Here is a 254,550-nt window from a genome sequence, read left to right as displayed (position 1 = left end):
GACGGGACAGCGAGAGAAGGATGACTTCCACCTTAAAGCAAAAAAAAGTGCATTCGCTCTTCTTTTATATTCCACTAGCTTAAACAGATACTACTTTTGTAATAATTTTTAAAAATTTAATGCTACCTCAAAGGAAAACAATATTACCAAAATAAAGAAATCCCTCTTGGGGCACCTCAGTGGCTCAGTTGGTTAAACATCTGCCTTCGGCTCGGGTCGTGATCTCAGGGTCCTGGGATCGAGCCCCGCATCGGGCTCCCGGCTCAGTGGGGAGTCTGCTTCTCCCTCTCTCCGCTCATGCTCTCTCTCTCAAATAAATAAAATCTTAAAAAATTAAAAAAAAAAAAAGCCCTATCTCAAGCAGTAAAAAAAAAAAAAAAAGGCTCTTTAAAGAGTGTCCTGCCTTAGACTGATAAAAAAGAGTCTACATCTTGCTTTTTAACAGCAGCTTTTCTCCAACCTAGTGGCACAGGCAACATATATTTTGGATAAACACTTTATAGGGGCTTGTGCTACACAAAACTGGAAAATGAGCAAAAGCAGGGTCTGGCTTAAAATGGCTTACCGGAGCCAAATGTGGCCATTGGAGCAGACTGCCTGTTTGCGATCTGTGAATGGCAAGATCTCTTTACACAAACTGCAGTGCTCAGGGAAAGTCTGTTTGTTCATCTTCTTTGAGATGTGTCCAATCAGCACCTAGTGAGACAAAGCAGTAGCAACGTTCAGCGGTCTGAGTGCGAGACTTCCTGCAGACAAAGCCTCCGGGCACGACGGAGGGATGAAAGCGTATGCTGGGTCGTACACAAGCCAGGAGATTTGCATTTCCACGTAGGCTGCTCATACTGTCTGGACGCAACAAAGCTAGACCCTCACCGTGTGTCGACTGGCTGAGTAGGATAAATTCATTCAGGGACCCTGTGACAACACGGTGAACCCCAACCACTAAAGGAAAAACTGTTCTGAAAACCAAAATCTTATCACTTGCCTTGTTTTAGCAGCTCCTGAAACATGGAGTTCAGAGTTCTGTTGGAAAACAAAGTATTTAGCTCTTCTTTATAACGTATTGACTTTAAGAAGGAAAAAGATCATCTCTATGGGCCAAGTATTATGTGAAATACCAACTTTGTAGAATTGTACAAATATCCATTCTTTAAGAGAGGCTTACAAAGTACAAATATAATCAGGATTAAAAAAGAAAATTTCCCTTTCTGATAGCCCCAAGACCCACGACCAATCTAGCCTAGCAGCCTGCAGCCTGCGATCCACTGAGCCTCACTGCAGAAGCAGGGTGGGCCCCACTGTGGCAGCGAGGAGTGGTAGAGAGAGAGGTCGACAGGGCAGGCTCTAGACCCTGACCCTACTTCAGCTTTGCTTTTCTCTGTTTTATTAGGATTACACCACTTTAAAAACAAAAGTCTAAAAAACGATCTATTTCATTATTTTGTTGAAAAAACCTTCACTGGCTACATCATTTGGAGGCATGGGAAACACCAAGCCTCAAGAACTCTCATCTTAAAAAAAAAAAAAAAAAAAAAAAAAAAAACCTCTCATCTTACTAGGAGATAATGTCCTTCGAGGTTTTTAATCCATTTATACTTAAGTTCTTGTGAAAGAACTCTCCACTTCAACCATTCACTAATATTAGTTCACTGAAGTTTTGAAGGTATCTTAATAGCTCAGAAGAGTGTCTTACCTACACTGTATATAATTTACAAACCTAAAGCCCATTGGCTTTTGGCTTTTTGTTTTTTTAGCCTTAAGAATTCTAATTTATGGTCCCTTCCAGCAGGGATTTTGCCATGACAAAATCTGCTTAGAATTCCTCCAGGAGAGATGCACTAAAATTTTACATGAGGAGAACTGCTTCTATGTGCTCTCACTAGCCTCAACCATGCAGGCCCACCTGTGTTAGTATAATTCACACATCCCCAAAGGGGGAGACATTATTCCTTCCAAGGGGCAAATACTGGTTCTTGGGGGGACAAAAATTCTTACCCTTTTTAGGCATAAAGTGCATTTAAGTATGTATCACAAATATATACAAAATATAGCTGTATTATTATTAGAATGTCACAGGCAGGAACAATTAGGAAAAAAAGCCTAAAAACGCTGGGCGGGGGGGGAGAGGGGGGCGGTGGTGGCGATAATAAAAACTGTTGGTCTAACTGCACCAACACACCAGGCTGAGAATCTCAGAAACAATTCATAATTACTAGTACATCAATGCACTAGGTTTGAAAAGGTTCATTTTATGCACATAAAATGGGATTTTTTAAGACATGAAATGCAGTGTTTCTAATCAAAACTCGGTTATATCAATAAGCAGAGGTACCATCTTCCCTTCTTTAAACTAGCTCTGCCGGGGCCCCGTCACTATGCTGGTGGTTCCCGCGCTCATGCCACACGTGGACAAGTACCTAAACCATTCCCGCCAGCTCCCACCACATATTTCCTAAAATGTTTTGTCAATCTTCCACTGACTCTTGTAATATTCCTGCTAGGTCCTGTGAAACAGTGACCACCAGGAAACTTCTGCACGATTCAGACCACAATGAAACAATTTTTAAAAGTTGACTTTCAAAGATGAAAAGTCAGTTACATGAAAAGGACATCGTAACTATTCTTGAGATTACTGCAAATATCCTGTGAGTAATGATTTTGGGGGTGGACACACACACACGCACACACACGATTTTCCAATAAGAAAATGCAACAAGGAATTTGTGAGTGGTTTAACATTAGGCATGATGATATTTTATTACCTTCAATTTTAAGTAAGACTCTAGGCAGTGAGAATAAGTGCCATAACAATAAAAAGGAACACAGACTTTTGTGGTTTTGAATATTTTAGTATAAACTATGTTCCTTGCAACACAAGTTCTTCAGGTTTATTTTTATTTTTTTGTTGTTCTTCAGGATTTTAGCAGCTGTTAGTTCACAGAGAAAGGTTCCCTGATGTCAGGATAACAACGAGCTACATAAAGTTAAATGGTGTCTTTTCTGCAGGAATTCTCAGAATCCTTAGAAGGCTAAGGGACGCTGGGAACCTCGAAGAGGAGGACAGAGTATGCAGCATTTCCTCAAGCTTGGAACCCTAGTGTTCTATCAGGGAACTTGAATTCTGTGGAATACATTTTGGATAAGACTCTAAGATGCTTCTAAATCAAAATAAAGATTATGCCCAGTTTTGTAAAACATTATGAGTAATAATTTGCTTACTTTAACATGCCCTCCCTGACTACATAAAAAGATCTCAACTCCTCCCAAGTGTGACCAATCCCTGTGCTACCTCCAATCCCCATTCTCCCAGAACCTTTTGCAAAAAGGAAGGGAAGAAAGCACGGTGTCACCCCACCCCTGCTGTGACCGCCCAATCACATACTACTTGCTAACTGAAGCCTCCTCCAGCTCATCCACGGCCTGGGGAATCTCAGCCCATAAACCTTGCCTATCAATAAAGGCCATGGTGAGAGGAAGAATCAAAATATTCTTTGTGTGATTTGAATGTGTCCTCTGCATTAATCCATGTTTCCTATTTATTCTCCTGCACCTCATGCCAATCAACTACCTACAAAATATCAAAGCAAAAGTTGGGTTAGGAATGCCACTTAGACCATTTCTCCCACATGAAGGAAGCAGACATTTTACAGTTTTAGTGTTTTCTGCTAACAAAATACCTACCCGTGCTGTTCGGTCATCATACTCCTCGTCAGACATCAGGAAGTTACAGAGGCCCCTGGTGGGGATGCTAGTGTTCTCTGTGATCCAGGTATGCAGGTACACCTCACCTAAGACTCGCTTCATGTGCTCCCTGGTCAAGTGCATTTCCACAGCTTCGATTTTCCCTTGGATCTCCAGGAGCTTCTCTTCCATTGGCTCACGGCCCCCGGCATCTCCAGCCTGGGTCAGGGAATCGTCGGTGGGGTCCTCCGGGTCGCCCTCTCTGCTCCGCTCCTGCAGGCCCTGCCTATTCGCCTGTTTGGAAGACGTGCCTTCCTCCTGCTGTTCTTCCTCAGCATTGCCCATTCCAGGGGAGTCAACTAATAAGATTTTGGAGTCCTCATGGGTGGGTTTCCATAATGCTTCTGAAGGGGTTTTCTGCATTGACTGATATAAAATCCTCAGGAGGAAAAGTTTGAAACGCCAAAAATAGGTGGCCCCGCTGCTTTCAATCTTTTTTTCCAAAGCTTCTTGTAAAAATTGAGGGATATGTTTATCTTTTAAAATCTTCCAGCGTACAAGATCTATTAAATCTACCTGCTTGAAGAGATTTTGAACTGAAGATTCCAGGAGCTGAGCAGCTGCCTCTTCAAAGGTCTTAAGAGTAACAAACTGGACCTGGTGGTTTTTGTTCACAGGATGGAGGCCGTTGACCATGCCCTCAGTTGTAATGACGGCCAGATATGCGCCGCAGGGGCTCACTGCTATCCCGTGTGTCCTCACTGAGCCAAACACATCTGAGAGTTTAATTAACTGGTGTTCAAACTTTAATGCGACATCGGTGAAAATGGGAATCAGCTGCCTCACCTTCCCATCACTGGAACAAGTATATACTGTTCCATTCTGCTTGTCTGCAGTCATGGAGACAATCGGCAGTGAGTGAAGGCCTGTGACATGGGAATTGTGGACATTGAGACCTGCTTTGGAGATCAGAAGAAGACACCAAAACACATAGGATCCTCTCGCAGCCACCACTAAGCTACAACTACACTTCTGGTAAGGGTGATAAAGCGGAACACATTTAATGCTGTGCACTGGCAACTGGTCCATTTCTTTCCACAAGACAACGGGCTGCCTTAAAGTGAAATAGCCTTTCACTGCTTTGAGATTGACAGGAAGAATTTTTACAGGTCCAAAAGCACTCCCCACAATAAGGCCGCTCATTTTCCGATTATTGTGCTCATATTCCCACCAAAACAAAACACTAGGAGAGTTGATTCCTGACTCAATCGTGTTGCACGAAGAGATGGATTCCTTTCCTACAAAGGGCAGCTGAAACTGCCACACAGCAATGTTACCGTTCTCAAAGAGGACTGCCAGGAGCACACTGCCCACATCCCGGCACTCGTTGTTATGCTTGACCTGCTGAGTGGTACAGATGCCCGACCACTCCATTCTGACCGGTGTCTGCATGCTGTGTCTCCTCTGAAACTCCGCAAAGTCCCCGAGGTTCCCCTCTGGAGCCTCATTTTTAGAGAGCCTGTAACTGGTCTCATAAAGACGTTCTCCGTAAATCTCAGTCAGATCGACCAGCTGGACCCACTGCAGTCTGTTGAGGTTGGCCTGGATGGTCAGGCGATTGTCCATGGTCAGTGCCGCCAGGAGGCACCTGCCATTTGCATCGCAGCCCATGGGGGACCAGCTGGTGTACTTGAATCCCCTCATTGGTGGCAATGCCTTCCCCTCAGGGTTGAACACCCTATCCAACATGAAAGTCTGACTGACTGTGGGGTCTTTCGAGGTGGCAAATTTCTCCTTACACTCAGCAACCTCTGCTTTTGAGCCAACCTGAAAAGAAGAGATACGAAAACTATCAGATAAATACTGCACTCTAAGAGGAATACATTTACATTACTTAGGGTACTAACTGATTAATCAGTATTAACTGGGTCAGAATTTTGTATCAATCCTGTTAATTTTGAAAGACACGCATTTAAAAGATCAAGTACATGTCTGAAAGTTAAAGAGTACTTACTCAGGAAGTAAAAATTTTTTCAAGGATCAGAATAAATGTTGCCATTATTCAAAGCCTGGTTCCCGCATTCTTCTTAGAACTGCCATAAGCAATAGCCATGACAGAGATGTACTTGATCCTTAAGAGTCAACAGGGCATTTAGCTGAACTAGTCACAAAACCATAAACATGTTCAGTATTCATTAAAACACATACCCATATACATCTTTGATACAATTGGATATTTGGATTTTTACAAGGCCTTTGTGATACAAATGTGAGCTTTAAGTTTCTATTTAAAGTTTCACTTAGAAACTATGCTGAAAGCCAACTTCCAACCACTCTGTCCACTGCTTCTATAGAGTAATGTCCACTCTGATTAGACTACTTGCCATTCCTTGAGTATTCCCTCCTTGGCCTCCCTTGGGCCCCTTGTCTGGAATGCTGTCTTCCTATCTAAATCCCATCCATCCTACCAGGTCTAATTCTCTCTCTGAAGCCTTCTGAGATCTTTCTGGCTTTCACCCATCTCTCCCTTCTCCAAGTTTGTGACATATATCAGCACTGCTGTTTATTTAGTGCCTGGATGTACAATGGCAAGCTCTTTAAAAAGATTTTAAAGGGACATTAAAGACAAAGAAAGAGATAAATGACCAAAAGAAAGAGATCCAGAGCCAGGAAGGTTAAAGCCAAAACAAAGCAGAAGTCAACTGAAGTATGTCTTCTGATATGTGCAAAGCAGGAAGAGGAAAGCACTTGACCCTACTGTCTTTAGAGATATTGATCCAGAGAAAGAAAGCAGAATCTTTCAGATTTAGTGACAATCTCCTTTTACGTAGAGGCTGATCTTCAAACTGGAAAGGGTAGTTATTACATGATTACAAAGGAATTCAAGCCTAAGACATATATGGATACAATAAAAGTCACGCTAAATGAGTTTAAGTCCCCAAGCCCAGAGGAATTACACTCCAGGACACAGGATAAACTGTGAAGATGTTGAACTCCAAACGACTGACTAGTCCTTGATAAAGCTTGGATAACTAGGAATGTATCAGAAAACCAGAATACAATAAACAGTTGTACGGCTCAGCTCATTTTTAATGGCTCAGTCGTTAAGTGTCTGCCTTCGGCTCAGGTCATGATCCCAGGGTCCTGGGATCGAGCCCTGCATCGGGCTCCCTGCTCTGTGGGAAGCCTGCTTCTCCCTCTCCCACTCCCCCTGCTTGTGTTCCCTCTCTTGCAATGTCTCTCTCTGTCAAATTAAAAAAAAAAAAAATCTTTAAAATATCCCCTAAACGGAAAATAGATAACAAATATTACAGACCATTAAGCCTGCTAGGAAATAAAATCCCTCAGTTGTTAACAATGAAAGGTTTGTGAAGTGCCTGGGTGGCTCAGTTAGTTAGGTGTCCGACTCTAGTTTCGGCTCAGGTCATGACCTCAGGGGTTGTAGGGTTGAGTCTCGTGTTGGACTCTGTGCTCAGCGGGGAGTCTACTTGGGATTCTCTCTCTCCTTCTCCCCCAGCACAGTCGCATGCGCACTCTCTCTCTCTATTTTAGGAAGAGAAAGCATGAGGGGGGGGGGGCGCGTGCAGAGGGAAAGGGATAAACAGACTCCCAGTGAGTAGGGAGCCTGGAGCCAGATGCCAGGCTAGATCCCAGACTTTGGGATCATGACTTGAGCCGAAGGCAGATGCTTAACTGACTGAGCCACCCAGGCGCTCCTAAACAAATAAATCTGAAAGAAAGAAAGAAAGAAAAGAAAGAAAGAAAGAAAAGAAAGAAAGAAAGAAAAGAAAGAAAGAAAAGAAAGAAAGAAAGAAAAGAAAGAAAGAAAGAAAGAAAGAAAAAGAAACATTTGTGTGGACAGAAGTGATCATTAGAAACCAGCATAGGATAATCGGAAAAATCTAATCTTACTGTCTTTTCTGCTGAAACTGCTAAATGACATAATAAGCATAGAAAAGTAGATATAAAGTTATCCAACAAATGAATGAGATGACTAACTTTTCCTAAAGTGTGTTACGTAGAACACTACTCCCCTAAATTGTCCCTTGAAAAAGAGTTCTGTGGCCAAATAAGTCTTGGGAACATTGTATGTTACACCTCACTTCTCCTTGAAGGGTCTCAGGAACACATTAAATGCCTTGGCCAGGGAGCTGCTGACTTAACCAGAGTTTTCCAAACTTTTTTTTTTTTTTAAAACAATAGAACCTTGTTGGGTAGTGTCATCCTATATTATCCTAAAGAATACTCTGAAAATGGTGTCTTAGGCAGTATGTCTTGATTTAGAAAGGCATTTAAGGTAGCCTCTTGGATACACTAATGGACATGCTGGAGAAAAACAGACTGGAACGCCCAACTAAACAGAGGGGCAGCTGGCCAGCCTGTTAACAAAATCATGCTCATCAAAGCCCAGAGCTTTGTATGGGTAGATAAAATTTGAAATATGACAGAATGAAGCCTAACATCTGAAAATCTGTGCTATGATGCCAGACTACCTGGGTTCAAATCCTGGCTCTATCACACACTAGCTCTGTGACCCTGCACAAATTACTTAAACTTTCTGGCCCTAATTTTCTCATTTATAAAAAGAGAACAATAATACATGTCTCATAGCGTTAGGAAAATTAAATAAGTCAATATATGTAAAGCATCTTTTAAGTAGGCTCCACGCCCAACTTGGGACTTGAACTCACCACCCTGAGATAAAAAAGTCCCTACTGGCTGAGCTGCCAGACACCTGTAAAGCATCTATTAATAAGTGTCAATAAATGTTAGTGATGAGGAGGAGGAGCAGAAGGAGGAGGATAAATACTCTCTGGGAATTAAGTAAAAGTTAATGAGACCTAATAAAAGTATGTAAGATGCAGGGTAGATATAAAATTGTCCACCAAATAAAGGACAGATATAAAAATCACCAAATCTTATAACACTGTATACTAAGCAATAACCCTTAGAATAGGTAAATTTACTACAAATAAAAGCTACTCTAGAACTAAAAGTAAACGTCACAGGACCTATAACCCGAAATAGCAGCAGAAGGTGAAATAAAAGCAACCCTTGGTCTCACTCACCGTAGGAAGAATTCTTGACAGGATAGAGAGCAGCTTGGATTTAAACAGCAGGGAAAACCTGAATAGTTTTGTGTAGTAATTTCTCATATATTAGTTTGAATGAGTACACTGCCCCTCCAAGTCTCCATGTCACAAAACCAGCCATCAAATTTAAACACATACTGAGATGGCCAAGGAGCACATCACATAGGAGTCCAGCTCCCAGAGGACCACACCCAGCCAATCATTTAATTATATACTATCCTGTTTCCAATTGGCCACTATTACTACTAATAGCTAATTCCTTTGTAAGCACCTAATGAACAGAAATTCACTTGAAGCTATTCTACAAGAAGCTTCTTGAAGGTAGGAATAGGATTCCAAAGACAGCCCATAGTTATTTAACTGAATGTGGATGGAGTTAGTACTTTCTCATGCTCCTAACAATTCATGCAGAATAAAATTAGTTATACAAATATTATTAGAATTTGGGACTGTATCCAATTAGATGATTTGCTAAATCAGCAGTCCAATGGGAAGAAAAATTACAAATTATTCTTAAATCACAATTTTATTGCTCTTCATATCATTCACTTATATCAGTCTCCTTGATATCATAAACTCAGTGTCCAGGACAGTAACTTGCAAACAGCAGATCATATTTGAACTATTTTATATAACTGCATATTTTCTTGAAATTCATAATTTAATAATGGGGTCATAGAGCAAAAGCTTCAGAGGAGCTGAGCATTTAGCCTTCTAGCAGGACCATACACTAACCTGATCCAGGCTGCAGAATGGCCACCTTTCATGTCAGAGCAAAGGCAAGCTGGACAGTTCTGAGCAGCTTAAATCCCTAGACACTGCCAGGGTAAAGCCATCCAAGTACTGGTACAGACTTCTGCACACTCCGACCACTGCAGCCCAGATTGACCCGACAGAGGCCTCTTTCAGAACTGCAGGGACAACTCGGCATTCATTCACCAAATGGTCCTAGTCTAGGAAGACTGCTAACTGATGGATGGTTTGTGTGATGCGCATACCAAAGAACAGTACAGGAGGGGAAGATGCCACTAATCAACTTCAGGCAAGCTATCTACCAATTACAAGCAGAATACAAAAGATTTCCTATTACTTATTAGACAGTTGCACAACCAATGAGAGTCCCAATTTTTATCAGAATATTATGGATATCTTCATATCCACAGCTACAGTATTAATCCAGACCCTTATTTCTTCATACCTGTATGACCAAATTTATTACTTTGCGTATTTACAGGCTGCAAAACACTGTACTAAGTGATGATCTGCGTGTACATATATACTTATCTATATATACACATACATACATATATGTATTTAATCCTCCAAAAAGTCTAGGGGCCCCTGAGTGGATCAGTTGGTCAGGCGTCAGACTCTTGATTTTGGCTCAGGTCAGGATCTCAGGGTCATGAGATCAAGCCCCATGTCAGGCTCCATGCTGGGCATGGAACCTGCTTAAGATTCTTTTCCTCTCCCTCTGCCCCTCCCCACCCCTTGTGCACATGCATTCTCTCTTTCTCTCAAAAAAAAAAAAAAAAAGTCTAAACAACACAGGTTTTATCATCCCCCTTGTACAGACAGGCCTATCTTGCTATTTTGTGCCAAAGCCCAAATTTGTACCCTCTATTTTATACTGACCCCAGTAATTGTTTTCTTGCCTCTAGGCCCACCAGATTCATATTTCTGAACCATCCCAGGCCAGTCCATGCTTATGAAACTGTTACAGCACCTTTGGGCTCCCTAAATTGAAGCCAACTTCTTCAGACTGACCTTCCTAAGTTCCCAAATTGGCCTCACCTCACTTTCTCTCTCTGGAAGAGATCGTCTGTTAATCATCATTACTTACATAAACAATAAAGTATGCCTGTGACTTAATTATGTAGGTGAATAAGATGGACAACTCATTCCTGTTACCTGGATGCCCCTTTCCTCTGCTCCTCTTACAAAACAAATCCTACGTTCTTTCAGGTCTCCTTCAGATTCACCACCAGATAACATCCCCTGATGTAAGTGCCTCCCCTCACTATTCCTTCCATTCTTTAAATTCTCTCTGCTAGGGGCGCCTATGTGGCTCAGTCGGTTAAGCATCCCGACTCTCAGTTTCAGCTCAGATCATGATCTCAGGGTCGTGGGATTGAGCCCCCCGACAGGCTCTGTGATGGGCATGGAGCCTGCTTAAGAATCTCTCTCTCCCTCTGCCCTTCCCCCCCCTTAAATAATCCTCTCTGCTGGGGCGCCTGGGTGGCTCAGTTAAGTGTCTGCCTTTGGCTCGGGTCATGATCCCAGGGTCCTGGGATAGAGCCCCAAATCAGGCTCTCTGCTCAGCAGGGAGCCTGATTCTCCTTCTCCCTCTGCCTGCCGCTCTGCCTACTTGTGCTTTCTCTCTCTCTCTGCCAAATAAAATCTTTAAAAAAAATTAAATTAAAAAAAAAAAGAAATTCTCCCTGTTAAAGCATTAAATCTGGACCACGTTGGACACACACACTTAAAGTTTTCTCTAGTTCATGTACACATGAACATCCTTAGAAATGGTAAGGATATACCTTTTAAAGCCCCTTTCTTCTGCCTCCATCCGTTTCTCAATTTCACAGTATTACCACTATCCGTCTACCTGATGTGATTATACTCGAACCAATTTGTTCATATCTTCTCCAAGAAGATGTTCAGGGTTTAGTCATATCAGTCTACCAGCGATTTAACTCAACAACGAACTGTTTAAAACTTTCAAGTGCGCTAAAAAAAAAAAAAAGTGGTGTGGGCTCCCTATACCCTACCCACAGCTAATGATTCATATTTAAAATGGCAGTGCAGAAAAAAAGTTTAAAAACCTTTCATTTTCACATAAACACAGTCTCTGCGCATAGATATATACCTTTATAATGCTTACCACTATCTGATATTACAGTTGTGCTTGGTTCATGACTTGCTAAAGAATGTAAGCTCCATGAGGGCAGGAACTTGGTTTTGTACACTGCTTTCTTTCCAGAACCTAGATCAGCACCTAGCTGATACGTGGCGCTATTCAAATACCTGCTAAATGAGTGAACACATACTCTCTATGGCTCCCATATATGCATAAAGATTTACAAAGGAGACAGGGAAAGTTTTTATACTTCTAAGCCACAAATGAACGATCTGATTTACTATTTGGGCAAAAAAATAAACTTGAAGATAGTGATACTGAAACAGTAAAACTAGGAACCCTAAAGTTCTGAAGGCAAACTTAATTTATACGAAGCTGAAAACACTAAATCTACAGAGGCCTTGAAGTTTAAGAACCGCATTTATTTCCAAAAGCTTTCCTTTTCACTCCAATCCCAAAGATTTTCAGCTATGAAAGACAAAACTAGACTGCCCAGCTGCTCCAGGTGCGAAGGAACATTCATAAAATAAAGTCGCTAAGACAGCCGAGGCAATGCGAAGGACCAAATTTTCTTCTCCAAAGCAGAAGAGGCGCAAGAGGAGGGCACGTCACCGTAAACAAAGCCAGACAAGGGCCTCAGGGAGTCGATCCCAGACAATAGGAGCAACTGCAGAGGCAAGGTCTGGGGTTGGGTCAAAGGGGGTGGAGTCTCAGAAAGCACCACGGAGAGTAAGCAGCGCCAGCAGTGGGGCAGGCGCCGGGGCGAAGGCAGGACCTGGTCCGACGAAAGCTCCGGGATACCTGTGTGCGTCGGAAGGGGGTGGGTGATCTGGGAGACTGGGCGCAAACGGCTGCGGGAATTTTTGTTTTTTAAAATACGGCGACCCCAACCACTCAGCCCCAAGCTCTGGATGCGACGAGGGGAATCGCTGGTAGGCGCAGGCCAAGATTCCCCGGGGACCGGTATCGCGGCCGCGGGCGGGGGGCAGAAGGAGCCCCCAGGGCTGGGGCCCAGGGGCTGACTTACTTTGAGGAGGCAGCTGTTGAGAGGAGCGGGCACCGAGGTGCGGTGGATCACCAGGTCCTGGCCCGGGTTGTGCACGTCGCAGATGAGCTCCAGCACAGCGATGCTACGGGCCGTGGACACGGACACGCGGTGGTCCTCGGACCAGGCCAGCGGCTCCAAGCCGCTCACTGCATACTGCAGCTTCACGGCCGGCTCCCGCCGACTTACCAGGAAGCGGAACGCGGCACTGGGCCCGGGGGCCGCGTCTGCCGCTGACTCCTTCCCGCCCGCCTCGCCGCCCCCCTCGCCCTCCTCCTCCTCGGGCGGCGCAGGCCCGTCGGCTGCGGGGCCCACCCGGGCCTCGTCGGCGGAGCTCATTTCCCCTCAAGTGCAGAGGCCGGACTCCGGGGCGCGCCAACCCCGCGCCGCCGTCCCGTTGCCGCCTCTGGCGCCGCCGCCGCCACCGGCCCCCAGCGCCCTCCGCGGCGGCTTTCTCCCCTCAGGCCCGGAGCGCCGCCGAGCCAGGAAGGACCCCGCCGTTGCTAGGCGACCCAGCCCTGCCAGGTGGCCAAGGCGCTGCCTGTCTGGAAAGCGAGCCTCCTCTGCGGGCAGGACGGAGCAGCGCCCGGACTCGGCGGAGGTGGTCGAGGGGAAGGGGGCCTCGAGGGCTCCGTCTCCGGGCGACCGAGCCCCAGGCCCCTGTAGAGACCTCCGGGTAACTAAAGTGCCGAGGAAGCGGTAGCCCGGCAGCAAACGAAGGAAACGTTGGCGAGGTGGCACACGGCCCCTTGTTTCTCAGAGGCACTCAGACAACTTCACTAGCATGAACTCCAGGGCTGGGTGTCATGTGGCATCGCCCGCCGCGGGCCAAGCCGCGAGGGACGCCAAAAGGAGCGGCCACGCAGTCCGGGGACCCGGGCGCCGTGGCCCGTTGGCCCTTCGGGACCCGGAAGGGGCGCGGCCGCAGGAGCCGGCGGGGCACCTACGCGGGGTCCTCGCGCGCCGCCCACGTGGGGCCGAGCCGAGCTGTGGGCCGGCTTCGAGAGGTCCGGCCGCGCTAGCCGGTGCCGGCGCGCGCCCGTGTCCGCCTCTGCCCGCTTCTCGCCGCGCGCCATGGCGGCCGCCGGCGGGCTGCGCCTCCACGTTCCGGAGTCCCCGGCCGCCGCCCCCAGGACGCTCGCGGGACCCCGCCGGGCCCAGGCGAGGCGGGTGAGTGATGACCCGGCTTCAGAGCCGTCCGCACCCGAGGCCGGGCCCGCCGCCTCGCCTCTGGGTAGGGTTTCGAACTACCGACAGAGTTAGGGGGGCAAGTGGGCTGTCTAGCAGCTCCTGGAGAAGTCGCTGAACCGCACGTGTCTGAGCTCGGAACACCACCCAGCCGGAGGTTCTGGGCGGCCGCGGAGCGGGTGCGGAGGGGCGTCTGCTGGGTCGGGCTGCTGGTCGGAGGGCCCCGGAGGTCGGGTAAAGGATGGGAGGCTGATTCCAGCCCGAGTTGGGAACTGCCGCCGGGGTGTGAGTGGCAGCCCCGGCACTTGCCAGCCACACCTCCTAACTTCTCTCAGCCGCCGTTGCCTCATCTGAGGGTGGTTTGGTTCAGGAACGAGGACTGGACTAGAGGTCTTCTTCAAGAGCTTTCAAAAACGGCATGGATGCTCACCCAGCGTGCAGTGGGGGAAGAGAAGACGGAGCGCCGGTTTAACCCGCTCCCTGGGGAGGGGAAAGATGCTTTCAATTTAAACGAAGCCAGAGCTGAAAACTGGTTTCTAGGATGGTTGACCTCTCTCCTGGAATAGAGGAGGGCTGCAGGGCAGAAAAATCTGTTGTAGAATCCTGAGCTACCACAGAGGCCAGAAATTATACCACCTCGTGCCAGGGAACGTGTGTGTTTTCTGCAGAAAGCAACAGGTAATTCCACTGACAGTTGCCGAAGTTCAGTTCAACCAGTGTGTTGAAGCTGATATTCCTCGAGTTCATATAAGGATTCTCTTTGGTGGTTTTTCAGTGATAGTCAAGCTTTAGGATTTAGAGGTTTGGGAGTAGGAGTTTTCAGCTAGCCAGTGGGGTCGCTGCTTCTGGGAGGAGGAGGGGGAAGTCCCGAAGAGCCACTGGGAGCATGGGATTTGGAGTAGGACAGACCTGGGATTAGGTTCCCACCTTGCAACATGCTGGTTTTGTGAACTTGGGGGAGTTTTTTCACCGCTCTGAACCTCACTTTCCAATCTGTAAAACGATTGTAAAATGCAGGGTAGACATAAAATTGTCCACCAAATAAAGGATAGATAAAAACGACAAAACAGTGTCTACTTTATACAAAGTTATTGTGAGGAGTAAATGAAATAACATACATAAAGACTCTATATATTTTCTGGCCCATAGAAGCACTTAATAAATGCCAATGGTAAATAAAGTCGTATTGGCTTCATTTTGAGTAGTGGAATCCCTGTGTCGGGAGGTCAGTGGGGTGCTTGTGTCCTGGAGGTGCCTAGGAACACAGAGGAAGCGCTATTAACACCTCCTTGAGTGAGTTGAAGGAATAAAAATTGGATGTCTGGCTTTATGATCGCTTGAACCACTGTGTCAAAAGGATGTGTATTAGTAAGATGATGACAAGTGTCTGCAGTGCCCTCGTCTGCATCTGCATTTTCTGTTCGTCTTGAATGAGAATTACAGGTATGCCAATCAAATTTGCCAGTGGCCTGAATTTGGGACGGGTAACTAATATAGTGACTTTGGGAAGGCCTCGAGACCTTAAGTGATGCTATATGTAACAGTATGTAGTGTTTTCTTTTTAAAAATGTTTTTTGACAATTCAAGTAATCCAGGTTTATTGTAGGAAATAGGGGAAGTATGTTAAAGTGAAAAACCCCATAATTGCCATGCTCAGAGGTAACTCTGGTTAACATTTTGGTGTATATCCTTCTAGAAAACAAACAAGGGATGAAACTACACACGATGTTTTCCAACCAAACAGGGTACAGTTAATAAATAGTATTATAGCATAATCATCAGGAACCCTGGGTGTAGAGTCAGGGCCTGAGCAAAACCTGGATCCCCCAATGATCCTGGAACAAATTACCTCATATCTCTGCCTCAGTGTTCTCATCTTAAAATGGGACGATACCCGTACCTGTATTGATACATTAGATAACTCTTAAATACTTAGCATATTGCCTGGGGTCTGGTATATTTATTAATATCAGAGACATAGTATTTAGACTTTTAGGGCTAGATGGGCCTTAGAGGTCATCTGCCAGAACCCGCTCGTTTTACAGGTACAGGAACAGAGACTCAGAGGGAGGTCACTTGTTTAACGTCGTAGAGCTGACTTTTTAGTAGATTCAGGTACGTCCTAGCTCATCTTTGCTCAGATGCCACCTCATGAAGCATTTCTGTTTCCTGGCCTCCTTTCCCCTTGCCGTAGGCCGTGCTAGTCTTGTTTTGTGCTTTTGTAATCCTTTGTACATACCTCTTCTGAGTACAAATATAGGTTTGGGTTTGTGGTTTTATACTTTTGTCTCTTCCACTAATCTGTGATCTCCTCAAGGGCTTGGCTAATTTTCTAGCCTTGTATCCTCAGAACCAAGCTACTTGTTGACAGCTGCTGAGGGGTCAGTTTCTTAAATGAATGTATTGTGGATGCTGGGGCAGAAAAGCTAACAAACAGTGGAATAGTGTCCACATTATGGGAAGGGATAATTCCATGTGTGTCGTTCATCTTACAAGCATTTATTGAGCACTTACTTTGGGAAGATTTGAGCCCTACAGGGGATGCAGTGCCACGCAGGACAGACTTGTCCATTTCCTTATGGAGTTTACAGTCTAATGCGGAGGGCCGACACCACTTAACAGATTACATTTTATGCTTGTATATTGTACTGAGGGACAATATACAATTGTCATAATTGTACTGAGTGCTACAGCGAAGAAAAAGGGTGCCAGGAGAGCCAAGAGTAGGAGCCCTGGCCTGACTAGGTGGAGAGAAGAGGTCAGGAAAGGTTCTTCTGAGGACCCAGTAAGCCTAGATCTGAAGGATGAGTGAGTTAGCTAGCCAAAGGGGGGTTGCAGACATGGGTATGGCAATAGCATGTGCAAAGGCCCTGAGGAGGGAGGGAGCATGGTGCATTCTAGGAATTAAGGAAGACCAGGACAGCTGAGGCTGGTGAGAAGGGCAGAGTCCAGCTTCTAGAGGGCTTTGTAGATCATATTATAGGTTTTTTATTTTAGCTTGAGAGCCGTGGAAAGCCTGTGAAATATTGTGCTTAATTCTGAGTACTTGCTTTTAGAGAACAGCGGACATGAGAATAAAAGGTGACTGGGATGAGAAAGGATTGAAAGCTCGTGTCCTATTTGGACTGTTTAGTCCAAAGAAGAAACAGAAAGTTAGATGATGTGTGAAGGAATGCGATGCACAAGAGGAAGTAAGCTTGTTTTGTGTTGCTGCAGAAAGCAAACAGACTAGCAGATAGATGATCAAGGTGGCGGATCTTGTCTGAGTGTCAGAAACAGCTTCCTCACCCCTAGAATTTCGTGTCTCAAGGGATGGAGAGCAGTAAAGGGAGGTGTGTAGGCAAGGCCTACTGCAAGGCCACCTGTCAGGGAGCTTGTAGTAGGAAGTCCATGCGCGGTGGGAGTGGCCTTTAGGCCTTTTTATGCTCTGAGAATCTGTAGTTCCATAAATCAAGGGACGTCAGCACATTTCATTGTGCCTTGCAAATGATTCAGCAGATCTGGAACTTGACTTTTATCTTTTTCTTTAATCTGAACATTCATAAATTTGGGATTTTGTAAGAATAGATTTGTAAAATGGAGCAGGTCAATACTTGTTTTATTAATAGTAAATACTCGAAATTGGTGTTTATTAAATTATTTAGATATAGGAGTCCTGTAGTTGTCAGGAACAAACAAGTGTTGTTATTGGTAGGTTAGCCTGAAGCTGACAATCACAGCCAAAAGCAAGCTGATGTGTAAATGGAATCCGTCATTTCCAGCAAAGGGGGAAATAACATTCCAAGAGAAACCAAAATGCCAGAATAATAAGCCCTGGCTACTCAGGGGATGTTTTTTATTCACGTGTAAATTGGAAGAGAAGGCCAAAGAAAACAGAATGTTTCTTCAAAGAAAATTGGCTGTTTCTTCTCCTGGGAGAAGTTTGGACATTACACATGTAGCCACATCCATGTTACAGAAATAGCAACAGGCAAGAAAATGCCGAGTGTTGTAGCCTGTAATTGGCGATCAGATGGGGACCTGAAAGGCAAGGAGAGTTGGAAATAATTGTAGTAGAAGTGATGGATGGAGCAGAATTCTCATTTGGAATGGAAACGGGAGTAGGAATCATCTCCAAGCCATCTGAATCTGGGGGAGCAGTGTGAGGGGGAGGATGACAGCGATCCAAGCACTCTGGGGTAGAGCAGTAATGAAGGTTTCTGCTTCCTGGGCATGGGCTGGGCTGCAGCCTCCCATGTATAGTCACCAACAGGCTTTGTTGGTGGAGAGAGAGGGTGCGCTCCCCCCCTCCCCTGTTCTTTTTGTGTAGATGGACATCTAGGGATAAGGATTGACTTAGCATGCACACTTCACAAGGTGGGTTTCTCTTCCCTTAAAAGAGACTCCCATTTGTTCATGTTCAGCCCCACAAAGATTTCTCCCTTGATCCTTACCCTCATCTTGGTTGAGTTGATGGTGAGGATGGATGGTGAGGTCTAGTGTATGAAAGAGCTGAGATTTTTGTGTTTTCTGTTTTGTTTTTTTCTTTTTGGAAAAAAAAAAAAAAGCTGAGTCAAAGAATCTGATTGCAGACCCTAAACTGTTGCTTGACATATGGGGCATAATGATCTCTGCAGGGAGAGATGCAATTCTGTGGGCAGTCAGGCTTCACTCTGAGGTCTGTCTTCATGGACTAATGCATCTCTTGTTGCTCTTGCCTTTTGGGAACAACGCAGCAAGCAGAGGCCACCAAAAGAAAACACCAAGCATCCAGTGAGGCTCCCCCAGCGAAACAGAGGAACGAGGCATCATTTCTCCCGGCCAAGAAAGCTGCTGCTAAAGAACCACAAAGGACTTTTAAGGGGAAAGCACAGAAAACATTTTCTCCGAAGAAATCTTTGGTTGGTGTGAGTGATGGAACCCGAGAACAGAAACCGTGCGTTAGGACTTCATCGTTATTTAAAAACAACCCTGAAATCCCAGAGCTCCACAGGTATGTTCAGGGGCATGTGCGCTCAGGAATAGGAGGAGTTAAGTGTATTCTGCCTTTTTCTCTGTCGATTGGAACTGATACCTGGGTTTTCTTCATCATTTGCAGACCTGTAGTAAAGCAGGTGCAAGAAAAGGTGTTCACTTCAGATGCTTTTCATGAACTGGACCTCCACCCACATTTAGTAAGTATCTCTCAGTATCTTGTGCGGTTGGTTTTTTCAGTGTGGTTAATTTCTTGGGAATGTCTGGGAAATGACAGTTTTAGGAAGAAAAATCAAAGAATGGTTATTTCTGCTCCAAATTAACCTGAGTGAAGTCAGATCGATAAGATGCTCTTCTAGGACAATCCCAGTGAGCCTAGGTTACTGTTCACTGTCCTTACCTCCATCCCCATCCCCTTTTTAAAGAACTAAACACTTTCCTAACCTAATTCAAATTAGGCCTGGGGCTCCACTTATTGGACTCTAGGACAAGCTCCTAATTAGTGGGTGGATGGGACGTGGAGGCTGATCTGGGTGGCAGGGCTCACATTGACCATAGGAGAGGAAACTGAGCTGGCATCTTCATATCAAGGGCAGTCTGTCATTAAATTGAATGAAGGCGTTCTACAAACAAATGGATTTTTTTTTGTTTTTTTTTTGACTGTGAATGAAGTTTCCACTCTTATTTATGAGTAAGAGAAAAATGCATTAACTTTCAGGGAGTCTGGATTTCCTTTGCTCCTATGGTCACAGCTTACTCCTTTAGGGTTGCTTACATAAGCTGTTTTCTTACCTATGGGTTTGAGCAGGGACATCGAGCAGGTTTGTGCTGTGGACATTTGGGGCACTGTCCTGTGCATGGTAGGATGTTCAGCAGCACTCCATGACTACTCACTTGATACCAGTGGCATCCCCTGCCCCACTTGGGACAACAAAAATTGCTTTAGACATTGCCATGTGTGTGTGTGTCTGTGTGTAGGGGGGCGGGGGGATGGTGGGCAGAACCACCCCAGGTGACACTCACTGGTTGGAAGAACTTCAGCATGGCCACCGGTTTTATCCCGGTATCTTCTCCTTCTTTGCATCCTCATTTGCATTAAATTTATTTGTGCCAAAAAATCGGTAGTTAAGAATATTTATTTTGTGTGTTCTCTTTTAGATTTCCACAATAAATACGGTCTTAAACATGACTAGTATGACCAGGTAAGGGTTCCAGACCAGTGTTGCTTTTGTTAAGACTTGAATGGGTATGACCAGTGAAATTTGAATTATCTGTGGAGCACAGAGCAAATTTGTGTCTTCGTACTAGAGAACACTGCCGGATTGTTGCCCATCCAGGGCTTGACACATCACTTAACCCCCCAGTTCCCCCACTTGTTAAATGGAGAGACTGAGTCCTCAAGTACTTCTGTTGTCAGCTCTGAACCGGTCCAGAAGATGTCTGCATGTGATCCGGCTGCTGTCCATGCTACCCTGAAGATAATATGTCCACAATATAGAATTTATCTGGTCATTTTTTAGTAGTAAGAATTAGAGGCAAACAAAAAGATTGGAGTAAATACTTGGTCAGATATAATGGGATATTGAAAAAAATTTTTTTGAATGTTTAATAGTAATAACTCTTGGAAAATAGAATAGTAAAAGGTGTAGAGAAGAGATGAACTTCCTTTTTGTGAGTATGTATGCTTTATATTTTACATTTTACTAATCGTCACATTTTACTTACAGGTACAAGGTAATAAGAGTCTTGAAGAATAAAAGGAGGACCCCCCCCCTTACCCATTTTTTTGGTTCAGTTTCATTAACCAAATTTAAATGAATTCTGTGCCCTTTTTGTTTGTTTTTAAATACACATGTGGACACACATCTTAGTGTGTGTATGATAGTCACACCTCGGTTTTTTGGAGACTGGGGAGCAGCTCCAGGCTATCTGGATGGCTCACAAGCTTCCTGATACTCTCTTGCATGGGAATCTTTCTGTCCCGTCTTATTGTGTCTCCCTGCCCGTCACGGGAGGCCGGGGGGTGGGGGGAGGTGTGTGGTATGCTCTCGTAGCTCCAGCTTGTCATCATGCCTGTGCCATTTGTCTTTTTAATCTGTTTGCTAGAGCCGCCAATACCTGGCTTGCCTCAGCATTTTCAGCTGAGTTCCAGAAATTTAACTGAGGTTTTATCCCTTCAATCATCAAAAGTTTCTCAGCACCTTCGCTTGAATGTTTAGGTGACTTCTGAGGTAGCAGTTGGCAGATGCAGCAAAGCATGGGGGCGGGTGTGATTTGTGTATCCTGCATCTCTGCCTGTAAACGGGAGAGGGTAAAATATTATAGTTCAGCATGTGTTCTTTCTTTTGTGTGGCCCAAGCGTTCAGAAGCAAAGTATTCCTGCGTTGCTGGAAGGCAGAGATGCTCTGGTGAGATCGCAGACGGGCTCAGGTCGGTCGTCACTTAACTTCTGCCCCCTTTCCCCTGATACCCAGGCCACACTCACATTGTAGGTTCCATAGTAAAGTGTCTGTCTGTGGCGGCAGTGGCTTTGTTCTGTTGGGGGAAGGAGGGAGGCCGTGCCTGCTCTTGATGAGAACCCTGAATTTGTTCCCCTAGTGAAAGGCAGGGGGTGGTTGGTGGTGCTGTGGTCGGGAACGATTGGGAGGTGGTCAGCCTCTGTCAGGGCTCTGCCCAGTCCCACCGTCTGTGGCCTGAGCTGCCCTCCTCACTCCAGTGAGGGATGAATATTTCTGATACTAAAGCACAGCTCTGGCATGAGCACACACTGTTTGGATGCCAGTTGTTTTGCTCTAATACGGAACACAGGTTTTGCATGTTCCAAAATTGTCTGTAGACTTGTTCTTCTGCCCCTCTTGTGCCCAGAATGGCAGGTTGGCTATTCACCACGCCTCCCAGCTCAGCCACCGTTGAGGTGGGTGGAAACCCGAAGCTTTTGCTTCATGGTTTCTCCACGGTCTTTAGAGGCTGGCTCAGGGTTCAGACAGGCTCCTAAGCATATCAGCGCCGTGCAGGTCGTTCACTTAGCCGTAAAGCTCATTTGCACGGTTAAGGAGGACTTTCAAGTTTTCTAGCTTTGAGGGGTAGTCCTCAAGTTGAGCTTTTGTGTAACTTGGGAAATGTGTCATTGTCTCCCTTGTTAGCTGGATAAAGGAGCTGAAGCTGCAGGTTTTTTGGGAAGTACTGGATTTACAAACAAAATTGGGGGTTGTGGCAGACGGGCAAATTCTGTTTTCACCTCTCTTGGATGTAGGATGTGCGCTTTTCCTGTCCCCAGAGTTGAGTGCTACCCAAAGGTAGCAGAGCCCATTTTCTTTACTGTCTTTGCTTTTCTTACATCTGTAGGGTCTGTGATTTTAATTGCTTTTGTACTTTTTTAAAAGGTAAAACTCTTGCCTACTGCATCCCTGTGGTCCAGTCTCTTCAAGCAATGAAATCAAAAATACAGGTGAGTGTGGTGTTTTTCTGTTATTGCTCATAGTGCATAAGCAACATTGAATTGAACCAAAGCAGTAATTCTGGGACCAAAAGAATGTTTCCATTAAGCATTATTTTCTTCTTTTTGATTCATTTATTACATAAACACGTTGCATCTGAGGACTGTGCCCAGAGTAGAATAGAATAACTATATTTTGTAATCATCATGGCAGGTCTAATAGGAAACATTGTAAAATACATGTTCCTCGTGTCAGACGTTGTGCTGGATTCTTTGCCTGTGTTGTATATTCTTGAATCTTAAACCCCACCCCCAGCCCAGTGAGTTACAGGTATTACTGTTACCCTAAGTTTACAGAAAGAAATGGAAGCTTGGGGAGCAGTGGTGGAATACTTGTCTTTAGTTGGGAAACACATTTAGTTAGTGCCTGGGCCAGAGGGGCCAGAATTGGGTTCCCCGGGTCCTGTAGGAGGCACGTTAACTGCCAGGCCGCAGAGGCGCAGGCATCATCTGAAGACCCAGCCCAGGGTCCCACAAAGACGTCCCGGTTATCCTCAGTGGAGAGGACGTGGTGAGATCTGAAATAGGAAGTGAGGTGGGTGCACAAGCAGAGGAGAGGAGCTAATTGGTTACTTCTTTTTTCTCATCTTGGACAGACAGAATTAGGCACGTGTCCACCCTACTTGATACTGAGTGACAAGCAAGTAGTGATGGCATTGGATAATAGCCCACAGGCTGAAACAAACATCCATGAGTACAAACTGATAGAAGCAAATTATTGAGTAAATAGATAAGCAGACGGCAGAAGGACAGACCCTCTGCACAGTAGAATTCCAGCGGAGAAACATAGAAGTGATGGAGTAGAGCATCACCGTCTGGCCATTGCCTTAGTAATACTGTGTCACACGTCACAGATGCTGAAATGAGGGGGTGAAAGTCTGATGAAAAATGGGATATTTACCTAGTTAGTCTCAAAGGATCTCCCTACAAGATACGTCTTAATCACAAAGGGCAAAACAGTCACTTTATGATGGGGAGCCTGGCTGCTACCACCTTACCCAGGCGATCAGCGTGGGTATCCCCAGTGCTGGGACGTGTCGGCCTCATGCACCTCCAGATAGGTGCCCAGAGGACCCAGCGCCACTTTTGTGGTTGTCCTGCCCCAAAGGTGTCACCCGGATTTAATCCTGAGCAAATATCAGACAAACGCAAATCTAGAGACTTTCTCCAAAGCAACTGGCCAATACTGTTCGAAAGTATTAAGGTCATCCAAAACGGAAATGCTGAAGAACTACCCTAGGTTAAAAGAGACGAAGGAGGCGTGACAGTTCAGTGTGACATGTGGTCCTAAACTGGGTCCTGTCTGGGGAGGGGACGCTGCAAGGTCAGTCAGTGAAGTCAGAATACGGGCTGCAGATTAATTCAGAGTTTCACGTCAGTACTGATTCCCTGGTTTTGATCATCGTACTGGGATTTTGAGAATTAATAACCGTATAAGGAAGCTGGGAGAAGGGTATAAGAGAGTTCTTTGTACTATTTGTGTAATTTTTTTGTAAGCCTAAATTTATTTTGAAATGAGTTTTTAAATTGTACTTTAACTTTATTTAAATAATTTTAAATCAATAAAACAAATCCTACACAACATCCAAGTGATGGAGCCTTACATAGACATTAAAAGTGGTATTTTTTTCAATTTCTCTTTGTGAACTTGACAAGTCTTCTTGCATATGAAATTGAAAAAAGGCAGGGTACAAAACAGTATGTACAGTTTGATCTGATTTCATAAATAATACTCTGTGTGTGTGCATAAAAAGACAAGAAAGAAACTATTAATACTGGTTTCCTCTGAGTTGGGTAAGTAAGGAATTTATTTCCTACAGGTGACTGATTTTTTTTCCCATTGGGCACTTTTCAGTAAGATAATTCATATAAAGGATTTAGCATTGTACTGGTACCTCGCTAGAGGAGAGAGGCCAGGTATTGCAATAATGTGGGAAAGTCTTATCCATTTATAAATTCTAGGAGAATTTCTTGCCAGCAGTGGATTTTTGTTTTTTTTTGTTTTTTGTAAGGTTGGAGAGTTGGGGAATAATTTGAGCTGGCATGGGTCCTGTAGTTCCAGCCCAATTGTCTCATTTCATAGGTCGGTGACCTGAGGACAGGAGAGATTAGAGTATGTACCTAAGGGAGACCATGTGGTGGGCAGCTCTGCTCAAAGCCTGGGTGCGAGTGTGTCTTTAGGCAAACCCTTTCATCCCTCTGTGCCTCAGTGACTTCACCTGTTGTGCGTGTCTCCCAGGGTAACCCTGAGGCTCCTGAGCTAATGCACGTGGAGCGTGGAGAGCTGGTGTCCAGCTTTTAGTAACAGTACCTGCTCATGAAGCGGTAGTTGTCACCGTCCACGACATGGGCATGTGGCTAGTTTGAAAGGCAACGATTTGATTTGCTTATATCTAGATATGTTCACCAGCCATGTTGTCATTTTTATTTATTCCATCTATTTCAAAGATTGAAATATTCTGTAAAAAGAGTTAGAATTCTAAGTCCAAATTTAGTTCATTTATTTCAAGTAATATTCAATAGAGGCCCTTGGAGTTCATTGTAAAATGATTTGACCTGTAAAAAACCTATCTGGAGGGAGCAGCAAACTCAAGGCACCCAGCAGAGTCGTAAATTACTTTGGTGTTGGAATGGGAACGGATTGCTTTTCTGTGTTTTCACTCAGTTATTTGGGCTCTGATTTTTTTTAACAACACATCCATCCTTCTTTACTCACTTCTGCCCTGCGAGGAATTGATTTTTCTTTCTTCTTCTCTGTGTAGTAACACCTTTTGAAATGTCAGAATCTGCTAACGTCACACTGTGGCACGTTGATACTGTTGTATTAACATGTTTACCATTCCTCGCCTGGGCCTCGCAGACTTGATGTCGAGTACAGACGGCTCTAGTTTGAATTCCAAATCCTTTTCTCCTTGTGTGTAAATGTTTCCTATGCAAAACATGAAAACCATGCTTGTAATTGAATCTGCTCTAAACCTGCACTTAGCTTCTGCACCAACATTGTTTTGATTAATTCCTAAGCGTCTGTGAGCACTTTAGAGATGCAAGACACCACTGACTTTGAGACCTTTATCGGGTTACTTTTTTTGTTTTCTCTTACTATTATCTTTGTTATTATTTTTTTAGGTATAATGTATATGTTAAAAAATTAAAAAGAGTACCAAACAGTACATGGTGGGAAGTAAGTCTTACACCCCCTCTCCCCTACGTGGCACAGCTCTCTCGGGGTGTGGAGTGCCAGGTCCTCCCGGGGCTCATCTCTGCAGAGAGAGCAAGTGTGAGCGTACAGAGTTCCCTTCCCCCTTCAGCTTCTGTGTGTTTGTTTTTCTGTTGTGTTTGGTTTGATACACAAGTGGTTGCTTGCTGTGCATGATGTTTTGTACCTTGCTTTTGTTCGCTTGGTATGTTTGGGGATAGTTTCTTGGCAGTGCCCTGCCCATCTGCCTTGCTTTTTTAATGGCCGCCTAGTATCCTGCTGCCTGTCGCCACCATAAGTTACCGTATCAGTCCCTCGTTGGTAGAATTTACGTTATGTCAGTATTTTGCTACAAACAAGGCTCTTCTACATACTGCACAGTCTGTAAAATGTTTTATTTTTTATGAGTACTTATGGGTGCGTCTTTTAGAGAAATCCCCAGAAGTGGAAGTGGCATGTTTATTTGGTAGATGACGCCGCAGTTGAACGTCCAGTGGGTGAAGCCACGGTGCGCTCCCCGCAGCAGGGCACCCAGGAGCCCCTGCTCGCCCGCGCCCTCATGACACTGCCGGCTGTGTTGGTTTTGCTCATTTGACAGACGGTGGAGTTGAACATCTCACATGTGTGAAAGCCATGTTTTGAATTCTTATTTCCAGAAATTGGCTATTTACGTTCTTTCTCCATTTTTCTACTTAAGTTGTTGTGGTCTTTTTTATTTTTATTTTTTATTTGAATCACAGACCTTTGTAAACTAAGGAAATTGGGCCTTTCTCTTATGTGTGGCGTGTTTTCCCTTCATTTTGTCATTTATACTTGATTTTGTTTAGGTATTATTTTCCCATTCTGAAGTTAACAATTTTTACATAATAGAATTTATTAGTGTTTTCTTTTATAGTTTCTGAGTTTTATGTCAAATCTGTAAAAAGGCTGACTTGATTCCACCTTGACTTTTCTGACTTTGTTCTTGAAGACTGAATAATTTATCTTTTCCCTACTGATACAAAATTATTTCCTGTAATTCTGTGCATACTTGATTCTGTTCTACTTGCTGTTGTAATCTCAATTTATATGCCAGTATCAATTTTTTTAAATTACGGTAGTTTTAAATTGTTTTAACATCTGATGTTTTTCAGACATATTTTGGTTATTCTTCATAGGAACTTTGAAATCAGCTTGTCTGAATATAAGTATTATATATGTTGTGTGCATATATGCATATTTGTGGCAGTTTTGTTAGGTTTGCATTACATTTGTGGGTTGACTTAGGGTTAGCGTATTTGTAATATGGAGGCATCGTATCCAAGAATAGGATACATTTTCCCATTTATTCAGATTTTATTTTATGCTCCTCAGAAGTGTTTTAAAATGTCTGTCATACAGATTTTGAACATTTTTTGTCAAGCTTCTTGTTGTTGCTGCTCTGCTGTGATTTTTTTTTCCCCCTTCCATTGTGTTTTGTAACTTTTTTACATCAGAAGGCTGTAGATTGTGTATATTAATTTTGCATTCAGCTACTCCATTGAGTTGTCTTTTTTGTAGTAGATTTTCAATTGATTCTCTTCAGGTTGGTTTTTTTTGTTTTGTTTTGTTTTTAAGGATAAAATATCATCTGCTAACAATGACAGGTTTACCTCCTACTTTCCAGATTTATACATATTTCTTTCTCTTGTCTGATTGCATGGGCTGGAACCTTTAGAACAAGGTTGCATAATAATAAGGGTAGTGGGCATCGGAGTCCCTTTCTTAATGAGACTGCTGCTGATGTGTGCAAGTGGCCACCCTCAAGTTCTGTCCACCTGGAGGCCTGTGACCTTCATTCATCCACTCACATCATTTCTTTCCTTCTGTGTCGATAGCGCAGTGACGGCCCCTATGCCCTGGTACTGGTGCCGACAAGAGAGGTAAGCAGTCTCATCTTTGGGATGGGTTTTAAGCAGGTACTTTCCTCTTGGAAGTAAGATCCTTTTGAATTTAAAAGTGGGTTTTACCATTTTTCTCCCTGCTGCACCCTTACCTTTGCCTGGGGCCATCCTTTTGGTTCCCATCAAGAAGAAAAATTCAAGTACTCTTTTTGAAAATCATAAGCTAAGTATGGAAAAGCATTTCCTTATTGTCTAAAAACTAATGACACTATAAATTTCTGTACTTTTAAAAGGAATTAAAATAATTACATTTTCTACTTTTTTGGTTTGTTTTATAACTTAATTAAAAATTAGAGCAGTCGACCCTAAAATACTTTTTTTTAAAAGAGGCTACTGTACCAAAAATTTTACTTGTTCTTCAAAGTTAAGCTTCTTGACATTTTTCTTCTTTCTTGGTGGAAATCTCTTCTATCTGATCTATTTTATTTGCCTAGAGAGGCAAGTTTAGATTAGGGTTTCTGTTTTCTATATCAAATGCTAATCACTTCCTTGCAGAGAATTGATCATGGAGATGGAGGTCTCTCCTTAGCCTGTCATACAGCGTGCAGTACCCTAGCTCAGCTCAGTCCTGTGAAGGAGCAGGCATGAAGCTATTTAAATTTTTACAGCAGCAGACTTGCTACTTCCCTAAGATGCATCATGAATACTAAGCATATGGAAGCTATATACATATCTTTGGATAAAGGGATTATGTTGAGGCTTCTTGATAGTTGTTAATGGTTATAACCTACATTAATTTTCACTTTCTCTGGTTTCCACTGGGCTTGTTGGATTTTGTTCCTTTAATAAACTTTGGGAGTAACCACCTCTCAGTGCTCTATTTGGCATATTTGAAGGCTGCCTCCTACGACCTTTAAAGCAATGTGCCCAGAGGCTAGCCTGTTGACCGCTATTCCAGGTTACTCCCTCCTGCATATTCTGTTCCCTGTCTTCCTGAAGGGCAGACACATTCAGGGTGATGCTGTTCCGCTTCTCCATCCGTGTGCACTGTAGACTTGTACTTCTCTGTGTGGCACTCTGGGAATTTGAGCCAGCAGAGGGAGCACAAGACACTATTTTTGTACACGTCCAAGGAGTGGACGCAGGATCTCTGTCCACAGTCTCCAAACTGACAGGTTCCAGAAGGAGTGTAAGAACAAAGTGTTTTGTTCTGAGTAGATGCTATATATCTGATTTTGTTTTTCTTAAATCTTAACTTAAGGTCCGAGTTGGAATCCTAATCATTTTACATTGTCTAAAGGTTTTTAAAAGGTTGGGGCTGAGGCAGGGCCGGGGGTGGGGGGGGGCAGGTGGGAACAACCTCGTTCATTACCTGTAACTTTTCACTCTTCACAGCTGGCTCTGCAAAGCTTTGACACTGTCCAGAAACTGCTTAAGGTAAGGTCAGCCGTGACTTCAGTTTTATCTTTGTTTTCCTTGACTTTTTGAGAAAAGACAAGTCTACCAGTCTTATCGTTGTCTTCAAAAGGCAAGGAATTATTTCAGTTTTTCTGGATTCCCTGGGTTTCTCTGCTCTGCCCAGGTATAATTTGTAGGATTTTACTGATCTAGACTTTACTAACTGCTGATTTCTAGCTTAGTTGACTAGTGTTTCCTGTTGCTTATAGTCCTGTAGTTTGTTCACCATGGTCCCTGGCAAGCCACACGTGGAGACTCACAGGGACAACCACGAAGTGATCACATGGAAAGCTACGGGAAAGCCACACGTAGGGTTTAAGAAAGAAGCGAGAGAGGGCTTCAGAGCCAAAGCCTGCCAGCCTACCAAATGAGATCGAGAATTGATCTGTCTTTCTTTTGTCAGGGGTGGGGAGTAAGGAAGGTTTGTGCTTGGGTTTTATTGTACCCAGAAAGGTAAAAGGCAGTAGACTTAGGGAAATGTGTTTTCAACTCAGCCTCCATGGGGAAAGGCAGAGAAGCTACGGGAATCATTTAGAAAGCTCCCATTTCTCTCACTGTGCTAGAAGCTGTAGAGCTGTGATTTAAGTGACTGCTGCTAATATCCATAGCAGGGGCGATGTCTAGGAATTGTGTCTGCACAGTCACCCCTCCTACAATGAGAAGCCTGGGTCTTCCCTTCCAGCTTCTCTAAGGAAAAAGAATTTGGAATCAGTCTCTGTGTCTTCAGTAAAGGGGGCTTTGATGGGGCACCTGGGTGGCTCAGTTCATTAAGTGTCTGCCTTTGGCTCAGGTCATGATCCCAGGGTCCTGGGATTGAGCCCCGCATCAGGTTCCCTGCTCCGCGGGGAGTCTGCTTCTCCCTCTCTCATTCCCTGCCCCCCACCTTGTGCTTTCTGGCTCTCTCTGTCAAATAAATAAATACAATCTTTAAAGGGGGGGGGCTTTGCACTCATTTTCGTCTGATATCATTCTGTAGCCATTTACCTGGATTGTGCCTGGAGTGTTGATGGGAGGAGAGAGAAGGAAATCAGAAAAGGCCAGGTATGGGGACCTTTGTTTGTTATCCATTCCTGTTTGGATCTGTCTGTTCTGCCTTCCTATTCAATCAAATTTGGTCCTTCTAAACCTGGAGAGAGCGTTATCTCAAACTGTGCTTCAGAGTCCCAGAGCGTAGGGACAGATTGAGGCAGCAGGGAGTGGTCACCTCTTGATGGTGTTGTCTTAAGAAATACTGATGAACCTACAAGGGGTTCCCTTCTGATGTGGTTGGTAGTGATGCTCACTATCCTCTTAAGTTCTGCCCCCACCCCAGCATCCCTTAGTCCCCCTTGTTTGGTGTCCATCCCTCTTGGCAGTTCTCTTTTGTCTACAGTGGGAGTTTAGGGTCTGGTTGTTTGTCTGTACAAAAACAAGATCATAAACTTACATAATGCTCTAAACTTTGCTTTTTATATCCCGAAGACTGATTCCTAGTTTGGTATTAGAAGTGGTAATGGGGGTCAGGAGAAAATGTTGCAACAGGTAAATCCCAAATTGTCTGTATGCTTTTTGAAACATTTTTATTGTATTGTATCTTAATGCTCAGTAGTAACACCCAGTCCCGTGTGTAATTTGTAATCAGGAGTAAATATTAGACTTGAAACCTAAAAGTATTGGTTAGATTTGATTAAGCTATAAATAACAACAACAAACAACAGTGGCACAAACATATGGCAGTTTTCTTTTTCTTTCACATTTAAGAAGCCTGACGGTAGCCCATCCCAGGCTGGCATGGTTCTCTGGTATCAGGATCTAAGTCCCTTCTATCTTTTTGTACCACTAAGTGAGGCTTCCATTTTTAAGGGTACTCCATATTCTTAGGGAGTTGTTGGAGCTCCAGCCATTACATCTTGTTCCCTGCCAGGAGGAACAAAGATCATCATATGTCCTCCCTCCAGAGATACTTGTGGTTTTTGCATATTCCCTTTGTCCTTCTATCCCATGCTTGAGCATAGGCACACGACCATACTTAACTTTAAAAGAGACTGGAAAATATACTCAGCTAAAAATTGGAAGCTTTAATTGCTATGGAAATACGGGATAAAGGATGTTTGGGAGTAAGAACTGAGATATATTCTCCCTAGTCTACAGGACAAAGCTGGGCCCGCATTGTATGGAGGTTACAAAAAAGATTCGGTATAAGAAAACATTCTAGCCATTAGATCACATTTGTGTGGGATAACTCATTTAGGTTGGAGGTTCCCTGGCACAGAAACCTTCAAGAACAGGCTAGATGATCATCTATCTGGAATGTTCTAGAAAGAAAGGACCAATGGATCAGATAAAGGGCATTGGATTATATAGTAAAGATTCCTTTCAAATTTAAGATTTTATGAATTTAATATAATTTTGGATCTTAATAATTACATTCTATATGAAAGAAACTTTGGAGGAAAATGGAAACTCACATACATCTTTATATCCATTTGTCATCGTGTTTGTCATGGCTTCACGCTGTGCATGTTGGTACTAGACATGAATCTGTCTCCTGTGCCTATTTCTGGTGTTTTCTATTGATATAGGCCTATTTGATTTATTTTCTTTTATGATACATAATTTTAAACAGACTCCGCAAAGGAATAAATATCCTTATCTCAACTCCTGGGCGACTGGTGGACCATATAAAATCCACAAAGAACATTCATTTTCGTCGGATACGGTGGCTCATTTTGGATGAAGCAGACAGGTGAGCCTCACCCAGAAGCATGAAAAGTAGCAGAAAAGAGCTGCTTCTGCTGGGTCATTGCAGTCTTTACTTTGCATGTGGAGTAAAATTCCCTCTTTTGAAACCACAGAATCTTGGATTTGGGTTTTGAAAAGGATATCACAGTGATACTCAACGCTATAAATGCTGAGTGCCAGAAACGACAGAACGTCTTGCTGTCGGCGACACTCACAGAAGGTGAGTTGAAAAGGAGTGCTCTTTGTTCTTAACCAGGAGGGAAGACGTAGATGTAATGGGTGTCATTTGTCCGCAGTGGTTCTCAGCGCTGGGGGCAGAAGCTGAGGAGGCAGGTGTCCCTAAAGCACTGCCTTTTCAGACTCCTGTCTTGCCTCCCTCTTCTAGTCACATCAGGCTCTCCCATGCTCCCCAGGGTGTGGGAGGGAGGGCAGGGCAGATCCAGAGCCACCTCAGTTAGGAGAGTGCTTCCGGTGCTCGTGGCAGGGTGAGAGGAAGAGAAGAGGCTGACTCCCGTCCATCCAGAGGTTTCATGAGGTTTTTTTGTGGGTGTTATCAGCCTACCTTTCTCTTAAAGAGCATTGACCCTTAAACAGAGACCTAACTTCATTTCTGTCTTTCCATCTTCATGAGATGGACATTCTGAGCTCTCTTTCATAGACGGGGCACTGAGGCTTGGCAGAGTCACTCTCTCAACACAACCCAGCTCGCATGTTCTCAGATCTGGTTTACACGTTTTACTGGCCCTTTGACAGTATGCACATAACCAGTTCTTAAAATGTATCCGAAGTAACATTAATTTTGAGAGATAATCCATGATTCTGTGCTCAGAAGTTTCGGGAATGCCACACGTTTCCTCCTGCTCTTAGAAATTCCTGGTGTGTGTCAACACAATAAAGGTTCTGAGAAGGCCTGTAAACCTATAAAACCCTATGACAGAATTCTGTGACACCCTTTTATCAGTAGATAGAACTGTAGAACCCTTGCGGGGCGGGGTGGGGGAGACAGCTGTTAGTGTCCCTTTCAGTGGTCTTGCCCAGGTCAGAGTTGAGAAATGCTGGTGTGGAATCAGTGGGCCTCCTCCACCAGATTGAGCACAGGGCAGGCCCTTGCGGCCCTGGTGTTGCCCATAGGGAGCCTCTTCATCAGCCTGGACGTGTGGCGTGGGGGGTGCGCGTATGAGACTAGCCTCACGGTGTGCGCCCCTCACCTGTTTTGCCTCTTTCACTTTCGCTCCAAGGTGTGACACGGCTAGCTGATATCAGCTTGCTCAATCCGCTCAGGATTTCTGTCCTGGATGGACACTGTGGCGAGTCGGACCCAAAGGGCAGAGCAGTTCCTGAGGCCTCCCCTCTCCCAGCTGGTGGTGAGCCGGACAGCTTTGCGATTCCGGAGAGTCTCGATCAGCATGTGACACTGGTTCCCAGCAAACTGAGGCTCGTCTCCCTGGCGGCCTTCATCCTACAGCAGTGCAAGGTGGGCCCGCACACGAGGCCCGGCTCAGTCGAGGGAAGAAGGTCCCGTTTTCTTTGTGTCAGGTGTTGATAGCAGCGAACTGAGGGACCCTCACTTGCACACACGCACAAAAGTTTTCCAACTAAACCGTGTTCGCGAACGCAGACCTTACCAGTCAGCGGTTTCAGGGTTGTGGTAAAGAACCAGAGGTCAGGGATAGCTGCCACGTTCGACATGAAATCTGCCCTAATCCTCTTCTGGGCCTGAGAACCAGGAGCATCACAGGTAGCAGAAACATCTGAATGTGGGCAGACAGAGGGGCCCGGGCTTGTGGTTTTGAAAGAATCCCAGTATTTCTGTGTTTACGAGATCGCGTGCTAACTTTCCGTGGTATGTGGGAGAGTAGTGGGTGCGGGGCTGGAGGGTGAACCTCACGTCTGCTGCGCGCGGCGAGCGCTGCATGTGTGCAGGGAAGAGTAGCGCACGGCCCCAGCCTACGGCGTGTTTGTCTGTCTCAGGTTTGGGAAACCCGGTCAAAGTTACAGCTCTACCATTTTCCTCTCATCTCCTCTTTGTAGCATGTTGTATCAAGGTTATTTTTGTAAAATCATTCAAAGCTGTCTGTCCCCGTTTCCAGATGGGGCTGGCAGGACTGTGTATTTTAGAGAAATACTCATTTTAGTGTCACCTGATCTTAAAAACGTGGTGGTTCTTTCCCCCTTTGTACTGATGTAGTTTGAAAAAGACCAGAAGATGATCGTCTTTTTCTCGAGTTGTGAGCTGGTGGAGTTCCACTACCACCTCTTCCTACAGACCCTGCAGAGCCGCTCCGGGGCCCCGGCGTCAGGGCAGCTGCCATCTGCCTCCACGCCATTAAAATTCCTGCGGCTGCACGGCAACATGGAGCAGGAGGTGAGCACCGCGCTGTCCCCAGGAGTGGAGGCAGGCGCGAGTCCTCCGGGGTCAGCGCGGCCTTCCCTCTCGGACCCCACTGGGCTGGGTGGGGACGCGCTGCAGGCGGGCGACCTGCCGGCACTGGAAGCAGACCCCACGGCTGCGTCGGTGGCGTGGGCAAGGGCGTCTATTGTTTCCGTGCGCTCTTGCTCTGGGAGCTGCCCTCTTCCACCTGAGAGAGCTCACAGGCCCGTCTTGGCCCGAGTCTGCCTCAACCAGCTGTTAAGGCAACAGAGTACCACTAAGTAGCTGGCACCAGGGAAGGGTTTTGCCTTTTTAGTACCCAGTGTGTAATTAGGGCTTGATGTCTTCAAATTAAGAGCATTAATGGAGCTAAATTGTGGATCCCATATGGTACTGCTGAGCGCGACTGCTGTCATTGTCAACAAGATACAGCGCTTTCACTCTTAACACCTTGGTTGGGAGAGGGGCTTCAGGGTCTCAGCTCTCTCTCGGTTCTGAGTTATACTGTTGTTCTGGAAGAAGAGAAGAGCGTCTCCCTGATTTTAGATTCTGAGCCGCATGGCCCTCATTCCGTTGAGGGGGTCGGCGGAGAGCAGACTGAGGGGAGCGCGCTGGCGTGGAAGGAGGACAAGCGGGCTCTGCAAGGGGGAGCCATGTTGCCCTAGAAGGAGGTGACCATGTGCGCAAGACGGTTAGGGAGAGACGACCAGGAATCGGAGCAAGACTTGAAATACACAACATCTTTAAAGCTGAAGGAGACATTAAAGTCATCAAGTCCAGCCCCCTTCTTGTGCCCGCTTTTGTCGTTTTAATAATTAAGAATGTGGAGCCTCAGAAAAGGGAGCTTGCTCAAGGTCACTCAAGGACATAGCTTCTTATTTACCACAAGATTGGATAGAATTTCCTGAGTAGTCCAGCCTTTGTGCTTGGTTTTCAACTTCAAGGTCCCTGATTCAGTTGAGTTTGTAGATTTCATAATTTAGTGCCATTTACAGCGTTTGTTCCTCATCCTCTCGGTCTTTTTCACCCGAGGCCTTCTGCAGGGCGGGCAGGAGGGTGACGAGGGAGCTGGACACGGGCCCGGGAGGATCTAGGAATTTGAAGAGGCCATGTAAAAGCTTTGTAGTGAAATTATTTCAAACCGTTTGCCTCACGTTTGAAGGGCAGTGGTCCAGCAGGGCGCTCACGGCTGTATGCTCTGGTCCTGCCTCTGCCTTTACCGGCTGTGTGACCTCAGGAGAGCGTGTCACCTTCCCGTGCCCCAGTTAGCCCGTCTCTCAAAGGGAGGGGATACTAGTACGTACTTCACAGGTCGCTGTGGTGAGGCACTGAGTGAACGCAGAGTACGTGCTCCGCGTAGGACCTGGTTCGTGCGTGCTATGTGGATGAAGGTGCTGTTGCTACTGTTGTTCTCGCTCTTTCCCGAATGGTCGGTCTGCCACTTATGTTGTTCTGTTTGTTAAGTATTTAGCCTTCGTGGCCTTCTCATGAGATGGGTAGAAGATGGGAGGCAGTACCTCTGGATACTGTTCTACTGGCGTTCTCGTCCCACGCTAAGCTAAAACCAGCCCTGTCCCGTCTGCCTGGCCGCTGCTCCACGTGACCTTAGCATGGTCTCCCTGGTGGTTGATGTGGCCCTGACCACGTTTGTGAGTGTTAGGGAGCAGTTGCCATTTAAAGAAGTTGCTGCCTGATCACTGTGAGGAATGCTCGGGTTTGGCAGTTTTTTCCTTACCCCAAATCTGAATACGTTTCGTCCAGTCCACAGGACATCTCACGGGCTTTTATGAACTTTCCTGATTTTTTTTTCTAATTTTCACTCTACAGTGTATCCATTAAATATGACCCTTCTAAAGACGGTGAAGCACTCTGGGCAAGTGCAGCTGTCCTCCTCGGGGCCTGGCCACCGGCTCTGGAACGCAGCTCCCTGGGTACAGGTGCCAGTCCGATCCTCTGCTGTGTGCACGTCCCTTGGGCAAGAAGTGACTTCACCTTTCTGTGCCTCAGTTCCTCCATCTGGAAATGGGGGTGGTGATAGTACTGCTCATGGGGTTTCGTGCGGATGAGGCGAAGTTCAGGCCCACAGACATAGGCCGTGCGTGCTGGTTATCATTACCCACCACGCCCAGTGAGGTGTGCCTGGGGCTTCCAGTCACGTGACCAAGGAGAGGCACGTGAAGGACCAGAATGAGGTACACCCCAGTGGCCTGATGGCTGTGCCCAAGCAGAAGGAGAGACGTCACTTTTTCCTTTTTCCCACATTTTTAGTGGTTTGGTTGTATTCCTTTTTCTGTTGCTGACAGACAGACACGGCCAAGTCTGAGCTGCTCACTGTGTGGTGACTCGGGCCACGGTGAGCGTGCCCTTGGCAGGCCTTTCGAGCGGACACACCCTGTGGTACAGCAAGACTGCCTTTAGGGTTTTACCCCAAGGGAGTGATGAAACACGTGTACAACAGATTATCTGTGACGGTGTTGATTCCAGCATTGGGTGTAATAGCAAACAATCGGAGACAACCACAGGTGCCCATCACGGAGCATCGACTGAGCTGAACGCAGATTTGTTGGCATGAAAGGACCTTCGTATCCTGTTGGTACACGAGCATGTTAGTAGTAGAAGTAGAGTACTGCCATTCCTTAAGCCACGTCTTGGGTCACGTGCCCAGAAGGGGTTGCCTGCGATGGGCTTTGTTTGCTTTGAGTGGTGGGACGATTTGGTTTTCTTCCTCTGACTTAAAATATATAACTTTCTCCAGTTGAAATATATGATTTTATAATTTTTAAGTTTTCTTTAAAATTCATTTTTAAAAAATTATTCTGCAGGAAAGGTGGTTGTTCTTCATGCCTCTGGACCACCTGTAGAAAAACGTGTTTAGAATAACTTCTGAGTTGAGAACCGGGAGTAACAGTAACTTGTGGCCTTGGGCCTTGCCTGCTCCTGGTATCGGCTGTTCCTGAAGGGTGTACCGCCCCCCCCCCCCCCGCCCCCAGCCCTGTCTCACTGAGATGTGCTGCCCCCAGCACTCCACGACTTTGTTACAGTCGGAGAAGTCTAGTCCCGGAAGGACAGGTCTGACGGGAAGATGGGAAGGATCTACTTCTTCCTCTTTCTTGGTAAAGCCTCTCAGTGCCTAGAAGTAGATCTAGCAGTAGGAACCAGGGGAGTTATGAGAATCTAAGCCTACTTGCTGGGACTGACCTCGGAGTCGTAAGGCAGTGTTTTTCCTTGTTTTTGTAGGAAAGAACAGCAGTGTTTCAAGAATTCTCACATTCCAAGACAGGCGTCCTTCTTTGTACGGTATGTACCCCTCTGCACTCCACGGGGAGGCCAGGACCTCCTGCCTTTCCTCTTGCCAGGTTGCCTCGCGGCCAGCCCCACAGGGATCCGGGCTAGCAGGGGCTTCTGGGTGTTGCGGGTCGCCTTGCACTTCTGGTGTGTCACCTGACTGTGCCACCACGCAGAAGTCATGCCGATTTGCTCACTAATAGTGGCAGCTGTTGGTCTGAAAATGTGTGAATCTGGGCGATTTCTATCCACCAAAAACGTGTAAATTACAGCTATCGGGAGTAATTAGAGCTGAGAAAGTCTCTTCGCAACAGAACCACTCTCCTTGCCTCTGCTCGCCTTTTTTAAAAGGAAAATAGATGTGCTTGGACAGATTTTCTTTGCTGTTGTCTAAAACTGTTATTTGTATTATTTGCCCTGCAGTTTTTGGGGCCAGGTCACTCAGCCTCAGTCCTGGTGGGCTCGTGTGGCCGCCGCCTGCACCACAGAGCTGGCCTCTTGGATGGCCTCTCACGTGCTCTTTTGAGATTGAAAACTCACACCTTCGGTGCCCCCTTCTCTGGGGTTTCACTTCGCCATGGTTGTCGCCAGCTCCCAAGATTAAAGTATCTTCCCTCCTTGTGCCATCTTGGATGGTATAACTTAATCCCCGCCTGGGTATCTGAGAAATCCCTGTCCACGCAGTCCTGAAGTTGCACTGAAACCGGGTCATCCAGTGGGCGAGTGCTGGATGAACAGACTGTTGGCTGTTGTCTAGGCCTCACTTTTTCATGCAGTTACTTTTTTTTTTTTTTTTAAGATTTTGTTTGTTTATTTGACAGAGAGAGAGAGAGCACAAGCAGGGGGAGTGACAGCAGAGGCAGAGGGGGGAAGCAGGCTCCCTGCAAAGCAGGGGGAGCCCGATGCGGGACTCGATCCCAGGACTCTGGGATCATGACCTGAGCCAAAGGCAGACGCTTAACCAACTGAGCCACCCAGGCGCCCATGCAGTTACATTTTAAGGAACCCCTGCTCTGCAGTCAGTTTTCAAGGTAAAAGGCATCGTCCTCTTCCCAGACACAGGGTTTATGAGTGAGTACGGCTTTGTTTCTTCTGCACGAGGTGGCTGTCCAGTCACCCATTTATCACAGGGTGCCAGTTCTCACACGAGTGTGGCAAACCGTGGCTCTGTGACTCGGTCGTGCAGATCTGGGAATGGTCACTACTGGCACGCCTGCCTCCTGAGGAAGACCAAGTCTGACCAGGGGCCCTCCCCTTTGTGAAGCCCATCCGCAAATCAGACGCTTGTGTTTGCGCTCAACCACCTGTAAAGGCCGGGTCTACAGTGAAGATGAGTCCAGATGATCTATTTGACAAAGAAATTTGTCAACAATCGTAATCATGTCCAGTAATACTTGCTGGATCCTGACCCCTTCCTGTCTCCTTGATCTCCACTTTCCCCCCTTGTTCCCTGCCCTCAGCCAGACAGGCTCCTCTTCCTGCTCCCTGAATGCAGCATCCCTCCTTTTTCTGGCCTTGGGGGCCTCGTATGTGCATTCCCTCTGCCTGGGAAGCCCGCCCTGACTTGGACTAGCCCCTCCTTAGGCCTCTGCTTCAATTTCAGTTTTTCAGGAAAGTTAACTCCGGGAACCCCAGTTTTTTCCCATTAGGCACTCCCACTGCACCCCGCACTTCTTTATGGCACTTATCACACCTGGTCTTAGGTGTCCTCCCCCCAAGATCATGAGCCCCTAGAGATGGACTGTGTCTTGTCTGCAGTCCCCTGTCAGTGTCTGGCACGGAGCAGGTGTGCATACACACTCAGTATTTGTGGACCGAACGGGTGGATAGTTGGGACTCAAGAAACGCAGCGTTGAAAACCACCACTATCTGCCTGCCTTTTTCTGAAGACTGAGAGAGGCTAAAGTTATGCTTGCTAGTGGGAGTAAGTCGTCTTTTTCATACACATGATGTACCTGAGGGGTGAATGTTACAGGTTGTCCATATCGAAACAGGAACAGTAGGAACCTTTGTGTGGGGGTTTAAGACAGGAACAAAATGTTTTATCTTTGACCTTTAAGATGTTGGGTTTGTCCCTGGTGGAATATTTTTAAGTCTCCTGGTGTTTTTTACAGACATGGGTCAGCTCTGGGTCTCAAAGAGGACTCCAGGGATTTGAAGTTCAGTGTTTTGGTTGGTTTTGGTTTTGGTCTTTTTAGTAGGTTTACATGGAAGTAAAGGTCATTCTTTTTTAAAGATAATTCTCAATGGGGTCAGAAGCCTATGACGACTTTCCTTGTTTCGTCTGGCTGATACCTACAGACAAAGTGAGGTCATCCAGACAAAGAGCACCCCTGACTTGGCAGAGAACAGCACCCCCACCCCTCTGCCCCCTGCCAGTCCCGAGTGCTGCACAGAAAGCTGACTCTCACTCTCTGATTTCACTATAGGTTCTTGGTGTGTGTTTGTTTGCTTGTTGAGGAACCTTCCAGTATGCTGGCCTGCCAGCCCAGCCTCACCTCTTCTTCACTGTGTGATGAAGATTACTAGGGAAGGGCCAGGGGGTGGAGGGACTCACTTCCGGCCATCTCTAAGCCTGGCTTCGAGCACATGGTCCCTGGTGATGAGGAGCTCTTCATTCACCCTCTCCAAATTCCTGCTAGCTCTGCCATGTTCATTTGCTTCAGCCTGAAGCTTCTGGTGCCCAAGAGCTGTAGGCACAGGAGACCCGCTGCAGTAGATCATGGCTAGGTTGGGGAGATGCTGTCACTCTGTGTCCTTTTAAGCAGCCTGTTGCTTGCCAGGCCCTCTGCATGCTCTCCAGGAGCCTCCGTAGTGTTAATGAGGAACGGGGGCCACGTCAGGACAAGGCAGATGGAGAACCGGCTTCTTTCGGTAAAGAGGAATCATGTTGTTAATTGTGGCAGGGGGATTTTCCCTCCTCTTTATACCATACCTTTTGCCATTTTGATTTCTCATCCCAAGATCTTTTAATGAGCTCAGGAGACTGAACGTCTGTGTGAGAAGTTGGGAACTGTGGCGGAACCAGTCAGAAACTCCCAGTGCTGCTAGTTACTGGGAAAATCCCTCCCCCGATCCATTTTCCTCCCTGCCGACATTTCTGCTATTAGGAGCAGTTAAGGATGTGTGTGTGTGTGTGTGTGTGTGTGTGTGTGTGTGTTTCTTTCATCTTAATTATGAACATCTTAAAGCAAGGACCTTTCTAGTTTTATGCAGCCGTTCAGGACGTGTGTGTGTGTGTGTGTGTGTGTGTGTGTGTGTGTGTGTTTCTTTCATCTTAATTATGAACATCTTAAAGCAAGGACCTTTCTAGTTTTATGCAGCCGTTCAGGACGTGTGTGTGTGTGTGTGTGTGTGTGTGTGTGTGTGTGTGTGTGTTTCTTTCATCTTAATTATGAACATCTTAAAGCAAGGACCTTTCTAGTTTTATGCAGCCGTTCAGGACCTGCTACCTGACTGTGTGTACTGTGGGTTCTCAGTAACTGTGTGAGGCCACGCTGGTGTGAAGCGTAGGCCAAAGTGAGAGGCCAGGCCGGGCAGGAGAGACCAGTTTGTGAAAGAGCGGTCCTTACTAAACATTCGAAATGTCAGTTTGTGTGCTCCGGAGAAGTAGATCGAAGAAGCCGCCAAGTCAAGAAGGGAGTGGGGATTAGCAGGAAGGAGCCGTTTGAAAGTTCAGAACCCACTTTCCTAAATGGAATAAAGAAATCAAAGGAATCAGGAGATACTGGGTTACCTATAAATTTTTCCTCCTGCTTCTGGTGAAGAACTCACCCTCAGCCAAAGGACGGGAAGTTGGGTTTCAACACCACTGTTACGTGGATTAGTTGGTAGAGGGAAGTACCACGGAGTGACTGGAAAATGATATTCCTGAGCTGTCTCCGGTCGTAAGGCCGACACTGGGCTTTCTCTTGTACACGTGGCGCTCCCTGCTCGTCCCCGGATAAACGGAGCGCGGTAACCTTTCTCCGGCACGGAGGGGCACTCCCAGCTCCCCTTGGTCTGCGGGCCGGTTCTCCGTTGGACTGCCATCTCCGTTGGCCATCGAGCACGGGCTTTCTTTCAGAAGACACCTGAATCACCTGTGCTGCTTTTCTCCACCTTCTCAATTTTTTTTTTTGTCTTGAAGCGCACTGTTATGTCTGTGCAGTTCTTAATTTCCCTCCTCCTGGGGAATTTCCACTGTGCCAGGAGGCTGGGAGACAAAGGAGGCCAGGAGGTGAGACCGTGAGAGTCACGGGAATGTCAGTTCACCACTGACAATAAATGTAGACTTTGTTGGTTTTCTCTGGGGCATGCTTTTGAGGTAAAGTTTCTCTTTTCCACTTTATTTCATTCGTGTTAATGGCAAGATCATTTGGAGATGGTCGGCTGTTTACTCAGTTACGCTAACTCATGTTGCCAGTTTTTTGGCGGCTCCAGCCAAGATCTCTCGCCTCTGACAGCTTCTGCACTCTCTCCTTCCTCCTCTGATTACGCAGCCCAATCTGTCACCCGGACAACGGGGGCCTGTACCCTGCTGATGGCTTTCCACACACGGCAATAATGACTTTTGGCAGGCCGGGGAGGCGGCAGAGGCGAATTTGCTGCGTCCCTTGCTCAGAGAGCCGGCAGGCCCCCTCTCCCTGTTAGTAAAAGCACTTTGTGAGGTTCTTGGGTAAATAAATGAGTCATTTTAATCCAACTGACAGGCTGGCACCTGAGCAAGCTGCCTTCCATCTGTACTCCTTGGTCTCATGGAGGCAGCCAATTGTCAAGCCCTGGGCCTTCAAGGCCTCACTGTTGAGTGTCTTTCAGAACTGACTTTAGCAATTCTTTTGCCCTAATTAGCTCAAAGGAATACAGTTGGGCTGGGTCTAAGTTCTAAGACGGCAGAGAACCGAAGCCTTTGCTGAGTCTTGGGCAGGTCACTTTCCTACCGATCCCATGCTGCTGGCTGGTGGTGTTCTGGAGGATGGAGCAGACCCCGGCTTCTCTGCAGTCCTCTGCCCCGGTTGGGTGATGGGTGTGAGGAGAATCACACCACTGCCTAATCGCCACTGTGCTGATTCCTACTTCGTCATGGAAGGAAATCCTTGGATTTGTAATTGTCAGTGCACTTCCACATGCATAGTCTTATTTGGTCTTCACAGCAACCTCATGAGATAAATAGGGCGAATCTTACAGCCATTGTATAGGTGGGTAAACTGAGGGTCAGGGAGGTGCATTAACTTGCCCGGATGGTATGGCTGTAGAGGGATAGTGGAGTCCAGTTCTCTCTGTTCCTAGACCCTGAAGGTTATCCCTTTGTCTCATTCTCTATGGTAGCCTAGGCTGAGAATAGGAAGGAGGACTTGCAGAAATGGCCGGGTGAAGCCTGAGCAGGGGTGGCTGTCAGTGAGGGTCCCCCACCCCAAGACAAGAAGTGGTGGGAGATGGGAAGATGGTGTCTCGGCCAGTCCCCCGGACCCAGATCACCCAAGCAGAAAATAGAACCGTGAACGGTCCCATGAAGGCTGCTGGCATTCTTCCTTACTGTGGCTGAAAGTGTGCTCAGTGAGTTCCACGAACGTCATATGCTATTTTAGAGTTTCATTTGTGTTTCTTGGTTGAATTTACTAAACCGATGAGCATTAAATTTTTTACAAAGCCTGTCTGTAAAGCTCAGACAGCCCATTGTCTACATGCATCTCCCACTGCAGAGCGCTTAAATAAAATAAATCACTTCTTAACAAGAGCTTAGCAGATTTAAGAACCCGTCAGTTTTTCTAAAGACATCAACTGTGGTTAGTGTAGAAAGCAGTGCCTGCTCCCCTTTAAGACAGAGAACTCTCTAAATTGTGTTCTCAAAGGCATCAGCTCTGGAACATCAACCTTCAGTTTTCCGGGCAATGGGAGCTGTCTGAAAACACTTCGTGGGTGGTTGACACACTTAGTACATTAAACTCCCACTTAACACTTAATAAATGCAGCCTAGCCACCGTTCAGAGGAAACCCGCCAGCTCAGGTGTAGTCGGAGCGAAGGCAGACAAATCCCAGCCTGCCCTCAGCGGCCCCTCCCAGTGGGTTAGATGCTGGCGGGCCAGTGTCCTCCTCGGCTCCCACCCCTGACTCCGGGCAACAGGAGCGCGGGCATCTCAGCGTGCTTCCTGCAGAGACTCTGCGCAGGGTTATTGTTCTCCCGGAAAGCTCTCTGCATGCAAAGTAAGAGGAGAGAAAGGCGAGCTGTGCTTTACGGAAAAACGCCAACTATTAAATGGAAGAAGGGAATGACAGACTTGGGAAGCCATCGCTTGCTGCCACCAGGGCAACCGTTGGTGCGGACAGGCAGCGTCAGGCGACGCTAAGGCCTCTGGGCAAAAGGTTTTGGGAAACAGTCTCAAAGTTTCACTCCCCAGTTTACTGATTAGTTACGAAGGAGAAGGGTCCCTTCACCTGGATGCCACTTCCTCGGGGGATCGTGCACAGCTCCCCACAGCGCGGGCCAGGCTGCCCTCGGGCTCTCCTGGCGTCAGGTACTGGGAAGCACACCCACCGGAAGCTCCCCCGGAATCTTACCACGAGGACACAGTTAGACAAACACAAGATTCTGGGACGTCCTTCAAGACACCTGGACTCCTTCACGATTGAGTTGTCAAAAAACTAAATAAATATTAAGGGCAGGGATATCATTCTAGATTATGGAAGTCTAGAGGGATATAATAAAAACAGAATGCATGATCTGTGAGTCATTCCTGAGTTGGACAATAAAAACATCTATAAAAGTCAATCTTAGGTGCAGTTGGAGAGATTTGAGTATGAGGTGATTATTAGAAAATAATGTTATTTGGGGCGCCTGGGTGGCTCAGTCGGTGAAGCGTCTGCCTTCAGCTCAGGTCATGATCCCGGGGTCCTGGGATTGAGCCCCACATCGGGCTCCCTGCTCAGCGGGGAGCCTGCTTCTCCCTCTCCTTCTGCCTGCAGCTCCCCCTGCACGCACGCACGCATGCGCGCACTCTCTCTCTGTCAAATAAATAAAATCTTTTAAAAAAAGTTATTTAATATTAAATTTCTTAGGTATGATGCTGGTATTGTGTTTGTGAGGAAGAGTGTCCTTTTACTTAGGAGAGATGTGAAAGTAGTTAGGAATAAAACATTATGGTATTTGCAACTTACTTTCGGATGGCTCAGAAAACGTGTAGAGAGAGAAAAAAAGCAGATGTGCAAAGATTAGTGGTTGATGAATCTAGATGAAGGATACACGAGTGCTCATTGTAGTATTCTTCCAGCTTTTCTGTTTAATTTTTTCTAGATAAAAATTTGGGAGGAAATACTAAGCATTCATTGAGAGAAAAAGCAAACAACAGAGGAAAACACAAAGAGAAACATAAAAATCACCTTAATCCCTCTCCCCGAAGATAACCACAGGTGATAGTTCTGGTGAGCCTCCTTCCAGGCGTAGGCTCCCTGGCAATCTTTCCGTTCCTCTCTCTCCATTTATCCATCTACCCATTTCATGTCTCATTTTTGGTACCCTCCTTTTTTTTCCTTGGATTTTTTTCTGGAAGAAACCAGACTGTCCCTGCTTTAGAATACTCCACATTCAGGATTTGACTTCTTTGGTTGGGCCAGTGTGCTCCTCCCTCCCCTGCACTTCCTGTAAACTAGGAGTTGGGGCTACGCACCTGGTTAGATTTGCTTTTGTTTTTGGCAAGAATACACCACAGGTGACACTCCGTACTTCCTGTGGCGTGACAGCTCCTTGTCTTTCTAGTTATGTCAAAACATTTACGTTGTTTCACAGTCAAGATTATCAAAGTCCCTTCAAGGAAGTCCAGCTTCCACCCTTGTCTGCCACCCCCGATCCCTTCCCCTGCAGGTCACTTTTTGCGAGCTTTTGGCTTTTCTCGTCCATTATTTCTTTTCGAAATATGAGCAAATATATTGGTATTTCCCTCATTTCTCACACAAAAACCTACTCTGCACACCCAGAACAGATCGTAGAGATTCTCCATGTCTGCACACTGGCACCTCCCTCCTGTCTCAGCTGTAGGACGCTCTGCTGAAGGAGGTCAGTACAGCTGTCTTTTAGTCCACCTGTCTCCTGCCAGACACTGGGGCTTTTTCTACACCTGCAATTACAGATTTTGCTGAAATGAGTAGCTTTGTGCATGCAGCATGTTGTATTTTTTGCCAGTGTGTCTTTGGGATGGATTTCTAGGAGTGAGATTGCATCTGGGTCAGAGGGCAAGTGCATATGTAATTTTGCTGCATACCACCAAATTTCCTACTGTAGGGTTTTATACTATTTTGCATTCCCACCAGCATCTTATGAGGGGTGCAGCCTCTTTTTCGATGGTGGAACAGCATAATATGGCCTTGGGAAAGTAAGAGGGACCTGGATTTGAGGGCCGCCTCTACTTCTTAGCTGTGTGTCTCTGGACAGGTTCCCTAATCTGTCCGAACCTTGGTTTCCCATCCATCAAATGGGAGTGATCGTTGTTCTATGGAGTTATTTGGAAGATCACTCGAGATGCAACCAGCGGGTGAAGTGGTGGAGTGTCTGGTGTATAGTAAGTGCTCAGGAAATGTTGACGGGGGGTATTCTCATTATGACTGCCGTGCTTGAACACGAATGCCCAGCGTCAGTTTATCCCCGACAACCGAAAGGTACCCATTCTCGAGTCCCTGCCAGAATGGTCAGACAGACACTAGAGAGCAGAGAGCCTTTGCTTTTTGGGTGGCAACCAGCTGAAAAGAAATGTATCTCCTTTGCTTTTGCAGTTTTTATGTGTGGTTGATTAAGTCTCTGGCTGGTGGTGTAATTTAACTGTCAGAAGAGGTGGGACATTACTTGGTCTTTACAGCTACCTGAGGTTGATAAGTCCTCCGTAAAGACTTTGCACCTCACCTCCACAAGGGAATACTTTGGGGTGATCTTCCAGACGCACGTCTCAAAGCCATATCGCTGTTAGGCATTGCTGATAGGGAAGGGGTGGGGGTAATAGCCCATGAATGCATTGATCATAGAGTGGTTCTTCAGAGAAAATGTAAAAGTAATAATACATGCTAGAAATTTTCATAGTTCTTACGTGACGCAACTGATAATGACTTCAGTTCTCGGGCTAACAGTTTATGTTCTGGTAGAGTGGGTGGTGACTGCCTCACCAACACGTTCTGCAGGACTTACCCCCAAGGTAGAATTTTCAAGCACAGATGGACTTCAGTGGGTCCCTGAAGTTGTATGCCGGCGCATGTGTGTGCGTGTGTGTGCGTGCATGTGTGCGTGCGTGCATGTATGCGCACGTGTATGCGTGCGTGTGTGCATGTGTGTGCGTGCGTGCATGTATGCGTGCGTGTGTGCGCGCGTGTGTGTACGCGTGTGCACGTGTACCTGCCTGTGCACACTTGGGGGCGGTGAGCCCTCATACTTTGCATTAGATTATCAGGTGGATCCATGGCCCAAAAAAGGTTCAGAAACTCAGTCTTAAGCCATATTCTTTTCTGTTTTGAAGGATGTTGCAGCTCGGGGCTTGGATCTCCCTCAAGTCACGTGGATCGTTCAGGTAATTTTTTAGTTGTTAAGGTGTGAGCTCCACGCAGGAATATATGACTGTGAGTAGATGCGTTGGCTTTAAGTGGAATAATTATTATTAGCCTCTTGGGTGTTGCCCTGGTAACCAGGCAGCAACCAGCCTTACCTGCACAATTCTCCTGGTATCTTTCCCTAACCCAGCCCACCTAGCTGCTGCAGGGAAACAGCCAGGCTGAGCAGTCGTGGGAGGGAGGGGCAGGCTCCCCTGCTCCCAGACAAATGCATGTCACACACAAAGTTTCAGCAATCTGAAAATAACAGGAATTACCAGGGCCCTTGGGAGGTCTCATTGTGTCCAGAAGGAGATGGCTCAGCTGTCCTGAGAGCCGTGTCCATGTACATTGACCTGCAGGGGGCAATTAAGTCCCTGACAGCATCTTACACATACCTCTAGCCTTCGACGCTTTGCCACAGGGTACAGGTGTTAGCACTAGAATCTGCTGGTTTCAGTTTTGTTTTTTCTTTTCGTTAGTCTGCAGAATGGTAGTTTTAAGCCCTTCTGTGTGAGGGCCAGGGGACACGTGCCCCATTTACGTGAGTCATGGTTTATTCACATTTTAGTGGAATTGCATGCCTGTCACTGGCTAGGAAATTTGATCTGCTCACTGCAGAAGGCCACTTTTCAACTAGAGGCATTGAGTCTTCTTTCCTGATGGCCACGGAGCAAAGTAAAGATAAAAAGGCAGGATAATCTTAATATGGGGGGGCGGGGGCAGACACATAAAATTGGTTGTTCAGAGCTTTTCTGTATCATCAGATTGATTAGATTCGTGTGCCTGCCCCTCCCCTATACATTCTATTCCTTTTGGGCCTCTGATCTTTGAGTCGTGTAGCAGCAGAGAACAAAAAGGAAGAATGGTTAGATGGTCAGTTCCTTTTCATGGTGATGAAGTTATTGCCATAGAGAATATGAAATAATGCATTCTGCTGAGTTAGAGTCTGCCTTTTCCCTCGAGTCAGGAATGCTGTCCTTGGGAGCAGAAGCAAGTCCCTGTGGGAGGGGAACCGGCCTCTCAGCTGCCCCACAGCTCTGTGCCATTGGGATTGAGTGGGAGTGCAGTGAGGTGCTGGGGACCAGCTCGTGGCGGCCTGGCAGCTAGAGTGAAGTCTGATCAGAGCAGCCGGCCCCTTCCTCCTGACTCCGTCCAGTCCTCTGTGTCCTCCGCCTCACTGCTGGGTCTGCCACGGAAGCAGGCCACGGTCACGCGGCCATCCTACAGAGGGTGCCCCTGCCTGCCTCCAGCTCAACCTTGCACGGTCACCGCGGTGAGAAGATGCAGATAGGAAAATGAAGAGACCTGCGGAGAAGTAAAATTACAAAGGAGGTATTGGGACAGGAAGGCAGCTCACTCATCGGAAACTTGGCCGCTGTTCACGTTTGTGTGTCAGAGCTTCGTTATTTCCAACTTCAGGGTTGAGTGACTTCTCCTTGGGATTGCGTGAGGGTAACCATAGCACCAGGGTTTAATTCTTGGGATACCTGGAGGCAGGTGAGGGGTATTGCACTTCCAATTAATGGCAATTCCCTTGATCTGTGGATGCTCCATTTTTGTTACCCTTTGTAGTACAATGCGCCACCTTCACCTGCTGAATACATCCACCGGATCGGGAGAACCGCCCGGATTGGCTGCCATGGGAGCAGCCTGCTCATTTTGGCTCCTTCGGAGGCGGAATATGTCAACTCGCTGGCTTCTCACAAAATCAAGTGAGTCAGAAACCTGAACGGGGTTTCGCCTGATCTCACCTAATTAACTTTCTGTCGCCTTCTACAGTGGATGGGCCTTGTAAGCTGACGAAGAGCCATTAACCCTTGTGATCCCTAAATGAGTCCCAGAATAGCCAGTGGCAAACACTAAAACCCTTCATGCCGTCAGCACATGACAGTTTTCATTGCGTTGCCAGACTAAGGCATGGAACGATCTGTTGCTCATGGTTTTTCTGTAAGATAGAGGTCTGTGTTTCATTTTCCTTTCTGTCAGAGATGTGTGCACAGCCCTTACAGCCAGCTGCTTAAAGACCTTTTTTATTCAGTTTTTATTTTTACACACTCAACATTTTGTATCTTTAAAGATGATTTGTCTTTGAAAAAAATAACATTTTTGATTCATCACACAGCACCCCCTCCCAAATAAACCCAGGGAAGAAACCTTTTTGGGCAGCCGGGGCTGTGCGGCCACCATCTCGCGCGCCCACCACCCCAAGCGAGGCCCCCGCTCCAGCCCTGGCCTGCCAGCTCGACGACCGCGGGCCAGAGCAGTGGGGAGGGCCTCCAGTGGGCCCGGACCTCGCCCAGGAAGGACAAGCGAAGCAGAGACGGAGAAGAGCGTCTCAACCTGGCCGGGAGCAAATGTAATGGAAGCAGAAAGAACTCACCTGGGTCACAGAAATGAATGTTTTGTCATGTTTTCCATACAAGCTCCGGCAGCTGAGGTAACAGGCGCTTAATAATGGGCTGCTGAAGGCATGTGGTTTTTCACAGTGGTCTACTTGCAAGAATTTCTTCTGCTCAGACATAGCACAGTGATATGGAAAGTGTTTTTGGAGGCACGGAAGAGTCCTGTGCGTGTGCCCAGGAGGGTGGGACAGGAATCCTGCCGCGCACAGGAGCCTGGAGGGCTGCCCTGCTGCCTGGAACCGACGCTGTGAGGCTGGCGCATGACTCCGCCGTACGCCTGCGCCCGAGGGCCTCGTCTGCCGGTGCTTTGCCTTGCCCAGCCCGGTGGTTTATGTAAAGCATCAAAGAAAGTGATGAGACATTTTCTCTAAAGTATAGAGCTGGCAGAATCATTGCATTCTGCACCAGCACTGAAATTTCCAGACAGGTGGCGTGGGACCTGGTCTGGGGACCAAGTGCAGGCCACCCACACGAGAGCTGCCTGTGACCGTCCCCACCAGCCCACCATTGTTCCCACCTGCAGAGCTGTCCCTCTCCCTCCTTCCCTGCACCCGGGGCGGACTTCGCAGCACTCAGCAGTTCCGGGGTTGCTCGTGGGAACATCTGTGGGCTGTGTACATCCTTCAATGGTAGGGAGGCAGGACCCCACTCCTGATGAACCGGGTGGCGATTTTGAGCGGGCCCAACTAATGCTGGTTTGGGTTTTCCTGTCATTTAATACCTTCAAACAACGTCACCATTGAAAGAGTGGTTTCTCTTGGTTTCAGGAAGACTGCATATTTTATCTCACTTGTAAGAGGAATTCTGGCCCTCAGTTGGTCAATCCCCTTTCACCAAGAGCTTCCTCTGCAGCTGGTTTCCCCAGGCCCTGGGGCTGGCCGATCCTTCTTATGGGCGCTTTCAGGGCCTAGGCTGGCGCTCGCTCGACTGGGCAGCTGGATCCCGGAAACACTGGGGGTGGAATGAAAACCCTCGTAGCCCCTTCTCCCATCTTCCCTTCCGCCGTCCTCATAGGCTAGGAGCCTGTCACAGCGCTGTGACTGTTTTCCTCTGGCAGGGGAACCTGTAGACCTCCAGAAAGTGTTTTCAGAGCCGGGTGTTGTCATCCACGGGAGAACATGTCACTGCGCCTTGGCGGCCTCTTACCCCTCGGCTGTCTTTCCCCCACCTTCTGTTCTAGACCTACAGATTCATGTTCTCCGGGCCTTCCTGTCAGCAGCTCCTGGAGGTTCTCCCGTGCTCATTTGCTTGGACCCGATAAGCTCAGAAAAGTGGGTACCCGCGGTCGTGAGGTCAGGCAATAATTGGCCAGCCCCAAAGTCATGTGCCCGGCTGCCTCTGCCTCTCTCCCGCTCTCAAGCTTTCTTTAATAAACGCATTCAGGTGATGGCTATGAAAGGTTCAAATGTTAGGTTCCCCTAAACTCAGGGGAAAATAATAGTTGGCCCCAACCTGAATTATTAGCGAGCCATGTGTATTTTAAAGAGATGAGAAGTACACTCGTTGTCTGTGACGGTCTCCTCTGGAAAAAACTGTGCCAGCACTATTTGTGGGCAATCCAACACAACCAAGTGCACATTCGGGAGACAGCTCCATGATCCAGGGATTCTCAGGATTTGGACTTGCAGGGGAAGTTCAGAAAGACGAAGACAGAAGTACCCAGAGGAAGAGAGGTCTTTTGTGGAGAGAACATGCATTCAAGGGAGAAAGAGTCCTGGAGGGATCCAGCCTCACTCGTTTTCTGCCCTGAAAACATACCCACTGAACTTTGTGCCCCTGATCCACTGACTGCTTTGTGGGCCTGATGTAATCAATACCACCCCCCTCCCAGCCCTGAAATACCAGATCGACGTTATGTTGTAGCCTTGGATCATGCTTTCTGATTTCTGAGGAAGGGCTGGATGTTGGGTATCTTGACTTAACACCAAAATATTATACCTAAGAAGACCTGATTACAAAGTGTGCCGTGGAAAGAAGCAGACTTGAACATTTTTGGCATACAAAAGGTACACCGCTAAATAGTAAAAACAAAACAAAACCAACAACAACGAAAAACAGAGAGAAGGAAGGTGTGTGTGTGTGTGTGTGTGTGTGTGTGTGTGTGTGTGTGTGTGTGTGTGTGTGTGTGTGTGTGTGTGTGTGTGTGTGTGTGTGTGTGTGTGTGTGTGTGTGTGTCGTGCGTAAAGAACCTGGGAGCCAGGCAGCAGGATGCTGGGACGGCTGATGAATTAGAGGAGATATTCAGGAAGGCAGGCCGAGGCTCGAGGCAGCAAGGGCCATCACAACAAATTGCTGCCTGCCCTCGTACACCGAGCACCGTGGAACGTGCCCTGACAGTGTAATTTAGCAGCAGGGGCAAGAGACAGGCGCCCTGGGCCATTGCCACCTCTGTCTAAATGCTCAGAACTTTGTTTCTGCATCCTTCTGACTTCCTGGTGTTTGCCAACTTCTTCCCTGTTTTCCACTTCTCCTTTAAATGTGTTTCTAATGAAATTTGTCATGGGTTTATTAAAATGTAAATGCTTCATCAAAACGTGTATTTCTTAGATCAGGCATGAGACAGTTCCCTGAATTTATTTATCTGTCTCTTTTCATAGGAAGGCGGGGTGATTCAAATCTGTTGATAGAACCATAAACAAGCAGAGTAGATTGGCTTTGTTCCTCGGAAGCAGCGATTTCTTAGAATAGGAGGAAGGCCCTTTTAAACTGTAAATCACTCCAGTCCATTCTCGGCTCCTGGCCGCCCAGCGCTGTCACGTGGACGCACACAGCGGGGCTGAGCCCTGGCCACAGTGTCCGCACCACCCTGCCTGTCAGAACACGGTGCCTCTCGGTGGTGTGTTCAGTTCTTTGTATCCCTGACTCTGAATGGCCTTATTCTTTGTTTCCTTCTCCCTGCTTCCAGATCTCACCCCCAAGTCCTTATATTCCTTTTACTTTTCCTTTTTTTCCCTCAAGAGAAAAGGTGATGAAGAGGAGCAAGTCCGTTAGATGAAAAGAGAGGCCTGGGCTGTGTTTTCACCTTCAGATTTCCAGGCATAAACAAGAGGCAAACTCAGCAGCCGCAGCTTTTCTCTCTCATATGAAAAATAGATTTTCCATGAAATCATGAGCCCTTTCCTCCAGACTGCTACCCTTGCAGCACATGCTCTGCCTTCTCCGGTCGACTCCTCCTGCTGTACAAAGATTTCACGTATCCATGGGGCTGGGGGCTGGCAGCGGAGGAAGAGAACGTGGAGGGGCGGGGCTGGGGGTGTTAAGGGAAGCGGTGACACATTTCAGGTAAATCGCTGTCAGAGACGTGACATTTTCATTCATAGCTTTGTCAGAGTAACCTTTGGGGGAAAGGGGGAGAGTTGTCTTCTCCCACATGAGAGGTTGCCATTCATGTATTAATTTGCTGTTACATTTAAAAAAAAAAAAAGGAAAGAAACAACATACAAGGAAATCATTTATCTTTTTATGATCTGTTTTTCTCCCCAGAACTCCTCCTTCCCTTTTTTTTTTTTTTCCCTTCTCCCTGGGAAGTATGTTTTCTGCAGCTTCCGCTTCTTCCTTAGGCTCTAATACTTGAATCTGCATGCACCTCCCGTGCTTGAGTGCCGTGGCCTTGCAGGACGTGGGGGACGCGGGGGATGCGGGGGACGCGGAGGCTTCCCCGCCCCGCCACGAGGCAGGGTGGGCCTCTTCTTCTGGCTCAGTATGGCTTCTGCTCACAAGTGAAGCCCAAATTCTGATCTCAGCTGTTTGTACATAGCTCTGGATTCTTCAGAGGTCATTTGTCCCTCACCCCTTAATAATTAAGAGGCAAGAGGGTAGACACCCTTCTGGGTGGAAGAGAAGAGGGGTCTGGTGCTGTGGTCACTTGTCAGCCTTCCCTGAGGAGTTGACCCCAACAGTTAAGGATCTTTGGCCACCCCGCCCCACCCCCCACTTCTTTTAAGTATAAAAGTAAAGGGACTATCCGAAATGTTTTTTTATTTCTTCATCTGCTCAAGTCAAAGTAGTCTATGAATAAGCAGGCCTCCTTGTTTAGTATTTGAGATGTGTTAAGAAATAATGACGCGATCCCTACAGAGGAGAGTCTAAATGTAGCCTGTTTGAAAGTCACCAGAGAGGATGGAGAGTGTTGGGATTATGACCCCGTCTGTCCCTGTCGCGTCATAGAGGTCCCTTCCTTCCAAACTCCTTCTAAAGGTTTAGGAAGCTATTTCCTGTAAAGGTGTAGCTTCTACTTTATATCTAATTAGTGAGAACAGGCCAGTTTTATGCATCAAGATTCCAGATGTTGGAAGAATAAGAAGTTTACCTTGATATGCTCTTCCTTTTACAGCGTTTCTGAGATTAAGATGGAAGATATTTTGTCTGTTCTGACAAGGGATGATTGTTTTAAAGGGAGCCGATGGGGAAGCCAGGTGAGTTTTACTATTATACTTGCTCGAACAGACGTGACTCATTTCTTGATTTGGGGTGGTGGAGACTTTGTGTGTGGGCTAATTTGTTCCTCTGTCCAGCAGGCGTCTATCTAAGGGACCGTGAACATTAGGTGAGGCCAAACCTTGATTGTATTTTTCTCTCTCTTTGCTTCCGGTTGTGTTTGCTAGTCTCATCTGGTTAATGGGCTGCTGTCCATTCTGGAAGTCCGCCAGGCCGCAGCAGGCTTCCCAGAAAGGGGGTCTCCTCCCGGCCCAGAGTGAGTTTGGAGGCAGTGTTACATGCTCAGCCCTGGTGGTCCCTGTCCAGATCATCAGCAAGGACGACTGGCTGGACCCATTCACCTAAGGCAGCATGGAAGAAATAGATCTCTCTGTGTCTCCTTTCAGACACACTTAGTTCATCTGTTTTTTAGTGTGGGTGCCATACACGGAAGAAGAGTAAAGGTTGAGATCATTAGGGGGAAAAATCTGTGTTATCCATGCAGTTCCAAATGGAGATCTGGAGCATCCTTTCCTGCTGCTTTTCTGCCAGGCAATCGTCCCCCCACCCCGCTCCAACCCATGACTCGGTACGTCACAGATACGTGTGTATAATGTTGCTGAATGCAGTTTTGTCTATGAAATATTAATTATTTGAATATTTTACACTTGTTTTCTCAATCCTAAGGATAGACTGGAAAATTAGAGCCAAATAAATCAGGCTGAAGAGTTGAGGTGAGACTTGGTCAGTGAACGCTAGCACAACAGAAATCCCTGCAAGCAAGAGAAACAGTTGAAAGACTCAGTTGATCAACAGTTGTTTTAAGCAATATTTTGTTATGAAACATCCCATATTAATAGTTCGTTGTCAAGGGAGCGGACCAGGACCCAACCATTCATTGGTCCTTGCACACTCCTTAAGCTACTTCTAGGTAGGGTTTTTTCCTGTTCCCCTGGACACTTAATTACAGGCCCAGGACAGCATGGGGGAGGCAGGGGGGCCGTTCCTGCGGGCAGCAGAGCAGAGCGGTTAAGGGCACGGCCTCAGGGTCGGAGTCCTAATCTCATTTACCAGCTCCGCGGCTCCGGGCAAGTACTGGAGCTTCCTAAGCCTTGGTTTCTTCATATGTCAAATTGAGGTCATGTTAGTATTCTTCTGGTTAGGAGATTGGAGGATTGAGTAAGAAAGAACCTGGAAACCCCAACACAGTTCTGAAGGGTGTTTATCGTCATCATCAGTTAGTAGCAGATGTGGAATTCAAAGTTCAGACTCAGTGACACAAAGCCGAGTGCTTTCTGCTGTGTCACCTGGAACATTAGCATCTGCCTGCTCTCCAGAAATAAGAGCAAGCAGTCAGGTCACAAAATGAGACTGTAAAGGTTCAGTCCAATCTCATCTTTACTTACACTGTTTCTGGGACTGGCTCTGTTGTTGATGTTTGTCCCTGAACCGGGCACACATCAGTTCTGTCCAGGGAGCTGATCGTCGAGTGTATCTGTGGCTGGAGCCCCTGCTGCGGACGTTTCCCCGGGGAGGGGGCAGAGCAGCTCCAGTGCCCTCTGCTCTTCCAGGAGCAAGCCACGGCCATTTCTCCACCTCTGCCCTCCGGTGGCCTTGCTCTTGCTCGGCTCTTCCCCTCCGCTCCCCCACCCCCAGCCCCAAACCCCATAGGTCCCTTCGTGGGTGTGAGGCCAGCCTTGAAGCCTTGCTGAGGCCCTGAGGCAGGCAGACTTGGGTTTCAGTCCCTGCTTCACAGCTGGTGGTTCTACAACCTTGGGCAGGTTGTCTTCTCTCCAGCCTCAGTGTTCCCATCTGTAAACTGAAAACAAGGGTGCCCATCTTGAAGGTTGCTGTGAGGTTGACCTAAAATGAGGCAGAAAATACTCCATGTACTTCTGGGCCATGTCAGTTTGTTCCAGCCCCAAGCTCCTGCCTTGGTAGAGAGGGACAAATAGAATATATATATTTTTTAAAGATTTTATTTATTTGACAGAGAGAGAGATAGCGAGAGCAGGAACACAAGCAGGGGGAGTAGGAGAGGGAGAAGCAAGCTTCCTGCCGAGCAGGGAGCCCGATGTGGGACTCGATCCCAGGACCCTGGGATCATGACCTGAGCTGAAGGCAGACGCTTAACGACTGAGCCACCCAGGCGTCTGACAAATAGAATATTTTTATATTTTTAAGGTGTGGTGAACTTCGTTTTTAAAAAGAAAAAATGTTCGGGGTGCCTGGGTGGCTCATTCGGTTAAGTGGCTGCCTTCGGCTCAAGTCATGATCTCAGGGTCCTGGGATCAAGTCCCACATGGGGCTCCCTGCTCAGTAGGGGGGGTCTCTTTCTCCTCCACCCCCCGAACTTCTGTGTGCTCCCTTGCTCTCTCACAAATAAATAAATAAAATCTTTTTTAAAAAAGAGAAAAAGTGCTCAGCAAGGTTGGGCTTTCACTGACACCAAAATAACTGGTTAGCTTACAAAATTAATCCTACTAGGTCCCACATGTCCCGTTGATGCAAACCTGGCTTGTTTAACCAAAGTTAACTTGAATTCAGAGGCCAAAGAGAAACTAAATGAAATTGACTATATTAGTAATTACCACACAGATCTACAGCCTGGAAGAGTGTTTTATGTGTGTGATCTGTGTGAATAGTAAGATGAACAAAGTAGATGCTAGGTACAACTTTTAGTTCTGTTTTAATTGCTGTTCTCAGTATGGGCAGTTCTGTCTAGCACACGAACCAGTGCCAGACAGATAAATGTGGGCTCAGTAAATAGGTCTTTTATACACGTAGCCAGACACCTCATTATAAGGCCCTCAGACTCCTCACTCGGTTGAAGTCCATTGTAAATGTCCCTTTGGCACATACATTTTTGGGCTTCTATGAACAGAAAGAAAGTGAGTGAAGCATCTGTAAAATGTATATTTCATATTTAGGTATATAAAATATATATGGCTACGTCTGGGTGTGCGAATGTTCACCCACCTACAAAGAGAATAAATTTGATCTTTCAGCTTTACTGGGAAGCACTCAGAAGGTTCTAGGGAAGCATGAGGGTGAAACTCAACTTGGCAATCAAATGATTAAAACTAAATCCTTCCGTTTAGTTTTAAAAATACCTTCAAAGTTAGCAATATCAAGACGTGCTTCCAAAAAAAAAAAAAAAAACCCTCCCCCCACCACTGCTACCACCTAAAACTTTTTTACAACAAAAAAAATACAGCCCGAGTATCTTCAGCTCATCTGTTGCCTCTTGATGGGTGTGAAATTTTCATCTTCAAAGTATGCACACAACCCAAACATGTTTTTTCTACGAGTTTTTTTTTTTTTTTTTGTCCTATGAAATATGCCTGTAAACGGACCTTAACAAAAAAAAATGGGCCATGGTGAGATATTAAAATGAGATCAGCAGCCCCTTCCCTCAGTCCCTTTGATCGTCTCTTCTCTCAGGGATCAGTAGGGCTTTACAGACTAAGGAATACTGAATGTGGACCCTTGGAACTGCAGTTTCCTAAGCTAGCCCTGGTCTACTAGTTGCAAGCTAGCTTCACGAACCAGTACTGGGTCTGCACGTCTTTGAGGGGTGGGCGCGCCAGTCCTGCAGGGCATTCGTGCACCCTCGGGCTTTGACCTGCTCTCGTTACAGCAGCATTCCACCTGTCTGGGGCTGAAGTGCTGCCTGCATAACTCTGCCCTGTCTTCAGTTTAAATTTAGACTGTCCTCCCCAGAAGACAACTGAGAAATACCTCATTCTCAAGAGGGGTAATTTTAAAATAAAGTATTTCTGAAAGTGGGGGTAGGGGGAGAAAGACGTGCTTTTTCCTGAGTATATTATGTTTTCTGCATTAACTTTTTCTTATATTTTACTAAAACTGACCTCATCATTTCAAACGTGTGAACCTAGTTTTATCACCTTTTTTCTACCTATTTCACTTGTACACACCCATTACATATGTGTGTGTATGTAATTTTTTTTTTTTTTTTGGTTGGGAAGAAAAGATGCCTCATTTTGAAACCTAAAGGGGGAGTAAGAAAAGCCCTTTGTAATATATCGCCGTATTATCACTAAGTCCCCTGACAGTGTGACACAGAAGCAAGTCACCTGTCACTTAAGCTTGAGGTCTCTTTAATTTTCTCCTGGAATTCGCACCAGGCTGTCTTTAATTTGAGGCCTTTATTGGAATTCTGAAACCTCTCTGCCTCCCCGGCTCTCAGATCTATTCTGAGAGCTGTTACAGAATGTATACAATAACCAACAGAGGGATTCAGGCGGGCTGCAGCTCTGTTTATCTAACACTCTAGAGGGATTTTTGTGCTTATTCGGTCCTGGCTGCCCGGCTTTCAATATCGCTTTGACAACCATTCTGCCCTTCTCATTAATTTTAAACAGTTAAAACACAGGAAAAAGAGGAAAAAGTTTTCATTATTAAAGTGCTTTACTTTTTAATAACAGAGGATTCTGTCCGCCAGGGGAAAGGGCATCCTCGCTAATTTCACATTCATATTAAAAAAAACACACACAAGGAAGGTGACAGTTGCGTTGCCGAGGTGGCTTAACAAAAGGAGGGCAGCAAAAAAAAAAAAAAAGTTTGCATTTGAGGGTAAAAAAAAAAATCCTTGTTAATGACAATAGCAAATGTCCACTTCCATAACACAGCTCCTGAGTGACTTTTCTCTTGACATTCGAGTGGATAAAACCCTTAGGGGGACCATGTACTATGAAATCAGCTAGACTGTCATCAACCAAACAGGTAGCAGGAATGATTTGACAAAGCTAAAAACATTTTCAGGTTGTTAAAGTCTCTATTAATACAGAGAGGGACGTCAACCCAAAGAATGAGGCTTTTTCTTCACTTCCCTTTGTTCTTCCTCTGGTAGCTTTAAAAGTGAAAGAGACTCTAGAGCCCAGTTCGGGCACCCTGTCCTCTGCGGGGGTTATGGGAGGTAGGGACTAGGGCTCACACTGTTCCCTGGTGACCCACGTGGGCTGTGGGTGTTGGTTACTGTAGAGACTGAGTAGCATCTCTGAGAGAATCAGTGTCTTTGGAGAGACCTATTAGCCAAATTGAGTTTGGAGAATCTGGGTTCTTTGGATCTCAGTTTTACATTTAGTAGAAAGCATTCGTGTTTGTTTGAAGACATAGGAAACGGGCGCCTGGCTGGCTCGGTTGGTGTAGCATTTGGCCCTTGATCCTCGGGGTCGTGAGTTCGAGCCCCACGTTGGGTTTAGAGCTTACTTAAAAAAAAAAAAAAAAGATATAGGAAGCAACACTCGGTTTTAGGGGGATATAAAGAAAGGAAATCTTTTCTCTGGGATTTTTGAAGAATGAAAAAGATGTGATTTTTTTTTTTTTAATATTTTCCATCTGTAGAACCTTAGTGCATACAGATGTCACTCCTTACACAGGGATGGTTTGCTGCAGAGATCGTGTGGTCATCTCTGAATGTGGTGTGAAGGAATAGCCAACTCCTTAATAGGTCCCTGGCATCCAGCACAGTGGTCCCTCGCTGAAAGAATGGATCTGAAACACTACAACTCTCAGCCTCCCTAGGAATTGAGGGAGCATGCTCTGAAATTCAAGGACAGGCTAAATTTTAGGCAGGCCCCTGTGGGGCCCTCTTAAAGAGAAGGTCCCATTGTTCCCCTGAGGAGGGTGAGAGAGGGGAAAGATTTAAGGCCTCAGTAGGACACACAAGTCATGTGAAACCTGCCTGTGTTCAATGATGTTTTAAATGCCTGAATTGGACTTGGAAAATTCCAGAGTATCTCCAGTGGGCATTCATTTTGAACAAGAGGCCAGGAGGACGAGTAAGTAAGTAAACAAGTAAATAAATAGACCTGATCTTCTCCCTCACAAAGCCATCTTCATCTTTGCTTGACTTTAACATCTTTATAGCTCCCGTTTTTCCTCTAGTAATATTGAAAGGATTACCCTTGTTGGCCCCTCGGTGGTTACCGGGTGGTTTTACTGTTATTAAATCTATTATAAAGTGCTTCATTATTCCTGACTCTGACTCTGTCTCTTCTTTAATCCTTCCGCCACCCTCCCAGAAATCCTGTGCTGCTGGCCCCCAGGAAATCCGAGAGCGAGCCACCGTCTTGCAGACGGTGTTTGAAGATTACGTGCACTCCAGCTCGAGGAGGGTCTCCTGGGCGAAGAAAGGTCGGTGGATTTCGTGGGTGCTTGTGCATGGATAGCCCCCAGAATGCCGTCCCCACCTCCGCCCGCACACCCCCGACGGGCTGAGAGGCCAACCGGGGGGTTTCTGCTCTCCAACAAAAGCCTTCAGTCTCCCTTGTTCTGCAGGGTCTGGAAGCAGGCACGGAAGGCTTTAAAGCGATATTAAATGCTAATTTCATCCTTCCCCATGTTTCGCACAAATGAGGCTTTATCTTGGCTTACGTAGGACTAGAACTTTGACCCAGTGACTTGGATCTCAGGGATCCATTTTTGTCTTTCTTTGAAAACTGGATAGATGAGACGTGACACGTCAGCAGAGACCGTTGTAGGCATGGAAATTAGAGTTGAAGGTAAGGACCGGGAGCATCAGACCTGAGCAGTCTCAGTTTGGACATACAGAGGAGGATGTGAAAGAAGTGCTGAGGGAGGGCCCTAGACCTTGAACCCCGTTCCTGGGGAATTTACAGGAGAGCTAGGTGTTCACTTAATATTCAGGCCCTCTTCCCGGATAACTCGGCTCCTGGGGTCACCAGGCATTAGTGGGACTCAGCAGTTCAGTGGAGCAGAGCAGAGCACGCAGGACGGGGCTCTGAACAGCTCCTTACGGTGGCATGCGTGCGCCGTGGCTGGTGACTGTGTCACACGTGCCAGAGTGACGCGGTCCATGCTGGGGGCCCCTCGCTGCTTTCTGGTAGTTACCTACTATTTTGAGAAGAATGCCGGGCTGGCTTACCAGAACATCATCTTTTTATGAATTGAAATTAAAAAAATCATTCATTTAACAAATAGTTATTGAATTAGTCACCCTTCTAGGTGCTTGGGATACATCAGGAATCAAAACAGAAACCCTAACCTAACATTCTAGTGGGGGAGCAGACAGTGAGCATAGTAAAAATAAACAAATCATAAGTCTTTTAAAAGGGGTTAAGAACTATGGACAAAAACAGAGCAGGTAAGGGAGGTGAAGGGGTAATTGGGCAGAGTGCATTTTACATAGAGGGTCATCGTGAGCCCTGCTGTGAAGGCAGCCTGAGCAAATTGCGGGTCACACACTGCCGACAGGAGGGCGTGCCAGGCCCAGAGGCGCTCTGGAGGGCAGGGTGGCCACAGGAGGGGAGGGCCCGCGCAGCAGGGGAGGCTTGGGAGAGGGCTTTGGGGGACCCCGAGGGCAGCGGGAGCCATTGCAGGACTTGGAGCAGAGATGTGGCACGGCCCACAGAGGTTGGAGAAGATGGCTGGTGTGAGAATAGCCTGGGGGGCAGGGGTGAGTGCTGGGGGACTGGTTCCAGGCAATTGTGGTCATCAGGAGATCGAGGACAGTGGGTTAGTCGGCAGTGGTTTTTGAGTGCCTCCTGGATAGCCTGGCACACTATAAAAGCAGCCCTTGTTGTTGCCATCACACTGGAACAAACCAGAGCTACGCAGGATGAAAGACGAAGTCCCAGTGATGGCCTCATAACCGCTGATGAGTCGTTAGCGTGTAGCATCCTGGACTGTTTTCCCATAGTAGCCTGTGCTCGTATTTCCCTCAGGTGAATTCAGCAGTTCCTAAGGGTTCTCCTCGGAACCTACTTTTAGAGAAGTGCTAACACATGTCTCTCAAGAGGAATAGATTATTTGTCACGGCTTAACTACAGACGTCGGGCGTCTGTTGACAGGCAGAGTGAGCTTGCTGGGTGGTGCATCACGTGGTGTGGTGCAGGAGTTCTGGGTTAATAACAAAGTGGCCATGAAAAGAAAGAAATCAAGGCCATGCCGTCAGCTTTGTCATTGGTTTTGAGGTCAGAGGTGTTCTGGATCTCCTAGCAAGACTACGACTATCTCAGGGTGTCTGGTCATCAGAGTAAGGGTGTAGTGAGGAATCCTTAGAGAGTGTGGTTTTGTGTTTTCATTCGTCGTCACCACCACTGAAATCATTCATGCCAAGAAACAAGCCGAGTTACTTGTCTTCTCTCTAAAGGATATCGGAGTGGGGCCACTCTGCGGTGTTGAGGCACCAAAAAGGAAATTAACAGGCATTTTTCTCCTCTGCTAATTGATTTCCACATCAGATTGGTGATGGTCTGGGAGGAAGCCGCCTATGGTAGGTCTCGGCCGCTCCACTCTTTCCTCTTCTGGTACTCAGCGTGCTGAGCTCCGGAGGTCACAACAGGGGGACAGCGACTGCACCCCACAAGTTGAAACTCTCTTCTGCATTTCAATCTGCATATGCAAATTCCCCACTACTTCCGTGCCTCCCTTTTATGCATGCCATTTCAGAGCCCACCTCATGAATAATTAACAAAGCAGCTGGTTTTTGCCTTTATGGCAGAAAACTAGTTAGAAACTGGGCCAAGTATGCATTTGTTTTCCTTTTGCATTTCCTGACCCAGTCATTGTTAATAACCAGCGTTTAATTGTTGTCAGTCTCCAGAAAGAGTCACGCTTTTCCCCGCCTCATTTCTTGCCTCCTTTAGCTAGATTCAAGTGGTTAAAAACTGTGCTAATAGAAGTTTGAACTCCAGACTCCTGAACAAAAATTTCAGAAACTGGAGTTCTTTACCTACAAAGCACCACTTTCCTGTGGCGAGGCCCCTCCAGCCTCAGGGGGCCCACATGCGGAGGAGTTGTGCCTGGCTTGGAAGAGCTGCTCCTCAAAGTCAAGAACACCCAAACCACTGATGACAGATTAGCCCCCTCTCTCAGTGTGATTGCAGGTAGGCAGATGCTCGACCAAATGCTTTGATACTCTTGTGGTGTCAGGTAGACCGGTGCGTGTGCCTTTACTCGGCACAGACGTTCGTCCTTCTGGGGGCAGGGGCAAGTTTCTTTCCTCCCTACCTCTTTGATCTTAAGTATCATGCATAAGATACTACTATTCCCGATCAGATGGCCAAGAATAAATCTGATTTGAGGAACAAGGATGAAATAGATTGCCCTTACAGCTATGAGATAGGAGCCCGTGGCCCCGGAGTGCGTGCTCTAAGTGGCCGCAGCTTCCTCCGCCATCCTCGGTAAGTGCCCTCTTTCTCTGCTCTGGGCCCTACAGCCCCTATTCTGGCTGCAAGTTCTCGACACTGACCCCGGAAAGCATCTAGAACAGCTTCTGCTGAAATTCCTGCTTCCCTGAACCATCCAAACACGGGAGGCCATTCAGGGATGTGAGGACAGCCAGGTGTCGCTGGCCCCAGGGAGACAGGAGCCTTGCGGACAAGGAGGGTTAGTAAAAATACACAGTGCGAAATGCCGCCTGAGCAGTTGTGGAGGGAGAAGGCACGTCTGCCATTTCTTGGCAAACTCGTGACTCCTGCAGAGCTGTTAGCTGAGCGCCGGCGTCTCCTGGGACAGAGGCTCTCCTCCTCAGCTCTTCAGTTGGGTGCAGGAATAGGAGGCTAATGTGCTTACGTGGGAGAGCGGTGTGCACGAGGAGGCCTGGGCCAGCCTGTGGACAACCGGGACTGTAAAGGTGCAGTCTTTGGCTCGGCTTGGTGTGGCTGCGGTCTGCTTTGCTAGACCAGGAGTCAGGGCTGAGGCTCAGGAAAGCGGCGGCTCGGGGCGTGGAGGAGAAGAGGCCTGCACCCCGCCCCCGCCCCCGCCCCCCCCCCCGCCCCAGGGGCAGCAGGCCCCTCCCGAGGACTGGAGTAGGGAGCTCCGTGTCTGGAACCTGCTGTCGGAACCTGCAGGCAGTGCAGACCATGTGAAGTGTTAAAAGATTTCCCCTGAAAAAGCTAGTCCCCAGTTATTAAAAAGGGGAGTAAGCACAGATTTACGAGAGGGGTGCAGAGGAGTCGCCTTGGTTATTATTTCTCATCGATTGGGAAAAGGAGTTCACTTTACTCAGTAAATAGAGCTTTCATGGATTCCCAGGATCCTTCCAGGAGCTGATCTGCTAAAATGACACTTTTTATTACTGTTCATAAACGCCAATCTCCAGGTGCTGCTGGGATATTACGTTTAAGCTGTGGGCAAACTTGCCAGTCCAGTGGCTCAACAAGCAAGGGCGAGAGAGGCTGGTGTTTAGCGCCTGCTTTTCCATGAGACGAGCGGCGCTGGGCTCCGGCTCGGCCAGTGGGAGAGCCAGGCTTGGAAGGAAAGTGAGCGGCGATGGGCTTGGGGCTCCTTCAGAGCCATCTCCTCTTGCCCAGTTGCAAGAAGAGGCAGACACTTGATTTTCATTGAAATCGCAATATATTTGAGGGGAACTGGGTATAGGAACGTCTCTTTCCTCAAAGGGATACCGAGTTAAGGTGTAACCAGAGCTCCATGCTCCTGCGAACCATGGCTGCCTTTTCTCTGGCCAGCACTGGGCTCTAGAACAGGGGCGCCTTCTTAACTTTAAGACAGGACTGAAACCACGATGCAGCGTCGGATGGACGTCTCTAGACTGTTGGCAATCCTCAAGGGAGAGACTGTTTTGTGGGCTGTTTTAGAAATTTAATAATTGCCTTCCTCCTTTTTAGAATTCTGTTTTCATTGCCTTTTTTATGCAGTTTTCAAATGGGTAAGAAGCACTGTATCAGTAAATCTTAGATGCTTTAGAATGAATTTGGTTCTAAAATCCCAGGAGTCCACGAGGAAGCAGCAGCCCTCCCTGTCGATAGGGGGGGTGGAGGCGGGGCCTGCGGGTGAGCAGACTTAACAGCAGTAGTAACCCATCGTGGTGATAAGCAGAATGACAAGCACGGTAAAGCCTTTGGAACCTTTTCAATTTTATAACATGTGCATGTATTAGCTATGCAAAAATAAATGAAGTTGAATTAGCAAAATGTTTTCCTAACATAAAGGTCTAATGATCTTGTTTTTCATGAGAGAATGCCACATTGACCATGTTTTAGTTCCTTCACTCATTCTGCTCTTCGTTCATTTATATGACAAACACTTAGCAGCTTGTGGTGTCCCAGCTACCATGCAAGGCCCCAAGCCTATAACGGGGGCGAAAGCGGGGCCCGTGCCCTCCAGGGTGAGGACACGCTACACAGTAAAACCTAAAAATAGATTGGGTTTAATCAACAGATACTTGTGTCCTATAGGTTTAGTTTTTGAGGAATTAAAAAAATATATATACACAAGTAAAGATTTAGGTGGTTCCTGTACATGGTGCTGTCCTGGCTGTGTGTGGTGCGTTTCCCGGCAAGATATGGTGGGCAGGACAGCCGTTGGGCCAGGCACGTGGGGTGCTCCGATCCCCCATCCTGACGGCCTCTCTGACCCCCATTCCCTCCCAGCTCTGCAGGCCTTCATCCGAGCCTACGCAACCTACCCCCGGGAGCTGAAGCATATCTTCCATGTCCGGTCGCTCCACCTCGGCCACGTGGCTAAGAGCTTCGGGCTGAGAGATGCCCCCCAGAATCTGAGTGTCGCAGCTGTGAAGAGAAGGAAAGTGAACCTGAACAGGTAAGATGAGCGGAGTTTGCCCTGTGACAATGGCTGGAAGTCAGGTGGGTGTGGAGAGCTCTGGGCCCAGCAGCAGGGAGGTGACATGCTGGGCTGCTGCGTGCTCAGTGTCCGCTCTTCCGTCTTCGGTTCTTGTGGTAAATCATCACCAGTGTCTGCCCCTCTCTCAGTATAATAAGTGCTTGGAGCAAGAGGAAAAGCACCTCATCTGAATGTTTTTAAGGCACCTGCGGAACTGCAGTGGGGTCTCCTGTCGGGTCCAGATGTTGTGGGGATATTATTGGGGCAGCAAGACAAACCTGTTGGGTTGTCCTCACTGCCCACCAGCAGAGTAACTCGGGGACTTGCTGGAGTCAGAGCTTCAGATGTGCTGTGGTTCACCCTTGGAAAGCCTCCGGGGCTTGTACGAGAACTTCTGGCATGTTCTGTGAGATTCGCCAGGCCCTGTCCTGGTGAGATGGGAGGAGCGGCGTGTGGAGTTCCAGCTTAGCACCTTTCTCCTGCAGGCTAGCTCCAGGGACCAGCACTGGACTCCCTGCACCTCGTCACTCTCCTCGGTGCTGAGCACACCCCCGGGCAAGCGCCAGGCCCTCTCCCCCTCCCTCCCCTCCCGCAGAAAGCCTGTTCCGAACTATCCAGAGGTCCTAGGGAGGAGACCCTGCAGGGTGAAGACTGGGCTCAGAGTCCACCCCATGGTTTCAGGAGGTCCTGAAACCACAAAATACCTTCACAAAAGGTCCTTCTCTCCTCAGAGACCGGGTGTACTTTTAATATCAGCCTCAACCCCTTGCAGGAACCAGAATACTTCAGGTCCCATGGGCTGCTTTTAGGGGGAATTTGTGTAGTACGTGGGTGGGAAGGATACATTGAACAAACATTTGGGGGGCAGTGAACTCTTGAATGCTCTGGACAGTCACTTTGTATTGCATGTCATTCTTTTTGCTTATTAATTACAAATGCCACAATCCACTTGCCCTGACTCTGAGAATCTGTGGGCGTGCCACACTTTTCCTGCACGTTCCCGCACAATGCCCGCTTGCGCATTCGCCACCACCACCCTCATCGGTGCCTGGTTTCTCTGGAGCGCAGTGACAAAAGGGAGAGAGGACCACCCAGTGTAGGGAAATGATCGCTGGCCTTGGATGTGGGGGACTTGGACTCAGTTCCAGCTCCACTGTGATGTGAGCTTCTGAGCTTTGGGCCACATCTCTGCTTAACTTCCCAGAGCCTCGGGTCCCCCAACTACAGAAGGGAGAAGGAAATCAGTGTTTTTAGCGATTTCCCAAAACTGTTTTGAGAATCAGCATGAAGGTGGGTCATACAGATGAAGCACCTTAGAATGGAGACCTAGAAACCCGGTGGGTTAGGATTCTGGAACATCCAACATGATCTGTTCAGGGACTTGGCATCTACAAGGCTCTTTGTAATGGATACAGTTTGCCTAATTGTAATGCCGATTTGGGGATTTTTAAGGTGGTTGCTTTTTTTACTCATGTTAATACCACTCATATAGGACCATACTCCAGTAGTTCTGTGAGGCAAGTCGTTCTCGTCATGCTGCTGTTCATCCATGCCCAGACGAGACTAAGACACATCCAGCTCTGGTTTCTGCCAGGCGGTTTTGAGGTGCAGGGCGCTGCCTGCTGCCCCAGCTGCGTGTTCTGGTCAGGGCCGCAGCCAGCGACTTCTCTGCCCGTCCTCCCAGAGGGGGAAGACGCCTCACATCTACTCCCAGGCACGATGGCGGTGCACCAGTGTTAGGTCGCTGTCCTGGGATTGGAGGTGGCTGGTATCTCTCCATGCTGACTTTGATTTTGAGTGTGTGAGGCTTGTGGTCAGGTCTGAGGGTGACCTCCTAGTGATCTGGAAGCCAGGCCATCCTGCCACCGTTTCTAAGATGTTGGCACTTGGAGAAGATAGGAATGCACCTGCCAGTCGATTACTGGTAAGAGACGCGTATTTTGCTGATTCCTCTCCCCGCATGTAAATGCGGTCCCAGTATCTTATTGTTCACAGCTGATGTACCTTTATGACTGGGAATTTCATTAGCAAGTGTGAATCCAGATAGCAGCTCTTCAGACTGGGGTGTCCTCAGCTCTTCCCCAGGTCCTGGAAAGCGGAGTGGCAAGGAGGGAGGCAGTTGGGAGGGGGGCTTGGGGCCAGCATTGTCCTTACCTTGAGAAGCCACTAGGGAGAGAGCAGGCCGCCGCCTCCTGCTTCGGCTGGCCCTGCTAGCAGATGGGCACCAGGACTACCGTACCCCTGTGAGCAGGGGATTTAGCAGGGCTTTATTTCGGGAAGAATGGGCTGATTAGCCGATAAAGAGCATGTAAGATGGTATGGGGCAGCCTTTGATGTCTGGCTGGCGCGGCAGGGAGCCGGGTGGTGAGTGACAGCAGTGTGTCACAGGATTACTCCGCCCGCGACAATACCGCTCTCTGTTCTGGCCATGTCATCACTCAGTTACAGCTACTTTTTGGGTTGTTATGCCCTTCTTTTGAAGGCATTTCTCTCCAACACTCTCACGTCCTCCCACCCCGCCCCTGCCTCACTAACGCAGACGGGCACTCGGGAATATGGTAGGCACCTTTTTTTATTTGGGGAAATCTTGTCACTCGCGCAAGAAGAATGACTTTGCAGCTAATCTGCACATGGACCGTATAATTGTGGTCGGGGTAAGCGGCAGAGAAAACTTGACAGATTTTCCACACCTCAGTCAGGGCTTAAGCAAATGCCAGTTGCTGCTTCTTGAGCCCTGGGAAGAAAAGTGCATTAAAGCCAACAAAGTGCAGAGAGTTACACTGTGGCCACAGTGATTATTCTGAGCCCAGGCGTCTCCTCTGAAATCCATCTGTCAAGAAAGAGAGTGGTTCCTTATGTTTTGTATGGATGGATCAAGTAATAGCACTAAATTCGCCAAATTATTCTGCATTCCACTTGATGGGGTTTACTGCCTAGAATAGTTACATGTTCTGTGCAAACCTCTGATAGCTGCAGACACCAAACAAGGAGTTCGTCTGGGCATTAGAAACACGAAGCAAGGGCAGGTTAGCTCAGGTTAGCAACGGCAAAGGGAAGTTTTACCTCGTCTGTGTGCTTTTAGTCCTTTGCTTGACCACTGTTCAGAAAAAGAAATGATGTCCCCAAATGAGATCTTAATCACCAGGTCTGTGTCTCCTTTTTCAGTCCTTAGTTCTGAAAGGGAACATGAGCTGTTTCTCCCCCGCACGCAAATACAGTCATGGTTACAAAACTCTTCTGACACCTAAATGCAGACCTGCCAAAGCAGCCCCCACCCCAAACCCCGACACAGACATGCACACAGGGAGTCGGTGCTGGTGGTAAAATATTGAGTGGCCCCTTAGCAACATCCGTCATAAACACAGCCTTTTCCCCCTGTGAAATGCAGTTCGGATCTGAAGCTAGGTAGATTCAGCAGTTACTTCAGAGAAGCAAAGGTAACAGACCTTCCAAAATTTCCCATCTTCCCAGGGGACACTGAGCCCCAGTGTCTGCTTCGGGAGGGCAGAGTTGTGTTGTTTGCCAGGGTGTCTGTGTAGGCAGTCACACGAGTCGTGAGCAGGCATGCTGTGGACGGCTGCGGGTCCCTCACCTGTCTGACACCGTGGAGAATGGTTCAAGAATAGAACGCCTTACGGTGTCAGCGCTACCGTGACAGTACGGAAGAGCGAGTCTGCTGGTTGTAGCCACCCTCCCTCGTGTGAGTTACATGCTGGCAGCACGAAAGCGCTGCTCTTCCCCACACGGTTTAGTCTGTAGGTCCCTAAGACTTGTCTACCCCTGGCTTCTGCCACCTGTGTCTTTCTGATGTTTTTCTTAGTGCCTAGGAACATCTGCGACATCGCCTTTATCAGTAACCCAATAACTGTGCTCCCCTGTTCTCAGCTCCCTCCTCTTAAAATTAGTAGAAAAACAACAGTCTGAATTGTTGACTGTTCTTAAAAGAAATGCAGTTTTGTTTTATTTGTATACATTTTCTCAGGCCAGCCTTGTTAAGTGTTACCTGATCTTACCAAACAGGTAAACAGTCTGAAACGAGGGATCTCTTAACCCTAACTACTGGGTCTGTGTGTGCGTGGCCAGGGCTCGGCAGGCTGTGGTCAGTAATACAGGGGTACGTGGGGGCTGGCTCCCCTGGGTCCTGGCCTCGGGGCAGAGCCACCAGCACCCGAGCACCGCAGAGCATTGCCTTAACCTCTGTCACCCCCAAAGTTTTAGATACAGTGCGTTCTCTCATGGAGAGGGTGCTCACCAGACTTTTCCCATCTGAATGATCACAAACGCTTTATCACCAGTGTTTAAACTGGGGGTTTTGCAGAGCTCCGTCTGAGGCATTTTGCAATTTTGAAGGCCTTTGCCCTGTCACTTGCTGTGATTCTCACCCTCGCCTGCTCGGTAGTTGTTAAATAACTACCGAGAGTCCCTACTGACTAGTACTCCAGTGCCCCCCTCATGTCCTAAATGCCGAGTAAGGGGGGTCACACAGTGATGAAGAGTCGGGACTGAGCCACTTCCCCTGTTTGTGCCCTGGGACAGGTGACTCAGCCTCTCTCTGCCTAGTCCCCCCACCTCCCAAACGGGGAACTGGAGCTTCATGGTGCTGTCGTGGGGACCAAACTAGGTGTGGAGTGTAGGGCGTCAACACGGTGTCGCACGTGAACACACGGGAGCACTTGTTGCTGGTTCTTTGCGCCCGCCTTCCCTGTCCCTGTGAGTGTCCCTGCGATGGGGAGCAGGAAGTGTGGCCAGCGGTCAGCTGTGCAGCACCCTTGAACTTGTCTTATCAGGAACAACCTTGTAAACGTGGAGCTGGTCCTCTCTGAGACACGCATTAAGAAGCTGCAGCTGCACCTCCCTGTAAGGCAATATTCTCATCATTAGGAGCAGCTTGCCTGCCAATTTTTATGTGGCATTTACAACCTCCCTAATATCACTTAATTAGCTGAAGGCAAACCTGGAATCTTGCCCACTGTGAAAATTTTCTCGATTTCATTGAGCCAGTTATTCTGTAAAAAAGATTGGCCAAACATGAGATCAGAGGCTAGATAAAGCCACACTTGAAAACGTGGGGATCTCTGTGAGAACCCTCCCCACCCCCTGCATGTGGGCCGGATCTCCCCTTATCAGGTCCGGAGCAGCATTCAACACCGTTGACCACCCTGGCCACCTTGCACTGGTCTCTTCCCGCCGCTTCTTGAACCCTGCCACAATCAGTGGCAGCTCTCGGCCCCTCACCTTCCTCTGGCCTTCTGCAGCAGTCTGCGGCCACTCTGCTCCCCTCCAACCTGCACTCCAGGCCGAAGAGCCTGCACAGCCCTCCCCCATCACCCTCGCGGCCAGCCTTTTGCTGGGTCTCATTGCTCTAATGACTCAGGCAAGTGACAACAGCAGACCCCCTCTTCCCAAGGACCTGCGTTGGGGATCAGCCCACAGAATGGGGGACAAGCTGGTTCAGGAAGGTCAGATCACTCGACTTCAGCCTGAAGACCAGAGGGAAAACAGCTAAGGACTACCGGACAAAGCCTTGAGGACAGATGTGCGTGTCCTGCGTAACAGGGGAGCAGAACCTGCTCTCAGGCTCCCCTGAGGAGCTGTATATAATACAGATGCCCAGGCCCCAACCCAGGCAACCATGGTTCAGGAAAGTCTGAAGTCATCCAGAGTGGGATGGAGGTGGTCATGAACTTGACTAACAGGTCTCTAGACCCAGGTCCTCGGAGCAGGTGATGGGGTGTCCTTAACACAGGAGGGCCACGAGGTGCTGCTAAGTGTATGTGTGTTCTGAATTGGAGACAGGATTAATTGATAATTTAACGTAGAACCTGGATGAGCTGCACTGGCTGTAGATGGGACCATGTCCGACTGGCCTCCCCTATCAAGGGAGAGAAGATGGGTCACTTTGAAGTCCACACTGGATTATCGCTTTGGGACATCTGTACTCTTGTATATTGTCCAGACTGCGACAGGGACAGAAGTACTGTGGAAGGTGGCTGGGTCTCTTCTGGTGGAACACACGGCCCAGCACAGAGTTGTCGTTCAGTCACCTGTTGGTTTTGAGCTCACCACGTTGCATTCATAGGTGGTTCCAGGTGGGTGGCCTGGTGTGGGCACAGGCTCCAGGGGAGGGCTTGCCCTCTTCCCCTCAGCTCACCCGGTGCAAGACCAGTCTTCATTCCTTTCCCTTCTTGCCAGTCAGGGGCTGTGGGCCCCGGCTTAATTACAGCGGTGCACATGCAGCTTTTTACATTTGGCCTTTTGCTTCAACCACTATTTCTTTCTCTCTGACACCATGCAATTACCAGCCCTGGGCCTCCTCGTGAAACAAACACACCCTCATCCCCACCCGGCTAATGAGGCGATTAGAGGGATTTCCCAGTGACCTTGCTCTTCCCGCACACCTGGGTCACCTGCAGACAGCGGGAGCCACAGGGTGTGCTTTCAGTCAAGCCGTCAGGGCTGACAGCAAAGGACAGGAGCCCAGCCAGCCTCTCCTGGGAGCTGCTGGGGCGGTCACGTTCGCTGCTGGGGCCTTCCAGGTACTGGGGTTGGAAGACGCAGCTGGCCCAGCACGACTCAGCGGAGGGCAGTTGAGGCTGCATGGAGCAGGAGATGCCAAGCTCTTTGCTAGGTTGGCCTTGCTCGGAGCTCTTCCGGTTCTTAGCATTGGAGAGATAGGAAAGGAGTGGTGGGCCCCAGCTCTCCTCTCCCTACACATGGCTCCGTTCAATTTTAGTCATCCTGGGCCCCTCCTGGCCCCTCCTGGGGTTGACTCACTCCTCTCATCTGTCCCCATGGTCTTTGGGCTCCTTTCCTGAGTAGGAAGGTGTGTGTCCCCAGCCCCTCTGTGCTCTCCTTACTTCGATGAGGCCAGAGCCTTTGCATCCTGCTACGACCTGAACAAAATGACTGCAGGTCTTTTTCAGATATCCTCTTCATTCTGGCCCTGAGTTACAGCAACAGCCCGAAATGGAGAGTAACGTCTTAACTACTTAGTAATCCAGAAGAGGGATGCAGTTGGAGCACCGCCCTGGAGCGGCAGCCTAGGACTGTGGGACTCTTCGGGGCTTCTGCGTGCTCTCGGCTGTGCTGAGTCCAAGTGTGGGTCCCATGGAGACTTCACTGGGGCCCTGTGACCAGGGCTGGTCCCCAGTGACCCGGGAGGACGTGGGCGGGCCTGGCCCCATGGCCCTGAGTCTGAGAGAGCCTGGAGCCCATGGTCTGAGCACTTGGGTGCTGCCTTGCGTGCCCTTTGTGGACGCTTCCAGCTTCTGGAGTTGATATTGGGCAAAGTAACAAGTATTTGGAACTTGCTAGAGCTGTTTTTCTGTGTGAGCAGATAGTTGTTCACGTAGCGGAAGAAACAGACTTGAAGCAGGAGGTCAGTGGGTTGCGTATACAGAAGACTTTGGTTTGAAACCAGCAGAGTATCGACCCCTGGAGTGGGTGGTAGAAGCTTTGTGTTTGTGGGGCAGTCACCTGGAAAGATCTCCTAGAAGATGATGGCAGGGAGGATCTGAGTCCCACTTTTTCTCTGGCTTCCTTCAGGGTCTAGGGGCAGAAGGGTGCGGTGCAGTGGGGAAGCCTGGAGCCGACATCAGATGTCTCGAGCTTGATCCCAGCCCTGGCGACAGCGTGCTTGCACCGTGGGGCCTGTAGGGCTGTGTGGCATGGGAGACGGTACTGAACGTGGAGCACCTGGCGTGGAGGCCGTGCTACTGTCTCCCACCGCCCCACTTCCTCTCTCTGCGTCAGTGAGTGAGGGGTGAGCACTTCCCGGAATACTCCTGAGTGCTCCCGCCGCCGCCTGCCCTTGACCCACCTCCGTGGCTCCTTGGTCCGGAAGCCTCTGCTCCAGGCCTCCCAGCCGTGGGGTCCCGCCACCTCCCCAGTGGACCCTGCTTGCTGTGAGAGCTCCTGGAAATGAGCCCCGACAGACCACTTTCGTTTTCCCCCCTTTGGTCTTCTTTCCATTCTGTGGTCTCTGTGAGATTCAAATGCTTGAATGTGCATGATTTGCAAACACAAAAATACAAGGTGCTGTTATCGTTGATCAAAGCCGTCCCTGGTCCACAGGACATGTGTCGGATATCTGATGATGGCTCCTTCTCTCCCGCCTTTCCTCTTTTCCAGACTGTTAATAACAGTCAACATTTAACGAGGGCCTTTGCAATAGGCACTGTGAGAAGCGCTTTGATTCATTAGTTTACTTAATCCTTTTGTGAGGGAGCAGACTGGCACGAGGAGAAATCTGACTTCGGCCAGACTTAGAGAGTCGCACAGCCCGTGCGGGACGGCGCCAGGGTCCACCCCCTCGGAGGGGCCCACTCTGCCCCTCGGTGCCGCCACCAGGCCCTGCAGCCCAGCGCCTCTAGCAGCTCCTCGGTCACAGTCGTTCCTCTGGGCGGCTCTTCTCTTGGCCCAGGTTCTTTCCAAAACCGGGCCCGTGAGACTCCCCAGACATGCAGCAGAGACTGACCAGCACAAAGAGGACAGTGATCGTATCTGTTGGTCTGTTAATGGTAAGAGCCGGGACCGCGGCTGCCGCTCATGGGGGGCTCAGCTCCGGCCAGGCTCTCGGTGTGGCAGGGAGGTGGGCGGGTCTTCCAGCCAGCTGCTTTGCCTCAAGAGCAAGACGTTGCCTATGTCCCTGTTCTGTTTCACCTTTCAGCTGAGGCCCGTCCCTTTGGCCTGCTAGGGTGTGGCAGGTGGTCTGTCATCCCATGTGTTAGCTGTCCCTGCAGGCTGCTTTTCATCTGCAGATGTGATAAATATGCCTCATAATATCATCCAAGGCATCCATAATAATGTCAAACAGGACAGGCCCAGAGGGCTGAGCTCTGGGGTTTGGTGCTGAAATTCTGCACCGAGCTTATCAATCTCAGGCAGCATTTTCAGGATATAATCATACCAGTTACAAATGCACTTAATTGTTTCCATGTCCACTCAGTATTTCTCCATCTCTTTATTTTCAGAGAGAATTAAAATGTGTCAAGCATTCTAACATGCTCGTAGGCCTGGATGTGGAGGCACTTTTTGACATGGGAGAGACTAAGCTTGGAGAAAGCTTTTGACTCCCCGGGGGCATCAGTTCGGTGAGGGGCAGAGCTGGGATTCCAGCCAGGGTCCTCAGAACTCTCGCCTTCTACCCTTTCCCTCCCCAGCACTGCCACCCTGCCCAGGGATGTCTGTGCCTAAGTCCTGACAGAGCTTCTGTCACTTGGGTACAGAATCTCTAAGTTCCCCTCCATTTCCAGGATTCTGATTCCGCTCTTCACTTTTAGGCCTCTGCTATCTCTAAACATTATCTCTGTCCTCTCTTCCGTTGTGCCTGCCCTGACAGGCGGCAGATCTATCACGAAGTCAACGTACTGCTCACCTGTGACCAGTGCGGCCTGGCAGCATGCCTGCCCTCAGCCTGAGGCTCAGAGCTCCCTTCTGCTTTTCACTGGGTCTTGTTCTTGGATGTAAGGCAGGAACCCACTTTTTGTCAGTCCCTGTGTCCACAAAGCCACTCTCGGGAATTTTCCTGCAATGTCTACCGCCACAGCGGGGCTCACTTGGAATGGGGTGGCTTCTGGGGCCCTGGTAGTTTCACAGAAGCTAGAGTTGGTCTGATCCTAAGAAATCATAAAGAAAGCATCCCTTATATGGCCCACGCACCAGCTTATATCTCACCTTTCAGCTGAGGCCCGTCCCTTTGGCCTGCTAGGGTGTGGGGGCCCAAAGCACTCTGGACCCCCAAGGTGCGGCCCCCCGCTGGGGACAGCAGGCAAGCTGAAACAGAATCCAAAGGTTAAAGGAGTCTTGGTATAGTTGCTGTTCCTCCAGTGGCCGTGAAAGGTTTGGGTTTGATAGTGTGTAGGCTAAATTATCATCCATGCTGGCTGATTCCTTACTTGAACCACTTTGTGTCCTCTACCACAGAGGGACTGCTTGTCAAATTCTCCCTGGAGTTGTTTGTTACTCTTACTGCCATCTGAGAGCCACCAAAACCCCGCTCAGACATTGCTGCCTTCCTTCATCCATAAGAGCAAGGCGGGAAGGAGAAACTTTTGAGTCCGTCTCAAGCCACCTGAAAGCATCCCTGTTTCCTACCAGGATCACTTAGAACCCAGGCTTTTCTTCCAGCTGGGGGGCTTGCTTCCCCGCAGAGCCCTTGGTGGGGGGGCGATCTCACCGTGGCTCTGGGTCATTTGTTTATATGCAGAATCTTTCAGATCCGAGAAATAAGTACACTTGACTACTCCTCCTTCTGTGTGTCTGTCTTAAGAGGAAAATCCCTCACAAAATCAAGCAGACTAACAGCCAAAAGGAAAGAGGTTTTGATGGGTAAAGATTAAAATACTTTGATTTTTCAGCATAGGGCAAAAATCTACCATTTGATTTTTTTTTCCTAAAATACACTTTTTTCTGATTATAAAAATAATACATGTTCATTGTAAAAATTCAGGAAATAGAGAAAAGCTTTAAAATCACCCATAAACCCACAATCCAAGTTAACCTTGAATCACATCTTTTATGTCCTTCAGACTTTCTCTGCAAGTGTACGTATTCGGGTCTCTTTGTATCTGTAATGAAGCTGAACAAATGTGAGTTTTTAAACTGCTGTTTATCACCTGAGTTATCCAGCCGTTAACATTTAAGATGCACTCTATCAGGGGCTCCAAGGGTCTCTGAGATTTTGAGATAACATGGATGTTGTCTTGTTATTAAAAGTATTTCGGGATGCCTGGGTGGCTCAGTCCGTTAAGCGTTCGACTCTTGTTTTCAGCTCAGGCCATGATCTCAGGTCATTGGATTGAGCCCCTCACTGGGCTCCGTGCTGGGCATGAAGCCTGCTTAAGATTCTCTCTCCTCCTCCCCCTGCCTCTCCCCTTATACAAAAAAAAATTCACGAAGAGACTTCTTGTTTTGATGACAACTTAACAGCACGGTGGTTAAGTGTGCAAGTCACAGGGTCAGATTTTCAGGGCTGAACCCCCAGCTCTTCTGTCACTGGTTCGTGACCCTGGGGGTGCTAACGGTACCTGTGTCATGGGGTTGTTGTTGAAGTAAATGAGTTAATACCTGTTGAGTGCCAAAAACAGTACCTGACCTGCCCTAGGTGCCATGTGAGTGGGGGTAGTAGAATTATTACAGCCGCACGGCCAGGCCGAAAGTCTTGGATTTAAGACTTGTTTTACCTTTAAATCCCTTCACCACCGGTGTAAGTTACATGTTGTTTCAATATATTTGGTAGGCTTTATTAGTGTTGGCCACCATCATCCTCCCCATCTCTTCAAACAGCACCTGCAGGAAGTGTTCTGAAAGTTGGAAAGGGGGTGACGGGTGCATTACGAGTCCCGGGGAGGGGGCAGGTTTATTGTCCAGTGACTGTCTTGGATAACTGGAAAGCTGTTGGGGAGAAATCGGTAAACCAGAAGAAACTCTCTATGGAATTAAGGCAGTAGCAGACTAAAAGGTAGTATGCTTGAGCATTTTTTAATGTGAGGATGAGGAAGACTTTTCTAAGCCTGACCCTAAAGCGATAAAACGGAAAAGAAAACATCAATTGGCTTGACAGTACGTAAATAAAAGAAGATAAAGTGAAACACTCTGTCCTGCAAAAGGACACCACTAACACAAGCCGGAGCTGGGGTGGCCCTCTGTGAGTCTGTCCATAAAAGCTGGGAGGAGGTCCTGAGGCCCCTCCTCTGCAGCGGTCACCCTAGCGGGCATATTGATTTCCTAATTAGGCTGTGATTTCACCTTATTGGCAGTGAAAGTGGCATCTGCCCATCCTGCCGGGTAATCCAGCCTGGTGACCGAGGGGGCTCATTCAGCCTTCACTACAAGGGAACTCCCTGTGGTTAGATAAACTGATCTGTTGCTTAGTAACTGCGGGATTACTCGGGTGGACCGGGAAGTGCATTCGAGAGGGGTTTGAGTATTTGGAGGGCAAGGAGGGCAAGAAAGTTGGCGAGTCCCTGGGAGAACTGCAGCTTGGCAGGAGAAGGAAGTGAGAGCCCACATGCGCCCAGCGCGGGCCTGGGTTGAGAACATTCCACCTTCCCATCTGTACTTTGCCTTCTCGGCCCTGGGCCTCAGAACAAAGGAACAGCAGACAGCGAGCTGGCCAAGGGGCAAGATGGGTCCTGCTGCTCCAACAGCAGGGGAGGCTCCTGCAGGGTGACCCTGAGGTCCACGTCCTGAGGAAGGGGTCTGGGTCTGAAAGATCAAACCCTGCTTGCTCTCGGGACCACCAAGAGCCTTGGAGTTTGGGTTTGGGTCCCAGGTTCAAAGTACATAGACTAGAATGAGATCATAAAATAGTTAGGACATTTTGAGATCACAAGCTCCAGGCTTAAGCAGGACCACCTCTGAGACGCACTTTCAACAGTGTCCTCTACCACAGTATGGACTTGAAACTCCTTCGTAAACATGCCCCCTCGGTGGCACCCCGTACCCACCAGACGGGGCCGTCTGCCGCCAGGAACACCCAGCTGTGTGTGTCTGCGACGGGACGGAGAGTGTGTGCGTGCATCTGCCTGCCCGTGTGGCCCCTCCGGTGGTACGGTCTCCGCCCCGGCTGCAGGACCGCCGGGAGGGGGGCACGGGCACAGCGCCGGGCGCCCTTGGCCGGGAGCGTGCCGCTTCTGCAGGCGGCGCTTGCCCTGTGGGCAGTGAGGGGTCAGTCGCCCCGATCGGATCCTGGTTATTTATTGTGCGTTAGCAGGGGCAGGAGCAGCCTCTGAGGCGCTAGAGCCTATGCTGGGGAGGATATTTTGACTAAAATTTTGCATATTTTGAAACTCAGGCTGTTACGTTTAAAATTATACACATTGTGAGTACCTGGCTTCAAAAGGGGAAGCAGCAGCATTTCTTCCTGTCAGAACCTTTTCACTCCGTCTGTCATGTAACCCGACTAAAAATAAACTACAAGCACCAGAACTGACAGCCTTCAGTTTGGAACAAGCTCTCAAGTGCAGGCCTGGCTCCCGCAGCTTCCCAGCCCCACTCCGGACCCCCGAGGTGCGGCCCCCCGCTGGGGACAGCGGGCCGCCCTGCCCACCCCGGGCAGGACCCGCGGAGTTAGAATGCGTGCCCTGTAGGAGAGGGGGGTGCAACCACAAATGCCCTGGCCTGCCTCCTGTGTGGCCTTGGGGGAGTTGCTTGGCACCTCTGGACCTCAGTTTCCTCGTTTTTAACTGATTGACCGAACTCCACATGGCAGGTGGCAACCTGTGTGTCTGTTTAACCCTTACAACACCTATGAGCTTTGTTCTAAGTGTCCTCCCATTGTTCAGATGGGGAAGCTGAAGCCCAGAGAGCCTTGTTCCACGTCGTTCAGCTAACGAGTGATGTTCCAGGCCAGGCACCTCCATCACCCCCGCCTTTCCTCTTCCTCCTTGCTCCTTCCTCCTTGGCCACCCAGATTCGGCCCCTGTCCCCCTTGTGTGACCCCAGGACTCCCCCATGTCAAATTGTGGTTATTTGTCTCCCTTGATCCTGCTGGGCCTTCCTGATTGTTGGCCCCAGGACCAGCAGCCTGGTGGGAAGCGCGTAGGCTTGAGTCCCTCTGACGTGTTTGCGTCTCTGCTTCTGCACCTGTGAGCTAGATGGTCCCTCCTTGTCTGTGACAGGAGGGTGCTGTCACACCACCTCGTCCTGTGGAGATTATGTGAGATCATGAACCCAGGAAGCACTGTGCTCCGTACCCCTCACTCACTGACGCGGCCATGCGCTGCTGATAGACTCCAGCCCTTAAATACTGGCTCCTCGTTACCTCAAGTCTTCGTTTTTCCCAACAAAGGGTGACTGTGTCTCCCCGCTGTGTGTCATGGTAGAAAGCCCGGCTCTGCCTGTGCCGCGGGCTCAGCCGCCCCGCCCCGCCCCGCGCAGGGTGCCTGTAATTAGGCCTGGTCGCCTTAGCCTAGGTGCGACGCCGTCACACGATTCTACGGCCTTTCAGCATCTGTTTATTAGCACATTAGTTCTGTTGCTAATTCTTGAGTTTTAAAGGAGTTCCGTTATGTTTATTTTGACCACAGCTTTAGTCCAGTTGAGCTCTGATTATTACAAAGGAAATGTTGTAACTGTAAGTCACAGAGGGTGACATGTGCCTCTGTAAGAACCCCAAGACACCATGTTACCCTAAGACCCTGCCATCGGGGGGTTGAGGGAATGGCCCACGTAACACTATGGGTTTCTGTTGTTGTTGTTGTTTTGGCTAAAATCCTGTCTTAGGAAACATTTACTATTCATTTTCATAATCATTCTTCCTGTGTACAATTGAACTTCTACAAATTTCTGCCTCGGATCTTCTGATCAAATGGTAAGGCTGCTGTCTCTTGAAAACAAGTTACTAGTATTCAACGTCTGAGATTGATTTTCAGCCTTTGGCACTTACTTTCCAAGTGGGTTGGGCAGGGAGACCCCCTTGAGCCGCACCCACGTCTGTGGTCTGCTCCGGCCGCCGTGCGGACGCCAACCACGCTGCCCCCGCACACCCTGGCCTTGGGGTTTTTGAGGTCAGCAGTACTTCCTGGAGTCTCCTCAGCCAGTGAAGAGGTGAATGTGACTGACACCCCAGCCTTCCCTGTTTGGCCCCGTTGGGAGGAGGCCGGTGACTTTGAACTGCGCGGGCCGCACTTGCAAGGAGCCGCTCACCGCGAGCTCTCACCGCCAAGTGTTGTTGAGTTTTAAGGCGGGTTTTTTCCTCATCCTTTGGCAAACTGCTGTATCACACACTTCATTTGCCATCAGAGTGTGAGTGTGTACCGTTCTTTTTTTTCCATGAAAACAACATAGAACAAAGCGTCACTTTTAAAAATGCCATGATATTTTGCCACCGTTATGAAAATCTGTCAGCGCCATATCTAATCTTCTGGTGCATAGAATATCAAAACAAGCACTATTGAAGGGATCGTACTTCTGTTAATACAAAAATGTCAGTTCCACAGTCTCGGAACCAGCTGCTCTCAGCCTCTTTCCAAATGGGAAAGAAAAAAAATAATAAAGTTTCTTTTCCCCCTCTGCTGTTACTGTTCTTCAGGCCTGACCTTCATAAGAAGACCCAGAGTAAACACCGCCTTGCTGAAATCTTGCGTTCCGAATTCTCAAGTGGAATGGAGGCTGGCGTCGCCAAGGTCAAAAAGCAAAACAAACACGCAAGAGCCCGGCAGCCAGCCCCGCAGCACTGTCTGCAACCAGCGCGCAGCCTCGGCCATGGGAAAAACTAAGAAACGCTCCCCGTGAAGCAGAAAAACCCAAAGAGACTTACTGGGGGACAACAGGAGTTCCCAAAACAGTTTTCGTTTTTTTTGTTTTTTTTAACTCTGCCTCCACAAGCCTGGGGCTTGGGGTGGATCCTGGAGGCCCCAGAGGCCGGGGCTGGTGTCCCGTCCTTGTCAGGAGCCTTGTGGGAAGGAACGGTGCCACTTTTCCCTGCAGACGGTGTCCCTGACCCGGAGAAGCCACAGGCCTCACCCGGCAGGGTGGGGCTCAGCGTCGTGTGGGCGAGCCAGTTCTTACCTTCTGTGAGATAGCTTATACTTTGTGTTTCCTCCAGCAGAACCGTCTTGGCCCCAGGGTTACAGGTGCCCTGCGGCCTCTGGTGAGGGCCTGGTGGTGCCGGCATCGGCAGGGAGGCCTCTTCGTGCCTCGGGACAGGGTTCTGTCTCCAGGTTTTCATTAGCTGCCCTGTATTGATGCATGGATTAGCGTGCATCTTGTAAAATAGGATTGTAAGGACTGGAATGCAGTTTGTGAGAGCGAGAAAAACCATGAGCTCGTTTTCTTGATGTACGAGTGCTTTGTGGAAAAGGGCCCGGCAGGCTTGGGTGTGGGTTGGAAGGCTCCCGGGCCCTCCCGCTGGCTGCTCTGGACCCCAGGTGGCATTCACGCGTGTGGCTGCCTTGTTCATGGCCACGGAAAACTTCTCTCACGGCTCATGGATGTGCTGGCGCCTTTTTTCTTTCTTTATTTTTGTTTACCATTGCCTTGGAAGTCAAAGGGCACCAGTCTCCCGAGTGTTTTCTCCCACCGAATCCCACCTTGTCTTCAAGTCTGGGGTCTGGGGTTCTTTGTAGTGTGGCCCAGGCCTCAGCCGCCCCTCCCCCACTGTGTTTCCCTGGGAGATTTGAGAGCCCCCCCCACACACAAACTCCCCACCCCCGCTCCCGGCGTACTGATTTCCCAATAAGTGTCCAGTTGGGATGCAGGGGATTCCAGAGGGGAGTCTGCCTGGACAGGTGCTCTGTTGGCTCCACTTTCTCCTGTTCTCTTTCCCACCTTCCTCCTCCTCTAGTTCCTGCAGAGGGAGCTGAGGCCCCACTTCAGTAAACCCTCCAGATCCCACAGGAACGAAGTGGCCAGGAGCGGATTGTGAGAGTTGCAAGGTGGCCGTCTGCGGGGTCCACGGAGGGGTCGGCGCCCTTGCCTCTGTCCCTGTCTGGTAGCCAGGGTAGGGCAGTCAGCTGACACCCACACCAGAGGCCCCCCGGGGAGAGGGCCAGCAGGAGCCCAGTGAGCACTAATCCTCCACAGGGGGACAATGTGACCTCCTCCGAACGGCTGTCACATACGAATTCATAGGGACGGTTGGTGAAATTTCTAACAATAATAATGATGATAATGATAAAGCCCTACAGCACATGTCAAGCTGACTTGGGGAAATCTGCCACCGTTCTTTTACTTCAGTGTGTAATGGTTCACAGGATTTGGGTGAGAAAAGGAGGCATCAAACTTGAGAGACAAAACCCAGCTGTGTGAAAAACAGGATTAATGCCAGTGATGGGGAAGGATCAAAGAGAAGCCCTGCTCCCCGCCCCCCACCTCCCATGTACTCATTCCAAGAGAGGTCCAGTCCGGGTTCTGCATTCCTGGGGGAGCCGTGCTGGGACCTGCCCTGCAGAGTGTGTAAAGGACCATAATTCCAAGGTGGAGCTTGTGCTTAATCTGCTAACACTTAGGTTGAGGAAACGTTTCCTGCCATGGATGCTTTGTGGGCCTGTTTCTAAGCAGAATCAATATATTACCCCCAGTTAATAAAGAAACATGGATTTAACAGATTTAGGGTTAATATTATCTAAATTTAAATAACCTTAAAATAAATCTCTTTCTCCTATTATGGCTTCTGACAGATTATACATTTCAGGCATCAGTTAGGCAAAGCTTTAGCCTAATTCCACTGTACATATTCTAATTTTGTGTGTATTTTTAATCGTGCCTCTTTTTCTGATTTCCCAAACTTACCTATTTCTCTGTCGCAAGCCTGATCCCCGTATTTAAAGTCACAGAGAATTGGGACATTGCATGGAGTGTTGCAGCCTAAAGCATTTTCCCCTTGGCTTGTCGCATGCTTGTTTTGCATCCAAAACATCTTCGTGTTTGCAGCTCTTAGTGGTTGCATTTCTTCAGAGGGGCCCACGTTCCCACGCACCAAAGGGCAGAGAGCCCTTGGCGAGTGATTAAGTCAGTGCTGGTGCACACAGCATCTTCCACTCTTGGAGAAGCACAGAGCCAACCAGGTCTCAGCAAAGGACATTTTGACAAAGCCCAGTGGATTCCTTTGATTTTTTTTTTTTTTTCCTTTCCTGTAGTGAAGGGAGGTGAGATTTAGGGAAGAGGGGAGTAAATGAGAGCCCCTTAAGGCAGGCGCATCCCAAACTGCTAGTGACCTTGCTAGTTAGCACTGCAGCCCTCAACATGGAGTCAGAGCCATTCGAATCCAAGCATTGCTTCCATGACACGGAAATGTAAAGCTTTTTCTACTGGAGAAGTGGCCCTGCTTGGAAAGGGCGCTTCATGGCTCTTGTTAAATTGCCTACGTGACTACCCCACCTCATGTCTTAATCTGCTCCCACCATAAGAACTCCGAGCAAGGCCTGCCTGTGTGGGGCACCCTTAGAGTCAGCTAGGCTCCTCCGAAGTTTCCAGAGCCCTTGTACAAGGCTCACAGGGGAATCCAAACTTCCTTTAAACTTCGCTGCCCCGACCCCGCTGCGCCTAGGTTTGTAAGGGACTGGGGTGGGCCGGTGGAGGAGCAGAGACGATGCCTCCTGGGAGCCTCTGCTATTGTTCTGCCCGCTGGGGGGCTTGCATTCATTCTTTCTTTGTATTTTAAAAAGAGTTCACACCCAGCCCCTGGGTTGGGAACAGAGAAGCCAACTGAGCCTTCTAAATGGCTGAGAGCAGAAGCCCACCTCACGGCAAAGGTTGTAAAGTTATTACAGATGGGAATTGCAGGACAATTTAAAATATTGCAATTATAAACTTGTAGGGAAGCCTTGTTCTTCATTAATGTAAGCTATGAAATCGCCTCTGAGGTACAAGGACAATTACATAGTTGAGAATGTGTCTGCGATTTACACTGCCGCTGTGTAAATGTAAGGGCGGTTGCTCTGGTCTACCTCCTTCACTTTCACAAAATGAAAAGCACACTAGTGCAAGTTGTCCTTTGATAGATTTTTAATATGATTTTAAAGAGTTTTGTTTGGTCTCATTCTTATTCAATGAGATTAATTTAAAGCACTTATCCCCTGGGCTTAAGTCAATCCATGTAGGATTTCGGCTGGGTTTGTTGCATGGGGGGTTTTGTTTGCAGGAGGCTATGAGAGACTCCTTTCCCACTTCATTAACCCTGAGTTGGGGACAGTCTCCCCTCGCCCCCCACCACAGCCAGAGCTGGGGATTTACCAACCCCCATTCACATGCAAAAGAACTCAAAAGCCGAGAGGCTCCTTGACTTAATTAGCTGCTGTGCATTTTGCAAAATTAGAATAATACCCTCACCATCCCAGGAAAGAAAAGCAGTGGGGCCGGGGGAGGGGGGGGGGCAGGAAACTGTAGCAGGGTCTGTTTGGGGGGGGTAGTTTAAACATGTCCTCCACCCCTTCCCCCAGGAGGCAGCCCTCTCCCACAGCAATCCTGCCACAAAACTGGAGGGGGCTCCGCTTGCGGGGCCCCAAAACTTCCCAGCCCTGGGCCTGTCTTCTGCCCTGAGATTCCAAGCTGCAGGTGGTGTGTGGGAGGGGAGCACCTGCGCCCACCTCCTATGAGAGGGAACGGCCTCAGGAGGAGACCTTGGCCCTTTGAACATGAACTGGAGGCCTCCAGTCTGGCTGGAGCCTTAAACTCCCCTCCCCTGAGATCCTGGAGCCACAGGCTGGGGCATGGGGCCGACGCGGGGATTTGGCTCCCCTCTGGGTCTCATCTACGTACTCCCGGGGTAAAAAGGGGAAGTGAGAAGATGCGGGATTGGGGGGTTACCGATGTGGCGTCAGGCTCCCAGCGAAGGCTCGTCGGGGTCCCGGCGGCGCGGGGCCGGAGTCGCCTCAGGGCCCGGGAGCGTCCGGAGCCCGAGCGCGGCCGGGGCGCGGGGCGGAGGGGGCTGGCGGGGGGAGTAGCCTCGGAGCCCATCTGTCGGCCCCGCGCCCAGCGGGCCGGTCACCAGCTGCCGGCGCCCTTGTTGCGGCCAGATGAGCCGGCTCAGCGAGGGCACCGCAGCCCGGCCCGCAGCAGAGCGAGCCCAGGCACTGACCCCCGCTCCGGCCCCCGGGACCGGCTGGGAGCAGCAAGGAACCAGATGGAGAAGGGGGGTGGGGTTGGGGAGAGCAGCGAGCTCGCCTCACTGTAGAGACAGGAAGACTGAGGCCAGGGAGGGGAGGCCCCTGCCCGTGGACCCCAGCGAGTCCAGTTGGGGCCCCTGCCCCGGACCACAGCGCCAAGGAAGAGAGGTGGACAAAAATATTTCCGTATTGAGGATGGAAGGAGGCCGAGTCCCAGAAGGGGAAAATGGATCTTAAGGAGGAGTGGGAAAGAAGGGCTGAGTGCGGAGAGGCGCGTGGTCATTTGTAAGAAGTTTATTTCGACATTTAAAAAAGAGAACCCGAGGGCCTGGCTGCCCCTGGATGGAGGCTGGAGGTGGGGGCTGGGGGTCGGGGTGGTGGGCAAGCCCCCTTGACCCCTTCCTGCCTCGCCTGGGAGGGAAGAGGGCACAGGCCACAGACTCATTGATTCACGGACACGGTCACGGGCTCATGGGTCACGAATAAATAACTTCATATACACTTTGCACACCTTATGTACAGCTCTGCTGCAGCCCGGGCGCTCGGAGGAGGGCTCCCCGCTCCCCTCCGCCTGTTGGGGTGCGAGGAGAGGGCTGGGTGTACACCTGGAGCACGGAGAGGGGGAGCGGGAACGAGTGCAGCGTCGGGGCCGCCCTCCACCTGCTCCCAAGGAGGTGCAGGGGGGCGCCTTGGGGAAGCTGGCGAGGGGTCGGGGGTCCTGTATGTACATCCTGCGGGTGGAAGTGGCTCCCTGATGGCGTGGCCGGGACGGAGCACGCCGAGGGGGGTTAGGGAGACTCAGTCCTGGTCCGGGCCTCAGTAGACTTGGCATAGGGCCCTTGGGGGGACGCTGGCTGGGACTCCAGGGAGGGCCGGCCAGGGGGCCCCGGGGAAGGGGCGTTGAAACCCCGCGCCCCCCGAAGGGCAGGCGGAAGGGGCCCACGCAGAGCCCCGGGGAGGCGGGCGGGCGCTTCACCGAGGCTGCGCGGCGCGCGGGAGGACGCCGGCCAGCGGGGGCAGCGGCGGGGGCGGCTCGCTGGCGCCCTGGAGTCCGTGGATGAGGATGCGGGGCACCAGAGGTCTCTGCAGGGCCGGCGGCGGCGCGCTGGGCCCGCGGTACAGATAGAGTGCGGCGCCGGGATCCAGGTTGGAAACTAGGCTCTGCGGGTAGAAATAAGGCGACGGGAACATCCGCTGGAGCGCTGAGTAATTGCCTGCCTCCGCCAGCAGCTCCAACCCGACTGCCGTCTGTCGCTTCCATTTAGTCCTAGGGACCGAAATAAACACGTACGGCGGGGTCAGGGCTGTGGCGCGGAAGACCCCTGCCCCTCATGAGTGCTTGGCCCAGAGCGCCTTCAGGGAGGTCAAGAAAGATCACACGGGTTTGTTAATAAATAATGGGGTGCCAGGCACCATCCTCAGGTGTCACATGCATCGGCTCCTGTAATCTTCCACCGGCCTTTCGTGGCCGTTATCCCTATTTTACAGATCAGAAAACTAAGGCGTTGGCCAGTTTTGAAGATGGTCTCCAAAGAGGCAGAGCCCGGGCTCTAAGCCAGCTGTCTGACCCCAAAGATGGGGTTCTAACCTCACCACACTCTGCTCCGAGGATCGAGGATCGCAGGATACACTTGGAGCTGGGTGTTGGGGCTGCGCACGCCAGTCCTCGTATCTGCCCCCTGGGGGGACTTAGGAAGTCGACCCCCTGGGGGAGGGTGGAGGGGACTGGGGGTGGGGGGTGGAAGAGGTTGGTCAGCTAGCGGTGGAAGGGGGCTCTGGGCAGCTGAACCGCCGCCCTGGCAGATGCAAACACCTCGAGGTGCCCCGTTCGGCGGAGCTTCTGTGGAAGCAGCGCGCAGGCCAGAGTCGGCAACTAGAGAGTATGAGTACCCGCTGCACACACCTCTTCGCCACACCCGCTGTCCCCGGCACCCAGCTCCCAGGCCGGCGAGGAGCCCTGTGGCCTGTGGGGGCCCGAATTCGGAGACCACCAACCGAGTGTTGGCCTGGGGTTGGAGGAGGCAGGGAAGTCGAGGCCATGCTCGTTCGTGGCCTGAGCTTTAGCTGGGACTGCTGGGTGCACCTGGCCGGCGAGGCTGGGCCAGCCGGCCGCGGTCCCGCCAAGGCAGGCACGGCCACACCAACCGCGTTTCCCTCCCTGAATTATTCATCATCATCATAATTGTGTAATTACTGTAACGGGCCTTAATTATTGATGCCCCGAGCAGTAATCGGTATTTATTATTAATGGGGAGACGTGTTCTGAGGCTTGTTTATGGAACGCACAATTCCAGCCTCCACTGAGTGTGAGTGTGATTGTGGGTGTGTGTGACTGTGTGAACTGTGTCAGTGTGTGTGTGTGTGTGAGCGATTTCGTCCTGGGACGGTGCTGGGGAGGGAGATTAGGAAGCACCAGGTTCTAGACCAGGGCCTGCCAGTTTCCAGAGCACCCTGTCCCCAGGGAGCCAGAGCTGGGTCTGTTCTTCCTCCGGTTTCAGGACTGTAAAGGCTGAGGTGGCCAGAAGAGCCCCTGGAGAGCTCAAACAGCCCCCCCAACATACACATCAGATGCTGCGCCCTTGTTCCTCCCCCCTCCAAGACATTCTGGATACTGAGGCCACCACCCTTCCCCTGGCCTGGCATCCTGCCCTCCTGCTGGGAGAGCTCAGCGGGCCCCAAGAGGGGCTAAGGCTGGTCCCGGTGGGGAGGGTAGGACCCTGGCTGGGGTAGGGGCAGGCCCATGTGTCTGTCCTCCTGTCCTGGAGGGGGATGACAGGGCACTGGAGACCGAGTCCAGTCCTGTCGCTGTCCCTCACTGTGGACTTCCGGCAAGGCCTTCTCCCCGGGAGGCCTGAGTTTTCTTTTACAGAATAGGGAAATTGCAGGGGCCCCAGGCGGTGCACTGGTGGGTCCCACGGAAGGGCAGTTAGGAAAGAAGGGGGACCCTCTACGCCCCCACCCCACCCCACAGCCAGGCCTCACCTCCGGTTCTGGTACCAGGTCTTCACCTGCGTGTCGGTGAGGTTGAGCGAAGCGGCGAGCTCCATGCGGTCCTGCACGCTCAGGTACTTCTGCCGCTCGAAGCTGCGCTCCAGCTGCGCCAGCTGATGGTCAGTGAAGGCCGTGCGCGCCTTGCGGGGCTTCTTCAGGCGCACTGGGGGGCTGTCCCGGGAGCTGGAGATCTCGCGGTCGCCCTCCTCCTTCACTGCGGAGACACAGCGGTGCGTCAGGGCCCGCCTCGCCGCCTGCCTGCCGGCGCCCTCCTGCCCCAGCCGCCCGCTGGCCCGCCCCGTTCGTGTAAACGCGGCTCCTGACAGCGGTGGCCCCGCCGCACTCAGGCGCGTGGGGCCGCGGCAAAGCGGCTCAAAGGCGGGACCTCCCGGCCCCCCAGCGCAGGGCGTGAGCCCTGACGGAGGAGGAGGAGGATTGACACCTCCGGGGACAAATGATCCAAAGCGAGAGAACCCGACCCGCTCGCTCTCCGCCGCGCTCCCTGGAGGGATCAACGGAGTAACCGTGCCGGAGCCGAGCGACCGGGTGGAGCCGCTGGGGGAGGGGAGGGGCCCGTGGGTTCCAGCGGGTGGGCTGCGTAGGTGCGCGCTTCCGTGGTGCGGGTCTGCGCTCGGAATCCGCAGCCCGATTTTCCGGCCGCGTGCGGACCCTGAAGGGAGGAAGCTGAGGGCCGGCATGTGGGGAGAAAAACCCGCGTGGAGAAACAAAAACCTGTTCACCCCGCAGCGAATCATTGTCCTGAGAAACCAATAACTGGCCGCGTGAGATGCGACGCGGGAGTGCTCGCCTCCGCCGTCCCTAAGCTACCTACAGACCGGGGTGCGGAGGGCGGCGCGGGCCGGGAGCGCGAAGCTCTTGGAAGAACAAGCGAGGCGTTTGCCCCTCGGATGCGCGCATCGCCGTGGTCCGTGTTTCCTTGTCAATACGACGCTCCCGGTCGTGTGTTTGCGCCCCACGATCGGGACACCCCGGCAGGGGCCCCGCTCTTAAGGCCCAAGAATGGCGGGGGGGGGGGCGTTTCTTTTTTCCCCCAGGCACCTTCGTTCGGGGTCGACTGCACGGAAAACGCACACTTGATAGAACAAGCTCAGCGATCTCCCTCCTTCTCTCCCTAAAGTGATGATACAACCCAAAAGACCATGTCCCCAAAATTGGCTGCGCGAGCTGGGGCTTCCCCTCTCTTTTTCTCTATTTCCCTTTATGGTGAGTTTCATTGTGCGGGGCGTTTGCAGTGACAGGGTTCAGCTGAATGCAAGTTGATTTCTCTCTGTAGGAAACAATAATCCGGTTAATTGAGCCACTAGGGAGCAAGACTTTTCAACCGGAAAAGGCAGAGGTTCTCGTCCGGGAGGGCTCCGGCACCGGGTGCGCGGAGGCAGACGAGCAGGGAAGCCTCGCTGGATGCCTCCCTCCTGTCTCCACCAGGCTGGTGCGCCAGGCTCTCCCTGCCCTCCCTGAGCTGGGGCCACGCTGAGGTATGGCCACCTCAGGAGGTGTGTTAGGATGGGCGAAATCTGAGTTCTGTCTGTGCCGGAAGGTGAAGTTGAAACGAGTGTGGGGAAACAATTACTCAAACCTCAAACTTGATATTGTGGAAACCTTACTCTTTGATGGAGCTGCCGGGACTGACTGTGGAAACCCCCAGCTTCTTAGGGCTGAGGTGGGGGATTGAGTTTGTGGTGTCAGGAAGAATACTCGGGCGTTTCTCTAATCCCTCTTTGCCACAGGCTGGATGTGCACTGGGTGCCGCTCAGCCTCAGCCTCCGGGACAGTCTCAGCCCAGTGGGGCCTCGGACTCTGGTCTGGAGGCCACATCTCGATGCTCCAGAGTTCCAGGCCCACCGACCCAGCCTGCTCCGAGCAAAGTGCTGGCTCGATTTCTCCACGGACATTGGCCCTAGCAGGCAGGACCTAGCGGCGGACCGCCTGACTTCAAAGCCTGGTTTCAGTTTCTTTCAGTGTGATGCTTGAGGAGCCTCTGATGCCAAAGACTCGGGATGGGGCTGACCTTCCCTCTGTACCCGCCTTGGAAGAAATTGTTCTTAGCATGGGAGGTGGATGGGGAGTTGAATTGCTCAGATGCCCACCCCGGCTGGCTGGCTGGCTCGCTCGGTGTGTTTCTGTCTCCACAAGGCTTCCTAATTGGGGCCCTGAAAAACTCGCCTGCACGTTGGAGAAACGCTCCAGACATTGTCTCAGCGGTGGCTGTTCCCGTTTTTTCTTCTACCCTGGAGCTTTGTAAGTGCAAAGGCAGCTGTGCCTAGGGGCGGGGGTGGGGGTGGGGGAGAACTTCACCCCCCTCTGCTCCAAACCTATTTAAGTGATATGTGGACAGCCGGCCCTCATCACCTCCCTGATCAGATATCATCAGGGACAGGAGAGGAAAATTGATATTCCAATTATCATAAACGAAATCTCGCCTCAAAATCCCACCTACGGGCAAAGAAATAAAAGGAGACAAGAGCCAAACTCTCTTTCACTTCCACTGGCACCAGCCGTTGGCATGCCGTGTTGGGGATTCTCACCCCTTACTCTAACCATAAAGCTGGGGTTTTGCTGAGGATTATTAATAATAAACCACTATGTTATAAATATATATTTGCATTGCCTACCCCGCTCCCCCAGCACCTGTCTTTCTCCAGGGCAAGTTTTCTTTGCCTCTCTAAACAGGCCCCAGGGGGAGGGGCAAGGGTCGCTGGCCCACATGCCTCTGGACCTCCTTCTTGGCTTCTCTAGCCCAACTGGCCCTTTCTCTAGGCACAGCTGGCCCAGCGAGGCCGAAGGAGACTCTCCGCAGTTTGTGTGGGGAAGTGGAGGGCAGCGCGATGTGGAGTGGGGCCCCAAAGGGGTTTCGGTTTGTGGTCAGGGCCTGTCCACAAATGAATTGTTGGTTGGGAGGAGAGTGTTAAAGTGAGCTTCCCTAAATTCTTGTGAGGACTTAGTACAAATAGGGTGGAGCAGGTGCAGGGCTCCCAAGACAATAAAGAGGTTGCCTTTATTAGGGAAGTTTTGTGTCATGAAAAGCATTCCCGGAATTAATTGTAATTCTGAAAGAGCTCTGAGCAGCCTCTGCCAGCCCCTAGTTTTCTGCTGGATGGGGGACACAGGGCTCTACTCCCTTGACACCGAAAGACTCCTTCCCCTCCTGCCTCCTGACTTCTTCCTAGCAAGAATTTTGCGCCTCTGGCCTCACCAAAGAGCTAAAGTGGCTAGGGGTGAGAAAGAAAATTAGGGACTCTTTCCTTCTTTCCTTTCCCCCTTTCCTCTTAATCCCAATCTCAGCTTCCTGGTCAAAACCAATGTAAAAGGAAAAACAACAACAAGAAGACTCACAGAGGTGGAAAGGCAAATGAAGGGGCAGCAACTCCAATACTGGGGAAACGGGGCTGGTCACTCGCGAGTCTCTGGGTCCCACACACTACACAACCTGAAGTTGGCTGCTCGATGCACTTGAAATCAAATTCAGTGAGAACCGTGGGGTGGGTGCAGGGTCCTCCCCTCTCGACCAGACTTCTGAACCTGCTCCCAGTCAGCTGCCCCCAGTTGCTCTTTCTACTTTGAAGTGAGCCTTTCTTTTGCATGATTCCCAGGGCCCAGATCACACTGGGCCCAACGGGAGGGAAAGCTCAGTTCCTCTTCCTGCTTGGAAGTTCAGATTAAAGGGGAAAATTCTGACTGTTCTTAAGGCTCCATCTGAAATATCCTGCTAGGTTTTCACTCTTACAAAAGGGCGTTCAAGCAGAACCCTTTGGATCTTGCATTGCTTCTGCAAGATTTTTTCCCAGAGAACCACTAGCCCAATAGGAACCTGCTCCTGCCCACCAGTGCTGCTGGGAAAGTGGTCCCAGGTGAAGTTTAGAAAGTTCGCTTTGTGCATTTTGGGGAATCTCTCCTCGGGCACACAGTGTCCGTCTTCCACTTTCTCTGCTGGGCTCTGCTGCTCAAAGGCATAGCCACGGGGCCAGCTGAAAGGTTCAGACAAGACCAAAAGGTTCAGCCTGGGCCCCTAGGGAACTCCAAGTGAACACGTACATGTCCCTGTATGCTTTTAGAAATATAGCAGTTCTTAGAAATGTAGCATGCCCCCTCCCCAAGTTTTCTCCCCCTGTTTTCTTACCTTTATACTCAGAGTCCGACGAGGTGTTACTGCCACTTTTGTCCAGCTTGTCTCTAAAGTCCTCCCCAGCCTTGGCCACAAGACGGCCCCCAGGCTCAGGGGCAGCCGGCTGCCCGCTGCTAGAGTAGGGTGCACAGGCCGCTAATGGTTTGCAGTCGGCAAGGATGTCCCTGATCAGAAAGGAGGAGGTCACGGTGCGCGACTGGGCTGGGGCTGAGAGCTGCCCAGGCTGCAGGTGGGAGTCCAAACCTGGGCCTGATGCCCCGCCAGGCCTCGGGGTGCCCGTCTCCAGACAGTCCCTTCCTGGTGAGGCTGGTGAAGAGCAGTCGCTGCTGCTCTCCGAGCGCGGACTCAGCTCCAGGGGTGAGCGGCAGTCCCCAAGCAAGGGGTCCCCCTTGGGAAGGGCGGGGCTGCCCGCGCGGTGGGAGAGAATGGAGTCGATCCCAAAGCCATTGGAGCCTTCCATAGCCAAGCTGCGACCTGTCCTCCCCAAAAGCTCCCCACCCACCCCCAACCCCAGCCGCCGCTGCCCCTGCCCCTAGCTGCGGGCTGGCATGGGGAAGGCGGGCAGGGAGCCTGCGGGCACCTTGGACGGAGTTCAGCCTTGGGGGAGCCGGGGAGCTCTGGGCCAACCTCCTCTGCGCATTAGATCCAAAAGGGCTCAGCGCGTCTTCTGCAGCATCGCGCCGAGCTGCCGAGCCGAGGGGGGGTGGTGGGAGTGTCAGGGAGGAATGGGAGGGAGGGTGCGCCAAGTTGGGGAGAGCAAAGGGGGAGATGGACGGCCTGAGCGCCCCTTTGGCACAGAAGAGATGCGAGGTTGTTGGAATCTAAATAAAGAACGGCTTAAAAAAAAAAAACCGAAACCGCACGCCTCCTCCAGGCTAGCAGTGGCCGAGGGCAGCGGGGTCAGAACCGCGGACAGCAGCGGGCCGGAGCGGCGCTACCAGCCGGCGGAACGGAGCGCACCTGGCGGCGTCAGCACCGCGGATAGCGGCGGCGGCGGCGGCGGCCCGCGGCGCATGACGCTCCACCTGGCCAGGGAGGTCCTGTCGCCACGCTCTCACCGCTCCGGGGGCCCGTCAGCACCGAGGACAGCGCCTCCGGCTCCGCGGTTGCAGCTCTCAGCGCGTCCTCCGCGCGCGCCTTCGCCTCCCCCCCTTCCTTTAAAAAATGAACTTGTGTCACTTTTACTTTGGGGCTGGGTTTTTTTTGTTTCTTTTTTTTTTTCGTTGTGTTGTGTGTGTTTTTTTTAAAGGGGACTCGCCCACGTGTCCCCGGAGTGATGACGCTGATTGGCTCCGGCCGATTTTGGGGGTGATGTCACGGCTCCGCAAGCCGCTGCCCGATTCCCTTTCAGTTTGATTAAAAGAGACACTGAATTAATTACAGCACAGACCCAACTGTTTACCGGCGATTTCCACACGGTTTGCTTTCATTAGGCCAGTGATGAGGCTCCTAATGAGGGTGATTAGCCGAGGGGGGCACGGGCTAGCGGGGAGGGGTCCGGAGCCGACTGCCGCTGCCGGTGGGTTGGGGTGGGAGGTTTTTAAAATTTCCCCTAACCTCTTCCACAGTTATTCGAATTATTCGTCCGCGGGGCTGTCAGAAAGGCTTTCTCCACCTCCCCCCGCCCCCCACCTCTACCGCATTTTTCTTCCTCCAGCGAGAGAAAGGGACTCAACCCAGCAGAGAAAGAAGTGTGTGTGTCTGTGAAGAAGCCCTGACCTGGTGTGGGGAAGAGATGTTAGTTTAAGCGACATTGTTTTGGGGCGTTTTCGTTGGGCTTTAGATGTTTCCCGCCTAGGACATTTGCAGCCCTCTCTCTACCCTCTTTGGACCCTGCGGGCCTGGCAGGAGTTTGGGAAAGCCTGGTGTCGGCCCTGAAACGGGGCCAGAACGATGGCTTCATTGTGGGGCGAGGGTGGAGAAGGTGGGAAGATCGCGTCTGGGACATTGAGGACCCCAGGAAATCTGTGTGGCCCCAAGGAGGCAGCGCACAGGACAAAGAAGGCGGGGACCCCTATCCAGCCGATAGCCCGTCCTGTGGCACCGGGTGTCTTTGTACCTCCAAACAGGGACGCGAAAGAGCTTCCGTGTGCAAGTATAGACGTCTGCGAACAGCCTGCTTGGCTTCTTACTCCGAGAGGAGCCGGAGCTCGCCCGGGAATGTATTTTCGAGGCAGCGCTGGAAACACGGTCTTTTCATTGTAAATAATGCGCCCCCTCGCCCTCCCCACTCCCCGAACCACGGTGCTCTAGTTCGGTGCCTTTCAGGGGTTGGCCTCCAGTGTTGGGGCGCAGAGCGGCTTGCAAATCTGAAGCGCGTCCCGGGCTGGGATCCTCCTGGCGGGGCCCCGGGGATCGCGACCCGGGCCGGTGGTCAAGGGCAGAGAGAGCCGAGCCGGCGTGCCTGCAGGCCGGCCCGCCAGCCTGAGGCGCCCTTCGCCAGCTCCACGCCAGGAGCCCAGGCCTTCCCAGGTGGGCCTGCGTGCTGCCGTCCCCTTCCCCACGGGCCCCCAGAAAACTACTCGGACCTCGTGTCGGGCTTAGCATCCGAGACCGCTGCGGAACTATGAGGCCCCCACATCCCCCCAAACCCGAGACTCGGCCCATGGAAGCCCCGCGTGGCCCGGCGAGCAGAAACTTTCTTCTTCCTCCGGCGAGGTTGGCGGTGGCCTCACGCCTGGCTCCCTGCGCTCTCCCCCTGCGCCCGCCGGCAGATTGGAAGCGGCCTCGCCGCCGGCCGGGCTGGGAGCGAGGACGGGCGGCTCCCCGGGGACCGTGGGCCCCGCTCGGCTGCAAGCTGTCGGGGAGGCGGGAGGGCGGGCGCCGAGGGGCCAAGAGCAGACAGGCCCCCGCCCCGGCGCGGCCGCACGGTTGCAGTGGGCACCTCCCGCAGCGGACCGGCCAGCGGGTCGTTAAATTTTCGTTAGGTGGATGGGGAGGGGGACATAAATCACAAGGGCCGCAGGCTGCCCTGGCCCTTCTCGGCCAGCCCCCAGCTTGGGCCTGGTTCCTCCTTCCCTGGGCACCTCTGGAGGCTTTTTCTACTCTCTCCACTCTGTCGCCCCACCCCTGCTCCTTCTGGCCTGGTGCTGCATCCCTGGAGAACCCCATCTCCACCGGAGCACCCAAGGTCCCAACTCAGTCAACAAGATCCCCCATCCTGGGCCTCTTAGCAGTCGTGATGCCCCCAGGGCCAGGATCCATGGACCCCGCGAGGTCATGAGAAAGTCATTGTCGGCTCTTGCCCACAGGTGGGTCTTGAGCAGCCCCTTTTCTGGCCTCCTGGTCTTAGGCTGGGGTTTGGATCCTGGACCTAGTGAAAGCGAAAGCGAAGCCTCCGCCAGTGCTGAGCCCTGAGCCAGGGGGTCAGAGCTGCAGCAGGTGCGTGGAGTGTGTGTGTAAGAGCGACGAACATTCTACAGTTGAAAAGAACAGCATGAACCCCAACTTCCTGCAGCCCTGACTGGCTTCTTAGCATTCCTTAGAGCCCAAGAATATTTAACAAGTTGTTAGTGTACTATCATTAGTATTGAATGACCATGGTCTATTCTAATATAGAACATGCTATGCAATTTCATTTGGAAATTTCTCTGAGATTCAGTGTTCGTTAACCTCGTTTTATTCCTATTCGGGTGTTTCCAGCTCTGCCACCAGGACTCCTCCTTTCTCTTTTCTCCATTACCTGGCTGCTTCTTGCATCTCAGCCTGTCCACAGCCTGAGAGATATGTGTGTGTGCTCACCTGGGCTCTTGTTTAGCCAGGAAGGGGCCCAAGAATTGGCATCTGACTAGGCATCCAGGGGTTCCTGGTTGGGTGATCCGCCCAACCCTTTGAGAAAGGAGACTGGTCGGTCCCGGAAGGATATAAGGGCTTTGAGGTCCAGCAAAGCTGGGTGTGGACCATAGCAAGTGACTTAACCTCTGAGAGCTCCGTTTACATAGCAGGAGGCAGACCTCTCTCCCCACTTCCCAAGGAGGAAGTGGGCCTGGTGGAGGGGCTTGGGGGCCTCAAGGGAAGCAAAGTGAATGAGTGTCAGGCTCCCAGGACTACTCAGTCTTAACCAAGGGCTGGAACTGCCACTCCAGCGCCCACGCTCCCTCTTCTGGACTCCAGACCCTTTTCCCCAGCCTCCCACTTCCTCTTGGAACTTCTAGCTTCAAATTCCTGTCCCTAGGCCTCCCCAGCCCTTTGAGGCTGCTTTTTAAAAACCCTTCAGCCTCTCCATGGACCCAGAGACCTAGAAGGTACCAAACCTCTCACCCACAGGCAAGGAGACGTGCCAGAGAAGGAGCTGTTGCTCATCTCCAGGGCAGGAAGGGCAGCTGCATGGACAAGTCTTCAGAAGACCTGGGCTCTGGCCCTGACCTTACTCTGGACAGACCATGTCTCTGGCCTGGACCTCAGCTCTCCTTTAGGTACAAAGATGTTAAGCTTCAGAGGTTTGTAGTGAGGGCTGTGGGTGGCAGAGGCCCATGGAGGCCGATGGAGATGCTGATGAGGGAGAACCCACGTCCTCCTGCTCCATCTGAGGCTCTTGGTTCGGGTCTGGCTTTGGGTCAGGAATGGGCCTGGGAGTGTCTGGGCCTCTGGCTGGGCCATGGTTCTCACCAGCTTCCTTCTTCCCAGCCTCGCCTCCTTCTCCACTGAATGCCACCAGGCCCCAAGCATGGAGGAGGGGCTGTTCTGGCTTGTTTTGTTCGCCTGGCTCAGCAAGCAGAGCCACACAGGGGAGATGTGCTCAAAGCTTTCTGAGAATGATCCTCAGGTCTTCTCTGCTCACAAAGAATTGTAACTTGAATGCCATTCAAGGTTCTGAGTAACTGGGACCAGGGGCAGTACAGTGTGGCCAGGGCGGATGGTTGAGCATGTGGACTGCAGAACTGACTAGACCTGAAGAAGCAGAATCCTGGCTCTGGAGTCCAAGCTGGGACTAAGGGGAGGCCGGTGAGGTGAGTCACAGACATCTTTACTGAAACTATTGCTATTTTGCCCCATCAGGGATTTTAAAATTTTGATTAAAAAAATATTGCATTAAAGTATTGTTTGTCTTGGTTACCGAGTTTGGGGGCAGTCCTGGAAATGTTGTGCCTTACCTGCCTCACCATAGTCCCAGCCCTGCTCTGTGACCTTGAGCAAACACTTTCTGAGCCGTGGCTTTTTTAGCTATAAGATGAGGATGATATTGCCCACTCTACGTGGTCGTTGTGAGCACTCTGCACCGGGCTCAGATGCTAGAGAGGAGTGATTATGTAATTCATGGTACAGCTACCACTAACAACAACCAAAGCTTTTTCTCTGGCCAGTTATCTTGTCTCACCAGCCCCCGCTGCAGAGGTCAGCTCCCCCCTTGGCCCAGGGCCTTCCAACTAAAACCTGTTTTTAATGTGGAGTGGGCAGGGGACTTGGATGATATAGGCCAGGCCTGGATGCTAATATCTCTCTGCTCTGCAAACAGATGGGTTGGACAAGGATTTGGACACTTTGTGGGCCTCAAGGTCATGCTGTTCTCAACTGTTTGTGTTGGTTTAGCTCAAAACCCCATGGAGCTCCTGAAACCAGAAAGAGAACGTATTCTTTATTTTCCTCCCCTCCTTTCCACCCTCTTCCCTCCCCCCTTCCTTCCCTTCCTCCCTTCCTTCCTCCCCTTTTTCCTTGCTGAGCATGCACTCTGGCCTGTGCACCGTGCTAGATGCTGGTGATGCCATGGGGATTATGACAGAAAGGACCCGCCTCACGAATCCAAGGACAGTGGTGCCCATTCATCTAAACTCCATTTTGTAGATAATTTCTCATTTGTGGATTCAAGTTTAAAGTGTACCTGCATCCAGTTCTGGGAAGCTGTGTAAAAAGCCAACCTAATTTTTATTTTTCTCATTTAATGATGATTTCCAGCATCAAAGCATTTCCCAAGTAAAAAGAAATGCAGCAAAAAGACTGTTTGGGTCCAAAAAGCCAAACGCAAGGGAAGATACTTGATTGGAAACAGACCTGTCTGGCTTCCCTGAGGCCCACCTGGGCATCTGAGCCTCTGGTCCGCTTGCTGCCATGGAGATGCGCCTTCTCTAGCCCCCTAAATCTGTGATTTCTAAGCCATCACTGCTTGAGGCCCTGGGATAGGTGAACCAAAAAACCAAACCATCTCTATCTGGATCCCAAGCCCAGCCCCGGGGACTGGATTTAGAATCTGCGGCCTACCAACAAGCTTCCTCTTCAGACTTCTAGCAACGCCCTGCCAGGCAGAAGCAGAAATCTCCATTGACTCCCTGCTACCGACCCTGATAAAAATCCTGCATGACAGACTCCAGAGTCCTGTCTCTGTTCTTCTGGCCTAGAAAACAATTATCTGGTTATGTCAGTGGGAGAGACAGAGAAAGAGAGGCAGAGACGCAGAGAGGGATGGGGAGAGGAAGAGAGAGAGGGAAGGAGAGGAGAGGAAAGGAGAGGAGAGGAGAGGAGAAAAAAATGAATGAGGATGAGGTTTGAGCTCTTGTTTAAAAACCAGGAAGTAGACCCAAGTCAGTGGGGGTTGAGCACGAACAGAAAGCCAGACCTACCACCCAAGAGGTCTGTCCCAGTCCTCGTTTGGCGGCTAAGTCACTCTGCAACCCTCTGTCTTGTCTGGCAGGACTCGATGTTTTCTCAAGCCCCTCCCTGTTCCCCGAGTCCTACTTCCAGAGGCCCCATCTAGGCACTCTCACACCCCACCCCACGCCTGCGCTCGCTCCCCCTCCAGCCAAGGGCTCAGCAGCAGGGACAGGGCCCCTTCCCACCTCAGAGGGCACCTCAAGGAATTTCAAGCTGACCAGGGCAGGGTCCAGCTGCTTCCCTGTGGCTCATGAAGGCCGTGCACATGGGCCTCTTTGTTTGGTGAAATCTCTGATGGGATGTTGCCAAGAAACTCAGCCAAGACGTAAAATGCTAACCAGCAAGGAGATGAACAAAACCAGGGGCATAAGGCCGTACCTCTGGTGGTGGCCGTCCTCGAGAGGCCATTTATTGGTGGTTGATGAGGAGGACTTGGGATGCAAAGCTCAGCTCTCCCCATTTCCACCCACCTTGGAGAAGTAGTTTTGGGAGCAGGCTCTGGAACGCGTGGGGCTTGCTTATTTTCCACCTGTGAAGTGAGGGTGGTGGTGGTAGAGGGAGGTTAACCGGTGATTCCCATGGCCCCTCCTGGCTGGAACCTCCGGGACTCTACCCTGGGTCATGAAGGGCAGGCAGAGCAACCCCAGCTATGCTGGGGGGACCGCCAGTCAGGGTCAACGCAAGCGAGCACAAGTGTTTGGTCCGATGCAACTGGACACCCAAGAAGGTGGCATCAGACCGGAATCTGACCTGGGGCTTGAAGTGTGCATGAATAATTAATGAGGAGGGAGGGACTCCGGGAGGGAAGGACCGGGAACTTCTGCGGCCTCTGACTTGGACTTGCCAGAGGGTGGCGCTGTAGGACAAGGAGCTGAGGGACTCTCGGAGGAGAGCGGCTCAGGCCTGGGCCAGGGGCACCCAGAAGCTGGGATCTCCAGGACAGGACGCAGCCCCCGGGGCATCTGCCCCAGCCCCAGCAGGTCTCACGGCGCGCAGCCCACCCTGCTGGGGCCCGACGTGCTTGCGCAAGCCAGAGAGCTACCCCGTAGCTTTTTCTGTCCCACTCTGGACTTTCCCCTTGGCCCAGGTCCTTGGAAAAGCAGACCGGGAGGGGCCCCTTCCCTCGTTGTCTCAGCAGAGATTGCCCCACCCTTTGGTGGACAGAGCATAACTTCGGGTCCCTCAGGAAATTCTGCGTCCTGATGTGCCTCCTTCCCCTTCCTGTAGGGGACTTCAGAGCAAAAAAGTGGGTTAAATTCAAAATATCTTTACCTTCTTGAGGTACCTGGATGTAAAGGCTTTTGTTCCTTTATTATTTTTTTAAAAGATTTTGTTTATTTGAGAGAGAGAGAGCATGAACTGGGGGGAGGGGCAGAGGGAGAGGGAGAAGCAGGCTCCCTGCTGAGCAGAGAACCCGCTGAGCAGAGAACCCGATGCGGGACTCGATCCCAAGATCCCATGATCCCACGATCCCACGATCCCACGATCCCACTACCCCAGGATCCCAGGATCATAACCTGAGCCGAAGGCAGACGCTTAGCTGACTGAGCCATGCAGGCGCCCCAGCTTTTGTTCCTTTAAAACACACCCTCGTCCCTCAATTGTTCACAGGATTCTGGTTGCGCCTTTTCAGTGCGCTTTATTAATAAGAAGACAATAATTCACATCAATCTCTTGCTTCAAAGTGCCAGCCGCTGTGCTATTTATGTTGTACACATTCTCGACTGTAATCATGATCTAATTTAGCTTGCGATGTCCTGTACCGTGCCAGGGTCCTGTCTCACAGGTGAGGCACAGAGACGTTAAGACACTTACTTGCTCGAGGGCACACAGAAATTACTTGATGAGGCTGGGCTTCATGCTCTTGACCACATGGAATGGCGGCCAGCTCAGTGGCCAGGCCCCTTGGGCTCTCCTGTGCTCCCACTCCAGGCTCCCTGCTCCCTGCCGGTCAGAAGGCTTCAGGATGGCTTTGGCCAAGATCAGTGGGGGGTGCTTGTTTCCCTCTGGCTTGTGTGGTGGAAGGGGGATCTCCAGCCCTTGGAGGAGGTTGGGGTCTGTCAAAGCCCTGGCTGGGCTAGGTTCCTGAGGGGTGCTAGTGTGTGTGGCATTTGTCTGGCATTGGAAGGCATGCGTGTGTGGGGGTGGGGGTGGGAGGGCTGATCAAGAAATCCAACCAGACCTGTAACCACCGGACTTGGGTGTGTCTCCTGGCCCAGCGCTTGGCCCGCAGGGGGCGGGGGGCGTGAGCTGTGGCAGCTGTTGGAGCAGCGGGGTCCTTCCACAGTTACCACTGGTACTTACATATGCCGGGCCCTTGGGATCTTGGGTCCCTGATCCCATGCAACATCCCTGCTAGAGAAGAGACAGGCAGTAAACCAGGCATCATTGTTTGGTTGAGAATAAAACAAGTCGATGTGAATTTTACTGGTGGCGATTTCAGGGACCACCTTTTGAGTAGGGGACTTGATTTTTGAGCTAAGATCTGAATGACAAGAAGGGGTGGGCAGGTGACAGTTGGGGACCCAGGTGTTCCAGGCAGAGGGAAAAGCAAGCAGGAAGCCTAAGGCAGGAGTGAGGGCTATGGCTGTGGGTATAGTGCCCAGAGGTGGGAGATGAAGCCAGAAGGACAGCCTTTGGCTGCCTCCCCTAGGACACCGTGGGCTGGGTGAGGAGTGTGGAGTTTGCTTCAAGAGCAGCAGAAGCTGCTGGAATGCTAAGGGGCTGCTCAGTGGAGAGCATGGTTGGGAGGGTAGCGGGGAGAGGGCAAGTTCTCCAGAGACATGGTGGCGCTCAGAGAGGAGGGGACGGGTAGGGGTCTTTTGGAAGCCATACTGACAGGCTTGTCTCTGGATTCGAGGCGAGAGAGGAGGGAAACAGTAATGAAGATCTTTGCTTCAGCAGCAGGGTTGATGGTGTCACATACGAGATGGGGGAAACTGAGGGAGAAACAAGTTTGGGGGGAATAATCAAGTGTTCTGTCTTGGCCGGGTTGGCTAGAGAGGAATGCCAGACACCGGAGTGGAGACGTCAGGCGGGCAGTTGGAGGAGTGAGTCTGAAGTGCGTCTGAAGTCCCGGGGAGGGCTCTGGGTCGAACTCTTGGGTTTTGGACTCTTCAGACCAGAAGTGAGATTTAGAAACCGGAGGATGTGCCGGACTTCATACAGGCACCCCTGGGATCGGGTATGTTGGAGAAGGTAATCTCCCTCGAAGGGTGCCCATATCAGAACACCATCTGACGAGTGTGAGGTGGGCTCTCACACCGGTGGTAGGTTTAAATAAAGATACAGTAGGAAGAGGACAAATAGCAATTTTAATTTAAAATAGACCAGTATATAATTTGTGGGGAGAAGGTAAGAACACGAAGAGTGATTGAGGTAAGAAGCGCCCAGGAGCTTGGCTGAAACGTTCCTCAGCCTGTGTCGCATCCGCCCACCTACCCACCCGCCCAGAAGGCTCTCTCCTTTGGGCGGGGTTGGCCTTCCCAAGGTCCGTCTGGGTGGAGAAGCCCCTCTTGGCCCCGCCTCACTGACAGGCCCCTGGCGTGGAGGAGGTGGGGGCGGGCCCTGAGGCCCGATCATGGGCTCTTGCCATTCATTGTCAGGGGTCCCCGAGAGAGAGTGTACTGGCCTGGTGAGGGATCAGGCATCCCCAAAGCACAGTTAAACTCATGTTTGGAATATAAAATGAGGGCTTTCTGTAGGAAATACACGGGTTGTTCTTCACACTCAATGGGCAGAGCCTTGGAATCGACCCTTTGCCTGGAGTCTAACAGCTGCCTGGTGATTTGGATTCATCTTCCCAGGTGAGGGCTGGAGAACCGAGGGTGGGTGGGCTCCTGCAGGAAGGGGAGTCCCTAGCTAGAGGGTCAGTGGGGCTAAGGTAAGTATTGGCAAACCTAAAAGGAGGGAGGGACTCTTACCAAAAAGAATCCATTGAAGACCTGAATTTGAGGTCCTTGCCAAAGCAGAACCCGCATAAAAATGGGGGAGCATCTAACGTGAGCTGGGGCAAGAAAGGTGAGTCCTTTGAGGATTTTCTACTGTGCCAAGAAGGCTTTAGGGGTGGGTGTAGTTGCCCATTCGCAGGGTCCCCTGGCGCACCGCATGCTCCTCCTGGTGGGCTCGGAATGCTCTCTGGCGATCAGCCTCGGTGGGGAAGGTATCGAGATGGGGATGCACCTATGGAAGGGGGAGAGCAGGTCAGTGGGCATGCGGTTCCTTCCCCGTGTTCCCCTTCTCTCCTGGCCTGCCTCCCACTTCCATCTCTGAGCAGTAACACAAATCACTGTAAGAGGGAGGGAAGCGAAGAGTGAGTGCGGGGAGCATCCTAGCACCGAGAGGTGATGACGAGCTGCGGGCGGAAGGCAGCGAGGGCAAGGCTGCTCGGCTCCAGATGCCACCCTTTCAGAGGAAACTTGAGGGGGCAGATCCAATGAGTGTCTCTTCGGTTAAAATGTGAGGCAATCAGTATTTCAGTCTGCCCTTCCTTCTCAAGACGTGGTGGTGGGCGAAAACCCCTCCTGTCTCGTGGGTCTGTTCCGTCACCTCCAAGAGCAAGAAAATCTCCCTAAAATCGCATTTCTCCTATACGATAACCTGTGGGAGGCCCAGGGTGGAAAGGTTTTGTACTTGCTTGTTTGTTCATTCATTCGTTTGTTCGTTCATTCATTCATTCATTCGTTCATTCGTACATTCATACATTCATTCACTCATGCATTCATGCAATGCATATTTATTGAGTAAAACTCTGTGCCAGGCACTGGGGATACGGCAGGAAACAAGAGGGATTTTCTGTCCAATCAGGGAGCTTTCAATCTAGAGGCCTGAAAGCAGACACCAACAATAATTATGCAGCTGTTTCACTAGAACTGATAGAGTGGGGGGTGTGCGGTGAGCACCGATAGCGTAAGCTCAGCCCTCGCGGGAGTCGGGGGTGGCCCTCTGGGGAGACCCTCTGGGGAGGAGATGTGAGGGGGAGGCTGGAAGGGTGAGCAGGGCCTTCCCAGGCTAAGGGGGCAGCGTGCATGCTGGCCCCCGAGCCCACCGGAGCTCCAGTTCATGAGGGGACGAGGTGGCCGTGGCGGAGGGGGACAGGGGTTCCCTCTGGGTTTGCAGGAGCGCTGAAGGCTCTGCTATGTCTTCAGGATGACAAAGCAGGACCCATTCTTGTCCAGAGTCCAGGCCAGGGCCACCCTCTGGGTGGGGGTAGCCAAGCCCGTGTTGCAGGCAGCGTTTCGGTGTTGAAAGAGGGGAAGGGAAAGATGGGGGAAGGATATGATAGTAAAAGGCAGTAGAAGACAAGGAGGAACTTGTAAAGTCTCTGTGCTTGGGGGGGGGGGTGGGCATACTCTGGCCCTGTCTGGGAACACAGAGGCCTGGGACCTCCCCACCCCCAGGGAAAGTCATGACCCTTCACACGAGCTGGTGGCCCAACTGGTTTCCTGATGGTAGAGGACTGGGTAATGTCTCCACTGAGACCAGGTGCAGAACTGATGTGACCTCTTGGTCCCCTGAAGCCTGCATCTGTGGGACACCGCCAGGCCCCCCCCAATCCAAGGTCTGGGCCACCACTTAGGGTCCGCCAGACCCTTGTTGTGGGCTGTCTGGCCTCAGGTCCTGGGGGCATGTGCTCACCATCAGGGTACTGAGGGCCCAGTGGAACCCAAGCTGACTGTGTTCATCATTTTACAGATGAGGAAACAGTCCAAGGTTGGCTACACAGGGAATCCATGTCAGAAAAACTCTGTTTTAGCCCCCACTCCTGGGCACTAAATTGTGGATTCTTTCCAGAAAATTCTGCCACAGTCACAGCTCACACTATGTCTGGGTACCCCCCCCATCTCAACTCGCTCATGAGGGGGAAGGGGGTAGGGGCTGCAGAAGCTTATTAGGAACTCATAAAAGTCAGATGGTGGTGGGTTGATTTAGGTGTTACTGCAGGACATAAACCACATTCTTCATTCTTGGGCAGGTAGACCCCTTGGAGACTCTGCAGAAAGCCATGGACCCTGTTCTCTGGGGGGAAAAAATACCCCAAGTCCTAACATACAAAATGGTGTGGGTCACCACTTAAGATTTGTGGACCCTTTGCAAGTCCCCCGTGGACTGTCTGCATGTAGCAGCGCTTCCAGGACCCATAGCAGCCCCAGCCTCAGGTTTTGAATTTCTTGGATGTACATCAGGATCATCCAGGGTTCTTGCAACCCAGGCAGGGCTGGAACCCAATCCCAAAGCTCCTGAGTCCTCTTAGGGCAGGGCCCTTGCCATAGTCACCTAATGCCTACCTGGACCCAGGGCTCAATACCTGTGCTCAACTCCTTTTGGTCAATCAAACCATAATTTTGTTCTCAGCTGCATCTCCAGTTTCAGAAAAGTTCCCAGTGGCCGCACAAAAGTTATTGGGAAGAGAGAAGACCCTACACTTTGTGCAGGAATAAAATAGCCAACAAACAAAAGGCTTCCAAGGTGCACCCCTGTGTCCCTTCTGGCAAGGGATGGCTTGGTTTTTACACTGTGATATGACTTTCCTGACACCCATGCTTCCCAGAAGGCAGCTAGAGACGCTCAGGAGGGCTGGCACTTTGGATCTCCAGAGACCTCGTAGGCACCCTGGCTGATTCAGATGCCCAGCCACCTGGGACTCCTATGTGTCCTGGGTCTCCTGTAACATTCAGAATGTCAAGGCTCGCTGGTGGCCAGGCTCCTACCAGGGAAGCGTAGCTCTGCAGCCCACATCTCTGCTATTTCCACGCATCCCCCCTGGCCCTTGTGGGCTGATCCCCCAAAAGATATGGTGATCCCCAAAAGATATGTCCACATCCTAACCACTGGAACCTGTGGATGTGACCTTATTTGTACAAAAGGTCTTTTCAGATGTAATTAATTTAAGGCTCTAAAGATGAGAACATCCTGAATTAGTCAAGAAGGCTCTGACTCCAATGACAAGGATGCTTGAGACAGAAGACATGGACACAGAGGAGAGGGCCACGTGAAGTCATAGTGATGTGGCCACAGTTCAGGAACGCCAGGAGCCACCTAGAAGAGGCAAGGAAGCATTCTTCCCTAGGTCCTCTGGTGGGAGTGCAGCCCTGCTGAAATCTTGATTTTGGATTTCTGGCCTCCAGAACTTCCAGAGAATAAATTTCTATTGTTTAAACCACTAAGTTTGTGATAATTTGTTATGGTAGCCTCAGGAAATGAAAAGAACCTCCAAGCCATTCCCTGGGAATTCAGGATGCAGGAATGGCACATGGTGCTGATGGCATTTGGTGGGTGGTGTTGATTTGGTGTTGATGGTGGGTAGTGTTGATGGTGGGTAGTATTGATGGTGGTGTTGATGGTGGGTGGTGTTGATGGTGGTGTTGATGGTGGGTAGTGTTGATGGTGGGTGGTATTGATGGTGGGTAGTATTGATGGTGGTGATGATGGTGGGTGCTATTGATGGTGGTGTTGATGGTGGGTAGTGTTGATGGTGGGTAGTGTTGATGGTGGGTAGTATTGATGGTGGTGTTGATGGTGGGTGGTGTTGATGGTGGTGTTGATGGTGGGTAGTGTTGATGGTGGGTAGTGTTGATGGTGGGTGGTATTGGTTTGGTGTTGATAGTGGGTGGTGTTGGTGGGTGGTAGGTGGTATTGGTTTGGTGTTGATAGTGGGTGGTGTTGGTGGGTGGTAGGTGGTATTGGTTTGGTGTTGGTGGCAGGAGGCTCAGCACTCACTCTCATCTCCTGAGGAGGTGGCAGAGGATCCAGCCCTAAGGAGCTGCTCAGCTTAGAGGAAATCAGGTGAAAATCAGCACACAGACAAAAGAACCCTGGAAGAAATTTTCCTTTTTGCAGTCCCCTTTTACTTAGAAACTTCAGTGGGAAAGAAATATTCGTTCATCCGTTCATCTAAAAAATGCGCACTAAGCACGTACTGTGTGCCAGGGATGACCTGTGCCTTTTGTACTTCAGCATTCAGTTCCATTTTCCCTTTGGTTTTCTAAATGGGCCTTCTGAGCATAGGAGGCTCACCCCAGTGACTGACCACACACATTCTGTCACCCACTCTATTCTCAGCTGCACTGGGGGACAGTGGGAGAGGCAGAAGGCCTGCTGCATGTAGTGTCTGATGTCGATGAAATCCCATTCCAGCTGGAACCTTATGGGATTAAGTCATCTAAGACAGGGGAGCTCAAGCATACCCAGCTCTGGAGCCCTGTAAAGCAGGGGGTACACCTAGCCTGTTCAGGACCCCCAGTGCCTGGCATGGGGCCATGTTTAAACAAAGCTGGCTTGGTGTGAGTGTCCTAGGTGAAAACCAAAGGAGATTTGTGTGACTGGGTCTGATGGGCTCTCCTAAAGCCTAACTCAAGCAAAACCTCGCCCCCAACACGGGACGGGTCTTTAGAATGAGAAGGGAAACGGGATCCCTTGAAATCCCCAAATTCTCCAGCAGAAGCCCAGGAGTCCATGGAGAGGGGAGGTTCGGCTCTCAGAATGCCAAGAAGCAGGGTGCCCCTCTGCAGAATCTGTCCTATTCTGCATCACTGGACCCTTCAGCAATGCCAGGCACGGCGCACAGATTTCACACAAGCCCCAGAACATCCAGACATTGTCTCCATTTTACAGATGGGGAAAGAGAGGCCCAGAAAGGTTAAATCGCTCACCCCAGTCGCACAGACTGAACCCAGAGCTGTGGGGCTGGCCCAGGTCTTCACTGAGAGATTACACTCTCTCTTAATAAACGCTCATGAAATGAGTCAAGTGAGTCACTGCTGGGAGCGTCGTGGCTCCTATCCCACAGGCATACTTTCCCCTCCTAAAATAGCAACTCAGCCAGAGATGAGGATCCTAATTACAAGTCAGGCCTCAAACCGTGTATGGTCACGACCCCACGGACCCCTTGGAGTTGAAGGATGAAGAGCTGTGGAGCAAGGAATTCCTTCGGAGATGCTTCTAAATTAAGCCATCTGCGGTCTGCCTCCGCCTGGAGCTAAGAAACTGTAACAGCTTTGGCAGGAGACAGCTTTGCTCAATGGAGCTGAGTCGCTCTAGGGTCCATGCAGGTAAATAAGAGGTGAGCGTCCCAGCCTGCCAGCAGCCCCAGGAACGGGGCAGGTGGGGGCAGCTCTACCCCCGTTGGCCAAGGCCCTGGACCTGTTTCAATGGGCAGCATCTAAAGAGCATTGCCCAAATAGGGACCGGGCTCCTCCACCATGCAGTACACGGGGACATGCCGGTGAGTGAGACAGGCGGTGGCTTGCACCCGTGGACCCTGCAAGATGGCAGGGGAGGTGGCCACAGAAGACACTACACATGCTTAGTGGCAATTTATTAGGACTGTGGATGGGGATTTTAGCTCCGTCTGGGGGGCAGGAAGGCCTTTCTAGAGAGGATGAGCGGGCTGGGCAGGGGACAATGAAGGCAGAATGTCCTAGATGGTGGGGACCTGCCAAAGCCCTGCAGTGGGAAGAATTTGGGCAAGTGAGAGGAAACGAAAGCGAATCAGTGTAGCTGGGAGACAAGATGAGGCAGGGGAGCTGAGCAACCATCAGATCTTAAAAGAGATTAGTGTCCTCGCTGTCCTAGGATTCCTAATCCCCCCTCAGATGATATTTTCCAACTCTCTGCAACCGACCTGGAATAAAAGATTCCCAGAAACCCAGGGTTGGAAGAGACCTTGGACACCATGGAATCCAAATCTACGGATGAAAACCCAGGCCCCCAGGTGGGCAGCCATGCCCCGTTCTAGGCTCAGCCCCGGGCAGAGGGAGCCAGCAGCCAGCCCGCCACCTTTTCCGAGTCCACGCCTGCCGCCTGTGGCCCCGCTTGGCCCCGGGGGATCTAGATTCCTGGATTCCATTTCCCACTGTGGTTGAACGCATCTGTGCACTTCCAATCCACTTTCAAGGGATCAGCTTTTCGTTTGATCCATACCCTTAGTTGTACCTTCGCCTCTTCATTAATTTTGCTCATGACTTCATGATTCCTTCTTTGAGGCCACTCCGTCTGTCCTTCTCTTCCTGGCATCTCGAGTCATCAGTGAGCTAATTACCCTTCACTCCTTCTTTTTCTAATATCACCGTTTATATAACATAGCATGAGCAACTCCTTTGCCCTCTACATTTTCTTTGATCTCCTCTCAGTTTCGAGTTTTGAGGATATTTATTTTTGTTCCGTTCTCTTTTCATCTAATTTCTATCAGATTTCTGTTTGGATTCCTTCTTTGGTCTTTTAGTGATTTATAAACGTGCTTTTAAATTTCCAGGCAATTCTATTAGTTACATCTGTGACTGATTTCTAATTTAATTTCTTTGGTGCCGAAGTAATTTGCATGAGTCAGACCCTTTGTATTTGCTCAGTTTTTACTTTTTTATGCTTCCTTGAAAAGCGTGATCTATTTTGAACAGAAAATCCCTCGGAATGACAGGGCACCATTATGGAGTTGGTGCCCACGTGATCTGGGTTCGGGGGGTAAGATGTGGCCGTTGTCCTTTTGTTTCAGTACCAGTGATTTGCATGTCCATGATATACGAGACTCTGTGCTAGGCACCAGGAGACTGGAAGAATTTAGAAAGCCTCTGCTACACGGACCCGGAAAACGGTGATAAAAATATAATCACACAACTAATTATTCAGTTATAGGTGTGCTGAGTACTAAAAGAAGGACCAGATTTGTTTTTTTTTTTTTAAGATTTTATATTTTAGTAATCTTTAGACCCAACATGGGGCTTGAACCCACAACCCTGAGATTAAGAGTCGCATGCTCCACCGACCGACTGAGCCAGCCAGGAGCCCCAGAAGTACCAGATTTGTAAGAGGTTATAAAACAGATAATCAGACTCATACTTTGGGGCCAGAAAAGGCTTCCTAAGGGGATAACATACAGGCAGAGACTCAAAGAATAAGGCAGAGATGTGGCTGGGGGTTGGGGGTAAAAGTGGTCTTGCCATCCCAACACAATAAAAAAACAGGAAGAAGAAGAAATGAATGGGCCATTCACGGAGGGGAGATCTGAAAGCCAACAAACACAGGAAATATGCTCATCCTAATGTATGTAACCAAGGAATAAAGAAAGAAAATGCCATTTGGTGCCCATCATGCTGGCGGCAGTAATGGTAATGAGCCTGACGTTAGAAGTGGGAACTTTCAGATACCGCTAGCAAGGGTGGTAATTGGTACAACCACTCAAGAGTTGGCATTACCTGGAAAGGCTGGGCATGTGCATACCCTCTGAACCAATGAATCCATGTTTAGCTATGGACCCTAGAGGAACTTTCAAAAATGTCCACGAAGAGATGTGTACAAGAATCCTCGTGGTAACAGGATAATAGGTATTAGAAATGACGGCACGTCCATCAGTGGGGACTGGATAAACCAAAGGTGACAAATTCATACAGTGGAACACTCTTCATCAGTCACTATGGATACCCCAGAGAGGCCCTGTCCAACACTGTGGCCACGAGCCACGTGTGGCTATTTACATGTGAAGTAACTAAAATTAAGTGAAATAAAAAAAACCCAGTCTCCTTGTCGTACTAAGCACATTCCAAGTACTCAGCTGACCCCATGGGGCCGGTGGCTTCAGAACTACCGAAAGTTCTACGGGACAGCGCTGCTCCAGGTCTGTCTGCATCAACACGTAGAAATCTCAAAAACAATGTTGCAGAGGAAAGAAAGTTGAATTTACAGAATAGAACATAAGGATGATGCCATTTATATGAAAGATTTAAAACCTACAAAAGAGTCCCCTGTGTTGTTCAAGCATGTGTCTGAATCTGGTTAGGTAATGCTGGAAGGAAAGAATGTGCCGGGAAGTCATGCACAGCCCTGCCTTGGGGAGGGTGGGGAGTGGGAACAGGGAGGGAAGCTGAGAGGGCGTCCGTTTTATCTCTAAGGAATTATTGCCTTTTCCTCTTTTTAATGTGAAAACAACAACGCGGGGTTTTAGAGCTGCATTTTGGAGAAGTGACTTGGGCAAGGGACGGAGACGTGCGGGGGCTCCTCCCTCCATGCCCAACTTAGAAAGAGTTACTCTGTTTTAGGAGATTTATTTGCTGGAGATTTGTGTATGATTCCATTTGACTCACGAGTCTTGTGGTCAAGCGAAGGTTCACAACCGGTGGTTTGTGACTTTGGCTTGTGCCAACTTTCCCCTTGTTAGACTTCTCCCGCTTCACTGCGCACGGTCATCTCAGTGCCGAAGAAAACATCCAAGACCCAAGGAGGAAAGACGTGGTCGTTTTGCCTGGTGACACCAGCCTTTGGCGGGTGGACCAGCTTGGGCCCGCATGCTGAAGAGTGAGCAGCATCTCGCCTTCTCTCTGTCCCTGTCTCCTTCCCGTCTTCTCCCTTCCACGTGAGGCCTCTTTGTAGATGGGATGTGGAGGCAGACACAGCATGGGGCTCTTTACAGCAGAAGGGCAGGCCGTGCGGTCGTTTGTGACACCGTCCCCAGATGCGCATGGAGGGCGTGTGCATGTGCCCGCGGCAGCCAGGAGGGGGTAGCCCACCGCTGGGCAGGTGTGCGGGCTGAGTGGCTTCCCCATGTGCCTGTTGAGTCCAGGCCCCCGACACGGTCCTATTAAAAGGGGCAGCTGGGCCAGCTGACCCTCCAGTCCCCTCTCATTAGCCACACGATAGTCCCTCAACTGGACACCAAGCCTTCCAATGCCAAGTCTGGGGGCCAAGAAGGCAAAAGGCAGGATTTGAGAAAAAAATAGCCAGATTTAAAAAAAAATCTGCCAAAGAGCTAAGGAAAAAAAAAGGCAGCTGTAGATAGCTATAGATATCTTAGTTTAGTTTGGGGTTTTTTTTGTTTGTTTAGGTCTTTTTTGTTTGTTTTTTAAGTGACAACCACTCAGGGGACTGGGAGAGAGGTTTTGCTTTAAAAGATTGAGGGGCTGTCTCCTCTAATGAGAGGTACTTGAAAATTATGGATCAGTCCCAGGTCAGTAATTTCTGTCAAGTTCAGGGCAGCTGGAGGTCAGAGGCCCCGGAAGAACACAAATCCGTGCAAGACATCCTTGGCAGATAGGCTGAGTCCTAAGCTCTGATGTAGAAGGTTCGTAGTTTAAGTCATTAACGAGGGGGACAGTCTCTCCTGAGACATCTGGTCCCCTACGTTGTTATTCTGCTACTGGCTCTAATTTGTGGTCCAAAAATAGATGGAACAAGGACACAGGGCCTGACCCTCCCTGCTGACACATGCTGCGTTTTCAAAGAACATCCAAGCTCAGGCTTAGAAAACAAACTTCCTGCTTCCCTGGGAAGTCTAACGTGGCACCGTGTCGGGTGAGCGGGGGTGGGTGGGGGAGACGCTATCCTCCTCGGACAAGGAGGACTCAGGATGGTTAAGACACTGGCCCAAGGAGACCCAGCTACCTTATGCACAAAGCCAGACCTGGGATCCAGGTCTTGGTCCACTGACTCTTGGGCTCTTTGAGACTTACTGGGGCAGAAGGAAAGACAGTCATGCAAGCCTTTGAAAATGAGAATCAACTTGCTATTTCCAGAAGCCATACCAGTATCTCTAGATCATTTCCGAGGATTAGCTAAGGCCAGTCAGCTGTTGGGATCACAGTTGGACGATGAATCTTTTTGCTAGATGCTCGTCGGTAAATAACCAGGTAACACCGTGGTGGGGTTTTTGACTCAACTTTCCGAAAGCTCCCACTTCTGCTTCAGGGAAGTGAGAGTTATAATGGATAATCCAGGGGAGCTGAGAACACACCAGACCCTCCTTCACCATCTGAGACCATTTCACGGCAGCCAATTATCACCCCGTTCCAGCCTCCAAAGACTGCATCCAGGCAATGAACATGCATCTGACTCAAGTGGGGTATTCTTATTTTTCAAGTGGCCTGACCTTTTCTTAAAAGAGCTTTACTGAGATATAATTCACGTATCATAGGCTCACCCACTTAAAGTATATAAATCAGTGATTTTAGGTATATTCATAGGCTTGTCCACTTTCATCGCCCCAAAAAGAAACCCCATACCATCTGTAGTTACTCCTCATTTCCCTCCCCCGAGCACCTGGCAACCCTTACTTTCTGTCTGTATGGATTTGCCTGGACATTTCATAGACATGGAATCATATGAGGCCTGGTCTTTTGTGCCTGGCTTCTTTCCCTTCACATCATGTTTTCAAGGCTCATCCACATGGTTGAATAATATTCTGTTGTATGGATCTACCACATTTTGTTTATCTGCTCATCAGCTGATTGTTTCCATTTTTGGGCTATACGAAGAATGCGCTGTTGGGGCACCTGGGTGGCTCAGTCATTAAGCGTCTGCCTTTGGTTCAGGTCATGATCCCAGGGTGCTGGGATCGAACCCTGAGTCAGCCTCTGCCTCTGCTACTCCACCTGCTTTTGCTCTCTCTCTCTGTCAAATAAATAAAATCTTAAAAAAAAAAAAAGAACATTCATGAACAAGTTGTCATGTGGACACCTGTTTTCCTTTCTCTTGGTGAGATACCTGGGATTGGAATCACTGGGGCATATGGGAACTCTATGTTTAGTCTTTTGCGGGAACTGCCACAGGGTTTTCCAAAGTGGCCGCACCATTTTGTATTCTCATAGCAATGTAGGAGGGTTCCAATTTCTCCGCATCCTCACCAACACTTGTTACTGTCTGGTGTTTTGATCGTAGCCATCCTAGTTAGTGGAAGTGAAGTGGTGTCTCATTGAGGTTTGATTTGTGTTTCCCTGTTGGCTCCTGATGTTGAGCATCCTTCATGTGCTTATTGGCCATTTGCGTTATCTTCTTTGGAGGAACATCGGTTCAATCCTTTGCCCATTTAAAATTTGATTATTTATCTTTTCATTACAGAGTTGTAAGGGTAATACTTATATTCATAGATACAAGTCCCGTATCAGAGATATGATTTGCAAGTATTTGTTCCTATTCTGTGGGTTGTCTTTCCACTTTCTTAGTACCATTTGAAGCATCAAAGTTTTTCATTTTGATGAAACCCAGCTTGCCTGTTTTCCTTTAGTGGGTTATATTTTATTTCCTCTTATACACATGGCATATTAATGCACCACAAAAAGAAGGACTTACTTAGCAATTTGTTTACACGGCCCCTCTTAGGCAGGGATGGTGAGCATCTCACATATCATATCAGTTCAAATAGACTGATGGTGGCTGTTCTGTTATAAAATACTCTCAGGCTGAATTGAAGCTTGTGTAAAAGTGTGCAGGGATCAAGTGGCAAGGTCTGCCATGGGCATGGGAAGGAGAGGGTGCTGTGTTTTTGCTCTAAGAGATGATTCTTTCGGGAAGTTGAGTATCCTCTATTGGTGACGAATAAAGACTCAGGATCCCCAGGAGAAGACATCCATGTGCTCATCTGCCCTTAACTCTGTCTCCTTCTTCAGGGCCCCTTGGGTGATCCTTACCTGGGATGGCCAGTGGGTCCGTGAGTCCCTTTGGGTGAGCCTCACCTGGGATGGCCAGTGTGTCCGTGAGTCCCCTTGGGTGATTCTCACCTGGGATGGCCGGTGTGTCCGTGAGCAAGGGGAGGGCACAGTGACAGGAAGGGATGAGGGGTCCAGGCCAGCAGGAGGCTGGCAGAGGAGGCAGCATGCACTCCCTGGAGTCTTGTTAATACGGAGCAGCCCCAGTGCGGCAGGCACAGACACAGAGTGAGGACTGACCAGCGCTGCCATTGTCACATTGGCGTGGGGGGGAGGGGGAGTTATACATGCCACTTTTTTTTTTTAGTGGTTCTGCTTTTAAAAGCCATTAAATCTTTATGTAGGATGCAAAGCCGGGGGAGGAAGCAAACGGGCCTGTAAGAGAGGGGTGAGCTCCTCCCAATGAAACCTAAAGTATGTGGGGCGCCTGGCTGGCTCAGTCAGTAGAGCATATGGCTGTTGGTCTTGGGGTCGTGAGTTCGAGCCCCACGTTGGGTGTGGAGTTTGCTTAAATGAACTTGAAAAAAATATAAAATAAAAAATAAAAAAATAAAGTGTGGCCCAAAGGCTGTCCCCAGCAGCACGTCCGGCTGCCGTCCTCCTCTTGCCCAGCACGTGCGGGCTGTTGGAGTCAGCCAGTCTCGGGGAGGCTCCGCTCCATCCGGGAGGCCTGGAAGCCTTCGCTCGAACCGTCCATCATCTTGGCCCTGCCTCTCAGCTTTTCTTTGAAACAGCTCAGCCCAAGAAGAATGTCACGCTGGAAGCTGTCGTGCGGGAGCCAGATGCAAGGCAGGGAGAGAAGGACCCCTTCCTGTTCCCCATCTCCACCCCGGACCCCATCCAGCGCGTGTGCTCACACGCACACACGCACACACACACATGCACACACACCCCAGGATGCAAATGATAACCGCAGAGCCATCACTTGTGAAGCTTGACAGAAAATAATGAGAAACACTAAATCTTTTATAAGGTCAACACTCGCCTTAGCCGAGCAGCTGTCAAACAAGAAAAGAATTTAGCGCCGGAGCCACGAAACTTCCATCGGCTCATTAAGCCCAACAGGGCCCGGCCTGGCGTGGCAGAGGAGACGCGGGGCCTTCCGTTTTGTGTCAGTAATTTGCGGCCGAGGAGGCAAGAAGAAACACCGGCGCCAAAGGGGCCTAGGGGGCGGCTGGGGAATCGTTAGCGCGCCAGGAGCGGCCTCGGCTCCTAATTGGAAGCATTGGGCATTATCAACCGAGGATTTGCCTCCGCTCCCTGACAGCTAGTGGGCCCAAAATGATCGCCCACTTGTCAGTGTAAAAGACCATTAAAAACAAGCCATTTTGATTTAATTGGAGGCGGTGCACTGTGGGGCCAGGTGAGGAGGCTCGTCAGCCCCGCTCATCCAGGCTGACGCCTCTCTCCCTGCGTGACGGGGGGCGGGGGGGGGCAATGTGTGCCTTCCAGACTCTTCGCCTTTCAGAAACTGTCTGAGGAAGGAGTGAATGGGAGACGGAACGAGCCTTCACAGAGGCAGTGGAGGTTGTTTTCAATGGGGTTGTCAACAAATGTCCTGACAGGCAGGGAGGGGGGGTGCTTTTCTTTTCAGAGCCCAGATGATGGGAGTCTGCTTGGTGTTATTCTTTGGGGAGGTGACCACCAGGCATCCAGCTGCCAGTGGGAGATGGGCTATTCCGTCGGGGTGCTTAGCCTGCTCTCCCCACTCCGAAACATCGAAGGATAGGATCTGGACAGTCACAGTGGACTGATCTTCAGTGGACAGCAGGACCCCGTCTTTTTTTTTTTTTTTTAAAGATTTTATTTATTTATTTGACAGAGAGAGAGATAGCGAGAGCAGGAACACAAGCAGGGAGAGTGGGAGAGGGAGAAGTAGGCTTCCCGCCGAGCAGGGAACCCGATGTGGGACTCGATCCCAGGACCCTGGGATCATGACCTGAGCCGAAGGCAGACGCTTAACGACTGAGCCACCCAGGCGCCCCAGGACCCCGTCTTTTATTTTAAGCTCAAGTAAGAGCCAAGGAGGGAGTTGGTGAAGGAGGCGTGTGGCCGAGGCCCTTCGAGGAGTCTGTGAGTGGACACCCCCTGCCACTCGGGCCGGCATCTCAGTCACGCTCCCCCAACGGAGGCCATGGTGCGGTGCCTGGACGAACATTCTACATCATCTCCGTCAGCAGAGGCCACTTGCTATAAATATTAACGCAGGCTCACAGCGGGCTCTCCCACCAGGGTGGGGGCCCCCAAGCACATGGAGCATCTATCTGTGTGTAGCTTTTGAATGCGAGTGTAGACTCCCTGGTGCCAGGGACTATATGTTCTGCATGTTGATGCTTGGTATCACGAACACCATGGGTACTTGATAAATATTAATTGGCGCTCGCAGATCTCAGAGAGGTCTACAGATTTGTATAGTAATCTCACCCCCGTCCCACAAGCAGTGACCTCATTTGCTGCCTACTGCTCGTCCAACAAGACAAGGCTTGCAGGAGCACAAGGTGCTGGAGGGGCGTCTTTGGGAGAGCGAGGGGGAGACACACCAGCCGATCCCCTCATAAACCTCCGCTGTTCATTTTGATGAAGGAGCAGGGTGGGAGGAGACACCAGATCCCCAGCGAGCATCAAATTCCAGAGCTCCAAATTTTGCTGCTGGTTTTAGACAATGGGGATTCCTTAATTACTTTCTCTGGAAATTTACCTGACAGTGCTTTCTCAGGTAGTGCAAGGTGGTTACCCGGGCGCTCGGTTCCTCGGTTGACAGAGTCTTTGATTTTGTGCTTGGTTGCAAATTAAGTCCTTTGCTGAGCCGTCCGCACAGTACCCAGCAGTGCCTTACCGCTTATTCATACCGGCTGTTGAACAACTGTGCTTCTGCCAGGGAAGCGGGGAACACACTCAGATGTTTGGTGTCCATGGCCCATTGGGTTGGGGTGCTCATGATGAGGTTTGATGTCTTTCCCCTTTTTCCTTACTGAAATAACGAGCAGGAAGAATTTGGGGGGGTAACTCATAAGAAGAAACGGAACCTTTCTGTGGTTGACGGGACTGACCTTGTCAAGTCAGAAATAGGAATGGAGTTAAGTGTCCTCAGCTAGACAACAAGGACGTTATGCCATATTCTGGACGCTGTTCTGGGGAAAGAGTGACAGACAGGAGACTTCAAAGGTCTTGGGGTTACTCGACTGCTAGGGGTACTCCGTAGACACTAAAACAAATCTTGGCTAGATGGCTAGATGGATGGATGGATGGATGGATGGATGGATGGATGGATGGAAGGATGGATGGATGGAAGGATGGATGGATGGATGGATGGAAGGATGGATGGATGGATGGACAAATGGATGAATGGGCAGATGGATGAACAGACGGATGGATGGATGGATGGATGGACGGATGGATGGACAGATGGATGGATAGGTGGACAGACGGATGGATGGATAGATGAACAGACTGATGAGTGGGTAGACAGAGGGGAAGTTGGATGAATTTACATTGATTTCTTATATTAAATGATTCAAGTGACACTGACCGCAGTCTCACAATATATAGAAAGGCAGTTCAAGCTGACAATCTTTTTTTAAAAGGTTTTATTTATTTGTTTATTTATTTGAGAGAGAGAGTGCAAGCAGGGGGAGAAGCAGAGGGGAGAGGGAGAGAGGATCTGAAGCAGATTGAGCTGAGCACAAAGCCCGACGTGGGACTCAAATCTCATGACCCTGAGATCGTGACCTGAGCCGAAACCAAGAGCCAGACACCTAACTGACTGAGCCACCCAGGCGCCCCAAGATGACAGATGTTCTATGACTGTGGATAAAGGTAGAGGATACAACACCGGGTGGCAGAGGTCATGGCACCTGGGCAGTCCACTGTCACTGCCACATAGTCCCCCACCTCTGACATTCAGAGCTCTGTCCCCAGAGGAACCATCAAGAATCTAGGCATCCATACAGAGACAGTCTTTGCAGGGCTGTCACTTAAAAGGGGGCAGGTGATTCTGTGAAAGGAGGCAGATTTTGGCTAAACGTGAGAAAGAAGTGGCTGTGCACCATACTGTGTCCCCTGAACGTTCCTGCATTGAAGCCCTGCCCCCAGTGTGATGGCATTTGGGGTGGGGCCTTAGAGAGTAACTGGGTTCAGACAAGGTCACGAGGGCGCCCTCCACGTAGGGATTAGTGCCCTTAGAAGAAGAGGCACTGCAGAGCTGGCTTTCTCTCTCTCCGTGCCGTGTGAGGACATGGCGGGAAGGTGCCTCCTGCAACCAGGGAGAGTCTCACCAGAACCGCACCCTGCAGCCGCCCTGATCTCAGGCGCACAGCCATCAGAACTAAGAAATCGACGCCTCTACGTAAGCCACCCAGTCTACAGTATTCTGTTACAGCAGCCTGAGCCGATTAAGACGGAAGTTCATAATCCTCCGGGCTGTTTAACCGATGAGAGCCTGCCTCTCGCAGGCATGTTTCCGTTGGAAGGCCCCAGCATGCTTCAGAGCAAACATACGGAGGTGCACCCACATGCCATGGTAGATACATGTTTTAAACATCCCTGTGCAGAGCACGTGACATTGACCAGGGAGCTCCAGGAGCTGCTTGCTGAAGATGCAGGCTTGGGGGCACCTGGGTGGCTCAGTTGGTTGAGCATCTGTCTTTGGCTCAGGTCATGATCCCCGGGGTCCTGGGATCAAGCTCTGCGTCGGGCTCCCTGCCCAGCAGGGAGCCTGCTTCTCCCTCTCCCTCTGCCACTCCCCCTGCTTGTGTTCTCTCGTTCTCTCTCTGTTAAATAAATAAATAAATAAATAAATCTTAAAGAAAGAAAATGCAGGCTTGGAGGCTACCCCAGACCCACTAGAATGGATCCTGGGGTGGGCCCTGGAATCTGCATATTTTTTTAGAGAGAGAGAGTGTGAGCAGAGTTGGGGGAGGGGCAGAGGGAGAGAGAGAATCCCAAGCAGACTCCACACTCAGCTCAGAGCCCATCACGAGGCCCGATCTCACGACCCTGAGATCATGACCTGAGCCGAAATCAAGAGCCAGACGCTCAACCGACTGAGCCCCACCAAGGTGCCCCTGGAATCTGCATTTTAAAGCCCTCCTCCAAGCTGGAGACCTGTGCATCTGTAGGAGCAAGTGCCAAAGCCCCGTCCAACACAGAGGTTCTGTTGCTCCATGACCATCCCCTGGCCAGGCCCACGCCAAGCGCTTCCCATGCACGACGGCACTGGCCCTCTGGTCCTGTCCCCACTTTACGGGTGCGGGTGCACAGGCCGGCACAAGGCAGGCAGGCGAACCCACAGGCTCAGCCCTCCCGCCCGCTCCGTCTCTGCCTCATGCCTTTTCCTGCAGCAGGCCTGCGATCAGTGGCCTCTTTCCTTTTTGGCCTTGGGGCCAAATTGCAATTTAAAAGGTGCTCAGGGGTTTTATCAAGGTCTAAAGGCTTTCAGGGCAGTGGGAAGTTTTGTTTATTGCAAGGGCTTAAATCAGCCAGAGCAGGGCTGGCCACGACCCTCTGGACACCTATAAAACCCCAGTTCCTGACCGCCCTTCACTCTCCTTCACGGGTCCTGCATTTAGCCCCCAGCTGGCCCCTGACCTCAGTTTCAGGTCCAAAGTATTTATCGGCTCCACCAAGGCCCGCGGCCTGGGGCAGCCGGTCAGAGGGCCCACGCCTCCCCTCTGCTAGTCGTTAGCGCTGGACCTGGGCACATGGTTTTAGGCCTCCCAGCACAGTCCCTTGCCCTCTGACACAGCACGGCTCTTCTCAGCCACAGAGGGCTAGTGGGAGCAATGGTACAAAATGGACTATTCCTCAAAGCACCGAAGAGGTGCTCTGGGTGTGTGAGTGCTGAGTGTTGTTATCATTGCTGCCTTCGCGAAGGAACGCTGCCCCCGGGGGACTTCTTGGACGCTCTTCCCTCTGCTCATCCAGCCACTGGACTGGGGTCACACTGCCCACATTCTTGTGTGTGTGATCTAACGCATCATTTCCCAGGACGTCTCTGAGGAGAGGAAGGAAGAGGCCAGCAAACGCCCCTATTTCTGAGGGACACTGAGGGATCCTGGGGGGGGGTCCACTGTGTTGATTGCTTGCGGCTCCGAGACACGAGGTTCGCCTTGCCCGCACTTTTGACAAAGCTCAGTGTACCTGAGCAAATCATCTAACCTGTGTATAGCTGGAACCTGCTGCTGGCCACGTGCTGGGCAGCTCTGGATCCTGACCTGGGAACAGCATGGGTGCCCGGTGACAGAGTCGGATGCATGGGGACACGTGGCAATGAGGCACTCGGAGGTTAGGCCCAAGTCCTGCTCGAGCCGGGAGTTTCCCTTAAATCACCAAGAACTGTTCTCTTGGGGAAGAGCCAGAAGAAGAAACTGGGGACCCCCAAAGTCCCATCGACTCCCCCAAATTCAAGGTGGGATTCTACCTATCTCTAGAGGTTAGAAATCTATACCTGATGCCAAAACAAGCTGTCTTGTCTATTTTCTGGTTGATTCTCAACACGAAATTTGAGATGTTTTTGCCTCCTGGTCGGGGAGAAGAGCTTCCTGTAGAGAACAGAGAGTTCCCAGGCACCGAAGTGTTAAGGGGACAGTCAGGCTGGGGGTCCCCAGTTAGAAGCACCAGCTCCCACTTCTCTGGGCCCCAACATAGACGCCTGGCGTCTCCCTCCGTGACCTGGGAACCCAGACTCGTCCCGCCGTACCAGGAGCTTTACCGCTGTCCCCCACCTCCTGCGCCCCCCCTTCCCCTTGTTCCCGTCCCCAGAGCTTCAGCTCTGGCTCTTTGTGACTTGCCAGTATTGAACAGCAATGTCACCTCACGAGCAGGTGCCTAAACATTCTGTCCCTCCAAGGTGCCGGTTTATGTAAAACCAATTAAGCCCCCGCTTTTATCTCTCCAGCGAGGCAGCTCTTCTGCATACTGATCTGATTTCTAATGGGGGCATCCATATTTAGGGGAGAAATGTCAACTTCATCAGGACCTCTGAATCCTCTGAATCACTCTTCCTAGTGCCCTGTTTCCGCGTGTGACACATTCCATCCCGGCGCTTGGAGCCTGACGTGGCAACATGGGATGATTCTTATTCCAACACGACAGAGCGACAGGATTCTTAAAATACATCACTTGTGCAGGGACCTCGGGGAGGAGCAGATCTGGCATCTGTCCTTCCTGTGTCTGGAAGGAGTGACTTTGGGGCTGAACACACCTGTCCAGAGAAGGGCTTCTAGTTCGTTGGCCCTTTGGAGCCCTTTGGAGAGGTGGCTGCAGTGGGTGGACAGGCTCAAAGCCCGCTCTGGGGGTTTAACAGAGAGTTAACTTCCCAGCCGGCTATGATTTGTAAGGGAGCTTAAAGGTGGGAAAGAAAATCCTTTTCTTAGATTCAGCAGCTTTCACTAATCAGCTGCATCTCTGGGTGTCACTGCTTGGCTGACTACTGATTTTTTTTCCTGCCGTCTCCGGTTCTATTAGGGAGTCAGGGGCCCAGGAGACCTGAGGCAGGGTTAGTCTTCCACAAAGAGAGGAGCCTGATCCCAGCATTCAGAGCACAAGAGCTTGTAAATCAAACTGTTAGCTTAATAGCTTGGGCCATTATTCTAAAGCAGTGGGGCTGAAACCAAAAGCCAAATGAAAATATAGTCAATTTGTTCATACTTTAGTGACTGAATGACTATGTAATGTCAGTGGTATTGGCCCTGGGGAAGACAGGTCTGTTGGGGGAGAGGCGCAGTGTTCGGCGTGAGGGGTGACCTCGAGATGCTTGGGCAAACCTCCCTCTGAAATGGGTTTGGGATCCCCAATTATAACACAGACTTGCCATAGAGAGCCAGACTCAGGGAGCCGGCCGTCTTCACTGCTGGGAGAGCGCAGGCCTCTGATCTCCGCGCCTGATGGAAACCCAGCGCGAGAAACCAAGCGTTGCGAGCAGCACCGGAGGGCCTGTGAGTTCAGGAGGGCCTGGGCTGAAGGGGGCTTGAGCCCTGGGACAAGCGCCCGAAGAAGGATGTAGCGTCCCTACCCTTCAAACACATTAAAAAAAAAATAGCCTTACTGGTTTTGTAAAAGTCATATCTTCACTGTAAAAATTCAAACAATGCAGAGAAGAGCATGAGAGAAAGTAAAACTCAGCCTCACACCACTCCAGGGGTCACCGCTGCTGCTGCCTGAGGACCCCTCCCTCTGGATGTCTGTCCCTGAGCACGGGCCCCTGTGCAGATGTGTGGACGCCTCTGTCCCAACGGCATCACGCAGCACGGGGTCTTTCCCCAGCAGTGGGTTAGGAACGTGGCAGTAAGTAGCCTAAGGTCATTATTTGCAGTGGCTGTATACTATTTCACAGGATTATATCTTGTCTGTGCAATGTCAGTTCAGGATCTCTCAGCTCGTACTGAAGACGCCTCTTCACTGGCACGTCCGGGCTTTCACCATTGTGGGGGTGCCACCATAAATACGTGGGACCCACTCCCCCCCAGATATTTGTCTTTGGGCTGGTATCACTGGCAATCTTTGTAAAGAAGGATAAATCGTCTGTTTTTCTTGACTTAATATCAGGCAGCCATAGGATGCACAGTTCAGACTGGGTCACTTTTGAGAGCAGAAGGTGGGCACTATTAGTAATCCCACCTCCCAGGGGCGCCTGGGTGGCTCAGATGGTTAAGCGTCTGCCTTAGGCTCAGGTCATGATCCCAGGGTCCTGGAATCGAGCCCTGCACCGGGCTCCCTGCTCCGCAGGAAGCCTGCTTCTCCCTCTCCCTCTCCCACTCCCCTTGCTTGTGTTTCCTCTCTCGCTGTATCTCTCTCTGTCAAATAAAATCTTAAAAAATAATAATAATCCCACCTCCCAACAGGCAAGCCTGGATTCTGGCCCCTGCCTGGAAAACCCAAGCAGGGTTCTGCAAAAAGCAGGTGAGCCGGGTGGGCCAGCCTGTACCAGGATGATGTTGATGGGGCTTTGGTTATGCAGCTTGCCCCCGGCCCCAGCTCTGGCTGCCAACTAGGGTTGGGGTCTCCCCAGCATTTCAGGCTTCTGGACACCAGGGGGTGGAGCTGCCCCAAACTTCCCTGTCTAGCTGTCTAGCCCTGTGTGTTAAGGGGACAGTCAGGCTGGGGGTCCCCAGTTAGAAGCACCCTGGCCGCTCACCAGTGACCCTACAGCAGCCTGATGTCGGCACCGAGAGCAGGGCTTGGCACAAAGATGCTGAACGAGATTTGTGTATGAATGAGGGAATGAAGGAATGATCACCAGGCCCATCCCCAGGGCAGATGCCATGTGTTGGCACCTGAATAGAGTCCAGGTGCCCTGCTGAATGTATACGTGTGTCCTCATCGAATCCTTCTGCTAGCCCCATTTTCAGAAGACGGAACAGGGACGTGGACCGGTAAAACCATGTGACAGGTAGGGAGAGGCAGGGTCGCCATGTGACCCAGGTCCGCTGCCCCTGAGTCAGGTGCGCACTCAGGGAAGGCGGGTTCCCTCCTCCCTCCCCGCAGCCCCCGGCACATCTGTGAAGGGCACGAGCCCAAGTGCCGCTGGGCACAGAGGCTACCGGCTGCAAGCCCAGAGGTCCCTCCACTCCGGGATGGGAGGCGGTGCGTGCACATCCCGTCCCCAAAATGGGAGCCTGAGGAGGGGTCTGAGCCGTTTCCCCTGACGGTTCACTCTGGGTTTGGGGTCCACCACCTTGAGCCGTGACCCTGGGATCGTGAGCCTTCGGTTGAAGGAGACCCTTAAGAACAGTGCTACCCTCACTTTCAGATGAGGAAACTGAGGCCCAGAGAGCCTCTTAGCTGACTGGTAGCAGGGCATACCTACATGACCCTCTCTCTGGGCCCCACGCATCCGGGGCAGTGGCTGGTGGTACAGACCAGAATGGGCGCTGGAAGCCCAGGCAGCCCTGCGGCTGGTCCCGCGGGTGCGGTCCCGGGTGGGCCCAGGACGCCGCTGAGCGCCCCGCGAGGTGCCGGGCCGGGGAGGGTCTGGGCAGCCCCCTCGAGGTGCAGGGAGCCAGCTTGCTCCGCGTTGACCCAGCGCAAGGAGCAGGCCGCCGCGCCCCTGCCTGCTGCTTTTCCATGTGAGAGGTGTTTAATTATTTCTGACAGGGTTCAGCGTCGACATCTGTTCGCGAGCGGGGAGAGTCCATTTAGGTTATCCATCACTGTGACAGGTTCAACTTTTTTGGAAGCGCTTTTCCCTTTTATAATGGGGCTGGGGTGGGGAGGGGGGGTGGTGGCTGGGCACAGACATGAGGCACAGACAAAGACCCTCTTGGGGCCCCGTGCAGGACGCTGCGTAGCCCCCGGCCACCACCGTCGCCGCCGCACTGGCCCCGGACCCGGTCGGGGCTGCCAGGATGGGGGACGCCAGGATGGTCAGGTTGGGAAGGGGCTTTCAGCGGGTCTGTGAAAGGCTTTTAACTCTTCTGTGCTCTACTGGTCATCCATTCATTCATTCATTCATTCATCTCCTCCTTCATTCATTCTTCCTGCAGACTTTCACTGACCACTCAGTGGGTGCGGGGCTCTGTGGATGCTGTGGGGGTCACAACAGGCATGGTCCTTAGGGGCTCACATTTTGCTGGGGAAGATGGACAACTAATTGCCCAATTAACTAATTAATTGCAATGAGGATGCATACTCTGAAAGGGAGAAAGGGGCCCTGCTGGGCTGAAGAGGCACCTGCTGGGTTGCAGCCAGAAGTGAGGGAAGGATCCTCAGGAGGCCCTGGACTTCCGCGGCCCTGGACGGAATCCGGGACCCTTTCTTACAGGGCATGTTCCTTCAGCCTGCTGAGCCTCAGGCTCCACATCTGCTGAATGGGGACAGCGTTTCTACGAAATAATGCATGTCTAGTGCTTGGCTCACAGTGAGAGCTAATAAACACTTCCCATTGGTAGTATTTCCCAAAAGGGGGGGACCAAGTGTTGCATCCATAAAGGCATCACTCTGGGGGGTTAGGGTCTCCACTGGGCTGACCACGGTGGCACCCAGGGACAAGCCTTGCTCTGAGAGTCCTGCAGAGGAACTTCCAGAAACCCATGAACATCCCCCAAAAGACGAAAAGTGCCCTGTGAATCCTGGGGCTGGCATGTTTATTCTTTCTCGTTTCTGTGGCACAGTGGGTAGTGTGTTGGAGGTTGGGGCCAACGGTCAGAGGAGCCAGGCTTCCCAGCCCCCCACCCCGCTCACTGGGGGAGGACAGCTCAAATTCTGCTTCCCCTCTGTGCCACGGAGCAGTGGGGGGGATACTCGCTCTGAAGATGAAGTGCACTAATACGCGGAAATGACTCAGCTCAGTGCCTGGCACCGAATCAAAGGGTGGCATTTACAGGTTACCTCCTGTTGCTCCTGACCGTATTTCAGTGACAGCAATCTAGAATGGAAGAGCCCAGCACAGCTGAGTCAAAGCCCCTCTTTTGAAAATAGAAACTGGTTTGTTCATGTCTGACTCTGGGCCAGGCACCGTGGGGACACCGGCGTGGGAGACATGCTCTCCTGATGGGGGAGAGTCGGGGTGGGGATTGGGGTGAGGGCCCTTTCCTTGCTCCTCTGGCCCAAGACCGCCTGAGCCCTCCTTTGTCCCCTGCCTCAGTAGCTCTGAGCAGATTCTAAATCAGAGCCAAGGGGCTGGGGGTAGGGGGTGACACCGCAGAACTGAGTGTTGTGGAGGGCATCTCATGCTCACGGAGCTCTGGGTCCCCGTCCCTCCCCAGGCAACATCCCAGGGAAAATCAGAGAGAAAAATCAGAGCTAAAAGAGCAAAGGAGGGGCCAGGAAGGAAGCTGTGGAGAGAGGAGTGAGGGGGAGGAATATGGTTAAAAAGGCAGGATATTGGGGGAGACTGAGAAACCAGAGCAGAGCCACGCAGCCAGGCTGGAGGAGCTACAAAGCGACAGGGGCAGGGACTCCCGGCACCTTCTGCTCAGCGCCCAGTCACGTTCGTGTGCGGGGTGGTACGGGCTGACGGGCAGCGGGCGAATGGTCACTGACATATGCTGACAGAGGCCACTTGGGCAGGTCGCAAGGGGCCGCGTCGGGGGGCAAGCAGGCTTCTCCTCGAAGCTCGGCAGCTTGTTCGATTGCATTAGGCTCAGGAAGGCACTGTCCCCTTCACTGTCCAAATTGCAGTTTAACTCAATACTGCGGGTGGGCTGGGCTGGCCAGGAACATTGCTTTGTCCAGCTGTCTTCCTGGGGCCAGGCATGTCCCTGTGGCCCCCTAGAAAGGCTCGCTGGGCCCGAGTTGGGCAGGCACAGCTCCCCTCCCACTCAGAAGCCGCTGTCCCCAAACCTCCCGGTTCCCCCCTCTGAACAGCCAACCAGTGGCTAGAAGTCCACAGCATTTCACTGTCTAGAGGACAGGTAAAGAACGGGCAGAGTGAGAGGCATCCACCCTAGGTGAGGGAAGGGGCATTTGGAGGCGAGACCGACCTTCTGGAAGTGAGGCATATGCCAGAGGGCATCCAGCTTCACTGGCGGCTTGTACTTTCTCAGCTGACTGCTCCGGGTCTCATACAGCTTCCCCAGGATCACCTGCGGGCCAGAGAAATGCAGAGGTGAGGTGGTCTCCTGGCTCGCGGAGGAGCCCGACCTATGATGAAGGGAGGCGAGGGCAGAGGGTTGGGCTTCCTGGTGTTGCAGACCCGTGGGTCACGTTCCTCCTGCCTCCGGCCCTTCTCCAAGGCTGATGTCACGGCACTCGCTCCCCTGGCCACTGCTCAGTGGCCTCCGGCGTGGGACCCCCCCCACCCCGTGCTGCGAGCATGTTGATCTGTTTCTGGTTTGGCCCCTAGAACTCACAGGGTTGCTTCACAGAGAGGTAACTTTCCCGTGATCTGATCCAGCTTGAGCTTTGGGGATCCTCGTGGCACATGGCCCCTACTAAGGTCCTGGACGGGCCCTATTCGTGTGCTCTGTTTCTCTAAAATTTGTGATAGTCATATGTTTTGTTGTGTACTTTCTCTTTTCTTTCTTTTTTTCATGGAAGTATAGCTGACCCGCAATGTTAGGTTAGTTTCGGGTGGACAGCGTAGCGATTCGACATGCCATCTGTCACCATATGACCCTGTTACAGCACCATTGACTGTATTCCCTGGGCGGAATCTTTTATCCGGGACTTATGCATTCCATCACTGGAAGCCTGTATGTCCCGCTCCCCTTCAGTAGGTCCTTTGGATCAGCCGTCTTCTCTGCCTTCTAGAACAGTATCCACAAACCAGAGATGCTCTCCAGCTGAGAGTCACCACGCCTGCCTTCAGAGTTGGAGGGATGCATGCACCCCCCTTTCCCCTTCCTAAGTGGAAATGGATCTCCCCGCTGGAAATGGGTCACCGATGCTTGACAGACGGGGTTGGTTACCGTAGGATTTGCTGAATTCAGCACTGAGCAGAGGGGCCCAAGATGAGGACTCACTACATGGAAGCTGTTGCCGAGAATTTCCATTTGAGGACACCACCATCCAAACCCCAGGACATCCTTTGCGGCTGGAGAGACAGGCTTCCCCTCGGATGGTGGCAGCTTGACCTTTCAGACCAGCCATCTTATCAACCCCAGGCCCCAGCCCCAGTGTTTGTGCGTCTGGGTGTTCCTCCCAGTTTGTTAGACAATGTACAGCCACAGAGAATCTTGGAACAGGAAGAGAACCCTGGGGTTGGTTCCACAAGTGTTTTCTGAGCGCCTACCATGCGCTAGGCACGGCACGGCGGGCCCTTTCTGACCCTTTCTTTCCCCAGTGAGGGAACTGAGGCCCCAACTAAGTGGCGGCTCCCTCAGAGTCACACCCGGGGAGCGGGCCCCAGTTCCCAGCCAGTGCTTGGAGTGGAGCCACTCCCATTAGTGGGGTGCTCTGCCAAACAGGGAGGGGCACTGGCCACGGTTGTCTCTAACGTCAGAAGATGTGTCCCCGGGAGCTCGGTTTTCCATGGATTTGCGACACTCTGAGTCCCTGTGAAATTGCCGCTAATTAAAAAACACGACCAAACTGGAGCTATAAAGCGGTTTGTAATGGCAGCGCTCCCTCTGAAACTGGTCGTTACCATATAAGTCGACTCTTTCTTGAGCCATTAACGAATAAACTAGTCATGGGCTGCTTTTAAAATGTTATTACAACACTCTGCTTTTTAGTGAGCTGGTGTCTCGTTCTCTACCAACGTCAAGGACAGTGGGAGGGGCCCCCTGCCCCTCAGTGACGCTCCTGGCCTGTCCTGAAGGCGCCAGGATCCTCGGTAAAACTCTTCGGCTCCCCAGTTTGGCTCTAGAACATCTTTGCCCTGTTGCTGAACTCCAGGCTTTCCCATAATTAGCAGGGGTGGGACCTTGCCATCAAGAAGAGCCAAGACTCTGGGGCTACACACACCCCCCCCGAGTCCGGGCCTGGCTCTGACGCCTTTAGCCAGTCGCTTAATCCCTCTGCGCCTACGTTTGCCCACATGAAAATGAAATAACCGAGACGACCTGATGAGATCCCCGCCTCATGGTGTGCTCAGGAGGGAACACGGGTGCACGCTCAGCCCAGCTCCCTGCCCGGAGCAAGGCAGAGGGAGAACACTGGCTGGATTGCTGCACCAACCAGACATGCGAAGATTGTGCTTCTAGTGAAATCCGTGTGGCACTAGGCGCACATCAGTCTGGATCGACTGCAGCTCACACCGTTAGCAACTGGCAGCGTGGGGACGTGGTTCTGTCCTCAGCCTCAATTTCCCTGTGCGGGCACCGCCTCTCTGAGGCTCAGTTTCCATGCCCAGGAAATAGGAATAATGCCCCCCTTGGGGGCTTTTGTCAGACATAAACGAAACGATGTGTATGATGTACAGGATGGGTTTAGCATGTGGCCTATTCATCAGTTTGAAAAGAAAATGTATTCCTAAAGTATAACGAAATGTGTTCTTTATGGCATCCTGCTTTATTAGCCTTTTCTTTAGTACAGGGCATATTTCTGTCCCGGCCGGGTCAGGTCAGTTGAAAATCAGATTTCTGGATGGGCGGAGTCGTGGAGGTTTGGTGGAAGGAGTCCCCGGGTAGGAGCTGGGACACCGGGTTCTGCTCCTGCGTCAGAGGTACACAGGCCGGGCCAGAATCTTCCACTCTCAGGCTTGAGCAGGGGTTGTGTGTGATCATCACCAAGACCCTTTTAGCACAGCACCTAGCAGCTTGGTTGCCACCCCCAGCCTCGCCCCTCCCCATTTGTGACAAACGTGCACAAATGTCAGTCTCACAGCTTTGCCAGGCCAGCCCCTCCCTCCACTCCCATTCCAAATGGGGGCCACTCTGGAGTGGGGGATGCATTTACCTTGTGCTTTTTCTCCAGTTTAATGGCTTTCTGGGTGGCCTTCTGCTCCTGCGCCCAAAGCTGCTGGTAGCGATGCTGCAGTAGGTCAAAGAAAGGGGTGGAAGGCCTGCGGGGAGGAAGCGCAGAGAGGCTTGAGGCCTTGGAAGGCTGCCCCATTCTGACCGAGGATGCCCACCTGACCCTCAGGACTGTGCTCTGGGAGATGGTGACAAAGACTTCCCCCCCCCCCCCCCCCCCGCCAAAAAGCGGACTTTAGACAGGCTTGTTGGAGCCCTCTTTTCAACTAGACCTTGCCCTTGGGCCTTGGGCCTTGCCCTTGGTCTGCTGAAGCCAGTCTTCACAAAGAATCTGTGAAGTCAATCCCCCATCCCACCCCCCGTCGGTATCAGTATCTGATCACCTTGGCCTGCCTTTACCCAGAATCCCATCAGGTCAGTTCAGTGAGCATCGCCCTGCCCTCTATGTGTCCTTTCCTGACCCCCACCCCCTGCTCCCGGGCTGTAAGTCCCCACCTGTGCTGTATTCATAACGGGGCCCCGTGCTGCACTAAGTCTCTTTCTCCTTGTGCGGTAGCACTGTGTGAAATCATTGCCACCTCTCGTTTCTGACTCTGGCTCTCCTTGACAAGGGTCTCCAGCCTGGGAGAGCGCATACCCTGTGCCGCGCATTTTGTTCACCCCACCCCTTCGCAACGCTGTCGGACGGGTACCATCCCTATCCCCATCCCAGAGCCTTGGGGGGGCGGCGAGTGAGACCTGCCCAGAGTAGCCGAATAGGTAACAGGTGACAAGGGCAAGTTCTTCACGGAAGAACCAGAGCTAATGATTGCAGGAGGGAATGATGGAGCCAAGGGGGCGTGGGAATCACCGGGGTGCCGCTCCCAGCCAAAGAACAGGTGGAGGTAATAATAATCATCAGTGGCTGCTAAGGCCATTCGGTGGAGACTCTACAATGCGTGGGGCAGGCTGCAGCAGCTGAACCAAATGACCCATTTCTTTATTGTGGGAAAATATATACACAACACACAATTTACCCACACGATCAGTCTTACCATTTCTGAGAATGACAAGCAGACATTTGTGATAATACAGTGGGAGGTACGCAGTACCATCCACCCAAAATTCTTTGGGAAAAGAAACCAAAGTACCCTGACGGTCATCAGATTTCTAGACAAGCACCGTCAAATCGAAATACAACGCAAGTCACCTTGTAACGAGGACTTTTCCAGGAGCAACGTGATAAAGGAACAAGCAGAATTAATTTTACTCATATATTTTATCCCTCTCATTACCAATGTATTTTATTGACCTAATCTAGCCAAAATATTAACACACCAACATATAATCCTTTTAAAATATTCATGGGGTGTTCGAAAGATTCAGTTTTGAAATTTGAATTTGGGACCCCTGGGTGGCTTAGTCGTTAAGCGTCTGCCGTCGGCTCAGGTCATGATCCCGGGGTCCTGGGATCGAGCCCCGCATGGGGCTCCCTGCTCGGTGGGGAGTCTGCTTCTCCCTCTGCCTGCTGCTCCCCCTGCTTGTGCACGCTCTCTGACAAATAAATAAATAAAATCTTTAAAAAAACAGAAATTTGAATTTAAATTAGTCAAAATTAAATACGAAGGTAGATTCAGCTCCTCAGTGGCACCAGCCGCGTTGCAAGGGCTCAGTAACCACCTGTGGCCGGGGCCGCCGCACCAGATACACAGCTGTCGGCCTGCCTGCCACGCCTCGCAGGAAGCGCACGGCGTGGGGAGCGTGCTACGCACCCCCGTGATGATGCCGAGTGCCCCGTGCCGAGTCCCGAGTCCCAAGCGTGGGACGTTCTGCAGGACAAGTGGCTCGAGCACCTCAGCAAACAAAGGACCGTGGAAGGGAGGAGGAGGCAGTGGGGTAGATTACAGTGACCTAAGAAACGCACCCACCAGGTGCAGTCTGCGGACCTCGTTCGGATCCCGAGTCAAGCAGACCATCAGTGGGGAGGTATGTTTTGGGGCAACCGGGGCCAAGTGAACACTAGCTGAGGTTTGGAAGTTATTTAAGTGTTTCTGTTGGAGATGCATATAGAAGGGCTTGTGGGTGGAATAATTGGTTGTTTACAATTTGCTTTAAAAAGGAACTTCCGCAAATAATAAAATACAGTAAAGTGAAAACGGACGGCAGGGCATATCGATAATGGTTGGAGCTGTGTGGTGGGGGTTGGTCACGGGCACGTACTATAGTGTCTGCGATACTTTCGTGCATGTTTAAAATTTTTCATCCTAAGCAAAAAGAGAAAAAGAAGAAGAAACTGTGAATCCGGCTCATTGCTTTCCCCCGTCGTGTCTTTCTGACCTTCCTTTTGATGGTGAGCAATCCTAGCCAGCTTTTCTGCCTCTCACGTCTGAGCTGATTATTTCCTCATTTCCCTGGGCCAGAGAGCCTCAGATTTTTTTGGTGCATAAGAACCCCAGAGGTTCTGAGTTAGGAAGTGGGACGGGGGCCCAAGAAATCACATTTTCAGCAAATATAGTTCCGATACAGGGGGGGTGGGTTGAAGGGTAAGCCCTCCAAGTGGTGTTTCCATCCTCATCCCTAGAACCTGTGGATATGACTTTATTTGGAAAAAGGGCTTTTGCAGAGGTAGTCCAGTTAAGGATCTTGAGATGGGATTAATAACTATGCAAATGCTTTTTGCACTTGTCCAAAGACAAGTGTCCTCATACGAGGACATACAGCAAAGAGAGACACGGGGAAGAGGAGGAGGTGCGGGCGGGGGGACAAAAGATGACAGCACAGTGATGGGGCCGCAAGCCAAGCATACCTGGGGCCGCCGGAGGCTGGAAGAGGCGGGGCGGGTTTCTCCACTAAAGCCTCCAGAGGGAGCACGACCCTACCCCCACCTTGCAAAATTCTGGCCTCCAGAACCGTGAGAGAATATGCGTCTGTTGCTTTAAGCCAACAAGTGCATGGTAGTTTGTGACGGGGAGCCCGGGAGCTAACACACAGGGGTTCCTCAGCCCACCTAGGGGAAACACCAGTAGAAACCGCCCTCTGGATGACGTCTAGAGTAGGTCCCGAGACTAGAAATCAGGGTCTCACAGCTGAAGGAACCACAGAGCAGCATTTTGCAACCTGGCATGTGCGCGTGGGTCACCGGGGGATCTCGTTACAGGTACATTCTCGTTCAGTGGGTCTGGAGAGGTCACAGGTGTTGTGGCCCAGGACCCCACATTTTGGGGCTTAAGACCTAGCCCCAGAGGTCTTAGCCCCCGAAGTCCCAAGAGTTGTGGACAGTACCTTCTGAGCAGGTGTCTCAGGGGGAGGATCCACGGCTTTTCTCATTGCGTTTCTGGAAATGCAAGCACCCCAGGGAAGGTTCCATTCTTCCCAGTGACCTTATCTCACGACTGGGGAGTGCAGAAATGGAAGTATTAAGAAGAGACACCCCCCCCCCATCCTGAGACAGACCTTGAGCCTCTCTAGCTTTGTGTGTTTTTGTTTTTTGTTTAGAGGGGGAGGGGCAGAGGGACAGGGAGAGAGAGAATATTTTTTCAATTTTTATTTATTTTATTTTTTTTAAAGATTTTATTTATTTGTCAGAGAGAGTGAGAGCACAAACAGGGGGAGGGGCAGAGGGAGAAGCAGGCTCCTTGCTGAGCAAGGAGCCCAATGCGGCACTCGATCCCAGGACCCTGGGATCATGACCTGAGCCAAAGGCAGATGCTTAACCAACTGAGCCACCCAGGTGTCCCGGAGAGAGAGAATTTTAAGTAGGCTCCACATCCAGTGTGGAACCCAACAATGGGCTCAATCTCATAACCCTGAGATCAAGACCTGAGCCGAAACCAAGAGGCAGATATTTAACTGCCTGAGCCACCCAGGCGCCCCTCTGGCTTTGTGTTCGATTTGGCCTGCACAGCAGTCTTAACAGACTTTGAGATTGTCATCAACAGTTAAAAGTTGGGAAATTTTACATTAAAAACCAACTTTCCAGACTCTCTTGAAAATGTGCAGCTTCTGACCGTGTGGTCTCTATGTAGCAACTACTGGGTGGAGCCAAGTGTCACCTGTCACTTCGCCCCATGCCTCTCCCTTCCCTGTTGCCCCTTTACCTGCGCCCTGCACCCCATCCATTCTCCTGGTGTAGTCTGACTCCCCAGTATGCAGACTTTCGTGGGACTGGGCTGAGCAGGGACTCTATTTGAGCAAAGCCTCAGGGGCTCTGAAATGCCACTTTACAGAGCAGCCTGCCGGGCGGCTACAAACAGTGGCTCTTTGTTTTCTGGTTCCTTTACCCCTGTGGTGACTTTTATTGCTTAATTATTACACGCCCCATGCTTCTGAGCAGCCTAATTTATGGCCATGCTTTCTAATGACATGAGATGCGTAACCTCACAGTATCTCCCCCCAGAGGCCGTTCACAACAGAAGAGCGGTCTTCCCAGCAGCCCCCACTGCAGGCATCACCAAGAGCCTCCCTTTGAGGCCCCCCTACAGCCTGGGCCGACCGGCTTTGTGTCCTGCTACGGCCAGTGGTTATTACCTGGAGACAGGCAGGGAGGGGCTCGGGGCGGGAGAACAGCTGAGAAACCTTGGGGGTCACGGCCCCAGCCCGGCTGGCTGAGGGAGATCCAGCAGGTTCTGCCCATTTGTGCTCTGGCTCATTAACTTGGATAAAAAGGTGGGGAGGCTTGTCAGGACACAAATCGGATCACATCACCCTTTCCTGTTTTAACCCTAAGCCTAGACTCCGGGCCATGGGCCCCCACCTGGCTTACTCTCGGCTTCTCCCGGTCTCAGCCGTGGGGCCGCCTCCTCAGCCAGCCTGCCCGACAGCCCATCCTCGGCTGCCCCCCCGCCAGGTGCCTGCCCACGCACAAGTGCTCCGGGTCATTGGTTCTCTGGTTTGTCACCGACCTTGGCCACTGGATGCCAACACCACCAGGGCAGGAATGGTTCCTGTGAGCGGCACAGTGTTGCTCTCAGCAATTACGTGTTGTTGAGAAAGAGGGAAGGCAAATCAGAGAAAGAAAGACCAGGCAAAGTTCTGGGAGATACACTTTTTCATAATTCAGGGTATTGTACGTTAGGCTATGTAGAAGGTATAATAAAGGCCGTAAGTTGATGGACGCTGCCGCTCGATGGAGGAAGGACAGTCTTCTCAACAGATGGCGTGGAAATGATTGGACATAGTGGGCAAAACCCCACAAAATAGCTCTCGACCGGAGTCGCAGACCTTCCACAAGAATGAACTCAAAATGGATCATGGATTTTGATGTGAAGGTAAACCGATTAAAGTTCCCCAAAAAACGCAGGAGGAAATCTTTAGGAGCTCAGGCCTGGCTTGGTGCTGACTTCTGAGACTTGGCATCAAAAGCATGACCCGTAAGAGAAAACAGAAGTGATAAATCGGACTTCTTCAAAATGAAGAACTTTTGCTCTGTGGAAGGTCCTCTCAAGAAGATGAAAAGACCAGCTACCGAGACTGGGAGGAGGTCCCTGCAAACCACACATCTGGCCAAGCGCTCCTCTCTAGAACATGTGGAGAACTCTCAAACTCAACGTGGAAAGCAAACCAGTTAGAAAGACACAAAGAGGCATTTCATCGGAGGGAGTACGGCTGACCAATAAGGACAGGAGAAAATCGTCCACATCCCCGCCCTCAGAGACATACAAATTAAGACCCTGATGACATTCCACTATACACCTATTCGTGCAGAAATGAGAAACCGCAAATGCGGGCAAGGATGCAGAGAAACCAAGCCCCCCTCCCCCCACATTGCTGGTGGGAACGAGAAGTAGTATAGGCACTCTGGAAAACAGGTTGACAGTTTCTTAAAAATCTAAACATACAGGGTGCCTGAAGCCTCAGTCGGTGGAGCATGCAACTCTTGATCTCAGGGTCATGAGTTCGAGCCCCACGTTGGGTGTAGAGATGACTTAAAAATAAAATCTTAAAACAAAAACAAACAAAAAAACCCTAAACGTACACTTACCGTATGGCCCGCAGCTGTACTCCTGAGCATTTATTCCAGAGAAATGGGAGCTTACATGTATACAAAACCCTGTACACAGATGTTTATAGCAGCTTTATTTGTTATAGATAATTGATATTTGTTATACAACCAAAATATCCTCCAGTGGATGAATGAATAAACGAACCGGGGTCCATCGGTACTATGGAACACTGCTCAGCGGAAAAAAGGATCAGGCTATTGGAACACACAACTTGGATGGATCTCAAGGTCATCGCGCCGAGCGGAAATGACAATTTCGAAAGGTCACCTACTCTGTGATTTCATGCACATCACATTGTGGAACTTTCCAGGGATTAGGGAATGGTGGGGAGCGGAGTCACTGTGGGGTAGCATGAGGGAGGTCTTTGAGGTGATGGAACAGTTCTGTATCTTGATTGTACCACACAGATCTACACACACACACACACACACACACACACACACACGAGCGCATGTCAAAGCGATGAAGTCTGTGTGTTGTACCAACGCCACGTGTTTAGTTTTGACATTGCACGTAGTTATATAGGATTTTATCTTTGGGGAAAGCTGCATGAAGAGTGTACAGGATCTCTCTGTACCATCTCTACAACTTCCTGTGAATCCAGCATTATTTCAAAGTACAATATTGTTTAAAATGCAATCAAGCATGTTAGAGGAGAGGCTGGAGCAGCTTCCTTCCTCCTTTATGGGAAAGTACCATAAAATTCCTGCCATGCAAAGAGGTAAACAGAATACAGGGCCCCAAAATGTAGGGGAGAGATGAAGATAGGGTTTGTCCAGCAATTAATTTTTTCAAGTCTGATTTTTCTGTAATTTGTGGTTTGTGGTATTTGTCAGCTTACTTAACTTTGTAATTTGTTCTCTTTTCTTTTCTTGGTCTAATGAGGAGTTAAGTTTTGAGCCTAAATTTGTATTCATGATTTTGAATTTTTTTTTCCTCAAAAGGGGCCCCAAACTTGAATATGTTCCAAGTTGGACAAATCTGGAGCTGCCCTCAAGTGCAAGTAAGATCTTATTTTAATTATAAGAGGATGGTATCTATAAGTTTATGCTAATGCACGTGAAAACCCAAACAAAATGGGTGATTGGTCTAGGACAATATAGAAGCTCAAAGCTGACTGAAGCGCGTAAAACGTTAACAGAGCCTTGAGCACTGGGCCTGGGGATCCTACACATCAGCTCTCACAACCTCGCCTTGGATAGTATTCCAGGGCCTTCCAGATTGTTCTTAAGAAAGCTTCCCAAATCATTTTCTTATACTTGTTTTTAAAGATTTTGTTTATTCATTTGAGAGAGAGAGAGAGCACAGTGGGAAAGGGCAGAGAGAGGGAGAAGCAGACTCCCCGCTGAGCAGAGAGCCCGATGTGGGCTCGATCCCAGGACCCTGGGATCATGACCTGAGCCGAAGGCAGACGCTTAACCATCTGAGCTACCCGGGCACCCCGAAAGCTTCCCAAATCATTATCATCCCACATTAACTGGGACCCTGCTGTCAGCCCTCCACCTGCCCCCGAGCCTAGGAGGAGGTGAAGCAGGTCACTCAGGGCAACTCAATCCCAGCCCCTTCCCACCGAGCTTCCAGCCACGGGGGAAAGAAACTTCTCCCAGTGAAGCTGGAAGTTTTGATTCTTACACTCGGTTGGACATCTTAACTAGCACACGGGAATGTCTTGTACTGGATGTGAGCCTAAAGGCCGAGGGCATCTGAGATTTCACCAGGGTAAGAAGCTGACCCTCAGAGCAGGTTTGAACAGAGCATGGGATGTTCTAGAATTCCCCTGTGGCTCCCACTTGTTCGCTGTGCCGGTCACATTTATAAAAGTGATGGTGTCTTTAGTAGGAAATATTATATAGTTGCCAAAAAGAATGGAGTGGCCATACGTGTAATGACCCAGAAAGATCTCTGAGACCTCTGTAAAGTGTGAAAACACAAGTCCAGGGGAGAAAGAGCCATACGCATACGCATACACCTGCATCCACACAGGTGTGGACGGGTGGATAAAGGCTGGAAAGAATCTGCCGATGATGGCAGACGGGATGGGGGCAGGCACAGGGCGTGGGGCAAGAGGACCCTTCCCCTCCCGTCTGTTTACTGGTTATAGGACTGTTTTGCAATGAATAAAACAAAAAACAAGGAAGGAAGGAAGGAAGGAAGGAAGGAAGGGAAGGAGGGAGGAAGGAAGGAAGGAAGGAGGGAAGGAGGGAAGGAGGGAAGGAGGCGCCTGGGTGGCTCAGTCGTTAAGCGTCTGCCTTCGGCTCAGGTCATGATCCCAGGGTCCTGGGATCAAGTCCCACATCGGGCTCCCTGCTCAGCGGGAAGCCTGCTTCTCCCTCTCCCACTCCCCCTGCTTGTGTTCCCTCTCTCGCTGTGTTTCTCTCTGTCAAATAAATAAATAAAATGTTTAAAAAAAAAAAAAGAAAGAAAGGAGGGAAGGAGGGAAGGGAGGGAGGGAATTCCAAGCCTGAGAGTTCATGTGGCCCAGCTGGGGTCACACAGCCAGTAATGGGGGTGGCGGATCCAAGCCCCCCAACCCCCACCCCTGAGAACATCAGACCAGAACTCTCAGCAGCTCCCCACAAGCAGCTGAGGGTGGGCCAGGCCTTCAGGGCCGGGGAGGCGCCTGGCAAGAGCCCAGCCCTGTGTGGTTGCTGTTGAGGAGTTTTATTAGCATTTTCCCAGGTCCTAGACCCTTCGAGGATGCATCTTTAGGAGCCATTTCCTTGTTTTCTTCTGCAACTACTTTTTGCCGCTACCTTAAAACATATTCAGCTTTTTTTCTTTTGAAGTAAATGCGATTCTTTATAATAATAAAAAAAAAATAGGCATTTTTCTCCCACCCCAAAATGAATGATTTTTGCCACAGGCGGAGGATCCCCTGTGGTCACAATTACAGCTGTCCTGTCTGCAGGTTGCTTTTGAGAAGCTGGAAGGGGTGCATACAGAAGGTCTTAATTATTTATCCTCACTAAATGAGGTGGGGAAGCCAAAGCCCAGAGAGGTCAAATGGCTGATCCAGGGTCACACAGCACATTCCACCAGCAAAGCCTGGACTCTTGCCCTCGGGTTACAGCCATGAGAATGCCAATCGATTTACACCGAGCTTGGAGTCTGCCAGGTAGCCAACTGCAGACAGAGGCCAGAGCCAGGGGCCTGGCTACTCTCAGATAGGACCCCAGACCTTCCCAGACACTTGCTGTCTCACCAGGCCCTGTAACAGCGCCTGGTCCACACAGGAGCTGAGGGTTTTTTAACAATGCACATCTGACCCTGTCTTTCTTAACAGCCACAGGTGCCGTCTCATTGCCCTTGCGGCGTGGGGCACAATTTTTAGGGGCTCTGTGCTATCTCCCGGACCACATCCCACTCCCACCTCCTCCCAGACCAGTGTACCCCCGGATCCCCCGTTTCATCTTCCAGTCTCAGCTTAGATGAGATGCTCACGCCCCCACCACCAACCACCTCGCTCCACCATCCCTCCTGAGGCCTCCCGTAGCTCTGCAGGAGACTTTGCTGTCCCTGCTATATAAAGATCTTTTTGACGTTTTTTACAACAACTAGTTCAGTAACCACCTGTCCCAGCAGGCTCTAAGCTCCATGGAACAGGGGTCAAGGCTGGATTGTTCTCTGTGCCCCTCCCAGCCTGGACAGCCAGCCTGCACTGGGTAAAAAGGCTGAGGCGCTCCGGAGTCCCACTCCCTCTCCCTGTAAGAACCCCCTCCCTGAGGACAGCTCTCCTCCTTCACTGCAATGCCCAAGAGGGGGTCTTTGGAAGATACTAGCTTTGCCTTGGGGAACCTAGTGATGGGGGCGGGGTGGCCCTTCCGTCCTGCAGAAAGGGTACAGCCACGGAGGGCAAGCCCCCAGGCCTTTGGGTCCCTTTCTCTCTCTCTCATGGGGGATGCTCTGTAATTAAAGCCAGCATGTCGGAGTGGCTCCTGGATCCCGAAACGGGCAGCCGAGAACAGAGGGCCCGCTCAGGACAGGTGGCACAGGATGGCAGCCCCTCCCTGAAGATGTTTAGTCTAGGAGGCTTCTGGCTGGTGGGGGGGGGGCGGTCCTCTGAGAGCCCACCCAGCCAGGGGAATCTTGGACTCTCAGACCCGTTCGCTATGAATCTTTAAAACCATTCAAAAGTGATTAGGGCTTGTAAAAGTCTATGCTTCCACGTGATATTGGAGGGGTCCCCAGAGCACAGGGGTTGGGATGTGGGGGTGGGGGCTGCTTGGAGTCTCTCCAAAGAGCAGAGAGGATCAGGGGGCTGGCCATGCGCAAGCATCTGGGGAGGGGGTCCTGGGCCAGGAAGGCGGGAGGCATGGGACCAGGTCCACCCCGGAGCTGGGGAGCTTGGTCCCGGCGGGGGTCCTCCTGGAGGCAGGGAGAGGCTGTCCACAAAGGGGTTCTGGGGACTTTGGGGGTCATGGAAATGTGCTGTATTTTCTTTCTTTTTTTTTTTTTTTTTTTTTTTTAAGATTTTATTTATTTATTTGAGAGAATGAGATAGAGCATGAGACGGGGGAGGGTCAGAGGGAGAAGCAGACTCCCTGCTGAGCAGGGAGCCCGATGTGGGACTCGATCCCGGGACTCCAGGATCATGACCTGAGCCGAAGGCAGTCGCTTAACCAACTGAGCCACCCAGGCGCCCAAAAATGTGCTGTATTTTCATTGAATACCCCAGTATCTAAATTTTTTTAAAGTAATCTTTACACCTGACGTGGGGCTCAAACTCACGACCCTGAGACCAGGAGTTAGACGCTCCACCGGCTGAGCCCGCCAGGTGCCCCCATCCCCAAGGTGGATAAATCTGTCGAAACTCATCAAATTGCACACGAACCATTTCAGCATCTAAAGATTACACTCCAATAAAGGTGTTTTAAGAGAAAAAACTAAGAAGATGGGTTGAGGAGAAAATGACCAAGGCAGGAGCCCTAAGAGAGGAAGGTGTTGGTGAAGGTACTAGGAAGCTACGGATAGTTTCTGAGCAGGAGGAGAGAGGATGAGGCATGGTGACGGCCACACTTCACAACTCTTGCTGTGGTGGTGGGGGTGGGTGAATTAGGCTGGGATGGGGGCGGCGACGTAGGATTTGAGGACCCAGGCCATTCTAGGGGAGGAAAGGCTACACATCCTATGAATGAGATCTCGGCCCTGCGTCCACTTACTTGTTTGTCCGCTCACCCATCTGACCCTCCCAGGAGCATGAACAGCACCCCCCCCATGGGCTGGGTGCTCTGAAACGCAGGGACATGCGCTCTGCCCTCTGCAGCAAAAATAATGATAATTATCACAGCGTACACTTCCTGCTTCCTCAATCCTGAGGACAACAGCTCTAGAGACAGATTTTTTTTTTTTTTTTAAGATTTTTAAAAATTTATTGATTTGAGAGAGAGAGCAGGGGGTGGGGGAGAAGAACAGAGGGAGGGGGATAAGCAGACTCCACGCTGAGCGCAGAGCCAGATGCAGGGCTCAATCTCATGACATTAATATTCTCATTCCAAGACAGGAAATCCGAGGCCCAGGGAAGGTCACTGTCTTGCCCAAGACCACACAGCCGGTGAGTGTGACATTTGTGTGGGGAGCCTGTGGATGCATCCACCTGCAGCTCTCCCCTCTGCAGACCTAAGCGCCAATGTAGAGATGCCGTGGGAGCTAGGAGGCAGGAACTTAATTCAGCAAGGGCGTGGGAGGAGGAACGTTCTCTCTGAGCCTTTTGATGGATCTTTGAGGATGAGCAGAGGGTAGTGGGGGTGGGGGAGTGAAGCAAGGGGACTCCTCACAGAGGGGTGGGCATGAACATCCCATCAGGCTGGCACCGTGCCTCCCAGCCCTGCACTGGCCTGATGGGCATCGGAGACTAACAGCAGGTCAGAAATACCTCCTGTTTCAATGAGCACGTACTATACCAAGCTGCTGTCGAGCATTCCAGCTGCAGTCCCACTGATTCCTCATGACTCCAAGAGTGAAGGGCAACATTCCCGCTTTCCCATGGGGAAACTGAGGCTCAGATAAAGCAAGGAACTTGCCCAGGGTTTGCTCAGGGACACGGAGCAGGCAGGTGCCAGAACCGGGGACCCCATGCAGGTTTCCCTGGCTCTAAAGAGTCTGCCTCCTCACGGTGGGGCTGTGTGCTCAGCGACCCCAAAGGAGGTCCGAGAGATCCAGTGGTCGCTGTGCAGTGGCCTGTCCGGGTGGCCTCGCCGCTGGTCCTGTTCTGTGCCCGGATGGTAAAGCTGTGTTTTCCGTCTGACGGTGCTTCCTCTATGGAGAGAAGGCAATGGGTCCTGAGCCCGGGTGGCCCCATCCCGGGGGCCTCGGGCCCTCACACGCAGTTTCGAGGATTTCTGCGCACCCTTTCCACTGTGTCTGAGCAGTGCCCGTCAGTGACAAATTGTTTGCCCATAACCTGGCAGGAACCTCTCGGAGAAGTTCCTCACCACCCTGATGTTTTCGCTAACAACAAAACCGTGTCAAAATTAAGTCTAATAAAGCGGAAAATGGGGAATAAAATGAAATGAAATCAGCTCTACTCGGGGTAGGCCTGCAAGAAACTTCAAATTAGTTCAATCCAATCCATCTTCGCTGCTTCGCGATTGATACCCCAGACCAGGGGTTGATCTCGGATGAAGGCACCAGGGACGAGCAAGGGAAATGGAAATTATCATTTGCAAACATTAGGCTGACACTTTGTACGTGCGGGGGATGAGGGCTGACAGCTCTGATTTGCCGGCTCGGCTCCTCTCTGCCAAAGAGCGCTCTGTGGATTAGGGGGGCCCCTTTCATGGCAACCCATCTTCATCTTCGCTGCTCATTAAAACTTTGTGGAACTGGAGAAGTTGGCGGAAGAGAGGAAGCTGCAGGAACCTTCTGAGGGACTTCAGGTACACATTTGTTGAAAGGTGTTTGAGAAGGGAGCCTTGGGTCTGACAAACCGGATTTTAGTACGGCTATCCGTTCACAGCGGGCTAAAATAATTGGTCATCAGTGACTACTAATTCGGTTTAGTAGCCAGAGGCAATTTTTTTCTTCCTGGAAAATCAATGACAGCACGGAGGTCTGTTCAACGTGATTCCGCTCAAAACTGGTCCTTATTTGGCGCTTGATGCTTCTTCCAGCGGAGACAGCTATTTTGTTAAAATAAAATTAAAATCCATCTCTAATACACCGGGGGTCTGCTGCTCCCACGGGGCGGGCGGGGCACCGGCTCTGGCCCCGCACAGCCCTGGAGACTGGAGGGGTAGACAGTGGCCTCCGGGAAGGGCCGTGGCCAAGGACCGTGGAAGGTCTGGTTCTGGAGGAGGGAGAAGGCCGGAGGGCGGGGCTTCTGCCAGAGGCTCTAAATCAAAACCGAGCCCACGAGGGACAGACAACAGTGGCACTGTGTAAGGGGCCCTAGCTCCAGGCACATCCGCCCGAGGTGTTCCTCCCTGCCCCGTGGGGCTTGCGTGCTCAGACGGGCCGGGGCACCTTCCCTTCTCCTCCACCCCCCGAGGCTTCCAGAACGGGCCCCTGCGTCTGACAGCCCAGTGACTTCGGAGGCCGTCTGCTGAGCCCTCGGCTCGTGCCTACAGCAGCACTGTTGTTTCTTCCAGTAAGTGCTCCTGGCTTAACTTCGCCTCCACGGTATCAAAGCCACGGCTAAATCCTTTTTTTTTTTTTTTGCTTTTTTTTTAATTGAAGTTTTTTATCAAGATCGTTGTAGATTTCACGAGCAGTTGGAAGGAACAAAACAGAGAGATTCCCGTACACCCCTTACCCCAGTTCCCTCGATGGTAACCTCTTACAAAACTAAAGAACAAAACCACCACCAGGATATCGGCAGCGACACAGTCCACGCATCTCATTCAGCTCTCCCCAGATTTACTCGTACTCATTTGCGTATTTATTTCTACACAATTCCTCACATGCAGGGGTTCACGCGCCCACTGCACAGTCGAGATACAAAACAGTTCCGTCACCCCAGGCCCCTCCAGGGACCCTTGACCACCATGCCCCCTCCCTCCCACGCTGCACCCACGTGCCCGGGACCGCTCCATGTCACCCTCTCAAGAACCCCACGAGACAGAGGACCTGCAACTATAATCACTCCCTGTTTTACTGACAAAGAAACCGGTTGATGAAGAACTAGTGTTAATGATATCGAACGATTGGTACAGTTCAAGCAGATGAAGTAGCCTGCTCCGGACCTGGATTTGGGGGTCCTGCACCAACGTGGTTGCATATAGCAGACCCCAGGCCGCACTGGCCCGCACACCAGCTTGGTGTGGTCTATAGCATTCAAAAACTCTCTGCTACCAATATATATATATATTTTAAAAATCAGAATTCACATAAGAATCCAAATGTCTGGCTTTCCTTAGCGAGGCATTAGGTTGTCTGTTAGGGCAATGCTGAGCCCCCATTCCCAGGGGTCAGTAACCGGCTGGAGCTGCTGCCCTTCGACCAGGCATGTGCCCGACTGTGACGCAGACCCCACCACTCCCTACTGCCTCACACAGCACCGGCTTCCCCCCTCCTACCTGCCGGGCCTCTACAGGCATGTGAAAGTCTACCCCCACTCTATGCCTCTTGAATCACAATACGATGTGGTGACAATACTTGGTGTCCCTCTTTTCAAGAGCTCCAAGAACTCTTTACTGATGAACTCATACCATTTCTTCTGACCCAGGAGGACGTCGTGTTGACCCCACTTGCAGGCAGAGATATGGAGGCCCACAGAGAGTGTAAGCTCAGAGTCCCTCAACGTGGGAGCCGGAGAGTGCTGTGCGGAGTCTGGGGTCTTCAGGCTTCACAGCTAGTTTTCCCATCCTCTCCCTGCCCCCACCTCTGCTCCCTCAGGAAGGGGTGGGAGAAGAGAGGAAACTCACTCAGAGGAGGGAGGGTTTGGACAGGCCTGAAGGGGAAAAGCAGGGCCAACCTGCCCACTGGCCCAGGAGGCGTGACGCCTAGGCCCTAGGACACGGTTAGGGACCCATGGCAATGCTTTAATTTCTTTTAAAATCAGCACAGCCATGAAATATTTTAGATTATTATAATGCTTTTTTTGTGGAGGAAGGGGCTCATGAAGGCAAGAGTGCCCCGGGGGCTCGCGGAAGTCGTGCTATCGCCAACTGCAGGCCTGGGCCTGCATCCGAAGCTGCGTTTCAGTCCTGTGGGGCCCAGAGAGCCTCAGTCTTGAGGACAAACAAGAATCACCCCAACAGCTTATCCCGGGTAGAGCGGCCTGGGTCCCACCGTCAGACTTTCTGACTCACCAGGCCTGGGGCCCAGGCCCCTGAGTTTTACCAGGGCTGCAGCCCCCCACCCCCAGGGGGTCCTGGCCCACGTGGCCCCCGGCACCCTTTGCGGGGGTCCGGCTCTGAGCCTTTCCCATGCAGGGGACCCTCTAACCTGGCGGCCACCAGCACGTCTGTGGGGCGGGCGGCCTGTCAGCTCTGGCCCCAGGGGCCCGCTGCAGCCCCCACATCCCTCCTCACCCCCTCCGCCTTGTTCCTCAGTGTCCCCCCCTTGGCCTGAGGGCCTGTCTTTTCTAACTAGCCTGGAGGAAGGGGCGGTAATTGAGGTGCCGCTCTCCCTGGCAGGACTCTTAGAGCTAATTAGAGAAGAGGACCTCTGGGCTTCTGGTTATTTTTTTAATTGTTTGCGGCGCCAACGTAAAAACTAATGGCAGAGGAGGGAGGCTTAGTTAGCAGTGCACTCCTGACTTCTAAATTTGCCTAAGAGGTCATTTGCAATTTGTTAACATTTTTCACAAGGGTGAAGTCAATTAGCAGTTTCTCCACACAGGCGCCCGGAGGCGGGCGGCGGCAGGATGGGCAGCAGAGCAGGACCGGCTTTCTGGAAGCTTCTCTCTCAACCTGGAGGGCCTGAGCCTGAAACTTGGGAGCTCCCCCTGCACACCTGCAGCGCCCCCCCCCACCCGCCGCCCCTCTGCTCCAGGCACGGCAGGGGCTTGAGCCCCTCTGGGGGAGAAGGCCCAGTGAAGCCAGTGGACATGACGGGGGACGGAATGCCTTGTGGACCACTCAGGCGTCTGCTGTGCAGGGGTCCTGGCATCTGGGGACAAAGCGAGTAGCAGATGGGGCCTCCCTGCCCTGTGGGAGTGGCAGAGAGGGTGCCAGCCTCTGGCAGAAGCTGAGGAGGGCCCCCTTCAGCCCAGCACCCCCACCCGTGGACTTGACCCTGAGAATCTCACACAAGGGAAATGAAGAGCCACCTGGATGTCCAGCGATGGGAGACAAATACACCCACCCAGCGGGCCAGGGTGACATTTGCAAAGGTGTGGAGTGACAAAAGTCACCACGGAAAGGGACTTATATGTTTTGAAGCCACACAAACAAATAAATATGCGTTATTTATGGCCATCCAACGGTGTAGCAAAGATGGGAAAACCCGGATGGAAAGGATGCATATTCCAACCTCAGGATGGTCCTCTGGGAACAGAGGGAAGGGCGTGGGGCTAGAAAGGGCTGAGAAGGGGCTTCGAGCTGTATTTGTTCTATTTTATTTCTTTAATAAGGGCTCAGGCGCAAATACAGCCAGGGGTAAAATTTGTGAAATCCGAGTGGCGGGTTCATGAAGTTAGTTATGAAAGCTTCTGAACGTCTCTGTAGTTTTGGAAAGTTTCCTAATAAACATAGAAGAAAGGAGTGGCAAAACATTTGCTCCTCCAGAAAACATGGATACCTATCATCTTTTGGCAAAACTTTTGACTGATTGCAAACCACTTTCTTATTTTCCACAAACACAGGATGGGCAGCATGTAACAAGACCCCGGGAGCAGGCATCCCAAAGCAATAATTTGGTTTCCCCAAAGCCCCACAATGCCTAAAATGCATGGCTTTCTGACTTTGTGGTAAGACGCCCTGATGATTATAGTGGGTGAATAGTGGGTGGCTCCCCAAAGATATGTCCTTCTAACCCCCAGAGCCCATGAATGTGACCTGATTTGGGAAAGGGGCCTTTGCAGGTGTAACTAGCTTTGGGATCTTGAGGTCAGATCACCCTGGATCATTGGGGTGAGCCCTGAATCCGGTGACACGTGTCATTTATTGGAGACCAAAGGGGAGAGACCAAGACACACTGAGAAGAAGCCGTGTGAGCACAGAGCTGAGCCTGGAGGATGCAGCCACAAGCCCAGAGCGCCCGGGGCCACGAGAGGCTGGCAGAGGCAGGAGGGATTCTCGCCTAGAGCCTTCGGGGGGAAGGGGGCCCTGTGGCACTTGGAGTTTGGATTTCTGGCTCCACATTAGGAGGGAATACATTTCTGTTGTGTGAAGCCACCCAGTTCGTGGTGATTTGTTACAGAAGCCCCAGGACACAGATAACGGAAGCTCAGCGCCCAACAGGTCCACGCCCAGGGAAGAGTTGCTCATCTCACGTGCTGGCTGTTTCCAAGTTGGGGATGGATCACAAGCAAGCCAACTCTTCTTTCCCATGCAGTTGGGCAACAAGCACTTATTGAGCATCTACTACGTCCCGGGCCTGTGCTAGGCACTCGGGACACAGCAGTGTGCAAAACCAGGCAGGGCCCAGAGTCTCCCTGCGCCCTCTCCCACCCTCTGCCGCCCCCCGCCCAGAAACAACGTGTGTGCGCCACGTTGCTGTGTTTCATTTTGTGTCCCGTTTCCTCTCGGTATCCCGAACACCCGGCGTGACGCCCAGCACAGGCGGGCACTGAGTGAGCACGCAGTACAGGACAGAAGTGACAGATCAGACCTTTGAGGTCAAATCCCACTCTCCAGCCACGCGATCACAGACAAGGGTCTCTGGGCCTCAGTTTCCCCATCTGTAGAAAGAGTGTTGCTACTCAAGGGTCATTCTGAAGGTCAGGGAAAATGCTGTGCACGGAGGGCCCGTCCCCGTGCCTGGGCCCAGAGGAGCTAATGAAATGGAAGCTGGTATTATTATTAATCGAACCTGGTGCAGGGTGCCTGGTTTTCTGCCATGAAAGGCCGCCTCCCTCTGGTCTCCAAAGGGAAAGGGACGGCGTTGGCCCCTGAGCGCAACATGTTCAGCAACACGCTTTATGCTATGAATTCTTTTGCACGGGGGTCTTGCATGGCAGCAGGACGGGGGGTTGTGTTGGGCTCGAAGCCTGGCTCTCCCCGCAGGACCAGCTCACCTGTGTCCCATGTCAGAGGGGCCACCGTGTCACTGAGGGGCAGAGCCAGCCACAGCCCAGCAAACCCTCCGATTGTGTCAAGGCTGGGGCTGCGGAGGCTGGGGCACGAGGCCCACTCCCATGCTTTGCCCACCGACGCGGGCAGGCGAGGCCCAGCTCTGGAAAAATCAAAAGCGGGAGAGCGGGAGCTGGGGAGGCCCCGAGGGGGAGCGGCCTGCGGCCTCGTTAGCGCTGACCCTGGCACCGAGCGGCTCCTGATGGATGGGGTTCGGGAGGGCCAGGCCCCAGGGGAGCACGGCCCTATCCATTATGGGCCCATCAGCGCCTCCCTGAGCCCTCCCTGCTCCGAATGCCGAGAGCCTCGGGCCGGGAATAAATCTCTGTCTGGGCCGCAGGAGAGTGGAGAGGGAAAAAAGGCAAAGCATGAAAAATGTCTCATTCCTGGCTCTCGCAACAAAGCCGCCTTGGAGGAAGGAGTGAGCAGGAGTTTGGGGAGGTGGGAGAGGTTGAAGCAGGAGCAGCTGGACAGGGGTCCCAGAGACGAAGGAGGAGAGGATAGCCGCCCCCTCCAACACCTCCTCCCAGCTACTCTCCCTGCCTGGGCCTCTTTTAACAAAAGGCCCTCCAGGTCAGGTCCATGGAAGCAGGCTGCCCCTGAGGAGGGGCCCCCTGTTGGACCCAGTTTGGGGTGTCCCAGGACCTGGCCTGGCAGTGATGTGTGGGTCTGGGGTGCCAGCCAACACCTCCCCGAGCATGAGGGTCCTAGAGTAAACTGCCTGGACCCGAACTTCCAAGCTTCCACTATCACCTGTGAGCTCTTGCTACAGGGACATAACGTCTCCCAGCCTCAGTGTCCTTGTTGGTAGATGGAGGTAGTGGGTTACTCTGTGGAAAGCTGGGTCCCCGGGAAGGGCTCGCCCGCATCAGCTGCGGATCACTGTAGCTGTAGTTCGCGGATGCCATCCCACGGCCGAGGACTCGCCGTACCCTAACCCTAACCCGTACCCTAACCCTAACCCGTACCCTAACCTGTACCCTAACCCTAACCCGTACCCTAACCCGTACCCTAACCCGTACCTAACCTGTACCCTAACCTGTACCCTAACCCTAACCCGTACCCTAACCCTAACCCATACCCTAACCTGTACCCTAACCCTAACCCGTACCCTAACCCTAACCCATACCCTAACCCGTACCCTAACCCATACCCTAACCCGTACCCTAACCCTAACCCGTACCCTAACCCTAACCCATACCCTAACCCGTACCCTAACCCTAACCCATACCCTAACCTGTACCTAACCCGTACCCTAACCCATACCCTAACCCGTACCCTAACCCTAACCCGTACCTAACCTGTACCCTAACCTGTACCCTAACCCTAACCCATACCCTAACCCGTACCTAACCTGTACCCTAACCTGTACCCTAACCCTAACCCGTACCCTAACCCATACCCTAACCTGTACCCTAACCCTAACCCATACCCTAACCCTAACCCATACCCTAACCCGTACCTAACCCGTACCCTAACCCGTACCCTAACCCTAACCCGTACCTAACCTGTACCCTAACCCTAACCCGTACCCTAACCCTAACCCTAACTCTAACCTGTACCTAACCCATACCCTAACCTGTACCCTAACCCGTACCCTAACCCTAACCCGTACCCTAACCCATACCTAACCCATACCCTAACCCATACCTAACCCATACCCTAACCCGTACCCTAACCCGTACCCTAACCCTAACCCTAACCCCCGGGCGGCCTTGTGGATGGGGCTCAGGATGAGAAATGTTTTCCTCGCCCAGGCTCTGGCTCTGCCTCCCGGAAGCATGCAGCCTGTGGGTATGGACAGCAGCTCAGATCCTGGCTCTGTCACCGAGTGGCCGTGTGGCCTTGGGCAAGTGACTCTCCGAGCCTCAGTCTCCTCATCTATAAAATGGTGGAGTTGTAGGGATTTAATGAGATGATGCACCAGTCTGCTGTTTATTGAGGGCTCTGCTGCGTGAACACCAGTCCTGCTCTCCAAACACACACAGCGGTCCTCGTTTTCTTCTCTCAAGGCTCCGAGAGCAAAGCCCCTCCGCTGTCCTCGTTTGTTGTCATGTTCTTCGTACATAGTGGCTTCTCTCCCTCGTGCCACCCCCCATCCCGCTGTCTCTGGGCCTTCCCTGAAGGTAAGATGCCTCGTGTTTTTTAATTTGATGCTACAAGTGTGGCCTGAGCAGCAGAATAGAGTAGGAAGGTCACCTCCCTTGTTCAGGACTTGCTACCTCTAGTAATGAGGCCAAGGGCCACATTCACTCTTGGAGGCAGCATCGCCACAATATTGATTCATAACATCAGCCACAGGGGGACGTAGCAGAGTCTGTTAAATGACACAGCACTCTGGCTTACCATCTCCTCTCCGGTCTCAAACGGACTGTGTGTTCACGTTCAGTAACTGTCTCAAAGCCTTCAAAGGCCCTGGACCATATTTGTCCTCAACAAATACTTACTGAGTGCCTACTGTGTACCAGGCACAGCCAGAACTGACATTGTCCCTGGCCTCCAGGACCAGAGCATCCGGGAAAGCAGAGGACTATTTACTGTCCGGGTCAGGAGCAGGTCTGGCCGGGTTTCTTGGCCAGTAGGATGTGCGTTTCAGGTGCGGGGGGACCTTGCGAGATCCACACGCTCCCCCTTGCGGTCAGGCCGGTTTCACTCAGCCGCCTTTCAGGCCACCAATAAATCTGAAGTTGGTCTCCCCATTCAGAAACTGTCTTGGATCCCCGGGACAGTCGTCTGGGAAGGGGCTTATTATTATTTTATGGGAGTTTGGGTGGGCGGCTTGGATTTTGGCCGTCAGCTCTGGGAGAAACAAAATAACCCAGAGTGATTGATGGGCCCATTGTAAATTTGTAAAATAAATCAGCTTGGCAGAAAGATTCAAAAAACCTGTCAGGCAGCAAACATTTTTTAACAGCCTGTAAAATTTCCTCCATCCTTCACATTTGTCAGTGTCAGGCTGATGATGCATCTGATAGCTGGGCGGGCAGCAGCACAGACAGAGGGTGGGCTGGTAGCATTTCCTGCCTTTCCTGTGTTCTTCATTTCTCCATGGTCTGAATGCGTTCAGCACCAGGATGGGCGGTGGGTCTAGACTAGACTAACTGGTGGATAAATAAACCAAGTTTTCTGCCCAAGTTGCACATTGCTACTGGGTCACATTCAGATTCCAAAGTGGCCACTTGCTCGTGGGTTCATTTGGCGAGTGTTTACTGAGGACCTCTTCAGCAAGGGCACTGTGGTCAGCACCGGGATGCTGAGGTGCACAAAGCAGGCTGGAGCATCCAGTGCAGTGAAGGTTCTGGGTGCCCCATCAAGGAGTTTGTCTATCGGGAAATGGGGAGCCACTGAAGGGGGAGGGAAGAGAAGGGGCACATCGGAAGGGAAGCTCATTGTGTTCAGAGTAAGTTTAAAGCTTTAAGAAAAATCCAGACAGAACGGTCTCCCACTCTCTCTCTCTATAGCTGTACACATTCTGTCTCACCCCCCCTCTAGTGCAGAGAAAGCTTGGGGAGCATCTCCACCCGTGTTACCTCCATCCTTGTGTTTGTTAGGCAGGTAGGTCAGTGGCATGGTCACCATCACAAGTGTTCGGACCAGACCAATCCCCATCCCAGCGCAGAGCAGCCAGGGGCAAATAACGTCACCTCTCTGACCCTCTGTCTCTTCTTCTGTAAGATGGGATGTGAGAGTCTCAACCTGGCACTCACTGAGCTGTTCAGAGTTATTTAGGGAGAGGGTGCATCAGAGGCGCTCAGGCCTGACATGTAATTATAACAATAATACATATTTGCCATTATGAGTTCAGAGCAGGGGCCTCCTACCTTTCATCTGGCCCATGTCATACACAGACATGCAGGAGGGGGCTGTTGGCTTATCGACTGAGTGATGGATCCTCCTGCTAGTATCCTTGCCTTGCATGTGGCATGAGGCTCCCAGGCAGGATCGTGGCAGAGCCCTGGGTGCCTAGAATCTGCCAGGAGCACCAGCTGCTCCCCGGCGCTTGCCGCTCCCCCCGTCCCCGCCATCCCTGACTCATCATAATCGACAATGCTGGACCAATTAGGAGCAGTAACAATTAAGATGTGCCAAGGGCATGTGAACATTTGCAAACACTTATTAAAATGCATCAATAATTAAGTGCTTCTTTAATAGTTACATTTCTGGCCTCCAGACATATCTGTCTATGGACCTTGGGTCGCAGCATGCTTGGAGATCTGTGTTATGGCCCTACACACGGGTAATGAGAATTTAAAATCCTTCCCTGACTTGAAGTCTGAGATTTGACGGTGAGACGGTAGAGCGATAATGCACGGGCTCTCTCCAGCTGCCTGATCCTAGAGGGGTGGTTTTCAAAGCTGGCCAGCCAGACGGGGTACGAATCCTGCTCTGCCAGCTTGCATCCATAAGCTGCACCCCCTTTCCTGGGCTGAGAAGCAAATGATACATTGAGGCAGGATACCTGACTCAGAGGGGTGATATTAGCATTAGCGATTCCATGCACAAAAGTCCTGCCACGTAAACTTAGTGCAGAGCAGCTTCTGTTACTGGTGGCCCCTACCTTTATCAGAGGGATCGGGATGGCCAGTCTACACCAGGAGGCTGCAAACTCAGCGTCCACCAGGACCAAATAACAAAAAGGAGAGAAGCCAGGCTGGGTGGGGATGGGATAGACAGAAGAGCATGCACGGATTCTGTCCCAAAGGGGCCCTGCCTCCCAGCCCCAGCCCTTGGTCCCAGACAGGGGTATAGACCCCGGTTGCCCGGCTTCTGACTTTTTGGGAGAAGTGGGAAATCCAGGTTTTTATATGAAATCCCCTGACTTTTTAAAATGCGGCAAGTCATTCAAACTTTATAATTACTTCATGGGCCAAACAGCGCCGTGGGTCGACTTGGCCGTGGCCCCAGCTTGTGACCGCAAGTCCGCATGGGCTCTGTTTCCCGATCATTGCTGGGGGCCCCCACTTCCTTTTAGCCACACCAGCTCGTGAACTGAAATGTACCTTTCCGATGCAGTGACAATCTGCCACAAATCAGTGTGGATTGGAAACCAAATCAGCTAACTGGAAAGGAAATAAGCCCAAACTCGGGTTTGGCTCCCATCTAGTATGGAGAGGCTGAGGGGGCGGGAGGTGGGCCCCTCACACCTGTTATTTTGTCCATCGTAAGATACATAAAGGGCAAGAGGATTTGATATCGGAGGACAGGAGGAATAGCCGTGGTCAGAATTTTCTCTTGCGCGGCACTTGGCATGCTCGTTAGCATCCCTAGCTTAGAGTGAGTTTTCCGTGTATTTAGTCTGAGATGGGACTTTATTATTTTTTTTAACATATCTGTACTTGTGAATAAATGGCACTCATTTGTTTCTTTGTCTGTTTATTTATTGGACCAAATCGCCCCAACAACTCCTCGGGTAGTCGTGTGTAATCGGATTTGGTTTTTTAACATGCTTTTAAAGTAAAGAAATAAATACAATCGAGGCTTGTAAAAGGTGATCATTAGGAAATGGGCCTCGGCCCCATAACTTTAAAGTAATAGCCCCATTACGGAGAGGGGCGCTCATCTTTTAACTGCTCCTCGCACTTACGTTGTGAGGTGGAGGGGCTCTGCAGGCAGGCTGGGCATCTCGGTAAAAGCTTTTCCAGCAGCCACTTAACCTCCACTTACGAAGAAATAAAGCGGAATTGATGCTGATTTGGGCCTGCTTTGGGGGATATTTTTGCTCCGTAAAAGCCCTTTTGCTTGCAATTTGCTGAGCTGCCCTGTCACATGAGAAAGGGCTGCTGTTGATAAAGATAAAGCTTTATGGCCACGATATTTGCTGCTAACAGCAACCTAATGCAGCATTTTCATTTTTGTGCAATTAATGTTAACGTCTGCTACGAAAATTGTCATTAAATACCATTTTAAAATCCATTCAATTTGCATATGCAAAGCCCATTTACCATCACAGAAGATATAGCCCGCACTTCATCATGTCCTTCCCCTGGAATTGTAGCCACTCGGTTTTATAGCAATTTAAGATTTTATATTGAAAGCCAGATGATAATGGATGTCCTTTCTGAGCCCAGCTGACTTAAACTCTTCCATTGTACGTGGAATAATGTAGCCCCAGGACCGGAAACTATGGGTGTTCGCACTGTACCTCAGTCCCGAGGAGGCAAGGTGTGGAAGAAAGAGCACTGGACAGGGAGTCCGCCCGCCTGGCTCTAGATCTGGCTCTTGTCTGGTCACAACTTGCTTGGGAAAGTCTCTTCACCTCTCTGAACTTCTGCTTTCTTGTTTTATTTATCTTATTATTTTTTAAGATTTTATTTATTTATTTCAGAGAGAGAGAGAGAGGATGAGGAGCAAAGGGAGAGGGACATGTAGACTCTGCGCTGAGCATGGAGCCTGATGCGGGGCTCCATCTCATAACCCTGAGAGCGTGACCTGAGCTGAAATCAAGAATCAGATGCCCAACCGACTGAGCCACCCAGGCGCCCCTATTTATTTTATTTTTTATCTTTTTTTAAGTAAGCTCTATGCGCAACATGGGGCTTGAACTCACGACCCCAGGATCAAGAGTCACATGCTCTACCGACTGAGCCAGCCAGGAGCCCCTGCTTTCGTGTTTTAAATAAGGGCTTTGAACTAGGTGATCGCTAATGTTCTATGTCTTCTAAAGTTTTTTCTTAAAGATTCATTTATTTAGAGAGAGAGAGAGAGTGGTGGGGAGGGGCATAAGGAGAGGCCTGATGGGGGGCTTGATCTCACAGCCCTGGGATCAGCACCTGAGCGGAAACCAAGAGTCGAACACAACCGACTGCACCACCCAGATGCCCCTAAAATTTTGTTTTTAAATATAAGCACATCAGGTTGAGAACCCATTTTGGGGAGGTCAGTTCATTTCTCCATGCCTAAGCCAGGCAAGTAACCATGCAGACCTCCTGCACGGGGCTTTAAAGACAAGGAAATAGAGACCAAACACAATCCGGGAACCCTGGAACACCGAGTTACTGCCCTAACAGCCTACTTACAGACGAGGAACTGGAAGCCTTGGGAGGGAAGAGCTGCGGACCATGCCGGGACTAGAACCCGGCAAACTCCTAGCCAGAGGTGCTCCCAGAAACCATGCTGTCTTGGAGACACTGGTGACCAGCCTGGACTAATCTAGTGATCTGGTGCATAGTGGGACTCTCTCTCCCTCTGCACTCCGGGCAGTCTTGGGAAACCTTGCCTTGCCCTGGAGGGACTGACTGGGGGCATTACTTCAAAGGTGGGTGAAGGATGGTGTGCAGACGATTAGTTAATCCAGTCCAGAAATGACCTTCCAATGTGTCTCCAGTGTCACAGTCCAGGTTTTGAGGGCTGATGAATAGAAATGCATTTCAGGTGAGAGATGTCCATGGGAAATGGGAGAGCTTACCGCAGAGATGATGCTGATCTGAACTCTGGGAACAAGTAGGTTTTACTAGGTAGGGCTGTGAGAAAGGGCAGGGGAAAAAGCCTACAAAAGTATGGTGGCTCACTCTGTGGAAAACACTCTGGCAGTTCCTAAAAAAACTTAATCTAGAATCCCATATGATCCAGCAATTCCACTCGTGGGCAGATGCCCCAAAAGAATTGAAAGCAGGGCTCAAACAGGTATTTGCACACCCATGTTCATAGCAGCACTATTCACAATAGCCAAAAGGTGGAAATAACCCAAATGTCCATCAATGGATAAACGGATAAACAAAACATGGTGGATACATACAATGGGATATTATTCTACCTTTAAAAGGAAGGAAATTCAGACACCTGCTACGGACATGGATGAACCTCGAAGACATTATGGTAAATGAAATAAGCCAGACACAAAAGAGCAAATATTGAATGATTCCATTTAGATGAGGCATCTACAGTCTCAGAATCATAGAGACAGAAAGCAGAGTGCTGGCTACCAAGAGCTGGGGGGAGGGAGGAACAGAGAGATACCATTTACTGGGTGGGGGCAGAGTGTCCGTCTGGGATGAAGAGAAAGTTCTGGAGACAGATGGTCGCAGTGGTTCACAGCAATGTGAATTTACTTAATGCCACTGAACTGGAAAATAGTACATCCTACCACAATAAAAATAGTACATCCTACCACAATAAAAAATGATTAGAAGAAAAATTAAAAATAAAGAAGGAACCACCAAAAATAAAGAAAGAATGGTGGCGGCGCCTGAGGAAGTCACCTACCAGGACCAGTGAGATGGGGGTGGGAAGGTGGCTTGGTCCACACAGATGGACCGAGATACTGGGTCTCGGGCATTTGGGTGGGGCCTAGGGCAGCTGGATGCTCCAGGCCACTTTTTGCCAGCTTCGAGTGCTTCTATTCATTTGTACGGCGCGAGGGATAAACACCAGTGATTTTTGTGATGTTTGTACTGTGACGTGGTTTGGGTTAGGAAGGCTTGCTGTATCGAACATCTGCTGCTTCTGTCTGCTGTTCTGCTCTGTCCTCCTCCTTCTGGGGTCAGAACCTCGATCTCTGCATCTTCTCCGCCACCTGCCTCTGTGGATTGTGGAGACCGATTCCAACCACCCACCCCCTCCCAGAGGGGGCAGGGGATCAGACCTGGCCAATCAGAGCATCAGAATCTCCTGGTCTCAGCAATTGGTTCAGAGGCAGACATGTGACCCAGGACTGGCCCATCAGCGCACTTCACACTCCCTACTGGAAGTGGTTGGTTCAGGGAGAGGCAAGGCTCTGAAGTTGGACCAAAGAATTTTAATCCCAAGTCTCGAAGTTTCTGCGCCATTCCCACCGAGAATGGAACTGTTCCTGGTCATTTTGCTACATGAGGAAGAAGCTTGTCGGAGAATGAAGCCAGGATTGGGAAGCACAACCAAGACACGGAGAGACACACCAAATACTGATAACATCCCTCGATTACCTAGATCCAGCTATGCCTGAAGCTCTATACCCCAGAGCTTTTCAGTCGTATAAGCCAGTAAATTACACTTAGGAGAAAAAAACATCAAGGCAGTTTGAGTTGAGATTTGCTTACATGCAACCACATTCTGCTTTCGTAGAATGTCATGCCTTCCAGAGCGGGGACATGGGTTACATGTCTGCTGCTGGACCAATCACCGTGACCAAGGTTTGTGAGATACACTGACTGACCAGGCCTGGAACACTCGCCCCTGCCTCGAGTCAAAAGTCATGCCCCACATTGTTCCTTAATTCAGTCACCTCTGAGCGCCCTCCCGCCCATGGTGAGGGATAGAGCCTTGAGTGCCAGCCACCTTACCGTGCCGGGGTCCCAAACGTCATATTTGGTGGGAGAGAGGGCAGTTCCTTCTTGACACGCCGGTCATCCTGGTCACTGATACGAATGTCGTTGAGCTGACGGTAGAGGAAATTCTCCCGAGCAGTTACCAGGCCGGCTTTCACTGCCCCGCGGTTCATGGCGATGTAGTTCCGGGTCAGCTCATGGGGGCAGGTGGGCTGCTGCTTAAACACATTCCAGTGTCCGATGGCTGGGGGCAGGGGGAGACAGCACCGTGGTGCGGCAGTCAGTCTGGGAGGTAAAGCAACTGGTGGTACCTGACTGAGAAGAACCTGGGCATGCACACCTTCCCATTAACCCGGAGCCTGCTGCGGGACAGCCCTGCGTGGCCTGCTGGAAAGGGAGGGGTCAGGATTCCCAGAGATTCCAGAGGGCGCCTGAGCATCCTTTGAGGAGCTGGGCTCGCCTGGCCTTTACCTCCTCGGGGCCATCAGAGGGTTGGTCCTGAGCCCCCTCCATGCTCGAAGCTCACACCGCACAGAACACAGTCTTGCCTGGGGACAAGGTTCCACACTGGCTGGGGCCGGTGCTACTTCCCTGCTACCTTTGACCTGGACCCTGCTGGACCTCCCCATCTCGGCCAAGCCCTGACTATGGTTTCCACCAGAATCATGCTGTGGGGCAGACCCCGTGACTCTTCAGCTCTTTCTCAGAGCGTGGCCAGCCTGGATTGAGAGCTCAAGTCCCCTAGGGCTGCAGAGTCTGCTTGCTCACCTTCGGGGACCCCTCCATCCAGCCCCCGGGTGTAGAGTCCATAATTAAAATCAATCCCAGGCAGACTGCAGCTTCTTTCTCGGGGCTTCCCAAGTTCAGCCTGTTTGGGGAAAGACAGAAAGCAGAGGTGAGGAGTGGAATCCCAGACCAACCACTTATACCAGACTCAGCCACGGCAGTCATCGGATGCTCGCTTGGCCCCAGGCCCTGTGGGTGACCTGCAGGGCTACCAGGGCGTGGATGACAGAGCCCTCCCTGAGGGGGGCCCTGAGACACACGCTGGAGAAGTCAGCTGGGGGTGCTCATGCTGAGGGACGAGTGAGCAGAGTCAAGTCAGGAAGGCCCCTGAGGTCTTGAAAGAGGAGGCTCGTTTGTCCAGTGGGAGGTAGCAGGGCAAGTCGCTGCCCCGAGGAGCTGCATCTGGGGTCCAGCCTAGATCTGCCTGGCTGGAGCTGCATGTGACTCACCCGCACAGATATGCTGGAAGGCCTGGCTCAGAGATTCGCCTGGAGGCCCCTGTTGAGGCGGGGGAGGCATCTTTCCTACCTGACTCTTCATTCCTACCAAAGATGGCTTATGTCGCGGTCACTGTAGCTAATGAGGATGTCGATGCTTCTTGAATCCTCACCTGCAGGTGGAGCTATGGTGACAAGGCCCACTATCACCTTCCCAGTGGCTGGATAGCTTTCCTCACTCTCTGGGTCCCTGGTGAACTCCTCCTTGCCCCCGAGAAGGGGGTTGTAGGAACAAAATTGCCCTATCACCGACCACACGACTTTTTATAGACAGGGAAGCGGACGCCTAGAGAGACAGTCATGATCCCTGGCTCCTAAGGGATGGGCTGGGATTCACATGCTGGTGTGTTTGGCCCCCAGCCAGGGCTCTTAGTCATTAGATTAGATTACACTGCCCCTCTTCAGAGTAGCAGCTCCCTGAGGTCAGAGGTCCTATCCTGTACGGTGCTTAGAACATCTCCTTCTCTGCTTTATTGAGCCCTAGTTGGATTCTGACCGAGTCCCAGATACAATGTTCAGTCCTTCCTATGCTTCTCTCACTGGGTCCTCACAACCGCCCTGTGAGGCAGACACCATCACCAACCCCATTTCTCAGATGAGGAAGCTGAGGCATAGACAAGTCAGACGGTTTGCTCAGGGCCACACAGGAGGAAGTGGCCAAGCTGGGATTTGAACTCAAGCTGTCCGTCTCCAGCCCACACTCAGATCCACCAGCTAAACAAATACCCACGAGCCAACCTGCCAGGATTATAAATTCCCACACAGCCAGAACCATGATGTGTATTGCCTTCCCTTTCCTGGTGGCACATTGCAGGTGCTCAATAAATGCCTGAGATTAAAAACCTCTTCCTCTGGGAAGCTCTCCTGGGTTGCCTTCAGTCCAGACAACTTTCCCTGTTATATGGCATCGGGGGGCCCTGAGCTCTACTTATAGAGCACTTTCAAAATTACACAGTAATACCTCTGCGGCACAGAAGGGCTTTGACAATATGACGCTCAGGGAAAGAGCCAGTCACCAAGGATGACGTATTGCATGAGTTCATTGACATGAAATGTCTCAAATAGCAAGTCCATTCCATAGAGACAGAAAGTAGATTAGTGGTGGCTTATGGCTGGGAGGGAGATGGGAATGGAATGCTTGGGGTGGGGGTGTCCTGAGAGGTGTCCTAAAATTGGTGGTAGTGATGGTTGCCCAAGTCTGTGAATATGCAAAAAGCCACTGGCTTTGTACAATTTATTTGCGTGAATTGTATGGTATGTGAATTATGTCTCAGTAAAGCCACTGGAAATTACAAAGCAGTTTAATTAAGTCATTAATTGCGTGATGATCAGCTTAATGTCTGTCTCCCCTGGTAGAATGTGCTCTCAGTCTTTATTTATTTTAAGGTTAATTTTTTTAGTTTTTTTTTAAAGATAGACCTTGTTTTTTAAAGCAGTTTTATGTTCACAGCAAAATTGAGCAGGAAGTGTAGAGATTGCCCCTCTGCCCCCTGCTTCCCCTTATTCTCACCTCTTTTTCCCTGTGCCCAGCATAGAGTAGATGCTGGTAAATAGGGGCAGAAGGAATGAATGAATGAATGAACGAAATGCCTCCTTGGAGACCCTATCAGTTCTCTTCTACACATTGTTGTCCGTCTTCTCTCCCATCTCAAATCCAGGCCCCACCTCCCTTGAGAGGGATGGAGCTCTGGGTTCCAGGCAAATGCACAGAGCCTCTGCTGGGTGGTTTGCTTTGAATTCCTTCTGCAAGACTCACTCTGAGCTGCAGACAAAGCTCTGGCTTCTCATTTGTTTATGAAAATGATCTGGCCTCTCCGGTGACTGCAGGGGAAGTTAATTAAAATGTGACTTCTCCAGGAGAGGCCTCCGCCTCCCTTAGGGCAGGTGCAGGTGGGCAGACTTCCAGCTGGCAAAGGAACGACAGACAGACTCAGGAGCTGGCTGTTACATTGGTGGGGGTGGGGGGTGGGGGGCGGGGGGGAACAGAGGAGCACGCGGGTGCCTGTCTCTTCACTTTTTACCAAGAGTTCCCCGAGAATCAACAACTGCCCAAACACTTTGAAGCCTTAAGCTGCAAGAATCATCCCAATGGGAGATTCACCCATTCTTTTACTCTATAAATATTTATTTTGTACCTACTCTGCACCAGGCCCTGAGTTGGGAGTTCTAAGGTGAACAAAGCAGACTCACAGTCTTTGCCCTTATGAAATTTATTGTTTTGCAAAAAAGACAATTGAAAAATAACAATAATCAAGCTCACCAAGGGGTTGGATTGGAGGAACACAGGTTGCCTCTATTTCTAAAAATGTGAGTCCATAGAGTGAGAGAAGATATTTACAATACATATATCTGGCAAAGGACTCTTATCCATCATATATAAAGAGCTGCTACAAATCAATAAGAAAAAAAGGCAGACCATCCTATAGAAGGATGAGGAAGAGACTTTAACAGGCACTTCATTAAGAGGATGTCCAAGTGGCCAAGATCCATATTTCAAGTTGCTTAATGTCTGAAAAATGCAAAGTAAAAACTCAGTGCGATTGGTGAGAATGTGGAGCAACCAGAACACAGATGCACTGGGTGGGAAGTATAAACAACCACTGTGGAAAACTGTTTAGCAATATCTATTAAAGCTAAACATATGCCTACCTGGTAACCCAACAGTTCCCTCCTGGACACCCAACAGAAATGAGTGCCCATGTCCAACAAAGACATGTCTGAGAATGCTCACAGCACCTCAATTCCTACTAGCCAAGTACCAGATACAATCCAAATGGCCATGATAGGTGGATAAAAAAGTTGTGACATATTCATTCCATAGAACACTCCCCAGCAGCGGTTCTCAATCAGGGGCAATTTTGGCCTCCCAGAGGACACCTGGCTGTGTCGGAGACATTTTGAGTTGTCACAACTTGGGAAGGAGTTCTACTTTCCACGTGGTGGGTGGAGGCCAGGGATACTGCTAACCATCCTACAATGCACAATACAGTCCTCACCTCCAACAACGAAGAATTATCTGGCCCCAAATGCCAATAGTGCCGAGGCTGGGAAATCCCACACTACAGCAACAATGAATAAATAGCCACATACAACCATACGATGGCTCTCGCACAAAACGTGGGATGAAAGAAGCCAGACACGCAAGGGACGCACAGAGGGAGCTCGGGTGCCCTTGGGGCAGGGGTCGTAGCTGAGAGCAGCGTGAGGGGGCTTCAGGGGCGCTGGTCCTGCTGCTTCCTGACCTGATGTGGGTGCCCTGTGTGCCATGCAGTCCTGCCTGCTGGCCTCCTTCAGAACCCATTCCTCTGTGATGTGGCCGCGGCCACAGGTTGAAAGAGCAATGTGTTGTCGAGCGCCGCAGAGACCCCCCTTCACGCCAGCCTGTGTAAGCGCCGGCACGGGATAAACAGTAACAGCAACACAAAAACCATTTGTTAGGTCCCAAAGGGCTCTCTGCTATGTGCTTTTGCGACGGTGGGTTCACATCTGGAATTCCCCGAGTGTTGGTTTTGTCATTTGCTCTAACTTCTCCAGACTGGAGTATCAGCCGGCGGGAATGAGGTAGAGTTTCCCGAGTTCAGCAGAGAAGGGGGTTCAGCCTCCCAGCCCTGCAGCTGGACTGGCTTCCCTCTCAGGCAGGTCGCCCCCCAACATCCGAGAGGGCCACCTGTAGGACACCAAAGGGTCCCTGGGCCCAGGTGCTGTGTGCAGAGCATCTGTCCAGGCTAGTACTGTGGGAGTGCTCCCTGACCTTTTCCTGGGCTCCCCCCATCTCCCAGATACTCCCACGCTTGAAAGGCAGCTCAGTCCTTTAGGTCTAGAGGCCAGGTGCCTCGGGGTCCCTGCGTTCACAGGTGAATGCCCAGAGGACCAGCGGACTCACCCATGACCAGCTCCGCTGACCAATGAGACGAGCTCCTGGGCCCACCTTGTGCCAACGCCACTGACCACGGTGACACCTGTAATCATGGTGACCACGTGCCAGGCTCCTTCACCTCCATCACCTCTAATGCTTAAAATCATCCTGCAAAGTGGTTGCTACTGTCCCGGGTCTCAGGTGGAGAAACAGAGGCCCAGACAGCTTTAGGGCCACACAGCTTGTTTGCCACACAGCTCATGAGTGGCCAAGGCAGGATTTGAACCCACTTCTGACTCCATGTGGTCTTTGTTGCCTCTGAACTACTCACTTGGCATTTAGCATGAACTATCCATCATCTTCCCCTGTGCGCCAGGCTTAGCTCTGCAGGCAAGATGCTGCTCATGCCGAGGGAGCATGCCTTTGACTTCTGCGCACTGCCCCTCCACCCACACAGGGTATGTACGTTGTAGCCTTATGCCCAGGAGGGTCCCAGGGCAAGTCCGCTGTTTTGCTGTCTAGCTTGGGGTTGTGGGAAGAGCTGCTGCTTCAGAAAACACTGTAGGCCTCATATGACCCGGACACAGGACAGGATGTCATGACCAGGTCAGGGAAGAGTGGGCAGGAAAAGAAAGAAAGATGCCAACCTTGGATTGGCATTTTGGAGAGAGCTGACCTGAAGCAGAGTCCAGTGGGTCAGCCAAGGAGGGCCGGAGAGCCAAGGGTTCTCTGAGGGGCTTCTTGGAAGCAGGAAGGAGCATTGAGCCAGAGGTGGAAGGACCTGGCACTGATCCTGGGCCTCCTTTCCCAGCTTGTCCACAGAGACCTTCTAGAAGCCTACAGAGAGAAGCTGCCTGGCAGAGGGGTCTGCAGTCTCTGAGCACCTCAGGGGATCTGTGTGAAGCTAGCTAAGGATCCACAAGCAGATGCTCAGAGCTCCTGACCCTGAACTTCCAGATGCAGGCAAGCGAGTCGTGACAGACATCTGAGATCAGCTGCCATTGAAATGCAAGGTAATTATTGATCACCTGCTTCGCCATGGCAACCCACTCTGCTATCCATGAAATTGATGAGATTGGCCACAAATCTCAGCTTTGATTGGCCACTCAGGTCCCCAAGCTACCAGCCCCTACCCCCCAGCCCAGAACAGGATGAGAGACAGCCCAGACGTAACAGCTCTCCGACTGGAATGTGCAAAGGTCCTGGGGCAGATGGCATGGCTGGGCTGTTGGGCCATGTGAAGGCTGTAAGCACCTTCCCCACACGGGGATCCCCTTGGAACCACCACACTCTTTTTGCTGCAGAAGTAAAGAAAGGAACGAGGAAGAGAGTTCACATTTACTGAGCACCTCCTACATGCCAGGCTCATGTCATGTGCTCTCATTTAGCACACCTTTTTACTGAGCGCTTACTGTCCTGAGAGCTTCTTGTGCTTCTCCCTAAACTCCGCCAATCCCATTTTACAGATGGGAAAACCGAAGGTTCACACCTGCCCGAGGCCACCCTGGTAGTAAATGCAGCAGCTGGGTAAAACTCAGCTCTCTCAGATGTGCTGACCCCCGGCCGGCCTCCCAGCAGCTCTCTGAAGGAGGTTACATCATCACCAGTGGACAGATGGGGAAGTCGAGGCTCAGGAAGAGAAGGGACCCGTGAACCCCTTTCAGCCTGCACCTGCAAGCCCCCTGGCATTTCCCATGTCTGATGGTGGAATTCTAAGGCGGTTCCTGCAAAATTCTCAAGGTCTTTTAAGAGGCAGGCCTCAGCTTTGCACCGCAGGGACGTGTGAAACATAGGAAGCTACTCAAATACGGCCCAGGAGCCAGGATCCCTCATGGTGGTCGAGGTGCTCGAGTCAAGAGGCGTTGGGAGGTGGGAGCAGGATCCGGGCTCTGCGTCAGACCACCCTACCCTCCTCAGCAGCATTCAAACTGTGCCTTTTCCCGAGTTTGCTCTGTCACAAAGTGGCTTGGCTGGGATACAGCTCTGGGTGACAGCTGTCCCCATCAGCAGACAGCTTCATTAAACCTCATTAAGATGTCATCCCTTGCTGTCTTATTTCCCGTCTCTCAGCTCTAATTAAAACCAGCTCTCTCCCTGTCTCAGGGGTCCTAGGATTCTCTGGGCTCCTTCTGCACTGAAAGCAGCTCCCTCCGCCACTTGCGTGAAGGACCAAGCCCTGGACACCGGTCCCGGATCAGGCCAGGCAGGCAGCCCCACCCCCCACCCCCAGCAAAGGTCCCCTCGGAGCGCCAGTTGCGGGCGTGAGGACCACAGGGGCTTTCCAGGGGCAAGTCCAGGGGGCAGTTCCTTCAGGCTGCCACCTTGCTCTGAAGTCACGTGGAGCCTCACCAGAGCTGGTTCCCCACGGAACAACTTCGCAACAAGCGAGCTGGCCTTGCAATGCAAGTCTAAGAATTTCCCACCCAATATACTTTTGAAAATTCTTAACCAGCCCCTCTTTCCCAGCCAAGAGGCGAAAATGGGTGAAATCAGTTGCCTTGATTTCTTGGATGGCCCGAACTGGATCTGACTCTGGACGAATGAACAGGGGGCATTTTCCAAGATGGGTTTTCAGTCTGGGAGCTCGATGCCTGGGTTCTAGACTGACCGGAGATACTCAGTCCATCTGGAGAAATCCCCATAGAGGAAGCCCTCCCACTTCCTGGCTGCCACACAGAATGTAGTTCATTACCCCGCTAGCCCAGCGTCTGAACTAAGTGAATGTCGGACAGCTGAAAAGCCTCCACTCACTTTCCTGCATCCTATTAAAGTGTAGTTACGTGAAATCCCACAGTTATTGCCTGGTAGTTATTAAATAAATATCTGTATATAGTTATACCCATGCATGCGTATGCACACATACCATTGCGCTCATGGAGGGATAGTTCATTATTATAAAACAACTTAAGATCCTCGAATGAAAAGCACAATATAAATGCAAATTGTGATCCTGATTAGCATAGAGGATATTTATTTATTTCCATAATGAGAACCTCAGATAAACAATCATGTGAAATAAGGTGCATTATGCATCAAAGGACTCCGGCGCCGTCTTAGAAGCCAGATTCTTTGAACCATGTACATTGTGTGAGAGTGGCAGTCGAACACCGAATAATGATACTAAAAAGGCACGCATGGGAAGACCACATCCATATATGATCAAAGGCATATAAAATAATGTCAAGTGAAAAAAAAACACAGCAGGATTCAGAATTATACTATGGTTACGACTGTGTTAAAAAAAAAAAAGCTTCATTGAAAAAAATACTGGAAGGAAACACAACATAACTGATTGTGTGAGGGTGTGTAGTTAGAGATAGGGGCCTTCAGAGAGGGTGCCGAGAGTTTACTTTTATTATCGAAAGAGTCAAAAGGCAGAGTTAAGGCGTGCGTTTCTATTTCCTGTGCACCTGCCAGGGGCCACAGTTAAGGGTCTTGTCCTGTGTCAGTACAATTACAAGGGTTATAATGGGGGCTGAGCTGGCTGCCCCCCGGGTGGAGGGAGGTGTGGAGGGGAGGCCCTGGGCCGAGCATGAGGATGCAGGGAGCCGGCTTGTTAATGTCACACAGAACTGAGTCCCAGCTCTGTCGCCTCCCGTGTGACCTGGGGCACGTCACTTAGTTTGGCCCCTGCTTCCTCACGTGCAATACCTCCCGGGGCTGCACTCAGTGTGTAGTGGGATGTGGCCCAGGGTGCGGTGGTAGAGTTGGTGTTCCTAGAGTAGCTCTTCAGCTCAGGCCCCGGGGAGTCCCCACCGCACCTGCCCAGCACCTGCCCGGCCACCCCACTCTCACGGCCGGCCGGGGCTGCCTGTGTGTTGCCACCGGCCTGGTTCTTCCATCTCCCTGGGGTGGCCCGGGCTCCCCTCTCCCTCCGAGCTGCCAGGACCGTTACTGCAACTGATGTATGGCCTTTGCCATTGAGGCGGTCACGGTGACAGGGCCCCTGCGCTCCCTCCCCTCCCCCGCTGACAGCTTGAAACCAGGTCCTTCATTTGCATTTACATGATCTCGCTGTGCAGCTTATGAGATCGAGAGATTTATTTGCTACTTAGCTTGATGTTTGATTACACTCGGAGAAGGCGGTGAGCAGCAAAGTGCATGGATGCGTCGCCCCGAGCCTGGAGCCTCTGGGGGCCGGTAACTCAACAGCAGGTTTAGGCGGATGAGGGGGAAACGCGCAGCGTTTTGAAAAAGGCAAACGTGAGAGGCTGCAAGGAGAAAACACCATGATCTGGATTTTTTTTTTTTCTTTTTAATGAAAGCAATAGAAACTGGCTACGATGTCATCTGAATTATGAACAGCCCCAAGCCACTCTCTGAGGGGGCTCATTGTTCTGGGGAACAAACTCGCAGAAACTTTTCCTCCTGGGCAAAACCAGAGGCTCCTCAAAGAGATGGTGCCCCCAGGAAGGGGGCGAGGATCACCTCTGATTACTGGCGTGGCTCTCGGACCCGCTCTGCCGCTTACACCTGTGTGGTCTGGACCCCAGTTCTCCTCATCTGTGAAATGGGGCAAACGAACCCCCCACCTCTCCGGTCTGCGGCTGAGATGAGTGAACAAGGTAACCTGGAACCACGGTGGACACAGAGCAGGGGCCCAATAGACAGGCTGTTTTCTGAAGAAACAAGGAATAAAAGTAAATGCTCCCATGGAGAGAGGTCCCCCAGCATCATGCCTTGCAGTGCAGAGTCACTGATGTGTTTTGTGGGTGGTGCACTGTGGGGTCTGATTCTAGCCCCCTGGCAGGCCCGCTCCAGATGCCCACAGCTCAAGGGCGGACTCAAGGAAGGCAAGCTTGTTTTCAGAACAGTCCGAGCAGGGCATAATTAGGAGTGGAGAGCTGCCACCACCATCCTCTACCCTGTGGCATTCCAGATACAAACAGAGATCATTTGGAACGTTCCCGAGACGTTACAATTTGGCGATCTTGGGGCCAAACCGCCTGGTTTGAATTCTAGCTTCTCCACTCTGTGGAGACTTTGAGCAAGTTGCTTAACCTCTGAGCCTATAAAATAGGCATAATGAGACTCCCTAGCTCATAGGCTTGTTGGAGCATTTCATAAGGCAGGGCAAGCTCTGAGCAGTGGTTCTTAATGAAAAGTAGGCATACGAGCTAGTGGTCTTCATTGGCCTCTCCACTATTTTGAATTATCAGCAACTCTGTCTGCATTCATGTCAGTGGAGAACCAGCCGTAAGATTCCTCTGTCCATTTGATGGCTCTTCAAAAAGCTAAACAGAATTGCCAGCTGACCCAGCAATTCCACTCCTAGGTAGACACCCAAAGAAACTGAAAGCAGATATTCAAGCTAATATATGTTCACAACAGCATTATTCACAGTTGCCAGAAGATGGAAACCAGCCAGATGTCCATCAACTGATGAGCGGATAATAAAATGTGCGAGATCCGTACAGTAAACTATTAGCCATAAAAAGGCATGGAGTCCTTATAGACGCTGCAACGTGCATGAACCTTGAAAGCATTATGGTAAGGGAAACGAAGCCGGACAGAAAAGCCACACAGCGTGTGATTCCATCTATATGAAATGTCCAGAATAGGCAAATCCACAGAGAAAGAAGGCAGATTAGTGACTGCCCAGGAACGGGGCCAGAGGAGGATGGGAGGGACTGGTTAATGGGTATGGGCTTTCCTTTTGGGGTGATGAACATGTCTTAGAACAGAGGGGTGACTGCATGACATTGTAGATGCGCTAAATACCGCCGAACTGTACACTTACAAATGGTTGATGGTTAGTTTTATGTAAATTTTGCCTCAATAAAAAGAAAAATTAATACATGCACAGGAAGGATTAGCCATGCCTCCCACCCGAGCAATTTAGGAAGCTCTTTTCTCTCTTTGGGATGAGAAAGGAAAGAAATGCGAAGGTCTATCTCACTGTGGCACAATGCGTTGGAAAACTTCACTCCACCTTAAGGAAGTGAGGCTGCGTGGCGGTGGGTGGGTGGTGTCTTGGCCAGGACTGCAATATTTAAGCCATGTGCCGTGTGGTTTCGTTGCTCTCTCTGGTGGTCTGTATGGCCGGAAGCTGGTGAAGGCACATCTCTTAGAGGCTTTTTAGATCTTCACGAAGTATTTGTTCCAAAGCTGGCTAAGGGCCAATGGAACTTGATGGATTCTACTTCCCATTACATCCCACCTGTGCTTCATGTGGCCTCACTTTTGGAAGACCGCCGTGGGCAAAGAGAAGGATCACTGGACCGGGTGTCCGGAGACCTGGGAGCTGGTGTCCATCCACCTTGCCTGCTCTCCACGCCCCCTGCCTCGTCCACACTGAGGGACACTGTAGGAGATGAGTGACTTTCCCACCAAGTGCCACGAGTCTCCCGTGGCTCAGAGAGGAGTGCAGGGTCCCTGAGGTGGATGGCGATGAGAGGTCCCCCAGCATCATGCCTTGCAGTGCAGAGGCATGCAAGCCTCTGGATGAAGCTGTAGGAGATGAGCAAGCTCATCCTGCTCATCCTGAACAAGCCAGGCAGCCGCTATGATCCAAGTTTTATTTATGGGGGTCTCCACATCAGACTTCTTTAGAAGAGCAGGCTCTACGGCTTTCAGAGAAAAATGAGACTCCCTCGGCGAGGCCATCTTGGGGGTCCTCCCCAGGTCCACCTGGTGCAGGCAGATGGGATCTGAATCCAGACTCTGATCCGTCTCATCGTGTGACTGTGTGACCTGTTGGAGTCCCCGTTTGTCATCGTTCATGAAACTGGGATGACCATCCCCACCCCGAGTGGAAAGACCAGATTTAGACGAAATACCTGAGACAAGGTGCCAAGGGGCACACGGCAGCAGTAGGTGTGCGCCAGCTGGGACGGCTCCTCCTTCCCCTTCTCCAGCACACCGCTGCCTCATAAAGGGAAGAAACACCTCTGCACCCACTTTGATGTGGCGTCCAACAAGGAAAAGGGCACGTTTCCAGACTCCTGAGGAGTAAGAAACAGACCGGGGGCCGCTCCACCGACAGGGAGCCGTTGGCTTGATGAATAAATGACATATTCACCTGGTTACTTGGTCACTCCAGCTGCCAAGGGTTGAAGCCAGCGGACCCCGGGACCACAGAGAGACCAGACTCAGGAAGGAGCCTCCCCACCAAAAAAAAAAAAAAAAAAGAGAGAGAGAGAAAGAGAGAGAGAAGAAAGAAAAAGAAAAAGCAGAGAATGATCTATGTACTTTTCAAAACTTAAAACAGAAATCAAAGGGAAACTGAACTGTTTTAAGTTTTGACAGCTGCAAAGATCATTCTGTTTGGTTACTCTATTTATGTTTTCATTTTCTTTATAGAGTCATTGAAAATCGCATCATGTAATAGGGAAGAAAAATGTTCAGTATTTCCCGCCTCCCCCCCCGTACACCCTTGTTCCTTCCCGAGAACAGATGAAAACACCAGCTCCGGTGACTTCTGTTTTGATGTATATTTCATAATATCTCATTGATTGTAAGTTTTATTTCCATGTCAATAAAAAACTGGTATTGTAATAAATGAGAAGGAGTTTAACACAAAATGGCAGCTGACCTGTTAGCAGAGCGGGTAACGGAAGCAGAGGAAGAGGCTCCAGGACGAGGCCTGTTAATAAGGATGGCTATTGATTGCAGCACGGGGCTGGGTGGCTGGAGGACGGGGCCCCCCTGCTCCCCCTCAGTGCGGCGGTGGGCTTGTTTTCTGGTTGGCTCGGGGTTGCCGATCACAGAGGGTGATGCAGGGCCCCAGGCAATGCATCTCTTCTCCGGCACAGACAGCCGCAGCCGCTGGTGGGGTGCAGGGCACCGTGCTCCGTACCCGGGAGCAGGTTTCGGAGGAAGGAGTATAGGGAGTGAGTGCAGGGATTTGGGCTGATCGGGGGTGGGGGGGGAGACGTGACCTCAAGAGGCATTAAAGCACGAGCTCTAGGGGGTGCGTCTTGGACACGGATGTACCCGAAGGAAATCCTTCACAGTGTGAGGCTGTCCAGAGGCTTATGGGTGAGGGGCCACCATCCAGAAGGGGAGGAAGGTGCAGGAACTCCGGGGGGGGAGGGGCATCGGAGAAGGGCTCAGGCTCAGAGCAGGGCAGGGAGTCTGTCTCTGCTGGCCCTGGTGGGCTGCAGCGGCTTGGGTCTTATGAACATGAGGCTCTATCTTATCAGTGGCTATAGCAGATGCTGGTGTCATTTTGAGCGCTATGCGAAGTAAGCAGGCCCTAAATGGCTAAAAATCTGCTTGTTTGGGCTAGTCTTAAAACAACTGGATATGTAAAAGGTTGGTGCCGATGGGCTTTTGAGCTAACGGGTCTCAGCCTGCTGTGAAGAAGTAAACCTCCCAGGGGCCAAATCCATCTTTCAGTCACCTCTCCATCATCCACTCCTGGGCCCCCACTAACTCCTGCCTTAAATGTCACTGCCTCGGGAAAGCCCCTGACTCTGCAGCCCCAGGTAGACGCCTCGGTGACACGACCTCAGTACTTTTTCCTCCCTGGACCCACCTCACTCTGACTGATTGGGTGGTGGTCTCGGCTGCAGCTCCCTCAGGTGCCCATCCGTTGCATGAGCACGGGGCAGCTCTGTCCCATTCACCAGTGTCCCCCGCGCCTAGCACACAGTAGGTCTTCAACACACACTTCAGGAATGCTCATGCGACTGAGTGCCAGTGAGTATGGCAGGCGGCTGATGTTCTGGAAGCTCATGGAAACAGTGCTCCTCCCAGGCCTGGCCTGTTTTGGGCAGGCCTTCTAGAACCCGGTATAGAATCTGTTCCCAGATTCTCCAGGGAGTTGAGCTCTGAGGGCAAAAAGGGGAAAAGGCCAGCCCTGCCCCGCAGTGGGCCCCACAGGAAGGCCGCAGTTTCTGGACTCAGCGGGAACACCAGAGCCCGGCAGTTTCCCACCTTGTGACTATGACGGGCAGGCAGGAACCACGGGGAGAGGGGAGGCTGGGGGCTAAAGGAGAGGGTCAGTCCAGGAGGGCAGCCCTGAGGAGGTTCCCTCTCCCTTTCTCTGGCCTCAGTGATCCCATCTGTAAAGTGAGAGAGCAGACCTAGCTGATTCCTAGGGCTCCATCCGGCTCTGACGTGTCTCTGGAGCACGTCTGGATCTGCGTTGCCCAGATCCACGTCACCCAGGGCTTTTGTTCCGGAAGGCAGAGCAGCCCGGTGGGAGAGCTTCAGAGCCAGCCTGATCTGGGCCCAGTGTCCACACTCCCACCTGTGAGTTCGTGGCGTGTGTGAACAGAGAGAACACAGGGCCCCTCGCACAGGGAGCTCATGGAACGGGGATGAGTGGCATTATTAGAGAGACCTGATGGTGCCTGTCCCACTTCCACCTGCCGCACGGGCTCTCGCCACCTGCCCTCAACCAGAGTGACCAAAGCAAAGCCAACTGGGCCACCCTGGGCTGGAACTCCACCCATGGCTTCCCCAGCACACAGGGCAGCCGCTTTGAGAACCATCCCTGGTTCGTGGGAAGCTCTCTAGATGCTGAGCTGCGCCCAGGGCAATGGGTGGAGGGCATGTGAGGCGTGTGGTCCTGAAGACCCTGGACCAGCCAAACCGAGCCTGGGCCCGCGAGGCCTTCCCGGTACCCCCACCCTCCCGCATCTGCATGTACAGCTCCACACTGCAGATGCCCCAGCCCCGGGAGGAGGGAATGAGCAATGGGAAAAGAGATCTGAGCTCCCCTGAAGGTGCTCGGTGCACAAGACGGCTGATCGATATTAAGGGGGGCTGAGGGGCTGTGTTATAAATGATTTAATGGGTGGCTTCTTACGTGCAATAGGGCTGCATAACTCAGGTAAAGATTTCAAATATATGGCGTAATTGCTACATGTGAAATCTGTTTGTACTTAGCTTTTAGTCTTGGAAATTACCAAGCTCTGTGCTGCTCCTACAATTAATCATTAAAGAATTAAGAGGGAGAATACTCATTATTGTAAAAGACTCCAGCGATGGTCTTGATCCAACTTATAAAATAGACAGATTTGGTGCAACTGAATAATTTTCCTCTTCTCTGCACAAAATCAGGAATGCTAGTCATACTCACTGGCTGGAGTGAATGCTTACAAACTCGTACAGACCAGCCTATAATTACCAAAATAGAAAAAGAACAGCATTTTGTAATGAATGACAAGCTGCTGAGCGGAAATCTAATTTGGTCTAATTAAGCAGCCTTTTGTGAGGATTTGTCTTTAGATGAAAAGAGGGAGCCGAGGAGATCTAAATGCAAATGAACTCCATCATTCGGGTGTTAAAGGGCCAGGCCCAGACCTCTCTTCTTCAGACGATGACTTCTCTCCTTGTCACCCAAGCCCATGCGTGCCCCACCTGCCTCGGAGGAAAATCACGCGTCTTGTCCCTTGTCCCTCATATCTCTTCAAACAGGACACCTCAAGTTGACAGAACTCTCAGGGAGCTTTTGCTTATTCAGGAGCAAATTTTATTTTGCCCAAAGTAATAAAAGCCACTGCGGTTTTGCTGAGTAGAGGAGTCCACTGCTGATGTCCGAGGGCGCACTTTCAGAAGTCTGGAGGGTTGGACGTATACCCGGTGCCATCAGCATTGACAGAGCTACTGGGGGGAGGCGCCCCTGTGTTGGCCGGAGCACCCCCCCACCCGGGTCAGCCACATCCCAGGCTCGGTCAGCCGTGCAGGTGGACCCTCTTTGGCCCACAGAGGTAACAACGTGCACCTTGACCCTCGGCCCCATGCCGCGGCCTCAGGGATGAGCAGAGGCCAAATGCTTAGCTGCCGTTTGGGGGGTTCCCAAGACCATCTTCAGCTTCAGTGACTCACTAGAAGGAACCACGGATCTCAGAAAAGCCACTGTTCTCACGGTCGTGGTTTACAGACACAGACTGAAGTCAGCAGACTGGGTAGGAGCCAGGAGTTGTCTCCGCCCCTGGAGTTGTGTGGATAGCGTTGACTTCTCCCAGCTTTGATTTGTGACAATTTGCACAGAGCATTGCCGACCAAGGAAGCTCGCCCGAGCCTTCGTGTCCCGAGTTTTACTGAGAGCCGGTCACATGGATGGGCTGATCACTCGGATGGCTGACCTTAGTCTCCAGCCCCTCCAGAGCTCGAACCGACACTATGTGGCCTGAGGCCCCCACCATAAGTCACACTGTTAGCTTGGCCCAGCTGGTTCAGCCCAACCCCAGCCAAACCAGACATTCTCATCAAGCAGGACATTCCAAGGGCTGAGAGGTTAGAGGTTTACCTCCCAGGAGCTGGGCCGATCCTTTTTTTTGGAACAGGGAGGGTATGGACATCCCAAACCTGCTGGGTTAACCCTTTACTGCCCAGCGGTGATACTCTCCTCACTGCCACCCCGGGGGGAAGTAGCAGAGTGGTAAGACCCACAAGGTTGGGCAGATGAGAAGAGAAAAACAGAATACGCTTCCTCACTCACTCTGATGCCACAATCTCCCATCTCCACTCTCCAATTTGTTCTCAAAGACATTGCAAGCCGTCTGGGCTTTTTCATGGTTCCAACAGGAGCAAGTTGAACAAGGGAGAGGCAGGAGGCCGGGGCAGGTCCCCCTCAGCAGCCCCTGCCTGTGACCACTGGTTCAGACGGAGAACGCCCCCCACACTGCCCTCTGACTCAGTGGCCTTCACTTCTCCCCACCCCCAGATGCCTGCCCTGCCATTCAGGATGCCCGAGGGAGGAAGCTGAGAGGGACCGAAATGGAACATGGGACAATAGGAGGGCACAGAGCATCCTGCGGGGAGAAACAGGAGAGGGGGAGCAGGACTCCTTCTGGTCTTGAGTGCTTGTTATGGGCTGTTTCTGGCCCCCAGATTCTTAGGCTGAAAACTAATCCCCCACATGATAGCTTTTGCAGGTGGGGCCTTTGGGAGGTGATCAGGTCATGATAGGTCATGAGGGCGGAGTCCCCCTGAATGGGATTAACGCCCTTCTAAGAAATGGCCGGAGGGCTAGCTTGTGCCTTTTTCCACTGTGTGTGGCCACAAGGAGAAGCCAGCCATCCGTAAACCGGGAAGAAGGCCCTCACCAAGAGCCCAGTCGTGCCGGCACCCTAACCTGTGAGAAATAAATGGGTTGTAAGCCCCCCCTCCTCTCTGCACCCCGCCCCATCTGTGGCAATTTGGGACAGCAACCCGAGCTGGCTGAGAGGAGCACAAATAGCTCCTGGGGGCTGAGCAAGTCCTCTGTGCAATGCTTTGGTCAGGGCTCAGCGCCTGACACCCACTGACCCCTGATGACCCTCCCTGACCTGACCTCTCATTTAAAACTGTACCCCAGCCTCCCCTCACCTCCACCCCCGCTTGGTGCTTCTCCACAGCACTTATCAACCGTGTATTTTACTGATGAACTGTGGTCGCCAACTTTCTCTCCGTAACAGGGGAGCTTTGTGGGGCGGGGACCGTTCTGTTGCTGCTGCTCACTGCTCTGTCTCCAGTGCCTAGAATCGTTTGGCGCACATAGTAGGTGCTCAAATCTTTATTGAAGGATGGATGGATGGATGGATGGATGAGTGGATGGATGGATGAGTGGATGGATGAATGAATGAATGGATGGATGGATGGATGAGTGGATGGATGGATGAGTGGATGGATGGTTGGATGGATGAGTGGATAGATGGATGAGTGGATGGGTGGATGAATGGATGGATGGATGAATGGATGGATGGATGAATGGATGGATGGATGAATGGATGGATGGATGGATGGATGAGTGGATGGATGGATGGATGGATGAGTAGATGGATGGATGGATGGATGGATGAGTGGATGAATGGATGAATGGTTGGATGGATGGATGGATGGATGGATGAATGGATGAGTGGATGGATGGATGAATGGATGAATGGATGGATGGATGGATGAATGGATGAATGGATGGATGGATGAATGGATGGATGGTTGGATGGATGAATGAATGCTCATTGTATCCTATGAAGCAGGTCTGTTCTTAGCCCAGTGTCACAGATTAGTGCTCAGCAGTGACATGCATGCCCGGGGCCACCCAGCTAATGGCCAGAGGCAGGGCTGGGAGGCCAAGCGTGCCTGACTCTGGGCTCCCTCTGGCTGGGGCCTCTACTGTCTGCCCCAGCCTCTTCACTATCCTCAGCACAGAGACAGCAATCAGCTTGGTGGGAGGTGGGCACAAGAGACTGCTTGTGGCTCCAGCTATCCCCGGGGCCTGCAGAGGTCAAGGTTACAGCACGGATAAGTCAGGAAGGCCTCTCTATGGCCCTGAACCATCTCCTCTCTAGTTTCTGGGGCTGTTGCAACAAACTGGCACAAACCTGGGGACTTAAAACCACAGAAATTGGCTTTCACCCGATTCTGGGAGCTTGAAGTCCAAAATCAAGGTGTCGGCAGGGTGGCTTCCTTCTGGAGGCTCTCGGGGAGAATGCGTCCCGTGCCCCTGTCCTAGCTGCTGGTGGCCACTGGCCATCCTTGGCGTACCCTGGCTTGCAGTGTCTCTGCCACCCTCTGTCCCCATGTCACTGGGCCTCTTCCCCGTATGTGTCTGTGCTCCACCCTTCCTCCCCTTTCCCTTATAAGGACACTAGTCATTGGAACTGGGGCTCACCCGAAATCCAGTAAGGTATCATCTTGAAATCCTTAATTTGATGATACCTACAAAGGCCCTGTTTCCAAATCGGTTCCCATTCGCAGGTACTGGGGTTAGGACTAGGCATATCTTCTTGGGGGACATAGTCAATCCTCCACACGCTCCAGCAACCTGACACAGCAACACCATCCAGCCGTCCACACGACAATGCACAGGGTGGAGGGGGTGCCTATCAATGCACAGCCCTGATCAAGGAGATAGCATGGGAACTACCTCAGTGCCAAGCACTGTATGAGGACAAGCCAGACTCCATCTCCCGGGACTGATGTCGTGTTATTACAGCTCACAGGGAGACAGGAGCTCAAAGAGGTAGATAAGCAAGGTTCTAGGGGCCCAGAAGCTGAAAGAAGCTCACCATCCCCTCCCGGGAGGGTGTGGGATCACGGGGGGAAGGTTCCCCAGAGCACGGGTTATGTGAAGTAGAAGTGAGGGGAGAGGAGGATTTTTCCGGCGGTAACGTGCGAGGGGCATTCTTGGAAGCGTGTGGCCACAGGGACCACATGGAGGCTAGGACACGCAGAATCCCGTGGCACGTCGGCATCATAAGTATATCAGGCTGCAGGGGTGCTGAGGAGGGAGCAGGCTTGTCTGCCTGCCAGTTTCGGGGCAGACTTCCTGGAAGAGGCAACATTTTAGAAGGACTTGGAATGCTGACCAGCGGGATACGGGTGGCATCTCACAGCGTGTGCCCAGATGGTGGGAAGGCGTGACCAGGAAACATGGCCACAGAAGATGGTCCGCTGACCGGGGGAAAGATGAGCAGTGGGGCCAGACTCTGCCAGGCTCCCTTCCGTAGCGGGTGATGGGCGTCCTGCTCAGTTCGGGTCGGTGGTCGTGGGATGATCAGCACACAGCAGTTACGAGAGTCAGACTGGTGGTACAAGAGAGACCGGGAGGGAGAGCAGGAGGCAGGGGGTCCCCAGGAGTCTGGCTTGGCACTCCAGATGGGAGGTGACAAAAGTCTGAGTTGAGACTCCTGTCAATGCAAGACATCTGAGCTGTTCAGGCTCGAGCATCTCCAAAGGTGATTCAGTGCAGAGAAAGCTGCAGGCCGATGTCACGTGGCTTCTTTATTCTTCCTGCCCCTAACCTATCCCCTTCTCCCTGCCCAACTCCCCTGGATTTCTCCCTTGACCAGGGCATTCAGGACTGGCGAGCACTAGGAAGTTCGGAGAGGATTATCTGCTCCGCCCCACGGCGGGCCTCCTCCCCACCCCAGCATCCCCTCGGCAGTGAGACTAGAACCCACCTGGGTCCTGTGATGTTCCTCACTGCAGACCAGGCTTAAAATCAGGGCCCGGTGGTAAATGTGACCTTGAAGAACAAGAATTAAATATTTGCTCTTGCCCAGATTTTTTTATTCCCCATGATGTCCAGACAGGGCTCTCCCAGATACCCGGGGAATCTGTTCTTTTCAGAATGTCAGAAAAGCCTCATTTTAAAGGGTGGGGAACAAACTGCAGAGGAGAGTCCCAGCCTTTGCTCGAAAGCTTCAAATGCCATCCCTGCCCCCTCGAAGACCGGAGGCCCAGTTCATGCGGCCGACATGGAGCAAAAGTCTTTTTGTGCTGAATCGTCATCCCCTTTCCAACAATAAAATGGTTAAAAGTTTTCGTCTTAAATGATGTGCTTCCTCAATGTAAGACAATCTCAAAAGGACGGAGCATTTTTACTATTCTATACCCCAGAATTCCCCTAAGAAATCAAATATAATCCTCTTTAAGAAGCTTTAAATAATTTTGAGCTTTCTTATTGACTTATTAAAAAGCAGCTTAAAACACGCCTCTGATGCAATCCTTTTACAAGGGTCAGGGATATAAAATTTGAAGAAATATAATTAGTAGATCAGTTGGAAAGGCATAAGCAGTCAGGTCCAATTTTGACTATTTCAGAGAAACACCCCCAACCAACCTGCCCTGGGACGGGGGTGCCATTTGTCCCCCGCTTTGTCCTTTATCCCTGCATGAATCATCACACATTTCGTAATTCCCGAATGGTTCTCTGCCCAGAGGAATCTGCTGCCACAACTCTACTCACGTTTCCCCTGGCAGCCCATCTCTGAGCTTGCCTCTGGTCCTAATGACTGAACTTCTCAGAAACCCGTTTGTTAAGAGCTTCAAAGGGCTTAGAACATTCCCACGGTGGCCTTTGATCCCTGGCATCCTTGAGTGATCCGAACCCGGCTCAGCAGTGCACTTTGAACCACCCTGTTCTTCCATTCCACTGGAGCCAAGCTCCTTCCTGGGATGAATAGAGCCACAGTCACATTTCGATAATTTTCATGTTTGAGTGAATGAATGAATGGGTGAGCGGAGGAAAGCCCAAGGCCTTCCTGAGTGCATGACTGTCCGACAGAAAGCCACACAGACAGGGGCTAGGAAAACCAGACTTTTCCTGGGGAAGGCATCCATTGGGTCACATGTATTCCCTCTTTAAATAAAAAGAGATTTCCTATCTTAAAATGCACAATGCAGTTCATTTTTAACCGAGCAAGAGTTTTGTCAAATGCAAACCCTTACAAGAGACAAACCCCAATTCTATAAAAGAGCTTTGACACGTGCAGGCTCCCCAACCATGACTCCAGGGCAGGCTATGGACTCGGGTTCATCAGAGGAGGAACCGACATGATCAGTGGGACCCTCTGAACCTGGATCGTCAGCGCCAGGTCCTATTGCAGCTGGGAGCCGTGCACCAGGGCCAGGGAAGCTCCCGGCACGTGTGCATGGACTGTCCAGTTTTCACACATCTGGTTTGGCCTGGAACAGCTCTCTCCAGACACAAGACGTCATCCTGACGTGCATACAGTTCAGAAATTTGATGTGTAGGTTTAGAAACCACAACTGCCTGCCTGGTGAAATCCAAGCTCTGTTACTCCCCAGCTGAGCAACCTTGAGCACATGACTGCATCCCTCTTTGCCTCAATGTCCCCAGTTATAAAATAGGGATGCAAAGTAGGAACTTCCTCCGAGGCTAGTCATGAGAATCGGAGAAGATAACACTTATCAAGAATCAGAATCTACAAAGTGGCGGGTGGTGTGGGTTCAAACCCGGAAGACACTCCCAATCTCATGTGGCTCAGTCCGATCAGTACCTTGCCCCGTGCCTGCACGTGCCAAACCCTCAGGAGTAGGGGAGAAGAAGTGTGGTTACGTTCCCATTCACACCTGCCTGCACGCGAACACGCTTACTGTCGTGCTTGGTCTAAGTGTGCCAGAAGGCTATTCACATCAATCTCCTGTTAAGGAGCCTGGCAAATAACTTCCAAAATAACCAGCCCATCCCCTCACAGGAACCTCCCTGGGTGCCATCACTCGACACCTATTTGCAGACAAATACCCACCATCGGGTTTGTGCCAGGCATTGTGCTCAGCGCTGGGGACACTGAAATGAGAGACACAATTCTCAGCCCCCCTAAACTTGTAATTTCCTGAGGTACAGAAAGAAGGGAACAGGTGGGCATGGGACAGAGTAATGGGAGCCATCATAGGGGTCTGTTCGGGTGCTGGGCTCTGTGGTCAGATTTAGCAAATAAAAAAAATGCAAGACATCCAGCTAATTCAAAATTTAAAACAAAACAAATAATTTTTTGATATAAATGTGTCCCAAATACCGCACAGGACATACTTACTATTTATTCATTGTTTATCGCGAATTCAAATGTGACTGGACAGCCTGTATTTTATCTGGTGGCCCTAGCTGGGTCGGAATGACACGAAGTTCACCCTCAGGGGAGGGCCAGAGGCTGTGGTCATCCCCATCAGTAGTCATTCAGAATCTGGTAATGACCCCTGGCACATTACCAAGCAATCAGGCTGCACGTTTGTCCTAGTCCGTCAAGCTGCTGTAACGGAATACAACAGCCCGTGACCTCTCATGGCTCTGGATGCTGCGGAACCCAAGATCAAGGCACCAGCAGTTGGGCCGGGTGAGAACCCTCTGCCGGTTGCATCTGGCCCGCGCTTAGCTGTGTCCTCACATGCCAGCAAGAGGGCCAGGGAGCTCTCCGAGGTCCCTTTTATAAGGACACGAGTCCCGACAGTGGGGGCTCCTCCTTCATGATGAATCACCTCCCACAGGCCGCCCCCTCCTAATACCGTCACCTTGGGGGTTAGGATTTCAACATATGAATTTGGGGGGACAAAAATATTCTGTCCAGGGACTCAGCGAGGAGTCTGCTTCTCCCTCTCCCTCTGCCCTTCCCCACCCCTTGTGCTTTCTCTCTCTCTGTCTCAAATAAATAAATAAAATCTTCAAAAAAAAAAATTCTGTTCACTGCAACATATCTTTCAGGTAAAAATCATGCTCCCCTTAAAACAGAATGACCTGGGGCTGACTGGGCCTCCCCACACCAACCTTCCCATTTATGGCACAATGTATGCACAAAGCATCCCAGGGCAGAAGACATGTGGGATTTTGAGAAGCAGCTTTAGACATCTGTGTAGGAACGGAGGGCATGGTCGTTGACTTGGGGTGGTCATGGGGTCTATAGAAAGTGATGGAAAGGAGAGGGTGGACCTCATGTCAGGGGCCTGAGAGCACTGTGGGCAGACGGGGGGACGCTGCAGAATGACACCCACACTTCCTGCTCTGGGGTTCTGTCACCTGCCACAGAGTTCCGGGGATCTGGGCTTGTGGCCACCTCCTCTGGATCACTTCTGGGAGCCCCTCCAGCTTCTCCATCTTGTTCTGCATCATTTTTTTTTAATTTTTTAAAATTTTTAAATTTTTATTTATTTATTTGACAGAGAGAGACACAGCGAGAGAGGGAACAGAAGCAGGGGGAGTGGGGGAGAAAGAAGCAGGCTTCCCACTGAGCAGGGAGCCCAATGCGGGGCTCGATCCCAGGACCCCGGGATCATGACTCGAGCCGAAGGCAGATGCTTAACGAGTGAGCCACCCAGGTGCCCTTTGTTCGCGTCATTTCCTGCTGGGCTTGGGGTCACAGATGCCAGGGTTGCATGCTTCAAGGGCCGTGGCTTTCCTAACAAATTATAGGCTTCCTGGAACCTCTGACTCTTGCATGCAAGACTCCTCTATCAGGGACTGGGACACAGTGACCAGGGCCCACAGGACTTAGAGGGGCCTGCAAAAATATTTTAATTTCTTTCCCAAGCAGAAGGAAAAAAAATAAACATATCCATCTATAAGATATAATTTTTAATTTTTTTTAGGCTTCATAAAGGCAGAAGTGCCCCGAGCGCGTGGCTGGGGAAATGGCCCCAGTTTCTTTCTCAGGGATGAATAAGCATCTGGATCTTGGGGCACTGGGGCCCGGGAAGCAGCACACCCTCCAGCAGAAAGAACACAGGGAGGGGGCAGGAAACTGACTCTGCCTCCCCCTGTCCAACGGCGCCCGCACGAGCTGAGCAGTCAGGCCCTGCGATCATCGGGACCCGGGTTCTTTTTTTTTTTTTTTTTTTTAAGATTTTATTTATTTATTTGACAGAGAGATAGAGAACACAAGTAGGCAGAGGGAGAGGGAGAAGCAGGCTCCCCGCAGAGCAGGGAGCCCGATGCGGGACTCGATCCCAGGACCCTGGGATCATGACCTGAGCCGAAGGCAGCCGCTTAACCGACTGAGCCACCCAGGCGCCCCAGGACCCGGGTTCTAATCCTGCCTCCTCTGCGTACCAGCCATGGGCCGCCCTTGCTGAGCCTGGGGCTGTGAACTGGGGATGGCGACAGCCCTTAACACCAAGGGCCACTGTGATGACTGGGCAGTCACCGCCGCGTAAAGCACTCAGGACGAGGCTCGGCACCTCGTTAGTGCTCCCCAAAGGGTGGCTGTTATTCCTGTGACTGACGCACACTGAAATGTCTTGGAAAAGAAATGACGGAGCAACTAGTGGGATCCAAATAAGGCCTGTAGCTGGAACCAATGTCAAGTTCTGGCATTGACGTATCCTTGGTTGAGATGTCACCACTGGGGGAAGCTGGGGGAAGGGCACTAAGGACCCCTCTGTACTGTTTTTGCAACTTCCTATGAGTTGATGGTTATTTTGAAATTAAAAGTTAAAAAAAAAAAAGATGGGGACAATGGAAATGCCCTTTGTCAAAACAGAATATCAACGCCAACAAAGGGTGAATGGACTTCATGAATAACTCTCATTTTCTGGGAAACTCTGAGGAGCCCGTGTGTCCCCTCACGTCTCCCCCCTGCCCCCGTTCAGCTGCCGTGGTATTTTCCTTCATTATGCCAAAGCCTCAGAAGTAAACCTCTCTAATTTTCTACACCATAGCTATTTATTTAAATGCTAACTCGCATTATGAAGTGATAATCCACACGCGCAGGAGATAATTTATGAAGCATTTAAATTAAGAGGAGCAGCTAATTGGGAGCATGTGTCTTATAAGCCTCGCTAACACCAGAAAACTACAAATTAGGGGGAAAATGGAAGATATTTTTATCTTGCTTTTATCTTCTTTTGGGAGGCACTTGGAGGAAAAATCTCCCCGTGATGCACACACTGGTCCCCCAGGCCCTCTGGAGGCTGGTGTCTGTGCCCTGGCTCTCATCCGCGGCTTACAGAGACCCCCTTCCACCTGGGCAAGCAGGGGCGCCCCGCACCACCCCCGTTCTGATAAGGGAGAATCCTCGGGGTTTTGTCAGAAAGCTTCTCAGCTCCACTACAAAGATGCAAGTGGCAAAGATGAGTACTTTTTAGGTGTTTTTGCCTGATGAGCGCAAGAGAGGCAATTTATAATGATGTTGGATCTTCCATCTTGAAGAGGGCTGCCTCGGTTTCTGTACACAAGCTGAGAGTGAAACCAGAACATACGGGTGCCGTGTGCGTGTGTCTGTGTGTGTCTGTATGTGGGTGTGTGTGTGTGTGCCTGTGTGCCCACACGTGTTCACAAGTATGCATGTGTGTTTGTTCACTCACTCTTTCAAAAGATCTAAGTGAGCACCTACTAAGTGAAAGGCACTGGGGAGGGCGCCTGGGTGGCTCAGTCGTTAAGTGTCTGCCTTCGGCTCAGGTCATGATCTCAGGGTCCTGGAATCGAGCCCCGCATCGGGCTCTCTGCGTAGCGGGGAGCCTGCTTCTCCCTCTCCCACTGCCTGTCCCCCCACTTGTTCTCTCTCTCTCTCCCTCAAATAAATAAATAAAATCTTAAAAAAAAAAAAAAAGGAACTGGGGACAGAGCAGTGAGCAAAAGAGACGTCCTGGTGCCCAGTCACGGGACTCTCGCATTCTTGCCCGAAGGGCAGATGTTACAGGGTGAAGCACTTCATTCCCCCTGTGGGAAGTGTTACAGGCTGCGACTGGGGCAGAGAGTGGGGGCTGTGGCCTGGTCTGGAGGGGTCAGGGTCTCCCCCAAGGCAGTGACCTTTGAGTTGGGACCTGAGGGTGAGCGGGAATAGCTGGGCGAGGCTGAGCTGGTGGGAGGGGCATGAAGCCCAGGGTCACTCGCCCCTGGGAGGCACCACCTGGAGCCTGTGGGGCTGTGGCCCATGGTAGGGGCTCTGATCTGTGGTTCTGAGGCAATAAGGAGCCTTCCAAGGCTTTCAGACAGGAGAGGAAGGGCGACCTCACCATATCTGCTGTGTGACCTTTACCCCAGGACGCTTTAAAAGGATGCTCCCCCCCCACACACCTGTTAGGATGGCTACTATCAAAAAGGAGGAGGAGGAGGAAACAGAAAACAAGAAGTGTTGGCGAGGACATGGAGAAATTGGACCATTGTCCACCGCAGGTGGGATGCAAAATGGCAGCTCCTCAGAAATTCAACATAGAACTACCCTAGGATTCAGCAATTGCACTTCTGGGCATTTACCCAAAAGAATGGAAAACAGGGTCTCACAGAGAGTTTTGCTCACCCATGTTCATGGCAGTGTTATTCACAATAGCTAAACGTGGAAGCAACCCAGGTGTCCATCAATGAAAGAACGCATAAACAAAATGCGGTCGATCCACAGGGTGGAACATCATTCAGCCTTAAAAAGGGAGGAAATCGTGACACCTGCTACAACATGGGATGAACCTGAGGACATGATGCTAAGTGAAATAAGGCAGTCACAAAAAAGACAAAGACTGCACGATTCCACTTACAGGAAGTCCTTAGAAAAATCGAATTCACGGAGAGAGAAAGCGGAGTGGTGGCTGCCAGGGGCCAGGGTAGGGGGGTGGGGAGAAGGGGTTGAATGGATCTAGAGTTTCAGTCTCTGAAACGACTTTCGTCGTTTCAGACGAAAGAGTCCCGGAGCTCGATGGCAGTGATGGATGAACAACAGCGTGAACATTCTTAACACAACTGAACTGCACACTTAAAAATGGTCGACATGGTACATTTTAGGTTATGTGAATCTTACAATTTTAAAAGAAAAAAGAAGTTCCCGGCTTCAGGACACCTGGCTGTGACAAATGTCATTGGTTCACTTGGATCAAAGAATTAGAGCTGGGGGAGGAGCCAGGTCTCTCTGACCAGCGTCCACTGGGCAAGTCCCTGGCCATGGAGGACAGGGGTCCGACAGACCCCCAGAAGAGGCTCAGAGAGCCGGGGGCTGATGTTCTTCTTGAAAGGGGAATGGCTCATCGGGGCCTCTCTTGGCCAGGTGTCCCCACGCCAACCCAGTCTTTCTTTCCCAGGGACCTGATACGCAGGAAATTGCTCCTACGGTCAGAAGGGCAATTGAACCCTCGCTCTCTGGCATGCAGCCTTGCAGAATGTTCCAGGCCCCTGCCCACAAGTTCCGGGAACCGTATTCCTGCCGGCACTCGATTTACAGGTGTGCCTGGCTCCACACGGCGGAGACGCCCTGCAGCCTGCAGGTGACTTGAAATTGTGACAATCAAATGTTGTCTAAGGGCATCCTGGGGCGGGTCCTGTTGTGGCCGCAAGACGGACATCCTCAACCCCAGCTGCCCTAGAGAATCGTCTGGGAGTTTTTAAAAAATGCTCATGTCTGGGTCCCACCCTAGATAGTCTGCCATCGCGGATCCTTTGTAGCCCGAGTTACAACCCCTCACTTATGGATTTTGCAAGTTCAAATGGTGTGGATGTCAGATACAGATAGAAGCAGACAGGAATGTTGTGAGGTTTCTGGGGAGAGCCTTCCTCCCGGCTGGTTCATTCCATATGTCATTTTGAACTGCCTTTATCTCTCTCTCTATCTATCTATCTATCTGTCTATCTATCTATCTATCTATCTATCTATCTATCTATCTATCTATCATCTATCTATCTATCTTTCTGCCTCTAAGGGGTTTTTATTTTATTTATTTATTTATTTTTAGATTTTATTTATTTGAGAGAGAGAGCGAACAAGCTGGGGGAGGGGCAGAGGGAGAAGCAGACTCCCTGATGAGCAGGGAAACCAATGCGAGGCTCGATCCCAGGACCCCGGGATCATGACCTGAGCTGAAGGCAGATGCTTAACCGACTGAGCCACCCAGGCGCCCCTCTATTGGGTTTTTATGTCACTTCATGTCCTCACCCAGGGTCACCCTGTTTCCTTCTAAAAAAGCTAAGAGCTGCTACGAAGTTCTGGGAACTCGGGCCGGAGAAGCTGTCTGCTCTGCAGGAGGACCCAGGGGCACGGTTTGACATAATCGGGGGGGGAGGGTAGGGTAGGGGGGGTCGCTTTTTAGGAAACATTATGGGTGGTCTATTTTAAGTAATTCTTGTTTGTTGTACGAGTCAAACAATCAGATGTGTGAAGACCGAGGTCTCCCAAGTGAGCAGCTGTGTCCTATACCGTTCTCACTGAATCATATGCACACATATAAGCAGCTACACGATTATAGGGCTTCCCCCCACCTCTGGGGGATCCGCAGCTTGCCTCTCTCCCTTAGGCATAGATCAAGGGCCTGTCTCTGAGTCTAACCCGTGCCTTTTCGTGGCTGTATAATATTCCACAGCCTGGCTCCGCTCTTCCCCCCACCTGCCACCCGCACGGCCAGTCAGGCTGTTTCCATTTTGTTTGTTTTTGTTTTTGTTCTTTGCTGCTGCAAATAAGGTTTTTACGTATATTCATGCCTAACAGATTTCGGTAGAAGAGACTCCCAAAAGTTGATGAGTTGGGCACAAGAGGATGTGAATTTGCCTTCTAATAGGGTCCCCTGAGACAACTGTCCACAAAGGCAAACCCCCCTGGCGGGTCACGGGAACTGTCTGACCAACATCTGCACGTCGGAGAGTCAGTTACCTTTCCTCCTCTCGAGCTGGGCTGTTCCAGGCCGTAGCCTCCAGCTCACGTGTGGCCATTGAGCACGTGACCTGTGACCGGACCGAACCCACACGTGCTGTGAGTGCAACATGCACACTGGATTCCAAAGACTGAGTACAAGGAAAGGGGCGTGAGATAGCTCATTAATAACTTCCATATTGATTGCATGTTGAAGCCATGCTCTCGTAAATAATTGGGTTAAATAAGATACTATTAAAATTAAGTTCTGTTTCTTTTGACTTATTTAATGTGGCTACTAGAAGGTTTTAAAGCACACGTATCGCTCATGTAGTTTTTCTATGGGCCGGCTCCAGACCCTCACGCTCCACAGCATCCAGAAAACCGGCTTCGTAGACAGGCACATCTGTCTTTTCCTGTTTTTTTTTTTTTCCTTTTTTTGAAACCTGGGTAAGAAATTTAAGCTCCCCTGGCCTTGCTTTCCTCATCCATAAGATGGGGGCTGTTGAGGGGGCTCATGGGAAAGCGTCTGCTGAGTCCGAGCCTGGGGTCTGGTTTGGAGCACACACTCAGTCAATGGTAGCTATCAGTATGCTAGCTATTGATTGGAAAATGAGCATGTTTCCTTCAAATGTGAAGTTATAAAATGCTTATAGTGGTTTTAGACACCATTTCCTGAGAAACACCTCAAAGTCCTTATTGTTAGTAAATAAGAAACTAGTTTTCATGTAGAGACGTTCATTGTAAGCAGGCGGTTACTTGGAAATTAGGTAAGCCCACCTCTCTCCCTGGTTCCCATTCACCTCCTTTGCCCGCTTGCCTCCGCCAAGATCAAGGGCTCACAATTAGGGACTCCCAGCTCAGGCTTCCTAGGAACAGCCCCTGCATCCAAAGCTGAGTGTGTGGCCCTTCTGGGCCAAGCCCCCTGAGTTTTTCCCCCTTCCTGTTGGCAGTTCCATTCAAAGATGATGGGGACTCCAGGCGGCGCAGATCTGTCCTCAGGCCTGACTTTGGTTTCCCTCCAGGCCTGCGTGGTGCCTTGGGGTGGCTTCCGTTTACGCCTGTGGGATGCACCTGCTTCTGGAAGCCCCTGGGCTGGGTGTGCCAAATGCAAGAAGGCATCGCTTCAGTCCCTCATCCCCAGGTATGGGGACACCTCCCTCCCCCTTTGTGTCACTAGGCTGTGCCCCCGTTTCTCCTGTGTCACTAGGGGTCTTCTTGTGGGGACAGGCTTGCCCCTCTAGCGTGAGAAACCTCCAGTGTGTGGTGGACACCTGGGAAAGCCTACCTTCTTCAGGTTATTCAAGCAGGTGGCCTGGGGGACACTGAACTTCCCACCGCAGCCAGCAATCAGGGCAGCTTCCTGCCCAAGATGGGGGGGTGGGGAGGAGGTAGGCCCTGTGAAGACTGGCCTGGGTCTTTCTCCCAGCACCAGCGACAATGCCAGGCACCTGGTGGGCGCTCGGGCATTCATACGTGTGTTCATTATTGATGAGCAACTATTCTGTGTCTTCTGGGCAAGCAGAAGGCTGGATAGTAGGCTGGGGGCGGGGTGGGTGCAATGGGAGAAAAAGAATCACGGGAGCAGCATATCATGGAGAAAGCCAGTTGGCAGCAGGGGGGCGGGGGGGTGCTCTCTCGGATGCTGGGCCCAGGAGCACAAGCTGGACAACCTCCGGGAAAGGCAATTTTTAGTCCCTGTGACATTATAAAATGTGAGGAGTAACCTCTGGTTCGGCAACTGCCCGACTAAGATGTAACCTATAGAAATACTTGTGTGTGTACACAAACGCGTTCTTGCAGCATGATGCCATAGTGTCGAGAACCCAGTAAGACCGTGGCGGGGCTGCAGATTTTATGGTCCATGGAATGAAGTGCATCTCTGAGAAAGCAGGAAGTGATGGACCTACTGCTACAAAAAGATGTCCCGATCCTGACACGAAGTTAAATAAGTGAAGAAAAACCCATTTGTGGGAAAACAAAGCAAACAGAAAGGATAGGAACGCTTGCATGCCCTTAAATTTTTTCCTGGAGTAACACACCAGAAGCGCCCCACAGAGATGCCCCCCCAAGGAAAGGGGCCTGCGCTTCCTCTCTCCGCCCCAGGGGAGCCCACTCCTTTTCTGCTCGGCGGGGCTGTGGTTTGTAAACAAGGCCAGCGCGCTGGGAAAGGGGAGACGGGGCTGGCTGGCCGCATTACAGTTACTAATCGCTGCCTCTCTGGGCCTCTTTCTTCTCTCGCACAAAACGAAAGAGCAGAGATGTTCAAGAAATAGATATTAGATGCCTACTGCATGCAAGGGACCACAGAGTCTCTCCGGGTTTCCCCGATTTCCCCTCCTTAACATTGGCACGGAACACTGGAAAGGACCCTTGGGGCTTTTAAAAAATGCTTACTGCTTTCTCAAGGACGCGGGCCCTGGAGCGGAGATGGGGGGAAATCTCAGGGGCTCTGCCTCTCGGGCGAGGCCGGGCCACAAAGGCCCGCTCTGGGCCCACGCAGGAAGCCTGCCTCTTTAACAAAGCATTGCCTGCACACACCAGTAATTGCCTTGTTATGGCCACGGGTGTCATCGTTCATCGGCCAGTCCCGGGAAGGGCCCGGGGGAGCAGTTCTACCTTTGCTAAACCAATATCCCCCCTGACAACCCCCTGCTGCCTCCCCGTTGTGGTCCCGGCAGAATCAATCCTCTGTTGCTCTTTGCTGAATGATCATGAACACATGATTAAAGCTCTAGATTTATAGCTTCCCTGGGCTTGAGAAATCAAGCTGCTCCCGCGGCTCAGGCCTGGCCCTGTGGCTGCTGGGGACAAGGAGCAGGGGACTGGAAGTGGTCCCGAGCCGGAGGGAAGGCTGCTGGGGCGGATGCGATGAACACGTTCTCTGGAGTGGGCTGTGGGGTCTCTAACTCACCACGCCACGAGGGAGAGAGACGGCCGGGTGTGCCCCTGAACCCTGAACCCCACATCTCCTGCGGCATGTGGGTTTTGTCTAATCCAGGAGCAGCTGGCCCTGTGCCAAGCTCCCGCTCACGTGGGCCGTCTGTAAGCATCCTCCCCGCATCCATCACTCTGTTCATCCTGAGAGATGCCTATGGTCGGGAGTGGAGATATCTACAGAGATCAGAGGATGCGTGCTGGGTTATCATAGCTGCTGTTTTTAAAACCAGCCTTTATTCAGCGCTTACCACACGCCAGGCACAGGGCTGAGGTCTTTATGTCAAAGAACATTCGTATATATTTTTAATTAATGTTTAAATTGAGGTGAAAATCACATCATATACAACTGGCCATTTTTAAGTGCACAATTCGGTGACATTTCATATATTTGCAGTGGTGTATAGCCCACTACCTCTATCTCGGGCCAAAATTTTTCATCACCTCTAAAGAAAAATCGTTACCATTAAGCAATCACTCCCCATTCTCCCGTCTCCCCAGCCCCTGGCAACCACAAACCCACCCTCTGTCTCTATAGATTTACCTATTCTGGACATCTCCTGTAAATGGAATCACACAATGTGTGGCCTTCTGTGCTGGCTTCTTTCACTCAGCATCATGTTTCTGAGGTTTATCCACATCATAGCATCTGTCAGTACCTGATTTTTTTAAAGATTTTATTTTTAAGTCATCTCTACACCCTATGTGGGGCTCGAACTCCCAACCCCAAGATCAAGAGTCGCGTGCTCTACCAACGGAGCCAGCCAGGTGCCCCATACCTCATTTTTTCTGGCTGTATAATAGTCCCCTGTCTGGATAGACCATTTTGTTCACCCATTTGCTCACTGATGGACATCTGTACATTTTTGCAGTGGGTGCTATTATCACCTCCGTTCTCCGGAGAGGGAAACGGGGGCTGTGGGAGCTCACGTCACTTACCCAAGGCCCCATAGTTCATAAAGTGGAGGAATGCAGATGTGGCCAGGCAGTCTGACCACTGAGCTGCTCAGGAGTAAGAGAAGGGTTGAGGCAAGAGCAACGGCAGGAGACTAGATGTGGTGACTTCTCCATAGCGTCCTATCTGGCACATCCAGAGAAGCTCTTCAGTTGACTTTAAGGGGTTGGTCATGAAGCCTTACAGCGTATGATACTCTGCCCTGAATGATACTGTGAGGCCAGGATAATCAGGAGCAATTTCTTGAAGGTCTTCAACAAGCATGCCTGTGCATGCACACATGCACACACATACCCCCCCCACACACACACCACCCACCCACCCATCCATCCATCCATCCATCCACCCACACATCCATCCAGCCATCCAGCCATCCACCCATCCATCCGTCATCCATCCACCCATCCATCCACCCACACATCCATTCATTCATCCATCCATCCAGCTATCCATCCACACATCCATCCAGCCAGCCAGCCAGCCAGCCATCCACACATCCATCCATCCATCCACCCACCCACCCATCCATCCATCCACCCATCCATCCACCCATCCATCCACCCTCCCATCCATCCACCCACCCATCCACCCATCCACACATCCATCCAGCCATCCATCCATCCACCCATCCATCCACCCTCCCATCCATCCACCCACCCATTCATCCATCCATCCATCCATCCACCCATCCATCCATCCACCCATCCACCCTCCCATCCATCCACCCACCCATCCATCCATCCACCCATCCACCCATCCATCCATCCACCCATCCACCCACCCATCCGTCCACCCACCCATCCATCCATCCACCCATCCATCCATCCATCCATCCACCCATCCACCCATCCATCCACCTATCCAGGCTGGATTAGATGCAAGGGGCTAAATTAGGTAATTCCAAGATTGTGAACTGAGCTGCTACCACAGACACAAGCCACAGTGTGTCTCAGACTCTTTTCATGCTACCCCAAGGGAAGTATTCTTTCATGATCCGGTCCGGTTATCGAATCTGTGAGTGTCTTCACCCCTGGTGGAACTCAGGGGAAAGAGTGTGACCTCAAAAGGGTTTGGTCATTTCATCGTTCTCCCCCATACCCGAATCTCCTCGCACACACCTCTGTGATTTCCCCAGTGCTAGCCACCGACTCGAGAGAGCAGCTGCTAGGTACAACAAAAGACAGAAGCCAGAGGCTTCCTCTGAATTGTCCAGTGTCTGTCTATGTCTGTGCTGCCCGGGACGACAGCCACTAGCCACAGTGCTCTTGCAAGTTTAAAATAATTCAAAATTTCGTCTTCAGTCACACTAGCCAGGCCTCAAGTGCCCAGGATTGCCCGTGCGGCTGGGCAGAGCGGAGACAGAAGGCCCCCGTCACCACAGAAGTTTCCGCCGCACAGCACTGGTCTACATGGTGCCCGTTCCCTGCTTCACACTGTCCTGTGGAGACCTGACCCGTGAAACGAAATAAACATGTTCTCGTGCTGAGGAAAGATCGTTGTTAGGATTCCTACTTTGCCTCCATGGGTGGCATCCAGAAGCCTGGTGTGGAGGAAGGAAGGAAGGGGGCACCAGCCGAGGCTTCCCTGCCCCCCGGGCAGGCGCGCGGGAGTGGAGGAGGTCATCAGTCCCTGAGCCTGTCGCTGCGGCGCCAAGCAGGCCCTCTGTGGGACTCAGGCCGGCCGCACGCCCTGCGCCAGGGTAACGGGATCTGTCTTTATGTTCTGACTTAAGGCCTGCCAGGGTTTTCATGGCGGTGTCCTGGATCTCGCACACACAGTGAGGCCGCTCGGAGTCGGGAGGAAACCCACGCCTCACGCCCGACACTTCTCTGCTCTGAGCTGCAGAGAAAATGGGACCATAAAACATGAGCAGGGAGGCCCCAGGCCTTCGCAAAGAAGGGATCTGGGCCGTTAGACTCCTAACTGTGCCGGAGAGAGTTGGGCCCACCGCCCCGGGATGCCAGTTTCATTAAGGCGGCCGCGCAGGCTGGTCTAAGGACGGGGAGACAGGTGTTTTAAGAGCCGGGTTGGGGTGCCTGGGTGGCTCAGTCGTTAAGCGGCTGGCTTCGGCTCAGGTCATGATCCCAGGGTCCTGGGATTGAGCCCCACATCAGGCTCCCTGCTCGGCGGAGAGCCTGCTTCTCCCTCTACCACTCCCCCTGCTTGTGTTCCCTCTCTCGCTGTCTCTCTCCGTCAAATAAATAAATAAATAAAATCTTAAAAAAAAAAAAAAAAGAGCCGGGTGATCCGGGGCGGAATCCAAAGGAAAACACGCGCACTCCTTTATGCTCCTCTCCTGCGTGTCCGCTTTCCTTCCCACCCTCTCTCTGCTTCCCTGAGCAAGCAGGAGCAGTTTGTTTTCGACTGCCGGAGGAGGCTTGAAATATTACAAAGGTGGCGTGCGGAACGCTCCCCGCGGCCCTGCCCCGACGGCACGTGCGCAGACATAAAAAGCAAATACCATCAGTAACCCGTCGCCAGGACCCAGCAACAAGCCGAGGGTTTGTCTCCCTGCCGGGGCTGTTAGCAGCGATGTATTTCTCCCTGCACTAAGCACCATCTTTCCCAAGGCTGCATTACAGTGATTTATAAACCCCATTTCTGGGGAAAACGAATAGATCAAAGCGAGGAGAGAGAAAGGAGACATGAGCAGCGGGAGGAAGATATTGAAGCATGAAAGAAAAACACAAAATGAAGAACGAGGCGGTGACACAATTGAGCCATTCCTCGCTGCACTTTTATCAGAGGAAAATAATAGCAAAATCTTGATTTTAATCCTTTTTTTTTCCTCTATAAGATGCAACCTCCTGTCAGTCAGCGGGGCTCTGGGGCAGCTGTGGGCATGCGTGGGCACGGGCTGCCCAGGACCGCACGGGCCGGGGGGCTCTGCCACGGGGCAGCTCGGGCCTCAGCATCCCCACCCTCCTCACCTTCAGGGGCCACTGTTTCAGGGGCCCGCGTGGCTCCAGGACACAGAGGGATTGCCCTCATGGCTTTCACAGAGGGGACACCCAAGGGTGTGAGACAGTGTGTCCTCCAGGTGGATGAGAGGCCTCTTCCATCATCCCCCAGACTGAATGGTTTCTTTCACCTGCTCTTGTTCCACAAAGACCAGAGGAAGAAGAAAGACTCAAGGCCCAGTGAGCCCAGCACAGTCACCATGAAGGGTGCCCCTCTGGAAGTCTCAGACTTTGTGTCTGTGTTCTAGTCCATCAGCATGGATGGAGAGACGTGGGGCTGGCTGAGGATGGGGCATGGCCGGGAATAGGCATATGGAGGACGGAGGGAAGGAGACATCAGGATGGGAGTCAGTCCCCACTGCCCCTCAAAGGAGGAGGTGCCCTTTGAAATGGGACTTTTTTTTTTTAAAGATTTTATTTATTTATTTGAGAGAGAGAGAGAGCTCAAGCGAGAGAGCACAAGCAGGGGGAGCGGCAGGCAGAGGGAGAAGCAGACTCCCCACTGAGCAGGGAGCTGGATGCGGGGCTCGATCCCAGGACCCTGAGATCACAACCTGAGCCGAAGGCAGACGCTCAACCGCCTGAGCCACCCAGGCGCCCCTGAAATGGGTCTTGAAGGAAGGACAGCAATAGCTACTGTGGATGGGTCCCCCCTCAGCCACCAGCTCAGAGCAGCCTTCGCTAACCCCTGCCCAGCTGTCTCTCACAAGAAATGCTATTTTTTAGTTACTCATATATTGTCTGTTTCCTCCCATTAGAACAGAAGCATGAGAGGGGCGCCTCGCTGGCTCGGTCAGAGGAGCGTGTGACTCCTGATCTCGAGGTTGTGAGTTCGAGTCACACGTCGGGGGTAGAGATTGCTTAAAAATAAAATCTTTAACAAAACAAAACAACAACAATAAAAAACATAAGCGTGAGAGGGGCACCGTATCTATCTGTCTCATCCATAACTATTTCCCTAGAGCCTAGGGCAGCGCCTGACACATAGTAGGTGCTTCATAAAATGAAAAAAGAGGCTTAATTTCATTTTATGCCTGTGGCGTAGAAAAACCAAAGATTCACACTAAACATTGAAAGAAACTGAACTTACTTGCTCTTGTTGTTCAATATTTTGGAAAAGCATGAAGGTCCCTGGGATGCTAGCTATTTACTGTGTTTTCCACCTGATCCGATTCTTAAACAGGTGAGTCACAAACCTCCTGAAAATCGGAGTTTATAATTGAAATATTGATAAACTCTTTCCCATAAAGAGGCTACTAGATACTGCAAGGAATGACTGGGAAATAGGCAGAAAGTAATAAGAATGCTTTTCTCTGTGTGGCCAAGAAATACAATGGCAGAGTTTATTGCTTACAAAACACAGCTGCCTTTCCTCAAATTGGATAGAAAAACATGAACCCCGATAAATTATGATACCCCTAAATCCCAGAGAATGTACATCAATTATTCGGGGTACTACCATCGTCCTTCTGGGCAGCCTACTTATTAGGACCATAATTTATTATTATTATGCTTCGGTGCAAATACACAGGCTGATAAAATTCAAATCTATTAAAACAAATGTCCTCCTTTCTCTGAATCAGTAAGAGACAACATTCCAAAAAGAAATGTTATAAATTGGAAAAGCGAATGGTTCTTAGATACTCAGAAGTGAGACACCAAAAGATAGCCAAAGGGGAAAACATCCACTATGACCAGGCTTTCTGAATCTAGCCCCAGAATCCAGGAATTGCTACAAAAGTGGACAGCAAGAGGGGCTCCTGGGTGGCTCAGTCGGTTAAGCGTCTGCCTTCGGCTCAGGTCATGACCCCAGGGTCCTGGGATCGAGCCCCGCATTGGGCTCCCTGCTCAGCGGGGAATCTGCTTCTCCCTTTCTCTCTCCCTCTGCCCCTGCTCATGCTTTCTCTAAGTAAATAAATAAAAGCTTTTTAAAAAAAAAAAAGTGGACAGCAAGAAACAGAGTAAAAGACCATCATCTGGCGCTCCTGGCCCAGACTAAAGCTCTTTTCATTGAAAATGTTCATTATTTAAAAAAAAAAAAATGAATCTTTCAGCTTCACTTTTAGCCACCATGAGATACATGTTCTTCTTAAAGAGACACGAATCACGCATTGGCTTTTTAAAACCAGGTGAATGTTAGGTTGGGGAAGGACTGTAGGATTCACTGAGTTACTCCCTTCCTCTTCCAGAGAAGGAAGCCGCGTCTCTCTGAGGGCACACAGGAGAGGGTCCAGCCTCCATGTCACGCCAGTGGCCCAGTTTCCTCCAGCCTGACAGCCACGATACTTGGCAAAAGAAGAGCCCAGTGGTTCAGGCCGACTGAGCACGCACCATGAACTTCTTCAGCTGGTCCTCTCGTGGTTTCTGGACTGCTCACCAAGCTCTCCCTGGTCTCTTCACACCCACCGTACCCCAGGCGACCAGAACGGAGCGCAGCTGCTCTCTGCAGAGGAGGGTGGGGAACGGGCATTCATAACTTCAGTGCCCAAACCCACACCACTTGGCTCACTCCATTTCCCCTTAGGCTCCCAAAGAGGCAATGCCGGTGCTCTTGTCAAGGCATGAAGGGCCGGAACGTTCTCTCTCCCACGGTCCCTTCCCTGCAAGCTCACACTGAGTTGGAGCAGCGAACATACCCTTGGTGACCAGCCCTGCAGACAGCAGGGGAGCCCTAATGGGCTTACAGCGGGGGACTGACAGGAATTGACTTCTTTGGGGAAGTTTTTTTTTTTATTTTGGAAGAAACTCCGTGTAGGGAACAGAGCAGAGGGGACAGGAGCAGGTAGGGAGATGCCAGACAGGAGGCGATTGCTGCTAGCCTCTGGAGCAAACAATAGTGTCCCAGGACTTAGGGGGAGGGGGAGGTGTGGGGACAGAGGTAAAGGGTCTTTGTGAGTGTCATGCAACAGGGAGGGGAGAACTACAGAGGGAGGTTGCAGTGTGGACTCGGTAGCTGACTAGGCACCCACCAGTTTACCTGACTCGTACACACACTCACACACGGCCGTACAAGACATACAAATTCGTATCTCCACCAAACTATGAATCCCCAGACATCACAGGACTTTAGGCCCTTCCCGTGTTAAAGCCACCAGCCCCGAAAGACCCTAAGTTATGCCACACGCACTGTCCACATACACAAGTCCGAAGCAAATTCATGATCTTTCTGCAGACGCGCTCCCATTCTCGAATTTTCTGTTTTGGTTAGTGGCATCTCCGCTGACTCCGTTGTCCAAGGCAAAAACTTGACATCTATTCTCAGCTTCCTTTCCTCGCCCTCCACACTCAGGTGCCTCCTGAACAGGTCTCCGGTCCGTTCCTTTGTTGCTTTCCCGCTGCTGTAGACGCACCTAAGACCTACTTTCACTCTCACTGGCACGACCGAGGCAGCCCCTCCGGGTCTCCCTGCCCCCGGGGCTTACCCCCTCCAATCCATGATCACTCTGCAGCCAGGTGGTCTTGCAAAAAACAGCTCTATTCATTTCACTTACCCACTTAAAACCTTTCAACGCCTCCCATGGCCCTTCGGATCAGAAGCAGGATTTGGGCAGTGTGCCTTTAAGCACGTGGCCTGTGCATCCAGGCCAGAATTCAAATCTCTGCTCTACTCCCTACTAGCTCTGTGGACCTTCCTGGCTCTGTTAAGGGTCCTGCCTCTGTTTCTTCTTGGCAGCATGGATAATATGAGGACCCATCTCACAGAAGCTTAGTACCTGGTATGCAGCATTCAGTGGGTGCTGGTTGTGGTCCTTGCGTTTATTACTCACAGTCTAAGCCCATCCATGACCTCATCCTGAGGTCATCTCCTGCTCTGCAAACTTGCCCACTCTTGCACCGCACCCTTTCCTCCCCAGCGATACTGATGTACCTGCTGTCCTCACACATGGCATCCTTCTTGCTTCCCTCCTTCTCCATCTGCTATTTTCTTTACCTAGAATATACTCCCCATCTCGTTTGCCTGCCAAACTTTTAATCACGCTCCCAAACTCAAGCATCAGAGTTAAAAATACTGACAATATCACGTGTTGGTGGGAACGTGGGGCAAACTGGAGCTCCCATACACTATTGGTGAGAATGCAAAATGGTATGGCCGCTTTGGAAAACAATACGGTGGAACCTTACAAAGGTGAACACACATCTATTAGGTAACCCAGACATCCCACTCCTAGAGGTTTACCCAAAAGAAATGAAAATATACACCCAGACAAAAACGTGCATGTGGACGTTCATAGCGTATTTTTTACAGTAGCCCCAAACTGGAAGCAACCCAGGGTCCATCAATAGGTGGATGGATCAACAAAGTGTGGTCCATCCATACCATGGAAATGTACTTGGCAATAAGAAACAACGAAGTACCGACACACGCCGCAGCTCACGTGAATCTCAGACGCGTTGGGCTGATGAAAAAAGTCAAACATACAAGACTGTGAGCTGTATGGCTCTGTTATACAAAATTCCAGAAGGCAAACCGCAGTGACAGAGAGCAATTTGTGGTTGCCTGGGGCCAGGATTGCAAAAGGACACCAAGCGCAAAGGGGCTCAGGGAAGCTTTTTAGGGCAAGGAACCTGCTTTATATCTTGACAGTGGTAAGTTACATGATTGCACACAATTACCAAAATTCGCCAAACTGTATGCATAAGATGAGCGCGTTTTTATTGTACGAAATTCATACATTAAAAAACAGTAAAGGGGGAAAAAAATCCAAAGCCAACCTCCAGACTGGCCCCCTCCGTACAGCGTTCTGGGACTTCCTCGCCTCCAGCTGCTCTGTCCTGGTCCTGTCCATTGTTGGACTTTTCCTACCATCTCGGCAGGAGGCAGATGGGTCTGTCTTTCCATTGGCCCAGAGGCAGGGCCCGGGCTCCCTCCTTCATCCCTGTTCCCCTGCCTCCCTCACGGAGCACTGATCATGTTCCAAGAACTCTGCCACGGGCTGACTCCCATGTCCTGATTGAGCTCCCCCACAACCCCAGGAGGTAGGTATTACTCTCCGGTTTTACCACAAACACGGAGGCTCAGAGGGGTTGAATGACTAACACCTGCCAACATCAGACAGCTCCAAGCGGTGGGGCTGGGCTTCCAAACCAGGTCTGTCTGTCTGTGTGCGTCAAGGCTGTGCCGTAAACACTACATTGTACTGCCCGATGCAGCGCTTGTTGGAGAGAAAGCCCCGAGAAACGACGTGTTGCATTGACCAAACGAATGCAGGAGGCATTCTGTTCCTCCCTTACTCCATCTTCCTGGGGTCATGAAACCAAAGTTTTGCGATGTACATATAATATTCGCGCGCGCGTTTTGTGTGTGTGTTCTTGATCTACTAAAATCTCAGCTTTTTCTCTCTCCTCCTTTTTGAATTAAACTAAAAAGCTAAATTAGCCCTCCACCTGGGAGACCAGTGTTACCTTGCAAACAGCTAGTGCCTCCAAGGTGCCGTCTAATTAAGCCACACTCCCAAACAAAGCACATAACAGTGTCACCACATTAACAATGGCCACCTCCCCTGGCAGCCCCTAACTGCATAGTACAGTGGCTCGCTGGAAAACAAATAATCCTGCTGCCGTGTAAACTGCGCTCCTAAGTAGCTCTTTCCCTTCAGCAGATAGCCTTTGAACGTGGGGTGGTTTTATTAAGAAATATTCGAGGACTGGGTACAGAATGCAAGTAGCAGGCTGATTCTTTAATCAGACCAATTTTCCAGCGTGTTCTACTTTCTGGCATTCTAGAAATCCACTCTTGCAACATATATACACTGTGCTGGGCGTTTGAGGTCCCCGTGTTTGCTGTCAGCAGCGTAGTGCATTTAAGGGGAGTGTGAGTTGGAACACGCAGGGAGAGAGCATGCTGGGTGTGGCCGGCGAGGGGGTCTGTGGGGACCGGGGCCACGCCTGCACCCACTTTGCGGGGCAACAGAGAGGAGAAGCCACACGCTTTGGGTGGCAGGAGGAGGATCAGTCCAAGCGGAGGGTGGAGTCGAAGCCCCTTTGCAGCTTTGCGGGGTGAACGGCTTTACCTTCTCCGGGACCTGCTTTCAATTATTTGCTAGGCTTGAAATGAATTAGAATTAGAATAATATGGCTTTTTTTTTTTCCCTTCGGAGGGGTCCCCTGAAATAGAACATGATCAATTAATTTGACCTAGTTCATTCTCTGCATCCTCAAGAAGAGGCAGGTGCTAATCGACAGATGGAGGTGTGTGACCTCCAGTGGCATCCCGCGTCAGGTTTGACTCATTAGTTAGTTGATTTTAAGAGGGAAAAACGCAAAAATGCAGAATCCGCAGCAGAGTGTGGATTCTGGAGAGGCCGACTCAGGTCTGAATCCTGGTGTTCCCACGTCACCAAGTCTGAGACTTCGGGGGGCTCGTCGCCTCACCTCCCCAAGCCTCAGTTTTCTCCTCTGTAAAGTGGGAGAATGAGTTCCTCTCTCGTGAGGCTGCCAGGAGGTTTAACCTGGGTGAGCTGACGTCACTGTGTGCTTTCCACCACCGAGCAGAGCCCTCAGGAAACCACAGTGTAGTCTTCGTGGTGCAATTCTGTGTCTAACTGTAAGAGAAAAGAAGGAAACCGCCACGCTCACGTGTCCCCTGCGGAGAAGGCCCCTCCAAGGCAAGTTTAGGAGGCTGAGCCACGGTGACCATGGGGATGATCACCTTATCATTCAAGCTTTCAATGCAAGAGGCACCAGAGAAAGGAAAGAACTGGGGAATGAACAAAAGAGGGGGAGGGCTTATTCATTCTGAAATCAAGGTGAGCACCTGCCTCCCTGCCCCCAGCGGTGCTGGTAAGGAGTCGACTGCCTCTGACATATCTCCTTGTGCTCAGCCCATCTCTGGCATGTCACCCCACAAAGACAGGACATCTGGGAGAAGGAGAGCCAGCATCCAGTTCTACCTCCTCAAATATCAGCACGGCTACACCGCTGGGTGCCTGTCGCTGTGGCCCGCGTGGGAATCACTGAAATGAAATGCAGATTCCTCGGCCCCCTTCTGACTCAGACTTTTCAGATGCGGGGGCCCCAGGAGCCACACTTTTGACAGGCTCCCCGGGGTCGTGAAGTGAAGTGGGAGAAGCACGGAGATGTCTGGTCTAACTTCCTTAGGGCTGGTGTCTCTACGGCAAAAATGAAAGTAAGAACCACCCACACCTGGCAGACTCGAAGGTCCAGGGCCCAGGGCAGCAGCCTCGGGCTCTAGGTCAGAGCTGACTCTTTAATTTCCTAGCTTTTAAGGAGGTTCTTCTCAACCTTTTCCCATTGTGAACTATCTGATAGGTCAAGTTCATGTGTGCTCACAGTGCCCGGGAGGAAAGCTCTGCCACGATCATTTATAGGACAGTTAAATCAGAATGGTCCTTCATAAGTGGCCGGACTGTGTAAGAGCCGCCGCTGTCTGCTTCTCCCTGTAGGCTGTACTCAGACGGTGCCGAGCGGAGCCCAAGGCCTCCTCCCTAAAGCATCCATTAAAGACCAAGGCTAGAGAAATGCTCTATTTGCTCTTTAAAAGTCAGTAACCGGGGCGCCTGGGTGGCTCAGTTGGTTAAGCGACTGCCTTCGGCTCAGGTCATGATCCTGGAGTCCCGGGATTGAGTCCCGCATCGGGCTCCCTGCTCAGCAGGGAGTCTGCTTCTCCCCTGACCCTCCCCCTCTCATGTGCGCTCTCTCTCTCTCTCTCTCTCTCAAATAAATAAATAAAATCTTTAAAAAAAATAAAAAATAAAAAAAATAAAAGTCAGTAACCTGCACCCGTGTTCTCAGCAACACTATTCACAAGGGCCAAAAGCTGGAAGCAACCAAGTGTCCATCAGCCAATGAATGGACAGGCAAAATGTGGTATTTACACACAACGAAGCGAAGGAGATTCTAATTCATGCTACAACACGGATGAACCTGGAGGATGTCATGCTGAGATAAGCCGGACACAGAAGGACAGATTCTGTACGATTCTACTTATATGAGGTCCCTAGAGTCATCAGATTCATGAAGATAGAAAGGAGAGTGGTGGGTGCCCGGAGCTGGGAAGCGGGGAGTAAGGAGTCCGTGTTTACTGGGGACAGTTTCAGTTTGGGGAGATGAACACGTTCTGGAAATGGGATAGTGGTGATGGTTGCACGAAGTGAATGTATTTAATACACTTAAAAATGGTTAAGATGGCAAATGTTATGTGCATCTCCCCACGATTCTTAAAAATTTAAAAGAAGGACCAAAAAACGCAATAACCTGCAAAAGTCAGTGTTTTACCAATGACTTGGCAACACATCTCACGAAGGGTCCAGACACTGCAGCATTTCAGGAGACCACAGCCGAGACTCCGCAGAGCAGCCCGCGGGGCTCAGATCACCTTCCCGCCTTGCCTTGGCTGGCTCCCTTGATCTGCCCACGGGCGCCTCCTGACACGGTGGCCCCCGGGTGGTGGCCCACGATCTGGGAGGACACACGATGGCTTGGCTGTGTGCGTACTGCTTCGTTTCTCTCTCGGTCCTCTCTCCTGGCACATATCCAACCCATAATTAGGCAGATTCTCAAAGGAGAGAGAATACTTCCTGCCCAAATGACAAGCTATGGATTATGCAGATATCTTTCCAGATGTGGCATTTGTCTCCCTGGCAATGCTGCAGGTGGCTCTCGGTTTACTTGGCTGGAAAGCTCCATCTGAGCGCCTTAGCCTCACAAATAACTTCTTCCATTGATTCTGCTTATGCTCAGGGCTTTCATTTTCAAGCTGATTTCCCTCAGAGCTGCAAGGCCGCTTCTCCGTAGGAAATGGGAGAGGGATCTTCAGAACCCAGGGAGGGACCAGCTGAAGCCCTTCAGCCTGGTGGCGGCTCGGCTCTCATTATGGGAGCAGCCAGGTGTTTGACCAGTGGAGCCAGAGGGCCACGGCCATCTATTCAGGGCCCAGAGCAGAGCTCAACCTCAAAAAACGCTGTTGTGTGAGCTCAGTGGTTGCTTGAATAAAATGGGGTGGCCCAGAACTACCACTGATTTCATGCAGTGTGGCAGGCACAAGATTTATGCTTTGCAAACCCAAACAAGTGATTTTTCAAGTGCCAGGATCTACCACACAAGTGTGTGTCCAGGAGCCCCGTGCATGTAACCCAGAGTCCTGTTTTCAGGGAAACGCTCTGACGTGAGCCTCACAGACCAATATAAGTGATAACTGACAGTTGATAATGTAATAATCCAAAATGAGCACTGTTGCTTCATGAAGGTCTATTTTGCATAAAATGGGCACAGGCCCATTTTATTTATTTTTTTTAAAGATTTTATTTATTTTGGGAGCGAGAGAAAGAGAGAGAGCATGCGTGAGAGCATGAGCAGGGGAGTGGGGGGGAGAGGAAAGGGCAGAGGGAGAGGGAGAAAGAGATTCCCAAGCCGACTCCATGCTGAGCGCAGAGCCGGACATGGGGCTCGATCTCACGACCTCAAGATCATGACCCGAGCTGAAACCAAGAGCCAGATGCTTCACCGGCCACCCAGGTACCTCAACACAGGCGTATTTTAAATGGGGAGATTTCTTTTTAAAGAGCATGAATATCCATCAACAAATGAGTGGATAAATCAATTGTGCAATCCGTACAATGGAACAATATTCCGCCACAAAAAGGAATGAAGTGCTGATCTATGCTATGATACGGATGAACCTGGGAAATATTATGCTAAGCAAAAGAAGCCAGATACCAAAGGTCACATATTATAGGATTCCTTTTATGTGAGAGACCCAGAATGGGCAGATCCACAGACGGAAAGTGGAACTGCGGGAGAAGGGAGTAGAGGCTGATCATTTGATGGGTATGGGGTATTTCTCTGGGGTGATGAAAACCTTCCAAACTGGAGAGGTGGTGGTTTCGCAACAATGTCAATACTCTAGATGCAACCCACGCGTGCACTTTAAATGGTTATGGGAAAAAAAAAAAACCAAGCACAGGGTAACTGACAAGGTTTATGAGAATGTGTAAAACGTTGGAGCACAGACTATAACACAGATGTGTTTTTTCTCATTTGTTTAGCTTTTGCCACTTTCAGTCCCACAGAGATGCAAATGCCATCCTGTCCAGGTGACGGTGATTTTGTAATCCAGCTCACCTGTAATTCCTTGTTCCCCGTCTGGCTCCCCCTACTGGTTTGCAAGCTCCCGGAGGGAGAGCGGGGTCTTTTTCTGTCTTATTCCCTGTGTTCCTAGTACCTAAGTTGGCTCCTGGTACATAGAGGACCCCAAATAAATATGTGCTGAATAAGTGAATGACACCAGCAACTGAGCTTCACCTAATCTGGGCAAAGGCCGCTGGGTACTCTGGGCCATCCCTTCTCTACCTGGAAGGTGCACGCAGATCACCTGGGACCTTGTTAAAATGGATGTTCTGGTGCAGTAGGTTGTGGGCTGGGAGCTCAGATTCTGCATTTCCAATAAGCACCCAGGGATGCAAATGCTGCTGGTCCATCAGCCACACTTGGAGAAGCAAAAGTCCAGCCACACCACCCCCAAGCTGTGCCCCTGAAGAAAAAGAGCAGGTTTCCGCGTCGAACACCCAGGTTGTGTGTCTCCCCAGATCTCACTGCTCACTCTGCCTCCCCCCACAGAGGAATCTAAGCACTTCCCGGTTACCCAGAGGAGGATGATTAAAGCAATTGGCAACTTCTTCCTGCGATTCTAAGGTAGGCTGTCATTTCAAGGAAAATACGTCCACTGCAATTGGGAACACTCGGTGTGTTCAATGTTTTCTTAAGCGTGGTGGGGGGAGGGGGAGGGAGCGTCCGTGACCCCCAGAAGAAATAAGCTGTTCTTCTGCCTTTGTGTTTCCAAGCATGTACACTCAGTTTGAATCACAGCTAATAAACAGGTCATCTTGTACTTCCAAAATAAAAACATGCCGTATTTCAGTGGAATAGCTACTGTACATTAGAAAGCTGTCAACTTCACTACAATTTCCCTGAACCTTGCACTGCAGAAAGATACCTTGTCACTCAGAGTAGACTGCAGTTTTACTGAAATATCTCCTTGTCTGCGTAAATAATGAGTAGACTTGCATGAGGAAAATCTGGCCCCCAGCCTCCTTTCTCCCCTACTCCCAAAGAAACATATGCAAATGGCAGATTTATGGGGTACGCTTCTCCACACTTCACTTTGAAAACAAAGAGGGGGGCGGTCCCACCAACCCTGATGTTGCGGATTTAGGATGCGGGGCTGAGTAAGAGAAGACTGGTGGTGATGAATATGGTGGTCTTTGCAAGCTTCAAATCAAGGAGGCTGGACTGTCACTCAACAGCTATTTTGGGAACACACACAGGTTGCATCAGAAAGTGCCATATATGGGAGATTTTTGCTGAAGAACAGCCCAGGCCCCAGAAGGTGTTTATGTAAAATAGGGCAGCCCACACAGCCCGCAGGGTTCAAGACCTGGGTTCAAGAACCCCTCCACCACCTGCCATGTGTGGGACCTTAAAGTGCCTTCACCTCTCGGAGCCTCTGGTTCCTTGATTATCAGATGACAGCAGTAATTAATGCTGGCCTCACAGGGGTGGTAGCAAATGACGAGTGCAACAGTATTTTGTAAACTCTCAAGTGTTACTAGTTGCTAATCATCATTGTCAATAGCTCATCAATGGCATCCGCCCAACTGAGGCTTTGGCGTCAGCCCAGCTGAGGTTCAGATCTTGGCTTCACCACTCACTAGCAGTGTGAGCCTCAGTTTCCTCACCTGGAAAATGGGAATAACAATAGTACCTACTCTTGAGGGCTTACTGTGAGGATTTTATGAGAGAATGCATGTTAAAACTGGTGCCTAGCTCCTAGAAAGGACTCAGTAAATGTGGGTTGCTGTTACTATTATTGCTCCTGCTGAAAATGGTGATGATAGTGAGGGTGATGGTGATGGTGGTGGTGATGATGGTGATGATGATGGTGGTGGTGATGATGATGGTGGTGGTGATGGTGGTGAGGGTGATGACAATGGTGAGGGTGATGGTGATGATGATGATGGTGGTGGTGATGGTGATGACGGTGGCGAGGGTGATGGTGATGATGGTGAGGTTGATGATGGTGGTGGTGATGGTGATGATGGTGATAATGATGGTGATGATGATGGTGATGATGAGGGTGATAATGGTGATGATGATGGTGATGATGAGGGTGATAATGGTGATGATGATGGTGCTGGTGATGATGATGGTAATGACGGTGGTGAGGGTGATGGTGATGATGGTGATAATGAGGGAGAGGATATTGATATTTCTGCTGCTGCTGCTGCTGATACTGAGATTTCCCATTCTTCCCTGGCTGGTGATCATAAGATCAAGGGACAAGACCAGCTCTGGACATGGAGAGTAAGGCAGATTACCCAGAGGAAGAGTTGGAACAGTGGCTGGTGTCTCTGAGGATGAGTCGGGGAGATGAAAGCAGATCAACCCAGAGTTTAGAAGTGGGTGGGAGGAGGAAGATGCTGCCTGAGGGCTTAACCATGGCGAGCCAAAGCTAGTAATTTAAGCAGGTCAAAAGGGACAGGGAATGCTAAACCTGCATGCCTCTACCACAGAAGCCCCTTGCTGGCTGACCAGTTTCCACCTATATCCTCCAGGTCTTTGGGAGACCTAGGGCTAGGTCCAGTGCAAGTGAAATGTCATGTTCAACTTCTTCCTAAGACTTTAAGAAGAGTGACCAAGTGGCGCCTGGGTGGCTCAGTTGGTTAGGCGTCCAACTCTTGATTTCAGCTCAGGTCTTGATCTCGGGGTTGAGTTTGAGCCTTGTATAGAGCTCCATGCTGGGCATGCAGCCTACTTTAAAAAAAAAAAAAAAAGGAATAGTAGGGCTCATGGGTGGCTAAGTCAATTAAGTGTCCAATTCTGGATTTCGGCCCAGGTCATGATCTCAGGGTTGTGAGATCGAGACCTGCATCAGGCTCTGCTCTGGGTGTGGAGCCTGCTTGAGATTTTCTCTCTCTCTCTCTCCCTCTCTCTCTCCCTCTCCCCCTGCCCCACCCTGCCCTCTCTCCCTCTCTAAAAAAAATTTAAAAATTAAAAAAAAGAACAGTGACTATATCTTCCCTACCCTGCAAAATAAAGGGGAACTCAGGGATCCTCTTATCCCAGAGATTCTGCTATGTGGTGGCAATTACATTCTCCTAAAATGTATACATTTAAGACTCAGCTGAAACCAGTGGTGTGCAGAGCCACTTTGTACCAGTTCACCAGAGCTGTTAAATATTCAGGTATTTTGCAAGCCAATTGTTAAAGTCATTATTAAAATTAAATTATATATACTTACAATTAAGTAAGTTATATTAAAAAACAAAGGTAATAAATACTCAAAACTCATCACTTCCTAATTATTTTACTATTACCTATATACTCTTGAGATTTATTTACATCTATTATATCTCTATGGTGAAAATACTGTATTCTTGTTTCCCACACTCAGAGCAATCATTCTCTACAATGCCAGTGTGATCATGTCCCTCTCAATGGCTTCCCGCTGCCCTCAAACAAAGCCCAGACTCCTACCATGGCATCCAAGAATCCTTCCTCCAGACCCTTCTGTTGCCACGTCCTGCCTCAAATTTGAGCCTGCAAATACTGACCATCTTTCTGTTCCTGGAGTGTATCATACAGTCTTTCACCTTTGGGACTTAGCACCTGCTGTTGTCTACACTCCAGTTGCAAGAAGCATACAAACGATCACAGAGCACTATGATAAATGCACTAATCCTGTAGAAACGGCTAAGGGAGTGTTCAGAGAGCAGGTTCAGCTCTTGGGGAGACAGTGATCAGAGGCTTCATGATAACAGGACTTCATCTTTTTATGCATTTGGTTTTTTGAATGAGTATTACATGCACACAGCCCAAGGTTCAAAAGATGCAAAAGGTGGAAAATGAAGACTAAATCTTCCTCTTGTTCCTGTCTCTCAAGAGTCCCCCTCTCCCCCTGAGAGGCAACCCCTATTATAATTTTTTATTATCTTCATAACACGAATTTTTTAATCGTGATGGGGGAGAACCATCTAGAATATCTATCCCCTATGTATAATTGTTACTGCTTTCATTTTTCAGAGTTCCCTTGCAGGCTCTGTTCATGGACAAAGATAATTTTTACAAACCTGTGACCAAACCAGAGGTAGAATTTTATGTTCTGCTTTCCCCCCACTTATCATTATGTCATGAGCATTTTTCCCATTGTTTGAAGTCTTCGTAAGTATCGCTTTTAATTGCTACAGCATTAAAATCTGCAACTTTAAATATAGAAGGGTGGAATGGTCCATGAGAAAAGTCTTTAAAAAGTTGTATTCTTTTCTGAAGCTTCTTTTTATAAAAGTCACTCTGTATGTACTTTCATGCCATGGAAAAGAGGTAGGAATAAATTCTTTCTTGAAGCAAGGGTGGGAAATGCTCATTTAATTGACTGGGATCAAATGACTAACTCAGCTTGATTTGGTCCAATCCCACTATGGCGGGTTAAATGGCAGCCCTCAAAGAGATGCATCCCCAGAAACTCCAAGTGTGACCTTATTTGGAAAAAGGGCCTTTGCAGATGTAATTAAGTTAAGGATCTTGAGATATCTCGAGATCACCCTGGATTATCCACGTGGACCCCAAATTCAGCGAGAAGTGTCCTTATAAGAAAGAACAGCAGAAGCCCAACAGAGGAGACGACCATGTGACCACTGGGGCAGTGAGGGGTGTGATTCAGTCCAAGGGACGCCTGGAGCCCCCCAGAAGCTGAAGCATGCAAGGAAGGATTCTCAGAGATTCTCAAGGTGACACCTTGATTTTAGACTCATGCTCATTGAACTGTGAGGGAATATATTTCCATGGTTTCAAGCCATCCAGTTTTTGATGGTTTGTTATGGCAGCCATGGGAAATGAATATACCTACCAAATCCATAACCAGAGTCTCTTCTCTGGGTTCCTTCAATTCTCCGGGGTAATAAGCATCTGCGGCTGAGGGACTGTGACATTGAGCCTCACGGCACAAGTACCCTGTTGTGCGAATACCCTCTGGCAACAATAACTCAGACTCACCAGCATAAAAATCCCACTTAGCTGATCTATACCAAGTTGAACACTTCCTTACTTCCTTCCTTCCTCCCTCCCTTCCTCCCTCCCTTCCTTCCTTCCTTCCTTCTTTCCTTCCTTCCTTCCACTGATCTGGTTGGACAGTGGGTGCCAATGAAATCATTAGCCGAAATCACCAAGAACTCAAGGGGCCGAAATGAAGGTGGAAGACACTGGGGTGCCTTCATGGTATCGAAGGGTCAGGTCGCGCTGGGCTCTGTTAAATAACATATGAGTTGAATTCTCGCCATCTTGGCAGAGCCAAACGCTGATGGGATCAAGGTTAAGTCTGAGCACAGTACACTTGTCTCACCAAACACCACTCAGTATCAGTGACCCGTCTTCACCTTGACTGGCCAACGGCGCTGGGGGGCCCAAGGCTCTCATAAGCAAAGTGGCCTCTTGGATTTGGGGGAAGATACTTTGAAAAGGGATTCAGATTCCTTTCATTTTTCTTTTGCTCGAAGTGAACACAGGCAAACCCCTCTTCCTAGAATATTGTTATTATTGACAACTGGAGATAAAATCTCCTACCCCTAAAGATATGCTTGGTAACAGCTCATGCTATGCGGAGCAGTGATGAATAAGAAAGGGCCTTCTAGCAAGTTTTTGAAAACGTCTCTCTCTCAGAACCCCCAAATGGAAGTTACAGCATTAAGTAAATAAATAAAATAAGTGGGCAATCTCGTGGTGACATTTTCATTAGCCCACTCTCTTTCTGTCTCATTAGCCTTCGCTGGGGGGAGGAAGGATTGTTTTAATTAGCAGGGTTGAGAAGTCTTGCCTGGGTTGCTTCCCCTCCTGCTGTTCTCAGGATTACCCTGTCAGCTTATAAATACAATACAAATCATTACAGCCTACAAAACCACCTCAGAAGGCTGCAGAAGAAAAGGGATCCACCTGAGTCCATGTTAAGTGTCTTTGAACAATGCTCTATTTCTAAGCATTCAAGTATAATTCAAGCGTAATATTGGGCTTTATCAAACAGCTCAATATCCTGTCACAGAAAAGCCCTTTCTAGTTTGGGACTGGCCATGTGTTCCCTCTTTTTTCCCTTTGTGCTCCGGGCTGCCCAGGCAGAACGCACATCTGACAGTGGGACCATGGCTCCCATGTCCCCATTTGGATTTACTTGTTAAATGCTCAAATTGAAAGGCAGACCAGAAACAATCTCCCAAGCCCCCAACAAGTTCCCATATGTATTTCCACTGCTCTTAGGCACTTGGGGTTTTGAAAACACACTCATTATTGACATTAATTGTGTTTCAATGAGGGGCGCCTGGCTGACTCAGTTGGTAGAGCATGTGACTCTTGATCTCAGGGTCATGAGTGCGAGCCCCACATTGGGTGTAGAGATGACTTAAAAAAAATAAAATCTTTAATTGTGTTTTAGTGATACAAAGTTCTGTGCATAGATATTTTGCTTCTCCACAAGGTCGAACTGTGGGCTCACAGCTGTCACCCACCTGCACACAAAGCTTTGTGCTCCTTCGTGGAGAACACCCTGTCCTTAAATCTTAAAATGAAAGCGCCTCAAGTTTGAATTGAAAAATAAATTTAGAAGTCCATAGAAATGCCAAGTTTACAATTTACTAGGAAATGGTCTCCCAGGTACTCATTAAACCATTTATTCATTCACTCATTCGACAAACCTTTATTGAGCACCTACTTTATGCCAAGTACTGTAGGCACTGGGGATAAAAAGATGACTGAGGCCTGGTTCCTGCCCACAAGAAACCCACAAGAACAGACATTATAATATGTATGCTAAGAGCAATGACAGCAAGGCACACGGGCTATTACAGAGGCAAAGAGGTAGGCACATAAAACATCTCCGAGCAGGGGTAGGGTCAGGAAAGGCTATAATCACCCCTTTTTTGTAGACAGGGAACTGAGGATTGAGGAGGTAAAATCAGTTCCCTGAGGCCATGTGGATGGAAAGTGGCAGAAGGAGGGTCAGGAGGCAGATAGGTCCAAGTCTAAAGCTCATGGCACAGGTAGGACAGGCTGCCAGCAAGATGGTGCAGCTGACGATGTTTCTCAAATGTGGATTCCGAGCCATGCACCTCTTCGCATCCCTCAGATTCTCTGTGCACCTGTTGCTTAGGGATCTCATCCACTTGGTCCCCACAAACACACCTTCCTTCCTTATATCACCTTTCCTCCCTCAGCTAAATTCAGGCTCACCTGTATTATGTCTTGCTCCCTGATTTTCTTTTAAAGAACTAGAAATTCTAATAAACAAACCCAGGCTAAGGTCTCTGTTACTGGACTCTGTTTCTGATAGGAAGTCAGTGGTTTTTTGAATTCCTATTCCCTTGTAAGCAATATGTTATTTTTCTCTGTCTGATTTCAAGATTTTCTCTGGTTCTTAGCAATTTGACTATATTGTGCATAGGTGTGGTTTTCTTATTTTTTAAAAAATACTTTAAAAAAGAAACCTGAACTTATAATCTATAAATGTATGTCTTTGTATAAATCTGGGGAAGTTGTGATCATTATTTCTTCAATTACACATACGTTAGATCTTTTGATATAGTCTCATAGGTCCCTGAGGATCTGCCTGCTTTTTTCCATCTGTTTTCTCTATTCCCCGGTTGGATAATTTCTACTAATATAGTCAAGTTCACTGACTCTTCTGTTATAGAGACTCTGATGTGGAGCTCATTCAGTGAATTTTTTTGTTTTGGATATTTTCACTTCTATAGTTTCCATTTGGTTCTTGTTGGTTCTTTTTCCTATCTTTTCATGTATTATGAACATATTTTCCTCTACATCTTGAACATAGTTATAATTACCACTTCAAATTCTTGACTATAAATTCCAAATATGAGCAATCTATGAGGTTTGTCTCAATTAAGTGCCTTTTCACTTGACAGTGAGTCATGTTTTCCTATTTCTGTGTGTTAAGTACTTTGAAATATACTCTAGACATTGCGACTCTGCATTAGGTTATATTCCTCCTAGGAATTTTTTGTTCTGTTTTGTTTTGTTTACAAGTGGCTAACTTGACTGAACTCAAACTAAAAATTCTGTCTTCTGTGATGGGCAGCAGCTCAAATCCAAGTTCACTTATTTTAGCCTTGGTTGAACTTTTAAAAGTCTGTCCCACCCATATGTGGTTCAGGGATCTTCCAGAGACTTGGGCAGAGTTATATACTGAATTTGGACTTCTCTTCTCTGGTTCTCTCTTTTCCTGGATTCTTCCTTCATTTCCCTAGTGACTGTGGTTTGCTCAAACTCCATCTTCTGGTTCTTCAACCACAGGTTGAATAGAACCACAGGTTTCTATCCAAATTCTAGACACCGTGTGCAGCACTGACGGTAGCCTGGCATTTCACTAAAAACCATTTTCCAAATGAGAGAAGCACTTCCTGCTTTTCTCTTCTTCCATGGGTCAGCATCTTCTTCTGGCTTCTGTATCCACCTGTGTTCATTCCCTTCCCAGAGCCTTTGGGTAGTTGGGGTTTTGGCGGGGGGAGGTGGTTGGTTGGTTGGTTGGTTGGTTTTTTAAATCTTATCCAGAGTTTATAGATGTTCCCTCTGGGAGGGTTGGTCTGAGAGGAGCTTACTCACCATGACCAGAGGAGGAGCAAGTGTTCTGTTGTGTAAAATGGCTTAATATGGTGCCTCCCCCTCTGGACATATTCACGGAATTCCCAGCTGCCTCAAATAAGAGGAGGGATTCTGTTGAGATTTTCTAGTACCTTAGCAGTCTGGTAGGAAGAATTAGAACAGAAGGGTTTTTCTTCAGATCACAAGGAAGTGGTTTCCAGTTCATAGGGTAGCTCTAGTCATTGGGAAAAAATGGAAACATTCTTTGTTATATTTAACTTATAGGTAGATGCTAAGGTAGCTTCTAAAACTTTTTTTTTTTTTTTAAGATCAACATAACTATCCTTAAGCTATGATTTGGAAGGCTCCTAGTAGCACATAATGAGATGTAATGCTTTCAAAATCTTAGGAAGGAGAAATGAGGAGATTGGCTCAAAATGGTGAACTGAGGACAGATGTCTACCTTCCCACCCTCCCAAAATACCATGAAAAAACAAAGAAAGTATTTTTCAAAAGGAAAAAGTCCAATATAGTGTAAGAAGACAAGAAAGCGCTCCATCAGTGAACCAGAAACTTTGAGAAATTTCCAAATGATCCAGATCAGACAGGACCAGACATACAGAAAGGCAAAACCAGAGGAAATGACCACTAGAACTCTGTGTAGGAGAGGACTGCTATGGAACCAGGGAGTTTTCAGGAAAATGCCAAGTCCAGATCAAACACACAGAAAAGGGGAGTGGCTCTGGGGCAATAGTCAGGGACTGAGATGCTTGCTTTTGGAGCAATCAGGTTGGCTCAGCCTCTCTCCTTCCTGCATTACTCCATAAGCCCCTAATCGATCTCCCCACGGCCACCCTGGGCACTCCAATCTATGCTCTGTAGCCAGAGGGTCTTTCCAATGCCAATCTGACTGTGTCCCTCTGCTGCCAGTCCTAACCCCTGCTTAATGGCCTTCACTGACTTCCGTTACTCTTGGGCTACAGGTCAAACTCCCTGAGTGGCCTCTGCTAAGGACCTGCATGATCCCTCCCTCACACCATTCTCTCACATCCCCACATCCCAGCCACTCTGGCCTTATTTCAGTGCCTTGAATCCCCATACTCTCTCCACAACAGGCTTTTTGCACATGCTCTCCTATGTGGCTGGAATGCCCTTGTCCTTCCCCTTCACCCCACCCCAAAACCTGTCCCATACACACACATTCTTCCCCTGGTTAATTCAAATCCCAGCTCAGTCTTCATTTTATCCAAGTAGACTTCCGTGGCCCCCCACCTACGTGAAGCCTCCCGGATGCCCCAGAAGCTTCTCCTCCTTGGCTCTCGCCATACTTGAAATCTCACACTTATTCATGATGTTTTGATTAATGCTCATCTGCCCAATTAGACTGGAAGGCTCCAGAGAGTAATGATCATGTCAAATTTTGTTCATCGATCTTTCTCTAATGCCTAGCCCAGTGCCAGGCATGTATATTGGAAATTCAGTAAATACTAAGGTATCTGTTGCCTAAAACAGAAGATGGATGAATGCATGGATGGATGGGTGAGCAGATGGAGGGATGGTTGGATGCATAAATAGATCTGTGGAAGATAAAAAGGAGCATGCTGTGGAATCTGCCCTCCAAGAGTATTGTATAGATGGTTGGTGCCCCAAGTTAGTTATGCTTACGCATTAAATACCAACAAGGCAAAAGTACCATAGATGGCACAAGAACATATGTGATTGCTTATCCTATGAGTGGTCCACACCCCATGGAGGGGGACCACAGAACTCTAAATGTTTGCCGTATCCACAGCCCTCATCAGGACGGCAGCCTCAAGTCCAACATGAAGGATGCCTCTCTACAGATAGCCCCATTATCCTTACCACAAGTCATGGACCAAGGACCAGGACCCAAGCCCAAAGCAGTCACCTGTCAATGTCCTGACCTCAAGTACCTCAATGTGTGACCTGATCTGGCCATAGGGTCATTTCAAAGGTAATTCATGAGAATGAGGTCTTAATGGAGTGGAGTGGGCCCCCAGTGCAATAGGACTGGTGTCCCTATAAAAAGGGGAAATATGGACATAAATACATATGCAGGGAGAATGCCATGTGAATATGGACATGGCCATCTACAAGCCAGAGAGGGAGGCTCGCGGTAAATCCCTCTCTCCCAGCCCTCAGAAGGAGCCAGCCCTGCCGACACCTTGATCTTGGACTTCTAGCTTCCAGGCCTGGGAGGCAACAAACTGATTTTAAGCCGCCCACATTGTGGTCATTTGTTACAGCAGCCCTATCCAACTCAAGCAGAGGGCAAAATCACCAGCCCCTAGAACGACCAGAGCAGTCCTGATGGGGCAGGTGCATGGGGGCGGGGCAGCACAGGGAGAGCTGGGGGCCAGAGAGAGAATGGGTGGCTGCAGAAAAGCAGCCCATTCGCATTGGGAAGGAAGCAGTGAACGGGCTGGAAGGGGAATCTTATCTCAGGAAAGAAAAACCTCTTACACCCAAATAGGGGAATCAGGCTGCTCGTGCCCGGGGAAGGCAGTCCTGAGTTGCCCAAAGCTGGTCGAGGCTGGCCCAAGTGCGGCTTGAAATGTATTCTCCCCAGCCTGGAAATAACTCGACCGCGGGCTTTTTGCACTGATAAATTCATTATGTTATTAGGTGGCGTCTTCTTTATATTTAGATTAATAACCACATAATGATCACCTGGGCTGATTTAGATGGGTGTCATTTTAAGAAATTATGGTTCCGATCCATCTTCTCTTTCCCCTTTGCCTCGGCCCTCCCTGAATTATTCCTGAGGAAGAAACCAATTAATAGTCGCTTGGCTGGGGCGATGCAGCCGTACAATGTAACAATGCCTAATGGAGTTTTAATTTCCCCACGGTGAGTCAATATTTGCTTTAAGAAAGAAAAATGTCACCATAAACCACTGCCCCAAATGAATTTGGTAGCACGGAGGGTGAGAGAGTCTTCTTTTTTAGGTAAACAGTGATGGAAAGTGGATGGGGAGGTGGGGGGCTTTCACTCTTCACAAATCGGGTTGCTTATGGTCTTTGCTGCTCCTTCCTACGATGGTGGTTATTAAATATTTTGCTTTGCAAATGCAGAGAACTGTCAGGGACTCACCCACAGTTTAAAGGGCCTGAAACAAAGTCATTATAATATAGAAAACGAACAATTTATTCCAGCCTATTAATAACTTGTGGGGAGCAGCGAGGGGAATATAAGAGTAGGCATCCCTCTTTGAAGACATTACGGGCCTTTCTTATTTCCCCCAACTAGGGTGGCGTGTGGAAACCGAATCTTCCTTTCTTAAAAAATGGATTCGACTTTTCAGGATCGTGCGAGGAAATAAAGTTCTGCAATCCTCTCTCTCATAATAAGTCTGTCCAAAAATGATGTTGCTCATTCCGTTGAAAGATAGTTTCATTTCCTACTCAAAATTGGTATGAAAAATTTGCCTTGCCAAATGAACATTGTATACTGAACTTGTCAAATCCTTTCTCCTGACACAAATAAAAGATAACATTGGGTGGCAGCATGTAAAACAGCTCTGACAAGATAGCAGAGGGAGACAAAGAAATATACATATTTTGATTCTCTCTGTTTTAGAAGCTGGGGTGGGGGGGTAGGCACCAGCACGATGACTGGCCAGCTTGTGAATGCTTCAGGTAACAATTGAACAAGTCACTTTCATGTAGAGTTTCAATGCTATAATGACCCTGTTTCCAATTAGCCAAAACATGACAAAATTTCAACTTTTATAGCAGCAAAAGCTGCCAGGGAGAAGACCACCTGAGTGACAAGGCTCCTCATTCAAAAGTTTACGGGTGCACCGTGCGGCTGTAATTACTAGTTCTAACACAGTGGGAAATTATTCCTAGCGTGTTTAAAAATAAATAAGGTAAATGATCACCCTTTCATTAGATCTGTACTCATACCATATAAGTGACTTTTTTTTTCCTATTAAAATTGTTGATTGAAGGCCGTTAGCTGTTTATCAGCTCAAAATTACATTTCTGCTCTCTTAGGGGCTGCCGACGCTCAGAATCACACTCGGCGCCTAGTTAGGAACAAGAAAAGACTCCTAAAACTGCAATTTCAGGGGGAAAAAAAACACAGGCAAGAAACCCAGATTGCACCTCTGCGTCCCCAAAGGCATCACGCTTCTTTGTTCTGCTAAGAATAATTAACCTCAATCTCAGCTCCGGGTCCCTAGATTGATTATCATAGTCATTTAAATACTGTAATCTCATTTTCAGCACCGGGGTGAGGAGGGGGGAGAGAGAAAGAGAGCGAGGCTGGAGAGAGAAAGAGAGCAAGGCTGGGAGGGAAGAGAAAACAGAATAAATTATCTGACAAAGGGAAGCGGGCCTTTCTGCTCACAGAGCCCATTTCGGATCCTTCCACTTGATTGGAAAAGTTGATGAAGTTTAAATGAAGCAGAATTAGAACCTCAGGCCGCTGAGTATTGACGCGGGCTATGCGAGCGTGCAACTCAATAGCCCCCCGGTTTCGGTGGAAAACAAGAGACAGACCTAAATGGTATAATCTTCAATCGAATCTAACATCCACACTGACAAGGCAAGGTAATGAGTTAGGCCAGATCAGGCCTGTTGGTTAAAGAAATTAATCCCTCCCGCCGCCCTACAGGGCTTTGATACCTATTGTGTGGGCCCCTGTCCCAGTCTATCTAAATGCTAACTAACTGGGAGGGTGAGGGCGCAGGACTGTGCTTTTCATTGTTGGCGCTAATCTGATAACAATTTGCTCTCCCTGATTAGGGAGGCGGGGAGGGGATGGGGTGATGGGTGGGAGCAGAGGAGGGGGCACCTTCCCTTTGAAAGGGGGAGGCGGTTCTGGTCAGCCTGGATGCCAGTTGTCTCCCAGCCTGCTAGCAGGTAGATGCGCACGTTTAGAATAACCTAAACTCCAGACTTCTGTGCCAAGCAAGGTATCCACGCGTCTTTCCTCTCCGGGCTTGCCTCTTCTTGAAACCATCTGTTCATCCAAAGTGCGGGCTCCTGACCCGCTCTGTCTTCCTCACATTCAGTTTGCTCCAGACTTTCCCTCCAAACACACCCAAGCTTGGGGTGTCCCATTTCTCACCTCGCCTGGCCATTTCTACATCTAAAATGACTTTTCCCTCATCTCAGCTCCGCTGAGTGCTGCCCAGTCCTGAGGCCGCTCCAGGCTGGGGACCCTCTCCTCTTCCTAACCAACTCTGTTAACAGCCTTCTGCGTCTGGGCCACCCCCCTGGCCCTCCTGATTTCAGCCTCTTGCAGCCACTTCTAGGTGTGTGCAGGTCCCCAACTAGACTACACACTCCTCGAGAACAGCAAGCACACTCGGGGTGAGGTTGACCCTTCAGATCTACGTAGATTTTTTTTTTAAGATTTTATTTATTTATTTGAGAGAGAGAGAGAGAGAAGCAGGCTCCCCACTGAGCAGGGAGCCCCATGTGGAGCTCTATCCTAGGAGCCTGAGATCATGACCTGAGCCGAAGGCAAACGCTTAACCCACTGAGCCACTCAGGTGCCCCTGGATCTGTGTAGATTTGATGACGAAGATGAACTGGATTCTTCTTCCCAGGTAATGGACAATGCAGCACAACATGGAAGGACCATGACAAGCTGTGGACTCACAGGCCACAGCACCAGCCCCTCCTCTGCCATTGACCCTCCGCATGACCTCGGGCATGCTCCTGAGTCTTTCTGAGCTCCAAAGTTCGATGACCTCGCAGAGTTGAGATCCTGCCTGAAGGAGGCTGGCGCTTGGTAGGTACTCAACAAACAGTGCCGTCCATGGCCACCAAGTTCTTCTGATCTGTGCAGTGGTTATGACCACAGGCCACGTGGAGTCAGAGCCCGGGCTCGAGGCCCGGCGCCTCCTCTGCATTGGCTGGATGACCGTGGGCAACGTGCGTGACCTCTTTAAGCCTTAGCATCCCCATCTGTAAAATGGAAGGACAGCATTCCCGTCTCTTAGGACTGTTGCAGAGACTTTGAGAAGATGGTGCCTGAGAAGGGCTCTGTGGAGGGAGCCTGGTATCAGCTGGCACTGTGGTGGTGGTGGGGGGGGGGGTCACTGCTGGCCAAATGTGGCTGCAGCCAGGAGCTTCCTGGGAACCCAGACCCCAGGCCTCAGCGTCCTCCCACTCCCGCTCCGGAGAAGTCAGGCCCATGAGCATCCTGCCAGGAGACTCAGGGAGGATCTGCGGAAAGAAGCAAGCAGCTGCCTAAGAAAAGATGGAGCTTTCGGAAATGCCAGACAGACGCTTTCCTCTTAGAAGGGGAGTTTTTTAAAAGACTTGCTCAAACCTCGAATGTATGCCCATTGGGTGCCTCCAGAGTGAGCAAAATCTTCCGTGACAGTTTATAAAGTTTTCGGAGGCAGCCACGAAGCCCAGCACTCGCCCCTGGGGGACCCTTGGTAGCCCTCCAGCAGGTTCCCTCAAAGGACTCGGTGGAAATTCTGAGCCTGACAGACTGGGGGTGGGGGGGCTTGTTTAACTTGCAAAAAGTAAACAAATCGTAGTTGCTAACCCCAGCCATCGCGGTGTCCAGATGTGAAGCCTGGTAGGGGACTCGGAGGATAGCGGAGAGCGCCCCCTGGCTGCCTCAAGTCAAACCACAGCACCCCAGCGGGGCTCCCCCCCTTGTTTGGCCTGTGACCCCGAGTGCAGGGAGGGGGGAGCTGACACGGCGGCCTTGCTGTGGACTCTCAGCCCTCTGTGCTCTGCCCCGTTTATCCACTCACTTTGGCCCCGCTGGTCTCATGGCCCGGCTGGAGGCCCTGCCCAGCCTCCCTTCAGCACTTCTTCCCTGACGCTTCACTGCAGCCTCCAGAGTTCCAACCGCCTCCTTGCCGTCGAGGCACTAAACCTCTTATTTTGCCTGGAATGGTCTACACTCACGGCCCACCCACGGACACACGCACACTCTGCCCCCAGCACCTCTTAACTGACCGCCTCTTCCCAGTTCTGAAGGTCGGGCTACAATGTCACGTCCTCAGAGTAGACCTCCCCTAGCCTCCTGGTTGACCCCCTTTAGCGCCCTCGCCTCCCTGCGATGCTTCTCCGTAGGTCTGGGATAGTTGCCTTATTGTCTGTCTTCAGCAGGTCTTGCAAGCTGCCCATAGACAGAAACGAAGGCTCTCCTGCCCGCCAAGGTACCCTCAGGGCCCAGCTATGGACTGGCACGTACCCGCCCATCCATAAACATTTTGCAAATGGTCAAATAAACAAATGAAAGGTCAGCTTAGGGTAATTCTCGGAGGAGAAGCCACTCAGGTGTGTAGGACCGAGGCTGAGACCCTCCCAAGGTTTCAGGGTCAACAAGAGACTGCGAGTTCGTCACTGTGGTCCCGGGGCTGGTGTGCCTGGTGCGGTGCTTACAGAATGAACGCATGACCCGTAACCAGACCCATGGACTCTCAGATCTGGTCGTCTGCACATTCCTCCCCCAGGCGCGCTTTCAACATGCCACGCCTTTTCCTAGAAAGCTGCACACACACACACACACACACACACACACACACACACACACCGTCAAAGTTGGATTTACCCTGAAGTTAATGAAACTTTAGCTTCAGAGTTGCTTCCTTGCACGTGGCCCCATCCAAGGCCTTGGACGTAATTTCCAACACTATTTATCTGTTCCTTAAAGAGGGATCTCAAAAGGGCATCAGCTGCAGGCCATACAAAACCTGGACCCACCTCTCCCTAGCCCCCCAGCTCCCTACACACACTTATCAACCCTTGTGTGACGAGTCGGCTCCAGCCGCTCAGGCCTGAGACATTCCCTTGCCTCCCCTCCCCAGGTGCTGCCCTCAGCACTGAGCCAGGATCCCATCCGGAGGATGGTTGTCCTTGCGTGGGTCCCACTTAGCTGTTTGTTTTTCTGGCTGTTTCTGCTTACTAGATTATAAGCTCTTGGAGGGCATCGCCTATCTGCAGGTCGGTTTACCCCCACATCCTGGGTGCCTAGCTCTGAGCCTGGTGCACCATATGTGCTCAAAAGTACCTCTCGATTCAAGCACTGAGTAAATGAAGGTATCTCCTGCTTCTTTCCTCATAGCGAACACAGGATCCTACAGTTGTTCGTTCTTAATGAGGACGCCTTGCCCATTTCAGACTCTGTGCCTTTGCTCAGGCCAGCCCCGTTCCGGGTGCCCCTCCTGTCCCGGCACATCCTGGCACCCAGCCTGGCCCACAGCCCCGGCCCCGATGCACAAGCTCTGATATATGGCCCCTCTTGCCTCCCCTCACCTCTCCTTCGCCTTTAGTAACTTTTATTATTGGTTGTGGTGTGCAAAGTCTGGTTCTCCCCTCACCAGACCATAAGCTTCTTGGAAACGAATCCTCAAACTTCTTACGTTTTCCCCAGCGCCCTGCACACAGTAGGGGCTTACTAAATTTTTGCTCAGTGGTTGATGGGCCTGTTAACAGTCTCAGATACACACTAAAAAATAAGCCAATAAACAAGCAAACAAACCAATAAATAAGCAAGCCAACCTCTCTGTCCTGAAAGACCCACTGGGGGCGGAGGGGGGATATGAATGCAATTCTACATAATGGGAACATTAAGATGGCATTTGAATGCGGCAAGACAAACTCACTACTGTCCAGTTAGGTTGCCCAACAAAGCTGCCAGCAAACTTTCTAATTCCCTCAACTGAAATGTGATAGCCTGAAGATCCCCTCTCTCGGGGCGCCTGGCTGGTTCAGTCGGTGGAGCAGGCGACTCTTGATCTCAGGGTTGTAGGTTCGAGCCCCACGTTGGGTATAGAGATGACTTAACAATAACATTTTTTAAAACAATCACCTCCCAATGTCTCGTTGGGCGGCCCCACTGCTGTGGGGGGCTGTGGCATCCAAGCTCACTAGGGCTTTTTCTCTGGTACTGTGTCGTAGCTTTGACGTGATGCTCGGCCACGTGGCCAAGGTGTGGCCTTTCACTGATGCCGGGCCCTGGATTCCAAGACTTTCTGAATCTCCACTTTCATTCCTCTGCACCAACACAAAAGATTTTGATCCAGGCAAGGAAATGTGTCATGTATGCTTCTGGGTTCATTGGTCTCCCAGATATGTATAGTTTGGTTCGTATAAAAGGTCAAAAGTCCTTCTTTTGGGCTCATTATGTGTTTTCTACAATGGTTTTGGCCGGCCGCTGTCCCCACCTCCCCATGTGGTATGCATGTTGACCCCCCGTGAGTCAGTTTCTTAACCAAACGCTGATGTGCCTTTAAATTATTGGGTGGAAAAATACAGCTGTTTTCTTTATAAAGCACATTTATTTGCTTCCCTGGAATGCTGTACTTCGTGCCACAATGAGCATAAGGGCTATGCTATGATGGGGCTCTGGCCCACCGGGAGCTTAATTTCTGGTTACCAGATCAATTCTGTTTAAAATCCTAAATGAGTTTATGCTGAGAAAAACCCAGCCAAACCAAACCCTAGGAAGGTGGTGCACCAGGGAAACAAAGCTTGGGTGGTAGTCCATGGGTGCTCAACAAACTGGCCCCCATGCCAGTTAGTTTATCTGATGAATTATTGAGCCACACTGCATGGATTGTTGGAAATGCTTTTTATTTTTTTTAACTACCATGGGTGAGGCTGGAGATAGACAGGCCCCAGACAAAAGCCAGCAAACTTTTGGAAACTGTCACTGAGGGAAAGGGGGGGGGATTTAAAATTGTCATAAAATGGGGCACCTGGATGGCTCAGTTGGTTGAGCATCCAACTCTTGATTTTGGCTCAGGTCATGATCTCAGGGTTGTAAGATCGAGCCCCGCATCCAGCTCCACACTTGGCATGGAGCCTGCTTAAGATTCTCTCTCTCCTTCTCCCTCTGTGCACCCTTCCCCCCCGCCCCGCTCACGCTCTCGCTCCCTCTCTCCAAAAATAAATGAATAAATAAAATGAAATTGCCATAAATGTGTAGGAGGGGAAACAAAGGCAAACAAGGGAGAGAGAAGCAATTATAATAGAACAGTCTCATTTCTACAGTCTTTGTATTGGGTTTCAAGAGCCCTTGGACCATGCGAGAGCTCACCGTGAATTCTCCAGGTGGTCGTTCTCCGATTCGGGGTTCCTCAGCCTCAGCACTGTTGACATTTGGGACCAGATGCTTCCCTGCTGCGGGGGTTGGAGGTGCAGGAGAGGATGTTGAGCAGCATCACTGACTTTTGCTCACTCGATGCCCATAGCACCCCCAGCCCAGTGGTGATAACCAAGAAGGCCTCCAGACATGACCAGATGTTCCTTGGGGAGCAGAAGCACCTCCTGCCTCAGTTGAGAAGCCCTGGTCTGATTCCAGAAGGTTACTGTGTATTCCGTAAAATAGCATCTCATCTAAATCAGCCTTCGTTGTATCCTTGACAAGTCGGCAAGGTAGGTATCATCACCCATACTTTACGGAGAAGGAAACTGAGGCTCAGAATTTAAGCCACTTGCCCAAGCACCCTCAAGAGAGCTAGAAACCAGATTGTTCTCACCCTCCGCCAGGGCGCACAGTTGCAAGAAATTTGAGACGAGGTGGATGACGGTATTTTTCTTTTATGGAGGTAGAGTTGACGTATAATATCATATCGGTTTCAGGCGTACAACATAGTGATTTGACAATTATATACACTACGAAATTCTCAAAATGGCAAGTGTGGTTACCATCTGTGGGCGACACTATTTTTCAACAAGAGCACGAAGGGGGAACAAAGCAGCACTTGGGCAGATTTGTCTCATAAATTTATTTTATACATTCGGATTTACAACACGTACTTAAAAGTCGATGGATGAGAACACGAAGGTTGTTTTGAGGAACACAAATATTTGGAATCGGAATAATGGAAAAGTAACAAAAGCGGGCATGCCTGCGCCCGGCATACCTGTCCTCTCACTGTCAGCTGCTATCACCCATTTTACAGACAGGAAACTGAGGCTCAAAGGTAAGGAACGTTCCCAAGAAAGTGGCCGAGACAGAGCTCACCCTTGGATCTGCCTGGATCCCAAGGCTGCCGTCCAGGGGATGGCATATCTGCCCGGTTATGACTACATTTGTGTGTGTGTGTGATTGTAGGAGAACAAAACCTATAGCCCGGAATTGTGTTAACAGTCCTCATTGACTCAGGAGCTTGAAAGGAGAGTCAGGGAGCAATTTCATGGAGAGTTGAATTGTTACCAATGAAACAAATGCTCTCATTTTTTTTTTTTTTTTTACAAATACAAAAGTCGGACAAGAAGCACACAACATTTACAATATACGCTAAAACCAACCACAACGCAGTGTAATTGAGACTGTGTTGTGCATTCGCTTGCTTTGGCCTGACCAGCCAGAAGGTTCTGAAGCAGGAGCAGTGGGTCTGAGTTTGAACGGAGCGCAGTTCCCAGGGGCCGTGGCAGAGCTGTGCACACCATCCCGCACGAACGGATTTGCCCAGCCTGAGAGTCCAGAATGATCTGTGCTTGGTTACAGTCTTCCCTGTCTGTGCCACATTCACCGCGGTTCCAGCACAAACACAGAACTGATAGCCCCCTAAACTAGTCAACTTCATCGCTAATGAGTTGGTGGTCCCCGGTGCAAGCATTTCATATAGAACACATTGAACTGAGCTTCCTTTTCATTATACTTTTTAAACAGTTAAAGATACATTTTCTCAAGAAGAGTGTGACCAAGACATTTTGTGGGAACCCCAGTCCTTCCCGAGACCACTGAACAGCTTGAAAACCACTGCAATAGAAAACAGGGATTGGAAATTTTGTCCACAGGACCAGTTGTAAATCAAGAACACCTTGTCTTTCAAATAAAGGAGAAGCGGCCTGAATTATACAATGAACAACACTTGAGCCTAGAAGATTCTGGAAGGTGCTGGAAGCGACTGCTGACTTGCTCACCATGGATTCAGAACTCTTCCTGAGGGACTGGCCTTCCCACCACATTGCAGTGTTCTGAGAGCCACATAATCAGAAGGTGGATGGGTTCATACCTGAGGAACCCCAATTCCGAGGGTTTATTTGCATTAACATTTCAGAGCCAAAGCACCCCTTCTCCAGAGGGATGGAGGAAGGTGGCCTCCTCCATCGGGGCAGCCACTCCAGGGGATGGTGAAAAGCCTGCGAGGGAGCAACTTGGCTTTCTTAAAGGGCCGGATGCTGAGCAAGATTAGTTCACTGCTTCAGCCTCTGCTCACCAAATGGTGTGACTGGGCACCAGAAAGGGGGAGGCTTTGATTTAAAAAGAAGAAAAATGTATAAAGGACCAAGAGAGAGAGAAACCCATGGCTTTCCCTGGAGAAATGAACCCTACCTCTGGCTAGTCGAGAGGGGCCCTTAGAATGGGCAGCTCAGTACTTCATCCCCCTCGTAACATTTTCTTTTCTCCTGTTACATTGTAATGGAACGTAGAAGGATCTGAGCAATCAGAGGTATATTCTCTTCAACAGATAAAACCCAGTGTAACATTTTCATATTTTACTCAAACGTAATACAAATACTGACCCACGCTGGGGTATTTGTACAACTGTGTGTTTGTCTGCCCGCCTTCTTTGCGATTGTCTCGAGGCATTTACGTTCACCAGCATCAGTATTTATTAGAGATGCTAAGCCATTAGTGGGCATGGTGTGGTTGCCTGATTTTGTAGAGCATCCGATTTGAACACACCAGCTCTAAATAAATGCTTCCTCGCAATGATAATGATAATGATCCCAGCAGCAGCACCTAGTCTCGAAAAACCAGAACTCCATTTGAGGTGGAAACTTTTGAACACTTAGGATCTAAGGAGGGTGAAATCATTTGGCCCCAGAGGGCTGAATTTTTCCTAGTCTGCCCCGATCAGAATCTAACTCTCCACGCTTCAAGGTCCAGTTCCAGGTCTGTTCCTTCATAAAGTGCACGGAGTCCTGCTCAGGCCTTCCTTCCCCTAAATCTGGACCCTCTGGCTGGTGCACTGCCCTTGAAGCTTGCAAGGGGTGACCCATAGCATTGCTTATCCTATTAGGCATGTGCATGTCTATGTGTGTGTTTGTGCGCAACGGTAAGAGCTAATTTCCTGAGAGCTTGCTTTAAGGCAGGTGCCGTGCTAAGCAATATATACATACACACTCCATCTCCCCAGCTAAACAGTTAACTCCTTGTGGCTTGTGGGCAGGGTGACGGCTGCGATCTGAACTTGTTTCTATGCACCGCCCACCCCCACCTCCCAAGAGAGCTTAGGATGGTGCTGGGCACATAGAAAACATTCAATAAACACTTCTTGGCTGTCAACAAATCCTGGGAAATGAGTAGAGCTCACATTGGAAGGAATGTTGAGGAAAATGATATTGGAATCAGATTCCGTGGTGAACATTTTTCGACTGCCTGCCGTGTAGAAGTAACCAATCTGGGTTGTCATTAATTAATTGGTTATGTAACGTGGCCAGAAGAGCACGGGGGCTGGAAGTCAGGAGACATGAATCTCATCCCACTTCTGTGACCAGGTCAGAGGGCACCTTGGATGAGTCTCTTCCTCTCCCTGGGCCTTAACATCCTCAAAAAAAAAAAAAAAAAAATTTTGGACTGGATGTCTGTAAGCCTCCTTCTAGCCCCAAATGATGTGATTTTATGACTCTATTTCACAAATGCATGCACTTCTTATTTGTGACACAAACCCCCACAGAAAAACAAAGTCAGTGATAAATTATGAAAAAAAAATCAGGTGCCATGATCATGTGAATTTTCTAAGGGTGCTCGATTCAATAAATTCCACCCCTGTATATTGCCTGCCTCTCCAGGGTGATGGAGGATTCAAGGCTGTCAGGGGAGCAAACCAGGCAGTCTCTCCCCTATAATTGTATTGACAGGATATCAGCTGAGTTCCGATGGCAGGCAGGGTGCACCCTGACAGCTTCTTTGAAGGAGCCTTGAAGGCTATTGTAGCAGGATCCTATGTTGAGTCACAGAATTCTGGGGGAATGGGAATCAAGCAGAAAGAAGCTTGGTTCTTTCTCTAATTTTATTCTTCCCAGAGAGTCACATTTGAAGGAAAACTGGCTAACTGCACGTCACTTTATACAATAGAGTAGAAGCCCTTTCTAATGGAAAATATTTACCTCTTTTTGTGGCCACATAAAACACCCAGTTGACTCGATCAGTCCCACTAATAACCAGTGGGCTTGATTTTAAATGAGGCAAGGAGTTGTTGAGCATTTGTAGATAAAATACCTGCTTGGATGTCTGAGTTTTTCACTTTTCACTTGGTTACTGTGTGGCTTCTTGCAGACACATTCTTGAATAACTGATGTGTATACGTCCTGGTAAATTCCATGGGTGTGAAATAGCAGTGTTGGGTTTGTTCAGACGGTGTGTCTGCATTTTAAGTTAAACAAATCCTGATCCTCTTCACTGGAGAAAACAATTTGAGCAACAACCCCCCCCCCCCCACAGGGTGGAATCAATGACTATTTCTAAGGTGGTAGAGTTTTCCATATAGATGCAACCTTCAGGTTCAGACTTAGACAAGACCAAAATATACTTCATCCTCATCCTCTTAAAGACACCCTTGGGAGAGGGCACTCCCACCTCTGCCACACACGAGAAGGTGCACACTCACATGGGGGTCTGGAAACGTGGGCTTGTGCCCCAGGATACCACAGTGAAGAAATCCACAAGCTGAGGATCAACAGAATCCCAACGACATATTAAAAAAATAATTTTTTTAAGGCTCCACTATCTTGAATGCTTTCCAATCTTTTTTGCTTTAAAGCCGAAAATCCCAAAGTGTTTTCATAATTTAAATTTCATTTAAATACAGGAAGCTGTTTGGAGTGGGAAAACAATGCTGGGCTGGGAGCCCGTGAACGTAGCTTCTGACCCAGGCTCTGCCACAACCTTGTGCAAAGAGCCCACGACAGATGGCCTCAGTGTACCCATCTGTAAGGAAGGGTCTGGAAAAGGTAACATTCAAGGCTCTGTCTTGCTCTCAATGTCTCTGCAACTTTTAGTTAGGCCAGGTTTTGGTAGAAAATCTTGTAGCGGTGGTAAATATTGAAATGGGGACATAATCTTAACTGCTACGGAAAGGAGCTTAGAGCCCATCAAGAACCAGAGGGAGGAAAGGCTAGCTGTCCCTGACCCGAGAAGAGCTAAGCACCATCACCAGAGCGTGCCTGGAAGCGGCCCCCTGCTGCTCAGGCTGGGTCACCACCCGGCCAGGGTGGTCCTGCTCTTCCTCTCCTGCCTTGAAGACAGAACCTCCCCTCCCGGCTGTGGGTCAGTCATCTGCACATCTTCCAACCCCGAAGCGTAGGTTCAGGAATTGGGGAATTGAATTCATTCTGGAAGCTGTTCAGCTAGTGCCATCCAGAGGCCAAATATTGTCCTTCTTGATATATAGGGTGAGCAAAAGGAAAGAGGGGAGGTTTTTACTCATACGTGTATAATATACATATAATATACGTATATGCATGTGTGTATGTGTGTACATATACACATAAAACGTACGTGTATGTGTAATAAATGCATGTATGTACGTATGCATATACCTATAGGTCTGTATGTATATATATGTGTGTGTATATGTGTAGAATATGTGTAGACAGTTGACCCCTGGACAAGGCAGAGGGTTAGGGGTGCTGACTCCCAACTACTTGAAACTCCACTATAACTTTTTTTTAAGTAAGCTCTACGCCCAATGTGGGGCTTGGACTCACCACCCCAAGATCAAGAGTCGCATGCTCTACTGACTGAGCCAGCCAAGTACCCCACCACTATAACTCTTTACTCCCCCAAAACTTAACTACTATCAGCCTACTGTTGAGCAGAAGCCTTATGGCCAACAGTCGGTTAACACATATTTGGTATGTTATATGTACTATACACTGTATTCTTACAATAAAGTGAGCGAGAGGGAAAAAATGTTATTAAGAAAATCAAAGAAGATGGACATTAAGGAGGGCACATGATGTAATGAGCACTGGGCATTATATAACACTGATGAATCACTGACCTCTACCTCTGAAGCCAATAATACATTATATGTTAGTTAATTGAATTTAAATTAAAAATTTTTTAATAAAATAAAACAACAGCAAAAGAAAATCAAAGAAGAGAAAAAACATTTACAGTACTGCAATACAGTATTTATTTTTTTAAATGTGCATATAAATGGGCCGGCATAAGATCAAATCCACATCGTTCAAAGGTCAAACTTATATAGTTTGGGGTGGGCGTCCCATGCTGCTAATTTACTGGGGAGAATACGAATAACTCTATAACGCGGTTTATTTTATATGTAAGTAGAACGGAACTGGCCCACTAGTACCTGCCTGAGCGAATGCAATGACCTAACACTAAAGCGGCGGCCGATCAGAGGTGGAGGACTTGATTCTCCCCTCGAACCCAGAATGGTGAGCCCCATCTGTCCCATCTGTCTACTGAGAGTGGCTCTTCTCACCTAGGTATTAATAAAGGACCTTGTTCCACTTGGTGGGGGGGGTTGCTAAGAAAAGGAGCACATTAAACGGAAGAGTGCTAGTGTGATAAGCCAGGACCAGGAACAAAGTTTGGGGAAGGCAACAGGATAGAGTGCATGTTTTCATAGGAGTCGTGAACTCAGCTAATTCTAGCATGATGTTAAGAAAGCCCAGGTTCCCTGAACCAAACAAAACCAAAAACAAACAAACAAAAAAACCCCCACAAAACAACAACAAAAACCTCTGGGCTTTCATGAGCTCCTGGCGTTCAGATACATTTTTACCGAATCCATGGTTACCAGCTGGGCCTTGCACTTCTGGGAACTGCGTGCATTTTTGAAAGCACACTGCCCTCCAGTGGCACAGGACAAACTTGCTCCCTGACCAGCTCCCCGGGAGCCAAACCTCAGCTTGACTCTTCCTGTGGCCCCGGGAAGGTGTGGCGATGCCACGCCAGCGTTGGGTGATCGCCAGTCCCGACACCTCTGAAGGGAGGGAGTGTGCAATAAACGGGAAGGCGATCTAGTTAAGAAACCGCAGCTCCCTCCCTCCTTCGTGCCTGCGAGCCCCCTAGGGCAGAGAGTTTCGCGCTCTTTTCTCTTCGGGCTGTAATTCTGGATAAGAGTATGATTGGATGGAAATTAACTTGTGGGGTGATGCTTGCAGGAGAGGGACAGAACCCTTGCTGCATCGCAGCGTGCATCGTAGCGTGCAGGGGAAAGGGGGCAGGCAGCCGGCACCCCGAGAGGGCTGGCAGCTGGCGAGTAAGGACATAGTGTGGGTGCGTGTTCCCTGTCGGTCCCCCTGGGGGCTCGCCGGCGGGCTCCCGGGTGAACAACAGCAGCCAACCCTGCGGGCTCACCGCGTGTCAGCCGCTGTGCCAGGGGCCCCTATTCAACCCTCCCCATCACTCCCTCTAATGAGCGCCGTTATCATCCCACTTTGAGGATTAGGAAACTGAGGCGCAGGGAGGCGATGCGATCTGCCCGGGAGACCGCACAGGGGTCCAGGTCTGTCTGGACCAGAGCGGGAGCTTCCAACACTGCGCTCGGTCCGCTGGGTCCCGTGGGCCGGGGCTTGGCGGTGGAAGCCCCGGCAGCGTGGGTGCCCAGCGAGGGGGCGAGGGGGCGAGCGCCGAGGGGTGGCGGGCGTGGGGGCGGCTCACCTTGACGATGAGCGGGTTCTGAAACATGGAATCCCGCACGACTCCCAGCCTCTCGTTCTCCATGCCGGGTCGGATGTCGGCCACGGTCAGGGGCCGCCGCGGGGGCGGGCAGATCTGGCTGACCGTGCGGCACACCGGCTGCTTCTTCTTCCATCGCCGGGGGTCCTGGCGGGAGCTCTGGGTCTCTGGCATCCTGAGGTTGCGTGCAGGAGGTCCGCGGGCTGGCTGGCTGGGGCGCGCTTCCCTGCGGCGGAGGGGGGCGCAGAGCTCGGAGGGGGCCCCCCCCACCAGTCCTGGGACGCACCACCCGGGGCCCCGGGGTGGGCCCCAGACGCCCGGCCCCCTCCGGAGCGGGGAGCACCCACCTCGCGCAGCCCCCTTCTCGTAAGGAGCTCTAAAGCCCTATATAAGCCCCTCTGGTTCCTCAGAGCAACTTCTGGGCACCGCCTGCGGGTTAGGAACGGACAGAAAATCAAGACCACCCCTTGAGGAAGAATGGAACTGTCTGTCTCCATGGCGACGGGACGCCAACGGCGCCCGAGCTGAGGGGCCAGGGTTTCTTTCTTGAAACTATTGGTGGCCACCAAAGTGGACTTGCTTAGAGTTCTCTTAAATAGTTATGAAAAAAACCCAAGAATCGCCACTAGGTTGTGTTAAAAGCAACGGGGCTCTAGAAGGCCATCTACACTTGCCTTCCTAGGCAAAGATACCTCCCTCCACCCACCCCACTCCACTCACGGCCCCTTATCATTCTCCTCCCCTCTACACCCCACCCGCCCCCCCCCACACACACACTGGGCTAGAGAGCTAAATTTTTCATGACGAAATAGAGATCTGCATTCCAGGCCTGATGTTACTGCTAATCCACTTGGGTGATCTTGAATCAGTCACTCTTTTGGGTCCTCAGTTTTTCCTCCTGTGAAATGGGTGAGGAGGAGAGTCTAGAGTTGAATGAGATCAGTGGTACCCAACTTTGTGCAACAGAATGGAGGGAAATGGAAAAATACAGATCCACTGATTTAGAATATGGAAATGGAATCTGGGAATCTGTATTTTTAAAAAATCTCCTTCCTCCCCTTTGGACTTTTTTTAAATTTTGAAAAAGTTCTAAACTATAGAATAGTTGAAAACAGAGTACAGTGAAAACCCATAGAGATTTCACCTAGGTTCACCATGCACAGACACACGTTGCAGAATCATCTTGAAAGTATCTGTTGATAGCATCATATGTGACCCTAAACACTTCAGCATGTATCTATCTGCCAAGAACGGGGACATTCTCACATTACTACAGTGTCACTATCATGTCCATGGATCTCAATATGACATAATAGTAGCGCCTGATGTCTGTATGCCAAGTTGGGAATCTGCATGTTTTAAAAGCTTCCCAGGAGATTGGCACAATACTTTTGGAACCACTGGCCTGGATGATCTCTAGTTCCTTCTAGTTCAGCCTTTTGTTCGTTTGTTCACCCCTCATCATCTTCATTCAATGTGCAAATACCCACAAGGCTCTGGGTAAGAGGGGTCACCAAGAGCAAGTTGCACCAACAGCAAACTTGCACTTCAAGGCCTTATAGACCAACAGGGGACAACACCAGCACTGCATTTCCAGAACAGACCAGACAGACTTCCAACTGCTCATCCAAGACTGGAGCAGCTGTTGGGTGGTGATGGTGTGTGATGTGATATGTACTTATGATTTCTCCAGCCTGCTTTACTTCCAGACTTTCACAGAAATACAGATTGTGCACTTTTAATGAAAACCGCTTGGCAGCTCACACAGAGGAAGTCAGGTGGTAGGTGTAGGTGATGTGGGAAACAAAGGCAAAAAAAAATTAAATTTCCTTATTACCTACAGCCCACTGTCCTCGAAACAGGCAGAGTGACATTCCTCTAGGAACTCAGCTGCCTCGATGTTAATATTTTGCTAAGGGCAAAGGGCAATCTTAGCCCAATCCCCAGCATCCTGTAAGTCTACTTCAACATATAAAAATTCCTTTGGAAGCTTCCTTTATCTCTACCCCCCAAGGTATGTGTTGGCAGTCATCCCCCAAGCATATGACCCACCCATATACATCTGAAGGGTCTCATGACTCAAGTTTTATTAGACACTAATAAATGACCTTTTCCTAACAGCAGCTAGCCCCCTCAAGGTCCTGGAAACTTTGCTTCCAAAATTCCCTAGAGACTTACGCTAGCCCTAACCCCTCCCAACTTGAAAGTATATAATCTGCCACTCCTCATGACCCCAGTGCGGCTCTTTCTGCCTACAGGTCCTGTCCCCGTGCTTTAACAAAACCACTTTTTTTCTTTTTGCACCAAAGACATCTCAAGAATTCTTTCTTGGGGTGGGCTCAGAACCCCGACATCTTTCCTACATCACAGGGAGGGGCAGGATAGTGGAGTAGTAGAGAGAGCACAGGTTTGAATCCTGCCTGGGCCACATAAATCCCCTTGTACAAGTTACATTAAGCCCTAGTTTTCTCATCCAGAGGGTGCGGCTGATAACACCTAATAAAAATAATCCTACAATACCCACATGGGCTTGTTACAGGATTTAGTGGGGGAAAAAAAACCCAAACAAACCTAGTTGCCAATATGGTTATGTTCACAATTCAATGAGTCTAAAAGTTTGAGTGGTTTATATACTGGCCTCGACTTAAAAGCTTTACTTTGAATCATAAGCCAAGTTTCTTCAGGGCGCAGTTGCAACGGGAGGATTGGAACACAGGCTCCTTCTAGCTTCACGTAAGCTTAACCCAGCAGCCTCTGCCCACCTCTGCCTTCAACGTCTACCACCCTCCCCTGTATTCACTCCGCTCCAGCGGCCCTGGCCGGCTTCCAGTTCCTCCAGCGACCAAGTGCATGTTCTCGGCCTTGCTTCCAGCCTGGAACAATCTTCCATCTAGATTTCTGCTCGCCGTCTTCGTTTACAACTCAGCTCAAATGTCACTCCTCGCAGAGCCTGCCCTTCCATCTACAGTGGCACTCGCTGTCTACCCTCACTCTCCAACACAATACTGTTTTCCTTTTTTCCTTTCCTTGCAGGATAACCTGACGTGATCTTGGTTGACGTGTTATGTCTTCCTCAGGTCCGGGACCTCACCGGCTGGCTCACTCCTGGACTAGAACAGAGCTCCGCAAAAACGTGACTAAGTGGAGCGCACGCGCGAGCCAGGAGGCCAGGCGGGGACTTCTGTGCCCTCTCTGTTTGGGGATCACGCTCTACCCCACCCTCACCGCACTCCCGAAGGACCCCCGGAAGGAAACCCATGGGCTACTACGCCTGCGTCAAATCGCGGCGGCGGGCGTGTTGCCTTGGCAGCGTGACGCCGAGGCGGGGCCGGAAGCGACGCACGGCTACTTCCGCTTCCACCACGGCGGCATTTCCGGATTGGAAGAAAGGTGGCGGCGCCTTGGGCGGTAGGTTGAAAGCGCTTGTCGGCTTTCGGTTGTTGGGGTTTTTTGATGCGCGCGTGGAGTCCAGCGGTGGGTGGTGGTGCCTTCGCCTCGCAGAGGCCGCCTTTGGCGGAGGTCTCCAGGGTGGGGAGGCAGCAGAGAGCCTTCTAGAAAGAGGAAATTGTGTGCTATCAGACCTTGAGCCAAGGAAAGGGTTGGGGCATGTTTGAGGAACCCAGAAGAGGCGTTGTGTGGCTAGAGCCCAAAGTGGGACGGGAGAGGCAAGAGACGAGCCTGGAGGGCAACAAGGCCTGATCGTGCTGGGCACTGTTCTCCGTTACCTATTTTTTACCGTATCATAAGGGCAGCGTGACCAGACGGGAAATTACAGTGAGCCTCCGGTGCATTTAGAGTAATATTAAATTTGTAATCATGACTCCAGCCTTGTCATTTGTTATGCAATCTCATTTTTCTGTGATTTTTTTTTTCTCTCCTGAGGGTGATGTTTAAAATGCTTTGCCAAAATAAACCATTGTTGTCAAGTTTCCCCACAGGAATAGAATGGAAGGAGAATCGAGCAGACTGGAAATTCACACTCCAGTTTTTGACAAGAAAAAGAAAAAGTACTCTGTGTATAAGGAAGGACATCTGAGGCATCCCCATGAAAGTGTCAGAGACTCCCCCCTGGCAAGCGAGCAGTCTCACGTAACCAAGAGTAAGAAAAAAAGAAAGGATTGCCAGCATCTTCTTCCTTCCCCTTTGAAAAAATCAGAAATTGGTGGTGAGACGAAAAAGGCCACTTCAATACCCAAAAAGAATAAAAAGAAAAAACATAGGGCTTCGGGGGTGGATGGGGAAACAGGTGTGGTGTATGTCTTGGTGGATAAAGAAAATATCGAGAACACACCAAAGAATTTTAGGAGGGATGTCGATGTCGTGTATGTTGACGTGAGCCAGGAACAGAAGCCAACAAAAGAGCCTGAAGCAGGCGAACTGCATTCAGTTCCTAAGTCACATAAAAACGAGTCGGAAGAGCTGCATCATAAAGTTAGGGAGAAAAAGAGGAGAAAACATCGGAGGAAAGCGGCCTCCTGGGATGCTGAGCAGGAGAGCCTGCATGCAAGCCTCGCTCTGCCCAAGCCAGAACCACACAAGGAGGAAACCCTGCTTTCTGTGGGCCCAGGAGGTGGAATCACACAACTACCAGGATCGGCCGATAAGAAAAAGTCTAAGAAAAAAAAGAGAAAAATTGCACATGACCAGGAGCTTGAGGCATTGCCTGGGCCTGAGAGTCTAGAGAACGTGTACTCCGAAGGATGGCAGGGGGTCGGTGAGGTTGGGACTGCAGAAGGCAGTAAGGAAGCCGGCCGTGTAAAGAAAAAGTCTAAGAAAAGGAAGCGAAGGTCTTCTGTTGAAAGTCCTGTAGCTCCTGGGGGTGATTTTTCAGTGCCCGCAGGGAGCTTTGAGGACACACACTGTGATTCACTGGAAGGTAATGGTGCCCTGATTGAAGAAAGAGCGAAACCCAGGCCACAGGAGGAGAAAACCCAGGCCTCTTCGGAAGAGGTGCAGAGGTAATGTGGCAGTGGCATGTTTTCTGGTGTGTGTGTCCTCTGTGTGAATTCTGCCTGTGACCTCTTTACCCAGCATGCCTGTAGTAAATGGCAGAAATCAGAGAGACAGACCGTTAAATGTACAGAACGATGCATACGTGTAACCGAGTGACTTGGCAGGAAGGTTCCTTTCTTCGTATATAAAGTAAGGCAGTTAGATCAGATTTTTACTAAAAACTATTCCAGCCCTGAAATTCTATGAATAAGTTTAAAAGGGCATTTTAAGACCCCCCAAGTTACCTTTGTTCGTCTATATGCATATACTTAGAAAGAAAGAAAAATTCTAAATACTTAGAATTTTTACAGAGCAGGAAAAACCTTGAATTAAGGTTCTCCCTAATAGAAGAAATTTAGACGTCATTATTTATATAATTATTGTGTAAGTCAACTGCTGATATAATAAACGCAGCTTTTTTTTTTTAATAGAGCAGTTTTTTAAACCACTTTATCTCGGTTCCTAGGACTTGGGACAGATTTTTCTCCCCATTTTTACTCAATGGCATTTTTTTTTTTTTTTTTACATTTTCGCATTTGTTAGGTTGTCCTGGCCTAAAATAGTTTCACCAAGAAGTTCAGTGGGAGAGGATGCCACTTCAGGTGGTATCGATAAGAGGGGCCCACTCACCTCCTCTCGTCAGGGGTAATACTGATAGGAGGCAGGCATGTCGAGGGCTGTGGTTTTGAACTTGTACTGGGCTGTGGGCCCTCTGAAAGCTGCTGACCCTTTCCTCGAACTAATGGATATAATTTTTTTTTTAATTTCCTGCCTGAGTGGTTAGCTGTTATGATTGACCACAGTAAGAGGGGATTTGGACATCTGGCAGACATTTGGGGATGAATTAGTGACAGATGCATAGACAACTAAGCAAAGGGGGGAAAATGTGGCCATTGTTACATTGATTTAATTAATTAGTGACCATTATCACAAAATTGAAATCCTTGGAAGGGTTGGGGGGAGTGTCTTGAGGGTCCATGGGGCAGAACAGGGCTTAGCCCATTAGGAAGTCAGTATCTAAAACCAGAAAACTTGAGAAGTAGTGACACAAGAAATAACACATGGTGGAAATTGGGCTTTGGGCCACACGGGTCCCTTGTAGGCGGCCTCTGAGGTGTATGCATACGTTGGTCAGATTACCTCAGTCCACACATCACAGACTGAATCAGCTCCAACGTCCCTCCTAGCTTTAACACCGGCCTAGTCTAAGTGAAGGATCATTTTAAGAAAAGAATTGGAAAGCCACCAGGGCAAGTGACAGGTTAATGTGAGTTAACTCAATTTTCCCTGCAGGTTAGAACCTACAAATGAAGAGGAAAGACATTTGGAATTGGCCAAAGATTCTGAAACAAGATATTTATCGGAAGACTCCAGAGATTCGGGTGACTCAGATGTGGATTTAGACTCGGCTGTGAGGCAGCTCCAAGAGTTCATTCCCGACATCAAGGAAAGGGCTGCCACCACAATCAAGCGGATGTACCGGGATGACTTGGGGCGGTTTAAGGAGTTTAAAGCACAGGGTGAGCTGGTGGCACTTTAATATTTGTCGAACTTTCCTGTCCGCCTAACGAGCCCCTGCCTTTTTTCTGTGAACAATGCAGATTTCTAGATTCACAGGAAGCATCCTCTGGGTGCCTTCAGCTTCTCCTCCTTCCAGAATTGTTGTCCGAGCCATAAAATTAGCAAAATGAAGAGCCCTGGTTTTGCTCTTCTCCACCTAGCTTCTGGTAGGGGAGGCCTGGAAGGAGAGGAGGAGGAGGAGGCTAAGTGGCTGAGCCTTTGGGGAGGATGCGGGAATAAAATAAAATGAAAACAGCCAGTATTGTCAGCTTTGCTGAGCTGTAGCTTCTTTCCCCAAGATACTAAGTGGAGGCTAGGCTGCTTGTAATGGCCATGGTTTCACAGGAGACCCAACATGGTCTCCTTCTTGATTTCACTGTGTTATAAGAACCTCCCAGAAAGCTTATGGAATTGAAGAGTAAACTACACATTTAAGGCTGTGTGCTACAAATGAGCGATATTTACTGAGTGGCTGTGTGAGGTCCAGTACCTCTGGTCCCTGCGAAAAGTAAAATGTGGGGCCTTAGGGAGTTAATCGTGGTGAAGAGATTAATTTTATTTTTTTTTATTTCTTATTTTTTTAAAGATTTCATTTATTTATTTGACAGAGAAAGAGTGAGAGAGTTCACAAGCAGGGGGAGAGGCAGAGGAAGAGGGAGAAGCAGGCTTGCTGCGGAGCAGGGAGCCCGATGCGGGGCTCGATCCCAGGACCCTGGGATCATGACCTGAGCCGAAGGCAGCCGCTTAACTGACTGAGCCACCCAGGCGCCCCAAGAGATTAGTTTTAAAAAATAGCCAAATTAAGGAAGAAAAATGTAATTCAAAATAGAGCAGTATCTATAGAATGGTCCCATTCTATTTGTGTATTTTCTGTGGAAATGTTTATGACTGTATTTTATAAAAGATACTCTTAAAGTAAGTCTAAGAATAGAAAAACATAGTATATAAGATCGTCAGTACATAATAAAACTTGGTTGCTTAGAGTTACAAAGAGGACTAGAATGTAAAGCATGATGCCATTGCTCCCCCACCCCCCATACATATGCATAGAAAATATATGTGAATGTTCGAGTTCTTGCCAGTTCACAGCACTGCCTTGCCAGGGGGAGCGAGGCAGAAGAGAGCAAAGGGGAGGCTTCTTTTAAATGTTTATTTCCATACTGCTTGAATTTTTAATGAACATAGATTCCTTTTTAATATAAAAAACAACTACTTTCAAAAGTTGAGTGGTAAATGGGGAAGGTCACTTTGGAAGGGGGTGACCAGGGAAGACTTTGGGAGAAGAGTGGCTTGAGCTGAATTCTCAGGGAAGTGAAGTTGGGGGGGTGGGGCGTGCACAGCAGGGGAGCTAACAGCAAGTCCAAGTACACCGCTGGGGCTGTTCCCAGCAGGGGGGAGCTGGCAAGCCACTGCCTTGTAACTGCTGAAGACCAGATGGTAGGTTTGCTTTTGTTCCTTATTGACAATACATACTTTTTCTCCCCACCCAAATCCTAGGTGTCGCTATTAGATTTGGCAAGTTTTCTGTAAAGGAAAACAAGCAGTTAGAGAAAAACGTGCAAGAATTTCTATCCCGGACAGGAATTGAGAATGCAGACAAACTGCTGTACACAGACAGATACCCAGAGGAGAAATCTGTGATCACCGACTTAAAAAGAAAACATGCATTTAGATTGCACATTGGTGAGTTTAAAACTGTTCACTCTTTGACCATCCACAGCCTACCAACCGTAAAGGGAGAACCCACGGTAAGTATTTAGCGCAGCGCCTGGCCCATTCAGTGCGTGCGGTGCATGCTACCCGCTGCCATGGCTACGAGTATTCCTGCTGCCGGCCTGTACTTTTGGGGATTTGGAATGCGTTTGTGTCTCCCAAGTATAGTGCTTTTGCAGATTTTATAAAAAGCGACCTGATCAACTTCTAGCTTTCGTACTTGGTAATAGGTATCGTTTTGCTTTCTCTTTATTTATTCTTTGTTACGTGTTGTTTTGCATATGCTGCACAAAGCACATTTTTTTTTAAGATTTTATTGATTTATTAGAGCACAGGGGGGGGCCAGAGGGAGAGAGAACCTCGAGCAGACTGTGCTGAGCACAGAGCCCAACACCAGGCTCGATCTCATGACCCTGAGATCATGACCTGAGCTGAAATCAAGAGTCGGACGCTTGACCAACTGCACCACCCAGGTGCCCCAAAGCACATTCTTACGTGCACCAGGGTCTTCTAAGTTTTCCAAGTATAGCCTTATCTGTGCTTTGTCTCTGGAACCCTCCTCCTGCAGCTGTATTTGGAAAGTGAGAAAGTCATGAAGCAACACAGGATCAGACTGAAAAAAATCCATGAATGTAAAGAGGATGATTTCTTAGGTGTTCTCTGACTTCTTTTCTTTTTTTTTAAAGATTTTATTTATTTATTTGAGAGAATGAGAGAGAGAGAGAGCATGAGAGGGGGGAGGGTAAGAGGGAGAAGCAGACTCCCTGCTGAGCAGGGAGCCCGATGCAGGACTCGATCCCGGGACTCCAGGATCATGACCTGAGCCAAAGGCAGTCGCTTAACCAACTGAGCCACCCAGGCGCCCTCTTAGGTGTTCTCGAGTACGCAAGGGGAAACAGACTGGGGGGGGGGGTCCCTGTCAAGGGGCTGTTTCATTCTGAGTGAGGAAGCAAGCCAAGCTTGCTCATTGAGAAAGCTCTTCTGTTAATCTTATGGAGAACTGTTGGCATGTGTCCCCCACCTTAGCATGCTTTCCTCTTCATTCAAATTTTGTTAGCATTACTTTGCTTTGTAAGGGCTTTTCCCTCGAATTTAGTAGACCAGAAGCTGGAGCCTTGACTTACTAAGCGTGTAGATTTTAGAGCGCTCCAAGGAAACTGGTGATTTTGTGTGGGATGTATGAAATCCCAGCCTGACCCAGGATCTAGGGTAGTGGTGTTAACAGGAGCCATGCTGGGTTCCCTTTCCAATTGTGACTCCATTTCAAGCCCTGCCCTGTGGGCCCCTCTGACTGCCTTTCTTCTGACTTTAGGAAAGGGCATTGCCCGGCCCTGGAAACTCGTCTACTATCGAGCAAAGAAGATGTTTGATGTCAACAATTATAAAGGCAGGTAAGAAAAAGTCTTAGCATGGTGATTAACATAACAATGAAAAATTTAAAAAAAAAAAGAAAAAGCCTTAGCAGCTTGAGACAGAATGTTTTTGCTGATAGTATAAATTAGAATGTCCACAACAGATGAGAGGTAAAAAACTGAAGATTTTTTCGCGTGTGAAAAGTAGACTGTGTATTTGTTGTCAGTGGTATGTCTTCAAAGCTCATTTCGGTTTCTGCCTCTTGAGTAAACGTTTGTGATCTTCCCCTTTCTAAATCCTTGGCCTTTCTTTATACTTTCCTTAGCCCTCAGCGTGCCGTGCCTCTCTTATGTTACTCGTGAAGTTTTCTTTGCTCTCTGCTAATTTGTGAGCTCCCTGTGTACCCAGACGTTCCTTTTGTTTTGTTTTTTAAGATTTTATTTATTTGAGAGAGAGAGACAGAGATAGCGAGAGAGAGCACAAGCGGGGAGGGGCGGTAGAAGCAGACTCCCAGCTGAGCAGGGGGCCTGCCACGGGGCTCGATCCCAGGACCCGGGGATCACGACCTGGGCCGAAGGCAGACGCTTAACCGACTGAGCCACTGGGCACCCCCAAACGTTCCTTTTCAATGCGATGTTCCCTTCAGCACTCAGCCTAATTCTTTGGGTTTTCAGTGAATATTTAAAGGTGGGGTAAGCACTAATAGGAGGTCACGTAGGAGCGGGTCATTAGTGACAATGCAGAGTGTCCTGTGGTGATGGTCATTCTCCCTCTTTCCCCAAGCAAAATACCCAACTATATTTTGTTCCCAACATTCCAGATAAAACCAGCATAGATCAGGGGTCGGCTGTGGTTAAGCACTCTGCTCCAGGCCAGAGGGATAGGCAGGAAGGTGTCAACCCCTCCCTCTGAGGGCCCAGCCGACCAGCTATTCAATCTCACTCTGGGAGGCAGATTTAGTAAATCTGACAGGGCCAGTTGCCTTCCAGTTAGCTGCATGATTATAAACCAACACATACGTATTCTCTGACCTGCAAACACTGATATGACCTTGGTGGGTTTTTTGTTGTTTTTTTTTTAAGATTTTATTTATTTATTTGACAGAGACACAGCGAGAGAAGGAACACAAGCAGGGGGAGTGGGAGAGGGAGAAGCAGGCTTCCCGCAGAGCAGGGAGCCCGACGTGGGGCTCGATCCCAGGACCCCGGGATCGTGACCTGAGCCAAAGGCAGACGCTTAACGACTGAGCCACCCAGGCGCCCCTGACTTTGGTTTCTTAACTTTTGAACAAGAGAAATAAACCTTCAGCAGAGGAAAAGGTTGCCCACAAACTAATACCCGCCTTCCCCTTTTTCCCAAGCCCCGGGGTTGGGCATCTGTGGACAGAGCTTTAAGGAAATGCACTAAAGATGACATGTTAAGTGGGACTTGAAAGATAGCTTTTGGCAAATGAATGGTGGCAGCTGAGGTGACATTTTTCTACCTGTGACATAAGCGTGGGAATGAAAGTTTTAGAATAAGCCAAGTCTTTCATTCCAATGTGTTGTGGTAACAATTTGCCCTTAGAATATATTTTTTCTAACTTAAGGAATGCTTAACTGAAAAAAATCACAGAAAGCCAAAAATCAAAGAGTTTTGAGGCTCTGGGGGACGTCAGAGGTCAATACACCTGTTTCGTCATTGTTATGCACTCACTTTCTCTCTGATGTCCTCCTTTCTGTTGCTTCAGGGGTACCCTTAAGTTGTTTTAAATCTCAGAAAGAGGGACGCCTGGGTGGCACAGTCAGTTAAGCGTCTGCCTTCAGCTCAGGTCGGGATCCCGGGGTCCTGGGATCGAGCCCCGCATCGGGCTCCTTGCTCAGCAGGGAGCCTGCTTCTACCTCTCCCTCTGCCTGCCGCTCCCCCTGCTTGTGCTCATGCATTCTCTCTCTCTCAACAAATAAATAAAATATTAAAAATAAATAATCTCAGAAAGACCCTGATTGCCTTGAGAAGGAAACTGCTAGAAAGCATGAGTCTTAGCAGTGAAGGATTACAGGTCTCTCCTCACCACGCTCTGCATTTGTAGATGACTTTCTGAGACTGCTAGGCTCTTACTGTTGGAAGTAATTCTGGATCACTCTCATCAGGAATGGGTAGTATTTTGCTAGGGGTTTTCTTGTGTTAAGTTAGTAGTAACATAAACCACCATTCCCCGCCCCCTGTATTAAGGAATTCTAGAATGCCCTAAGGATTGCTTTCCCTTCACTTAAACACTTGTGTTTAATCTCCAAATCCACTTAGTGTTTTTTTGGTTCTTTTGTTTAGTATATTTGTTTTTATGTGGAATGAAAAAGCGCCGTACATTCCTTAAATCATTGTGCATTTGTGTGAAGTCATTTGTCACGTATTTATTGAATGTCTGTTGTCTGTCAAGCATTGCGGATACCATGGTGTAGAAAAACCAACAGGGTCCGAGCCCTTGTAGGATGTCCCCTCCAGAGCCGTGCTGTCCATCACGGTGGCCACCAGCCTCACGGGGCCAGGGAGCACTTGAAATACATTTAGTCCAAGTTGAGAGGCGCCGTAAGAGTGATACACTTGCTGGAGTTAGAAGGAAAGAACGTAAATTACCTCATTAACACTTTCAGATCCTGACTGCGTGTTGAAATGGTTGCGTTTTTAATATAGTGGGTTAAGTCAAATATTTTGTTAAGTTCATTCAAATGAAATAAAATTCATTTTCACGTGAGCACTACAAGGTTTAGATGATGTGTATGGCTCATATTACATTTCTGTTGGACGGCGCTGGTGCAGAGGCAGAGACGGGTAAACGGGGGGACCCCTCGATGTCCAACTGCCCGTCTGTGGGGGGGTGCTGTGAAAGGGGCAGAGCTTGCTCTGGGGGAGAGCAGCGGGGGACTGGACCCTCAGGTATCGGGACATCCTCGCTGACGAAGGGCCACCTGCAGGGTTTGCAGGAGCCGTCCAGGTGGGTGGAGGAAGGCCATTTCCACTGCAGCATGGAGGCTCTGAGGGGAAAAAGGCCTACAAGAAGGCCAGTGGGGCTGAACTGTAGGCCACGTGGAGGACTTGGTGTTTTGTGCGTGCAGCGCAAAGCCTTTAGGGTTTGGATGGGAATAATGTGACCCAGTTATTTGCTCTAGCCCCTGTGTAACTGAGCCAGGCCCCTGGCCTGGGACTGCAGTGACTGATTTATAGGGTGACCACAGTCGAGGTGCCGGGACAGGAAGTGACGGGACCAGCCTGCCCCGGCAGCTTTTCCCAGGACTACGGCAAACTGCAATGATGATAGGGTTTTTAATCTTGTACTTAATTGGGAATTGTAACACGTTTTCCCTTTCAGGTATAGCAAAGGAGACATGGAGAAGTTAAAGATCTACCATTCCCTGCATGGGAACGACTGGAAAAAGATTGGCGAGATGGTGGCTCGAAGCAGCCTTTCTGTTGCCCTGAAGTTCTCCCAGATCAGCAGTCGTAAGTGTTGTTTTCTGGTCCTCCCCCCCCCCCCCCCCCCGCCTGCCGGGTGAACGGATGAGCCCCCCCACCCCCCGGTGCAGGCCTCCTTGCCAGCCTGTCTTCTGAGAGAGCTGTCACGTTTTGAGCCATTCTCTGTACTGATTCATTGCATTTCCTCCCGCGTGTTTGTGAAACCATGGGGCCTTTATTCACAAGACCGATTTCGGCCACACCTGAGGTCCCTCACTTTCAGCGCAGCTCTCACCGCCAGCCTGACCCATACATACCCTAGGAAGCTGGCAGGGAGCAGAGCCTGGGCGGAGGAGGTTCCCCCACCAGAGGACAGCAGAGGCTGCAGGGGGCCGGGGTGCAGTTCAGTCGGCCCGTTAGGCAGGGACTTTTCCAAAACCTCTTGTGTCTTTTTCTCCTCTTTCCTAAAAAAGAAAATTTTCCTGGGTATATTCTTTGCATTATAAAATCCCCAGTTGCTTCAAGAAGCTCACAGGCGACGTCACTGTCAGCACGGGGATGCTGTCCTAGGTCACGTGGCAGAGCAGCGCGTGGGGCAGAGCGGCCGGGCGTCTGTGGACCTGGCGTGCCCGGGAGCCCTGCCTTCTGTGCCCCCACGTCCAGCAGCTGGTGCCATGTGGGGACTCAGTGTGGCCGGTTCTTCCAGTTTCCAGGAAGTAAAGCAGAAGTCTGCTTTTGGCGGGGGGGGGGGGGGGGGGGGGTGTTAATCTAGATACTGTTTTTTTCCTTTGGAACTCTCAATTTTTAAATATTCATCTAAATTGTTGAGGAAAAGTAACACAATCACACTATGGGCCAAACCAAAGACATGTGTAGGCTCCCGGTTTGAGGCCTCTTACTTAGCCTGACTGTGACCATCTAGACAAGGAGGATGACCCACAGATGGTTTGATGCCCCCGTCAGAGGCCAGCTTGTGGTTCAGGTGTCTTTGTCATCGAGGCCAGAGTCCCCATTGCAGCTCAGTGCCACACGGGGAGTTCCTGGGGAGAGTTATGGATGCACGTGAAGTCGTTCAGTTATTTTGTCCCCGTTAAGTGTTTGAGAACCTCCCAGTTTCACACAAGAGACATTACTGTCAGAAACAAGAAGAACAATATTCTTTTGAAGTTAAAAAACATACGTTGCTTTAAGGAAGGACTTCTCTGGCATTGGTTCTTTTTTTTTTTTGAGATTATTTATTTGAGAGAGAGTATGGGGGAGCACAAGGGGGGTGGGGCAGGGGGAGAGAATATCCAAGTAGACTCCTGCTGAGCATAGAGCCCAATGCAGGGCTTGATCTCACAAGCCATGAGATCAGGACCTGAGCCAAATCCAAGAGCAGACGCTTAACCAACTGAGCTACCCAGGCACCCGGGCATTGGTTCTTAAAAAGAAGTGGTTCCATTTTAATTTGCGTGTAGCTGTGTTTGATGGTTGTATGTCTGTGTAATCAAGATGTTGCCCTCTGTCTTCTGAAAAGTGCCTGGTTTATCTTTTCTTTTCTTTTTTTTTTTTTTAAGGCTTTATTTATTTATTTATTTTGAGAGAGAGTGCGTGGGCAAACAGGTGGGGAGGGGCAGAGGGAGAGGGAGAGAGAGAATCTCAAGCAGACTCCACACTCAGTGCAGAGCCCAATGCAGAACTGGATCTCATGACCCTGAGATCATGACCTGAGCCAAAATCATGAGTTGGACGCTTAACTGACTGAGCCACCCAGATGTCCCTTAAGACTTTATTTTTTAGAGCGGCTTGAGGTTCACAATAAAATTGAAAGGGAAGTGGAGATTTCCCATATGCACCCTGCCCCGACATATAGCCCCTGCCATTGTCAGCATCCCGCCCCCCCCCCCCCCCCAGAGTGGGACCTTTGTTACAGTCCGTGACCCTACACTGGCACATCCATCATCTTCCAGGGTCCATAGTTCACATTAGGGCTCACCTTTGGTGGTGTATGTGCTGTGGGTTTGGACAAGTATGTAATGACATGTATCCATCATTGTCATTTTGTTTTTGATATTGTGCTTGAAAACAAATAGATTAGCAATTATAAGATCATCCTTTTGTGTCTACAGCAAGAAATCATGGTGCTTGGAGTAAGACGGAAACCCAGAAACTAATCAAGGCCGTCGAAGAAGTGATTCTAAAGAAAATGTCTCCCCACGAGTTAAAAGAGGTGGATTCTAAACTCCAAGAAAACCCTGAAGGCTGCCTGTCTATTGTTAGGGAAAAACTCTACAAGGGCATATCTTGGGTAGAAGTAGAAGCCAAAGTAGAAACCAGAAATTGGATGCAGTGTAAAAGTAAGTGGTAAGTTTTAAGGTTTCTTACATAAATTTCAACAAGATATTTCCCTCCCCCCTCCCCGTACCACACGCATCACTGGAGTGGGTAGATGAGTGGGGTTATAACGGAAGGAGACCTGTGTAAGTACCGTGTGCAAAGCCTTCCGTGTCAGAAATGCTCACCTCGGGCCAGCTGTTCCAACCACTTCGGTATCAACATCCGATCTAAGTTGGCACCTAACTAACCCTGATTCGTCATGTGGTTTCCTCCAAAGGAACTGGAACCTTTTTAATACTGAATATTGACTTCTGGTGTCTTCACTCTGTCCCTTGCTAAGGCGTTAGTAAAACAAAACAGTTCTCTCTTTGCAACATAAAAAAACACAAAACTCCCCTTTGGGAGAGAGATCACAAGCACGGTGATGTGCAGGAGCTTGCCCTTCCCATGAGCCTGTCTTGTCCGGGGGCTCCTCTGTCCTCACTAACGCCAGGCAGCTGTATTCATCGTAGAACTTCCTTTTTTTTTTTTAAGATTTTATTTATTTGACCAAGAGAGACACAGTGAGAGAGGGAACACAAGCAGGGGGAGTGGGAGAGGGAGAAGCAGGCTTCCCGCGGAGCAAGGAGCCCGACGTGGGGCTCGATCCCAGGACCCTGGGATCATGACCTGAGCTGAAGGCAGTCGCTTAACGACTGAGCCACCCAGGTGCCCCTCACCATAGAACTTCTTGAGAGACCATAGTCACACAGAAGCATTTTCAGTCCTGATCTTGCTGCGCATTCTTTGCCTGATGTGGCTTTTCCGAGCCCTGGAGGGTCTCTGAGCTGGGTGTTCAGCTGCTACAGGACCCCTTGGAGCGGTGGTCCCACAGCTCACGACCCACACGTCATGCGCAAAGGAGTGTGGTCATCGTCAGTGTCAAATAAGAGTGAGATCCAGAGTAGGTATATTTTATATTAAAAGCAGACTCTTAAATTATACCATTTATTGTTCCTTACAATTCTGCTGTAGAATTATCTGTTTATTTTCATAGAAGACTATAGTCAGGGACATAAACTCCACAGAACAGATAATGTTTTGGGGGATGAAGCGTATAACATGGAGGAACCAGAGCCCTTTCTTCCCCTATAGTTTACACTGAAAGAAGGAGTGTTTGTTAAACACTGGTCAGTATTTAAAGAGGGAAATGCTGCAGAGCAGCCGTGCTTCAGGATCGGTATAATTCGGATAACGTGTAAGAGAGACTGCTTTTTAACTTGAAGAGGAAAGCAGGAAACTGAAAACCTGAATGTAGATTTCTTTCATGTAAATTGAAATGACCACAGATGATGCAGTTTACTTTTTTCCTAAAGATTTATTAGAGAACATGGTGGGGGGTCAGAGGGAGAGTGAGAGAGAGTCCAAAGCAGACTCCATCCTGAGCTTGATCTCACAACCCTGAGATCACGACTTGAGCTGAAACCAAGAGTCGGGTGCTTAACTGACTGCACCCCACAGGCGCCCCAGAGTCTGCGTTTTGAACGAACACAGTTGGCTGCTGGTACAAACAGCATCCTCCCCTGTGTATCGTGGATCCCCCTTATCCAGAATGTAACAGCTAGCAATCTGTCCATCAGATTGTGACAAACTTTGCTATTTGAGATGAGTACTTAAAAAATATTTTTAGCTGGGTCACTGCTCTCGTTAGGAGCTCCAGTCCCCCTTCCCTCAGCCGTTAGCTATGGGCCTCAGAGGAGTCCTGACTATAGTAAGTCTCCCTTCGTGTTCCAACAGCTGGTCCCTCAGTGTCCCAACAGCGATGTCCCTCTGTTTTCTAAACAATCAAAAATAGAGTTTACAGCTTCATTTAACACCTGTTAAAGGGCTTATTCTCTTCTCCTTTTTATAACTTCGTATTACAGAAATTTCATCGTACACACAAATTTAGAACTTGTATCCCTCATCCAGTTTCAGTAACCATCAACTTTCTTTTTTTTTTTGTTAAAGATTTTGTTTATTTATTTGACATAGAGAGACACAGTGAAAGAGGGAACACAAGCAGGAGGAGTGGGAGAGGGAGAAGCGGGCTTCCCGCAGAGCAGGCAGCCCGATGCGGGGCTCAGTCCCAGGACCCTGGGATCATGACCTGAGCCGAAGGCAGACGCCTAATGACTGAGCCACCCAGGTGCCACCTTTCTGTCGTTTTATTTATCATTTCCCACTTAAAAAAAAAAAATTGGCATACTCCCTGGTGGTAAATGTTAGCAGTGATGAGTCACACAAGTTAGAAATTAGTTCTCAGTAGGGGTGTGATGTAGGTGAGAAAAGGGCAGGAAATGGCAGTGCAAACTTTACCCCTGAAAGTCTTAAAGTACGTTCTTTGTTTCTTTGAACGCAGGACGGAAATCCTAACCAAGAGGATGACGAATGGTCGGGATGTGTACCGCGGAGTTAATGCTCTGCAGGCCAAAATCAACCTCATCGAAAGGTAGAGAAATAGAAAGCGATGCTGTTGGAACTGTTTCTCTCTCTGGCCAAAGAGTAGATGTTGAGCAGCAGAATCCGTGGTGACATGGCTAATGACCTTGGGCTAACCTTGGGCTGGCATGCCAACTTCGCTGGGCCTAAGGGAACTGGGACGCGGCTGAACGTTCTGGTGCCCCCAAGCTTTTCACGTGGGTGAATCTGAGAAGGCGTCCATTGTGCTGATTTGTGCTTGAAAACTTCGTGTTTATTTTTTCTTGTAGATTGTATGAGGTAAACGTGGAGGACACTAACGAGATAGACTGGGAAGACCTTGCTAGCGCCATAGGGTAAGGCTGTGTATTCAGTGTGAGGCTGACGAAAAGGTAAGAGATGGCCTCAGGAGTGACCGTCTGTGAGATCTGAGTGGATTCGCGTGCAGACTGCCCCGTGCGCCCGTGTACTTGGAGCCTCCGCTCTGGGTGCTGGGGGCCCATGGGACCCTCCCTCCACCCCACCCCTCACCGAAGACACGTAGGAAGGGTGAGTGAAGTGTGTGCAAAGTCTCCTGAGAGCTTCGAGGAGCTAACAGGTTGAACGACTACTAGAGACCCCGCATACCCTTTGCCCCAAATCATAAATTCTTAAGTTTGCCACGTTTGCTCACCATCCGCCCTCCCTCTCCTGCTCCCGATTCCAAGGGAATAAAGTAGTTTCCCTTAACCACTTGAGGGCTAGTGGCGGGCAGCGTGCCCTAGACAAGAACATCATCCTGCATAATCACAGTGCAGTGACCAGATTCGGGACATCAGACGCTGGTACAGCGCTGTACTCTTAAAACACAGCTCACATTCAGGGCGCTCGGGTGGCTCAGTCTTAAGCGTCTGCCTTCGGCTCAGGTCATGATCCCAGGGTCCTGGGATGGAGCCCCGCGTCGGGCTCCCTGCTCGGCGGGAAGCCTGCTTCTCCCTCTCCCACTCCCCCTGCTTGTGTTCCCTCTCTCGCTGTGTCTCTCTGTCAAATAAATAAATAAAATCTTTAAAAAATAAATAAAACACAGCTCACATTCAAATTGCCCCACTAAAGTCCTTTTTTTTTTTTTTTTTAAAGATTTTATTTATTTGTCAGAGAGAGCACAACTGGGGGGGGCGGGAGAAGGAGAAGCAGGCTCCCTGCTGAGCAGGGAGCCCGACACTGGACTCGATCCCAGGACCCTGGGATCATGACCTGAGCCAAAGGCAGACGCTCAATCAACTGAGCCACCCAGGTGTCTCATCCCAGTAATGTCCTTTATAGCATTTCCCCCCGATTTACCATCCAGTCCAGCTCCACTCCAGCTCCTGTCTGTCCTGTCTCCTCACTGGCTTCCGATCAGTAAAGCTCTTCTGCCTTTGTCTTTGATGCCATTGAAAACGTGGGCGAGCACAGGCCGTTTGTTTGGAGAATGACCCTCCGTTGGAGTTTGTCCGGTGCCTCCTCGTGGGGGGGTCTTGTACTTTAGGCAGGATTAGGACCCAGGTGACGCCACGTCGTGAGGCCCATGATTCTGATTTTGATCCTTTGGCTCCGGTGGCATCTGCCGCGTTCCCCCACCGTATAAAGTACCAGTTCTCTTGGGGATAAGAAGGGGCCGTGGGAGATATTTTGAGACCATGTAAAGATCCTGTTCCTCTTCAGGCTTCCCCCGGTACTTTCGGTGCGGCTTCATTTGCATGTCTCATCTGGGGGGTGAAGTTGAACTTTCCTATGTTTATGAGCTACCTCCTTTTGCCTTTGCTGTGAGTCTTTGCTGTACAGCATCCTTGCATTTTGAATCCCTTCCTGCTACTGAAGACAGAGGCCACCACTCTCAGTATCTGAATTTATTGCTCGCAAAGCACGGTCCCTGTGAGCAGAGCAGATCATTGAGGGGTGTGGGGTGCGGGGATTGGGGGGCTCTCAGAAGCGGGGTGCTGGGGGTTGTTTGGCCTTTAGTTTTGGAAGGGTGGACAGTGGGGCAGGGCGGCTGCCCCCTGGCTGACTTTCAAAAGTGTGACGCCATCCTTGATCCATGAGGAAGGGTTTAAACTGGTTCTGGTGGTTATTTGCACCTTGGGATCATGGACAAGGAACAAAGAACAATCAGTTTGGTTTTTGTAACTTGGAGAATGGGAAGTTTGTCATGACCCAGACATGCTCATGGTTCCAAACCCTTCCCTTTTCCAGGTGACCTGAGTGAGAGGTGGGGCACCCACTGCTCAGAATCATGGGTCCCTGAGAGATGAGGGTGGCAGGTGCTTTGAAAGAGGGGACCTTGCTCTGGACCCACCAACTCCCATCTTGAGAAGCACCCATGGCTGCAAAGCCTTCCCTTTGTAATAGTAAAGCACTTTTTGAAAAATTGGGACTTTTCCAGTAAATTTTTGTATATTTTGTGACGTTGCTTCAGATCACAAGTTCTTAAATTAAAATGGGCTTTTAATGGTTTTAAGTAAAATTACATATTTAAGAACACATTGTTTCACTTAAGATTAATAAATCTCATAAAACGGAGATTATGGCATCTAGTCAAATACTGTTTGAAATAGCACATTGTCAAGTTTTAATAATTAAAACAGTGAAAAATAGTATTTAAAAGTTCAGTCTCTTCGGAGTCTTAAAGTCTCCCTTGTGAATTATTTAGGCAGGATGTCAAGAAAGCGTGTCCACCTAATGAGATGTCATGCCTACTTGGTTTGAAAATGTCCAGATTCAGGGGCGCCTGGGTGGCTCAGTCATTAAGCGTCTGTCTTCAGCTCAGGTCGTGATCCCAGGGTCCTGGGATCGAGCCCCGCATCGGGCTCCCTGCTTGGCGGGGAGCCTGCCACTCCCTCTCCCATTCCCCCTGCTCGTGTTCCTGCTCTTGCTATCTCTCTCTCTCTGTGTCAAATAAATAAATAAATAATAAAGTCTTAAAAAAAAAAAAAAGAAAAGAAAAAATGTCCGGGTCCATTACTGTGACTTCTCCAAACCCTAGCGTGGGTCTGCAGCACGCCCCACAGGACTCACGGCCCTGCAGGAAGAGTTGGAAGGCATGGGGGCCTTAGAACTTGGCCTTTACGGTCAGACTGACCTGATGTTGACTCCTGGTACTCATTATTTAGCTGTCCTTGGGCACGTTGTTCCCTAACTTGTGTCTGAGCCTCAGTTTCTTCATCCACAAAATGGTTTAATAGGACCATAACGAGGATTAAGGAGATCGGGCGTGGAGGACACATAGCTCAGTAGGGACACACAGTGAGCACCTAGCTAGTGGTTGCTGTGAGGAAGAACCCAGTAAGAGTGAATGTATTCACACTAATTAACTACTAGGTTAACTAATTATTGAAATAAGTCCTGCTTTTATCGTCTAAGAAAAAGTGGCCAGGAAGTGAAGTTAGAGATTTTCACTTTAAAAAAACAATAAGATTTGGTTGTGTCTGTCCTACTTACTGTAAATTGAAAATATATTTGACTCACCAAAACATCATAAACATCTGCTTTTTTTAGCTTTGCAAAATAAAAAATCAGGGGACATCTGCCTTTGGATTGTGACAAATACGCATTTATCCTAAGTGAAGTGGTGAAGAGTGTGGGTTTTGGGGTCAGACCACCCAGTTGAAGTCCCAGCCCTACCCCTTATTAGCTGTAAGATCTTGGGCCACTTCTCTGTGCCTCAGTTTCCCCATCTCCAGAATGAGGCACAAGAGTAGTAGCTCCTCATAGAGCAGCTGTGTGGATTGTTTGTGGCTAGAGAGGAAGCCCTTAGGGCAGGGCCAAACAAGGTAAGCATCAGCTTATGTTAGTATTGTAATTTAAACAGGATCTGTCTTGTGCTTTTCACCTTCTTTCTTTTGTGTGTGTGCTTTTTACCCAAATGAACGACAGCTTTTTCATGTGTGTCTTATTTTTGTCCCACATTTGTGGACACCATGGTTTCCTGTTCAGGATTAAGAAAGTTACTGATACCTGTAGATTCCCGAGTCGGCGTACTTCGTACACAGTAGTGAAATGACCAGTTTTTAAACTGATGCTAACTTTTTTTTATCTTTTCCTTTCTAAAGTGATGTTCCTCCGTCCTATGTTCAAACTAAATTTTATAAGCTGAAAGCTACCTGTGTTCCCTTTTGGCAGAAGAAGACTTTTCCAGGTCAGCATTTCTAATATTTAAATAGTTGAGAACACAGCAGGTGGTGGCATGTGCTGGGAGTGTGACCTCGGACGCGTGACTTAACTCTGGGAGTCTCGGTTTCTTTGGCTGTAGGATGGGAGAGATTATCACCTGTTCATCCCCACCTGACAGGACTTTCGAAGTTCTAAATGAGATAATAGACAGGTGAACCGTGGTCAGCAGGGTGCTCGGTGCGTGGCCAGCACTCGGTAAATAACTGAGTGCTCCTGGATCGCCATCATGTGCACACACGCCACACACTGACATGCACACTGACACGCACACGTGTGCGGACACGGTTCCAGAACAAACCTAAGATGCCCAGTTCCTTCTCTGCAGCCATTTGTGGGTGGTTTCGGTATTCCCAAACTCAGATCATCAGAGTCCTCTGGGGAACTTGTTGAACACATACATACCTGGACCTCGTCCCATACATACCGAATCCTAACCTCCAGGCTGCATCCAGAGGCTAGATTTTCTCTAACAGGCTCAAGGAGAGCCTCAAGCGGTCTGCCCAGCACCAGCATTCGGGAACCACGAGTTTGGGTGATGCTTTGCCCTGGAGTGTGTGATGACTACTTCTGACCCTTAGCAGATAGCATTGCCTGGGTTTGAATCCCGACTACGTTTGCCCCTACAAATTCCACGACCTTGGCCATGATTTATAACGCCTCTTGGCCTCGGTTTCCTCATTTGAAGAATGGGCTGACAGTAGTGCCCTCCTCCTAGGATTCTGAGGGGACTGGTGAATACAAGTAAACCAGTTAGAACAGGACCACTGCACACAGTAATAGCAGCAGTGGGCCACCGACATCCGTGCCCTCTGCCCTTTGACCTTGGGAAGGAGGCTTTGTACAAATAATGTCAAAATTGCATTTCTTTTCTTTAGAGATTATAGACTACCTTTACGAGACCACCCTGCCTCTGCTTAAGGAAAAGTTAGAGAAGAAGGTGGAGAAAACGGGCACCGAAATCCAGAGTCCCGCGACACCCAGGCAGGCCTTCCGGTTCAGTGACATCTTCTATCGTGACGACGACAGTGAGGGAGAAGACAGGGAGAAGAGGTAGGGGACAGTGCTGTGTCTTGCCCGCCTCTCCAGGTTTGGTTGTATTTCTGTGCATGGGGCAGAGACGCTGCTTTCAGTACTGATGTTTAGTAGAGAAGGGGCCACGGCCAAAGAAGGGGACGTCTACGATACTTCGTATTATGGAGCCTCCCAAACCGATTCACCCTTTCAGACTCTAGTGTGTTTGCGTGCGCAAAGAAAGAGGAGCATCCGGAGTTGATTTGCTATTGCTGGACCGTTGAAGATAAGCCCAACTGGCAGTTTCTGTAGAACAGCAGTATCCCAAGTCCCTCTCGTGGCAGCAGAGGGGAGAGTCCCGTCTCGTGAACATTTCATTGTGTGGATTTCACCACACACACACTCCCCAAAAATGGGAACCCTGGCAGTTGTAGTCAGGCATGCGTGCCAGTTTGCTTTCTGTTTTCCCAGTTGTCACTCTGTGTGCCCAGGAATGTGAGTTCTAGATAAGCACTCGCAGGGGGCCGTGGATCTGCTGGTCTCTCAGCCTGGCTTCCATTTGCACGTACCTGCCTCCGTGTGCGGATCTCATCTTCCTGAGGGAGTCAGGTGTTTGAGGGTACGTGTTTTGCATATAAGATGCGTTCTCAAGGGCAGTCACTGAGTTCATCTGGTGTTCCAACTGGGAAAAAAAACAAAATCCAAAACAAAAACCCAGCAGTCTCTTCCACTGCTTCCAGAGAAATCTGGCTCTGTTAGATTTATGGAAAGATGCCATGTGGGTCTAAGGCACAGCTCACACCTCACAGAATTTCAAGGGTAATTTACATGTTGGGCTCTTCCGTCAAATCAGGAAAGCAAAAGCGCTCTAGGTGTTTCACACAGAGAAGGATTTAATGTAGGGATTTAGGTTACAAAATTGTTATATAGGGTTGAGAGCGCACACGGGAAGGCTGACTCGCCGAGCCCTGGGTAACTGTGGCCCCCGCTGCCCTGCAAGGGGCATGAGCGTTCCAGGCTCCTGGCCACACGTGAACATGGAAGGAAGGTGTGGGTGAGCAGCGTCCCACGCAGCCATGTCACCATCTGTGCCAATACTGGACGCCACCGTCTCCCGAGTGTTCTCTCTTAGGCCATTTATCTCACATCATGACGTGTGCACTGTCGGTTAATTCATCCACAAAGCTAGACGTTTTTCCAAAGCTGCCATACTTGGAGAAGGAAGAGTACAGAGACAGGTCTAGGAGGCTGGTCACCAGCATATCCCCAGCACCTGTCACGGTGTTGTGCGCACAAGAGACACTCAGGAAACATGCAGCAAACAAGTGGATATTTCTTTTTAGCAAGTATTCTACCTTTCGTCACCTCCTATCCATCGAACATACCTGTCCCCATGCTGACGGGAATGAAAGTTCCTTTTGGAGGACAATCTGGTGAAATACAGCAAAGCCTTAAGAATGTATTTTATGATCCAGCAATTTCACTTAAAGAGATAAAGCGGTTTCATTTTTCAGAAATAAAAGAACTCATGTATAAGAATGGCACGTTCATAATTTGAAAAGCAGACAAAAATGTGAATGTTCCTTAATGGAAATCTGTTAAATTATGGTATATTCCTAGAATGGGATATTATCCAGTAATTAAAAATGATTATTATAGTTTGGGTCAGCATAAAAAGAGGTAAACAATATTATCAACTAAAATATTTCAGAAGAGTATTTTCAGTTTTGTAAAAGTAAGAAAATAAAGGAAATGGTATATACGTAGATGCATTAATATGTGTGGGAGAAATTAAACCCAAAATGTCGACAGTGTTTCTCTCGGGGCAGTGGGATTGTGAATTTATAGGGTAGAACTCTGGATTTGCAAGTGCCAGAAAATGGGACCCACATGGATCTAAGGAATTCGGGAACTCTCAAGACTGAAAGTCCAAGTAAGGACTGACTCAGCTACTTGTGGTCACCAAAGATGGGGTTTCTGGCGGATTTTCTGCTCCCCCTTCGCCATTGTCCACTTCATCTTCAGTACACACACGGGGGCGCCTTCCCATAGTCACATGCTTCAGCAGACCTGCTCCCCCTTCAGAGGAAGGAAAAAAGGTCTCTTCCAATTGCTCTTGCTTAAGTCCTGGGTTTTGCTCCCAGTGCCCAAATTAGAGCCTGTGCCCAGCTCTGAATCATCACTGGAGCCAGGAAAAGAGGACTGTGTTCAGCCAGTCTGGGCTCTGCTCTGGAGCTGGGATTTAGCACAGCACGCCTGGAGTGGCTGAGAAGGTAAATACCCCAGTGGAAAAATCAGAGTCCCATTAGCAGAGGAGGTGAAGAGCACTCTGAGGAAGCAACCCACAGATGTGTGTTGACAGTGGGTAATTGCCTGTGCTGTGAATCTTGCCCAATAAACTTGTGTACTTTTTGTACAAGTTCTATTTTTGTAACTTTTTCTCATCGATATCTCCATGCCTCTCCCCCCCCCCCCAAAAAAAATGCACCGTAGAAATGTTAGCCTTTGCCAAACACTGTTTTTACATCTAAGAGTCCTGGACTGTGGAAGAAAAAGACGGGTAGGGTAGTAGACTGTGTATGTCAAGTGCGTCAAGTGCAGGTCCAGGAAAAGAGAAGATTGTGCGGGGAAACCGTGAGTTTGCTCTGGGCTGGGCAGGCTGTGCGGAGACCCCTGGTCTGTGGCGCAAGGAGGACAGGCAAGCAGCCTTCGAGAGGCGGGTTTGTCAGCTCCACGAAGGTGAGGGCTGAGCTGTCAAGCGGACAACCCCAATTTAGAGTCTGAAAAGGGGAAAAGGTGTATAAAGTCTGTACTTGGGAGGATGTGAAGGAGGAAGAGCCGACCCAGAGAGAGCGAGCGAGTGAGCTCACCTGTCTCACAAGAAACAAGATGGAGGAACAAATAAAATTGTTTTGAACAGTCTTGCCCGTGCATGGTTTGAGTTTCTGCCCCAGTTCTGGTCATTTGCACTTTTCAATAGGCACACTTTTCAGCTGCTAAGTTTCATTTGTGGACCTCATTCCCCAACAGAGAGGTCCAAGACCGCAGCAGAGGGGAGGTGGGACATGAGCGTCATAATCAGATCAAGACCTCGATTCTCCTCCGGGCCATTTTCAGT

The 254,550-nt window shown here is 50.1% G+C and overlaps 5 protein-coding genes and 1 long non-coding RNA gene across 7 annotated transcripts in view; 3 read left to right on the top strand and 3 right to left on the bottom strand.

Moving 5' to 3' along the window:
* GTF3C4 (general transcription factor IIIC subunit 4) overlaps positions 1 to 13,151 on the bottom strand; it is a 23,470-nt gene extending 10,319 nt beyond the window's left edge. The window contains exons 1-3 of the mRNA XM_078061969.1: positions 12,662 to 13,151; positions 3,682 to 5,508; positions 566 to 696 (exon numbers count right to left, since the gene is read on the bottom strand). Coding sequence (XP_077918095.1) covers positions 566 to 696; positions 3,682 to 5,508; positions 12,662 to 13,018 — 2,315 coding nt within the window. The 5' untranslated portion in view covers positions 13,019 to 13,151. The remainder of the gene's footprint in view (positions 1 to 565; positions 697 to 3,681; positions 5,509 to 12,661) is intronic.
* On the top strand, positions 2,224 to 3,195 carry LOC118545489 (uncharacterized). Its single transcript, XR_013443875.1, has 2 exons — positions 2,224 to 2,645; positions 3,007 to 3,195. It is a non-coding gene; the product is annotated as an uncharacterized LOC118545489 (long non-coding RNA).
* Positions 13,152 to 13,295: 144 nt separating the features above from the next.
* On the top strand, positions 13,296 to 80,434 carry DDX31 (DEAD-box helicase 31). Its single transcript, XM_036091692.2, is given in 21 exon segments — positions 13,296 to 13,849; positions 18,583 to 18,839; positions 18,945 to 19,020; positions 19,979 to 20,022; positions 21,180 to 21,250; positions 22,204 to 22,268; positions 27,369 to 27,413; positions 28,770 to 28,811; positions 29,809 to 29,873; positions 31,438 to 31,557; positions 31,667 to 31,773; positions 32,792 to 33,027; positions 33,742 to 33,918; positions 37,162 to 37,221; positions 46,683 to 46,733; positions 48,328 to 48,467; positions 53,491 to 53,572; positions 59,621 to 59,732; positions 64,955 to 65,123; positions 80,179 to 80,296; positions 80,298 to 80,434. Coding segments are annotated over 21 exon segments (2,217 nt in total). The 5' UTR covers positions 13,296 to 13,753; the 3' UTR covers positions 80,382 to 80,434.
* A 5,232-nt stretch (positions 80,435 to 85,666) lies between these two features.
* On the bottom strand, positions 85,667 to 92,289 carry BARHL1 (BarH like homeobox 1). Its single transcript, XM_078061314.1, has 3 exons — positions 91,824 to 92,289; positions 87,677 to 87,899; positions 85,667 to 85,961 (listed from the first exon to the last, which is right to left on the bottom strand). The coding sequence occupies exons 1-3, from the start codon at positions 92,287 to 92,289 to the stop codon at positions 85,667 to 85,669; spliced, it is 984 nt and encodes a 327-aa protein (XP_077917440.1).
* A 10,184-nt stretch (positions 92,290 to 102,473) lies between these two features.
* Positions 102,474 to 228,602, bottom strand: CFAP77 (cilia and flagella associated protein 77). The gene is made up of 6 exons (XM_036079740.2): positions 228,411 to 228,602; positions 157,279 to 157,378; positions 156,526 to 156,754; positions 129,098 to 129,203; positions 126,241 to 126,342; positions 102,474 to 102,596 (listed from the first exon to the last, which is right to left on the bottom strand). Exons 1-6 carry the CDS (start codon positions 228,600 to 228,602, stop codon positions 102,474 to 102,476), a joined length of 852 nt encoding a protein of 283 aa, XP_035935633.1.
* Positions 228,603 to 231,699: 3,097 nt separating this feature from the next.
* Positions 231,700 to 253,851, top strand: TTF1 (transcription termination factor 1). Of its 2 annotated transcripts, XM_036079747.2 has the most exons (11): positions 231,700 to 231,836; positions 232,356 to 233,386; positions 234,714 to 234,940; positions 236,478 to 236,663; positions 238,006 to 238,084; positions 241,393 to 241,523; positions 243,587 to 243,821; positions 246,175 to 246,264; positions 246,524 to 246,589; positions 250,301 to 250,386; positions 251,297 to 253,851. In XM_036079747.2, the coding sequence occupies exons 2-11, from the start codon at positions 232,374 to 232,376 to the stop codon at positions 251,473 to 251,475; spliced, it is 2,292 nt and encodes a 763-aa protein (XP_035935640.2). In that variant the 5' UTR covers positions 231,700 to 231,836; positions 232,356 to 232,373; the 3' UTR covers positions 251,476 to 253,851. The 2 variants fall into 2 exon arrangements, 1 of the variants encoding a protein (XP_035935640.2); XR_013443874.1 differs by lacking the exons at positions 250,301 to 250,386; positions 251,297 to 253,851 and having other exon boundaries at positions 243,587 to 243,814.
* The last annotated feature ends 699 nt before the right edge of the window (positions 253,852 to 254,550 follow it).

This window comes from Halichoerus grypus, chromosome 14, assembly GCF_964656455.1.
Source record: "Halichoerus grypus chromosome 14, mHalGry1.hap1.1, whole genome shotgun sequence".
Lineage (NCBI taxonomy): Eukaryota > Metazoa > Chordata > Mammalia > Carnivora > Phocidae > Halichoerus > Halichoerus grypus.
This window is presented reverse-complemented; position numbering and strand designations above follow the sequence as displayed.

Excerpts from the sequence above, each read along its gene's own strand:
- CFAP77 (XM_036079740.2), bottom strand. The coding sequence starts at position 228,602 with ATGCCAGAGACCCAGAGCTCCCGCCAGGACCCCCGGCGATGGAAGAAG. Across the intron at positions 129,204-156,525 it reads ACGTTTGGGACCCCGGCACG|GCCTTCCACCCCTTTCTTTG; the intron begins GTAAGGTGGCTG and ends TCCTCCCCGCAG. Across the intron at positions 126,343-129,097 it reads AACTGGAGAAAAAGCACAAG|GTGATCCTGGGGAAGCTGTA; the intron begins GTAAATGCATCC and ends TCTGGCCCGCAG.
- BARHL1 (XM_078061314.1), bottom strand. The coding sequence starts at position 92,289 with ATGGAAGGCTCCAATGGCTTTGGGATCGACTCCATTCTCTCCCACCGC. Across the intron at positions 87,900-91,823 it reads GTCGGACTCTGAGTATAAAG|TGAAGGAGGAGGGCGACCGC; the intron begins GTAAGAAAACAG and ends GTGTCTCCGCAG. Across the intron at positions 85,962-87,676 it reads ACCTGGTACCAGAACCGGAG|GACTAAATGGAAGCGACAGA; the intron begins GTGAGGCCTGGC and ends TTCGGTCCCTAG.
- TTF1 (XM_036079747.2), top strand. The coding sequence starts at position 232,374 with ATGGAAGGAGAATCGAGCAGACTGGAAATTCACACTCCAGTTTTTGAC. Across the intron at positions 234,941-236,477 it reads TAAGGAGTTTAAAGCACAGG|GTGTCGCTATTAGATTTGGC; the intron begins GTGAGCTGGTGG and ends CCCAAATCCTAG. Across the intron at positions 250,387-251,296 it reads GCAGAAGAAGACTTTTCCAG|AGATTATAGACTACCTTTAC; the intron begins GTCAGCATTTCT and ends TCTTTTCTTTAG.